A 288,358-nucleotide genomic window follows, 5' to 3' on the forward strand; every position below is an offset into this window, starting at 1 on the left:
GGCTCTGTCAGGCCTTCCTTCAGCGTGTGCCCTGCACAACCCTGCCAGCGTACTTTGACAGTTGCCACTCATATCTTGTGTCTCTATAGCGTGCTTTTACAACCAAAATTTTGTTTCCACTGTAATAGAAGAGCAGTTGCCTACCTGCCAGCTTCTGTGTGAGGTTCACATTGGATACTGTGCCCACTTGCCCAGTGCCACCACTCATATCTGTTTTAACAATTGGTTAAGCTTTACATTTAAAATAAATAATTTGTTTTCACTGTAATAGAAGAGCAGTTGCCTGCCTGCCAGCTTCTGTGTCAGGTTGGATGCCTTGCCCATTTGCACAGTCAGTGCCACCACTCATATCTGTTTTAACAATAGCTTAAGCTTTAGATTTTAAAGAAATCATTTTTTTTCACTGTAATAGAAGATCAGTTAGTTGTCTGCAAGCGTCTGGGTGTCAGGCCTACTTCAGCGTGTGCTCTGTAGACCTGTTCCAGCGTGCTTTGACAGTTGCCAATCATATTTGGTGTCTCTATAGCGTGCTTTTAAAACCAAAATTTGTTTTTCACTGTTATAGATTGAATAGCAGTTACTTGTCTTCAAGCGGCTCTGTCAGTCCTTCCTTCAGCGTGTGCTCTGCAGAACTGTTCCAGTGCACATTGCCAATCATATCTGGTGTCTCTATAGCGTGCTTTTAAAACCAAAATTTGTTTTTCACTGTTATAGATTGAATAGCAGTTACTTGTCTTCAAGCGGCTCTGTCAGTCCTTCCTTCAGCGTGTGCTCTGCAGAACTGTTCCAGTGCACATTGCCAATCATATCTGGTCTCACAGTAGCTTGCACGCATAGTACCACTAATCCCCAAAAAAATGACAGGCAGAGGCAGGCCACCCCGCAGGGGCCGTCGTGGTCATGGTGCTGTGATTCCCTTTTGCCCTAGAATAATGCCCAGTTTTCAGAAGCCACGTACCCTGAACTTGAAAAGTTCTGAGGACTTAGTTGACTGGCTAACACAGGACACCCAATCTTGTACAGCCTCCGCTCGGAACCTTGACGCACCATCCTCCTCCAGCTTAGCTTCAGGCACCTCTCAAGATAGCACTCACCCGCCTGCCACCACCACCAAAATTAGCACCACAGCCGCTTTACTTGGTATGTCAGAGGAGTTATTCACACACCCGTTTGAAGAAATGAGTGATGCGCAACCATTATTGCTAGAGGATGTAGATAACAGGGATATGTCTCAGGCAGGCAGCATTAAACACATGGAGGTACGGTGTGATGATGATGATGTTGTACCTGCTGCTGCTTCCTTTTCTGAGTTGTCAGATACAAGCGAAGAGGTTGATGATGACGATGCGTCCATGGATGTCACGTGGGTGCCCGCTCGGCAAGAAGAAGAACAGGGCGAAAGTTCAGATGGGGAGACAGAGAGGAGGAGGAGACGAGTTGGAAGCAGGGGGGGGGTCGTCGCAAGGAGCTAGTGGAACAGTCAGACAGCATGCATCGGCACCCGGGGTCAGCCCGACAGCATGCCAATCAACGCATGCTGTGTCCACCACCAGAATGCCGTCATTGCAGAGCTCAGCAGTGTGGCATTTTTTTGTGTGTCTGCCTCTGACAACAGCGATGCCATTTGCAACCTGTGCCAAAGGAAACTGAGTCGTGGGAGGTCCAACACCCACCTAGGTACAACTGCTTTGCGTAGGCACATGATCTCACATCACAAACGCCTATGAGATCCACACATGAGTACAAGCAGCACGCCTACTCTAAGCCGCCATCCTCCTCCTGGTCCAGCATCTTCAGCCACGTCAACCACTGCTGTCCTTCTTGCCCCCTCTCAACCATCCGCCACTCCGTCTCCCGCCTTGAGCAGTTCCCGCTCATCTGCCCACAGTCATGTGTCTGTCAAGGACATGTTTGAGCGTAAGAAGCCAATGTCACCAAGTCACCCCCTTGCCCAGCGTCTGACAGCTGGCTTGTCCGAACTATTAGCCCGCCAGCTTTTACCATACAATCTGGTTGAGTCTGAGGCGTTCAAAAAATTTGTAGCTATTGGGACACCGCAGTGGAAGGTACCCGGCCGGAATTTCTTTTCACAAAAGGCAATCCCCAACTTGTACTCGATTGTGCAAAAGGAAGTCATGGCATGTCTGGCACACAGTGTTGGGGCAAGGGTCCATCTGACCACTGATACCTGGTCTGCAAAGCATGGTCAGGGCAGGTATATCACCTACACTGCGCATTGGGTAAACCTGCTGACGGCTGACAAGCAAGGAATGCGTGGCATTGCAGAGGAGTTGGTGACACCGCCACGAATTGCAGGCAGTCCTGCTGCCACCTCCTCTACTCCTCCTACTCCATCCTCTTCCATAACCTCCTCGGCTGAGTCCTCTTGTGCCGCTGCTTCTTGCTCCACATCAACGGCACCCCCCCAGCTCCCCAGGTACTATTCCACATCCCGGATACGGCAGTGTCACGCCGTCTTGGGTTTGACTTGCGGAAAAAATTTGATAGCGGCATTGAAGTTGGGCAAGTTGACACATGTGCCGTGCATGGCACATGTGTGTAATCTGATCGTACAACGCTTTGTGCATAAGTACACAGGCTTACAGGACGTCCTGAAGCAGGCCAGGAAGGTGTGTGGCCATTTCAGGCGTTCCTACACGGCCATGGCTCACTTTGCCGATATCCAGCGGCGAAACAACATGCCAGTGAGGCGCTTGATTTGCGACAGCCCTACACGTTGGAATTCAACACTCCTAATGTTCGACCGCCTGCTCCAACAAGAAAAAGCTGTTAATGAATATTTGTATGACCGGGGTGCTAGGACAGCCTCTGGGGAGCTGGGAATTTTTTTGCCACGTTACTGGACGCTCATGCGCAATGCCTGTAGGCTCATGCGTCCTTTTGAGGAGGTGACAAGCCTAGTCAGTCGCAACGAAGGCACCATCAGCGACATCATACCATTTGTTTTCTTCATGGAGCGTGCCCTGCGAAGAGTGCTGGATCAGGCTGTAGATGAGCGTGAAGAGGAAGAGTTGTGGTCACCATCACCACCAGAAACAGCCTTATCAGCATCGCTTGCTGGACCTGCGGCAACGCTGGAAGAGGATTGTGAGGAAGAGGAGTCAGAGGAGGATTGTAGCTTTGAGGAGGAGGAGGAGGAGCAAGACCAAACACAACAGGCATCCCAGGGTGCTCGTTGTCACCTATCTGGTACCCGTGGTGTTGTACGTGGCTGGGGGGAAGAACATACCTTCAATGACATCAGTGAGGAGGAGGAACGGGAAATGAGTAGCTCGGCATCCAACCTTGTGCAAATGAGCTGCCTTGGGCTAAAAATGGTCCACACACTGCTGTATTTTAGCTCTGAATGACGTTTGACTTGCGTGACTTATCCGCCACCAACTAGGGTTCAAGCCGCCATGTTTTAGGGCACTTTCTGCCTGTGAAACAAACATCAATTTTTCTGGCCGCTGCTACAACAGCGGCTGCAACAATACCAAATTTTTCAGGCATGTGTACATGCCTAATTTTTAGGCCCACTGGTGCAGCACTGTGGCTTCAAAAACCAAACCAAAAATTAAAATCCTCCAAGATGGCACCAATATACCAGTGGTCTAAGCATCTTCCCACCTTGGCCTAAAAAGGGGAGGTGATTCAACAATTAAAAATCTCTGCCATTTACACGTCCACTGATAGGAGACACAAAAGGTATTAAACTGATATGAACAATACTCCACTCCTATCAGTAGGTCCGTCCCATTGTGATTTATGCCCCCCACCCACCGCGCAGGGATGGGGGCCGGGGGGAGGAAAGTAGGCCCCCCCCATTGTGATTTATGCCCCCCACCCACCGCACAGAGGTGGGGGCCGAGGGGGGGAGGACAGTAGGTCACCCCATTGTGATTTATGGCCCCCACCCACCGCGCAGGGGTTGGGGAGGACAGTAGCTCCCCCCAGTGTGTATCAGGGGCTTTGAGGACAGGTGTCAATCCATACCTGCCAAGTGACCCTATGTAGGGGGAACAGACTCTATTCTGCTCTGTGTCAGTGTGTATCATGGTCTCTGTGGACGGTGAACAGTCTCTATTCTGCTCTGTGTCAGTGTGTATCATGGTCTCTGTAGACAGGGAACAGTCTCTATTCTGCTCTGTGTCAGTGTGTATCAGGGGTTTTGAGGACAGGTGTCAATCCATATCTGCCAAGTGACCCTATGTAGGGGGAACAGTCTCTATTCTGCTCTGTGTCAGTGTGTATCAGGGATCATTAGGATAGGTGTCAATCCATATCTGCCAAGTGACCCTATGTAGGGGGAACAGTCCCTATTCTGCTCTGTGTCAGTGTGTATCAGGGATCATTAGGATAGGTGTCAATCCATATCTGCCAAGTGACCCTATGTAGGGGGAACAGTCCCTATTCTGCTCTGTGTCAGTGTGTATCAGGGGTTTTGAGGACAGGTGTCAATCCATATCTGCCAAGTGACTCTATGTAGGGGGAACAGTCTCTATTCTGCTCTGTGTCAGTGTGTATCAGGGATCATTAGGATAGGTGTCAATCCATATCTGCCAAGTGACCCTATGTAGGGGGAACAGTCCCTATTCTGCTCTGTGTCAGTGTGTATCAGGGGTTTTGAGGACAGGTGTCAATCCATATCTGCCAAGTGACCCTATGTAGGGGGAACAGTCTCTATTCTGCTCTGTGTCAGTGTGTATCAGGGATCATTAGGATAGATGTCAATCCATATCTGCCAAGTGACCCTATGTAGGGGGAACAGTCCCTATTCTGCTCTGTGTCAGTGTGTATCAGGGGTTTTGAGGACAGGTGTCAATCCATATCTGCCAAGTGACCCTATGTAGGGGGAACAGTCTCTATTCTGCTCTGTGTCAGTGTGTATCAGGGATCATTAGGATAGGTGTCAATCCATATCTGCCAAGTGACCCTATGTAGGGGGAACAGTCTCTATTCTGCTCTGTGTCAGTGTGTATCAGGGCTGGGCTTTGAGGACAGGTGTCAATGTTAGGTGATTTCTGCCCTTTATGGATTAAAAGCAGACTCTGCATCAACTGTGCAATTTTCCATGGGAGTTTTGCCATGGATCCCCCTCTGGCATGCCACAGTCCAGATGTTAGTCCCCTTGAAACAACTTTTCCATCACTATTGTGGCCAGAAAGAGTCCCTGTTGTTTTTAAAATTCGCCTGCCCATTGAAGTCAATGGCGGTTCGCGCGGTTCGCCGGTTTGGGAGAGGCCTCCCACACAGGCCTCCTCGTATCCATCGACTTCCTCCCCTTCCGGAAGCCCCGCAGGGTTTGTTTCACCAAGAAGTGTTTAGTAAGGTCCTCCCACCCATTAAACTTAAACAGAAACGCCAGAGCCGACATATAACGCTCGACCCTAGATGGGGACTCCCGCCACCAACCTGCATAGAAGCCATAACAACGTATCCAACCTACCCGCTGCGGAGTTACCCACTCCTGCCTGTCCTATCATCTCCTCCCATTCGTTCCAAACCTTCGAATAGGCGGCCCATGTCCCAGGTGCTAACGAACTCCTTATGTATCGCCCAAGCACGATGTCCCGAGCCGCCACATCTCCTCTGGGCACGCCTGTCCCTTCGCCTGTGCCTCCGGCGCCGCTTCCCGAAACCGCTCCCACTGCGAACGAGACAGCGCGTCAGCAACAACGTTCAACAGACCCGGCACATGCCGGGCTCTAAAGACAATATTCCAAGACATACACAGGAGAACTAGATGCCTTAATAACCTTACCACAGGGAGTGACGACGCCGTGAGACTATTAATCACCTGTACCACTGTCATATTATCGGAGTGGAATATAACCTTTTTGTTCCTGAGCTCCCCAACACCGCTACTACTATTGGAAAAAGCTCCAAAAACGCCAGGTTCCTAATCAAGGGGCTCTCCGTCCACACTTTAGGCCAAACTTCGGTATACCACTTACCCCCCAGGTATGCCCCGAAGCCAACGCTCCCCGAGGCGTCCGTAAACAGCCCGGCGTCACCCGACATCGCCGCCGCATCCTTAAAAAACACCCGCCCATTAAACTCCTTTAGGAAACGGTCCCAAATGTCCAAGTCCTTTCTCATGCCCACCGACACCCTGATGTAGTGACTCGGCAACCGGACTCCGCAAGTCGCCCTGGCCAGCAGTCTACAAAAAACCCTCCCCATGGGAATCACCTTACAAGCGAAGTTAAGGCTTCCCAACAATGACTGCAGTCCCCGCAGGGTAACCTTCCTAGCGCCCTTCACTTCGCCCACCCGCTGGCGGAGCTCCCTCAACTTCTCTGCTGGTAGCCGACATTCCCCCCGGACCGAGTCGATTTCCAACCCCAGAAAACTCAGGCACCCGGTCGGACCCACTGTCTTATCCTCCGCCAACGGGATCCCAAACTTCTGTGCTACCCCTTGGAAAACTCGTAGTATCTGGGCGCATCTGTCGACCAACGCACAAGAAGTCGTCCAGGTAATGGACCACTGTACCCCCGCCAGTTTCCCACCGCACTACCCACTCTAAAAACGTGCTGAACTTCTCAAAATACGAACAGGAAATGGAGCAACCCATGGGCAGACATAAGTCAACGAAAAAATTACCCTCGAAAAAACACCCTAACAGGTGGTGACAGTCCAGATGAATAGGAAGCAGCCGGAAGGCTGCTTCCACGTCCACCTTCGCCATTAACGTCCCCCGCCCTGCTCTCCAAACCAACTCGACCGCGTGATCGAATGATGCATAGGATACGGAGCACAGGGCCGCGTCAATGTCATCATTTACCAAAGCCCCTTTTGGGTATGATAAATGATGGATCAAACGGAACTTGCCTGCTTCCTTCTTGGGGACCACCCCCAGCGGGGACACCCTCAGGTCCATCAACGGCGGGGACGCATAAGGCCCTGCCATCCTACCCAGCTGTACCTCCTTCAGCAACTTTTCCCGCACTACCTCTGGGTGCTCTCGAACAGATTTGAGGTTACTACACAACCTCCCCAAACCCCTACCCTGAAACGGTATAACAAACCCCTCCGTGAAACCTTTCAATTAAAAACTCTGCGTCCTGTCGGTTAACGTACCGCTTTAGCCACGGTAGCATCTCGCCTACCTTCACCGGGGTTGCCCCCAGCAGTAGCGGATGGGGCCGTTGCCCCATTGGCACCCCCTCCGGGTGCCGACTTACCTCTCTTGAAACACCGGTTGGCTCCATGGGCCCCTCCACAACCGGAGCATTCATGTTTAAACCTGCACGACGTCCCCCACTTGCATTGGCCCTCATTGAAGAGCCAGCAGAAGCCCTTCTTTTGCCCGGCCGATGCAGGTCCCCCAGGGACCGCACCAGCCGTCCCGTGAAAGGGTGCAGCCTTCTGCGCCATCATGAGCCGCATCCAGAGGGGAAGGTCCATTTGGTCCCACCTCATGCTGGGATTCGCCGCTAACCGTTGGCGGAATTGCTCGTCGTACCTCCACCATGCTACGCCTCTGTAAGTCCGGTACGCGTCCCCAAATCCCTTCCAGATTACAGAAGAGTTGTGAGCATCGATCAGGGGACTTTTCCCCTATCACGCTGGCCAGGATACAAAAAGCCGTAGCCAATTCCCGAATGTCTTGGGGATCTTCCGATACCTACGTTTCTTCTCTTCCTCTTCCTTCTTCGCATCCTTTTTGTCCTCCTCCTTCAAGTCCAAAAACTCTTCCAGCGGGAGGAGGGAAAAAACCTCCACAAATTCACCCTTCCAAATCTTCTCCTTGACTTCCAACTTCAAATGACAACCTAAGGGGCCCGCAAACGACACGTGCACATTTTGACGCGCTGCGTCGGGAATCTCCCCACCCGCCTCAGCTTTCTCCCCCGGCTCCTTACCCGGACACTGATAACCCAAGATCGCCACCCTGCGCCGGTCCCTCTGCCCTAACCGACGACCCATGTCCCTTCTCACACGCCCACACTCTCCCAAACTGCGGTGAGGATACTTCCCCGCCCGCCCATGAGTCTAAAAAGGATTTTAAACAGTTTAACAGTGTTCCTGCGTGTGGTGCATCAGTAGACTCACCGCCCGAGCCCTTGGCCGCGGAAGGCCGCGGGTCCATCTCCCTTCCGTCCGCCAGGCCTGGCTCCGGAGTATCCAATAGGCGCCGACTCCTGTCAGCCTGGCCCCGCCTCAGGACCGTAGGTGTGGTGCTTCGTGACCTGTAAGGAGAACGACACCTGGGTAGTCTGTCCGCACGCTCACATACCCGCCCTTCCTCCTTACGCTCCCGACCATTATCCCTAACCGTGTCCCGCTCCATTGCCTGGCCCTCCCGGCCATATGCGCTGCGCCGCTGACCTGGCGAGCTCCTGTCTGAGGACCCAGACGCGCTGCGCCGTACCCTCCCCCTCCTGTCGCCAGAAACTGATCTCCACCTACTACGCCTGCTTGTGGACCGGCTCCTCTCCCTGCCACTCCACCCTTCTGTTTGCCCCCTGTCACGCCTGGCACTGTAGCCGCGCTGATCCGTGCTGAGATGCGTTCTAGGGTCATGGGTATAGACCAGCAGCCCCTGGGAGCTGCCCCTGCGGCCCTCCCGCCCGCTCCTAACCCCTCCTTCGTCCATGCCCCAGGCTGACCCCTGAGACTGGTCCCTGTGTGCTGCACCTGGCCCCCTTTGGGCCGCCATGTTAATAGGGGCTTCCACCTGCCGTTCCTGGTGCCCCAAGTCCCCCACATAGTGCTGCGCCCGGCCCCACTATTGGACGCCCCAGGTACATCCCCGGTCCCAGAGGCCCCCCCTGCCACCAGGGGGACAGCCTGCTCACTAGAGGCCTCCTCCCTGCCATCCTCCTGCTGCTCGACCCCACCACCGGCTCCTGACTCACCTGGCCGCATCCTGCTCCCTCCTTCCAGGCCGCTCGAGCTCCCGGCCTCCGCCATGACAGCCCTGCCAGCCGCCTTCCGGCGGGCGCGCACCGCGTGGCAGGCCGCGGCCTGGCTGCTGCTCGCGCCCGACCGGCACCGCGTCAAACAGACGGTGCCGGCCGCGATTCCTCCATTCCGCTTCGGCCCGCGACTACCTCCAGGGCCCCTCCAGCCACCGCCAAGGGGCTCCGCCGTCTGCCGACTTCGGGCTCCTCGCCTGGGCTCAGCCGCTGGGGCGGTCTCGCCCTCCTCCCAGAACGCCGTTCAGCCGCCGCAGAGGGTGGGGGGGAGGACCGGAGCCCCCAGTTGCTCGTGAAGCCAGGCCATTCCTCTGTCCCGCACAGCAGCTCTCACTCCTTCCAGGATTTCTTCCAGCGAAGCCATGACCTGAAAGACAGAAAAAAGAACCAACACAGACCTGCCACTAACAATTAACAGGTAAGTGAGGGTTCAGTTAAAATGTCCCCTTACTCTAAAAAGGCTGCTTAATATACCCCCTATTCTTCCAACCCCTTTTCCAGCTAAACACACCCCCTAACTAGTTACTCCCCTGCCTACTCCCTGGCTCTGTCAAGGCCCACTCCCCTGACTCCGCTGTTCCATGGGCTACAGTTTGGTGGGAGCAAGTGAAGCAGCAAGCAGCTGAAAGGAGTGTAGTTACTCTGAAATGGACAGAGCTTAGCAGTCTCACCCTATTTTGCCTCCTACTTAGTGCAATATTTGTCATCTTTTATGGAGCTTATAAAGATGGTCAGGGTATCATTAAACTTGAGTTAAACATGCAGACTTGTATTAAGCTAATGCTGTCCTTCGGCTACAGGCAGAAACTGTCACTCCACTCTGCAAAGCTCACATTTGAAGGGCAATTTCTAAACTGCGACTGTGCTTTCATTTTTAATACTTCAGAGACATGCATGTATCAAAATGTAGGTCTGGGTCTTGTGATTCTCACAATATAAAGCTCTTCGCTGTAGGATGTATAGTTTTTAAAATACGACCGTTTGAAGATGGCAACCGCCAAAATACTCTGACCTGTGCCAGGCTGCAGCAGCAAGTGATGTCATAGACAGGGCCTTTTGCACCTGCTAATGTTTTTATAGCTGTATGTTTTAATGTAACTGTAAAGCACTTTGGGCAACAACGTTGCAATTAAATGTGCTATATAAATAAATAATAATTACTCCGCCCACTCTAGTTGTAGACTACTGGTGGAGGCAAGAACACTTCACACAATTTCCCCAGAAATTGTAGCTTTTCTAGTTATTAAGTGTTCTTGCATAGCAAGACCACTTAATGTTATCTCACATATATATTATTATTCTTATTATAGCCAAATTTGCCACCCTAACTCCTCCCACAGTTTTTACACTACATAGACAAAAATATACCAAAACGTGCAGATTGTTCCCGATCGGATTGCTATTACTTTGTGGAACGTTTCGCCGAATGGTTCACGGAATATCGTCATTCTTGTGGCGAAATTTGTCCCATAGGAATGAATGGCAAAATGTTCAAAATTAGAGTGGGAGCTGGCAAAAGCTGAACAATCAGGACATGATTTCTAAACTGCCACCACTCCCTCATTTTCAAGCCCACCTACACAAATCTTATATCGAAACTATCCCTGCTGCCACTAAAAATGTCCATGGCTAAGCCATAGTCCTGATAGTTTTCACAATATGACCATTTGTTTGCAACTCCCTCTGTCCATTGACATTCATTGAAACTCCACTCTAGCCAGCTAAAATTTGAAGGGCAATTTCTAAACTGTGACTGTCCCTTCATTGTTAATATTACAGAGACATACCATGCATCAAAATGTAGGTCTGGGTCTTGTGATTCTCACAATATAAAGCTCTTCGCTGTAGGATGTATAGTTTTTAAAATACGACCGTTTGAAGATGGCAACCGCCAAAATACTCTGACCTGTGCAAGGCTGGAGCAGCAAGTGATGTCATAGACAGGGCCTTTTGTACACCTGCTAATGTTTTTATAAATGTATGTTTTAATGTAACTGTGAAGCACTTTGGGCAACAATGTTGCAATTAAATGTGCTATATAAATAAATAATAACAGTTACCCCGCCCACTCCAGTTGTAGACTACTGGTGGAGGCAAGAACACTTCACACAATTTCCACAGAAATTGTAGCTTTTCTAGTTATTATTATTATAGCCAAATTTGCCACCCTAACTCCTCCCACAGTTTTTACACTACATAGACAAAAATATACCAAAACGTGCAGATTGTTCCCGATCGGATTGCTATTACTTTGTGGAACGTTTCGCCGAATGGTTCACGGAATATCGTCGTTCTTGTGGCGAAATTTGTCCCATAGGAATGAATGGCAAAGCTAGAGTGGGAGCTGGCAAAAGCTGAAAAATCAGGACATGATTTCTAAACTGCCACCACTCCCTAATTTTCAGGCCCACCTACACAAATCTTATATCAAAACGTTCAGCTATCCCTGCTGTCACTAAAAATGTCCACAGCTAAGCCATAGTCCTGATAGTTTTCACAATATGACCATTTGTTTGAAACTCACGCCGTCCATTGACATTCATTGAAACTCCACTCTGCAAAACTCACATTTGAAGGGCAATTTCTAAACTGCGACTGTGCCTTCATTGTTAATATTGCAAAGACATACTATGCATCAAATTGTAGGTCTGGGTCTTGTGATTCTCACAATATAAAGCTCTTCGCTGTAGGATTTATAGTTTTTAAAATACGACCATTTGAAGATGGCAACCGGCAAAATTCTCTGACCTGTGCAAGGCTGCAGCAGCAAGTGATGTCATAGACAGGGCCTTTATGTCTTAGTCATAGCAAGCAAGTGATGTCATAGACATGTATGTTTTAAAGTAACTGTGAAGCACTTTGGTTACTTAAACCACCAATCAGAGAGTTATGAGTCAAATTACGCAGTGTGGGAAAATTCCAAAGAACTTTCCCACGCTGTGTAAAATGACACTCTGATTGGTGGATTTCAAACCAACCAATCAGAGTGCTGTGACAGGTAAATGTAGAGACTTAACTGTCAGTCTCTTCATTTACCTGTCAGAGCACTCTGATTGGATGGCTTAAACCCACCAATCAGAGTGCTCAGAGCCTAATTGCAGGGCGGGGCAAGGCTTCCCCCGCCCTGCAGAGCTCAGTCTGCGCGGAGCCCTCCATGGGTGAAGAAGGATTATTATTTTTTTCGCTCGTTATTTATTTTTTATTTTTTTAAGTGCGTCGGTTATTATGGCTTTTTATTTGGCTTTTTTGGGGGCTGAAAAAAGAAGATTTTAGAAGAAAGAAAACATTGAATGGTAAGTTTTTTTTTACAGGTACTTAGTTAAAGGTCCCCTCCTCATTATTTTTAGGGTGAGGGGAGTAGGTAAAGGGTAATTTTTTGGGGGGGCGAGGGGGTGACTAGGGGTTTGGGGACCCCTAGTCACCTGGGAGGGGGTCTAACATTTTTTTAGGGCCCCCACCCGCCGCTCAGGGGTGGGGGCCGGGGGGGAGGACAATAGGTCCCCCCCTATTGGTATTTAGGGACCCCACCTGCCGCTCAGGGGTGGGGGCCAGGGGGGAGGACATTAGGTCCCCCCTTTTTTTTTTTTACTGTAGGGCCCCCACGCACCGCTCAGGGGTGGGGGCTAGGGGGGAGGACATTAGGTCCCCCCCCTTATTAGTATTCAGGGCCCTCACCCACCGCTCAGGGGTGGGGGCCAGGGGGGAAGAAATTATGTCCCCACCCTTGTTATAATTTAGGGCCCCCACCCACCGCTCAGTGGTGGGGGCAATTGGTCCCCCCTTTAGTTTAAAAGTGCGGGTGGGGGCTCGGGGCTGTTTTTTTTTTTAACAGTGAGCAGCCACAGGCTTAATAGACATGCTCCTACTCGCAGTATAGTGAGTAGGGGCATAATTTACTAATACTAAGTAATCTTTACTTAGTATTAGTAAATTTGGCTGAAAGACCAATTTAGGTCTTTCAGCCTTTTAGTAGATAGCTCCCTAATACCGTGGGAATTAGGGAGTTATCTACTTATTCATTCCTGTCATTACACTGACTGGCCAAGTAACTTACATTTTATATGAATGTATGTTACTTGATTGTTGTAAGTGTTGCAAATGCTTACAGCTGAATCCTGGCTATGTTTGTATACTTTTTATTTAAAATTGTATACGGTAGTTCCCAACTTTACAAACTAATTGGTTCCGAAGCCTAGTTCATAAAGTGAGAGTTCATAAAGTGAGAACTAATTTCCCATAGACCGCAATGTAATAAGAATAGGTTCCGTTCCTGACCAAGAAATTTAACTATAGAAAACCTAAATTATTAAGTACAAATACAAAATATAGGCATAAAAAAATACATATATGTTGAAGGAACATTAAAGAAATACATACCATATTGAATTTTTCATCAAAATATCCTCAATCATCATCGTCCTCAATGAAGAGACATGTTGCACTTGATGAATGGGGCACCGCACAGTCCTCCCTCAGTTGTTTGGTACTTGTTGAAGGCTGCACCTCACTTGTTTCACTTGAGACAGAGCTAGTCACAGCAGCTTTCTGTAGACAAGCTGTGATAGTGGTTTGCTTCCAACACATTATTTTCTTTTCGTTGTAAATGTCTTTATAGCAGGCATAGGCATTTCTTAGATCTCTAGCAACTTTGGTACTTCTCTCAAAGTTAGAATCTTGCGACTTAAAAATATTAATTGCCTTTTCCATGTGTTGAAATGCTTCCTCGAGGCCTTTCAAAGTGAAAGAATGAACAGGAGTTTAAGGTGCTGTAACATCTTCTACCTCTTCAACTTCCTCTTGTTCTTCCATATCTAAGAAGTCTTCATTTGTAAGTTCTTCCTTGTGCGCTTCAAGAAGGTCATTTATGTCAGTTGCAGAGACGTCCAGGTCCAATCTGTTGGCAAGAGTAACTATTGCTTTTTCTAAACACCTTTCATGGTTGTCTCCAATGTTGTTCCAGGCATATGCTGTAATTTGTATTGCATCTAAAATATTAAATGATTTACTCCCAAAATCTTTAAGACTTGGACCTGTCTCATTATCTGTTGCTTTAATCAACATTTCAAATGTCTGCCGAAGGTACAGTGCTTTAAATGTGGCGATAACTCCTTGGTCCATTGGTTGCAAAATGGAAGTTGTATTTGGTGGCAAGAATATGATTTTGAGGGTGGTGTTAGGGTGGTGATGTTGAAGAGAGGGTGGATGACCGGGTGCATTATCTACAAGCAGAATAACTTGAAAAGGTATTGATTTATCTTCACAATATTTTTTCACTTCAGGTACAAAATAATGTGAGAACCAGTCTTCAAACAGCGAAGCAGTAACCCACCCTTTTTTATTGCCTTTCCATATGACTGGCAGTGTGCTTTTCACAATTCCTTTAAGTGCCCTAGGATTTTCTGCACGATGCACCATCATGGGTTTTAACTTACAGTCTCCAGCTGCATTCCCACCAAGCAATAAAGTTAGTCGATCTTTCGCTGGTTTAAAACCGGGCATTGATGATTCTTCTTTTGCAATGTAGCTTCTTGATGGCATGCGCTTCCAAAAGAGACCGGTTTCATCCGCATTGAAAACCTGTGATGGCGAGTAATTTCCCTCTTCCAATATTTCTGCCAACTTAGCAGGAAATAATTTAGCCGCTTCTGTATCGGCACTTGCTGATTCTCCAAGGATTTTTATGTTATGCCAACCAGCTCTTTTTTTTTTTACCGATCAAACCACCCACTGCTTGCAGAAAATGTTTCTTCAACGTTGCCTCCTTTTCTTTGTTTCAGCATCTCAAAAAGTGATAAAGCTTTAGCACAAATGGTAGCACAGGTAACAGGCATATGGAGCCGTCCAGTTTGATCACTTATCCATGCTGTTAAAAGTTTTTCCATGTGAGGAATAAGGCTTTCATTTTCCTTTGTTCGTATCCAAGTAGAATGCAGGGATTGCGTATTTTTTACTTTCTTTAAATATTTTTCTCTGTCTTTCAAAATTGTACTCACAGTTGATTTACTTAGTGAATATTTGGTAGCTACTTCTTTTGTGGTATTTCCAGCATCATGGTCTGTTATGATGTTCAATTTTGTTTCTAATGTTATGGCTTTTCGTCTTTTTATATTTTCATTACAAGCACCGACTGTAACCTCCTTTCTTTTTGGTGACAGTCCTCCTTCACTTTCTTATTTCTCAACGTCCCTCTCTCCTTTATCACTTTCCTTTTTCTTCTTTAATTTTACACCTCTCTTAAGCCTTCCTCCTTCTTCTTTCACAACGTCCCTCTCTCCTTTATCACTTTCCTTTTCCTTCTTTAATTTCACACCTCTCTTAAGCCTTCCTCCTTCTTCTTCTTCTTTCTCAACGTCCCTCTCTCCTTTATCACTTTCCTTTTCCTTCTTTAATTTCACACCTCTCTTAAGCCTTCCTCCTTCTTCTTTCTCAACGTCCCTCTCTCCTTTATCACTTTTTTTCCTTCTTTTATTTTTAGAGCTTTCAATCTCTACTCCTTTTATTTTTTAGCGCTCCTTTTTTTTCCCAGTATTTTTAGAGCCTTCGAGCTCTACTCCTTCTCCCCTTTCTTCAGACTCTTCAGCCCTCCTCCTGCTCCTTGCAATGCTACCTGCCAAAATATGTCACAATGTCACACACACACACTTTATATGGATAAACAGCTAAAACCTGACATTTCACAACTTTTATTTGTCTGTCTACAGAAAGGGAAGAGGAGGGGGGATTAGGGAAAATGCAAGAAGTCCCAAGTACATTCACATCAATCTCAGGCACACACACACACAAACATGTTTTCTACCTTACCTTTCACTCCTGTTCACTCTGCTAAGCACACTCACATCAATCTCAGGCACACACACACATAAACACGTTTTTTACCTTACCTTTCACTCCTGTTCACTCTCCTATACACACTCACGTCAATCTCAGGCACACACACACATAAACACGTTTTTTACCTTACCTTTCACTCCTGTTCACTCTCCTATACACACTCACATCAATCTCAGGCACACGCACACATAAACACGTTTTCTACCTTACCTTTCACTCCTGTTCACTCTGCTAAGCACACTCACATCAATCTCAGGCACACACACACACACATAAACACGTTATTTACCTTACCTTTCACTCCTGTTCACTCTCCTATACACACTCACATCAATCTCAGGCACACACACAAAAAACATACAATTAGAAAAAGCATACAGGTACATTAAAATGAAGAAGAAAGGTTATTTGGACGAACAATTAGATGCACTGTTATACAGTATTGTGGCGAAACCAACTTCGCCACTGTGGGCTGGAGAAGCCTGGCTGCTAGCCTCCTGCCCGCTGACTATGGCCCCTGGACATATTGCACTTTAAAGACTATATTTGGGCATGTACTAATTTATATTGCTGCTACTGGCCCTTTAAAATCAGCAATGGACATTTTGGGACTACTGTCCCTTTAAGACTGTGAAGCATATCCTATTGTACTGCCTGTATATTGTATATGTATTTATGTATGCAGTTAACCTGGGTTATATATATATATGCAGCCTTCATCTGATTGTTCGGTAGAATCACTCCATTCATTGTATTGAGGAAACTACCGAACAACCAGACCACCCAGGATTAAGTGTGCCTCCAATTACCGTTTGCAACAATGTTGCAAACGGGTAATTGGCAATCATGTAATGTGTTCTGTGTCCTCTGGGTGGCCGCCATTCAGGAAACCAACACGTGGCGGCGGCCATCTTAAACTACCGAACAGCGGTGTTTTGCCGTCGAGTGTCTGGAACTAAAATCGGACACTTGACTAGGCAAACACCGCTGAGACCTCCATACTTCCAGAAATTCGTATGGAAACTACCGAATGACCCGCCGTTCGGTAGAAAGAACCCCATAAACAAGGGAATTCATTCAAACCCTCTCCAGGCTCTATAACACAGGCAATTCGCCTGTTTTCATTCCCTTGTTTGTGACCGACCGCAGGGCCAAAATGCATGGAACTGTTTTCGGATACTTTACCCATGCGGTCGGTCAATACTTTAAAGTCCCATAACTCCCGAACCGTTTATCCGAATGGGCTGATTCTTGCATATGTTGTCCCCCTGAATAAGGGCTATCAGGGGATACCTGTTTTGGAGGTGTAGCCTATGTATTTGGGGTACATCCAGGAATTGGGGAAAAAGGTGTACGGTATAATTGTGTTAAGTGTTAATCTAAGGGGAGGAAATGTGTGGGAGGTACATCCATGTGATTGGTTAATTTCATCCTCCCCCTGGGAGTGTCCTGTATGTACTTGTTTGTAATAAAAGCCAGACTGGGTGTCCCAGTCCACAGTTCCTGCTTAACCCTCAAAATGAAGTGTCGTCTCGTTCTTGGGGGGGATTGGATTGTAAGCTGACTGCCAAGAGTGTAAGCCGATTGGGTACACATTATTTAGGAAGGATAGGAAAAACAAGAAGGGTGGTGGGGTATGTTTGTATGTCAACCATGATTTAAAGCCAAATCTTAAGCAAATTGAATGCGATGAGGAAAATGTGGAAGCTTTATGGGTAAATATCTGCTTGGGGGAAAAGAAGGGAAACCAACTATTGGTTGGGATATGTTATAAACCACCTAATGTTAATATTGACGAGGAACAACAGCTGTTTGAGCAAATTGAGAAAGCTGCAAATCTTGGTAACACTTTAATTATTGGAGATTTTAATTACCCAGACATAAATTGGGACATAGGGACTAGTAGCTCAGCAAAGGGAATTAGGTTTTTAAACTTGTTAAATGACAACTTCATGTTACAACTTGTACAAGCACCAACTAGAATGGACGCTTGTCTGGACCTGGTTTTAACAAACAACGTTGATCTTTTGACCAACATTCAAGTAGGTGAGCACTTGGGAAATAGTGATCACAATATAGTGTCCTTTGAAATAAACTCAAAAAAACAAAAGCACATGGGGTATACTAAAACATATAATTTTAAAAAGGCCAATTTCAATAAGATAAGGGAAGCTTTACAATATATTGACTGGCATAAACTCTTTAGTGAAAAGAACACTGAGGATAAATGGATCATCTTCCAACAAATATTAGAAAGGTACATTTCTCAGTATGTACCATTGGGAAATAAGTATAAAAGAAACAAATTAAAACCAATGTGGCTTAGTAGAGAAGTAAAACAAGAGATTAAAAATAAGAAAAGGGCATTTAAAGCATTTAAATCAGACAAATCAGATGCATCTTATAAAAGATATAAGAAAGCAAATAATGCGTGCAAAAAGGCAATTAAACTTGCTAAACTTCAAAATGAAAAAATGATAGCTAAAGAGAGCAAAACCAACCCCAAAGCATTTTTTAAGTACATAAATTCCAAAAAACCCAAAAATGAAAGTATAGGTACACTTAAAACTGAAACGGGGGTGTTAGTTAATGAAGACCAAGAAAAGGCAGGAATTCTAAATAACTATTTCTCCTCTGTATATATTAAAGAAGAACCCATGGCAATAGATGTGCAAATGATTGCTACTAATGTTATGGTACTTTTTGAAAGTAAACCAAAATGTTCAAATGTCTATCTGTTCCTGTCCAAATCAATAAAGTTAAATTGCGTATATACGCTGAAGTAATTAAGTCTGACACACGAGGTTCAGGTTAAAATAACTTCGAGAAAGTTTATTGGCAAGTGAAGAAAAAGCGGGCGCGCAGGCCCTTTTAAGAGGCATTTTGCGTCATCATTGATTATTAGAATATCAGCAAATAAACACCATCAATTGGATTAATTGTTAAGTGTCGGTGTTAGTGTCTTACCTATTGGTTCAAAAATAAAAAAAGGTTAGTCCCGTGCCCACCCATCAGAGGTGGGATTATTCTGGACACGGGTGGGGATAAGGGGGTCCTAAACGTCATTTTACACGGTCAATGATATCAGGCTTCATGTCCAGGTGCAAGGTCTCTTATGAATAGAACATTTCATTACTACTGTGTTCTGTGGCCTTCAAACTATACTATCTTACAAATTCTAAGGAGTAGCCGGCAAGTCTTAAGGAGTAACCAGCACCTCCTGGTATTTGTCCTTGTAGGAAAACACAGTCTTTGTCTACTGTACTAATTGGGTTGAGAAGTTCAGTCACGTAATGTAATTTTAAAATGAACAAGTTAAGTCATGAGGACAAAATGGAGGATTGAAGAAGTCAGGTTAGGGGGACAAAATGGAGGAGGAAGTCACAGTATAAGGTTAAAATGGAGTTAGTACAATAATTCAATACAAGTACAATAGTAATTTTTTAATAATTCCACATCAGTCCCCCCTATGAAATGTTAGATTCTAAGAGATAAAAACTTTATTATGTTAGTATCAGAAGACGTGTTAGCCCAAAGGCACAGAAACCCCATGGCCGCTAGCTAGGTGTTAATGCAAAGTGCAAGTCTGTCCCTAGATCTGACCCTGATAGGCTAACTCATCCGTCAGTATGGCTCTCGAACACTTCACACCCATGGGTATCCCATGGCAGCTAATCCACCACTTCTCCAACACGGGGCCTTTACCATTCACTGACAGATGCTGTCCCTAAGCTAGTCCCTTCCTAGAATTCCTGCACTTTATCAACAAAGGGGAATGTTTGCAGCGGCAGACAGGGTGAATTGATGTCTTGGGATTCTTGGTCATCAACTTCGAGATGGGTGAAAGTGGGTGCCGCTTGGTCAACAGTCTTCATGAGGGATTTTCTCAGACATGGGAGGATACAACAAAAGAGAAGAGCAAAGATAAAAAGAAAAATTAGTATAGCCATACCAATCTGCATTAAAGCCTTTTGCCATCCTGTCATCCAACCAAACCATCTGTCCCAGGGATCTTTTATCCCAGAATTCCTTTTTAACTCTTCAGACAGGTCATTTAATTTTTCTATGGCTAGTGTGACTTTACCATTAGGGCCTGTGTTTTCTGGGATGTAGGTACAACATGTCATGGTGTCGGGCAAAATTTTACAAACCCCTCCTTTTTCGGCTAAGATCATATCTAGGGCCATTCTATTCTGGAAAGTCATTTGGGATGTGGCCTGCAACTGTTCGGCCAACCCCTGGAGGGCGTCTCTGGTGTAATTAACAAAACGCTGTTGGTTATAATAAATGTAATTTATCCAATTTAAATTCTTGTTTGCGGTAACTATGGTAAAAATTGATTCAAATCCTGCAGCAACTTCATCCCTTGCTTTAAACTCATTGGGCACCCCCCTAGGCACTCCAATGGCATCAATGTAAATGTGAGGGTCAAAACTTCCTTTTACTGGGGCTTCACGTTTAATCTTAGTGTGGCTGGGCCCATGGGTGTTGAGGTGTGTGTCAGAGATAATGTGTATAGGCATAATGGCCTTAGTCAACGTACACTCCCCCCACCACGCTGTGTCCATTCTGGATCTTAACTGTAAATCCCCACACAACCAGTAAATATCTCCTAATGACCTAGTGTGATGCTGCAGTAAACGTACAGGGACAGTTCTGTATGTAGCACAATAACCTTTGGAAAAGTTACCTACAAATTTACCAATACCATCGTACATGGCATAGCAAGTGTAATTACCTTTATATACGGTAATACCATCAGGGGGTTTGACATCCTGGGTTAGGAGAGGATACTCCTTTGTCCATGCAATACATATGGACCTGTTAAAATTATAGTGATAGGCAAAAAGGCTTAAAACACATTCTTCTATATCTACTGGTAGGATTAAAGGCACGGTACCCAGGTGGGGCCGGGCACCGCCACACACATAACATGCGGTTCTATTATGCTTATTGGCATTATATCTCATCCATTCTAACCATAAATTTACATCATTAAAACCTGTTTCAGCGGCCATGGTATCTTCAAAAGTGGGGTTAGCAATGGCCATCATGTCTTGAAAGGTCTGGATATGAGGTTTTAATGGGTTAGGGACCATATGGGTGGCCCCTTGCCACTCAGAAGAGTTGCACATATCTTTAAGGTAGAAATGCCCTAACTTTTTATAGGAACCCTTTTTCCAGTACATCCCCATCACATACTGGTCTGCATCTGTTGGGCTTGGATGCTCAATGTTAAGGATTAGTTTCATTGGTGTACTCCCCCCGGGCTTTCTCAAAGTCATTCTCTGGAGGAGGGATCTACCATGATCATCTACTTTAGATACGGCACTTTTTGGTTTGTAACCCCAGGCAGGCCCGGCATTCCATCCCGCCGCCCCCCAATGGTCACAATTGTGCCCCCATTGCCTGTCAACTACACAAACATATGGGTCTTTCGAATGAGGGATATCTCTATAGATGCTCTGGATTTGTGGTGTGGGAAATGGGCATTCTACAATATCACAGTAGTCAAAGGTATAAGTAGCCACCTGGGTGCACGATGAATTATACCAGAAAGTGTACCCACTAGTGTCTTTGGTAATGGCTACTTGCTGGGCCTTCGTAAGGCTAATTAAGGAGAAGATGTACCAGAGATACATGTTTGTGCGATATTCGCTTCCTCTGGGGCAGGAGATTTCTTGCAGTGGGAAGCGTGGGTCCAATTTGGCCTACCGGCCAATTTGACGGAGGTTGCGGTAATCAGGAGAACTTGGAATGGACCGTCAAATCTTGGTTCTAGGGTATTTTTCCGCACAAACTTCTTGACCAGGACCCAATCTCCGGGAAGTAGGTTATGGGAACCTGTATCCAATTCGGGATCTGGAATTGAAGAGAAAACTTGGGCATGTATTTTGTTTAGGACATTTGCAAGTTCAGTTACATAGTCTACTAAAACATCTGATTGGAGTTGCAACTGCTGCGGATAATAACAACCTAGCCTGGGTGCTGTCCCAAATAGAACCTCATATGGGGACAGTGAATGCTTCCCTCTAGGTGTGTGCCTAACACTAAATAAAGCTATTGGTAGGCTTTCTGGCCAGGGCATCTTTGTTTCTTGTGACATTTTTAACATTCTGGTTTTTAGGGTGCCATTCATGCGCTCCACTTTACCACTACTTTGTGGGTGGTAAGGGGTATGGAAGGCTAGAGTCACCCCTAGGGCAGTCCAAATTTCTTTAGTCACAGTTGCTGTAAAGGCTGGGCCTTGATCACTCTCAATGACTTCTGGGAGTCCGAATCTACATACAATATCTGTAAGTAGGCGTCTTGCGGTTGTTTTTGCAGTGATATTGGCCACTGGATAGGCTTCTGGCCAGCCTGAGAACATGTCCACTATTACTAGTGCATATTCATGGGGCCCACTCTTGGGCATTTGGATGTGGTCAATTTGAATCCGCTGGAAGGGGTACATGGGCTTTGCCAGGTGTTTCGCAGGTACTTTAACTGGTCTTCCTGGATTGCATTTTGCACAAATGACACAGGCCTTGCAGAAGCTATTGATCAATGTTGTGATTCCAGGTGCTTCATAATACTTCTGTATGAGGGCGGCCATCAATTCTTTTGACAGGTGTGCAGGCCCATGTGCCCATTGGACAACTGCTGGATACAAATTTCTGGGAAGACAAAATTTGAAGTTGTTGTAATATATTCCGTCCTTTTGGACAGCTCCTTTCTTTTTCCATTTCTGGATTTCTTCAGGAGTGACTACAGCTTGCTGTTCTTGTAAAATTCGTAAATCAGTAGGAAGAGTTTGCAGAGCAAAAATAGGGACTTCTTCTTCTTCTTGTCCGGACACTTCTTCATCCACTTCCTGTAGATCCCTGGCCGCTAACTTAGCAGCCTGATCAGCCAAATGGTTGCCCTTTGCTTCTTCTGTATCCAATTTCCCATGGGCCTTGACTTTCAAAACGGCCACTTCCTTGGGGAGTAGGAGGGCATCCATTAGCTCCTTGATTGCAGTGCTGTGTTTGACTGGTGTACCGGCGGTGGTAAGAAATCCTCTTGTCTTCCAAATTAGGCCGAAGTCATGTGCCACACCCAGAGCGTATCTTGAGTCTGTATAGATGTTGGCACGTTTTCCTTTAGAAATTTTGCATGCTGAAGTCAGAGCCTGTAATTCAGCTTCTTGCGCAGACATTGCTGGCGGTAAGGATGATGATTTGATAACTTCATCTGTTGTGGTTACGGCATATCCTGTGTGATATGTTCCTCCTTCATCGGCATATCTTGATCCATCCACAAACAGGGTAAAATCCGGATCTGGTAATGGATTCTCATGCACAGTTGGTAAGTGCACTGTTTCCATTTTCATCTGTTCAAAACAGTCATGAGGTGTTTCTGGGTCATAATCATTCTTTATGACCAGGTCTTGAAATTCCTTTTCCAGGAAATGGCGTGGCCATGCTTCCAGAAGGTCAGTTGTTGGGTATTTGGCAATACCATTTTCCTGTAGCTGTTCTTCATTCATGGTGGCCCATAGTTTTGCCATGGGCCCAAGATCATTCCATGACCTTGTCTTCAACTTGGTAACAGGAATATGTGGGATAGCGGTATCCCAATGGCGGTAGAGGTAGTTAAGTTGTTGAGGTAGCTGGACCAAGACCATGCTATTACCTTCAGAGTCACAATAAAAGTCTTGTGCAGTGAGCTTTACATCGGTCCAGTGGTAAAGCTCATCTTCATAGCAAGGTTCGGGAGTAATATTTGGCTTGTACCACATGGTACAGAAGGCGTAATCCGGGCCTTCACAAAGAGGTGTCTCATCTTCATGAAATGACAAATGTGGATGCATGACTTTCTTGATACATCCACAGAGCAGGTAGATGTAGGTTTCATCTGTGATAAATCCATAATAGATACCCCCCTCAGGGAGTGGAAGAAGAGTGGACGGATTAAGCACTTGACATCTTTGGATGGAAATGTTGTCAGGCAAGAGAAGATGACACTGTAGGCGCAGGTGTCTGGCCGGAGACACGTGCTTAAGCTGGACTTGGTTGATGATGGCAGAGATGTCATGAGGGGCCAAAACAACCAGAGGGTGGCCAAGGACCAAGTCTGAGGTTCTTTCAATGAGTTCCCTCGCAGCAAAAACAGCCCTGAGACAGGAAGGAGTCCCTCTGGCCACAATGTCCAGTTGGCATGAGAAATATCCAATAGGCCTCTGGCGGCCTCTTAAGTCATTAGTTTGGGTGAGAACTCCTGTTGCATGGCCCTGTCTTTCAGAGACAAATAATTTGAAAGGTTTGGAGTAGTCAGGTAGGCCCAAGGCAGGAGCAGAAGCAATGGCACGTTTGAGAGCATTGAAATTGTCCAGAGCTTCATTAGTTAAGCAGAAGGGGTCAGACTTAAGTGTGTCATAGAGAGGTTGCATGAGCAGGGAGGCCTCTGGGATCCATGCTCTGCAGTAGGAAATGAGGCCTAGGAAGGCATGAAGAGACTTAGAAGTCCTTGGAGGCGGAATATCCAGCACAGCTCTTACCCGGTCCCGAGTAAGATGTCTGGTACCTTGAGATAGGCAATGTCCAAGGAAAATTACTGAAGGTTGGCAGAACTGTAGCTTGATGAGCGAAGCTTTGCATCCTTGTTCTGCCAAATAACAAAGCAGACTAATTGAGCACTCTTCAGTAGTGGGTATGTCATCTCCACAGAGCAGCAAATCATCCACATACTGAAGCAGAACAACTTCTGGGTGTTCAGCTTGCCATGGGTCAAGGATGGTGGCCATGGCCTTTGCAAATTGACTTGGTGAATTTTGTGCCCCTTGGGGCATAACAGTCCAGGTATACTGTTGCATTTCATGGGTGAAAGCAAACAGGTATTGGCAGGATGGGTCCAGTGGGACACTGAAAAAGGCATTTGCTAGGTCAATGACTGTGAAAAATTTTGCAGATGGTGGGACTCCAGAGAGCAGAGTGTGGGGATTTGGTACAAGGGGGGTGTCCAGGACGGTAGCTTCATTGACAGCACGGAGATCCTGAACCATCCTGTACTTCTCTGGCTCACCTTTTGGAGTTTTCTTTTTCACAGGGAATAATGGGGTGTTACATTCAGATTTACATTTCACTAGAGCACCCTTCTCCAAGAGTGCCTTGATGTGGGTAGAAATGGCAACAGCCTGTGCTGGTTTCAATGGATATTGTGGTTTTCTCGGTAACTTAGCTCCTGGAATAAGCTTAACCACCACAGGGGGAACATTTAGGTGACCTGTGTCCTCTGGGCCTGAGGACCATAACTTGGCGGGCACTTGTGTTTTTAATACCTCTGGGAAATTGGACTTTAATTCTGCTGCCTTCTCACGGGGCTTTTCCAAATGCAGCATCAGAGGCTGAGGTGTCCAGTTCAGATAGGGGTGTAGTCATTTCTATTTGCCCATCTGAGGTGAAGGTGATGGATGCCTGCAGGCGGGAGAGAACATCAGCACCTAACAGGTTAATTGGGCAAGTGGAGGATACCACAAAACGAGCAAGCAGGCTAGAGCCAACTCGTAGTGGAGTTGTTAAAGGGCTGTGTCTTGGCTGGCCATCCACTCCAACACAAGAGACATCAATATTGGACAGGAAAGATGGGTCTGGCAGGTCTTGTTCTCTTAGAACACTACGGGCTGCACCTGTGTCAACAAGAAATGTGGTAGGGTGGCCTTCAATAGGCAAAGTTATTGTAGCAAGTGGCCCCCCCTTATCCCCTGTAGACACTGCCATAACAGGGGTTAATGACACAGGCTTGCCAATTTCCTAGTCATCTGGTTCCTCAATTATTGGAACCTCCTTCTCAGCCTTAGGGGCTGGGGCAGGCCTGTGTGGCTTTCTTGGCTCTCTCTTGGGTTCCGGGCAATCACTTTTAAAATGCCCTTTGACCTTGCAATTAAAACAAACACCTTCCTCTGGTCGGGTACCCTTGGGAATAGGGGTAGTGCGTGCCACCATGAGGGGAGCAGAATTTGGCCTTCTAAGGGTCTGGGCAGACTCTAGGCCCCTAGCAACTAGGAGTAAGGTATCTAGGGGAACAACCTTATATTCGGGGCGTGCGGCAATGATTCCCTTTCGTATTGGGTCTTTAACACCTTGGACAAACGCACCGGACAACATTTGTGAATGAATCTTGTCAGTGAGATCAAACCCCAAATCTGTAAACATTTGGTACAGTCTTGCATGAAACCTTTCCACTGATTCTCCTTTTTCTTGAATAACATCAGTAAGGCCAGCAGCCTGATCCGCAAGTTTGTCCTTAGCCCATTCTCTTAGTTGAGTGCAAAAAGTTACTCCAGAGGGGTAATCAACATCACTGCTGAGTAGATCAGTACTGAGGTGTCGGGCCATGCTCGGCCAATATGCATCCCCTGCTTTAATAGCACAAATACTCAGTAGATCACGCCATGCGGCGGAATAAGTCTTTTGAATTTGAACTACCCCTCGGTAGAAGGGCATAGGCTGTTTTTCTGGGTCGGGGAGTGATTTCATTAGAGCACTAGCTTGAGTGGGATTGAAAGCAACATATTTAGGAGGGGCCTGTTCTCCCCGACCCTTGTGGCCAAAGGGGTCATCGATAGAACGATGAGTTGGGGCTCCCGCGGCAAGCTCCGATGAGACATGGGACACCCTGTCCATCTCGTCATCATCGAATTCTATGATATTGGCTCTTTTGCGTGGTGCAGGGCCCGAATGAGGTGAAAGTATCGGTGGTTGGGAACGAGCCCCAGATGCAGGGGTGGCTAGTGAGTCATAACCTGGGGATAGGTAGTCACCGGGGATTACCGGCATCAGGGCCGAACTGGGGGCCGCCATATTGGTGGCCGGAGAAGGTACTACATTAGGGTTAAGGGAAGAAGCAGCGGCCATGTTGGAAGAGGGCACATCCGGGGCAGACTGTGTCGGACTGGGCATGACCGGAACCTGGGGAGTGGCTTGGGGAGTGGGGAGTGGATATCCGGGATAGGGCAGGGCCATGGGATATGGGAAGGGGTAGGGCCAGGCTGGGGAAGGGAAGGAGGTGGGGTATTGAGCTAGGGTGGAAATAGGGGGGGACGGAGAGGGATTGGTAGGGGTGGGTGTAGAGGGAGGAGCCGGGACAAGGGTGGAGGAGGCGGTTAGTTGGGCGGAGGAAGAGGGGAGGGGATCATTAACGGAGAGAGAGTGTAGGGAAGGAATGGCAGGTGAGATTTTAGGGGGAGGTACAGCAGGTAGCGTAGGGATGGATGAGGATGATGGGAATGTTAGAGGCGGGGAGGGGGAAAAGAAAGATCCATCAGAATTCAGGCCCGGGCAGACAGGGGAGGTGACGGGATGGGTGTTAGGAGGATTGGGAGTGGGGAACATAGTCAGCTGGCTATCACCTACTGCTGACTGAACCTTGGGGATAGACGTCCCCTGGGCGCCACTTTGGGGCGCTGGCTGAGGGTAAACCCCAGCAACACAGTTATTATGATACACAAACAATTTCACACCTTTGTGATTTATCTCTTCCTCAACCCAACCTTCTAGCTGAATAGCCTTCGCTACTCTGTACCATGCTTCAGCAGTCTTTAATAAACCATTATCTGTAAGCTTGCCTTTCATTTCTGCCAGTAACTTACGCCAACTTTCTGGTTGCAATCTTCCACCCGTTGGTACAGTAATTTTACATACTTTTGCAATCTTTTCAACACCTTTAACCATCTCCTCACCCTCTCTGTTTTCCACCAAATCACATGCTAACCAGCCCCTACTGGGCTTGCTTAAATCCTGTCCCATAATCCCTTTACCCCTATACCAGTGTCCTGGATATAGAGAGAGAGAGAGAGAGAAGACTGAACAAGAACGTCTACAATGCTCGACTGCCACCCGAGAACCGTAAAACTTTCTCAGGTGCGTCTTCCCAAAACGTAGACTAGTCACTGAATCCGCCTACCCGGGGTGGTAGACACGGATTGGAGCGAGGTGAGAAGTGTGTGACCAATCACTTCTCTTTTAAGAGGAATGGGAGTGGATAGTATAATAATATAGGAAGTATAGAAAAGATGAAAGACAAGGAAAATCCTTAGAGACAGACACAGGAGCTCATGAGACTCCTAATTAGACAAACAAGACAACAATACAATTGAAATACAGTGCATACATCACAGTTCAAATGAAATCAACAATAATCCCTTTCCTTTACTCATGTGCTTACTCCAAAGTCACCCCCCTCAACCCCGTAGTGTCTCCGCTCGGAAAACGACTTTCGTAAGTCTCACTACCAGCGGACACGGAAAACAAGCAATGCCTACTTGAATCCCCCCAGGAAACAGAGCCCCCCTCACAAATAAAACAGAAAACTGGAATTCCACAAGCCCCAGCGCTCAGGGTTGTGGTTACCAAAGAAAACCGGACTCCCCTCAGCCAAAGCTGTGGGTTACCAAAACCGGACTCCCCTCAGCCGAAGCTGTGGGTTACCAAAACCGGACTCCCCTCAGCCGAAGCTGTGGGTTACCAAAACCGGACTCCCCTCAGCCGAAGCTGTGGGTTACCAAAACCGGACTCCCCTCAGCCAAAGCTGTGGGTTACCAAAACCGGACTCCCCTCAGCCAAAGCTGTGGGTTACCAAAACCGGACTCCCCTCAGCCAAAGCTGTGGGTTACCAAAACGCTAGCTAGACTGTAAAACAGGCAACAGAAGACCCCCAGGAACACATCCACAGGTCCACCCCCCCTTTATCCCAAAAAGGGGCAAAATACAAACGGATAAGCAGACAAACCGAAGACCCAGGCAAATCCCCTCAGGTCCACCCCCCTTTATCCCAAAAAGGGGAAAACAAGCAAGACAGAACCCCAGGCAAATCCCCTGCAGGTCCACCCCCCCTTTATCTCAAAATGGGGAAACAGGCAAACAATTCAAACACACCCAGGCAACAGATAGACTAAAATGCAGGTAAACAAGTGAGTAACGAGACACCGGGCAAGATATTACCTGTCTTTGATGTCCTCCCGGGAAGCAGTCACAGACACGTGGACGGGTCAATCAAAGGGGCCGGAACGTACCGGTGGCTCTGCAGAAGTCTCTACCGTGTATCTGGAGGTGATCAATCTCCCTTCCTTCCCCCTGGATTCCTCCGTCCACCCTTGTCTTCCTTAGGACGGCTCACCGGCCGGACATAGCCCGATGCCCCACGTTGGGCGCCAAGTTGTTATGGTACTTTTTGAAAGTAAACCAAAATGTTCAAATGTCTATCTGTTCCTGTCCAAATCAATAAAGTTAAATTGCGTATATACGCTGAAGTAATTAAGTCTGACACACGAGGTTCAGGTTAAAATAACTTCGAGAAAGTTTATTGGCAAGTGAAGAAAAAGCGGGCGCGCAGGCCCTTTTAAGAGGCATTTTGCGTCATCATTGATTATTAGAATATCAGCAAATAAACACCATCAATTGGATTAATTGTTAAGTGTCGGTGTTAGTGTCTTACCTATTGGTTCAAAAATAAAAAAAGGTTAGTCCCGTGCCCACCCATCAGAGGTGGGATTATTCTGGACACGGGTGGGGATAAGGGGGTCCTAAACGTCATTTTACACGGTCAATGATATCAGGCTTCATGTCCAGGTGCAAGGTCTCTTATGAATAGAACATTTCATTACTACTGTGTTCTGTGGCCTTCAAACTATACTATCTTACAAATTCTAAGGAGTAGCCGGCAAGTCTTAAGGAGTAACCAGCACCTCCTGGTATTTGTCCTTGTAGGAAAACACAGTCTTTGTCTACTGTACTAATTGGGTTGAGAAGTTCAGTCACGTAATGTAATTTTAAAATGAACAAGTTAAGTCATGAGGACAAAATGGAGGATTGAAGAAGTCAGGTTAGGGGGACAAAATGGAGGAGGAAGTCACAGTATAAGGTTAAAATGGAGTTAGTACAATAATTCAATACAAGTACAATAGTAATTTTTTAATAATTCCACATCACTAAAAACTTGCAGAATAATTGTAATTGGTTAACTCAAGACAATGTGCTGCAGCAACTAAAGAAAGTTAATATAAACAAAGCTCCAGGGCCTGACGGTATCCATCCACGTGTACTTAAGGAACTAAGTGTAGAAATAAGTGAACCTCTGTTTTTAATCTTTCAAGATTCTTTTCTTTCAGGAAGTGTTCCGGAGGATTGGAGGAAGGCAGATGTGGTTCCTATATTCAAAAAGGGTTCAAAATCCTTGCCTGGAAATTATAGACCTGTGAGCTTAACTTCTGTGGCTGGTAAAATATTTGAAAGGTTATTAAGGGATAATATTCAAGAATTCCTTGAGAAGAATATGGTTATCAGCAAAAATCAGCACGGTTTTATGAAGCACAGGTCATGTCAAACTAACTTGATTGCGTTCTACGAAGAAGTAAGTAGAAGTATAGATCAGGGTGTTGCAGTGGATGTGATCTATTTGGATTTTGCCAAGGCATTTGATACAGTTCCACACAAAAGATTAGTGTTCAAACTCAAGGAAATCGGTCTCGATGAAAATGCTTGTTCTTGGGTAAAACATTGGCTTAAAAACAGAATACAAAGAGTTGTCGTTAATGGTAAATTTTCAAGCTGGACAGAGGTGGCAAGTGGTGTCCCTCAGGGGTCTGTTCTGGGACCCCTTCTATTTAACATTTTTATAAATGATCTTGAAGACAGCATTGAAAGTCATGTTTCAGTGTTTGCAGATGACACAAAACTTTGTAAAATAATACAATGTGAGCAAGATATTACTTTGCTGCAGAAGGATTTAGATAGACTGGAGGACTGGGCACTCAAATGGCAGATGAAATTTAATGTTGAAAAATGCAAAGTTATGCACTTCGGCGTAAAGAATACACAAGCAACGTATACCCTTAATGGAAGCGAATTAGGGATAACAACACACGAAAAGGACTTGGGAATTGTTATAGACAACAAACTATGCAACAATGTGCAATGTCAATCAGCAGTGGCCAAGGCCAGTAAGGTATTGTCATGCATGAAAAAGGGCATTCATTCTCGGGACGAGAATATCATTTTGCCTCTCTATAAATCACTGGTAAGACCACATATTGAATATGCTGTGCAATTTTGGGCACCTGTTCTAAAGAAGGATATCATGGCACTAGAAAAAGTGCAGAGGCGGGCTACAAAATTAATAAAAGGAATGGAACATATCAGCTATGAAGAAAGGTTAACAAATTTAAACCTATTTAGTTTAGAAAAACGTCGCCTGAGAGGGGATATGATAACATTATACAAATATATTCGGGGCCAATACAAACCATTGTGTGGAAATCTATTCACAAACCGGACTTTACATAGGACACGAGGCCATGCGTTTAGACTGGAAGAAAGAAGATTTCGTCTAAGGCAAAGGAAAGGTTTTTTTACTGTAAGAACAATCAGGATGTGGAATTCTCTGCCTGAAGAAGTGGTTTTATCAGAGTCCATACTGTCACGTTTAAACATTTCATATGAAGGAACACAACTGCAGATTTCTTATAGTTCGAATATTTATTAGAAGTAATTGGTATTGACTTTAATTCCAATATACAGGTACTGTAGCATTAAGTAATAAACGATAAATGAAATCCACAGTTACATGCACTGTAGCTTTAAGGAGTAAACGGAACTGAAGCAGCAAGAGTCCTTTAGTAGTATTAGTTAATTAGATGATAAGAAGTTGCAATAGCTGTTCCATAGACTTTAACTGAAGAAAGATAGATGCAGCTAACTGAGACAAGTATGTGTTGAAGTTAGCTGTAACGGTTGGCTTTAACGAAGGACTTTGGAGACAGGAAATAACAGCTTTAGATGCAACGTTTATCAGAGAAGTTTTACTTAGCTTCCGGCTTATAGAACACTGGTTCCCGAGATTCCTCAGAGGCAGATTATCCTGCATGGATAGAGTTCAGCTTTAGCCGTGGATGAGGAGAGGCGAAGGGAACTTGAAGTCTTCTATTCCGGTCCGGTAACAGCAGGATTTCACAACTAAGTTGCAGCCGGTTCGTGAGTACAGAACGTAGTTCACTAATCCAGCCTCGATCAGCTGGTGCGGTCAGATTAAATAGGGAGACCGAGTCATGAAGAGGTGTGGCTAAGCTCCGTGGAACCAGGAAGTAAGGGGATATTATAGTTAAGGCATGACACATACAGATGTTCAAACAGCTACTAGATGCATACTTGCAAAGACAGAATATTCAAGGATATAATCTTTCAATGTAGGGTAATAACTGCTTGATTCAAGGATAAATCTGACTGCCATTCTGGGGTCAATAAGGAATTTTTTGTCCTAGCTTGTTGCAAAATTGTGCTTCAAACTGGGTTTTTTTTTTTTTTTTTTTTTTTTTTCCTCTTTTGGATCAAAAGCAAAAAACAGGTGTGAGGAAGGCTGAACTTGATGGACGCAAGTCTCTTTTCAGCTATCTAACTATGTAACTATGTATGTATGCTTTTCTTGTTCAGCTGTTCCAGTTCGGAGTGTTATTTCGTATCCAGATCGGGAGTGTGATGTTCTGCAGTAGCTGTGCCTGTCTTTAGAAAAGGGGATTATCGCCTAAACGGATTTTTCCCCTTTTATGCTGAAACGGTCCGTTACAATTGGTGGCAAGCGGCGGGATCGTTCCTACAACCAGAGGGACAGCTACAGACAACACCATTCCTGGATTACAAAGTGAGGGCAACGCCAGTACCCGTACAGCGCCCCTATCTACAAGGAACCAACTGCAGCAGAGCAAGCATGGCACCCAGCTACACTCAAGAGGCGTATGACAGAGAGGTCACCGCGGTGCTGGCTATATGCGGACCCAACCTCTCAGAGGATCTAATACAGCAGGTGAAGAAAGCAGTGCGAGAGTACTTGCCGCGGGAATCAGAGCGGGCCAGGGGGTTTGCAGACCTCCCTCCCCAGCGGCAATGTGTGGCCCAGGGAGCTGATGGTGTCGTCCATCCTCCCCAGCAGCCGTGTGTGTCCAAGGGAGCCGAAGGTGCAGTCCTTCCTCCCCAGCGGCAGGCTGAGTTACAGGGGGCAGAGGTTGTTGTTCCTGCCCCCCAGCAGCAAAGTGATATGCCAAGAAGGCAGTGTGAAGTGAAGGGAGAGGAGAGCAGCGTCCTCCCTCCCCAGCGGCAATGTGTGCCCCAGGGAGCTGATGGTGTCGTCCATCCTCCCCAGCAGCCGTGTGTGTCCAAGGGAGCCGAAGGTGCAGTCCTTCCTCCCCAGCGGCAGGCTGAGTTACAGGGGGCAGAGGTTGTTGTTCCTGCCCCCCAGCAGCAAAGTGAGATGCCAAGAAGGCAGTGTGAAGCGAAGGGAGAGGAGAGCAGCGTCCTCCCTCCCCAGCGGCAGTGTGTGCCCCAGGGAGCTGATGGTGTCGTCCATCCTCCCCAGCGGCAGTGTGTGTCCCAGGGAGCAGAAGGTGTCGCCCTTCCTCCCCAGCGGCAGTGTGTATCCCAGGGAGCTGATGGTGTCGTCCATCCTCCCCAGCGACAGTGTGTCCTGCAGGGAGCAGAGACAGTCAGTCTCGCACCCCAGCAGCCGGACAAGAGAATGAAAGGGGAGACAGCTGGTCCCCCTTTCCACCAGCAGAGAGAGTGGCAGGGAGAGGAGCCTGCTAACCCCCCTCCCCAGCGGCAGTTTACCGTCCAGAGAGAGGAGCTTGTTACACCCTCTCTCCAGCGGCAGCCTAACCCACCAAGGGGAGATGTTAAGCCCCACATCTGTGCAGATGGGACCGTAGTCTCTGCACTTACAGCCCCAGGGGTAGGGACGGTCGGTCCTGTCCCCCAGCCACAGAGCAATATATCTAAAGGGGAGACAGTCGGTCTCCAGCAGCCAGGCTCCCACCAGACTACTCCCGTGGTAGTGCTGGCAACAGGACAGAGTACCGCTGGTCTCTGCCCCCTCAGCAAACCACCAAGGCAGCCTATCAGTCTCTCACCCAGCCGTGGGGAGGCACCTGAACTTGGACAAAATTCTCTCTCACCCAGATGTGGTAACTGTTTATTATGGGTGGGCTGCTCTACTACTTCTGTTCTGTGGGTGGGTTGCTGGACTAACCAGGGCACTGACCGGCAGGAGGTCAGATACCCTGTTAGTCTAATTGGTAAAGGGGAGAATTGTGGCGAAACCAACTTCGCCACTGTGGGCTGGAGAAGCCTGGCTGCTAGCCTCCTGCCCGCTGACTATGGCCCCTGGACATATTGCACTTTAAAGACTATATTTGGGCATGTACTAATTTATATTGCTGCTACTGGCCCTTTAAAATCAGCAATGGACATTTTGGGACTACTGTCCCTTTAAGACTGTGAAGCATATCCTATTGTACTGCCTGTATATTGTATATGTATTTATGTATGCAGTTAACCTGGGTTATATATATATATGCAGCCTTCATCTGATTGTTCGGTAGAATCACTCCATTCATTGTATTGAGGAAACTACCGAACAACCAGACCACCCAGGATTAAGTGTGCCTCCAATTACCGTTTGCAACAATGTTGCAAACGGGTAATTGGCAATCATGTAATGTGTTCTGTGTCCTCTGGGTGGCCGCCATTCAGGAAACCAACACGTGGCGGCGGCCATCTTAAACTACCGAACAGCGGTGTTTTGCCGTCGAGTGTCTGGAACTAAAATCGGACACTTGACTAGGCAAACACCGCTGAGACCTCCATACTTCCAGAAATTCGTATGGAAACTACCGAATGACCCGCCGTTCGGTAGAAAGAACCCCATAAACAAGGGAATTCATTCAAACCCTCTCCAGGCTCTATAACACAGGCAATTCGCCTGTTTTCATTCCCTTGTTTGTGACCGACCGCAGGGCCAAAATGCATGGAACTGTTTTCGGATACTTTACCCATGCGGTCGGTCAATACTTTAAAGTCCCATAACTCCCGAACCGTTTATCCGAATGGGCTGATTCTTGCATATGTTGTCCCCCTGAATAAGGGCTATCAGGGGATACCTGTTTTGGAGGTGTAGCCTATGTATTTGGGGTACATCCAGGAATTGGGGAAAAAGGTGTACGGTATAATTGTGTTAAGTGTTAATCTAAGGGGAGGAAATGTGTGGGAGGTACATCCATGTGATTGGTTAATTTCATCCTCCCCCTGGGAGTGTCCTGTATGTACTTGTTTGTAATAAAAGCCAGACTGGGTGTCCCAGTCCACAGTTCCTGCTTAACCCTCAAAATGAAGTGTCGTCTCGTTCTTGGGGGGGATTGGATTGTAAGCTGACTGCCAAGAGTGTAAGCCGATTGTATGCTTTTCTTGTTCAGCTGTTCCAGTTCGGAGTGTTATTTCGTATCCAGATCGGGAGTGTGATGTTCTGCAGTAGCTGTGCCTGTCTTTAGAAAAGGGGATTATCGCCTAAACTGATTTTTCCCCTTTTATGCTGAAACGGTCCGTTACAAGTATCTTCACACATCAAATATGGAAACCCTAATCATATTTTATTTTTATTTTTATCTGGAAAAAGTTGTTTTATTTATTAAAAAAATAGGGAATATACAAGTAACTTCATATTAATATCTAAGACAAATTACATACATAGACATACATAAATTAGAAATGGAACTCCAGATCTATACCTTTACATAGTGTTTCATAAACTCTATCAAAACTCTATGCAGGTGTTAATACAATTATAGTACAGTACATCACATACTATCACTCATGTACTGTACACCGTGCCATCCATTCAGTTTCTGTTACATCCTGCTCTAAACAGAAAAATACTCAAATTGAAAATAAAGACAAAGCTAATTATACAGAATTTAAACTTACCTTTCACTCCTGTTCACTCTGTTGGCCTCAAATTCCTTTTCCAGTGCCTCCAAACACGCTCCGCGGTCCGCATCCACAGATCGCCGAAACAAAATGTCGGCAGAAATAAAATGGTGCGCGCATCGGAAAAACGTTCGTAAAGGCGGGAAAACTTAAAAAGGGAGTTCGTAACCGGGAAATGCCTGTACACTGTAAGATTCTTCTTCTTTCACTGGGTAAGTATATTAGTACTTAGGCAATACTGTGCTTCGGAACTTCGGCACATTGACACTTCGGAACTTCGGAACTTCAGCACTTCGGAACTTCGGAAATTCAGTAATTTCGGAACTTCGGGACCTCGGCACTTCGGACATTCGGAAGTTAACCCCTAACCATACCAATAACATTCTAACTTAAAGCATAAATCTACTAGTAGTGAGTGTATTTCCATGTAAAGCAAGCAGTGAGTTTGGTGAACTTTGACTGGAGGAAAGGTAGTGATCAAAAACTTTAACGGGGCACCATTGATTGCTTGTGGGATAATACTTAATTTTTACTGTCTGCCCCCTTCCGCTAGTTTTTGTGTGGTGTAGTGAAAGTACATAGTGGTCGTCTGATTTTACCAGATGTATTCTTGTGATGAAGTCAGTGGAGTTGGAGTTAGTGGTGGTGAATTCCCGCGGTCGGAGAAACCCTTAGAACGCCAAATAAATGGCAGTTTTAATTACGTGATTTGTCTGGGTTTTGAATGGCGAGGTATTTAGGAGGTCTGAAAGTGATTGGAACAGGTGATCGTGGATTGGTAGTCTAGAAGGTGTAGGTATGGGGGTGGAATCTTTGATACGTTTCAATATGGCTTTTTACCTGGTAGGACAAAAGGAACCGTTGTTTATTAGGCCATGTGGTGATGATATGATGTTGAATGCCTGTAAGGTATAATTTTATTGGAAAAAGGGAATAAACGCAACCACAGTTTCCATAGAGAATTTGTCTATAATGTGAATCTGAAGCAAAAATCTATTAAATTATGAAAAGCCCTATCATAAGATTTCCTCGTGTTAGCAGAAAGACCTAATTGTGAGAGGTAATGCCCATGAGCTAGTAGATTATCTAGTCCATGATCAGTTCCTGCCACTGTGGTGCCGGGTTAGCAACCTGGACTGCTGTTGGCATTGCTGCCCGGAACACCTGAAATTGAGATCGAGACAAATGATGAGCTGCAACATTCAGGAATCCAGGAACATGTGCACATATCAAGAAAAAATTATGTCTAGTAGCTAGTAAAGTTAACTTCCTCATGAAACGCATGATGGTCAGAGATGACGAGCCTCCTTGGTTAACAATATGGCATGTCCATGTTGTCGGAAAAGCACTGTGCCGTATTACCTAACCAGCATGCGCCCCATTTGACTGCAGCTGCCACAATCGGATAAAGTTCAAACAATGCTGAATTCAGGGACCTCCTTAATTTCATCTGGCCAGTTACCCCACATCCATTTATTGCCAAATATTGCTGCAAAACTGATGTGGCAGCAGCATCTGTCCAGATTAAAAAAGACTTGCCAGTTAGTACTGGAATAAATATGCTTTTCCCATTCCAAGTTAGCAGGAATTCCCTTCACATGCGTAAGTTGGCGGTGGCGTGCAGATCTAGCACAATGTGGGAGGAATCCAACTGAAATAGGGGAAAAAGACAAAGTAATCTGGAATGATCTTTATAGCAAAATTGAGGGAACCCAACAATGATTGACGTTCCCTCCTATTGCAAGAACCTGCTTCAAGGTGCTGGTTGATACAGGATAAAATGTGTTCAATCTCTCCAGTGGGGAGGCTGGCTTGCATAGGAATTGACCCCAATTGATAGTAGCATCAGGACCTTCAGTCTTACTTGGTGACACAGGAATGCCCAAATGCTCAAACAGTTGTATAGCAGCATGGAGGCTGGTTGGAGGATGTAAGTTATCTTCTACAGTCAGAAAGTCCTCCAGGTAATAAATCACTGTGGGGCATCTACAGATATTAAGTAGCATCCAACACAACGTCTCAGTGAACATATCAAAGATCCTTGAACTGCTTTTTGAACCAAAAGTGAGACATGTGAAAAAATAGTATAACCCTTCCCCCTTAACACCATGTAAATGCCAGAGTGAAGGGTGACTGGGCAGGACCTTGAAGGCGTTCAGTTTGTTGTTTTGCTAAGCCAAGCTCCTACTCCGGCTGACAGGATGGCATCTATAGCATTATCAATGGTAATGTATTGGAGTGAGAGAGTTAAGAGTAGGTGTTGTAGTAGCGTGGGGAGCAGAGAAGTCAATGATTAACCTTTGCTTATTAGAAGTTTTACCAGTGACCACACCTATGGGGTTAGTTCTCCATATGGAAAAAGGTGGCGCGTTGAATGGACCTAGCAAAACTATTGATCTACCTCTTTCTTGATCAGCTCATTGATAGTGTCAGTGTTAGCGAGAGCTGTCTGTAAGTTGTTGCATTCGACTATTCCTGAGGGCATGTAAAGGATACCTTTGTGAAACCCATTCGTAAAACCCAGACACTAAATATTCCACTAGATGTTGTGAGTGGTGGTTGTGCAACAATTCCCTAAGTAGTGATTATATATTGACAAATGAAAGATAAAGCTTAGGGTATAATTTATTAGGGCATATAGTCTTAGAATGTGCCCGGAAACACTGTGAGCATACAGATGCAACAGCCTGCAGGCACTGTAACCGCAAGTGCCTGCATTGAAATTGTTACAGATTTGTGACTTTCCTAAAAACACAATATTCCGTCCCAATTTATCTTTCAGAACCCTGTGAGGTCTAGCTGTGGTAGTCGGGTTGGGGTAAAAGGCACTCACTTCCTGAGTATTTGGGAATAAGTTAGTGGTGTGGGAAGTGGATGAGCAGACAGTACAAGCTAATGTCTTGAGGCCCACAAAGTGTCTACAAAACACTTCCGTATCCAACATACTCCAGTCTGCTTGGTAGTTGAATTGGATCAGTAACGCAGACGCCATTGCAGAGAAAGAACGGTGGTAGTCGTAAAAGGATGTGCCACCATACTTGTGCACCAAGTCCACCAGCTTCTGGAGGTAAAGATCAAATTCTTCCCTCCTGTCAGGATATACTGAACAAACCACATCCCAATATATCCCAAATGCGAGAACAAATTCCAGTATGCATAATTTGCAATTCAGGTCGGGGACCGCTGGATTTAAAAACTACAAACTCGTCATAATAAGCGCAAGTCTTGTTCTCCAGGACATCTTGGGAGGCAATGAGGAGTGAGACTAAATTCACGTCTTTCCCCTTCAAGATGTCCTTTTTAATGTTAGCCGGTACCATATGTGCAGGGTTAATAATATGCGGGTTCTTAGGGCCAATTGGGATATTACCAGATTGGGTGCTGGGGGGATTAGCGGAATCAGGAGTAACCAGTGCTGATGGAGAACTTAATTGGGTTCCTGAGTCCATCCTATCCAACTTGTCATTGATTCGCTGTAAAGAGGATAGAACTGACAACAAAACAGCTTGGCCACTACTAGATCCCTCTCAAGCCCTGGTGCTATCGGTCTGGGTATTAAGTAACCTTTACAGTTCAGCTGTCCTGGCCGTAGCCGGATAGGGGATGTTTCTTTTGCGTAATTCTGCTGTGATCCTTGGAATGGTCCAGGATCTGATAGATGAAGGGCTTGAGGTATCACAAACTCGAGATGGGGTAACAGATCTAGCTGGTGTACTGGGTATAGATAGATCCTCCCTGCCTTCAGGTAGTTGCGACATACTAAAATTAAAAAATAGGAGGTTATGCGGGGTCTACTACCTATACTGGCTTGCTAGCTAATGCAAAGCGGCAACAAAAATACCTCTAATGGTAACAGGTGACACGCTAATTGCCAAGCAGCTAGAGAGGCTCTATCTATGAGTTGGCGCAAGTGGGATATGTGGCCACAAGGTTGTGGCAGGGTGATGGCCTTTCGGTGACATGTACAAGTATAAGACAGAATGGGAGTGACAAGTGAGGCCTCTACTATGCAACTAAGTGAGGCGACTAACTATGATTAGGCCAGAGGGTCGAACGTAACTCTGAAATGAGGATGGGTGATGCCCTCGCGGGACCACTAACCTAAGGCATACAAGTCATGGAAATAATTATCACTAGAGGCCTCCTAGCCCTATAAAAAAGTATGAACCTATACTAAGAACCATAAAGAAGTAGGGAGGTATGAACGGTAAAAGATTGACATACCTGGTGAAAAAATAGAAAATGGAGCAGGAGCAGGTGAAACAGCCTTCTGTAATAACCTATGAGAGTAATGGTAGAGATATAGAATATGTATTGTATAGTTCCCTTTACACATATGCTATAGAGATACCTACCAGTATAATACTTGAGAAAAGTGGACCGGCACTAAATGATTTAAATGGAGACTTGGATGGCCTAATACCTAGTAATGTAGAAGAATAAACATAAGGACCAGAAACTAATGAGACCATGAGTGGCCAGAATAACCATTACCAGTAACCAGTAATACAGTGAATTGCGAATGGTAGGAGTGATGGTGCTCAAATGCTGAGCACTTCGTGGAACTGAAATATACAATACATTTAAATCAGCCTCTGAGCATGAAAGATTATTGCATACACGTACCCTATACACATGCATACACGAATAGCCACAAAAAGGCCTAATGTAACCCCAGCTTAGTGAGAGGATAACTGTACCAATAGTATGGAAAATTAGATCTGGTAACAACTTGAATAACCAAATTTAAGGTACCTAGAAAAGAAAAAAGCCTAAGATTAAATACCAAGATTAACTATTGAAGCGTACCATACTTAATAAGTAAATGCGCTTGTTTGATCTAAACAAATTATCCATTTCAGTTGGCAGACAAAAACTCTAAAATATCTACCTGCAATAACAAAATTGACCACCAGAGAAACCAACATAGAGAAATGAACATTCGTATGAGTACATTTAACCTAATGCTAAAATAGGGCATTCGGTTAAAATATACGAACGGCCCATGAGATGGGCTAAGTTTTGTATAAAACCGAATGTTCCAAAATAGCGAAAATACATACGAAAAGACAGTTCTGAGAATATGCCCATTAGTTGTTCGTACACAGAACAAGGAGTTCCTGTGCATGCTCCCGAAAACCCGCCAAACCTACGTGAGCACGAACAGGCTAGAATTAGCTGAAAGACTGTAATTTAACCTAAGCGTTTGTATGGCTGCGAACACACGAGAGAAACGAACAGAGATGTGTGAATGAGAGTTAGAGCCGACCAGAATGACGCTAAGTGCCCGAGGCTGAGGCGCGGCGGGTAGCTTTGACTTATGTTTTTTACTAAAACAGTCAGCGAAACAATCTAAGGGGAATGGGTGTCCTGTCGAGGCTCTGGAGAGTCAGGAAAACAGCAAGATAGACGACATGGGGCTGCAGGACCAGGTAAGCGTTCCCACAAATTGCAGGTAATAAAATAGCGATTTGCACGGACCGGAAGTCATGGTATGAAAATCACCAGACCTAAGACGGTAGTGAGAATGGGTCTGGCGTTCCTTAATCAAACCCCTCCCACAACTACAGGCCCAGCCTTCCATATAATATATATAACTATGATATATTATATAAATATTATGGTCACGATTTCCCAAGTGCTATCTTACTTGAATAGTTGAAAAGGGGTCACAATTATTAGCTATTAGAAGATCCACACAAGTATTTACCGTATTTTCCGGCGTATAAGACGACTTTTTAACCCTGGAAAATCTCAAATGTCGGGGGTCGTCTTATACGCCGGGTATAGGGCTTCCTAAAAGTTGGGGGTCGTCTATATTGCTGCAGCCGTCTGAGCGCTCTATAGAGAGCCTCAGGCGGCTGCAGCACTGCCTCTCTCCTCACCTCCTCTCCCCTGGGTAGCCTGGGTGGCCGAGCTCCTCTTCGTCCTGTTAGTCCGGCTGGGTACCGCGCGGTACAGGAGATTCAGTTACCTGTTCCCGGCCGGACTGAAAGGAAGTGAGCACTGCTCAGAGTGCTCAGAGTGCTCACTTCCTTTCAGTCCGTCCGGGAACAGGTAACTGAATCTCCTGTACCGCGCGGTACCCGGCGGCCGGACTGAGAGGAAGAAGAGGAGCTCGGCCACCCACGCTACCTAGGGAAGGGGAGGTGAGAAGAACATAAGGAGGATTGGGGGGGAGGGGAGTAAAAAGAACATAGGGAGGGAGGGGGGAAAGGGGGGGAGTAAAAAGAACAGGGGGGCTGGGGGGTAAAAAGAACAGAGGGGGTGAGTAAAAAGAACATAAGGAGGGAGGGGGAGTAAGAAGGACACAGGGAGGGAGAGGGAGTAGTAAGAAGAACATTCTGTATAGTGTATGCTCCATGCCACACATCATGAGTGCACTTTCCACAATGCCAACAAGCTGGTATAGTGTTTGCCCCATGCCACCCCAGTCTGAGTACAGTTTGCCCCATTTCGCACAGCCTTGGTAGTGTTTGCCCCATGCGCCCCATAAATTCCCCAAATCCAGGTAGCCGAGTCCAGACAGGTTTAAAATACGGTAGTCACAGCAGAATAAAGGGTTAAGAATTGGCAGTATGAGCATATATCGCAATTAGCCTCCTGTGTGCTAGACCAGCAGGCATGGATTATATGCCCAAACAGCCTGGCACATACCTGGGCTTTAAATGATATTTCATATTATCATTCTTTAATGTCTTGCTGTGTAGCTCTGTCTGCTCACTGTACATCATGGCTAATTTTTATTTGGAGTGCGTTGGAAGAGGTGTAGTCTTATACGGCGAGTATATCCCAAACTCTATATTTTAACTTAAAAAGTTGGGGGTCGTCTTATATGCCCAGTCGTCTTATACGCCGGAAAATACGGTATTCTATTTGGTTCTTCTACCAATTGAGACATGAAAGTGTAATTTTACAGGTTCGAAAACCAGTTTCATTTAACTGTACTATTAGTCTCACTGCCTCAGTCATTGTTTGAATAATTAAAATCTCCAGTGATTAACATGTTAACCAGATGTGCAGCCATGATAATTTGAGGTTGCTGTTGCTCTTCTCCATCATAGTCCTACTATTAATGAACATGCCTGGTTTCTTCCTATACAAATTTCTACACATACAATTTCCACATGCTCACAAGAATACCATTTCTTCAACACCTTGTTTCAGATCATGATTGGTATAAAAATATACCCCTCGCCCTTTTCTACTTTTTCTATCCTTCCTAAATAATAAATATCCATGTAAAGTAGCACTCCAATCAAGTGTTTTATTTCACCAAGTCTCAATAACCCCAATAATGTCATACTGTTCCTTGTGTGCTAAGATCTCAGGATCCCACATTTTGTTACACAAGCTTCTTGCTTTAGCAAGCAGACATTTAAAGTTACGGTTTGTTTTTTGTTATAGCAGGCAGAGTAATAATACCTTCTTACTCTGTCTGCTAATCTCACCACTCCTCCGTCTCCACTCTCCTGGACTACAGCTAAATTCCACCTCCATTCTATACAGTCTACCACATTTATCCTTCTATGTCCCTCCACCCCCTACCCATATTATTGTTATTAGCATTGATGTAGAACCTTCATATCCCACAGCACTTTAATAAAAATGATAGTGAATATTAAGAGGTGAAGAAGATCCTATTTTAAAGCCTCCTCCAACCTTTTAGCCATGACCTCACTAAGAAAGCAGACCCTCGTCCATCACATCTATAAAGATTGTACCCAAGCACAAAATAACCCAACGCTCTAGAAACCCAAAAACCTCCTTTTTGGAAAAATACTTATTTCCCTCATTGACATGCAAATCAATTTATAACTTTTTTGACATGCGTTTTTCTGGGTTTTTTTTTGGTTTTTTTTGTTATTCTGTCTCTCATTGCTAAAATACACACACCTTTAACCCCTTAAGGACACATGACATGTGTGACATGTCATTATTTCCTTTGTTTTCCAGAAGTTTGGTCCTTAAGGGGTTAAAACTATATACTGATCATTTCTTTGTCAGTGGGCAAACGTTCAAAATCAGCAGGGGATCAAATAATTTTTTACCTCACTGTATATAGCTGAAAAGAGACATGCGGCCATAAAATTCAGTCTTTTTAACATCTGTTTTTGCTGTGGATGCAAAAGAAGGCAAAAAAAAAACCGTACTTCCAATTTGCAACAATCTAGGAAAACATTTATTCTTGACCCCAAAGTCAGATCTATCATTGGATCAAGAAGCTATTATCCAACAAATAAAACTTTATCCCTGAATTTTATGTGTTTGCAAATGTTTATCTAATTTTTGTTTAGACATCTGTACAGACTCTGATAAAGCCAACTTATTACTTTTACTGTGGTGGAATCTCAGTAAAAATAAATTTACTAGGACAAGATTGCCACGTGGTATGTTCACTTGCATATGTTGATGTATCGGTCGGTTGGTTGCACGTAGTATTCGGTAGTTTTGTGTGCTCAGATCCCAGCTATCTGGGGATATGTGAAATGTCTGTGTGTTATGGATAAAAAGTAACTTTCTGTATTTTAAAGTGTTTTATGTCTTTCTGTAACCATGTGGTTAATGGAGTCTGTCTCTGTGCTGGAGATAATTGGATTACTTCTCCAGCACAGAGAAGGCTCTGTAAAAAACGGTCTGAGCTGGAAAGCTAGGGGTTTTAAAAGATACTTTACTAACTTTTGAACCCCTGGTCTGATCCATGCCATTTTTTAATATGTTGTTCCCCTGAATGGATTGATTGTGGATATGTATTTTTATGTATTCTATTGGTCATTTTATGCCTCCCCCTGGGTGTGGCCTGTATGTGTGAGATGGAAATAAAAGCCAGGCTGGATGAGCCAGTCCAGAGTTCCTGTTTTACCCTCAAAGTGAAGTGTCGTCTCATTATTGGGGGAAGGATTGATTGCATGCTGTTCCAGTTGACTGCTAGGAGTGTAAGCCTATTCGTATGGTTCCTATTCAATGGTCTACAGCATTCAGAGGCTTGAGAAGATTCATATGCTGAATCGGTTCGGTGATTGTGGTGTCTGCCAGAGTGCTTGGAGTCCTCAGGAAACGCTAGGAGCATCCTTCAACGGAGGTACCCGGGCGGGGTGCCAGGCGATCCGTTACAGCTATCATATCCCATATAAAGTGCCATTTTTCTAAATTAAAGAGATTTAAACTTGTTAACCTTTCTTCATAAGTAAAATGCTCCATTCCTTTTATTAACTTTGCAGCCCGCCTTTGCACTTTTTCTAGTGCCATAATATAATGCACAGCATATTCAAGGTGTGGTTTTGGTGACTATAGCATCCCTTTAAGAAGAATTGCCTTTTTATTTTTACCTTTCAGCTGTATAGGATGTAGCTACCTAATTTGGTACCCTTGTGTGGGATTGCCGTATAGAGGATACCAAGTTAGGGAGCTATACTGAACACATATGTGCATGTATGGGCCAATAACTGTGCACACCAATAAAATGACAGTGTGTATGTGACTGTGTGCATGTATGGGTAAATGACAGTGTGACAGTGTGCATACATGGGTAAATGAAACTTAATTGTGTGCCTGCTCCACAGTATTAAAACATGTAATCCAAATAAGTAAATAGAAAAGTGAAAAATGTATTCCAGTATGAAAATTCTTCACACCGGGAAAACCAAAATCAATGTGTCTGAACTACCACCAACTAACACGTTTAAAAATGGATAACTGAACGTGTATATGACTAAATTCATGTTTGGGTAAATGACAGTGTGCACACATGAACAAATGACTGCGCAATCATGGGTTAGAGGAGCTCTCTACTTAAGATACGGTTGTCACAGCGTGGCGGCCCTGGGGGGGCTGAGGCAACTGGGCACCCCTTTCCTAATGTGCAAACATATATATAGCAACTATTGCTATATATATGTGCCCTGGCAGCGGCAGAACTACACCAGTGCAGTTGATGTGCATGGACCAGCCGATGTGGACCTGCATGCTGAGGAAGCCCATCGGATGGCCCATGCATGTAGAGCCACCCGATGTGCTGCCCTGCAGTATGTACATGTGACACATGTGAAATGTGTCAGGAAGTAAATCAGGTGATAAATAAATCAGGAATCCTGCAGCATATACATTATTCATAATACAGGGGAACATTTGCATGTGCTGCCAATCAACAGAATGCAATTATGTGTGTCGAAGAAAGCAAGGTGGATATGGCAAACCTACACAATTGTACCAAATTAGGGGAGCTATCTACTAAACAGTGCCCTTTATGGAATAATAAATATCCAAATCGAATTCAGGAATTCCTGAAATGAAACAAAACCAAAAACCAAGCATTTTTTCCCTGTGTACATGTCTACATTGTAGTAGTTTTGTCATGCCTGGCTGAGTTTTCCCTTTCCTTTTGGAACAATTTCTCTATTTTGAACTTTAAATTACTGCTTTTCCCCACAGCTATCCATGAGTGGTTCACTGGCTCTGAATTTCTTTCTGAATTGTGTTTCAAAGCTGTTGTATACAGCAAACATAAACTCTAAGGAATCCATGTTTAAAATTGAATAATGAGGCATAAAGGTGATTCTTTGTTGAACGTATTTGCATATGCCCACCCAGAATACCTTGCGGTAGTAACATCACTGCAAGTTTAATATTTCTGTAGAAAAAGTAAGCTTTATGGCTTGGCTTGTTGTCTGTAGATCTGTGTTTAACAATGTATTGACTATCTACTGACTTCATGTAGAAGAGGTTTTCAATCACTTTTTCCCCGCCAACACTTTCTTGGTATATATATATATATATATTATTATTATTATTATTTATAAAATATTTGACCAGGAAGGATACATTGAAATTTCTCTAGTTTTCAGTCCACAAAACATTGCATCGATACAATAGGGTACAATAAAATACAAAAACAGTATTAATACACAATAAATACAAAATTTAACATAGAACAGGTAAGAAATATATAATCAACCATGACATGTGCATTCTGTTTTGAGATATGTAGAGAGGGATCCTTTAAAGGATTTTAGGATTATAATGCATATATTTTGCAGTAAAGTGATCATTATTTTTTGTTTCCCTTTGATTCAACCAAATAGATTTTCTCAATATGTTTGCATGCATTAAATTCAGATCAGTAGAACCACTGCATCAATACATTTTGGTTGAAAGAATTAAAAACAAATTTCAGCGCATAGACGCAGTCACATCAAATTTTACTGCTATGCACAAGTCTGAGATTAATTGTCTCCATATTTGGATAGAAGATGCATTCAACCAAAGAACGACATACAAACTTAGATAAAACTGATATTGTTAAAGGAGCACTATAGTCACTTAAATTACTTTAGCTAAATAAAGCAGTTTTAGTGTATAGATCATTCCCCTGCAATTTCACTGCTCAATTCACTGTCATTTAGGAGTTAAATCAGTTTGTTTCTGTTTATGCAGCCCTAGCCACACCTCCCCTGGCTATGATTGACAGAGCCTGCATGAAAAAAAACTGGTTTCACTTTCAAACAGATGTAATTTACCTTAAATAATTGTATCTCAATCTCTAAATTAACTTTAATCACATACAGGAGGCTCTTGCAGGGTCTAGCAAGCTATTAACATAGCAGGGGATAAGAAAATCTTAATTAAACAGAACTTGCAATAAAGAAAGACTAAATAGGGCTCTCTTTACAGGAAGTGTTTATGGAAGGCTGTGCAAGTCACATGCAGGGAGGTGTAACTAGGGTTCATAAACAAAGGGATTTAACTCCTAAGTGGCAGAGGATTGAGCAGTGAGGTTGCAGGGGCATGTTCTATACAACAAAACTGCTTCATTAAGCTAAAGTTGTTCAGGTGACTATAGTGTCCCTTTAATGCAGAAGTATAACGTTCACTTTAGCGATATGGAGTGCAAGGGTGATGGGCAGCAGACCTTGGAGGATGTTTTGTTTGTTTCAAACCATTCTTTGGCCATAGGCATGCTGGCACTGGTATCACTACAGTAGTTATGGTACTTAGAATGACCTTTAAGTGCTTTCACACCACTTTTTGCTAGTGTTACAAATTAATTTAAGTGGTTTTGTCTGGTTAATATATTTAGGCATATTCTATCTATACTTTGGGGATGCTGGACTTTGTCTGCAAGCATTGATTTACTTAATTAAAACTTAATTCATGGCACTTATGTTGAGAACATTGCCCTGAGCAAACATTTTCCTCTTAATAAATTTCATCAGGCTGACACAATAGTTATACCTACATTCCTGGGATGTGCAATTTAACCCAATCTAAACTATTAGCAAAGCTATATTTATGCTGGCAAGACCTTTTACTTTGTCAGTCAAAGTGTTGCTTCACAGGTTCGTTCTGAAATATTCATATGTAAAGCTTGTAATGCACTCTTAACTAATTTACGACCTTTCCTTGAGAAAGCATATGTCCCTATATGTATCCGGTTTCCAAGTACTCGACACCCATGGCAATCATATTTATTATGTATTTCTTGTTTATGCAATATATCTTGCCATGAGAAATTAGAATTAAGTTATAGTCTAAAGATGCTTGTGTTTCTCTTAATTTATGTTTATTTAGAAAAGTCTGAATATGTTAAAATGTGTGTGAGAGACAGTATTGCTTCACCTAAAAGTGGATCTGACACATTTTAGATGAAAGTAAAATGTAATCCATCTAAGAAAAATGATTATTTCAGGTTCTGTATATTTTTTTTTGCTCACACGAATCATTTTATTTGGGAAACGAAAAAAAAAAAAAAGCAAACAATGAAATTAAAAAAGGCATGAGGATACCTGGCAAATGCATCAGGAATTCAATTTCTACCCGCCAGGGCTGAATTTTTACTTGCCAAAGGCTAGTGGCTGATGGGTAATTTGAGCCCTGAATATTTGAATATTTATATACTGTATATAGAGAAAAATGAAACCAAGAAACACCTCAAGTGGCAGTCACTAAGACGACCACTAGAGATGCTTCCTTGTCTAGTGCTGCACATGCTCTGCATGGAGACGCTGAATGTTCCCCATAGACATGCATTGATTCAATGCATCTCTATGAGGAGATGCTGATTGGCGCAGTGCAGCGTTTTGCCATGCATGTGCAATAGCCTCTCAATGCCTGTCTATTGGAAAGCATTGGATTGGCTGAAATCATCAATGTTGAGGGTGGTGGGGGTGGTGATGCTGAGGGTCGTGAGGCTGAGGGTGGTGGGGAGGCTGAGGGTGGTGGGGGGTTGTGAGGCTGAGGGTGGTGGGGGTGGTGAGGGTGGTGGGGGGTGATGGTGAGGGGGTGGGGGTGGGGGGTGGGGGTGGGGGGTGATGGTGAGGGGGGTGGGGGGGGGTGAGTGAGAACCTACCTTAATTTCCCTGGTGGTCCAGTTGGGTCCCTGGTGGTCTGGTGGCCATTGCTTCCGGTCTGCAGCTCCGCAGAGCTGCAGAACATGTAATCTCGCGAGTCCTGTCAGAGCATTGCCGTGGTAACCCGCGGCAATGCTCTGATTGGCCTGTTTTTTGCAAGACACATGGTCTGCAGCTCTGCTCACTGCGGAGCTGCAGACTGGTGTCTGTGGTGACTGGCCAGGCAGCCAGGAGGGGCCTCGCACTCGGCGGCATACCGGCAAGCCGCCAGGCCCCCTCCTGGTGTCAGGTCCTCGGTCACTGACCGAGGACCTGCAACAGTCTGCCCACAGGCGGTTTAGGCGGCCGCGAGGCCCCAGCCAGCGCGAGGCCTTAGGCGGCCGCCTAAACCGCCTAATAGGAGAGCCGCCTCTGTTCCTGTCCATGTGCAAATCTTTATGGTCACAGTTTAGCCATCTTCTAGTCTTCTAGTGCAGTGCTCCTCAACTCTTTCCTCAAGGCACACCTAACAGTCCAGGATTTAGGTATTGCCCAGGTGTGTCTTAAAAACAAAACAAACAAAAAAACACACACACCTTAGACTCTAAAGGTTTTTTTCTAAACAGTAATCCCTAAATCCTGGACTGCTAGGTGTGCCTTGAGGAGAGGGTTGAGGAGCACTGTTCTAGTGGATGATTCCGATGTGATACTGTGCCAAATCACAAAACACACATCTCAAGCCTGTTCTACCAATTTGACAACTTCAGTGTAGTCCAGTAACCTCCACAGTCCCCAGATCTCAATCCCAGAGAGTATCTTTGGAATGTGAAGGTACAATACATTTTCAGTATGAATGTTCAGCACACAAATATGTAGAACCTGCGTAATGCTATGATATTGATATGGACCATAATCTCTATGCAATGTTTTCAGCTTCTTGTTGAATATGATGAGTTTGCTTATTTTCCCATTATTTGTTTAATAAAAATAGTTTACCATAATGTTTTTCTTTTTCTGGTCAATAACCATAATCTGCATTTTTATTGTACTCCGGCATTTATACCTAAAATTAATGGATTGATCACCAAACAATCACGCACTAAAATTGAGACCAAAGTTGCTGATATTAAAAAAATATATAGATCATACATGTTAACTGACAGTTTGCTGGTCAGCATAAAAACTATTAAATGATGATAAAGTATTATCTCACCTCTCATTAATATGTCTCTGGTATTGGTCTTTTGTTTTAGAAAGAGGTCACTTGGAGGTACAGGAGTCCGATTTACTGCAGCCATTAAGAAGGAAGTCAGGTCTCAATCTTCACATGTCCTATATCTCCAGCCACCAATGCAGACTGATAGTACACTATTCAATGCAAGTACACAGACAGTATACTCTTTTCTCTGTTTCATGATATGATTGCTCTGTGCATTAAACTTTTATGATGAAATCATGATTTTCTGTTTATAGTTTACTTATGTATGGCCAACAATTTTGGTGGCTCTGCACATATTACATTTGTGATATTGATGGGATGCAGATGGGGCAAGCTCCACATTTTTTGTTGAGGAAATTCGACAAATTAATTTCAGGATAAGTTGTGATCATTCACAGGTAAAATTCCGTAGGAAATTCGCAAAATGTATAATTTTCCATATTTCACAAAGGCCTCTCTGCATTACCTCAAATTACCAATTTGGGGAGGTATGTAATTGATTGGAATTGCTACAGAATAGCCAACAAACTCAGCAACAACCTGGGAATAAATTCCAGAAACATTCCTGGACTAGTTCCAAATTAGTTCCTGGCTCTAGAATCAATCATTGGGCAAAGGGCAATATGTAAAATTAAACTTTTAAATAATCTGACATCTCCATTTTATAGCAGAACTGCCAAGTGAGAGGAAAAGTTACCTATTGGTTGTGCTATTGATATGAAATCTCATGAGTTCCTATTTTAATCTTTTACATGTGGTGCCAGGCATTGCATCCAAATTGGATTAACCTCTACACTGCTGTGCGCATAGCAAAAGCATGTGTAAGGCACTACTAAAGGAAAGCTACAGAGGGTATGTTTTCAATTTACTACAATTCATTGCTTATAGAATAAACCATTTTTTTATGGAATACACAAAAAGAGGATCACAGACCAAGAACATTATGGTGGGGGATAAAGTGATTGAAAACCCAAAAAGAGGATTATAGGTTAGTGCAATACCTAAACAAAATATAAAAAGCTTTAGTACTGTGCGGCAAAATACTCCATCACTGCTGCTCCCAAAGTGGTCACCAATAAGGATAAAACAATCAAAAATTAGAAGAATGTACTACAGGTATATAAAGTGCACTAAAGTGCTACTCACATTTAGTGAAGGACATAAAAGTGCAAATGTTTCAATTCTGTGACTCTTGCTGTTATGTATTATGAAAGGATCAAAGACCCGCAATGTCCGTCAATACATGTGAATAGCCCTTGCAGTCTAAATAGAATTTTAACAGAGTTTGTTCTGCAAGCAGACGTTTACAGGGATACAAGATTATGTAGATGTTTATTTGAAGTTAATGCAATAAACTCTCTAGGGACATCTGCATACATGGCTTTTATTAGGACAGTTTAGACCAGTGGTAGTCAACCTTTTTCTACCTACCGCCCACTAATGCATCTTTTTGGTTGAAAAAAATGTCCTTATCGCCCACCAGTTTTCGCGCAAGTGCAGAATATTTTTTAGAAAGGAGGGTGTTTTAAAAAAAATGAATAAATGTACGTACATTTATCTTTTTATTTCTACTTAATGCATGTTTATAATGTTTTTAACTTTATAAAGTTTAATGAGAAAACAATAAAGTAAATGGAAATTACCTTTACTAGTGATTAATGAGATCCTAGAGGTTGATGCTGCAAGACTATATATTTGATATCTGGTTCGAATTTCGTAAGGAACAAACGAAGGTCTCCTCTTTCGGTGATATTCAGACGACTTCTCTGTTTGCGCATAATATGATTTCTCATCTGTGCGTCAGCTCCCCTCCTCTCCCTCCTCAATTCCCCTCCCCACCTTTTTTCTTTTTACATTTTTTTTTTAACCTTCCTTATAGCAATGCCCAGTAGGAAGGCTAGGTATCCCACTTACTATTACTTACTATAGCCCATTATAACAGACAGGCACACATACATACATACACACATACACACAGACAGGCACACACACACGACACATATACACACACACAAGACACACACACACACAAGACACATACAGACAGGCACAAATACATACAGACACACATACAAAGACACACACACAACGCATACATACAAAGACAAGACACACATACACACATATATACAGACAGACACACACACACGACACATACAGACACACACAAGACATACATACAAAGACACATACACAAACAAACACACACAAAATATTTTAGTCACCCTCCTGTTTCCTACCTTTTAGGTAGGAATCCAGTGGTGGCTCAGGTGGATGGGAGTCAGAGATCCCACTCTGACTCTCTCTGCTTCCTCCCGCGCGGTCTGTGTGTTAGCTGGGAGGAGTGACGCGCAGTCACTTCCTCCCAGCGTGTGATGTAATACCAGGGGGCCCGGTCGCGCTGTTAAAGCGCCCAGTGCTGACCGGGCCCCCTTACAATCCACATCCATCGGGTGGCCCTGACAGCATGGGCCACCTGATGGACCCCTCCATATGCGGCCCCCGGCAGTTTGCTGCGCGGGCCTGGGCCGCAAGTGGTGATGGCGGCACGCGGTCGCAGGGGTACCAGCTCGCACCCGCCCGCCCGCACAATCTCTCAAAATTAGAAAATCCCTACTGCCCACCTAGAATCCTGAAACGCCCACTAGTGGGCGATAGGGACCAGGTTGACGACTCACGGTTTAGGCAGATCAGCATTCTTTCACGTTTTTTATTACATACACATTGCTGATATGGCCAGAAGAAAGCTATTTTAAACTTCAGCCATTTTAACCACCATAGATGTAAGTTGTGGCTCTGTTCATGGGTGGTTCTTCCTGTGTTTTCTATTATTTGATAAGACTCACACTATATTTCTAATCCTTCTCTAAAAATTAACTGCAAATGCATAGGCATACTGAGCTCGTTACATTAGGGCGTGCACCCACAGAAAACACCATCAAAATGTCACCTACAAAGTGCTACATGTAGCAGAGCTGCAATCCTAAAATACAAAATTTCCACTGGAATCCTCTGGATCTGGAAGAAAACACTAGTGAATGATCAAGAAAACGTTTAGTTGCAGCGGGAGCAGCCAGTAAAGGTGCATTTTTTCAGTTGCTGGAATGCCTGCTAGGGAACTCTAGTTGGATACAAATTTTTGGTAGTACCCTGCTTTCCTAAGAAAGCCAGAACCTGGGTCTTAGTACAGGGGGTAGGCCACTGTGCTACAACTTCAACCTTGGTGGGTTCGGGCTTCTGCTGTCCGCTCCCTACTCTGTGGCCAAGGTACTGTACTTCAGCCATGCCTATGTGACACTTACTGGGCATAAGTGTCAAACCTGCCTCACTAATGCGGTCTAATAACGCCCCTATGTGGGTCAGGTGTTCTTGCCAGGTGTTGCTGTAAATAGCAATATCGTCCAGGTATGTACACGCATACTCCTGGAACCCATCCAATAGCAGATCTACCATCCTCTGAAAAGTCGCCGGAGCGTTTTTCATCCCAAAGGGCATGACCCGAAACTAGTACAGACCGAATGGGGTGACAAACGCCGACTTAGGTATGGCATCCTTGGCTAGGGGAATCTGTCAGTACCCTTTACAAAGATCTATTGTAGTGAGGTACTGGCCCCTGGCCATCTTATCTAGGAGTAGGTCTATCCTGGGCATAGGGTAAGCATCTGACACGGTTTTGTCATTCAACCTCCGGTAATCTACACAGGAGCGGGTTGTGCCATTCCTCTTCGGTACTAGCACTACTGGGGATTGTGTACATTATGTGTAAAATAACCAACTAGTGCAGGTACAAATATATAGACATCTCCAATATCACAATTTGAAATTATATAGGTAGAGGTAATGAGAAGCACACCCATACCTTTGTGGATGATAGTAGAGCTAACAACTAACTGGATCAAGAGCACTATCTCGGCCTCAAATTATAACGCCCAGTCATAGAGGATGCCTCAGACATATGCTTCTTTCTAAAAAGTACCAAAAGACAAGTAAAAAATGTCGCTAAAACTAATATGTACAGTACAATACAAATATAAAGCCGCACTATATATCGTGAAAAAGCTCCTCTCACATAAATTGCAAAAACCAAAAAATAAAGCGCGCTGTGCCTTTAAGACCATCAACAATATAAGTGAATAATTTTCACACAAATGTTAAATAATAATTTTCTAAAGTTGTATAAAGTGCACTGTGCTTAAACACACTACAAATCAATTTAAGTGATATGAATACCACATACATATGCAATATCATATAAGTGCATTAGTGACAAAACACATAAGTGCTAAATGAAAGAAACTCACTTTTAAAAGTTTTGAGGTTGCTTCTGTTAACACTTCAGTGATTAACTCAAAGAAAAAAACAGAAAAAAAACCTCATAGGGCAATATGCATAAAACTAAAATACTGAAAATATAGATCAAAAACACTCACAAGAGTAGAGCAATTTAGTCTGCTCTGAACTGTATTGGCATCTCAATATATACAGGCTGTGATGGTAGTAAAAATCCTTTATTAGACACTCCAATCATTAAAAGTAGTTGTCTGGCTGTGCGTCCTTTTCCTCACCGATGTGGTATAGTCCCAAACAATGCCGTCGGTCCTTTTCAGGCTCTCACAACTTTTGAAAATTGTTATTATTTAACATTTGTGTGAAAATTATTCACTTATATTGTTGATGGTCTTAAAGGCACAGCGCACTTTATTTTTTGGTTTTATGCTTCTTTCTCCCTGGCATTCCTTGGCAAACTCTGGCAATTCTTGAATGTTGATGAGGAGCTCAAATATCCCCAGAAATAAAGGTGGCCAAGTATTGTAGGTAAAAATAATACAGTGTTTATTTAAGTAATACAATGAAACAATTAATTGTCTTAAAAAGCAGTGAGTGCATAGTAGTTGCATTTAACTTGAACTATCAGGCTAATTAATGCAAACTCCACCTCCTCAACTGTGCAATTCAAAATATATTTTGCACATCAAGTGCTTCTTCCAGTTGAAAATAAGTCCTACTTCATTTGGTCTGAATAAATAAGGCCTTTGGATCCTCTTATTCGTGGACTTTTCAAGTCCTAATTACATATCCACGATCATATTATTAATTGCATAGAACGCAATTGATAATATGATCATATACATGTAAATTAGAACTTAAAACGTCCATCAATAAGAGGACTTATTGGACTTATTTTCAACTGGAAGAAGCATTTGACGTGTGAAACACATTTCAACCTATTCAGATTAATTAGTCACGCTGCTAAAGATGAACTCGACTACAACGCACCCACTATTTTTAAGACTTTATGGTTTTATTTTATCTGAATTACGGTGTTATTATTACCTACGATACTTGGCCACTTTTATTTTTGAGGATACTTGAGCTGTCCATCATTGTTTGAGTGTTGTCAGAGTTTGCTGAGGAATTCCAGGGGGAGAAAGCAACTGTCATGATCTTGAGCAGGTCGAGTAAGAGACTTTGGAGTTCGGACATAATAGAAAACAGCAGGATATCTTATAAATTAAATAATAGGGAGAAGGAAAATAAGAGAAACAAAGGTTTAGGCAATATGCCCTATATAGATAAAAAAACAGAATGTAGGTAGATAATAAGAAAACCTATAGATTAAAGTATAGGCAGAATATAGAGGAATAGAACAGAACAGAACAAGGTTTCAGGAAAATAGGAAAAGAAGACTTCAGTGAATCAGCCCCCTCTTGGAAGGAGTACTGATAACGTATGGAAATAACATCTTGCAATATTAGAGGCAAAGTCCAGATTGGTGTTATGCAGGTTGTTGTAAATATGACTGGCAGGATTAAGCAGAGTAGAAGCGTAGGTTAGGTTGGTTTGGTGCAGGTCGGTATAAAGCTGGTTGGCAGTATAAAGCGGAGTAGAAATGTGTATTCCTGTATAGACGTGTATCTTTGTCTGTATCTGTGTTTTTGAATTTGTGTGTATCTGTATTTGTGTAAACGTATATCTTTATCTGTGTTAGAATATGTCTTAATTTGTGTGTGTGGCAGTGTGTATCTGTGTCAGTTGTTGATAGTATTATTTTAAATTGTGATATTGGAGATATCTATATATTTGTAAATGCACTAGTTGGTTATTTTAAACATAATGTAACTATTATGTTGTATCACACAAATTGCACTATTATTATTTTATACTTTTTTTTATCAGGCTATGAATGAGGTGGCATGTGTCACTGGATTCCTATATTCTCCCAGTAGAATGAGTGATGTACTCACTGGAGAAATAATTACAGTAGGTACAACACTGGTAAGGTTCTCCTGCTTCTCTCTTTTCCCACAATCCTCAGCACAAAAGGTCTGTGCTGAAAACTGATTGACAGGTGGGGAAGATACAGTAATTTAATTATAAATATTTAATAAGCTACACATATGCTAGCAAATCTGTTTAAACAATGTATACATGATATATATGCTCTTTAAAATGAGCATTGCTCATAGTAAATTAAAGTAACACTAAACTCTTCTTTAATAGATGCAGTAGCTATTTTTAGTTAGCAGTCTGCTGTAAAGTTGTATACATCTTTGCATACTTGCAGTTTTAAATTTAGCTAAACTACAGCTGATGAAGATGTGCACTGACGGCGCTTGTTCTTCCTACATGGGAGTTTCCCATAGTGAGAGACGCATATTCACAGATGTAATCATTGCAGGAGACCTGCTTAGAACCCCATGTATTGATTGCAAATGAAAATGAGAAAATGAGTCTCTGAGAACGGATGCTTTGAGTGACTGTAGTAAATAGATCAGCGCGCGTAGCTCAGATTGCAAAGCTTAGAATGATGTTTAACCCCTTAAGGACCAAACTTCTGGAATAAAAGGGAATCATGACGTGTCACACACGTCATGTGTCCTTAAGGGGTTAAAGGGATTCTATAGTGTAAGGAATACCAAGTTGTATTTCTTACACTTTAGTGCCCTTTGGCCCACCCCTCTCCCTCATGGCCACCCATCTAGCACTTAAAGGATTTAAAAAAAACAGTTGTTTTCTCTTCGGCGCTTGGTCGGCGCTCTACCACCTCCGACGGCATCCAAAGAAGGGGGGGGGAGCAATGTGCGGTGAGTGCCGTGAGTGCCGCAAGCGCATTAGTCCCTCCCCATAGGAAAGCGTTGCTTCAGTGCTTTACTATAGGGATTTCTCTGATAGGGCGAGGGAGCTATACAGGACTGACACTCCGCGCCGGGCAGCCAAGGTACTGGCGCTTGGCAACGCTACAGGAAATGGCCGGCAGGAGAGGAGCACTGAGCTCTTCCCTCCTGCCGATCACCCGGATATTTGCGCCTCCGGGCCGGTGCCCCCTAAGGCAGCCGTCTGTGCCGCCTTATGGAAGCACTGGCCCTGGATTTAGGGTGGCCTGGGGTGCACTTGCCTCCCTTCCCCCCATCCCAGCCCACCCCTGCTTGTGCGTGAACTTCTTTTGACTCAACCCTGATTGGTGTATTCCCTGGCACGGACTGAAAGTCTATTTATACTGAGAGAAAAAAGGACTTACAAAGGCAGATCTTAAAAAGCACATCTGCAGCTTTGTAAGTTGCTTATTCACATACTCCTAAAATAATCCATGCAGAAAATAATATATAAATGTTATTCTTTGAGGCTATATCTACTAAATTGTTTTAAAAAAAAAAAAAGTTAAATGCAGTGTTCCTTAAAATATGATCAAGTGCATAAAAGAGCAACATTTATAATAATGATTGGAGGCAGCCAAAATGAGTACTCAGTACAGGATAGAGGTAAATATAAAAGTGTAGGATTTTACATTTAAAGGGACACTAGTCACCTGAACAACTTTAGCTTAATGAAGCAGTTTTGGTGTATAGAACATGCCCCTGCAGCCTCACTGCTCAATCCTCTGCTATTTAGGAGTTAAATCCCTTTGTTTATGAACCCTAGTCACACCTCCCTGCATGTGACTTGCACAGCCTTCCATAAACACTTCCTGTAAAGAGAGCCCTATTTAGGCTTTCTTTATTGCAAGTTCTGTTTAATTAAGATTTTCTTATCCCCTGCTATGTTAATAGCTTGCTAGACCCTGCAAGAGCCTCCTGTATGTGATTAAAGTTCAGTTTAGAGATTGAGATACAAATATTTAAGGCAAATTGCATCTGTTTGAAAGTGAGACCAGTTTTTTTTTTCATGCAGGCTATGTCAATCATAGCCAGGGGAGGTGTGGCTAGAGCTGCATAAACATAAACAAAGTGATTTAACTCCTAAATGACAGGGAATTGAGCAGTGAAATTGCAGGGGAATGATCTATACACTAAAACTGCTTTATTTAGCTAAAGTAATTTAGGTGACTATAGTGTTCCTTTAATTAGTATTTTTCAGACTTCTGAAGAATATAAACATTTATTGAAGAAGATACAAGGTACAAGAAAAAGAAACGTTGTACACAGGACAATGATGCGTCAGTCCCCTTCAAAGTAGACACCTTGAGACCTCACACAGTTCTCCCAGCATCTCTTCCCCTGTTCAAAACATTGCAAAATCCTTTGTTGGAATCACCATCAACTTCTAGTTCTCGCACTGTCAGTTGCTGATCTTTGTTGATTGCAGGCTGTATACATTCAACATCTTTAGGTGTTCTGCTTATTGCAGAATGTGGATCACTTTCAATAGATTCTCGACTGTCTTGGAAGTATTTGTGCCACACTTTTGCATTGAATTGTCCCCTAAAGCCTTTTGAATCATTCGTATAGTTCAACAGAAGAATGTTCAACCTTAAAGGGATACTATAGTCACCTGAACAACTTTAGCTTAATGAAGCAGTTTTGGTGTATAGAACATGCCCCTGCAGCCTCACTGCTCAATCCTCTGCCATTTAGGAGTTAAATCCCTTTGTTTATGAACCCTAGTCACACCTCACTGCATGTGACTTGCACAGCCTCCCATAAACACTTCCTGTAAAGAGAGCCCTATTTAGGCTTTCTTTATTGCAAGTTCTGTTTAATTAAGATTTTCTTATCCCCTGCTGTGTTAATAGCTTGCTAGACCCTGCAAGAGCCTCCTGTATGTGATTAAAGTTCAATTTAGAGATTGAGATACAATTATTTAAAGGGACTCTCCAGGCAGAGTCTTTTACTCACCTGGTTCCAGGGCCGGGAGCCTCGTGAAGCCGCGCCCCCTATTTCGTCAAAATAGCAATCAGACGCTTCCATTTGGCTGACAGCTCAGCTCGCGGTCTTTGCCCGCCCCCCTCCTCTGCTGACAGGCTCGAGAGAGAAGGAGCGCACACAGTGCCTTCTCTCTCCTGCACACGTCAGACGTATTTTAATACGTCTGACGTGTACAGGGCCTTTTTAGGGCCCTGCATGATAGGAAGTCCCTCTGGTGGCCGTCTGAGTGACGGCCACTGGAGGTATTCCTATCAATCAATGTAAACACTGTATTTTCTCTGAAAATACAGTGTTTACATCAGATTGCCTGCAGGGAGCTATAGATCTCACCTGAACAAATACATTAAGCTGTAGTTGTTCAGGTGACTATAGTGTCCCTTTAAGGTAAATTACATCTGTTTGAAAGTGAAACCATTTTTTTTTCATGCAGGCTCTGTCAATCATAGCCACGGGAGGTGTGGCTAGAGCTGCATAAACAGAAACAAAGTGATTTAACTCTTAAATGACAGTGAATTGAGCAGGAAAATGATCTACTAAAACTGCTTTATTTAGCTAAAGTAATTTAGGTGACTATAGTGTTCCTTTAACACAAAATGTTATGCAGATTCGTTGCTCTACTCGCTCAGTCATTTTGAATGCGACGGCCACACAGTATAGATGCTCACTCAACGGCATCTGGTGGCCCCCACTGAGTAGTACAGTGAAGTCGTCATTGTTCACGCATGCGCATTGCAGTCCACTCTCCTTTGTTAGGTTACATCGATGTCACACAAATCGTTCTGGCTCTTATATATTGGATTGCAAACATAATATTGAAAATTCTGTAAAGTGACAGTTGTAAAGGTTGAAGGTATAGAAATGTGTAGAGTCGTACCTCTGACACCACTCTTTTTAGACACCAAAGTAGGTTAAAAGTAAATCTACTGAGTTACGGGAAGTAATAGGGTAAACTTTTTTCTATTTGGCTTTATATTGAGTTCTCTTTGAAAATAATTTTGATCATAAACTTTGATGTCTTGAATATTTTCAATAGTTTTTTAATCTCAACCTTTCTGCTTATTTCTTCTCTCCCTCCTTTCCTATGTTTGGCCCTATTCCATCTTACCCCTCTCTGTTTCTGGTCTCTGTTTTTATCCCTCTCCTCCCTGAAAAGAAGTGTACCAGTGCATCAGTATACTAGTGGACAGCAACCTATGGCACATGAGGCTACCAGACCCAGACCGGCTGGGGAGATCTGAGGCTCCCCCTTGGAGCTGGCCTGACAGAGGTCCCAGTAGCAATTCATCAGATATCTGTGCCCAATTGTAGGGGGCGGTAAGGGGCAGCCCTTAATTCACTCATGGCAGCACTGGGATGAACTGTTCTTAGATTACTTCCTCCCAGTGCTTTTGAAAGAGAAATCATGAGGGAGGAGAGCAGCCTCCTGAGGCAATTTTTCCTTGCATTGTACCTGGCCAGCACAGTCCTTGCTGGATCTCAGGAAAGCCACCTTCCTACTGCTTAATGGTAAGAAAAAAGGAAGGTGACTAAAAAGTACACATTGTTATACCTCCCAACTGTCCCAATTATGTTAGGACAGTCCTGATTTTCAGGTCCAGTCCTGCTGTTCCACCTTAGGTCCCTGGTTTCCTGCTTTTTGGGATCCCAGGGAACTGTCCCCAATAAGCATTGTATGAGCACATAATAAGACGCGCTCATGCTATTTTCAGGGCCTAGGACCCTGCAGAAAGCACTGAAATGGTGCTACCTGCAGGGTCTGTCCTCAGTGGGCTGGTTTAAATGATAGACAGGCAGCATGGCATGCATTCACACCAGGCTGACCTGCCATTAGCTAGGGCAGACCCGCCACCATTGTGAGAGGGTTCTCTCCTGTGGGGTCAGAGCTAGGGACATGATTGCATCACTGGCCTTCTCCGTTTAACTACCTCCCACCAGCGTTTAGATGCTCAGGATGCCGGAGTTAGGAGTTATGCATTGTCAATATGTTGGTGTAGTACTGTGTGTGTCTTACAGTTTTTGATAGCAGTGTGACTGTGTGTGAGCAGCATTGTGTGTGAGTCTAGTAGTGCATGTGGCAATGTAAAACTGTGTACCCTGGGGGCGGGGCCGGACCGCCGAGCTGGATGGTCGACAGCACGACCAGCTCCTGCAGCCTAGGTCTGAATAGGCTTAAAAAACCATGATTCCTGGCACAAAACCATCCGGCAAGGGGTCCCTCAGCGGGCAGAAAGCCCTGGATCTAGGGTGAGGCTGGCCGAACGGGCTTCAGTCCCCTAGAGGAGGATCCCTCACTGACACTACCGAGGCCTACTCCGGCGGTGAGCGGGGCTGACGGCCGCTGCCCTGCCGCCTGCCTTCAGCGCTCAGAGTCAGACCCGCGGGGAACCGGCCCCATACCCCCCCCCCCTATGGACCGGGGGGTGATCCCGGTCCCCACCCTCGAGACCCGCAAAACCAGCAAGGCAAAACAGCAAGACCGCCAAGATCCGCACTACAGGCACTGACGCCAAGATGGCAGAGACCATGTGGGATGGTGCTGAGACCAGGGCCTGCACAGACTTCTTACCCGCAGTGGCAGTACAACGAGCGGACCGTAAACACCTGCAGCACAGATCCTTACTGCAACCATCCACCTGCAGGTGATGTGGGATTATTAAAAAAATCCTTATTGTACTTATATTCAATTATTGCACTAACTCCATTTTAACCTCGTATTGTGAATCCTCCATTTTGTCCTCCTAACCTGACTTCTTCATTCCTCCATTTTTGTCCTCATAACCTAACTTGTTCATTTTAAAACTACCTTACTTGACAGAATTTCCCAGCACATCTAATACAATAAGACAAAGACTGTATGTTCTAACAAAGACATGATTAACACAGGAATTGCTGACTTTTCCTTAAACTTGCAACATAGTATAATTTGAAGGCCATGAGAACACAGTAGTAATGAAATGTTCTATTCATAAGAGACCTTGCACCTGGCCACGAGGCCTGAGATCACCGACTGTGTAAAATGACGCTCAAGACCCCCTTGTCCCCACCCGTGTCCAGAACAATCCCACCTCTTGGTGGGTGGGCACGGGACTAACCACTTAGTTTTTAAGCCAATTAATAATATTGATAGGAGGACACTAATCCCGACACTTAACAATTAATCCAATTAATGATGTTTATTTGCTGATATTCTAATAATCAATGATGACGTAAAATGCCTCTTAAAAGGGCCTGCGCGCCCGCTTTTTAATCACTTGCCAATAAATTTTCTCGAAGTTATTTTAACCTGAACCTTGTGTGTCAGACTTAATTACTTCAGCGTATATACGCAATTCAATTTTATTAATTTGGACAGGAACAGATAGACATTTAAACATTTTGGTTTACTGCTAAAAAGTACCATAACAACTTGGCGCCCAACGTGGGGCATCGGGCTATGTCCGGCCGGTGAGCCGTCCTAAGGAAGACAAGGGTGGACGGAGGAATCCAGGGGGAAGGAAAGGAGATTGATCACCTCCAGGTACACGGTAGAGACTTCTGCAGAGCCACCGGTATGTTCCGGCCCCTTTGATTGACCCGTCCACGTGTCTGTGACTGCTTCCCGGGAGGACATCAAAGACAGGTAATATCTTGCCCGGTGTCTCGTTACTCACTTGTTTACCTGCATTTTAGTCTATCTGTTGCCTGGGTGTGTTTGAATTGTTTGCCTGTTTCCCCATTTTGAGATAAAGGGGGGTGGACCTGCAGGGGATTTGCCTGGGGTTCTCTGTTTCGCTTGTTTTCCCCTTTTTGGGATAAAGGGGGGTGGACCTGAGGGGACTTGCCTGGGTCTTCAGTTTGTCTGTCTATCTGTTTGTATTTTACCCCTTTTGGGATAAAGGGGGGTGGACCTGTGGATGCGTTCCTGGGGGTCTTCTGTTGCCTGTTTTACTCCTTTTAGGAACCACGGTGCTGTGGTTGTAGGGAAAAAGGGGGGTTGACCTGTGGATGCGTTCCTGGGGGTCTTCTTTGCCTGTTTACCTCTTTTAGGAGCCTCGTGGCTGTGGCTGTAAGGAAAAAGGGGATTGTTGGAACTGTGGATTTTGTGTAGACTCATAATTTCCTGTGATCCTTCTTGTGACACTTTGAGAGCCCAGCTAGCCTCATTGTGCACGTGGTAACCCACAGCTTCGAGTGCTGGGGCTAGTGGAATTCCAAGTTTGGTAACCACTGCCCCGAGTACTGAGGCTGGGGGGATTCCAGTTTTGGTAAACCTCAGCTTCGGCTGAGGGGATTCCAGTTTTCTTTTGGTAACCACAACCCCGAGCGCTGGGGTTGGTGGAATTCCAGTTGTCTGTTTATTTGTGGTAGGGGACTTAGTCTTGTGGCAGGGGACTCTGTTTCCTGGGGGGATTCAAGTAGGCATTGCTTGTTTTCCGCATCACGTGGTAGTGAGACTTATAAGTGGGTTTTATAGGGGCACTACGGGAGTGAGGATAGAGGTGGCCACATTCTTGTGGACTGCTCAGTAGAGGGAGGCTGACGGAATTCGGACCGGTGTCAGTTGTTTTCCGTGGCCGCTGGTAGTGAGACTTATGAAAGTCGTTCTCCGAGCGGAGACACTACGGGGTTGAGGGAGGTGACTTTGGAGTAAGCACACGAGTAAAGGAAAGGGATTATTGTTGATTTCATTTGAACTGTGATGCATGCACTGTATTTCAATTGTATTGTTGTCTTGTCTGTTTAATTAGGAGTCTCATGAACTCCTGTGTCTGTCTCTAAGGATTTTCCTTGCCTTTCATCTTTTCTACACTTCCTATATTATTATACTATCCACTCCCATTTCTCTTAAAAGAGAAGTGATTGGTCACACACTTCTCACCTCGCTCCAATCCGTGTCTACCACCCCGGGTAGGCGGATTCAGTGACTAGTCTACGTTTTGGGAAGACGCACCTGAGAAAGTCCCACGGTTCTCGGGTGGCAGTCGAACATTGTAGACGTTCCTGTTCAATTTTCTCTCTCTCTCTCTATATCTAGGACGCTGGTATAGGGGTAAAGGGACAATGGGACAGGATTTAGGTAAGCCCAGTAAGGGCTGGTTAGCATGTGATTTGGTAGAAAACAGAGAGGGTGAGGAGATGGTTAAAGGTGTTGAAAAGTATGTAAAATTGCTGTACCGACATGTGGAAGATTGCAACCAGAAAGTTGGCGCAAGTTACTGGCAGAAATGAAAGGCAAGCTTACAGATAATGATTTATTAAAGACTGCTGAAGCATGGTACAGAGTAGCGAAGGCTATTCAGTTAGAAGGTTGGGTTGAGGAAGAGATAAATCACAAAGGTGTGAAATTGTTTGTGTATCATAAGAATTGTGTTGCTGGGGTTTACCCTCAGCCAGCGCCCCAAATGGCGCCCAGGGGATGTCTATCCCCAAGGTTCAGTCAGCAACAGGTGATAGCCAGCTGACTATGTTCCCCACTCCAAATCCTCCCGAATCCCATCCCATCACCTCCCCTGTCTGCCCGGTCCTGAATTCTGATGGATCTTTCTTTACCCCTTCCCCGTCTCTAACAGTCCCATCATTCTCATCCATCCCCACGCTACCTTCCATGCCTAATCCTAACATTTCATCTGCCATTTCCTCCCTGCAATCCCTCTCCGTAGCTAATCCCCTCCCATCAGCATCCACCCAACTAACTACCCCTCCCTCCCTTGCTCCGACTCCTCCTTCTGCATCCATCCCTACCAATCCCGTCCTGTCTCCTCCCATAACCGGCTCCACCCCAGTCCAATACCCTACCTCCTTAAATGTACCTACCCACCCTACTCTACTGCCCTCCCCTCCCCTGCCTGGCCCTACCCCTTCCCATATCCCATGGCCCTGCCCTACCCCGGTTACCCTCCCTTTCCCCAAGCCACTCCCCAGGTTCCGGTCATGCCCAGTCCGGCTCAGTCTGCCCCGGAAGTGCCCATATCAAACATGGCCGCCACTTCTTCCCTTAATCCTAATGCAACTCCTTTTCCCGCCTCCAATATGGCGGCCCCCAGTTCAGCCCTGATGCCGGTAATCCCCGGTGACTACCTGTCCCCAGGTTATGACTCGCTAGCCACCCCTGCATCTGGGGCTCTTTCCCATCCCCCGATCCTTTCACCTCACGCGGGCCCTGCACCACGTAAGAGAGCCAATATCATAGAATTCGATGACGAAGAGGAGGACAGGGTGTCCCATGTCTCATCGGAGGTTGCTGCGGGAGCCTCAGCTCATCGTTCTATCGATGACCCCTTCGGCCACAAGGGTCGGGGAGAACGGACCCCTCCTAAGTATGTTGCTTTCAACCCCACTCAAGCTAGTGCTCTAATGAAATCACTCCCTGACCCAGAAAAGCAGCCTATGCCCTTTTACCGAGGGATAGTTCAAATTCAAAAGACTTATTCCGCCGCATGGCGTGATCTACTCAGCATTTGTGCTATTAAAGCAGGGGATGCATATTGGCCAAGCATGGCCCGTCACCTCAGTACAGATCTGCTTTCCAGTGATGTTGATTACCCCTCCGGGGTAACCTTTTGCACCCAATTAAGAGAATGGGCTAAGGACAAACTTGCAGATCAGGCCGCTGGCCTTACTGATGTTATTCAAGATAAAGGAGAATCAGTGGAAAGGTTTCATGCAAGACTGTATCAAATGTTTACAGATTTGGGGTTTGATCTTACTGACAAGATTCATTCACAAATGCTGTCAGGTGCGTTTGTCCAAGGTGTTAAAGACTCTATACGCAAGGGAATCATTGCTGCACGCCCTGAATATAAGGTTGTTCCCCTGGATACCCTGCTTTTAGTTGCTAGAGGCTTGGAATCTGCTCAGACCCCAAGAAGACCCACTTCAGCTCCTCTCATGGTATCCCGCTCCACTCCAGTCCCAAGAGGTACTAGACCGGAGGAGGGGGGACATTGCTTTAATTGTGGAGCAAAGGGACACTTTAGAAGTGACTGTCCAGAACCAAAAAAGGAGCCAAGGGAGCCCAGAAAGCCATCCAAGCCTGCCCCGGCTCCCAAAGCCACCAAACAGGTTCCAATAGTTGAGGAACCCGATGAATAGGAAGTTGGCAAGCCTGTGTCCGTAACCCCTGTCATGGCAGTGTCTACAGGGGATAAGGGGGGGCCACTTGCCACAGTGACTTTGCCCATTGAAGGCCACCCTACCACATTTCTAGTTGACACAGGTGCAGCCCGTAGTGTTCTGCGAGAACAAGACCTGCCAGACCCATCCTTCCTGTCAAATATCGATGTCTCTTGTGTTGGAGTGGATGGCCAGCCAAGGCATAGCCCTTTAACAACTCCACTACGAGTTGGCTCTAGCCTGCTTGCTCGCTTTGTGGTATCCTCCACATGCCCAATTAACCTGTTAGGTGCTGATGTTCTCTCACGCCTGCAAGCATCCATCACCTTCATCCCAGATGGGCAGGTAGAAATGTCTACACCTCTATCTGAATCAGACACCTCAGCCTTGTGCTCCTTGCCTCTGATGCTGCATTTAGAAAAGCCCCGTGAGGAAGCAGCAGAATTAAGGTCCAATTTCCCAGAGGTATTAAAATCACAGGTGCCCGCCAAGTTATGGTCCTCAGGCCCAGAGGACATAGGTCACCTAAATGTTCCCCCTGTGGTGGTAAAGCTTATTCCAGGAGCTAAGTTACCAAGAAAGCCGCAATATCCTTTAAAACCAGCACAGGCTGCTGCCATTTCTATCCACATCAAGGCACTCTTGGAGAAGGGTGCCCTGGTAAAATGTAAATCTGAATGCAACACCCCATTATTCCCTGTGAAAAAGAAAACTCCAAAAGGTGAGCCAGAGAAGTACAGGATGGTTCAGGATCTCCGTGCTGTCAATGAAGCTACCGTCCTGGACACCCCTCTTGTACCAAACCCCCATACCCTGCTCTCTGGAGTCCCACCATCTGCAAAATTTTTCACAGTCATTGACCTAGCCAATGCCTTTTTCAGTGTCCCACTGGACCCATCCTGCCAATACCTGTTTGCTTTCACCCATGAGATGCAACAGTATACCTGGACTGTCATGCCCCAAGGGGCACAAAATTCTCCAAGTCAATTTGCTAAGGCCATGGCCACCATCCTTGACCCATGGCAAGCCGAGCACCCAGAAGTTGTTCTGCTCCAGTATGTGGATGATTTGTTGCTCTGTGGAGATGATATACCCACTACTGAAAATTGCTCAATTAGTCTCCTTTGCTATTTGGCAGAACAAGGATGTAAAGCTTCGCTCATCAAGCTCCAATTCTGCCAACCTTCAGTAATCTTCCTTGGACATTGCCTATCTCAAGGTACCAGACATCTTACTCGGGACCGGGTAAGAGCTGTACTGGACATTCCACCTCCAAGGACTTCAAAGTCTCTTCATGCCTTCCTAGGCCTCATTTCCTACTGCAGAGCATGGATCCCAGAAGCCTCTCTGCTTATGCAACCTCTCTATGATGCTCTTGAGTCTGACCCATTTTGTTTGACCAATGAAGCTCTGGACAATTTCAATGCTCTAAAACGTGCCATTGCTTCTGCTCCTGCCTTGGGCCTACCTGACTACTCCAAACCTTTCAAATTATTTGTCTCCGAAAGACAAGGCCATGCAACAGGAGTCCTCACCCGAACTAATGACTTAAGAGGCCGCCAGAGGCCTATTGGATATTTCTCATGTCAACTGGACATTGTGGCCAGAGGGACTCCCTCCTGTCTCAGGGCTGTTTTTGCTGCAAGAGAGCTCATAGAAAGAACCTCAGACCTGGTCCTTGGCCACCCTCTGGTTGTTTTGGCCCCTCATGACATTTCTGCCATCATCAACCAAGTCCAGCTCAAGCACGTGTCTCCAGCCAGACACCTACGCCTACAGTGCCATCTTCTTCTGCCTGACAACATTTCCATCCAAAGATGTCAAGTTCTTAACCCGTCCACTCTTCTTCCACTCCCTGAGGGGGGTATCTATTATGGATTTATCACGGATGAAACCTACATTTACCTGCTCTGTGGATGTATCAAGAAAGTCATGCATCCACATTTGACATTTTATGAAGATGAGACACCTCTTTGTGAAGGCCCGGATTACGCCTTCTGTACCATGTGGTACAAGCCGAACATTACTCCTGAACCTTGCTATGAAGATGAGCTTTACCACTGGACTGATGTAAAGCTCACTGCTCAAGATTTCTATTGTGACTCTGAAGGCAATAGCATGGTCTTGGTCCAACTACCTCAACAACTCAACTACCTCTACCGCCATTGGGATACTGCTATCCCACATATTCCTGTTACCAAATTGAAGACAAGGTCATGGAATGATCTTGGGCCCATGGCGAAGCTATGGGCCACCATGGATGAAGAACAGCTACAGGAAAATGGTATTGTCAAATACCCAACAACTGACCTTCTGGAAGCATGGCCACGCCACTTCCTAGAAAAAGAATTTCAAGATCTGGTCATAGTGAATGATTATGACCCTGAAACACCTCATGACTGTTTTGAACAGATGAAAATGGAGACAGTGCACCTACCAACTGTGCATGAGAATCCGTTACCAGATCCAGATTTTACCCTGTTTGTGGACGGTTCAAGATATGCTGATGAAGAAGGAAGATATCATACAGGATATGCCGTAACCACAACAGATGAAGTTATCAAATCATCACCCCTACCGCCAGCAATGTCTGCGCAAGAAGCTGAATTACAGGCTCTGACTTCAGCATGCAAAATTTCCGAAGGAAAACGTGCCAACATCTATACAGATTCAAGATATGCTCTGGGCGTGGCACATGACTTCGGCCTAATTTGGAAGACAAGAGGATTTCTTACCACCGCCGGTACACCAGTCAAGCATAGTACTGCAATCAAGGAGCTAATGGATGCCCTCCTACTCCCTAAAGAAGTGGCCGTTTTGAAGGTAAAGGCCCATGGGAAATTGGATACAGATGAAGCAAAGGGCAACCATTTGGCTGATCAGGCTGCTAAGCTAGCGGCCAGGGATCTGCAGGAAGTGGATGAAGAAGTGTCCGGACAAGAAGAAGAAGTCCCTATTTTTGCTCTGCAAACTCTTCCTACTGATTTGCGAATTTTGCGAGAACAACAAGCTGCAGTCACTCCTGAAGAAATCCAGAAATGGAAAAAGAAAGGAGCTGTCCAAAAGGACGGAGTATATTACAACAACTTCAAATTTTGTCTTCCCAAAAATTTATATCCAGCAGTTGTCCAATGGGCACATGGGCCTGCACACCTGTCAAAGGAATTGATGGCCGCCCTCATACAGAAGTATTATGAAGCACCCGGAATCACAACATTGATCAGCAGCTTCTGTAAGGCCTGTGTCATTTGTGCAAAATGCAATCCAGGAAGACCAATCAAGGTGCCTGCAAAACACCTGGCAAAGCCCATGTACCCCTTCCAGCGAATTCAAATTGACCACATCCAAATGCCCAAGAGTGGGCCCCATGAATATGCACTAGTCATAGTGGACATGTTCTCAGGATGGCCAGAGGCCTACCCAGTGGCCAATATCACTGCAAAAACAACCGCAAGACGCCTACTTACAGAGATAGTATGTAGGTTCGGACTCCCAGAAGTCATTGAAAGTGATCAAGGCCCAGCCTTTACAGCAACAGTGACTAAAGAAATTTGGACTGCTCTAGGGGTGACCCTAGCCTTCCACACCCCTTACCACCTACAAAGTAGTGGTAAAGTAGAGCGCATGAATGGCACTCTAAAAGCCAGAATGTTAAAAATGTCACAAGAAACAAAAATGCCCTGGCCAGAAAGCCTGTCAATAGCTTTATTTAGCGTTAGGCACACACCTAGAGGGAAGCATTCACTGTCCCCATATGAGATTCTATTTGGGACAGCACCCAGACTAGGTTGTTATTATCCGCAGCAGTTACAGCTCCAATCAGATGTTTTAGTAGACTATGTAACTGAACTTGCAAGTGCCTTAAACAAAATACATGCCCAAGTTTTCTCTTCAATTCCAGATCCCGATTTGGATACAGGTACCCATAACCTGCTTCCCGGAGATTGGGTTCTGGTCAAGAAGTTTGTGCGGAAAAATACCCTGGAACCAAGATTTGACGGTCCATTCCAAGTTCTCCTGATTACCGCAACCTCCGTCAAACTGGCCGGTAGGCCAAATTGGATCCACGCTTCCCACTGCAAGAAATCTCCTGCCCCCGAGGAAGCAGATACCGCACAAGCATGTACCTCTGGTACACCTTCTCCTTAATTAGCCTCATAAAGGCCCAGCAAGTAGCCATCACCAAAGATATTAGTGGGTATACCTTCTGGTACAATTCATCATGCACCCATGTGGCTACTTACACCTTTGACTACTGTGATATTGTAGAATGCCCATTTCCCACATCACAAATCCAGAGTATCTATAGAGATATCCCTCATTCAAAAGACCCATATGTTTGTGTAGTTGACAAACAATGGGGGCACAATTGTAACCATTGGGGGGCGGCGGGATGGAATGCCGGGCCTGCCTGGGGTTACAAACCAAAAAGTGCCTTATCTAAAGTAGATGATCATGGTAGATCCCTTCTCCAGAGAATGACTTTGAGGAAGCCTGGGGGGGGTACACCAATGAAATTAATTCTTAACATTGAGCATCCAAGCCCAACAGATGCAGACCAGTATGTGATGGGAATGTATTGGAAAAAGGGTTCCTACCGTAAATTAGGGCATTTCTACCTCAAAGATATGTGTAACTCTTATGGGTGGCAAGGGGCTACCCATATGGTCCCTAACCCATTAAAACCTCATATCCAGACCTTTCAAGACATGATGGCCATTGCTAACCCCACCTTTGAAGATACCATGGCCGCTGAAACAGGTTTTAATGATGTAAATTTATGGTTAGAATGGATGAAATATAATGCTAATAAACATAATAAGACCGCATGCTATGTGTGTGGCGGTGCCCGGCCTCACCTGGGTACTGTACCTCTAATCCTGCCAGTAGATGTAGAGGAATGTGTTTCAAGCCTTTTTGCCTATCACTATAATTTTAACAGGTCCATATGTATTGCATGGACAAAGGAGTATCCTCTCCTAACCAATGATGTCAAACCCCCAGATGGTATTACCGTGTATAAAGGTAATTACACTTGTTATGCTAATTATGATGGAATTGGTAAATTCTTAGGTAACTTCTCTAAGGGGTATTGTGCCACCTACAGAAATGTCTCTATGAACTTGTTGCAGTTTCACACCAGGTCATTAGGGGATATTTACTGGTTGTGTGGGGATTTACAGCTAAGATCCAGAATGGACAAAGAGTGGTGGGGGGAGTGTACTCTGGCTAAAGCCATTATGCCTATACATATCATCTCTGACACACACCTCATCACCCATGAGTCCAGGCACACTAAGGTTAAGCGTGACGCCCCAGTGAAAGGAAGTTTTGATCCTCATGTGTATATTGATGCCATTGGAGTGCCTAGGGGGGTGCCCAATGAGTTTAAAGCAAGAGATGAAGTTGCTGCAGGATTTGAATCACTTTTTGCCATAGTTACCACAAACAAGAATTTAAATTGGATAAATTACATTTATTATAATCAACAGCGTTTTGTTAATTATACCAGAGACGCCCTCCAGGGGTTGGCCGAACAGTTGCAGGCCACATCCCAAATGGCTTTTCAGAATAGAATGGCCCTAGACATGATCTTAGCCGAAAAAGGAGGGGTTTGTAAAATTTTGCCCGACACCATGACATGTTGTACCTATATCCCAGAAAACACAGGCCCTAATGGTAAAGTCACATTAGCCATAGAGAAATTAAATGACCTGTCTGAAGAGTTAAAAAGGAATTCTGGGATAAAAGATCCCTGGGAAAGATGGTTTGGTTGGATGACAGGATGGCAAAAGGCTTTAATGCATATTGGTATGGCTATACTAATTTTTCTTTTTATCTTTGCTCTTCTCTTTTGTTGTATCCTCCCATGTCTGAGAAAATCCCTCATGAAGACTGTTGACCAAGCGGCACCCACTTTCACCCATCTCGAAGTTGATGACCAAGATTTCCAAGACATCAACTCACCCTGTCTGCCGCTGCAAACAATCCCTTTTGTTGATAAAGTGCAGGAATTCTAGGAAGGGACCAGCTTAGGGACAGCATCTGTCAGTGAATGGTAAAGGCCCCGTGTGGAGAAGTGGTGGGTTAGCTGCCATGGGACACCCATGGGTGTGAAGTGTTCGAGAGCCATACTGACGGATGAGTTAGCCTATCAGGGTCAGATCTAGGGACAGTCTTGCACTTTGCATTAACACCTAGCTAGCGGCCACGGGGTTTCTGTGCCTTTGGGTTAACACGTCTTCCTGGTACTAACTTAATAAAGTTTTATCTCTTAGAATCTAACATTTCATAGGGGGGACTGATGTGGGATTATTAAAAAAATCCTTATTGTACTTATATTCAATTATTGCACTAACTCCATTTTAACCTCGTATTGTGAATCCTCCATTTTGTCCTCCTAACCTGACTTCTTCATTCCTCCATTTTTGTCCTCATAACCTAACTTGTTCATTTTAAAACTACCTTACTTGACAGAATTTCCCAGCACATCTAATACAATAAGACAAAGACTGTATGTTCTAACAAAGACATGATTAACACAGGAATTGCTGACTTTTCCTTAAACTTGCAACATAGTATAATTTGAAGGCCATGAGAACACAGTAGTAATGAAATGTTCTATTCATAAGAGACCTTGCACCTGGCCACGAGGCCTGAGATCACCGACTGTGTAAAATGACGCTCAAGACCCCCTTGTCCCCACCCGTGTCCAGAACAATCCCACCTCTTGGTGGGTGGGCACGGGACTAACCACTTAGTTTTTAAGCCAATTAATAATATTGATAGGAGGACACTAATCCCGACACTTAACAATTAATCCAATTAATGATGTTTATTTGCTGATATTCTAATAATCAATGATGACGTAAAATGCCTCTTAAAAGGGCCTGCGCGCCCGCTTTTTAATCACTTGCCAATAAATTTTCTCGAAGTTATTTTAACCTGAACCTTGTGTGTCAGACTTAATTACTTCAGCGTATATACGCAATTCAATTTTATTAATTTGGACAGGAACAGATAGACATTTAAACATTTTGGTTTACTGCTAAAAAGTACCATAACACAGGTACCCTCGAACCCCAACAAGCCACCCACCCTCGCTAAAGCCACCCTCAGAAGCCTCCAGCGGGGTCCCGGTATTTCCTCCCTCCTCTGGGCAGGGAAACGAAACTTCACACACAAGCATCAGCAGCACGCAACCACCACTGCACTGGGGAGCTTACCTGCACAGGGAGAAGCAAACAAGCCATCGCCCAAACCCCTCTTGGATCCTCACAGGCAGCAGGAACACAGCAGAGAACCTGCCCTGCACCCAGCGACCGGCAGCAGACCGGGCATCCTGGTACAACACATCGGCAGCTGAAGGGGGTAACTCTCACCTACCTAAAGAGGGACTTTCTACCACAGAGACGGTCTTGCCTACAACCATCTTACCCTCAGGAACTCTGTGCCATTATTGATTGTAATCTGCCACATGCTGGTATACTCCATCCACTAGCGTACCTCTAGACCACCCTGTAAACATGAGTAAAATCTAACCAGCCTGTCTCTAGATAACTATTCTCTAAGGGAATCACATAGTATGTTTAACAACTATACCAATATACATCCCTCACTTAAGCATAAGTTAGGCGACACTACATCAAGGGTCCGAAACTAAAGCGACGACGTATACTTTAATTCTTAACCTCAAGCTACTGTTACTAACCGTTAGAATAATTCTTTAGAACTACCCAGCATGTACCTAGCCTGTTTTATAAATATCATAATAAGTGCGTACCTTCTAAATGCTATATAACAGTTATCCCACTTTATGTCAAATACCAGAGCTTGCATTACTACATTTATCACTCAAAGTGTTCTAATATCTATGCTGAAGCCTGTTTCTTTAACTTAAAAAAAAAAAAAGTGCAATTGTCTCTCATGCCATAACACTGTACACAAATGTTTGACCACATTAAGCTTGTAGATGCTGTTGTGGCGCTACCAGCCTGTATGTTATTACTTTCTTGCACACCAAAATAAAGGTACCCCAAATACCACAATACCACAAACTGCTCATTCACTCATACATTATAACACAGCCCACATACCCACAAATATAACCCTACAAAAACCTGTACATAGCACAAGTAGTATATGGCAATACAGACATAAGTTAATAATAATAAAAAAAAAGAACCAAAGTCTTCAAAGAGCTTGTTTTGACACAGTGCTGCTAACAGGTTGCCTACTCCTGCAATGCACCACATACCTCCCAAGAGTCCCTATTTAGGTGGGACAGTATGTTGTTCTGCTTTTCCCATACCCCTAAAATAAAAGTATCCCTCTGTGCATGTGAAAATGTTGGGAGGACTGATACCATACTTTTATAAGTGTATAAGTATATTTTTGAAATTCATGTTAGTCTGCAAAAGAGAGGTCAATGTTGGGCTAAATGTGGGTTCTGGAAACAATAAGGAGTAGGAGGTTAAAATTCAGTGAAAGTAGACTTGTGTTTGGATTTCTTTGAAACAAAGCCTTCTGCTTTCTTGTGATGTTTGTGTGATTGCCTACTTTAAACAATGGAGAACTGAGCCTCTGGGTGCAGAGCCTGGAGCATGAATAGGATCTCTCACAAAACCCCAGCCCCCACAGATGGCACTATTATAGTTCTCTAGGATTCCCTGCTGATTTAGACCACAAGACTTGCCCACATTAACTATTTATGTGCCAGAATCGGCTCCTTGCACATAACCTTGACCCCTTTTGTACTTTTATAAAACTGAGTTTACAGACAGATAATAATGAGATTATCAGTTGTGTCCCCAGTACAACTAGCTGATTTATTTCCATAGTTCCCAAAACAACTCCATTCTGTTTGCATTGTTAATGCTAAATTATAACACTGAATGACGTGAATGAGAAGTGTTTTCAATTATTGGACTGGGTCAATCAGGAGTTAACAGACTGTGTCATAAAGACAGTGACATCATAGAGTGATGTTTCTTGATACTGTGAATGGGGAGGGCTTAGGGCAGTGGACTTAGTAAGGGCGAAGGAGGCAAGGGAAGACACACAGATCCACAAAGAAGCACTCAAGGTATGACAACTGCATATTACTTGCTATTGGAACACAGACAGAGACACGGTGTAGACATAGAATTCTAAAGTAACATAATAAGTACATTATCTCGAATGCAGGTCTAGGGAGAGTACAATAACTGTTTGACAACCTTTCATTTAGTTCAGAAACAAAAACACTATAACAGTTTTAAAAGTCCTGTTTGCTCCGATGAGAAAGTTGTATAAATGGGGCGTGTGTATAACCCAGAATGAAAATGTATCAATGACAGTAACACATGCAAGGTTCAATCCTAGCTAGCAGTGATATCACAGATTACTAAAAATGGTGCTGATTAACCCTTGCTGGAGCAGCCTGAGGTACACTCTTCATTCATTTAATTAATGCAGGGTTAATTTTTTTTTTATAACTTTATAGAACTCTTTATTGATTATCCCTTTCTGGTTTTAAAATATATTACATACACACCAAATAATGACCTCAATTTAATATTTTGTAAATGATTTTTGAGATATTGATAGATTTAATACTTTGATGTGTGTGTGTGTGTGTGTGTGTGTGTGTGTGTGTGTGTGTGTGTGTGTGTGTGTGTGTGTGTAAAAAACAGATACAATTTGTATCTTACAATACCCTTTTTATTGGACTAACAGATTTTTAATGACAAGCTTTCGGGTGAACCTCCCTTTCTCAATTCTGAAGCATTTCTGAGCAAGAAGAAATCTTGTCATTAAAAAATTATGTTAGTCCAATAAAAAAGGTATTACAATATACAAATTGTATCTGTCTTTTACATCTACAATCTCTACATATACACACACACACACACACACACACATATATATATATTATTGTATTTTATTTTATTTAAGTGTATCCCAAAAAGTTGAGTTCAGTTAGAAAACCTAATCCAAAAATATAAATTTGAGGCCAGTGTTTTATTTATAAAACAAAAATCTAAATATGTAGAATTCTAAAAATGTAAACGGACTATGTTGGCCATCTAATTAGATAACTAGGCCATATATATATATATTAATCTTAAATATCCCATTAAAAAAAAACGTACCTGTATTCCAGACCCTCTACTACTCTGATGTCTTATTATCCAATCCAGTGTTTTCAAAGAGAAGCATTGGGGACACAGGACATGTGTGCGGCAATTGCTGTGATACACCAAACAAATGCTTCTCACAGACGCAATGAGTCTATTGCTTCTCTATGAAGTATTAACTGTGTTCAGTGACATCATAATGTATGTGATGATGACAAATTAGAAGACCTTTGAAAATCAAAGGCCTTAAGGAGGCAGTACCCACAGTGGCTGATATTCTGACAGTCACTAGAGGTGTGCTCTGGGAAAAATGTAAACATTGCTGTTTTTGGCAATATTTTACATTGCTAGGGAAAAGGGACAACACCTATGCACCAAAATCACTACATAGAGACACTTTGAGTGTCCCTTGGACTAGGTTTATACTTCTTTATTACATCTGTTTATTTAATGTCACACATTTAGTCCCATATTTACTCCCATTCATCACTCTAAAAAAAAAAAAAAAAATCTTAACTGGCTGCTCAAATTGTCAGTAACTCAGTGATAACTGCTTGTATTCACTCACTGGTGCTCAATATAATGCAGAATATATACTTCTGCATTACCAGTATCAATTTTGTCCAACCTGGGCAGGTTGGACAAAATGAATATTGATAACATAGAAATGTAAATTCTGAATTACAAATGAAGCCGAGGCAAAGATGGTCTCTCAGTGATGCCAGGGCTGGTGCTACCATAAGATGCATTAACCATTCGCCTGGGGTGCCATCTATAAAGGGGTGCCTTGCTATTCTCCAAGCTGGTGGTGATTTAAAGCAAACTTCCTGACCAGCCCAATGCCTCCTCACTACAAATCCTGCACCAAATGCTGAACAAGCACTGCTGCAGGATATGTAGTCTCCTGAGAGGGAATATTATAATTATGTAATGCAACAAGGTCAGCCCACCAGGGTGCAGGACTGTGTGCTGCCTGCTGAAGTGTCCTGGAGTAAAAGTGGTCCTCCTGCTAGGCTGCATTGTTACCTCATATATTGGAATTCCAGTATGTTTGTGGTTGGGGAGGTAAGAGGAAAATATTTCAGTGTTTACATCTGTGTGTCTGTAAATATGGCAGTGTATGCAACTGTGTGTGTGTAAGTATATCAGTGTGTGTATGTGTAAATATATTTGTGTTTATTTATGTGTGTAAATATGTCAGTGCATATGTGTAAATGCCATTTTATTTATCTGTGTGTGTCAGTGCATGTGTCTGTGTGCGTAAATGTCAGAGTATATATCTGTGCGTGTGCTTGTGTGTTTGTAAATATGTCAGTGTCTGTGAATGTGTATGTTTGCCAGTATGTGTTTCTGTGTGTGAGTAAATATGTCAATGTATGCATGAGTCTATGTCCTTGAGTGTGTGAGTGTATACCTAAAAAAGGAGGTGGCATGATGGGGCAACAAAATAAATTTTTGCCTAGGGAGAATGTATCCTTGCACTGACAGTGGACAGAAAGAGTATCGGGTCATAGCACCCAGAAGCTCTAGGCAACATATCTCATAGTTGCAGTATACAGGACACCTTTTGTGATAAGTTTAGTAATATGATTATACATGTTTTTTGGCAAAACATATGGAAAACAACTGCCACCAATGTAATGTGCATGAAATAAGTCTACTTTCCTTGAGCGATCCTTTAATACAAACTTAAAAATAGAAACATAATAAAAAAGTATATTAAACATTTTCAATTAATTATCGGTATTTTGGGGGCTGCACTCCAATGTGCCTATTTCTCTTTAAAACACTTTAAACTTTAAAGCTATTCTCAAGGAGATTTCTGGGATAGCAACTCAATATGACTACATCCTTTCTTTGTTCCGAGGGGACTTGAGGTTTATCTTATAACATCTCTTGAGTATCTATGAAGCAGCTTCAAAATCACTTTTCAAATTCCTTTCCTTTCAATTGGTAAATTGTTGGTTTCCTGGGCACAAACTATATAAATAGTCATAATAAGAACAATCTACAGAGCACTTATACCTAAAACGGTGTCATTAATACATTAAGCCTCTTTTAGGAATTGCCCAGCTGGTTAGAGCTGTGAAGTAATGTACTGTATTTGTAATACTTACTTCCTCTGACATACGTTTATACCATGGTGTAGGCACAGCTACCACGTTCTATGAACTTGTGATATTTAAATTGTAGCACTAGGCACACTTTTTTTCATGTAGAGCCTTTTATGCATTATTTTTCCTTTAAATCCCAAGGATAACAAATAGTTTTTGCTTGGTTAATGAGTTTGCTCTGCTGCTTTAGGTGTTAATCCAAATTTCTCTGAACATTCCAACTTGGTTAGTGTCCTTGGAATGCCTTGAGTTATACTCATTGATCCTGATATGACTTCGAAAATAAATCAGCTACAAGAACTTGGGGTGTAAACCTCATGGAGATAATTGTAGAAGGAGAAAAACAGTTTTTTGTCTGCTCCCTGTATCACATCTACTCAATAGGTTCATCCAAGCTCCCAATCTTTACACATTGACTGGTAATTCTATGATTCTGCAGAAATGCCATGGGCTACTGTCAAGAAAGTCTTGTTGCTTCTGTCTCACAACACACATATGTAACGGAGCTCCCTGTACTCCGACCGAGTACCCTCCGTTGAAGGACTCTTCCTAGCTTGCGCCGAGGACCACAACTACTGCACCGGACACCACAACCACCGCAGACTCCGCAACCACCATAGCTTGACTGGAGTCTCGCCGTCTTCCTTCAACTCTGGATCAGCTTCTGTCCTCCAGAACCTTGTGGGTTTAGACCTCTTCCTTCCACCCTGTATGAACCTCCAGCATCCAGGAGTGTGTGGGGAAGACCTCTCCTCCAAGGAGAGCGTATCAGGAACAAGCTCTTAAAAGAGCTAAGTGATTCAAGCTCAGGGGAGTATGCAGAGCATAGCAATCCCCAATGTGATTATAACAGCTCCCTCTAATAACGAGACAAGGCTATGTTTTGAGGGAAACTGTCTAAAACAAGAAGAACTGTATAAAACTTTATTTTACTTGGGACTAGCCCATATGGTCATTGCATTAACATTGCTGTGAAAACTCAATAAAATTACACACAGTCAAATCATGGCAGGCAACATACAGTGACTTATTATAACACAATGCATATTTTTAAAGGGGTGGGGGAGACAATAATTAACAGAAAATATCTCACGTGCCTGCAGAATTAACAATATGCAAATCTACCCAAATATGCAAATGAACCAGTCTTGCTATTCAGGTAGTGCATATTGCTGTTGCTACCATCAGAGGGCACTAGACAAGCTCCATAGCCAAATCCATCTAGTTGGTAGCAAACCTCAGCAGTACAGGAGAGCAGGCAATACATTTCACAGTACACACACACACACACACACACACCATAAGCAATTACATTACACACACCCTGCACCTATAATGGGTACAGGGTGACTAAAACATAAGAGAAATAAAGCAACCTACATAAATAGTCTGTCTGAAGGTAGAATAGGGGCTTTAAAGCCAAATACATCAAAGAGTTATAGTCACAGGGGAGGAGGCTGGCAAGCAGGCCTCTCCAGGACCAAGTGGCGAAGGGCACTTCGTCACAACATATATTTAATGTTTGCCCAGTTAATACTTTGATACAAACAAATGCAATGGCTTAAATAATGCCTGTGACGAAGCTCCTGTACTCTGACCGAGTAGCTCCAGCCAACCCGCTTCCTAACTGTTGGGGAGGGAGCCTGGAATGCTTCAGCCCCAGTCGCCAAAGCTTAAATGGGTTCTCTCCGGAACTCTTCCACTTGACCAGACTCTTCTACCAGGAAGGTAGAAGAGGTCCCCTCTGCCTATTCCTCTGCGGCTTTCCTTCCAGGCAGGTATCGTTCCTTCTGCCTATTCCTCTGCAGCTTTCCTTCCTGGCATGTTGCGTCATCTACCTCTTCCTCTGCAGCTCTGCTTATAGTGATTGCTATTGCCTTTACAAAGGCACTTGCGGCTCTCAGGTCTAGCTCTTGATTTATCCCAGGGCTAGAGGGATCGTGCAACCTGCCAACAGGTCTGAAGACTATTACTGAGACCCCTAAAAAGCCAAAAGAAACTAACATGCAACGCTTTATGATCATTACATAAAGCTTACAGTAACACACTCAAATAAATACATCAAGCCAAGTCATGTAAAGAAAAATACAGGCACTCATAATAACACATAAACATAATAGTAAAGGGGTGGGGAAGGCAATAACTAACATAAAATATCTCTCCTGCCTACAGAAACCATCATATACAAATCTACCTGAATATCAAATTTACATATACAGGTAGTGCATATTGCTGTTGCTACCAACAGATGGCACTGTACAGGCTCCACAGCCAAATCCACCTACTTGTTAGCAAGCATCAGCAGGACAGGAGGGCACACAAATCATATAACAATTAAATATCAATTCACACCATGCACCTATAATGGGTACAGGGTGACTTAAACATAGGCATAGTCCAAGGTCCTACATAACGTGTCTGTATACAACCCCAGGTGATGGTGACTAATGTCACATATCTTCTCCCCAAGGGAAGACTAACCAGGTACCAGACCTACAATCGGCAACCTACCTACAACCTGGCAACCCGCAACAAGAAGTCCAGCCAACCTGGTAGTCCCCTGAACAAAGCTCCACCCTACAAGTTCATTGTCTTGCTGGGGAGGGAGTGTCCTTATGAGACCCCAGGTGATGGTGACTACCATCACAATGCTCAATGTCAAAACCTCTCAGAGAAACAAACCAATATCCTAATGCCAGCATTATACAATATGAATTCATAGAGATAAAGAGGTTTCCTGAAATTGAATACATCTTCACCATCAAGCCACAGTTTTCCGAACCCATTTCACCAATGTTGCCAATATTGTCTTGTAATTGCCCATGAAAAGAGAAACTATTTAATAGAAGACAGAAATATTACCTTCAGTGATACAACTTGACCAGTGTTTGACATTCATGGGAGACTGAATGTTGTTGAGTTTGCAATGTTTCAGTTGAAAATATTTAGACCAAAATTGGCACATTAGAAAAGAATCTCCAAATCTGCTGAATTGGACATTTCGTCGATATGAATTATTTTAACCAAAATGTTAAAAGATTGTTGTCCGAGCCATCATACTCTAGATAATTTGGAAGGTGTAATTTTTGTATGTAGGTCTCTTGATTATAGAATACAGTAGAAACAACTTGGAAGAGGAAGTGTTCCGGAGGATTGGAGGAAGGCAGATGTGGTTCTTATATTCAAAAAGGGTTCAAAATACTTGCCTGTAAATTATAGACCTGTGAGCTTAATTTCTGTGGCTGGAAAAGTATTTTAAAGGTTATTAAGGGATAGTATTAAAAAAATTCCTTGAGAAGAACATGGTTATCAGCAAAAATCAGCATGGTTTTATGAAGCACAGGTCATGTCAAGCTAACTTGATAGCATTCTACAAAGTAGTAAGTAGACGTATAGATCAGGGTGTTGCAGTGAATGTGATCTACTTGGAGTTTGCCAAGGCATTTGATACAGTTCCACACAATAGATTAGTGTTCAAACTCAAAGAAATCGGTCTAGATGAAAATTCTTCTTCTTGGGTAGAACATTAGCTTAAAAATAGAGTACAAAGAGTTGTCATTAAAGGACCACTATAGTGCCAAGAAAACATACTAGTTTTCCTGGCACTATATGGTCTTTAGCCCCCCCCCCACCCTTAGGTTCCCACTCTCGCTGGGTTAAAGGGGGAGGGAGGGGTTATACTCTTACCTTTCTCCAGCACTGGGCTCTCTCAGCGCTGGGGAACTCTCCTCCTTCTTCTGACGTCAGCGCTGAATGTGCATGCGCGGCAAGAGCCGCGTGCGCATTCAATCAGTCCATAGGAAAGCATTTCTCAATGCTTTCCTATGGATGTAAGCATCTTCTCACTGTGATTTTCACAGTCAGAAGCACGAAAGCGCCTCTAGCGGCTGTCAATGAGACAGCCACTAGAAGCTGGATTAACCCTAGTGTAAACATAGCAGTTTCTCCGAAACTGCTATGTTTACAGCTGCAGGGTTAACCCTAGATGGACCTGGCACCCAGACCACTTCAATGAGCTGAAGTGGTCTGGGTTTCTATAGTGGTCCTTTAATGGTAAATTTTCAAGCTGGACAGAGATGGCAAGTGGTGTCCCTCAGGGCTCTGTTCTGGGACCCCCTTCTATTAAACATGTTTATAAATGATCTTGAAAAAAAAAAGCATTGAAAGTCATGTTTCAGTGTTTGCAGATGACACAAAACTCTGCAAAGTAATACAATGTGAGCAAGATATTACTTTGCTGCAGAGGGATTTAGATAGACTGGGGGACTGGGCACTCAAATGGCAGATGAAATTTAATGTTGAAAAATGCAAACTTGTGCACTTTGGCAAAAAGAATGCACAAGCAACGTATACCCTTAATGGAAGTGAATTAGGGATAACAACACACGAAAAGGACTTGGGAATTGTTATAGACAACAAATTATGCAACACTGTGCAATGTCAATCAGCTATGGCTAAGGCACTAAGGTATTGTCATGCATGAAAAAGGACATTCATTCTCGGGATGAGAATGTCATTTTGCCTCTTTATAAATCACTGGTAAGACCACATATTGAATATGCTGTGCAATTTTGGGCACCTGTTATAAAGAAGGATATTATGGCACTAGAAAAAGTGCAGAGGCGGGCTACAAAATTAATAAAACCATTGTGTGGAAATCTATTCACGAACCCGACTTGACATCGGACACGAGGTCATGCGTTTAGATTGGAAGAAAGAAGATTTCGTTTAAGGCAAGAAAAGGTTTTTTTTACTGTAAGAACAATAAGGATGTGGAATTCTCTGCCTGAAGAAGTGGTTTTATCAGAGTCCATACAGATGTTTAAACAGCAACTAGATGCATACTTGCAAAAACAGAATATTCAAGAATATAATTTTTCAATGTAGGGTAATAGCTTCTTGATCCAAGGATAAATCTGCCTGCCATTCTGGGGTCAAGAAGGAATTGTTTTCCTAGTTTGTTGCAAAATTGGAAGTGCTTCAAACTGGGGTTTTTTGCCTTCTTTTGGATCAACAGCAAAAAACAAGTGTGAGGAAGGCTAAACCTGATAGACGCAAGTCTCTTTTCAGCTATGTAACTATGTAATGGTGATCCCAAAATGATTCAAGTTCTCTTTTTACTCAGTAAGTCTCCTTGAAGCAATACTCAAAAAGAATAAGCCTTTAAAGGTCCCTGGGTATTGGGAAATGCAAGATGTCTCTGTGTACTTACAAAAGAATAGTATTTATGTACTGGAGCTTGTGTCTTTCTATTGTAAAATGCTGAGTGGCCTAAACCTGTCTACCAGGCCCATGCCAACAGAGCTACGGTCAACACTGGGACAAAATTAAAGGCACGAACCAGAACTGCTGCTTGTTAACACCTATTAACAACTTGGAACGTTTCTCACCGCAGTGTTTGATTTGTTCGTCTGGGTGGCCGCAGTTCCTATGGACAACCATAAGGTGGCAGCCATCTTGTTAGCATGAACGCAGGCAGTGGTGTTTGGCCATGAATCTTATGGAACTAAAATCGGACACAGAAACTCCTGAACACCAGTGGACTTCCATCATCACCTGCGTTCGGCTCTATACAACTTAGAAAGGCACTGTTCGGTGAAATCATTCGTCTGGATGAGGGGAACAAGCTCCAGGGAAAGACTTTTGACTCTGTTCGGTAGTTTGTTCCTTTTCACACTACCGAACTAGACCGACCGCAAGCCCTGATTCTCTGGAACTATTTTGGGCATGGGACCATACATGTGGTCGTTCAAAATGTGACTTCCATAGAATTCCTGAACCCCTGAACTGATCTGGGTGATTTTTGGATATGTTGGTCATCCAGATCAGGGTTATCAGGGGATGTAACATTTGTGGGGGGTTTTGTATGTTTTAAAGGTATTTTGGGGGTTTTATAAAATGTGTGTTTTTGTGTCTGGAGAAAATTGAGTTAATACAGTACTTGACTCAATTATCTCCCAGGCAGAGGGGAGGTATTGTATGATTATGTATAGAAGTGTCATGTACTTGAACAACTTTGTCATTGGTCTGTAACTTTGTACTGTAGTCTTCCATCAGGTCCAGGTGGGAGTACCCCTTGCATGGGGACTTGCATATAAGGCCAGCTGTGGCTACCATTAAACGAGTTCCTGCTTACCCTCCACATAGAACCTTGTCTCTTGTGTGGGGGAAACTGCTGTATCTACCCTGGAGATTGCTATATCACTATACTCCTCTGGGTTATAGTCACTTGCTCTTGTAAGAGCAGCCTGCTACACTCTCTGGAGCAGGAGAGGTCTGCCCACTGGAAGCTGGATCCTGGTCTTGGGTCCAGGGTGGGTGAAGGACGGCGAGACCCCCGCCAAACTGTAACGCTGCTAGTGGGGACTACGGTGCTGATGGTTCTCTTACCAGTCCTTTGGGTCTCTTCCTTTACCCCAATTCCTTTGTGTACCTCCTTCTCCCACACTGCTTCCTTGTGTATCTTTCACACCCAGTCCCTTTGTGTATCTTTGTCTTCTTCCAGTCCCTTGTGTGTGTCAGGGTGGCGGTCCGATGTCTGGAACCCAGACACAGTGTCCAGGCGGCGGTGCAGGACCGGGACCCAGTATGCCTGATGTTAAGTGGGAGTCTTCAGCGTAGAGGTGGATTAGCAGGGTCTGGTGCAGGGTAACCGCACGTCCCCTGGTGTTGAGCACCAGCATTTGTGCAGCCACATACCAAGACCCTGATTCAGCTTATGCGGATAACAGGAACTAGGAGCTTGGAAATTAAGCAGACCTCCCAGGAGCTGAATAGGGAGGCTCTGCAGCAAGATTGTATCCAGTACTAGAAACAAGGCAAGACTAGAGATAGGCACCAAACATGAAAACAAGACAGAACTAGCAGAACCCAGAACCAGAGAAGGATAGTAAGCTAAACCCAGAACATGTACACAATACATAAGGGAACATTAACTAAACATGGGCATGACTGGACAGGACTGAACATGGACTGGGCACACAAACTAAAACAAGACAAGATAACATAGGCAAAACAAGAGGAGAAATAACTAAGCACTACATATGGAAATCATGGGGATTTAGTCACATTATATGATCATACATTGCACAAGCCTGCCAACAACGCCAATGTACCCCATATCTGGCAGGTCCTATACTGCCTAATGTATGCTAAAACAACCACAGATTCAGAACACATATATAGCACTTACCTGCAAGAAAGGACCGAGGCAGTGAGCAGCTGCCTGCAGGAACACTGAAACATAATGAAAGATGGAAACAAACAGGTGTGGCAACATAAAACAAACATTTAAAGAAAACCTTAGACTAGAAAACCAAAAACCAAGAAAAACTAAGCAAGGATAGTAAAAAGAGTACTGGATACCAGAAGCCAAGTCCAGACATCAGAACAGAGCAGAGCAGATCATGACAGTGTGTCACTTTCTCCCCCCATTCCCATTTTGAGTCACTTTCTCCCACCAGTCGCTTTGTGTGTTTTTCTCTCCGGAGCTGTTTAGACAGACTCACTGTCTATCTCAGAGTTTTCCCAGGTTGGGAGTGGCATTGCGCCCCTCCCCTTTTCCCCGCTGCAGTGCATGCTGGGAGAATGAGGATGTACTGGCCATTAGGAAGCAGCAGCCATTTTGTTGGTTAACGTAATACAGCTGACTTAGGAAGAGCTGAGACACTGGTTGTAGGTTAGGAAGCTGAATACTGTGTATAGTAAAGAAGGTCTTGTGTTAACTTATCCTGTATACAGTGAGTAATATACTGCGGACACTCACAGCATTACATTCACTCAATAAATGCCAGCCCACACTTTGGGACATAACACCCACCCAGTCCCTCTGTCTGTCACCTCGTCGCCCAGTCCCTCTGTCTGTCACCTTCTCGCCCAGTCCCTCCGTCTGTCACATTCTCACCCAGCCCCTCTGTCTGTCACCTTCTCACCCAGCCCCTCTGTCTGTCACCTTCTCGCCCCCAGCCCCTCTGTCTGTCACCTTCTCGCCCCCAGCCCCTCTGTCTGTCACCTTCTCGCCCAGTCCCTCCGTCTGTCACATTCTCACCCAGCCCCTCTGTCTGTCACCTTCTCACCCAGCCCCTCTGTCTGTCACCTTCTCGCCCAGCCCCTCTGTCTGTCACCTTCTCGCCCAGTCCCTCCGCCTGTCACCTTCTCGCCCAGCCCCTCTGTCTGTCACCTTCTCGCCCAGTCCCTCCGTCTGTCACCTTCTCGCCCGGTCCCTCTGTCTGTCACCTTCTCGCCCAGTCCCTCTGTCTGTCACCTTCTCGCCCAGCCCCTCTGTCACCTTCTCGCCCAGTCCCTTTCGTCTGTCACCTTCTCGCCCGGTCCCTCTGTCTGTCACCTTCTCGCCCAGTCCCTCTGTCTGTCACCTCGTCGCCCAGTCCCTCTGTCTGTCACCTTCTCGCCCAGCCCCTCCGTCTGTCACATTCTCACCCAGCCCCTCTGTCTGTCACCTTCTCGCCCAGTCCCTCCGTCTGTCACCTTCTCGCCCGGTCCCTCTGTCTGTCACCTTCTCGCCCAGTCCCTCTGTCTGTCACCTTCTCGCCCAGCCCCTCTGTCACCTTCTCGCCCAGTCCCTCCGTCTGTCACCTTCTCGCCCGGTCCCTCTGTCTGTCACCTTCTCGCCCAGTCCCTCTGTCTGTCACCTCGTCGCCCAGTCCCTCTGTCTGTCACCTTCTCGCCCAGCCCCTCCGTCTGTCACATTCTCACCCAGCCCCTCTGTCTGTCACCTTCTCGCCCAGCCCCTCTGTCTGTCACCTTCTCGCCCAGTCCCTCCGTCTGTCACCTTCTCGCCCAGCCCCTCCGTCTGTCACCTTCTCGCCCAGTCCCTCCGTCTGTCACCTTCTCGCCCAGCCCCTCTGTCTGTCACCTTCTCACCCAGTCCCTCTGTCTGTCACCTTCTCACCCAGCCCCTCTGTCTGTCACCTTCTCGCCCAGTCCCTCTGTCTGTCACCTTCTCGCCCAGTCCCTCTGTCTGTCACCTTCTCGCCCAGCCCCTCAGTCTGTCACCTTCTCGCCCAGTCCCTCTGTCTGTCACCTTCTCGCCCAGCCCCTCTGTCTGTCACCTTCTCGCCCAGTCCCTCCGTCTGTCACATTCTCGCCCAGCCCCTCTGTCTGTCACCTTCTCACCCAGTCCCTCCGTCTGTCATCTTCTCGCCCAGTACCTCCATCTGTCACCTTCTCGCCCAGCCCCTCTGTCTGTCACCTTCTCGCCCAGTCCCTCCGTCTGTCACCTTCTCGCCCAGTCCCTCCGTCTGTCATCTTCTCGCCCAGTACCTCCATCTGTCACCTTCTCGCCCAGCCCCTCTGTCTGTCACCTTCTCGCCCAGTCCCTCCGTCTGTCACCTTCTCACCCAGCCCCTCTGTCTGTCACCTTCTCGCCCAGTCCCTCCGTCTGTCACCTTCTCACCCAGCCCCTCTGTCTGTCACCTTCTCGCCCAGTCCCTCCGTCTGTCACCTTCTCGCCCAGCCCCTCTGTCACCTTCTCGCCCAGTCCCTTTCGTCTGTCACCTTCTCGCCCAGCCCCTCTGTCTGTCACCTTCTCGCCCAGTCCCTCTGTCTGTCACCTTATCACCCAGCCCCTCTGTCTGTCACCTTCTCGCCCAGTCCCTCTGTCTGTCACCTTCTCGCCCAGTCCCTCTGTCTGTCACCTCGCCCAGCCCCTTTGGGCGTCACCTTCTTACCCCAATCCCAATGTGTGTCACTTTATAGCCACCAGTCCCCTTTGTTTGTCCCTTTCTCTCTCCAATCCCCTTGTGCATTTTTTTCTCTCCTCTCCCCACCTTTGTGTGCCTCTTTCACCCCCACAGTCACTGTGTGTGTCACTGTCTCTGCCCCAGCCCCTTTTTGTGCCACTTGGTTCACCAGGCCCTTTGTGTCTTTTTCTCCCCTCTCAGTCTCCTTGTGTCTCTCTATTAATTTACTCCCCCTCCAGGCCACCAAGAGCGGACCATGCAGAGAGCGCTTTTTCAGCACTCTCTGCAGGGTTCTAGTACCCTAAGCATAGCGTGAGCATGGCTAATCATACACTCGCGTGACACCAGGAAACAAAGACATGATCCTAAAATTTGGAGTGGTTGGGAGGCAGAGAATGCAGTGTGTGCAGAGGATATAGGTATATGTGTGTGGAATGCAGTAAGTATTTGTGTGTAGGGTGTTGCAGTTGTGTATGTGTGAGTGTGTTTCTAGGGGACACAGTTTGTATGTGTAGAGGATGTAGTGCAGTGTAGGGACTGTTCATGTGTGGGAGGGATGAGTTAAGACTTTAATTTGTTACCACATTTTTTCTATTACTATAAAAATTATATTAGTTTAAGTAAATATTATATAATATTAAAATGTGTATTCCCTCCTTTCCCTTGCTATCTTGGTCCAGGGAGTGGGGACGTGCCTATCCCTGGTGCATCTTTTCTCAAACTCTGCCTGGTGCAGACCTATTGTGATGCGTTTGCAAGCTCTGGACTCAGACCGTTGCCATGGTAACAATATGGCGTCGCAAGAGCTGTTACCCCAGGTCTGCATCCAGCAGAGGGTAAGACCAGCCGCTCTGTGCTGCTTTCTGTGCCCTTGTCTGCTACATGAGTCTCAACAGCTTCCATCCTAAACTCACAGAGCAGACTGGGCAGGGAGAGCGGCACAGAGTGAACTTATACTAAACAGACAGGGTTATTTACTAATGTGAGAGCTAGGAATTCAAAGTGAATATCAAATGTAAGGCCAAAGTGGCCAAACTGGAGAAATTCTCAAAGTCAGCTATGCTATGCTTCCAGTTTGGCTACTTTGGCCTTAAATTTGAAATTTACGTTAAATTCACTTTGAATTCCCAGCAATTCTCACTTTAGTAAATAACCTCGAGAGAGCTGTGGTGCAAGTCCATTCTTAAGTTATTACAACTATTGTTCCTGTGACAATTTGTAATTGTCTAATTTGGTGTTAAATTTCCCCATATATAATATTTTAAAGTGCTGCGGAATAAGCTGGCACTTTATAAATGCCAATAATAATAATATCTAAATATCTCACAACATTTCAATTGGACAAAGAGTGACACTTTAATTTTAGGGGTGTGAGTCGGGGTGTGGCCAGAGGCTGGGCTGTGTTGAGACATTTTGGGTGCCTTTCTTATTTATGCATCTGAAATGTAATATAGAACAAGAACAGTGTATCTTATTGACACAAACGAATTTCTATTATTATTATTGCCATTTATATAGCGTCAACAGATTCCGTAGCGCGTTTACAATATTATAAGAGGGGGGATTTACCTACAAATAGCAAAATTACAAGAAAACTTACAGGAATGATAGGTTCAAGACGACCCTGCTCAAACAAGCATACAGTCTATAGGAGGTGGGGTATGAAACCGATTAGGACAGGAACACATTTATTGTAGTTTAAAGACCCACTATTGTTGCTGTGGAGCTCTGTTACATACTCAGACACAAAACAATATGGAACTCCAAAACAGAGACACATTAAGATAAAAAAAGAGGGACAGAGGGATTCGGGCGCAGAATATTTCCAGTTGGGAAGAATATGAGAGCGATGCTTATATATAATGCATGTAGAGGGGCTCTTTAATAAGTATTCCTAATTAAAGGTATGGCTACCAAAGTAAAACTTACACATTTACAGATTTATAAAATGTATGCATGCATACCATGTTTTCTAAGAATTTAAACCGAATCAGACATGTAAGCAAACTTATATATAGATATCTATATTATTATATTTTTACCATGAGCATCACAGTTATTAAAAACCGAAACTGTAGTTGTGCATCTTGACCACTTGGGGCTACATCCTTCCTCCTGGATTCACATACACACACGCACCCTCCTCACATGTCCACAACACTCCGCCAGTGCTGCTTGTGGATTGTAAAGTTTAAATGCCCTGGGGGTGGCTGATGTAAGCTGATGGTCGCTTAGGCAGGGGGACTGGGGTATCCCCCGAGCTTGGCAGAGACTGGGTAAGGTTTGTCCCTCTCTCCTCCATGTGTATGATATGTCTCTCTCTCTCTTTTTTTTTTTTTTTTTTTGCTCAGCCTCCCCCTCCTTTCTAGACCTCCCTCCTCGTCTGGCAATGAACAGCTGCCTTTGCATGAAAAGAAGGGACGATTTTCCACGCTTAACAGTTAAGTGCCCGTTAGATCCCCCCTCAACCTATCCTATAGAGACCATCCCTCATGTATGTGTGTGCTTATATCTTCCTTGAGATCCAGAGGTGAATCCTAAAAATCAAGCTGTATTGTCTGTTTTTCATCTTTTATTTTCTGCTGTTCTGCAATGTTCCACCAGGCCCAAGCCATCGAATTCTATGTAGATCTGTCCATTAACCCCTTAAGGGTGACACTGTAGACGTCTGCTGTCCTCTTGTACAACGGATAGAGACACATTGTCAGGAATAAAGCCGACATTGATTCATAGCCTCAAGCATATACACACACAAATATATAATATTATTATTAGTATTTTTTTCATTTGGTCCTCCCCCATTGAATCGTTTGCTCCATCCTTTCCTTCACTTTCTACTGAAGCCATGCAGGGCAGTATCCCTGAATTGTTGGCTTACATCAATAGGGGACAATAGGAGAATGATTGATTTATTTAGTGCTTTATAAACCTGTATCATGTCACTGTGTAGTGACTCAGGAGGGACAGCACTTCTCTCAGTGTCTGGCATTTAAATCCTAAAAGAATCCAGAGCTGATAATGGCCAGTATTTGTTGATAAACAGGAGGAGGAAGAGGGAGGTCCCTTTAATAAAGGCCTGGCAGGGGAAGATGAGTATGCATGCATTTAGTATGGATTTACAGTGTGTTCGAGTAGTTGTGCGTTTACATATTTTGTCCAATGTGTACAACATTATACTATATATAGTTTTTCTCTTTTCATGGTTATTTTAATTTGTGTTATGTGCCCTGTATTTTATGTGACATACTTATGGATTTGGTATTAAACAGACATGGATGTTAACATTATACAAAAATTCATCTCTTTGTGTTTATACATATGTATAATTTTGTTTCCACTTGCACACTTACAGTGGTTTTAGCATATTTAGGTCCTGAAGTGGGAAGAATGGTATTAGACCCCTCTGGCCATTAAAAATCCCTCTGATTCTTTAGCCTATTACATTCCATATCATTATACCCTTTTAATTCCCATCTGTTTAATCCAGACCTCTCATTCATAATGCCCTAGTCCACTTCTACCATTTTGGATCTCTTTACATACTTCTCCAGAACCCTGCACTTCTTGACAGTCTTTCACTAAAGTGGTGTATTCACTAAACTGTGAATTATAGTAAATAAAAAACTGAATTGCCAAACTAATATAATATAGCTAAGCAATGACTATAGCTGAGGTGGAAGTAGACAGAGACCGCACACCTCCATAAGAGCTACAATTGATGCAAGCAGAACAGGAATTGGCACAACCTCCCTGTCCCGGACACTCTATGGGTCAGTGAATAGCAACTCTATTCGAACAAAGTGCACATCAACAATTTTGTGGCCTCACAATGAGGTAATTGACTCCATATCAGCTTTTTTTAGCCTCAATTTTATCATTCCATTTTTAAATTCAAAAGAATTTGGAGTTTAGACAATAGATCCGTAATATATGAATGGTCATAAATTCTAAATTTCAGGCAGACCTGTTTTTGAGAATATGACTATTTTGGCCTACAATTTTAGTTGACTTTGAATTCCTGACAAATAGAAAGACGCAGCCTGTAATTGTGGGAGGGGTTACTTGGCTGCCACCATTACTGGGCAGATACCGTCTGGTTCATCCCTCCCACTGCTCCCTTCTCTCATATAATTCACTTGGTGGCTCTTTTATTACAGAATTGCACAAATGTTGTTTTGGCACACCGCAACAAATTTATAAATACCACTAGTTTTGTTCGGCTTTTGTCCCTGACCATAACTAACACTTTAGTAAATAACCTTGTTAGCGCTTTAACACCTTTCCGTCCTATCCAGGTTTGTTGACTGTGCTTAGGCATTTTAATGAAGCTTTGCAATGTGCACTTGGTATTTTCTCCAGCAGTGTGTATGGCTCTGCAATAGTTAACTAATATGCATGTTTTTCCTAAGAAAGCATGTCAATTACAATAAAGTAAAAAAAGGAATTACAAATAACTTGGTACAACCTGTAACTAACGTTTAGTTAGCTATAAGATTGTGCTAAAATGTAGGAAGTGACAGTTCTTTAAGATCTCTCTGCCAAATGAAGTCACACCTTGCGTATAATAGTTTGTCTTCCTCCACTTCCTACTTATCTAATGCAATTTATATATTCGATTGTTGTAACCAACAAAGTACTTTATTTACAGTTTCTACGGTTGTATCTGCTGCAATATATAAACAATGCTATTCTATTGTATATGGAGCTTCTAGTCTCTTATTCTATGATATATGTGTAGAGATGATGTCATATGCATCCAGGAAGTTATTAATGGTAAGGTAACACATCTACCTGGTGACAGTACTACATGAGATAAGCTAGGGACTTCTTTGTCTCATGTAAGAGACACAATTTTGGCTTACGTTCTGCAACCATGTCCTGTCATTTCCTATAAGCTGTCTCTCAAGATGACTGATGGGAACATAAATCTTCTTGTGCTGTAAACAATAGATGGCAATGACATTGTTGCGCATGTGTGGGATGATGTATAAAAATTGAAAAGTCCCGCATACTTGCAGGTCCAAAGTAGAAGATTGTCACTTTTGCCCCCCCTCCAAGCAAGATAATATGGTTGTTTTGTATGACCTGTAAAGCAGAGCTACCCACCAGGTAGATTCCTTGATGCTTTTTAAACTACAATTTCCACGAGGCTTTGTCATTCTTAACGCATGCAAAACATCATGGGAGTTGGAGTAGCACAACACTTGGGTATCTACCTTTTGGGCAGCCCTGATGTGAAGACCTGACAAGTGACAGTAGCACTTGTACATTTTATATTGCCCTACTGAGCTTATCCCATAAACAAAATAATTTATGGGCACTGTGCACAGGAATGGATTTTGGGAGTTGCTGTTCAGGTGTATGTACAGCAGGGGTAGGCTCAGCACTCCAGATGTTGTGAATTACATCTCCCCGATGCTGTGCAAACAATATGGCTGTAAGCGCATTATAAGAGATGTAGTCCACAACATCTGGAGTGCTGAAGGATTCCTATCCAAAATGTAGAGCATTTATTTTTGGAGAAAATAAGCTGAAAGGTATAAAGCAGTGGTTCACAAACTGTGTGCCGCTACACCCCAGGGCACAGGCACTACAAAATATTTCACCGGTGCTATGATCACAGAACCGGAAACCATCCATGCCTCACTCTCCCCTGCCAGCGTTGCAGGACCGGAAGGGAGATCAGAGATCTTCCTCACCAGCCTGCTAGCACTGCAATGCTAGGCAGCCGGCAGGGGAGGGAGAGAGGCTAAAAAAATATATAAAACACACACTCTGCATTATATACACACATACACACACACACTGCACTCACACACTGCATTATATATACACACTGCACTCACACACTGCATTATATATACACACACGGCACTCACACTGCATTATATACACACACACTACACTCACACACTGCATTATATACACACACACTACACTCACACACTGCATTATATACACACACACTACACTCACACACTGCATTATATACATACTCACACACTACATTCATTGTATACACACTACACAAACACACTGCATTCATTGTATACACACTACACAAACACACTGCATTCATTGTATACACACTACACAAACACACTGCATTCATTATACACACACTACACAAACACACTGCATTCATTGTATACACACTACACAAACACACTGCATTCATTATACACACACTACACAAACACACTGCATTCATTATACACACACTACACAAACACACTGCATTCATTATATACACACACTACACACACACTGCATTCATTATATACACACTACACAAACGCTGCATTCATTATACAAACACACTGCATACACTCTGCATTCACTATATATACACACTTACCAAATACACACTGCATCCACTACACAAACACACACAGCTCCCCTGTCTAAACACACTGCATCCACCACATGTGGCATGTATATTTTGTGCATTTACCTTTAGAAATAGTTTATTTTTTCCAAATGGTAAATGTACAGAATATCGGCAAGTTATCAGCTATCGGCCTGAAAGTTGACAGATTATCGGTATCGGCTCTAAAAATAATCAATATCGGTCGATCCCTACTCTCCATACACACATTGCCCTACATATACAGACATTTCCCTCCATACACACAGTGCCCACTATACACACACTTCCCCCTTACCCCCATATACATACAGTGCCCCTCCATACACACACACTGCCCCTCACACACACACACTACATCCTTCACAAACACAATCCAAGCCTGTACACACACTACACACACACACACACACACACACACATTTCACCCCTCACACACACAAACACCACAGTCCCTATCCCCTGCTACAGCCCCTATCCTGGCAGGCACCAGGTAAGTTGTCAAACTGTTCTTAAACAGTTTGACTAATTACCCTGGGAGGGCACTCCTGGCACCATAACCACTACAGAGTGCTGCAGTGGTTATTGTGCCTGGATTTTTTATTTAAATAATCTACCAGTGCCCCTCCTGAGATTAGGTTCTGGATCCGCCCCTGACCTGGAAACATTTTTGCAGAACAGGAGCCCAGTATATGCCGCAGCGCTGTACATATACACAACCTCGAAATTTGTTTTAACTTTGTGCGCCTTTGAAAAATATTGAAATATTAAGGGCACCTTGAACCTGAAAAGTTTGGGTACCACTAGTATAAAGAATAGAGCTATGGAGCAAAACGAGCAGCCTGATTTAGAACGGATTCCAAATTTTACATGTTTTTTGCTCAAAATTTTCAGGTTACAACAGATTGCTATGCCTTGAAATATCAGTCAGAAATGTGATTTAGATTTCTTCCACCCTCTTCTTGTTTTTTTTTGGTAACTGGGTAATTTGACTACAGTGTGACAGATCATTGCTTATAAATCTAAAACTAAATAAATAAAAAAAAAAAAGACAAGTAGTTGGAAATTCAGACAAATCCATTTTTAAGAGAAATCCTAGAAGTTGCTTGATCAATACAATATGGCTTCTTACTTTGTGACAGAGGGTATATTGTCAAATCACATGATTACTACAGTATGACTATCTCTTAACAACAATATCTTCATTGCTGGATTGATTTAAGGTGCTAAAACATTTGTGGGCTGCTAACAACTTTACATTTCCTGTCCTACTTAATATAGAGGGTCTTGCTGCTTCACTGGTAAGGTCCGGAAACATGTTGTACTGAGTAAACACAGCTGTTCTTTTCAAATCTATGCAAGAAGAAGGCAAAAATGTGTCTAAAGAAATAAGCTCCATATACTACTACATGAAGTACAGTTGGTTTACATGCTTTGTTTTATCCCTAGTTGTTAAGGGGGCACCAAGTAATTTTATGATTATAAAGCTCACTCCAATTTCCAGCTGTAAAGAAAATGTTTGGCTGAAGAAAGGGGGGCTAGTGTTTTGGGAAGGTATTGGAGCTTGCCCAATGTTATGACCAATGTTGTGATCAGATTCTAAAGATTTTTTTTTTTAAAGGCCTTGAAGGGGGGGGGGGGGGCATTGCTAACCACCGGACAAGATGGATGCATAATTCATAGCTCCGGCACCCGAGCTCTTAATCCATTCCAATCCCAGCATGCAAAACGCTGAGAAATGACACAATTCGACAATGTTGCAGCACAAGAACAAGAAGAGCGCCTCTAAAGCTGACAAACTGATTTTTTTCCCATCAGAAACCGCAGTCTGCATTCTCGGGCCTACAGGCCTTTACTCAAGATGGCGCCGAAGACAGTGACCTGTCACCCATACCCTCCCACAAGGAAGAGGCACTGACTCCGAGCTATCTAACACAAGCTCTCAATGCCCTCTCCCAAAGGCTGATTACGTCCTGGCAGCACTCCATGGACTCACTGCGCAAATATGTCCAAGAACTGGGCAGATGCACTGTGCATGTCGAAAACAAAGATGGATGACTTTGCATCAGCGCACACCGATGGGACGGGGGGGGGGGAGGAAGCTGAAGCTGCTCCATGCCCTGGCAGGCAATGCCTTGGGAGCTCCTTGGAGTTGGATAAAAAGGGAGTCTGGATGCAACCTTTTGCATGGCGGGATGCTACCTTGCTAAAGTATGGATGACACGTACCAGCGCATCCACTTGATGGTTGGCGCCGATGGGGCACAGAACCCATGTTTTATTATATCACATTTGCACGCTTCAAGCCTGGGCTAACTGGGTGGGGGGTCACATATCCTGTTTAAAATGTCATAGTTAATCCCTAAGGTTTGTGAAACTTGCTAATGCTCTACGCGGATGAGTCCTCATTATATATTTGATGCCGTGATAGGAGTACCTAATCCCTCAGCACTGTATGCGGTTATGTTTTGGGAGATGCTATAGAAGCGGTGGGCTGGCGCCTTGGCCCCTCGTCTCCTCCTTCAAGTTCTGGGAGGGTAGGGGATGACGTGTCCCGTGACCCCACTGGGTCAAAATCTGGGAACGACCCGAGGGCGAGAAGGGATGTTACAAACGTTCACTTTAAAATTTACGAGATCTTTAGCCACTTCGCAAGATCTTTAGTTCCTACCCCCATGGTGCAACGATCCTGCACCAAACTCCCTATAGGGGGCAACTGTACAGACCCCTACACCGTTTACCCTGAAATATCCCTTCCCTCCTCCAAGTTTTCTTCCCTGTCCTTATGCCACAGACCCAAAGAGTCAAACGGCTACTTTCACCACATGTTGTGTTTTCTAATTAAACCAGCTCCACATAGCACTCACGAATTATGAAAATACAAACTATTACTGTACGCGGGCTGAACACACCACATAAAAGGCTTTTACTCTTAAACAGCGCAAAAAAGGAAAAAAAATCGATATCCTGTGTATTCAAGAAACATATTTTTGCCCATAACAGTGTGCCAAAGTTCGCCTTACAAGATTTCCCAAACCAATACCATTTTACTCACACCTCCAAATCCAGAGGTGTCTCCATTCTGCTACATAACTCCCTCTGATGCCCAAGGTAGGTACATAATCCTACATTGTATCATAAATAATGTGACATACACATTAGTTGGTATTTATGACCCGAACGATAACCAAAAGAACTTCCTACACAGAGTGCTCTCCAAAATACCCACTCCACAACTCCCATACTTGATACTTTGTGGCAATCTAAATCACATATTACACCTGTATCTAGACACTACAGTTCCTTCAAAAACATTGAGACAGAAGTCTCTCTCCACATTGTAAAGCACTCAACAAATTGCTCCTTGAATATGACTTATGACGCCTGGCGGACCAAACAGCCGAGAATATACATACTTCATCCTGGTACATAAAACTTACTCGAGGATAGACTTTGTATTCTTAGCCAGCAACTTTCTTCCACTACTAACAGACTGCTACATTGGTGAGATAATATGTACAGATCACGCCCCAACAACCCTCATGTTTACGAGACCCATTCCCACATAGAGGCAGGGCCCCATGGAGCCTTAATGAGTCCTTGCTGAACAACCCAGACTTCAAAGCCACACTGGAGAAGGAAATCTCCTCATATTTTGAAATAAATAGCACACCAGATGTTTCACCCCCCGCGGTATGGCAGGCCCAGAAAAAAAGCTGTCATGCGCAGCTTAGTCATTAGCCAAGCATCATATTTCAAACATATCTCACAACAGGAATATACCACATTATTGAAAACACTGAGAAACCAAACCTATACACAGCTCCTTAGACCAACAGCGCTGGGACAGCTCCAGATAGATCAACCTAACAAAACTAAACGACTTCTTGTTCACCAAAACCACACTCGTTCTTCAAAAACTAAAACTACAAACCTATATCCACGGTAATAGTGCAGGAAACTCTTTAGCCTCCCTGCTGCGAAATAAACAAAGCAAGTACAAAATTACATATCTGATCTTGTCCGCTGGCACCAGTATTCAATCTACAAGATATTAATGACAACATGGCAAACTTTTATAAAACACTCAAGGGAGCAGACCAACCTACAGAACAAGAAACACCAAACTTTTTCTCAAATTACGCTTCCCTCTCTAACTCTGACACAGTGCGAAACGCTGCAAGCCCCAATCTCCCTCAGGGAACTCACACACCATCAACACTCTTCCCCCTGGGAAATCACCGGGCCCAGATGGCTTCACAAATCATTATTACAAAACATTTTCCAAGCTCCTTGCCCCACACCTCCTAACAACGCTCAACAATATCATAGACACGGGACACATACCACCAGAAATGCTTTTAGCCCACATTGCAACACTCCTGAAACCAGGGAAACCCCTCAATAGACCGCAAAACCGGCCTATATCTGTCAGGGGCCAGGAACCAGACAGAGACAGAACTAGATGCAAAAACACATTTATTAATAAATAGAAAATAAAGTAATAACCAAAAGCAAAGTCCTGGAGGCAACCAGGGGTCAGGCACCAAAGCGGGTAGTCAGACGAGCCAGGATCAGGAGAACGGAGAGCAGCGAAGTCAGGAACAAGGCCAGAGTCAGGAACTCACAGGAACAAGGAGACTTCTGGGGAACAGGAAACCACGCAAGGGCAAGGAGGTACTGGGATATGCTGCTTAAATAGGCTGCCTGATTAGCAGCAGGGATGGTTAATACTATAAGGTGAGTTACCGTGGCAACATACTGAAGGAGCTGATTGTTAATCTCAGCTGAAAACTCAGACACAGAAAAAGGAAGGGTTGCTGTTTAAAACAGCAAATAAACCCTGACAATATCCTTGTTAAATTCAGATACCAAAATGCCGGCAAAGATAAATGCCAATCGGCTCTCAACCATGCTTCCCACTGTGATACACGGGGATCAGGTGGTGGGCAGGCAGGGCGTTGACGGGACAAGGAAACTCTTAAACCTATTATACAGAGCATGCAGCGTGGGGAGGCCCAGTGTATTCATCTCGCTAGATGCCGAAAAGCCTTTGATCGACTGCACTGGCGCTTCCTCACCGCTGTGTTAGAGAAATTCCACTTCCCACCGAACTTTGTCATTAATGTCAGCACTTTACTCTGACCCATCTGCCTGGGTTGCAAACAGTGGATTTCTGTCCTCTGAGTTCAAAATTACAAATGGAATGCGGCAAGGGTAACTCCCTTTCTCCCCCCCCCGCTTTACATTTTAGCTTTGGAACCCCTGGTACACCTCATACGTGTGGTCCAGAATATAAGTGGCATTTCAGTGGGTGAAACTGAATATAAACTCTCAATGTTTGCAGGCGACATGATGTTGTCCTTCGCAAACCCTGAAACATCCTTACTACATTTCAGGGACATCCTAACGAGATATAGCGCCTGCTCATACTACAAATTAAATATTACAAAGGCGAAGGCAATGCACGTTCATTTGAACACTGCATCATTAAATGGGTTGAAAACCAAATACGCATACAAATGGGGAAAAGATAGCCTCACCTTCCTGGGCATATAATTCACAGTCAACCCCAGAGCCTATTCCAGGCTAACTATACCAAACTGTCCAAAAGCATAAAACACCAACTCCTAAGCTGGAAAGGCAAATATGTGTCCTGGATGGGACATATAGGAGCCATAAAAATGATCCTTCTCCCTAAACTCCAATATCTGTTCCGCACGCTGCCCATCAAACTCCCGTCACAATACTTGAGGGACACACAAAAAATGCTCAGTGACTACATATGGGATAACAAACAACCCAGGGTAGCTGCCTCAACACTTTACAGACCCTTTAGGCAAGGCGGATTGCGTGTACCGTAGACAGAAGTACAAACATATCATGGCTACGACCCTAACCCTATGCGTGTGGGATGCGCATCGTTCCACATCGCTCACTAACCACACTGTCTCACTGGCGATGCCATTGAAAGCTTTTACGACCCTCATACCAAATTTTACTGCATCACTGTGGTCCACCCATGGCATTCACCGCCTACACCAAATGGTACATGCACAAAGCCTACACATGTTTGAACACTTTCAGACCTTATATAACCAGATATGGCTTGGTTTACATATCTTCAAATCAGATCTTGGTTCCATAAACATTCTGCTAATGATATGCACCCTGTAAATGGGTGGCAGTTGTCGGACTTGAAGAAATTCTGCATGCAACAGAAGGTTCCCACCAAACTCATCTCTTCCCTATACATAGCTGCGACCCAGCGACGAGGTAGTGAGAGACCTTACTTTATTAAAGCCTGGGAGACAGACTTTTGAGAAAACATTAGGGGACACACAATGGTCTAGAATTTTTCGGGCAAACAAAATGATTACTCTTTGCACACCACACATCGAATTATCCAGGAAAATCCTAAATCGTTGGTACCTTGTGCCCGCCAGACTGAGACATATGAGACCAGGCTCATCCGGCATGTGCTGGAAATGCCAGACACAGCGTGGCACAATGTACCATATATGATGGACGTGCCTTAATATTACACCATTTTGGGACAAGGTTGCAACACTAATTTTGAATTCTACACAGGAGAATTTACCAAAAGACCCAGAAATATATTTACTGCAACTCATCCCAAAGGATATGCCAAAACACAAACAATACCTGATCTACCACATTCTCATAGCAGCCCTAACCACCATTAGCAAAGCCCATCCAATTACTGTGTCTATTAGACTGTTGGAAATGGGATTCTATTATAGACGTGAAATGCTAACTACATTTGAGTGCCGGACGATATGGCAAACTGGTACGCCCAAACAGACTTCCATGGGACGGGCCTTGACGAAATGGGTATTAGACCCCATCCTGACAACCTGGGGCACAGACCCGGAGTACTTGCGCTAAGCCACCCACCCAAAAAAGTCAAACCAATAATATCTGATGCATATAGTCTTGGTACTTACATCACCCCTAGGATCACCAGAGCCACATATCGTACTATCAATGGGCCGGCTCCTGCTGACTTGCCTTAACAAATACCCCCAAGTCACATGTGATAGCAAACCGCCCTCCATGAATTGGTTTTGGTGCCTACAGTGTCCCTTTAAGCAAGATAACGATGTTCTCTAAGAATCAACTGTATACCTTCCTTATATGATGACGACCAACATTGTAACACGACGAACTTGGTAAATATACTTTTACCCTTTTTGTACAACCTTGCTACTTTTATACTATGCACCTTACAAATTGTTAAAGGGACACTCCAGGCACCCAGACCACTTCTGCTCATTGGAGTGGTCTGGGTGCCAACTCTCACTACTCCTAACCCTGCAAGTGTAATTATTGCAGTTTTTTATAAACTGCAAAAATTACCTTGCAGGGTTAACTCCACCTCTAGTGGCAGTCTATTAGACAGCCACTAGAGGGAACTTCCTGCTCTATAGCACAGGAAACCTGTGCTAGAGCGTCGCTGGACGTCCTCACGCTGTGTGAGGACCTCCAGCGTCGCTCAAATCCCCATAGGAAAGCATTGAAATTCGTGATCCGTCTCGCCCACTGGCCGACAGAAGCACAGGGAGGAGCGGCGCGGATGAGGAGACAGCGGCGAGGGACATCGCCGCTGCCTCAGGTAAGTGACTGAAGGGGTTTTCACCCCTTCAGTAACTGGGGATTGGTGGATGGGAGGGAGAGGGACCCTCCAGTGCCAGGAAAACAGATCGTTTTCCTGGCACTGGAGTTTCCCTTTAAGAAAAAAACAAAAACCTTGAAGCTTTTTTTTTTTTTTTTTTTAATTCTTTATTTTGATTGTGCAACGAGATTAACACATGGGCCCACAGTGCCACAACAGCTACTGCTGGCTATTCAATGCATACAATGTTGTAATATAAGCTCGAGATGCACATTTTGATAGTTTAACTGGTCATTTCAAAACATATTATAGTATAGATAATGGTTATTAGTGGGAAACAGCTACACATGGTCTCGTTAACAGTAGTCATCGTTATTCAGACTGCAATGTTTTAAGTTAGTAAATCATAGTATGTAAGTAATATATTAAAAGTGTGAAGCTGGTGAGTATGATTATGGGACTTCCTTGAGTGTGGGCGACTTAAGGTCGGGATGTTAGTTGACCTATGTCTGGGGGGTTCGCGGGAGTACTGTCATGCTTTTTTTTAGCCTTTGTGTGGCTGCCTAGGGATGGCAACTGTTACTGCCTTTCCGGCAGTCACTGCTCAGGATAAGTATGTGACTTGCCTCTTAGCTTTTACGCTGCTGCTGCACGCCCAGGCACATCACGCCCGGCATCAGTTATATGACGTCCGTTCGTGTTGTATGACTCACTTTGGATCCCTTATTGTCTGCTCTGCTTCCTCCACATTCTCGCATCCCTTCACCCATTGCAGTGGTCACTCTCACTCCCTTATGCCCTGTCCCTATTTGTCACTAGCCCTCTCCCTGTCTGTGAGGTGGTCTTGTGCCTACTCACGTTCATGTGCCTTATTCCTTTTCCTTTATGTGGTCGCTTGTGTGTGAGTTGCTGTGCTGTGAGCCCTCTGCCCAGTGTAGTCTAAGGGGGATATGTTGTTCCCTGCTCCAGGGTTTCTCAGAAGGGCGGCCATGGATCGCAATGGGATAGGCTACCTTTGTGGGTCTAGAGAGCATCTAAAGCTGCTTAGGTGCTGTCATGCGCCCGGGTCTGCTGCCCCGTGTACCCTATTGGTATGGAGTCTGCTCACTCCCCCCCCGTCACGTGTCCTTCTCATTTCCACTCTCGCTGGTGAACTTGCCCATCCCCGTCTTTCCCCACATCTCCGTCATGGGCCGTGTTGTGCAAGTGTTGGGTTTGGGGTGTCCGATACAGTGTGGCTACCCTTGCAATATCAATAGATGCGTCTCTGAATAAAACATTTTTTAATTGAGAGGGAAGAAACAAGAAAAAAAAAAGGGAAAAATGATAACCAACTGGGGTAAATGTCAATATAGACACCTGGGGGCCTGTAAAGAGCTTAGTGCACCCAAGTGTCTCCAACCTGCCCGTTGGGCTGGCGTATGTTTAGATCTCTAGCGTGCTAACAGTCCTATGGAGGGTTCTGTGGACGTGGCTTTCTCTGTGCCCCTATTCCCACTGAGCCTCTCTCCTGTGCTGCTTTGTCACTGGTGGTGCTGGGGGTCTTGCCTCTCTCCTGTCCAGGGAGTCCGGGCTGAGGGAGTTGGAGCTCCTGAAGGAAGGTTGTGGGGTCTTCCTCTGCTGAAAGCGAAAGAACTCTGTCCCCGTGTGGCACCACCAGCGTGCCAGACGCCCCCCATCTGTATCTAATGCCGCGGTCTCTCAGCTGCCGTGTGATTGGCATGAATCTTCTTTCTAGCAGCGTTGCAAAAGGTAAGTCATCAGATACCTTGATGTGAAGGTTATCCACCGTGGTGGTGGGCGTCTTCCTCGTTTGGGCCATAATTGCCGCTTTTACCGCTACGTCTCGGGTAAGGGCGATAATGTCCCTGGGGGCATCCGCGGGGGCGGCCACGGCCTTCCGGATCCTGAATGCCGCTGTAATTGGCCATGTTTCGCCGTTTTTCTTTGCTGCCATCGCGGTCGCCATTTTGTTGGTAAACTCTAGCAAGGCTTCTGGGCCTATTGTTTCCGGTGCGCCACGGATTCGAACATTTCTCTTGCGGTGCCTGGCTTCTATCGCGGTCACTGTGCGGGTAAGTCGCAGGAGTTGCTGGTTCAGGGAGGTGACTTGGGTTTGGGTCTCTGCAATGAGAGTGTCTCTGTCTCTGTCGCCCTCCCTAGTCTCCACTGCTCCCAGACGCGCCGTGACTCCGGTTATCTCAGATCGCACCACGTCTAGGTCCGACTTCCAGACCCTCCGTAAGTCTAGTAATAGCTTTTTAATATCGCCTTTTGTAGAGGGCGATTCATCAGAGTCGGAGTCTTCCGTCTGGTACACTGCGTTGGTGGTCTGTGTGGTCGGGGGCCCCTTTCTTGGGCCGATGCCTCTGAGTCACTGGAGCTTTGGTCGCCACCCTGCGCCATCTTAGGTTGTGTCTGCTTTTGCGGCCTATTGAAGGACCGTCTGATGTCTGGCGTGTTTGAGCCCTCCAGGCAGGTTGTTTTCTTATGTTTTCGCCCCATCTTGACGTCGGGGTTATCTGGATCAGTATTAGGCTGGTTTTCTGGTCAAATTCTGGTAATTTTCGTGGCAATTTGTCGGTTTAAACAGTGTGTTCAGCCGGAGCTCCACACCAGCACGTCTGGTTTGCTGCTCGGCTAGCCACGCCCCCTGGAATCTTTTTTGGCATAAAGAAAATCAGCTCAGTTAGGACCACCCAATGGCAATGTGTCCTCCGGGGCCCAGTCAGTGATGTAGCCTTTTAAAAGCGCAACCAGGCACCTGTAATGATGCCAATGCAGGGAGTCACTACATTCAAGCTAACACAGAGCCTCGCAGGAGGAAGACAGAGTAGGGGATTGGGTTGGGAGAACTTTTTAACTCCCAACAGCCTCAGGCAACCCAGTGGACCAGGTAAGCCACCCTCCATTACCCTAAAGGTAGGAAACGGGAGGGTGGCTTGAAATGTGTAAATTTTGCATGCATGTCTGTATGTGTGTATGCATGTCTGTGTCTCTTTGTCTGTGTATCTGCACGTGTGTCAGTGTATGCCTCTGTTTCTTTGTATGTCTGTGTACCTGTGTTTGTATCTGTATGAATTGAAAAAGACCTTTGTTGGTCGAAACGTTGCTTGACGTTGCATTTCTTCCTAATAAATAAATTTCTTCCTAATAAATCTAAAAAAAGACGGTTTCAATTTTGAGTGCCTGTGGTCCTTTTCTTCTTTCGTGTATCTGTATGAATGTCATTGTGCGTCATTCTGTGTATATGTATGCATGTTAATGTGTCTGTATATCTACCCATGTGTCTGTGCATCTGTATATGTTTTTGTTGTCTGTGTATCTGCATGTCTGTAGCTGTGTATGTTTGTATCTGTGACAGTATGTGTGTGACTATGTATATGTGCATACATCTCAGCTTTCAAATACCAACACTACACACACACATTTACCCCTGCATTCAAATGTCAACACTACATACACACTTGTACATGCAAAGGTAAACCCTACACAATTGTAAAGCACTGCTTTCAAATTGCTACAGTACATAAAAACACTACACATAAGCTACATTCACACACACACACATTCCATACGAAAACATGCTTGCATTCAAATACACAAACACTGCTCTGTGCTAAATACAACCCTGTAAGGATGGGCAAATGGTAGATCCCCAGCTGACAAATAATTGTGGGAGCTGGACGACAGATGGGGGTCCAAAAATGTTCTTGCACCAGGGCCCTCTCTACTCTAGTTCCACCAATCAACACAATATTCAAGGATATAATTGATATATATGTGATCAGGTTGTTGATCCAAGGAGAAATCTGATTGCCATTATGGAGTCAAGAAGGATTTTTTTTTTTTGGTGGCATAATTGGAAATGGCTACAATTGGGTTGTTTGTCTTCTGTTGGATTAACTGCATAAAAGAATTGGTTTCAAGGTGGAACATGAGGGACTTGAATTATTATTATTTTTTCTTCATCAACCTAGACTACTATGTAATGCTATATGCAGAGTGAAGCAACGTATTCTGGTAGAAGATATAAAATCTTCATGGAATGCTCCTAAAGACTGTTGGCATTTCATTGGAATTCAAACAAAGTCAACATATATAACACAAAATAGACCTCTTGTATATTTTGTCTTGTATATTTTTTTCACTTGCAATCAGGACTGTTGTGAAGCATGCTACTTTCATGTTTCATATTGAAATATGCAGTTGATAAAGCTTCAAACCAATTGCATTCCTTATTAATGGTTGGTTCTGTTTAAGTGCAGTTTGATTCAAAATCCAAAAATGTCAAGCATTTTTGTGTGTGCATGTGCAAATGGCAAACATTTGGAAAGTGTGCTGGTTGTTACATTCTATCTGAGTACTCTGCCTCCAGTTACACTATACAGAACATAGTATGTGGGACTGTATGCTAGGTGCACCAGGGGTGTAAACTATCCTTTGTATAGAATGCTGAATGTTCAATTAAACAATTACATACATATTTTACTGGTCAGCCTGATTTTAACCACCCACCCATACTTTGTCTCTCCTATTTCCATGTCCTATGCTGGGGTTCCTTGCCAACTCTAAGTCTGTCTCAGTATTTTTGCAACTTTTTCAGTGTCACTGTCTTCTTCCATGCTATCTTTGTATCTTCCCATGTCTAATATCAGGGTAACTTTGGTGGTCTAGCGGCTTCAGTAGGAGGTTGTCCTTGCACATGCACATCTCTCTTGTTCTTTCTCTCACTGCTCCTGTTATGTGAGATGCATGGGGGGAAAAAAAAGAAGGAAAGAAAAAACCTCATGTGTTCCTCTTCCAAACTAATGAGAGAGACAAATTATAAATATTTCTTACAAGTTCATTTTGATAACATACAATGGTATATGCATTATTGCAATAACTGGATGCAACTCATTAAAGGGACACCAAAACAACTTTAATGCATTTGATAGATTTTGGTCTCAATAATATGCTGTATTTTTTATATGCTCAAATCTGTGTAGTTTTGCACAATTTTTTTTCTGCCCCCCTTAGCCACTCCCCATCATGCCAGAAATACTTCCTTATCAAAATTATACACACAGCCTGAGCCTCTTACAGCACTGACCGAGTGGCTGTCAGTTCACATCCTGGCTGCAGACAGTATGAGAAACTATAAACGGGTAGTTACTATATGTCTCCCTGGGTCTCTTTCTAATGTAGGCTGCTTTGTAATTCAGATAAGGAAGTATTTTTCTGGAGTGAGGGAGTGTGGCTAAAGAGGTATGCTTATTGTGCAGCATACTGCAAAACATTTAGTATTTTATGTAAAAACTATGGGGGAGCGTAGCCTAGCAGTCGAGGAGACTAGACGCACATCTGAAGAGCCCTGGGCAGACCTGCTTTAAAATAGCATATTTTCTGTGCATAACATTGAGCAATCTCATACCCCAAGCCTTCATGGGTTGCAAGACCAAAAAGCAGAGGACCAGCATGACAATCGGAGATCTCTTTTGCCAAATGCAGGGTGCGTGTGGGCTTAAAATGGCTGCGTACTTCGACTCCTCAGACTTCTTAGAAGAGTTTTCCCAAGTCAGAGGAACCACAGACTTACCACCCCAAGCACCATCACAATCTGTCCCACTAAAACCGGACTCTCAGCCAGTAACGACAGAGACGCTGAAGGAGCTACTGGTGAACCTCCAAAACACTTCAAGCGGATATGGCGTCCCTACGTTCTGAAATTACAGGCCTCGTAAACCTGAGTACAGTCGACGCCTCAGCGGATAAACAGGCTCGGAAGATCACTTCACTTGAATAGGACGTGCAGGCCCTGAAAAGAAAGCAGGAGGCCTTAGACTTCGGGGCGGAGATTTGGATTCGAGACGCCGCAAAAATTTAAAGATCAGGTGCATTTCGGAGGACGTCCCAGCAGCGGAGCTTCCGCATCTCCTGAGGAGGTTAGTAACGGCGTTGCTGTCACCAAAACAGGCCAAGCAGATTTCCATTGACGAATGCTTCAGAGTTCCTAAGCCACGGAGAGCCCCGAAGCGGTGCCTAGAGATTTAGTAATGCACTTCCAGAGTAGCAGCGACACACTGCAATGGCGGAGGTACCAAAGTCCATTCACCATGCTTCTTGGGAATCGCAACGTCCGCTATAATTGGCGCGGGTCGAGGACCCTCCAATTTCTACATGGCAACTCGGTCCATCCTGTATAGGACCTAAGCGGAGCTACGGATCTCCTGAAAACCATTGGCCTTTCAAGGGACTCTCTAAGTCAAAAGGGGGCATCAGAAGCAACGCACCACCCCACTCATGGGACCCTGCGAATACCATCCCGTTTGTTCCCCGGAGGGCCCTTGCGGACTCTTCTGCTGCGACCACAACCTGAAGCTGATAACAGATGACACCTCAGCAGTGCCACAGGCTGATGGCTTCCATACCACGCCGCATTGAGGCAGTAATTGCTGCAAAAGGGGCCCAAACCAAGTACGGAGTCCATATGCATGCTTATACTTTTAAGAGGTCCGATATTGTTCTATGTACACTCCTTGTTTTATTGAATGCATGTAATATTCTAATTTACTGAGATTGTGGATTTGGGGTTTTCATGAGCTGTAAGCCATAATCATCGCACTTATGAACTATCTTGCTTTGCATGTAATGCGTCTATCTCGTATATTAATTTTCCCTTTTACGTTGCATTACTGAAGTAAATTAACTTTTGCACGATATTCAAATTTTTCGAGTACCGCCTGTACATTAAACTGTAGTTGCTCTGGTGACGATAGTGTCCCTTTTTATGTGCAGGGTTTATGTTTTTACTCCGTGTATAGTTTTCTTAAAGGGACAAGGTGTACTTTTTTTTTATTGTACCTTTGCAGCATATGAGAAATCTGTTCACTTGCATATGGGTAGCTTGCTTTGTTTTGTTTGCACTACTCATTAATGAAAATCACTGGCACAATTGAATGGAGGCTCACTCTTGGTCTCCATTCACTATGTGAGGGCTTAGCACTCTTAAAACAGAGTGAAAGCAATGAGAGAAGGATCTTGAATAAACATCTCAGGCACATCCTTAACTTCACTGTCCTAATTAGAGGCCACCGATCTGGGGTCTTCTCTGCAACAAAGGGGAATGCTGAAAGGGAGTTTTATTTTATTTTAAAATGTATTTTTTTTTTAATGCCAAAATTATATACTGATGGGGGCGTGGCCTGACTGTGAAGCCGTGCAGTCGCACATGTTAAGGGCTCCTGGGCCTGGGCCTGAATACCGGCTAAAATCAGGGGCAATCTGCGCAATCCTGAACCCTAATTTACCACAAATTGCTCTGCAGAAGCTGGCGACCTAGGTGACACCCCACACACCTAGAATCCCTGCCGGAATGACCGACCTGGGGCCTGCACCAAGCTCGAGGGCAGCAGCCGATCTCCAGATGCTGGGTTCGCTGCACGCCACAGACCTCCTGCCAAACCGCAACCCCCCCCTATGGACCGGCGGGGGATATCCCGGTCCCCACTGGGGAAGCCTCACCTCCACGAGGGGCATCGCTCCGTGAACCAGCAACCGCATGGCGCGTCCAAGATGGCCGCCGAGTCGGACCGCACGATCCTCTCAGACAGCCCAGAGATCCAAGCGTGGAGAATACAATTTGAGCACAGATTCAACATGGTGTGCCAGGCATTCTGGGACCGAATCCAGCAAAGAGCCCAAGACACTGCGCTCCCTGCAGAGCCAGGGACTCCAGCTCCCACTCGGGAACGCCAAAGCCACCCGGGGCCTGGTACTCGACAGAAGGGGAAACCCGCCGACCGCACAAGCAGACTAAAGCACTCTCCTAACATGAAGACACCTCGAACTGGGAACTCAGGGCAAACTGAACAAAAGCTCCTGACACGGGCAAAGAGGACACGGCCCGAAACACGGATACCGGAAAAAGCCAAGCATGCACACCGCAACCCACCCCAACCCACCAAGCCACATCACGGCACCGAGCCCCAACGAGAAACCAGCAGACTTATGCACCCCAAGACTGACAACCTACCAGACAAAGGAATTGGATGAACAGCCACATGCAGGCCCCTTGGGGTCATGCTCCACTTTGGGGGCAAGAGATGAACTGGCTTGCAGCTACATCTCCAGCCGTTCATTAAATTGCATAATCTCTCCTCTGATATGACCAATGATGGGGGGCAACCTAGTGGTCTTATTGTTTTATTATTTTATCGTTTATTAGTATTTTCTTTAACTTTGTTCTGCAGTGCATTTTAAAAGCATAATGTTTCGACATAACCCTGCCCTCAATGATAAGCACTCAGACAGCATAACCATATATTTAACTAAACGCCTGCCCTGGCGGGTTCATACTACAGTGAAATACAGTATGTCTTGACTCAGCATGTAGATAATTTAGCATGTCTTTTCAAACTTACATTTAACTCTTAACACGCCTACCGTATTTATTCGAGTATAACGCGCACTTTTTTTTACCGATTTTTAATTTAAAATTAGGGTTGCGCTTTATACTCGAATAAATATACCTCCCAGGACCGCCGGGCTCATTACAAGCCCGGCGGTCCTGGGGGGGCGGGCAGCAAGCGTTTACTCACCTCCGTGCAGCTCCTCCAGCTTCCCAGTGTAAATCTCGCGAGACCCGCGGCCAGCTCTGACGCTCTGACGTCGTCAGAGCTGGCCGCGGGTCTCGCGAGATTTACACTGGGGAGCTGGAGGAGCTGCACGGAGGTGAGTAAACGCTTGCTGCCGGCCCCCCCAGGACCGCCGGGCTTGTAATGAGCCCGGTGGTCGGTATTATCGAGCACCCACTCGAATATTTATTCGAGTATAACAAGCACCCTAATTTTAGATTAAAAATCGTATAAAATTTTATACCGATTTTTAATCGAAAATTAGGGGTGCGCGTTATACACGTGTGCGCGTTTTACTCGAATGAATACGGTAGTTACCCTAGCATGTTATGTCATATAAGAGACTTGTATTAGCCTAGTCTAACTAAATCATACTACAGCAAACACAGTATGTCTTAACTCAACCTGTTGTTAATCTAGCATGTTTTACCAAACTTACGTTTAACTCTTAACACGCCTAGCGACCCTAACATGCTATGTTATATAAGTGACTAGTACTGGCCTAACTGAACCATACTGCAGCAAACACAATGTTTTTTAACTCAGCCTGTTGTTAATTTGGCGTGTCTTATCAAACCTACATTTAACTCTTAACACGCTTAACTACCCTAGCATGTTATGTTATATAAGCGACTTGTATTAGCCTGGCCTAAATGAACCGTACTACAGCAAACACAATGTGTTTTAATTCAGCCTGCTGTTAATCTAGCATGTCTTATCAAACTACGTTTAACTCTTAACCCATCTAGCTACCCTAGCATGTTATATGTTCTATAAGCGACTGACTCTTAACACGCCTAATTACCCTAGCATGTTATGTTATATAAGCGACGTGTATTAGCCTGGCCTAACTGAACCATGCTACAGCAAACACAGTATGTTTTAACTAAGCCTATTATTAATCTAGCACGTTCCATCAAACCTACGTTTAACCTTTGATACGCCTAATTACAATGGCGAGTTGTGCTATGTTATATAAGAGATCTGTAAAAGCCTAGCCTACTTGAACCATACTACAGCACACACAGTATATCTTCACTCAGCCTGTGGTTAGACTAGCATGTTACTTCAATCCCACATCTCACTTTTAAAATGCCTACTTACGCTAGAATGTTATATTCTAAAAAGCAATGTTTAACAGCCTGTTACTCTTCTGATTATACAAAAATGTGCCGACCAAACTGCCACATATTGGAAAGTCTTGAAAACGCTTGTAGTCGCTGTTGTGGCTCTACACGCCTGTTGTTATCGTATGCACAAGAAAAATAAAGAATTTAAAAAAAAAAAAAAAAAAAATTATATACTGATTACTTTAAAAATGAAAACTCAGTTTGTAATTGTCAGATTTATTCTTGTAATACCTTGCACTGTGTAGTGATCTGAAATTTGCAGCCTGCATATACAATGCTAATTTATTTGGTAGAAAACATCTGTAAGCTTTATCTCTAAGATTACAATCAAAAGTATTTTAAGGTGGGAAATGTTTTAGAGAAGCAGAATTCTTTGATAATGAACCATGAGTTGTGTACAGGTTTCAACTTGTATGAAATCACAATTTGATGCATTACATAGTAAGTTGTAACTTTCCCATTTTATTTAAAGAGAGACTCCAGGCTGAGGTTAATCCCTATTATTAAAGAAACACTCTAACTTTAAAAATGTATTTTTAAGTTAGTACTTACTAGTCTTAGATTTAGCCCTTGCCCTCTTGTTAAACGGACTTGCATCACTTTGAGACAACTGTCTTATTCAAGAGCTTTAGCTTTAAATGAGACGGTTGCCTCATTCTACAGGCTGAAATAATTTGGTAAATATGATTTTTTTTTTTTACTTTTTATTTTATTTCATTTTTGTCCATTTCTTTTTTTTTTCTTATGTTTTCCACACCCACTCGAAGGGGATCACTAATCTAACCAACCAATCAGTGGCCTATGCCTAGGAATGCTCTAAAAGTGCATTGGACAAGTGCAGTTGGAAGATCTCCAGCGTCATATAGGCGACCTGGACTCAGTGGTGTATCCTGGTTTTGTGACAACTCAGGCGCCACCCCCACCCAACCTTTCCCCCCGCCCCGCATTCTAAATACACACACACACACATTCACTGACAGATACGCATACACTAGCTAACAGAAACACACACTCGCTAACAGAAACACACACACACTAACAGACACACTCACACTCAGTAACAGACAAACACACTCACTAACAGACACACACTAACAGACACACACTCACTAGCAGACACAAACTAGCAGACACACACACTCACTAACATACACACACACTCACAGGCAAACACACACACACTAACAGACACACACACTAACAGACACACACACACACACACAAACACTAACAGACACAGACACTAACAGGCACACACACACACACACACACACTAACAGACACAAACACTAACAGACACAGACACACACTCACCCACCCACATTAACACATTTTTTTAAAATTTATTAACACGTTTTTTTTTAAATTTATTTTTAACACATTTATTTTTATTTATTTTTAACACATTTTTTTTAAATTTATTATTAACACGTTTTTTTTTCATTTATTTTTAATACATTTTTTTTAAATTTAACACCCCCCCCCCCCAGCCTCCTTACCTTTGGGAATGCTGGGGGTGGGTGTCTCTTCCTCCCTGGTGGTCCAGTGGCTGTTTGGCGGTCGGGCGGCGCTGGCAGGCAGGCGGCCGGCGAGGGAGCACTTCCCCTGAGCTGTCTGCTCAGCTCCCTCGCGCGCCTCAGAGTGAGGCTGGGAGCCGGAAAATGACGTCATATTCCGGCTCCGCCTCCCAGCCTCACTCTGCGGACTTAGTCCTGCAAGATAATTATTGCAGTTTCTCTAAAATGATTTATATTGCAGTGGGAAGTGACACTGCACCCAGACCACTTTAATGAACTGAAGTGATCTGGATTATTATAGTGTACATTTAAGTTTATATTAAGATTTTAACACTTATTACATACTTTTCAAAGTTTGTCTTGCTTTGTTTTGGTGTGTCTGCTTGTTTAACCTCTTAAGGACCAAACTTCTGGAATAAAAGGGAATCATGACATGTCACACATGTCATGTGTCATTAGGGGTTAAACATGTTTGTTGGTTTAAAAAAAATAATAGTCAAGTGATGCATGTCCCTTTACTGCAACTAATAAACAGGGGTTAAAACCACTTACCTTTCTCCAGCGCTGGGCTCACTGAGCGCTGGGGAACTCTTCTCCCTCTGCCCACATGAGCTCCGAATGCGCATGCGCAGCAAGAGCTGCACGCGCATTCAAACTGCCCATAGGAAAGCATTACTCAATGCTTTCACATGGACGTCCAGCGTCTACTCACTGTGATTTTCACAGTGAGAATCGCGGAAGCTCCTCTAGTGGCTGTCAGTAAGATTAACCCTCAGTGAAACAAAGCAGTTTCTCTGAAACTATGTTTACAGCTGCAAGGTTTAAACTAGAGGGACCTGGCACTCAGACCACTTCAAATAACATTTAAATAAAAGTCCCTAGTCACCCAAAAGCCTGGCCCAGGCCCTTTATAGCTAAGGCAGAGATTACACACCTCCTTCTAGCCATTCCAAGTCATACCAGTAATGGGTGCTGTGATGGGCTGAAAGATCAAAGTAAACTGTAATCTCCACTGCCCATGTCTCATATTGGTCTTGCAGTAATCCAACTATTTCAGATATTCTGATGCATGTTTATTAGTTCTTCCCACCCCCCAAAGTAAATTGTATGCATTTCCACAATGTAAAATGATGGATGAATCCCAGAGCAGGAAACTTTCTGCATCTCATACAATTTTTTTTGTCCACCTCAAAATGTTTCCAAAACTATGGTGAAATATGAAAATAAATAAAAAATAGATAACAGAAATGTCATCAGGGTGTGGAAAAGGTTGAAAGTGGAACATCTTTTTGAGAACTTTGGAATTTAATTTTGTAAAATCTCTATTGTTTGCTTATACGTGTTTTTTTTTTTTTTTTTTTTTCTTTATTTACTTGTGTTTTTGTCTATATTGTATATTCTTTAGACTGCAATTAAATAGTTCCAGAATACAACTTGAAAAGAGTGATGCATATTAACCATGTAAATACCAAACAAAGATATTGATGATATGGAATAAGGGACTCTATAAAATGGAATTTTATTAATACTTAATAAACCCAAGATAAAATGTTTTGGTCTTTTGATATAAACAAGCCCCTGTCCTTAGGTGGACTATAGTGAACCCCAATAATGTTTACATGAAAGTCGTAAAGGGAAACTATAGTGCCAGGAAAACAAACTAGTTTTTTAAGAGCTTTCCCCTTTGTCAAGGTCCCCCCCCCCCCCTGCCCCCCGTGGTGTTGAACCCCTTCTGCCACTTACCTGGGTCCAGAGTCCAACTCCACCTACGCCGGTGCGGGAGACCTAATGCACGTGCGTGTCAATGGCTACGATCGCATTAGGATTTCCTATGGGGATTTCGAAAATCCTAATGCAAGCACATTGATTCAATGCTTTCCTATGGGGATATAAGTGACTCTGGAAGTTACCAAAAGTCGCCTATCTACCTGGATATCCCTCTAGTGACTTTCTAGTAGAAAGTCACTAGAGGAGGAGTTAACCCTAGCAGGCAATTATTGCAGTTTATAAAAACTGCAATAATGTCATGCTCAGGGTTAAGGGTGATGGGAGTTTGCACCCAGACCACTTCAGTGGGCTGAAGTGGTCTGGCTGCCCACAGTGTCCCTTTAAGAAGAAACCATATATTATCATTTATATAGTACCAACATATTCCGCTAAGCTTTACAAATATAGACTTGGGATATTTTTATCAACCAGCAATTGTCTCACAAAATATTAGGAGACCAGATGCAAAGAAAGCCCTGCTTAAATGAGCTTGCAATCTATGTAGGAGCCGTGTAGAAACAATATGATCTATGTTTAGGTGTGATCAAGCAATAAATGGTGTTGAGTGGATGCCAACTATGTCAAGCAAGACCTTGACTCTGTGCAGTTACTTTTAGTCTGTTTGATTCCTGACTGTAGTTGCTATAGCAATTATTTTTGGAATGCAGCCAAGTTAGTTGTTTTCAAAGAACCTTTAACCCCTTAACGGCGTTACGACGTTCTATGCCGTCACGCTTTAAGTGGGCTTTAAAGCCGTTGCGACGGCATAGAACGCCGTAACGGCTTTGAGCCCTTGAGCGCCCGGTATACTTACCTTACCGGCGCTCCGCTTCGGGAGGACTGCCTCACAGCCCAGGCAGTCCCCCCACGGCAAATCAGGCCCCCGGGGGCCATGTGATCGCTCTCAAAGAGCGATCACATGGCCCCCTATAGCTGGCTGTGGATCTGCCAGCAGGGGGACTGTCTAAAATATCAGACAGTCCCCCTGCTGGTTGGATCTGTAAAAAAATATTAGACATGTGTAAAATTAAAATAAATATATTTATATAATATATGTATATATATTATATATATTTAACGTCATACATAGTGTATTTTAATACTAATATAAGTACATATATTAGTATTAAAATACACTTAGAATGACGTTACATATATATAATATGTATATATATATTATATATATATAATAGATGTACATATATATATTATATATATATATAAATACGTATAATTACAATAATAAATAAAATAATACAATTAATAAATAAAATATTGAAACAAAATTCAATATAAATTATATATACATATGTAATTTCATTCTAACTGTATTTTGTTATTAATATATATATATATATATATATATATATATATATATATATATATATTGGTAACAAAATACACTTAGAATGACATTCTATATATATCTATCTATATATAAAATGCAAATAACCGCAAATATATATATATATAGATAAATACATATAATTACATAAAAGATTACATTAGTATACACGTAGAATTTAAATACCTATAAATGCATATATATTAAAATTCTACGTGTATATTTAAGTAACTTTTAACATAATTAGGTGATTTGATTAATTAAAATTTGATTGACATAGCTGACAACACAGGGAGAAAGTGCAGAGAATTGAATTCGCAAGCACTATATTTGACCCTGTAACTCTCCAAGACAACAAAAAACCTGTACATGAAGGGTACTGTTTTACTCGGGAGACTTCGCTGAACTCAAATATTAGTGTTTCAAATTGGTAAATTGTATTACAACGATGATATTTTAAGTAAAAGTGACGTTTCTTGCATTTTTTACAAACAAACTGCACTTTTATGGACTATATCATTGTTGTAATATGTTTTACACTAATATTTGTGTTTAGTGAAGTCTCCCAAGAATAACAGTACCCCCATGTACAAGTTTTATGGTGTTTTGGAAAGTTAGAGAGTCACATATAAGGCTTGCATTAAATTTTTTTCACATTGAAATTTGCCAGATTGGTTATGTTGCCTTTGAGAGCGTATGGTAGCCCAGGAATGAGAATTACCCCCATGATGGCATACCATTTGCAAAAGTAGACAACCCGCGGTATTGCAAGTGGGGTATGTCCAGTCTTTCTTAGTAGCCACTTCGTCACAAACACTGGCCAAATATTCGTTTTTTGCTTTTTTCACACAAAAACAAATATGCATGCTAACTTCGGCCAGTGTTTGTGACTAAGTGGCTATTAAAAAAGACTAAACATACCCCACTTTCAATACCTTGGCTTGTCTACTTTTTCAAATGGTATGCCATTATGGGGGTAATTCTCATTGCTGGGCTACCACACCGTCTCAAAGGTAACATTACCAATCTGGCAAATTTCTATTTGAAAATGGAACGTTCTATATTTGACCCTGTAACTTTCCAAAACACCATAAAACCTGTTAATGGGGGATACTGTTGTACTCGTTAGACATCGCTGATTACAAATATGTGCATTTTTGTGCAGTAAAACAGTATTATGACATTCGCAGCTAAAATGTCAGACGGAAATACAAATTAAAAAAAAAATCTTATTTTCTCACATTTTGTAATTTTTTTTATTCATAATGAATTATGTTCCATATATGAATAGTTAATGATAAATTAAAGCCCTGTTTCTCCTGAACAAAATGATATATAATAAGTGTGGGTGCATATAATATGAAAGAAGGGAACTACGGGTGAACAGACGTATAGCGCAAATTCCAGTTTTTGTTTACGTTTTGTTTTGATCAGAACGTGCACTATTGACTCCGTCCTGAAGGGGTTACAACACTGTTTTCAAAGCACTGTTATGTGTTTATTGGATTATATTGACCTTGGAGGGAAACAAGTGTGATCACTGTTTCACACCGACTTGGATAACCTCTTAAGGCATTCTATGCCATCCATAAGGTGTCGATCCTAAATGCCAGCACGTGACGTGGACCGTCCCCGCCATCCTGAGCACTTACTTCCCAGGCTGAGGCAGCCCCCCTCTGACTAGTCCGATGCTTCCGAGCCATGTGATAGCGAAGACCTTGCGATCACATGGTGGGAATAGCCGGCTTGTGCAGTGCCTGCTGGGGGACAGCCTTGTGTGTCAGGCAGTCCCCCAATGCCTAAAATATAGTTTAAAAAAATAAATAGATTAAAACAGATTTAAAAAAAAAAAAAAGTACTTTGGGGTGTATGTATGTGTGTGAGTATGTATATTTAAATTCAATGTGCTTATTTTTGTAAAGTTTTTACCTAATTAAGTAATTTTATTACAATTTAACCCCTTCCCGAAAATGATGATTATTTTACATTGAGGATAAGTCAACATTTGTTTTGTACTTTCTAGAAATGTGCATGTGTATTTGAAATTGTTGCTTTATTTTGTGTATGACATTTCTTTTTATAATGTTCTACCAGTTCAAAAACTAGCGGTTATTGAAAATGAAATGCGTTCTCTGCACCTTTGAATGATAATCAACAGCATCAAATTTTCTTTTCTCTATTCAGGATCATCCTATAATGCCTGAGGTTCGGGATTTATCTGATGCTCTGACAGATGTTTCCATGGATCCAATAACGGGTGTTGGAGTTGTAGCATCGCGGAATCGTGCCCCTACTGGCTATGATGTGGTAAGTCATTGTTGAGATCCTAATTACGTTGATCATTCTTATTTTTCCAAAACATATATACATGCAGTTAAAATGGAATTTAACTTCTGTACAGGAATTATTGGTTGCACAACAAATGTAATTCTTCTAAGCAAGACTTGTTAATTATTTTTCCTAATGAGGCATCAAATATCACAAACCACGTGATTTTCCAGACAGCAGATACTTTTCTGCCTATCATGAAGTATAATATATTTGTAGAAACCAAGAAAGCAATCCATAATAATACACGTAAAAGAGCACTTCACTGCATGCCGGGGGAAGGGGGGGCACAAGAGATGGGGGCACCAGAGGACATTATCATCTTAGGAATGCAGATTTGTATTCCTAACACTATAGAATCTCTTTAAATGTGTAAGGTAGACAGTCTGAGGTGTGCCATGACTGTCGGATTATGATAGGCATGAAGAGGGCCTCCCAGGATAGATAATTGTTAGAAACAACATTAATAAAGGGAGAGGGGATTTGAATGGGGATCACAATCCTAAAGAGCAAGTTTAGGAGGTTGCCCATGTTCATTTAAATGTCCCCTGGCCCTCCTACCAATGTAGGATAATTAGCCTTAACATTTTTCAGATCATATTTCTTAAGTAACTGATGCTTAGTAATACATAATACAATTCTGTGAAATGACTCTCCAGCCTCCATAACATCTTAATCTCAATGAAGTCATTAAAGGGACACTAAAGGCACCCAGACCACTTCATCATTTGGATATAGTGTTTCATAGCACTGCAAATAAGGACTCCAGGCACCCTTTAAACTTGCTGTGGTTTCACTTGCTTAGTTTTATACATGACATCCTGTACTTATATTACAGGTAGACCTACCTTGTGTTTTTATAGTATTTTTTTAAATTCATTTGTTTGTATATTCTGCAGACATAAGTCAAGCTATCAAGATCTGTTGCTATCAAGTTTGCTTTGTTAATGACAATTGTATCCTTACGTCACCTACCTTCCCCCCACCTCCCTTTATTTGGTATGTCTGTTGCATCTTCTCCTTTTCTTTCTACGTTAGTGTAAAGCTACAAACTTGTACAAATAACTTGTTTTACAAGCTTTCAAACTGTAAATTAATACTAATAGAAGAAACTTTAAACCCAAGCTTTCTGTGGTTTTCCTGACATGTTAATCTCTACTAATAACAAATAATTCTGCCTGGCGGCCGTCACGTTTAGTCCTTTGGAATCCCTTTTTTCCTCTGTCTGGAATATAATTTTTATGAGCTGGCTGATTTTCTAAGGCTCATTCATGCAATCCCAAAGAACACTATATGCTCACATACTCTGGGCACAGAGAATCACACTAAAAACATTTACACATCTAAATTGTAACCTCTACGGGACATAAATTATCATCACCCTAACTTACCCATGTATATTATTTTATATGCCTATTTGTTCAACTGGCTGGTCTGGTATATTAGGGAAAATACACACACATGCACACACTCTTTCCTATTTGTATACCCTTTTTTATTGAAATCATTATCCATGGGGTGCAGTGGTTTGCTGCAGGGAGCACTCTCTACACAGCTTGCTGCAGCTCTGTACTGATGCAGGGGCCGGGATGAAGTTACATTCTGGCTCCAGGTATTGGTTCCAGCTGCATCCTAGCTTGTCACTGCAGTTTGCTCAGATAAATGGACAGAGCAGTGACTCCACCATTTCTTGTGGAGAGCGGGAAGCTTTTATTTTTATTTTTTATCTTGGCTAAGCCATCCGTGCAGAGCTTAGGTCATTGACTGAGCGCGATAACCTGTTGCTCTTAGCCAATGAGCAAGTCTTGCATTGCAGGGCATTGCTTAGAAACGTTAATGGAGGCTCCTGCATAGGGACGTATGGCTCTTTGTAGGTAAGTAGTGGAGGCAGGGAGCTGCACCTGGTAGATGTCAGGTAAGAAGTCAAACAATTGTAAAACGGTTTGACTACTTACATGAGGGGGCTGGGCACTTCTGGTACCATAACCACTACAGTGAACTAGTGGTTATGGTGCATGAAATTTCCCTTTTAACTGCTGCATTTCTTGTGTTTCCACTGTGCTATAATGTATCTTGGAGAGTGTCTGGTACACCTGTAAGTGCTATAGAAATAAAATATACATAAGTCATCCTTCTTTATTTTAACTTCTATTGTCAAAACCCCATTAGTGAGAGGCACTTAAATTATTTTGTGATCAATGCCTCCACCACTACCTCCAATATTCCTTACTATTACCTTACAGTACTTGGTTTGATTGAAAGGGTTTTCATTTCAAGCGGATCGCACAATGGAGATAGTTTTTCACATTTTCAGAAGCAGCTGTTTCTCTGTTAGATTCTTTCCACTCTTACCTTCAAGATTCCTCTTATATTTACTCCTGCATGTCAAATTCTTTCCTTTATACAGTTCGATCAACTACCATATATACTCGAGAATAAGTCGACCCGAATATAAGTCGAGACCCCTAATTTTACCCCAAAAAACTGGGAAAACGTATCGACTCAAGTATAAGACTAGGGTGGGAAATGCAGCAGCTACTGGTAAATTTCTAAATAAATTTATATCCCCAAAAAATTATATTAATTGAATATTTACAGTGTGTGTATATAATGAGTGCAGTGTGTGTGTGTGTTTGTGTATGTGATGCAGAGCCTTGGTGGGGGGGTGGGCATTTTTTTATTTTTTTTTTTAAATTATTATTATTTTAATATAATTTTTTTTTTATATTAGTAATATTTTATTGAATTATTATTTTTAAATATTATTAATATTTTATTTTATTATTTACATTTTGATTTTTTTTTATTCGTCCCCCCCTCCCTGCTTGTAAGCTGGCCAGGGAGGGGGGCTCTCATTCCCTGGTGGTCCAGTGGATGGGCTGTGTAGGAGGGGGCTGGCAGAGAGCGTTTACTTACCTTTCCTGCAGCTCCCTTCTCCGCGCCGGTCCGGTCAGCTCCCCTGTCAGCTCCCAGTGTAAGTCTTGCGGACGCGCGGAGCGTTACCACGGTAACCCGTGGCAACGCTCTGACCCCGCGGCTCTCGCGAGACTTACACTGGGAGCTGACAGCGGAGCTGACCGGACCGGTGCGGAGGAGAAGGGAGCTGACAGGAGCTGCAGGAAAGGTAAGTGCTTCCTGCCAGCCCCCAACAGCCCCTTGTCTGTATTATGGCAATGTAAGTTGCCATAATACAGACATTGACTAGAGCAGGGATAGGCAACCTTTTAGCAGCACTGTGCCAATATAGGATTGTGATGTCCCGTAGCGTGCCGGTCCTATTTTTTTAAATTGAGATGTCTATGTTGCCCTATTCTGCTTGTTATTTATACTGCAATTGCCTGGTATCGTTGTATTTGTGCGTATATAAGCTATTATATTGTATGTTCTTTAGTAGTTTATGGTATCTTGTATGATACATATGAATGCGGGCTGTGTATGGGGGCCGCTTGTGGAATTGTGTGTGGATGGATATGTCACATTGTGTATTTGGTAGTGTGTGTATGTGTGGGGCTGTTTGGGGTATTGCATGTAAGAGGCTGCATGTGGGGTTGTGTGCATGTATGTGGATTGTTAGCGGCTTACGTTTGTGCAGATTGTGGGCTGTTTGTATTATTTGTATGAGTGGAGGGTTATTCTACATTTCTGTGTACATCTAGCAGTGTGGGTGGCTTCCCTGGGTTCCAGTGGGGACCAGGCTGGCCAGGTACAGGTCAAGGACAGGAGCTGCAACAGCAGCTGTGGGCCGCTCTACTACAGTGTGGATTCCCATTCACAAGTGCTGGAATTAACTGATCTGAGATCACTTCCTCTACGTTCTGCAATGCATAAATTGAGGATTGTCCTTCACCACCTTTTCGTATTAGCAGATATCTGAAGTTTTACTGGGACTACTGACAGGCCAGAGCCTGTTTAGCTCTAGCAGCCTTGAGTGCCGTGCAAAGACACCTTGAGTGCCGTGCATGGCACTAGTGCCGTAGGTTGCCTACCCCTGGACTAGAGTATAAGTCAAGTTGGGGTTTTTTCAGCACAAAAAATGTCCTGGAAAAACTCGACTTATACTCGAGTATATATGGTATATCTAAAATTTAGGGTCAAGCTAAATATTTAAAGAGTGCATGCACTCTGGAAGAGGCATAGCACAGAAATCTGAATAAAATTCTGCAAAGTTAGGTTGACTATAATACCTCAAAGCTATTCACTACTTGTTGTGCTATGAAGCTGCAAATGGTGGGGAAGAGGTTATATCCATCTTGAAATTCCAACAGTTTCAGTTAACCTGTACATGATTTCTTGAAAACCACCTAAAAAGTCCCAACAAGCCTGATTGCCCTTGCAGTCTCACTGCTCAAATCTCTGCCATTTAGGAGCTTTGTTTATGCAGCCCTAGCCACAACTCATTTGGCTGTGACTCATACAGACTGCATAAAAAAAATTGTTTCATTTTCAATCAGATGTAACTTTTTACAATTTTAATCTAATGCTCCTTAAATTTAACTTTAATCACACACAGGGGGTTCCTGCAGGGTCTAGCAAGCTACTAACAAACTGGGAGATAAGAAATTCTAATCTAGACAGAATTTGCAATAAAGGAAGTGTAAACATTAGATTACTCTTTACAGGAAGTGTTTAGGAAGGCAGTGCAAGTCACATACAGGGAGGTGTGACTAGGGCTGCATCAACAAGCAGAGAATTGAGCAGTGAGACTGCAGGGGCATGATGTATGCACCAAAATTGCTTCATTAAGCTAAGGTTGTTTTGGGGACTATAGTTTAACATCTGATTGAAAATGAAATAATTTTATTTTAATGTAGACTGTGTCAGTCACAGCCAGGGAAGGTATGGGCTGCAGAAACAAAAGTGATTTAAATCATAAATAGCCGGAAATTGAACAGTCAGACTGCAGGTGTATGATCTATACACCAAAGCTGCTTCATAAAGCTAAAGTTGTTTTGATGCCTATAGTGTCCCTTTAAACACGATCATCTTGGGTCTAATCCAATGCTTTTCAGGGAAAAGCATTGCAGACACGTGGCACTTATGCAACAATCACTATATTCCGCTAGTCCAATTGTCTATTAGAATTATCTGCTTTTGGTGTTCTCATATTAGGTGTGTTTTATTACACTATTGCTTGAACAAAGTGCCCTTTATTCCACTGTGTCCTTAAGAGACATTTTGCTTGCAAAATGTAAAAAATCATCATTCCATTTGTTTATTAGTTTATTTGAAGCTTTGCCACCTATGTTCACTTTTTTTGTGTGGTTGGTCAAAAAAAGAGGGGTTTTGGCGTGTCCTGACACCCATGGAGAACGGTCGCATGTAGCACTAGCTCCGCCGTCAAAAGGCCCACATAACCACAATTGTGACCCATACCATCCGAAAATACCATCATGTCCCAGGCAAAAAGCAAGAGAGCCACCGAGAGGCAAGAAAAGGCGAACTTCTTCACCTCCAAAGCACACCAGGGGAAAACTATCCAGCCCCTGGAACATAGCCAAGATGGCGCAGAGGAGGAAGAAGAGCAGGCCCGCGGGTCGCCACATCCTGAGCCCCAGCTCACTAAAGACCTGCTACAAGGCATGCTGGATACCATGTCCCACAAAATCCTTACCACCCTACAAACGTCCATCGGAGACCTCAGGAAAGACCTCCAAGATTTGGGCGCGAGAACCTCCGCTATGGAGGATAAAATGGCGGACCATGCCGAAGCCCACAACACCCTGACACACGCGGTGGATGATCTCGCTGCACGCATGGAATCATACGAAAATAAGCTTGCCGACATGGAAGACAGAGCCAGGCGTAACAACCTGAGGCTCCGGGGCGTGAAAGAAACGGTTGGGGCGACGGACCTTCCAACCTATATAGCGGAACTGCTCAGAAGTCTGGCCCCTGACTTACCTTCCGATGTCCTGCTGTTGGACCGAGCCCACAGAACAGCACGGCCGAGGTTCTTACCACCGGACAGCCCCAGGGACATACTGGTGCGTATGCACTATTTTCATGCAAAGGAAATCATACTAAGGGGCAGCAGAGCAAACAGAGCCCTGCCGGATAAATTTCACGGCATCCAGATATTTGCGGACATCTCCCCAGCAACGCTGAAACGCCGGAGGGACTACCAAGACATCACAGCGCAACTCCGAGAACAACACATCGCCTACCGGTGGGGATTCCCTGTTAAACTGCTGGTACATCGTGGGGGGGAAAACTTCACCATCTCCACACCAGAAGAGGGCAGCAACCTGTTGAGAGAATGGGGCATAACAGTTCCCACCACGCACAAAAGACCACCGGAGATGCGGATACTGTCCCCAGAGTGGAGGAAAAACAAGCGGTAACCCATACACACATAAAGGGACAATTGCACAGCCATCCTAGGTTCCCCCACACCTGCCCTACACCTCTCCTACCTTACACTCTAGAAGCCCCTATACCTGGGCTCACATGTTGCTCTCCCTCATTAAAAAAAAACAAAAAAAATCAAAAAAAAAAAAAAATTATAATAAATAAATAAAATAAAAAGATATATGAATAAAAATAAAGGAAATACCAACACACGGTAACAGTCACGGAGACTGGAATATACTTTGTAAGAATTCGCAACAGACTGTATATTTCATCACTGTATATTGGCCACAGGGCACTTCACCCCACAACCCCACCCCCCTTCCTCCCCCCTCCTCATTTGCACTAATGGGTCACATAACTATGTTCACTAAGCTTATCCAAAATGGGCCGGCGCGGCGGAGCGCCTGTCTCCTGTTGAAGCCATAAGCTTCATCCCCCACGGCACTGCTGCGCAGAGCCAAGCCATCATATTGGCACTAGTACTGTTTCAGTTAAGTTTATATTGTTATTATTGTTTTAATTGTGACTATGCTCTCATTGACAACCAAATACTGCAAAATGTATATAAGCCACAATGTTATGTTTATTACCGTTGTTTATTGTTTGTGGGCTATGTGGGTAGCCCCTTAGCAGCGGATGATCACACACGAGCTGACCACACACATCACAACGCTACTTACCCATCTGGGATATATGCCACACTGCGAGTACCATCTGAACAGCCTGAGGGGACCCCGCTGCCTAGCTGGACTGAGCTGGGATGGGCAGCGGACCCCACCATAGATAAGCCACACATAACATTACCATACATTCTGAAAGACGACCCCCCATGAGATTTTGCTCTCTGAATGTAAAAGGACTTAATGTACCTCACAAACGACATGCACTTGCTAAGGAGCTGAAGTCTCAGGGAGCGGATGTAGCGTGTCTGCAAGAAACGCACTTCCGCACAGGCGACCACCCGAAGATACTGAAAACCACATATCCACACCAATTCCACGCCACTTCCCCGACAAAATCGAAAGGCGCCACCGTACTGTTTAGTGCAGCAGTATCCTTTTCACTGGTCACACAAGACATTGACTCCAACGGACGGTATGTTATAATCGTAGGCCACATTAATGACGTCCTGTACACAATTGTGAATCTGTATGCACCCAACACAAACCAACGGAACTTTCTGCACAAGATACTGCACAAAGTGTCAGCAATACAGCAGGGAATAACAGTCATCTGTGGGGATTTCAACCACGTCTTGAACCCCCAGATGGATACCACTCTCTCACCCCATAGCGCTAGATATCACACCCTAAAACGACAAAGCAAGGCGATACAAAAGCTCCTCATGCTACATCACTATTATGATGCATGGAGGCTGACACATACCACAGAAAAATCCTACACCTTCTTTTCACCGGTACATAACTCCTACTCTAGGATAGATGGGTTCCTCTTGCAGGGTAACTTCCTCAACCAAATTATTAAGTGTGACATAGGAGACATCACATGGTCTGACCATGCACCCCTCACCCTAGATCTTAAAGACCTCTACGATTTTAAACACCGTAGTCCGTGGCGCTTAAACACGTCCCTATTACAAAACACACAATTCAAAACAGAATTAGACACGGCCCTTCAGCACTACTTCGAGGACAACAACACCCCAGATATTTCCCCCAGCACCCGATGGGTCGCGCATAAGCCGGTGATCAGAGGACTGCTCATTAGGAGGGCGTCCTACTTGAAAAAACAATCGCAAACCCAACTGCGAATATGGCAGCAAGAGCTGTGCCACCTAAACACACAAAACCAACTCACACCCAGCACTGAGCTGAGAGACAAGATCGTGTCCCTCACCAGGAAGGTTCAACAACATGCACTGGAACGTACAAACTTTTACCTTACAAAATTAAAAGCCACAAATTACATGCAAGGTAATAAGGCAAGCAAGCTCTTGGCCACCAGGCTCAGGGACCAACAAGTCAAACAAAAAATAGCATACCTCCTCAAACCAAACGGGGAAAAATGTATGATGCCTCGGGAAATCAGCAATGAGTTCGCCAGGTATTATGCAGACCTATACAACCTCAACAAAGACACTAACACCCATCAACCGCTGACAGACAGCATCAACACCTATCTAGACACAATCCACCTACCCCGACTATCGCTAGCCCAACAAACTACTCTGTCCAACCCCATCACAGATAAAGAGGTGGAAGAAGCTATTAGAGCTCTACCAACAGGGAAATCACCTGGCCCGGACGGCTTCGACAATTTTTATTACAAAACATTCCAAGCAACACTAACACCACACCTAGTTCAAGCTTTCACAGAAGCAGTCAACTCCGAATCACTTGGAAGGGAGATATTAGCTGCCCACATTGTCACATTACCAAAACCGGGAAAACCCCCCACACATCCCCAAAACTTTAGACCGATTTCGCTCTTAAACACAGACGCAAAGCTGTTCGCCAAAATATACGCGAGGAGGATGAGTGACATCCTCCCCCACATCATACACAATGATCAGGTGGGATTTGTCGCTGGCAGACAGGGCACAGACAACACACGCAAAGTCCTAGATCTCCTGCACAGCTTAAGACGGGACGATCGGGGCGGCCTGATACTCTCCCTTGACGCAGAAAAGGCCTTTGATCGTTTGCATTGGACCTTTCTGGAGAGGGTACTCTCTAAGTTCGGCTTCCCGACAGAATTTACATCAGTGGTCAGGGCCCTATATAGTTCGCCCTCAGCACAAGTACTAAACGCGGGCTTCGTGTCCGACCCGTTTACCATCTCCAATGGGACGCGCCAGGGATGTCCACTATCTCCCCTGCTATACGTTGTGGCGCTGGAACCACTAGTAACCAGAATTAGGAATAACTCAGATATTCACGGGGTCCACGTTGGGAATAAAGAATACAAAGCCAATTTATTTGCTGATGATATCTTATTGACTTTGACCCAACCCCAGACATCACTACCGAACCTCCTAGAAGAGGTGGCCACATATGGAAAACAGTCCTACTATAAACTTAACGCGACTAAAACCCAAGCGTTAGGAGTGGGTATACCCAGAGACATCTTGACAACACTACAGACTGCATATACATTAGATTGGAGGACAGATAATGTTACCTTCCTAGGACTCACTATCACCAAAAACCCTGATGCACTGTTCCACAGCAATTATGGAACACTAGCGGAGACATTGTCGGCCACATTAAAATCATGGGAGGGGAAGCTCCTCTCCTGGCTGGGCAGAATAGCGGCCATTAAAATGACCCTCCTACCTAAGCTCCAATATTTACTGCGGACCTTACAAATAGCGCTTCCCAAATCTTATATTGACACCCTACAGAGGATGTTTACCAAATTTATCTGGGGACACCGCAAAATTAGAGTAGCATCATCAACCCTACACAAACACATAGATAGGGGGGGACTGGGCATGCCAAACATACGACTCTACTACAAAGCAGCTTTGCTTGCTACAATGATCACCTCACACGCGACAGAAAACCAACCACAATGGGTAGACATTGAGTCCACCTGGACTTCCAAGATCCCGCTAAATCGCCTCTTCTGGGTGCCACGGCGATTGAGACCGGAGTTGCCAGAGAAGCTGCCCCCCACGGACCTCTTACTTAAAATATGGGACGCACACAGGGGAACTCTATGCTCTCGAAAACACTGGTCCCTGGCTGCCCCCCTGCACAGCATGCATATAGCCAACCCCTCATTCGACCATCGCCAGTGGATGTCGGGGGGGATGCACATACGTGAGACACCTATACGTAAACAATCAACTAGCGCAATTCCCCGACCTACAGAGCACATTTCAATTACCCTCCAGACTAATATTCTCCTACCTCCAGGTGAAATCCATGTTAACCGACACTGACAAGGACACCTCAGCACAACAGCTGACTCAATTTGAGCTAGCCTGCCTTTCTCACCGCACCCCCCGAAAAATACTTGCAATGACCTACAACCTACTAAATAACCAGGGGGGAGACACCGTAGATACACATGTACACGAGTGGCAGATGGACATAGGCTGCACCTTCGACAAGACTGCCTGGAAACAGGCATTTACAGCACATAGAGGCAGGTCCAAATGTGCCTCACACCTGGAGCTCATGCGGAAACTGCAATACCGTTGGTACATGGTTCCGACCAGGCTAGCGCGGATATACCCGGGAACCACTGATCAGTGCTGGAGGTGCCAAAAAGATAGGGGCTCTATGTACCACATATGGTGGTCATGCACTAAAATCAAAACATACTGGAAGATGGTGGGAGAGGTACTCTCAGAAGCACTGCACCAACATATATCGCTCACACCTGAATTGTGCCTACTTTTTATGACATTAAATACATACACCAAACCAAACTCTATACTGCTCTTCCACATATTGATCGCAGCCAACACGCTTATTGCTAGAGCGTGGAAATCAACAGAGACGCCTCTGCAGCATCTCTTGATCAAACAGGTTTCAACAAACCTGGACTATGAAACAATGACCATGCTCCAATCACGGGCACGGCCAGTCCACGCTGAGGCCAGAGCACAATGGAACACCTATGTTACACCACGCACAGGTGACAAAAAAGCTACACTACCTGCCTAAATCCCAGGTACAGGGAAGAGAGGTGGGAACATGGGGGGAGGCGAACGCACGCAAGACTGGATCACGTTTACACCTGTAACATCACACCGACACACGAGTCTTCAGGCCTACAAAATCAGGTGCTCGCATGCACAAAAAGATCCCACAAGGCAACCCACAATGTATATAGTTAATATGTTAATCTGTTTGTTCACATACCCAACGCCAATCAGTTCAGACGACTGATGCACACATGAGCCAGAGTACAGGTACAGACAATGTGCCAAGGATACCATATACTCCATAAGTTGCACAGATGTTAAAGAATTTGTAACCTATTGTATACCTGAGGCATAACACCAAATGTATTGAATACTGTACAAAAGACTGTATGAACTGCAATTGTACGATCCGATGGAAATATGACCACTGTGAACTAATTCTTGAAAACCAATAAAAATTGTCAAATTGGAAAAAAAAAAGAGGGGTTTTATTTTTTAGTAGTGTTTTTCGACTTCCGTCCATGTCTCATCAAGTATGACAGAAAGTGTGGAGAGATATAATAGCTTTGGGCCAACATCCTTGGTCCCGTTTCTGTTGAGGATTGTTGGATGAGGATTAAGTTGAGATGATTTAGGTGAGTTTAATCTTTGTGATAACACTTAAAGGACCAGTTTGGGCACCACAACAACTAAATTGAAATTACGTTGTTATGGTGCCACAAGGTTCCTGGCGCTTCCTTACCTTGAGATGTTAAACCAATCACTAACGGTTTAACCTTAATGCGTGTAATCCAGTGCTGTTACCAACAACATCTATTGTCTCAAAACTGGATAGAAGAAGCAGGGAGTGCTGCTGGGCAGAGGTGCCGATTATTGGCTTAGAGGGGTCAGCTGACACTCTAAGTCAAGCAGAAGCTCCCCATTCATAAAAAGCATTGAAGTTTGAGACACCGAATGTCGTTGGGAACAGCCAGAAACAGAGCTGGATTGCACAAACATTGGGTTAAACAGTTTGTGAATGGTTTACCCTTTCACGGTAAGGACCATAACAACTTAATTTCAATTAAGTTATGGTGCCGGAGCATACCTTTTGAGATGGTTTATGGCTATTTAAACATAACTAAAAGAAAATAAGTAAGTTTTTCAGCAGTACATCTGAGGCAGATTGGGTAAAACATATTGTGAGGCATTATGTATAGTTGGTATCTTTTAGGGGGTCGGAAGTTCGACTAAGCGCAGAGGGACATCGGCGCTGGGACAAGGTAAGTAAATAAAGGGTTTTTAACCCTTTATTTACCGGGTAGGAGGGGGGAGGCAGAGGGATCGGTAGTGCCAGGAATACAGCTTTGTATACCTGGCACTACAGTATCCCTTTAATCTTAGCAATGTGCCCTTATACATCTATAATTCTGTACGTTTCTAACATAAGAATGGGCAGTTACCTGTGGCTTATTTTGTCTTGTTACTTTTGTTGGTGTATGTAATTATAGTTTCTGTTGTTGTTCATTGTGTTTGCTTAGGATTTTCTCATGTGTCCTTGAAAGATAATTGTGGCAAACCTAGCCACTTCAGACTATGGAACTGGATCTCTAAAGGTTGTCCTACACACTGCTGACATATTGTATTTGAATGTACTTTGTATTCTGCCTTGAAATGTATGGTTGCATGTATTCCTATGGTATTCGTATGCTAGCAGCCGAAAGCCGCTGGCATTTACATGGTCGTTTCACGAACAGCAACTTTACCGGCTGTTCGTGAAACGAATTAGGTACCGAACCCAAGCCCACACACTTAGAGGCGTGTGGCACCAATTACCCGATTGCAACATTGTTGCAATCGGTAATTAAATGTGTTCTTAGGTGGCCGTCGTTCGACTATCGACCACGCGGCGGTCGGCCATCTTGGATCCTTTGTCTTGCCCAGCGGTGTTTGGTCATCGAGCGCGTGGAACTAAAAACGTCTACTCGACAACACGAACACCGCTATACTTCCAGGCCGTTCGGGAGCTCCGGTCTTCTCCTATTGTGGTTCCCCATCGGTGTTCGGTACTTTGAAACAAATTAACTAAGTGAATGTATTTCGTGCGGCGTTCGGTTAGTTTAGCTTGGATCTGAGCGGTATTCACACGAAATGTGCACTCAGACCCCAGCTATCTACCAAACGTCTGTTCGTGCAAATATATGAATATTGTTGGAGTTACAGATTTTAAGGTGAAATGTCGGTTCTGCTGCACGGAGGGATAATCCACTTAACCGTATATTCCAGTGGGAGTATCCCTCTCGTGCAGCGGTGCCTGATGGGAGAAATGCTTCAAATGTTAAGTCCCCCATGTAGTCCCTTACTGTATTACCCCTGCTTTGTCAGTAAGGAAACCCCTTGCATGGGGATTTGCATAAATACTGGAAGCTGTGAATAAAGACCTCAGTTGACTCCCAGACTGTGTTTCGTCCGGTTATTGGGAGGATTGGGATATTGCCTTCCTTTTCAGCGCTGACTGTGGATTTACCTGTAATACCAGCGGAGATCGTGGATTATAATACTGCCCTCCGCTACAATTGGTGGCAAGCGACGGGATCCAACCTTACAGCCGAAAAGCGCAATTTGTGCAATCTAAAACTGCCGAATAGGAAAAGGGAATGGCAAGTAGAATACAGCGAAAGAACCGACTACCAAAGTGAATGGAGACGGATTATTCTACATTAAAGCGGCAGACATTAAAGGAACTCCTAGAAGCCAGGGGTAAGATAGCCAGCAACAAACCCAAAGCTGTACTAATTGCCGAGCTGATGGAAGGAGACAGAGCTCGCAGCGCTACACCCCAAGCAGGCATGGAAGAGACCCTCTACCAGAGAGAAATGAGGACCAGGCTGGAATTATTACCACAGCCTATATCAGATGCCATGCTGCACATGGTGATGGCGAATGTGCAGGAGTACGTGATGGCACACAGTCCGCAGCATGCACCGTCTCGAGCAGAATCCATTACTGGTTCACTCTACAACAAGGTAAAACCCCAAATTCCCTATCATGCCTTTAAAATGTTTTGTGAGGAGAAGGATGAGATTGATGGGTATTTACAGGATTTTGAGAGACTGTGTGACTTGCATGATTTGGAACGGACAGTATGGGTCCCATTACTGGCAGGCAAGCTGGCAGGTCGGGCAGCAGAAGCATATCGCGCTGTCCCCAGTGAGGACAGCAAGGATTATGATAAAGTAAAACGAGCGATATTGGAGAGATATGCCATTACTCCAGAGGCATACCAGCGCAAGTTTAGAGGTCTGCGCAAACCAGAAAAAGATTTGCATGTGGAATGGGCACACAAGCTGGACCAAGCCTCACAAGGGTGGATACAAGCCAGCCAAGCCACTACTATGGAAGAGTTGCGACAGTTAGTGCTGTTGGAGCAATTCTTCAACGGTTTGTCCCCAGAGACACAAGAATGGGTGCGAGATAGAAAACCTCTCACCCTAACAGAAGCAGCCTGATTAGCAGATCAGCATTTTGATGCGAGGAGACATCATGGGCCCTTAACCAAGAGTTACCCTCGACCCACGGGGCCACCCAGTAATCTACCACCCACCGCTCACACAGCCATCCCTTTCCGTCCATCTCAAGGGAACCTACCCCCACCCTCCCGGTATAACGGACGGGCTAACATACAATGCCACTCCTGCAAACAATGGGGACATATGGCACGTGAGTGCACTCAGAACCGGGGCAGACCCGCCTGGAACCAAGGCCGACCAAACCCGGCACCAAGGGCCACTGCCCATCATTATCAAGTAGCACCAGCCACCCAGGAGATATTGAGCGCTCAGACAGAGGAACCCCTGGGAGTACTACATGAAGTGATGTCGGTTAGAGCCACCGACAACAGGCAACATAATCGCCAACTAGTAGCTCTGGAGGGGAAAGAAGTACAAGGGCTCCGAGATTCCGGAGCCACTCTAACGTTGGTATCACCCCATTTGGTTCCAGGTTCAGCACACACTGGCAGATCAGTGGAAGTACAAGTGGCAGGGGGAGCAGTGTACCGACTACCCACTGCCAAAAGCAGAGGGGACTGTAGAAGTGGGTCTCATGCAAAATTTACTGGCGGATGTTGTGCTGGGGAATGACTTGGGCCAGATGACCTCTGCTTTTATACCACAGGCTCCACACCAGGAAGCCCATCCAGTGACCACACGACAAAAGGCTCGCACCACGGTTCCACCAACACACTCTGAGGCTCAGGTAAGAGACCATGACCCCCACACGACACGTATGTCCTGGGATACCCCAACTAAATTTGAGGCAGAGGTGAAGTTAGACCCCACGCTACAGGTATACAGGGACAGAGTACACACCGACCAGGCTGGGTTAGAGGGGGAGCGGTACACATGGGAGAAAGGGCTACTCTACCGCATTGCTGAAAGAGGAATGGGAGGGTCGGTCACAGTAATGACTAAACAGTTAGTAGTTCCCCAGAAGTATAGACAAGAGCTGCTTAGGATTGCTCACGACATCCCCTTGTCTGGGCATCTAGGAATGATCCGTACCCGATATAGGTTGACACACACTTTTTTCTGGCCAGGGATCTCTAAGGATGTGAGGCAGTACTGCACCTCCTGTGACATTTGCCAGCGAGTGGGCAAGCGAGGTGACCGCCACAAAGCCAAGTTATGCCCTCTTCCCATTATTGAAGATCCCTTCAGTAGGGTGGCCATAGACATAGTGGGGCCCTTACCCAAGCCCAGTCCCTCCGGGAAAATATATATTTTAACTGTAGTGGACTATGCCACCCGGTACCCCGAGGCTATAGCCCTCACCAATATTCATGCCGAAACTGTAGCAGAGGCCTTAATGAAAATATTTTCCAGGGTGGGTTTTCACCAAGAAATCATATCCGATAGGGGCACCCAGTTCACCGCCGAGGTCACCCAACAACTGTGGAAGATATGTGGCATTAAGCCCATAGTAAATTCTGCGTACCACCCCCAGTCCAATGGTTTATGCGAAAGGTTTAATGGTACGCTGAAGCAGATGTTCCGTACGTTTGGAGAGGCTCATAAAGACTGGGAGCGTTTTCTACCCCATCTGCTCTTCGCATATAGAGAGGTGCCCCAAGAGTCGACAGGGTTTTCCCCTTTTGAATTGCTGTTTGGGAGAAGGGTGAGAGGGCCACTAGACCTAATTAGAGAGCATTGGGAGGGAGAGAGTAGCCCAGATGGAACCCCTATTGTATCCTACGTACTGGAATTCAGGGACCGTCTGGAGGCGCTGACTCAGGCTGTGCGCACCAACCTCCAGGCGGCCCAACAACGCCAGCGCCGCTGGTACGATAGGGGAGCCAGAGACCGCAGCTTTCAAGTGGGACAGAAGGTTTTGATTTTAAAACCTAACCGCACAGACAAGATGCAGGCCATCTGGCAAGGCCCATACCAGGTGATTGGCCCCTGCTCAGGGGTAGGGAAGAGACGCATGCTCCATGTGAATATGCTCAAACCCTACCATGAGAGGATAGAGGACGTGGCGGCGATATGCGCTTCCGCCTCTGAGGATCAGGAGAATCTGCCCCTGTTAGAAGAGCAAGAACAGACAGAGCCCTCCAAGGGGGTTCAGCTGGGGGAGCGGCTAAGCCCTCAGGAGCGTAACCAGGTACAAGAGCTGATTGTAGCTAAAGGGGCTGCCTTCTCCAATTTGCCTGGGTACACTCCGCTAGCCACTCACCGAGTCGAGACCCCGGGACAGCTACCTATGCGGCAGACTCCATATCGTGTCCCTGAAGCAGTCAGGGCACATATGAAGACTGAGATTGAAGAGATGTTGCAGCTAGGGGTTATCGAACCTTCTGATAGCCCCTGGGCATCGCCGGTAGTGCTGGTACCTAAGAAGGACGGCACGACTCGTTTCTGTGTCGACTACCGGAGGCTAAATGACAAAACGGTGTCTGATGTCTATCCGATGCCCCGGATAGACGAGCTGCTGGATAAGATGGCACGGGGCCAGTATCTCACTACCATAGATTTATGTAGGGGATACTGGCAAATTCCACTAGCCGAGGATGCCATCCCCAAGTCGGCGTTTGTCACCCCGTTTGGCCTGTATCAATTTCGGGTCATGCCATTCAGGATGAAAAACGCTCCGGCAACCTTTCAGCGGATGGTAGATCGGCTATTGGACGGGTTCCAATTATAGCGCCCTGGCCAAACCCTTGACTGACCTGACCCGCAAGAACCTTCCTCTACAGGTTGTCTGGGCCCCAGAGTATGATCAGGCATTCCAACAACTAAAGACTGCTCTAACCAATGCCCCTGTACTTGCTGCTCCTGATCTAACTAAAAGATTTCTTGTCCACACAGACGCTTCAATGTTTGGATTGGGAGCAGTGCTGAGCCAAGTTGGAGCAGATGGCGGAGAACATCCCGTAGCTTACCTGAGCCGAAAGTTGTTGCCCCGTGAAGTAAGCTACGCCGCCATTGAGAAAGAATGCCTGCCGTGGTGTGGGCCCTCAAAAAGTTACAGCCGTATTTGTATGGACAACCTTTTTCCCTACTCACAGATCACAACCCGTTGGTGTGGCTGAACCGTGTGGCCGGGGACAATGCCAGGCTGCTGCGCTGGAGCTTGGCGCTGCAGCCTTTTGACTTTACTATTCATTACCGGCCAGGGAAGCAAAACGGTAACGCCGACGGGTTATCTAGACAAACTGAACTTGAAAAGTGATCTGTGGGTACTCCTCCGGACATCCTCAAGCCGATCCGTTGGGATCAGACTGTGTATGCCGGCTTGGTTCTGGGTGAGCATTGTGGCAAACCTAGCCACTTCAGACTATGGAACTGGATCTCTAAAGGTTGTCCTACACACTGCTGACATATTGTATTTGAATGTACTTTGTATTCTGCCTTGAAATGTATGGTTGCATGTATTCCTATGGTATTCGTATGCTAGCAGCCGAAAGCCGCTGGCATTTACATGGTCGTTTCACGAACAGCAACTTTACCGGCTGTTCGTGAAACGAATTGGGTACCGAACCCAAGCTCACACACTTAGAGGCGTGTGGCACCAATTACCCGATTGCAACATTGTTGCAATCGGTAATTAAGTGTGTTCTTAGGTGGCCGTCGTTCGACTACCGACCACGCGGCGGTCGGCCATCTTGGATCCTTTGTCTTGCCCAGCGGTGTTTGGTCATCGAGCGCGTGGAACTAAAAACGGCTACTCGACGACACGAACACCGCTGTACTTCCAGGCCGTTCGGGAGCTCCGGTCTTCTCCTATTGTGGTTCCCCATCGATGTTCGGTACTTTGAAACAAATTAACTAAGTGAATGTATTTCGTGCGGCGTTCGGTTAGTTTAGCTTGGATCTGAGCGGTATTCACACGAAATGTGCACTCAGACCCCATCTATCTACCGAACGTCTGTTCGTGCAAATATTATGAATATTGTTGCAGTTACAGATTTTAAGGTGAAATGTCGGTTCTGCTGCACGGAGGGGTAATCCACTTAACCGTATATTCCAGTGGGAGTATCCCTCTCGTGCAGCGGTGCCTGATGGGAGAAATGCTTCAAATGTTAAGTCCCCCATGTAGTCCCTTACTGTATTACCCCTGCTTTGTCAGTAAGGAAACCCCTTGCATGGGGATTTGCATAAATACTGGAAGCTGTGAATAAAGACCTCAGTTGACTCCCAGACTGTGTTTCGTCCGGTTATTGGGAGGATTGGGATATTGCCATACTTTTCAGCGCTGACTGTGGATTTACCTGTAATACCAGCGGAGATCGTGGATTATAATACTGCCCTCCGCTACAATAATGTCTTCAGTTTAGATGTTTGTGAAGAAACCGCACAATGAACAGTTAGCAACATTCCACTCGAAACCTCAGTGTTCTGTCCTGTCATTTGCAGGTTTTAAATCCACCACAAAAAATAGGATGTTCTCTCAAATCCTGCTTGTCGGCCAACATACTTGTTCTGTGGTTTGCTGGGTAGTTGAAGTGGTTTAAAAATAATAGTCATCCTTTGTGACATTACAAGAGAATATGCAGGGTGTGTGCTTGTGTGCTTGAAATATTAGCCTTTTCATTGAAGATGTTTTTTTCTTCTTGATCAGAAGGGTGAGAGCAATCAGACTTACCCTTCACTATACACAAACTAAACATATAAACATACACACACACTCTGCATTCATCATATACACACTACACAAACACACTCTGCATTCATTATATACAAACACACTGTATTCACTATACAAACACTACACAAACACACTCTGCATTCATTATATACAAACACACTGTATTCACTATACAAACACTACACAAACACACACTGCATTCATTAGTTTTGTTCCTTCATTTATTTACATCCAAAGATAGTCACTGCTTGAATCATTAAAGGAGATCTGTCACTTTCATGGGTCTTTGCATGTATTGCAATGACCCTCGAAACAGGCAGATGCGATGTGGACTTGTGGCCGCAGGGTGCAGGGGAGGTACATTTTATTTATTAACCTCATTGCCACCGCCAACTTTATGCTGCTATCCTCTTCGCATTAGTTCAAAACTGAGGTCTGTGGAGGATCCACGAGATCTCGGGATTGTACATAGACAGACCCTGGATAATTTGTGACATCTTCTGGGATTGGGCAAAAGTTGACAGCTGAGTTCTACCTTTGTCAATTTTTGTCAACCTCAGGCTTCACCATAAGACAAAGTACCTACTTTATCTTAAGGTATCTTTGGATAAAATTCAAAAACTGTCTTATGCAGTTTTTCATAAAGAATATATCTTAATGAAATACTGAAAAGTAACAAATTTGCTGTAATTATAATATATTGTGGTCTTTGTGACTTTGGTTGGTTTAACATGACTTGAAAATATTTACCTATTGTTTTACAGGTAATGAAAGTAAACTTTTTCCACAAAAGTGTGTCTGACAAGGGCTCATCCAGGTACATATACAATTTTATGGCAAGACAGGAGGCTTCATATTTGCTTTACTTTCTTTACGCAAACCTCCTAGCAGCACAGAAATAGTTTACAGTGTAAAGTAAAAATCAACCAATCACAGTAAAGGTGTCTGTAACAAAGGGTAATGAATCTCCTCCCACTTCCTTTTTCTTTACTGCTTGTCTCCCAGGTGAGTCTACTCCAATCATATTGCGAAGTAAAATCTTGCTATATTTTGTAATTTATATATATCCTTGTTCCTTAATTTTTGAGATTGCCTTCCCTACTTTAGTTTGGCCATTTCTTTCTATACCTGTTCGTTATAATCCATCCCTTAAGTGCCTTCTTCCTCTCAGGTTGACTTTTCTAGCGGACTTCTCTAGGTCGTGAGTTTTTTCCCAGTGCCCCTTCTGCGTGACAGCTCCCTCAGTGTTCCCCCTCCTCACCGGTAATTACCGTTCAGGGCACTTTTAGCTTCAGCAGGCTGCGTCCTCTACCTTCCGCGGCCGGCCTGCTTTATTTGCTCAGTCTCCACTACTCGTGCCTGTCTCACTCCCGGCGGCCCTTTTCTCCAATGTTTTTTTCCTGCCGTTTTCGTTCCGCCTTATCACCTCACAAACCTGTCGGCTAGGCGGTTTGCGTAACAGCGGTCAGACGCAAGGGTCCTTTCTTCATTCTTCTAACTGTAAGTTTCTTTTTCATTTGATCCTATACTGTTAGTGTTTTTTTCCCACCCTATTTTTAAAGGATCTTTTATACTGATTATCCCTCCTTTCCATAATTACAGATTGAACAAGAAGGCTCTCCCTGCAATTATCTATACCTCTGTCATCATCCTTATTTATCACACACTGATTAAATTTGGTTTCCCCAAATTATCCTCTCGCTGGCATCTACTGTTGGTGACCCCCACTGTTATTACCCCTGCTGTGGGTAACCCCCACCATAGTATTTTGGCCTTTTGCCTTACACTGATTTATAGTTTGTCTGCCTTTTGTTAATTTGTGGGTGACCCCCACTTCTGTGAATATTTGTGGCTAATCCCACTTTCGTCTGCTTAGTGGCTAATACCCACTTATACTTACTACACAGTGGCTAACACCCACTCCATATTTACTGTACCTCTAGGAAATCCCCCATGTACTGGCAGTTAGGGTAAACCTCAACTGACCACGGGCGAAACCTGATTACTTTATTACTCACCACTGATATTGGCTGACCCAACTGGTGAACTGTATTTCACATATTTATTATCTTATATTGTTTTTTTCATAACCTAATACAAACATGTCTGACATACCAGATACCGCCATATTGGCCAAACATAAAGCCTGGCTTTTCTCTGCTATTGCAGAGTCGATCCCTAAGGCCCTAGCTTCCCTTCAAGAACAACCCAGGATTGTCCCAAGGCGACTTTACAACGCCTCTCTGTCTCCGATGAGTCTCCTGATCCATCTGATCACGAAGGTGCTTCCTGCAAGCGCCCTTGGAAAAGCAAAGGCTCTGGCCAAAACTCCTAGGGAGACCCTGCAGGACTCCCAGGGCCAACCCTTTTTTGACCATAGATTAATTAAACACACTCGCTCAGCCGAATGGGCTCCACCTGAGCATATCGCTCAGTTTTGTGAACTATGGTTACGTAAATCTCTTCACAAAGAGGTCAGAAACAAGTTAAGAGCCGAATGTCCGCGTCCAATTATACCGGACAAAGTCGCTCTTACACCCAAATTCGACCGTATTCTGGTCACGTTCCTTACTAGATCAGGTAAGGACCCTTGCAAGGACTTAAGGCCGTACAAGATAAACTGCTCAATATTGCCGGGCCACTTATTTAGATTTTCATACTTACTGCCTCCTATTCGGGGAAAAATTTATCAAAGACCTTAACAAACATGTTTCCATTTTTAACTCCCTCACTAAGGCCCAATCGTCACTCCACAGGGCATTCCTAGTCAAGAAAAAATCCAGAAAGTTCCGTCCGGTTATCAATTTAAGAGAAATAAACCTTTCAGTCCCTTATCGACACTTCAAAAGGGAAGGGTTACAACTGTTAAGGGACCTCCTCTGTGAGGGAGACTGGTTCTCACGTTTCGACCTCAAGGATGCTTACCCAACGGTCCGAATAGCACATTCCCATCGGTGCTACCTCCAATTTCTTTGGCACTACAAACTATGGCAATTTACCTGTCTCCTATTCGGCCTCTCCTCCGCCCCGTGGTGCTTCTCAAAGCTGATGAAACCGGCTATGGCCCTTCTCCGCTCTCAGGGTGTCAGATCCATGGTCTACCTCAACGATATTCTGATTATGGCTCAGGACCCTCTCACCCTTCAACTTCACACGGAGATGACAACCTCTCTCCATCAAAACCTAGGGTTTGTGATTAATTTCAAAAAGTCAGCCATACTTCCCTCACAAACTGTGCAGTTTCTGGGCTTTCAGATAGACTCCATTCAGGCTATTCTCCAACTACCGTCCTCCAAAATCAGGACTATAAAGTAGGACATTCGCAAACTGATGGGCTCCCCTCGCATCTACCTGCGCGATCTAGCAAGGGTCATCGGCCTCCTTTCAGCCTCCATTCAGGCCATCTTTCTGGGTCCATTACACTACAGAGCAATGCAACGCCTCAAGGCCTTCTACCTGCGCAGATCCATTTCATACGATTAACTGATCTTGCTAAGAGACAAAGTCCGCTTGGAACTAGATTGGCGGCTCTACAATATGGAAGCATGGAATCAAAGGGCGATTTTCAGGTTCCCAACCAGATTTCTTCCTGGAATCGGATGCCAGCCTCTCAGGATGGGGTGCCACTTGCTCAGATCTCTCCACCAGAGGGCTCTGGACGCCCTCAGATTGGACATTACACATAAACTGCCTTGATTTGTTTTCCGGATCCTTCACAGTCCCCAGTTTCGCGAAGGACGCATACAATTGTTCGCTGAGTATGGACAATGTCTCTGCTGTCCGTTACGTCAACCGTTTAGGAGGCTCCCGCTCCAAACTCCTCTCGGATCTAACGAAGGAACTCTACCAGTTTTGTCTGACCAGGAACATCTCCTTTCAGGCAGGATATCTACCAGGCCCAGACAACCTGGTGGCGAACTGGGTCTCTTGCCACTGTAGAGACGCCAGCGATTGGCAATTGGACCATCACATTTTCAATCTCCTTCAGCTGTCTCGCGGCTCTCTCTATCTGGACCTCTTCGCGTCCCGCTTGAATCGCCAGACTGAGACCTTCTTCAGTTGGCTTCCAGACCCGTCCTGCCAAGAAGTCGATGCTTTCCTGCAACCTTGCCCGAACTCAGGAGCCTTTCCGCCTTTCTCTCTGATACCTCGAACTCTGCAAAGGCGTTTGACTTTCATGAGCTTGTTTTCTCCCTGAAGGTGTTCATTTTTCCAATTCCTGTCAAACTAAGACGTTCTCATCGTCCGTTTTTTACCCGTATTTTACAGACAGACCATCGCTTTGCGTGGCACGTTGCCTACACCACTTTTTTTTGGAAAATTATAGGGAAATAAGCCTTACTACCCCACTCAATTTTCCTTCAGAACCACTGTTAATCTCTTATGTTCGTCCCTACCGACCGGTGTCATGTCCTACCATCGCTCGGTGGATCAAATGGCTCCTCGGTCTTGCTAGTGTTGACACCTCCTACAGGGCGCATTCAGTTCGGGGAGCGGCGGCCTCCTCCGCGCTCCTCGCAGGAGGCACCCTTTCAGATATTTTATCCTCCACTGGTCTAGAGAATCTACCTTTCGTACCTTTTATTTTCGTCCGACTTTGCACTTTTTCCTCTTATTTCTGGGCATGAAAATAGCAAATATGAAGCCTCCTGTCTTGCTATAAAATTAGGGATTATTCTAGTGTTAATGTCTTTATTAATAAAATGTATTTTATTCGGTCACTAACACTAGAATAATCCCTAATTAATGTATACATTATGCTGGAGCAATTGCTAGCAAAAGTATGTATTAAAAGATTGTTTCTATTATTTTCCTATTAAGATGCTAGTCACAATGCATTGGTTGTACATACAGTAGCCTTCCCACAACATTACATAACACAAAGTACCCTGGAGTGCCTAGCATCCAGATGGTGCCACAGAAGTTAAATATTTAGTCTTCTTGCCTTAAAGGCTTGATACCCTGAAAGTAATTGGAGAAAACAGTTCAACCTGTACATTTGCTAGGAAATGTATAGATGGAGGATTGTAGATGGTGTCACATTATATACAATATTTTGTCCAACCTGGATGGCAGTTGTAGGCTGGTAGTACGAGACGAATCCTCAGTGCACATTGTTGCCCAGGAGATTTTAAGGTAGGTATGTTTTAAATCCATACATTTTATTTTGCTAGAACAATGAATAGGTAAAGGTATACAAAGGGACATTATCCTAAACACAACATGAAGATGACACATTCAATTTAATGTAGTGTTCTGTTTCTCCCTATATGTTTGTTTTTATTCCCATATCTCTATCAAGTATATACCTTGCTTTTTATTGCATTTGAAAGAGCTGGGAAGGTTCAATACACAGACATAATAGAATGTATCATTGGTGAACATATATTGGAGTTCATTGTTCTATAGAACTTGGTTGTGTTTGTGGGTTGTTGTTTATTTCTTCTCTCATTTTAAGGGAGTACATGCTCATTTTTCCAGCTCCTTATACAAATTGTCATTTTACATGTATTTTATATATTACTGCACTTATTTACTTTCCTACCGGATTACTTTTAGATGGATCTTCTTCATTTACTGCATAAATACTGTCCCATGTTGTAATGAATATTATCCTGTCGTGATAAAATCTGCTTTCTGAGGTTTTGAATTTGGCTGGGAAGTTTTGCAACGTACATGAATGTATGCAAGTATATAATTTAGTAAAGTACCAAACCTCAGGAGAAAAATGTTATATGGCCACCAGTTTTCAACCAGAAGCATGAGTAAGCTTTTCCCTGTAGAATGTGTGACAGAAACTCTCTTGCCCACAGACTATGGACCTGGTCCTAAGAGCCTCTGAAAGGTGCTTGTGATGGTTGCAATTGGAAAACAAACTGTTCATTGGTACTTAATAACTCTTCAGTGCCTTCTGCTGACTAAATGGAAGTAATGCTGGTATGCAAATGAGGGCAACCAAATAAGTAGTTAAATGTATATCTTATTGCTTTTTAGCGTGTTTAAAAATTTTACTTGCATTATATCGTTTGTTCATTAATTATAATTGCTCATTCTCTAATGTTCTACATATTTGTATTGTAAATATTTGTTATCACATGCTTAAGGTTTAGTCCCCAAAGGCTAGTCACTATCCAAAATAATGTCAAGCTAGTTCCTGTTAGCTTGACATTATTTTGGACAGTGACAAGCTAGTTCCTGTGTGTCCTCAGGGATCCCGGTAACAGTCTTTTGGACCTGTTGGCTGACTGCATGGTCCCTGTAGCATGGGACGAAGTCAAAAAAGCTAGGCCTGAGAGCCACAAGTGCCTTTATCTACTTGGTGACCAGACCGGTTTTAAATTTTCTTACCGTTAAGGACCAGGGCTCTTTTTACATTTCTGCGGGGTTTCTGTTTAGATGTAATTTTCCCTCTTACTCATTAACTGTACCCACACATATTATATACAGTTCTTCTCGCTATTAAACAGTCTTTCTAAAGATACCATTATTTTCATCATATCATATAATTTACTAAAAACTTTTTTATAAAATATGATGAAAATTTTTATAAAAACACACTTATTCGAACTTTGACCCCCAAAATCTGTTACGCATCTACAACCACCAAAAAAACCCTGTGCTAAATAGTTTCTAGATTTTGTCCTGAGTTTAGAAATAAGCAATGTTAGCATGTTCTTAGCTTTTTTTTGGAAATTAACGCATGTAATATTGTAATATCTGTCAGGAATCCCTGAATAAACTTTCCACATGTATATATTTTCAAGACAACCTAAAGTATTAAACTTGGGGTATTTTGACTATTTTCATGCTCTTTTCATGCAACCATTTTACCACCAATGTATGCCAAATTAAAAAAATAAATACATAATTGGTGAAATTTTTGTTTTTTTTACACACATAGCAATTTAAGAATACATGTACGGAGAACTTTAAGCGTTACTGAGAAAGAATACCCCAATATGTGTTCAGCAACATCTCCTGAGTACAGTGATGCCACCCATGTACAGGTGTGTCAGGTTCTCTGGAGACTAAAAGACCTTATTTGGAGCATTTAAGTTTTCCAACTTGGAATTTTCTTAGCTGGTCATCATGCACCCATGTCCTATTTGGGACATTTTTGAAGCCGGCAAATGTAATTTACCCCGATCAAACCATATATTTTTTAAAAAGTAGACATCCTAGGGTATTTCAAATGTTGGTATTTTAACACTTTTCATGCACTAATTCTATCACCAGTCTTTTTCAAACTTTTGGGTAGTCATTTTTTTGTGTTCTTTTTCTCTCACATTGTACTTTAGGCATGAATTCTCAGTTCCTGTTATGTGTTACTGACAAAGAACACCCCAATATGTGTTCAGCAACATCTCCTGAGTACAACAGTGCCCCAATGTACAGGTTTTATGGGTTTTTGCAAACTTACCGCGGTCAAATGTAGGACTTTCCCCTTTTCCATGTTTTTCAATTGAAATTTGCCTGATTGGTTTGCTGGGCCTATGTTGCTTTGGAGACCGTTAGCAGCCCAGGAATGAAAATTAATCCCATCATGGCATACTATTTGTAAAAGTAGACAGCCCACGGTATTCAAAATGGGGTATGTCCAGTCTTTTTTAGTAGCCACTTAGCCACAAACGCTCGCTTTTTTTACACACAAATTGCACTTTTACTGGTGATTTCATCGTCTTGATAAGTGTTACTGTTGTAAACACTCATATTTGCGTTCAGCGAAGTCTCCCGAGTATAATAATAACCCCCCATGTACAGGTTTTATGGTGTTTTGAAAAGATACAGGGTCCATATAGGGCTTGCCCACTTAAGTTTGCCAGATTGGTTTGCTGAGTCTGTGTTGCCTTATGAGACCATATGGTACCCCAGGAATGTGAAATAACCCCATGATGGCATACCATTTTCAAATGTAGACAACCCAGGGTATTCCAAATGGGGTATTTCCAGTCTTTTGTAACAGCCACTTAGTCACAAACTCTGGCCAAAGTTTTTATTATTATTTTTTTTTTTTTTATAGATGTTTTTTCTTCTTCAATTTATAATGTATAATTAATATGTGTGTGTGTGTGTGTGTGTGTGTGTGTGTGTGCGCGCGCGCGCACACACACACACTCCCCATGGAGGGAGGCACAGAGTGCGGGCCGCGGGGATTAGGGTGTGCCCAGGCACACCCGTGCGTACCTGATACATCCATGGTCCTTAAGGGATTAAAAAGGCAGGAGCTAATGCTATTATAGGCAGAGGTGGGGATACCTGCCTAGAAGGGGAGCTGCAGCCTGGTCGGGTGGAAGGGCTACAGAGAGACCCCAGTCAAGCACCGGCGATTGGGTTTGAAGTGTTCGAGTGGCAGCAAGGAAGCGCAATTGGCAGAGATACTCTGTCTGAGTACAGGTGCTCTGTCACAGAAGGTGGCTTGTGGTTAGTCAGTCATTGGTGGATGTTAACATTGAGCTGTCACTTGTGTGGAAATGATACAATATAATAAAACATTGAAAATCCACCTAAAACGTATGTTAAACTTTTGTTTCATGTAATGATCCTTCTACCTTTAAATGTTTAGCGATGTATTCATCATCATGTACTTGAAAGCATGGTCTAATGACACGTCCTAACGTATTTGTCCTTCCATGTCTCCATAGACATACTTACATACTTACAGCTACGGACCCGATCAGGGGACTTCCCTCGCAACCAAGGCAGTCCCCATTCAGCGAATCACTGCTGTGTCACTGTGATCACAGATACAATGTCACAGCCAATAAATGTAACAGTTGTCTGTGATCTTTGACTCTGCATCTCTTTCCTTAATTTGATCTGTGGCAAGAGAGGAGGAGAGATCATAAAGTGTCCCAAGCTTGCCATTTAACCCTTTCATTGCTGATCTTCAATTGTCTGTTTTAACCCCTTTTTACATTTATTTAACGGTTTTGTGCTTTCTGATCACTGTACCGTGTATGTGATCAGTCTGATCAACCTGGTATGCAAAAATAGTTTGCACCAGATAAAAATATATACCCATTATATGGAGTTTTCATACAAGCATGTAGCAATATAGTCCCGACTAGTTGATATAATCGTTGCTTTGGTGAATCAGAGTGTGGGTTATGAAATGATGAGGAAAAAATCCAATACTGCAATTTATATTCACTAGTTGTAATTATAGTACGACATGCTATTAATATTGTAGCTTATACAAAAGCTCCATATCATGTGAGTGGACACTTACACACTTTCTTGTCTGTTATCTACCCATTGCAATAAATACTACATTATCAGTTCCCCTTTTATCTTTTTGTTCTTTCATGCACCTACTGAGGAAGGACCAAACTACCGTATACACTAGAGTATAAGCCGAGTTTTTCAGCACATTTTTTGTGCTGACAAACCCCAACTCGGCTTATACTCAAGTCACTGTCTGTATTATGGCAATTTACATTGCCATAATACAGACTGGGGTCTGTGTGCGGTTACTTACCTTTCCTGCAACTCCTGTCAGCTCCCTTCTCCTCCGCGCCGGTCCGGTCAGCACCTCTGTCAGCTCCCAGTGTAAGTCTTGCGAGAGCCGCGGGGTCATAGTGCGGCTCTCGCGAGACTTACAGTGTGAGCTGACAGAAGAGCTGCACGGACCGGCGCGGAGGAGAAGGGAGCTGACAGGAGCTGCAGGAGAGGTAAGTGCTCTCTGCCAGCCCCCCCCCCACTGAACTGCCAATGCCACTGGACCACCAGGGAAGGAGAGCCCCCCTCCCTGCCATGTATCAAGCAAAAAAATAAATAAATAAATAATAATATAACAATTTTTTTTTTTTAAATAATAATAAATAAAAAATATAAAAAATGCCCACCCCCCCACCAAGGCTCTGCATCACACACACACACACACACACACTGCACTCATACACACACTGCACTCATATATATACACACACACACACACTGCACTCATACACACACTGCATTCATACACACTGCACACACTGCACTCATACACACACTGCATTCATACACACACACTGCACTCATACACACACTGCACTCATACACACTGCACTCATACATACACTGCACTCATACACACACACTGCACTCATACACACACACTGCACTCATACACACACACTGCACTCATACACACACACTGCACTCATACACACACACTGCATTCATATATACACACACTGTAAATAAATATTCAATTAATATAATTTTTTTAGGATCTAGTTTTATTTAGAAATTTACCAGTAGCTGCTGCATTTCCCACCCTAGTCTTATACTCGAGTCAATAAGTTTTCCAATTTTGGGGGGGTAACATTAGGGGCCTCTGCTTATATTCGGGTCGGCTTATACTCGAGTATATACGGTAGGTTCCCTTCCCACTGTGAGTGCAAAATGAAATAAATAAAGCTTTTTACTTAACTTTTTCCGGCGCAAAGGCTTCCTGTGTGTTGCTAACCTCTCCACCTCCCCGATCATAGAGGAGCACTGTGGACCTGATACACGTGTGGAGAGCTCAACACATGCATCCTAACTTCCGCATAGGAATCAATGCTTTCTTATGGGGCTTCTACACCAAGTTTAATTCAGTCAGTGCAGCTGAAGTGCATCTAATGGCTTTCAAGGATATTTTCTGGGAGTGCACTGGGCATTGTTAAAATTAAGCAAACAGAGAAGTAGGCTGGAAGTACCAAAAATAACAGGCTCTATATTTGATGCTGTAAGAGCGCCACTATAATCCACACCAAATGTGTCACACAAAATAATAATGTGCCATGATGCAAAAGGCACATTTTGCTTTGTCCTACCTCAATCCACCCCCTAAAAGTTAATAGGCGAGGTTGACCAAAAATTCAGATGTAGGTCACCTTATGCAACAAATACTGGACACAAAGATCCCTCTATACCCTACAGAACAGAAACAGTAATACAAATAGAGGCTGTGTCAGGAAATGTGTGTGTGTGTGTGTGTGTGTGTGTGTGTGTATATGTATATGTATGTGTGTGTGTATATATATATATATATATATATATATGTATGTATATATATATATTAGAACATAGTAACGTAAATATATGAAAATATAGTACACATTTTCTTCTAGTGCCTTGAATTTCTACATACCGTATATACTCCAGTATAAGCTGACCCGAATATAAGCCGAGGCCCCTAATTTTACCCCAAAAAACTGGGAAAACGTATTGACTCGAGTATAAGACTAGGGTGGGAAAAGCAGCAGCTACTGGTAAATTTCTAAATAAAATTAGATCCTAAAAAAATTATATTAATTGAATATTTATTTACAGTGTGTGTGTATATGAATGCAGTGTGTGTGTATATGAATGCAGTGTGTGTGTGTGTATGAGTGCAGAGTGTGTGTATGAGTGCAGAGTGTGTGTATGAGTGCAGAGTAGTGCAGTGTGTATGTATGAGTGCAGTGTGTGTGTGTGGGATGCAGAGCCTTGGTGGGGGGTGGGCATTTTTTATATTTTTTAAAATTATTATTATTTTAATATTTTTTTGTTGTTATATTATTATTTATTTATTTTTATTATTATTATTAATTTATTTATTTTTCCTCCCCCCTCCCTGCTTGATACATGGCAGGGAGGGGGGCTCTCCTTCCCTGGTGGTCCAGTGGCATTGGCAGTTCAGTGGGGGGAGGGGGGCTGGCAGAGAGCACTTACCTCTCCTGCAGCTCCTGTCAGCTCCCTTCTCCTCCGCGCCGGTCCGTGCAGCTCTTCTGTCAGCTCACACTGTAAGTCTCGCGAGAGCCGCACTATGACTCCGCGGCTCTCGCGAGACTTACAATGGGAGCTGACAGAGGTGCTGACCGGACCGGCGCAGAGGAGAAGGGAGCTGACAGGAGCTGCAAGAGAGGTAAGTAACCGCACACAGCCCCCAGTCTGTATTATGGCAATGCAAATTGCCATAATACAGACAGTGACTCGAGTATAAGCCGAGTTGGGGTTTTTCAGCACAAAAAATGTGCTGAAAAACTCGGCTTATACTCGAGTATATACGGTATCTAAATATGGAAGGAACTCTAAAGCATTAGCAATATAGGTTTGTGTTCCTAATGCTGCAGTGTTCCTTTAAATTAGTATGAGAAGTTTAGCAACGTACATCACAATCCATTACTCCAAGTGCAGGCAGAACCCTTCAATGGAGGAGGGAACCCAAAAAGATTTTCTCTTTCTCCACCTCTCCCTTTTAAAACACGTCCACTGTCTTTGCTGCCAGTTAATGTATTTTTCAGTAGCCATCCAATGTCAGTGATAAGCAACAACATGTTTAATGGAACTAAACACATAATAGCAATGCAACTGTTTTCGTAATAAAATGTATTTACGATCACCCAGCTTACATCCATTAAACAAAAGCAGTGTACTTGAAGAAATTATTATTTTGTTTTTTGTATATTTTTTATTTATTTAAATGCCTAGAATACTTACCTGTTTGGCCTTGCATATCTGTTTAAGAAACAGGAAATAATGTCTTCAGAGAGATTGAGCTAGTTACTCTTAAAAAGATGAAGTCATTAGTCATTCAAACACCACTAATTCAACATGCCTTTCTTATTCTTCACTCTTTTATCTCACACATTGGCAGGTTTCTCAGACAACAGATGGTTTAGATGCAGACCTTTGGAAAGATGGTTTATTCAAATCCAAGGTGACGAGATACCTTTGTTTTACCAGAACCTTTTCCCGAGAGAACGTGAGTTCCGTTTATTGCTTTTCAAAAACACCTTTTTGGTTTCTTTTTTTTTACTTTCATGGTTAAAAAAACAAGTTGATTGATATGTTTGACAAAGGCAAACCTTTCATAGTTTGTTTGTCTGGAAATTGGATTTTGTTATGTTTAATGGTTTTGTCCTTGATGTAAAGCATTTTATTTAACATTGTCTGCTTGCAAAGTTAAATCAAGGTTAAAGCCCTGTGTTAAGACACAGAATTTCTCCCATGCTGTTTTCAGTGGGTTACCACTGGTTGGAACAAATTAATTTTATTCATCCAGCCGTGTAAGTAGTTTATGGTAGTAGCTTAGTCTCGTGACTTTGTGCACCAGAAGTCCAACAATACCATTCCACTACGACTAAGTCTACTTCTTTAAGAATGGCTGATATTACTTAGCTTTTGTGATGCATTTTGGGGGAAAATTAAATAATGAAAAGCCAGGGTCATTTAGAAGGACATGTGGGTATTTATTACATGTGTTAACATTCTATTGTCTTTTCTCCCTCTATTAAGCAGAGTCACTTAGGAAATGTGCTCGTTGACATGAAACTGATTGACATAAAAGACACATTACCCGTGGGCTTCATTCCTATTCACGAAACAGTAGACACACGTATGTTACAGTAATTCTTTTACATGTTTTTTTTTTTTTTTTTTTTCTTACATCTTTATATATTGCAACAATAATGATTTTAGTATTTGTGTGATATAAAATCAACAAATATCAGTTGTTATTGATTGTAGCTAAAAGCAGCTTCCATAAAATGCTGATGTGGAAATATAACATTAAAAATAATTTTAAATCATTCATAATTTCGAAGAAACAGAGTTATACATAGTATCTTGTGAAAATCCTAAACAAGAAAGTCAGTCTAGTTTGGAAAAAGGTTACGTTAAATGTACATGTCATGGTACACACTACTTGGCTTTAAATTAAAGAGCATTACAGTTCATCTCTGCTCTGTACTAGCCAAAATGTGATTTTATATATTCATTAGAAACATTATTCCCTCCCCATCTTTTACTGAATCATTGGCATTTGAGCTCTATGCTGGTGCCATACAGGTATAAAAAGATGATTGAATGATATGAGAGAGCAGGAGAACCCTCATTTAGATGGTTCTCCTGCTCCCTGTCTTTCTCCTACTCCAGCAGCAAGCCTTTCTCATGCTTGCTGTGGGATTATTGGACTCCCAGATCCAGGTCAAGCCCAGACGAAAAAGAGCAGCAAGGAAGGCAGGAGAGTGGTGTTATAGTACTTGACACCCATGGATCCTCTAAGAATGTTGGCATTAGAGCAAGAAGTAGTACAACTGTAGGTGCTCCCAAAGCCAATAAATTTAACTTATCACCATAATGAACAATATATTTACGTGAACCTGCCATGGCAGGCACTCTTTAAATATGTAAACTCATTGAGAGAAAGAGGAGAAAGTGAGAACCTAGGTACTGTTTAATATATAAATGCACTTGGCAAAAATTATGTCATACTGTATCACCTGGTCAGTGCTATGATTTAACCCTTTGAATAATACCAGGCTGAGTTTCTGTTTTGCACTTGCTGGAGACCAGAAACATGACCTGTTGGGTCCCACAACAAAGTTACAGAGAAAAATTAGGGATGTACCCATTTATGTTTTCAAACTTGGAATTTTAACAAATAAATTGAGAGCCAAACCTGAATACCCCTAATTAGTAGGTTATTGTAAACCTTTTATTACATGTGCAAATTTTTTCACAAATTTGGTAGCAATATATTCTGTTTTTCACATACATTTTAGCATTTTCAAGTTGACATACCATCACTGATTAGTAAGAAGCACTTCTCTTGATATAAACTTACCAGGCTGTCACTATAATTAGCACAATATTAATAGCACTCTGTTGTCTGCGTCAGAGGAGAAAATATATTTTTTACCCTGTTTTCAGCAGTCATTTCTGTGTGCAATAAAACAATGTATAGCCTTGTAACCAGTAAAAAGTCCAATTAATTGTCATTTTTATTCTGGGCATCATCATTCTTGCAGAAGAAATTGCCTTCCGAAAAAAACGTCTGTGCATTAAGTTTATTCCACGGGACTCCACAGAAGCTGCTATCTGTGACATCCGCATCCTGAGCCGTTCAAAACAAGCACCTCCACAGTACACCTTCATTGGGTGAGTCTACTCCCACCATTGAGTCTCAGATGAAATTAACAGTAATGTGCTGTACCAAATGACCAAAAGAAACCAAGAATATCTGGTGTTCTGTACACAACAGCTTATTACATACAGAAATCTTTGTCAAGCATTTTTTATTGTTACTGTGGCAACACTTCTGGTACCTTCTCAATTTTGTCATGTGAGTGCCAAATTAACCCCAGCATATGCAAAAGCCATAAAAAGAAAGTTTCTAGTTCTGTGTTTGGATTTAAAACTTGCACTTTTATTTTTAATTTGTGCTTTGTATCACTCCATTAATGAAGCACCTTCTCAGAGTATATTTGGGTTTTATCATCTAATTCTATGATTCCATTAAATTGTGTTCTAAATGTTTGTCCTCATGTTCCCCGGGGCCCAAAGCAGCTAACTCGTTTAGCCTCTGCCTGCAACAATTTCTTTTAGGAGCCTAATTCCCAACCACTGCAGCCAGCACACTGCACTGCATGGTATGTATTGGGGCGGCCTTGAAGAAATTCTGAAATTAACAGCAAGACAGAGTGTCAGTGGCTTTATTTAATTCAATGTGGCTGCTAGCTACGTGAGACGTCTTGAGTCTCATAATGATGAGGGATGAGGATCTGCCCTTGTTTATGTCACTTGCAGCCTTATTGTCTGTAAAGCATTTGACTGTCATAACCACCCATAGGTGCCCCCAGGCCTTGGTGGCAGTCACTATGGGGTAAATTTCAAACAAGGTTGAAGTAGTTTGGGATAAGGGTAGGCCAAGAGTCTTGACTGGCCATGTGTCTCTGAACCAGGAATTGCCAAAAATTGCAGCAAGACCAGTAAGGGCTGCTGCATCGGTCCAGATTACGGGAGAATGTTCTGAGATGGCGGGATAAATATAGCTTTACCGTTCCAGTGGGACAGAAACCTGAGCCACATGTTGAGTTCAGCTATGGCATGTACTTCCACTGTTATGGTGCTGTTTTCATTATTCAGTCGTGGAAGAAGGCATAGGAGTCGGGAGATAAAAGCTCAGCATTGTGGAATGATCCTCATAGCGAAGTTCAATGTACCAAGTAAGTACTGAAGCTCAGACCTGGTACACTTGTGCATGGCCAGAAAAGATTCCACGGATTCTCTTATCCTCACTACCTTCTCTAGAGGCAGACTAGCCTGTAGAGTAATCATATTCAGTTAAATCCCCAGGAAAACTAAATTGGTGGAAGGCCCTACTGTTTTCTCTTGCGAGAGGGGAACCCCTCAAGATGAGAAAAGTGCCATGGTTTTGCTGATACTAATAGGTGTGGTATGTGGGACTTCGATTGTGAAAATATTGTCTAAGTAGTGGATAACTGATGGGCATTCGCATATGTTGAGTAGGAGCCAACCTAGTGTGTCTGCAAACATGTCAAAAAGTTTGGGACTGCTTTTTGCACCAAATGTCAAACGTGTGGCAAAGTAGTATTCACCTCTCCACTTGCCGTGCCGTGCACATGCCACAGGGTCGGGTGTATTGGTAAAAGCTTGAAAGCGTTGGAGATGTCGGTCTTGCCCAACCAAGCACCTACACCCGCCTTTAAGATGGCATGTATGGCGTTGTTCACTGTGGCATAGTGCAAGGAAAGCTCCTGAGACGGAATCAAAGAGTTAAGACTCGGAGTAGAGAAGGAATGCGGAGCCGATAAATCGATAATTAAACGTTTTTTTTTATTTTAAAATTTTTAGTTCGCATAGAACTGATGGAGTTGAAAATAGGCTGAATGATATTTACAGGAGCACCTAATGAAAATATGGGACACAATGGTTGGACCAGGTCTTATATGGGGAGTAACATTTTGCAAATAACACTGTTAAGGTTAAATGTTTCTCTAGTCTAACGCTAACCGTATTTATGGAAGCGAGCAGAGCTATCATCTTGTTCTTGAGTTTGGTGAAGTTGTCTCTATTGGTTGACTGTACTGTAGTACACTGCTGAGGTGTGCCGGAACTACCAGTTAGGAGATGGTACAGTTCGGCTTTGCGGGCAGTGTCTGGGAAAGAAATAGCTAAACGTCTCAATTTGCTGGCAAGTTCAAGGATAGTTAATGTACAGAGAGAACTAGGGCTGGCTGACTCTAGATGCTCGATAGGAGTACTGGGTCCAGGTGGTGTGGGGGGCCTTGCTGGGGTGCCAAGTAATGAGAGTTCCTCATCCTGTTCCGGAACTTGCGACATTCTAAAATACAAGGTATGGTGAGTCCTGATAAGAGCATAATTGACCTATTCCAAATGGCTTCTAGCTAAGGCTTGAAGCAAAGAAATTACCTGGCCTGCGTGGAAGATAAGACACTGATAGTGCCAAGTGGCTTTGAGAGGCTCTACCTATGAATTGGGCCTTTGGGCAGGGGTCACTGGTCGATGTGGCCGGGAGCGTTGGCCTCTCGGTGACCGTAAAAGAGTCTATGAGAGTGGGCATGACTGGTGATTTCCTAGCTAGACCCCTTTAGAGGTTGTTGTGAGGCGTTATCTATGTATTGGGCCAAGGGGCGATTGAGGATGCATGTAGGCCTCAGGATTAGTTTGTATTATGACTATTTAAGGCCATTAATTCTAAAGATACAGCCAGTTGTACTCACCCTACCAGCGATGGGGGTGGGAGGGGGAAGAGGAGGAGAGAGGGGGGGATGGTGGGGAGGACTCGGATTGTACTGGGTTGAGGAAAACGTACCTAGTTCGCATAGAACTGATGGAGTTGAAAATAAGGCTGAATGATCAGGAAAATGTGGGACACAATGGTTGGACCAGGTCTTATATGGGGAGTAACATTTTGCAAATAACACTGTTAAGGTTAAATGTGAAATCGCTACTAAGAACAGTAGGCCCTCAGGAGTGAGGATAAATGTGTCCATGTAGCAACTGGCTCACGCAACATATTCCAAAGTTATGTGCCTGTAAAGTGGCAACGGGCGGATCCTGCGGCAGCACGGATAGTGGGGATGTTCGCAACGTAGACTGTCACCTAGTTTAAGGTATAGACATTATTATTATTATGACCCAGGAGCATAGCTTGACCGACAAACATAGGGATGCATCAGTAATGCATAGCGTATATAGACGTGGTAGATAGCTTAGAATTTGTTGGACGTAATTTTTAAGTAGTGAGTAGTGATAAACTAATTCCATTAACCACATGCGTAAGGTCGTGACATAACATACATGATGGGAAAATGCAGACTTATGTATCCCTGGTTCTGAAGGGGAAATGCTCAGCTAGCAGAGAGAGTATTGAGACCGTAACTAACTGATTATATCAGCGCGGACAGAATGGACAACCTAATTATGGGAAAATAGGTGACTACTTAAAGGGACTCTATAGTCACCATATAAAAGCAAGAAAGACAGGTCCCCCAGCCTTCCTTCTTGCTTTTATATGTACTTTCATTTATTAAAAATAAATTTCGAGGTGTTTTTATATTAAAAACTTACCTCCGTTCCAGCGCCGAGCTCCCCGCTAGGCCGCGCCCCCTTTTTCGTCAAAATGACGAAATCGCGGGGCCCAATGGGACGGCTTCGCGCTGGACCAATCGCGTTCTTCATAGAGCGGCATTGAATGCCGCCCTATGAAGAACCTGAGCGCTTTACCGCGCATGTGCGCGGAATGCGCGTTCGCGAGCTGAGCTGTCTGACTGACAGCTCAGCTCGCTTTCTAAAATTATCAATAAGGGGGGGGACCTACTGTCCCCCCCCGGCCCCCACCCCTGTGCGGCGGGTGGGGGCCCTAAAATTATCAATAAGGGGGGGGACCTACTGTACCCCCCCCGGCCCCCACCCCTGTGCGGCGGGTGGGGGCCCTAAAATTATCAATGAGGGGGGGGACTTACTGCCCCCCCCCGGCCCCCACCCCTGAGCGGCGGGTGGGGGCCCTAAAATGATCAATGAGGGGGGGACCTAATGTCCCCCCCCGGCCCCCACCCCTGAGCGGCGGGTGGGGGCCCTACAATTATCAATAAGGGGGGGGACCTACTGTCCCCCCCGGCCCCCACCCCTGTGCGGCGGGTGGGGGCCCTAAAATGATCAATGAGGGGGGGACCTACTGTCCCCCCCCCGGCCCCCACCCCTGAGCGGCGGGTGGGGGCCCTACAATTATCAATAAGGGGGGGACCTACTGTCCCCCCCCGGGCCCTACAACTATCAATAAGGGGGGGACCTACTGTCCCCCCCGGCCCCCACCCCTGTGCGGCGGGTGGGGGCCCTAAAATTATCAATGAGGGGGGGGGACTTACTGTCCCCCCCCCGGCCCCCACCCCTGAGCGGCGGGTGGGGGCCCTAAAATTATCAATAAGGGGGGGGGTACCTACTGTCCCCCCCCCCGGCCCCCACCCCTGAGCGGCGGGTGGGGGCCCTAAAATTATCAATAAAGGGGGGACCTATTGTCCCCCCCGGCCCCCACCCCTGAGCGGTGGGTGGGGGCCCTAAATACAAAGGGGGGGGGACCCTAGTTAACCCTCCCCCCCCCCCAAAAAAATATCTCCCTACCTACCCCCCTCACCCTAAAAATAATGAGGGGGGACCATTAACTAAAAACCTGTAAAAAAAGAAAAAATGAGATAAAATCAACTTACCATTCGATGTTTTCTTTCTTCTAAAATCTTCTTTCTTCAGCCCCAAAAAAGGCCAAATAAAAATCCATAATAACCGACGCAATTAAAAAAAAAAAAAAAAAAAAAACGAGCGCAAAAAAAAATAATCCATCTTCACCCATGGAGGGCTCCGCGCAGACTGAGCTCCGCAGGGCGGGGGAAGGCTTATAAAGCCTTGCCCCGCCCTGCAATTATGCTAAGAACACTCTGATTGGTGGGTTTAAGCCAATCAGAGTGCTCTTTGTCATTTTACAAGCGTGGGAAAGTTCTTTGGAATTTTCCCACGCTTGTAAAATGACACAGAGCACTGTGATTGGATGGATTTAAAGCCATCCAATCACAGTGCTCTGTGTCATTTTACAAGCGTGGGAAAGTTCTTTGGAATTTTCCCACGCTTGTAAAATGACACAGAGCACTGTGATTGGATGGATTTCAAGCCATCCAATCACAGTGCTCTGTGTCATTTTACAAGCGTGGGAAAGTTCTTTGGAATTTTCCTACGCTTGTAAAATGACACAGAGCACTGTGATTGGATGGATTTCAAGCCATCCAATCACAGTGCTCTTTGTCATTTTACAAGCGTGGGAAAGTTCTTTGGAATTTTCCCACGCTTGTAAAATGACACAGAGCACTGTGATTAGATGGCTTGAAATCCATCCAATCACAGTGCTCTGTGTCATTTTACAAGCGTGGGAAAATTCCAAAGAACTTTCCCACGCTTGTAAAATGACAAAGAGCACTGTGATTGGATGGATTTCAAGCCATCCAATCACAGTGCTCTTTGTCATTTTACAAGCGTGGGAAAGTTCTTTGGAATTTTCCCACGCTTGTAAAATGACAAAGAGCACTCTGATTGGCTTAAACCCACCAATCAGAGTGTTCTTAGCCTAATTGCAGGGCGGGGCAAGGCTTTATAAGCCTTCCCCCGCCCTGCGGAGCTCAGTCTGCGCGGAGCCCTCCATGGGTGAAGATGGATTATTTTTTTTGCGCTCGGGTTTTTTTTTTTTTTTTTTATTCCGTCGGTTATTATGGATTTTTATTTGGCCTTTTTTGGGGCTGAAGAAAGAAGATTTTAGAAGAAAGAAAACATCGAATGGTAAGTTGTTTTTATCTTATTTTTTTTTTCTTTACAGGTTTTTAGTTAAAGGGTCCCCCCCTCATTATTTTTAGGGTGAGGGGGGTAGGTAGGGAGATAAGTTTTTTTTTGGGGAGGGGGGGTGGGGGGGAGAGGGTTAACTAGGGTCCCCACCCCCTTTGTATTTAGGGCCCCCACCCACCGCTCAGGGGTGGGGGCCGGGGGGGGACAATAGGTCCCCCCCTATTGATAATTTTAGGGCCCCCACCCACCGCTCAGGGGTGGGGGCCGGGGGGGGGGGCAGTAGGTCCCCCCCCCTTATTGTGAATTTTAGGGCCCCCACCCGCCGCACAGGGGTGGGGGCCGGGGGGGGGACAGTAGGTCCCCTCCCTATTGTGAATTTTAGGGCCCCCACCCACCGCTCAGGGGTGGGGGCCGGAGGGGGGACAGTAGGTCCCCCCCTTATTTTTTATTTTAGGGCCCCCACCCGCCGCACAGGGGTGGGGGCCGGGGGGGGGACAGTAGCCCCCCCCCTTATTGTGAATTTTAGGGCCCCCACCCGCCGCACAGGGGTGGGGGCCGGGGGGGGACAGTAGGTCCCCTCCCTATTGTGAATTTTAGGGCCCCCACCCGCCGCACAGGGGTGGGGGCCGGGGGGGGGGGCAGTATGTCCCCCCCTTATTTTTTATTTTAAGGCCCCCACCCACCGCACAGGGGTGGGGGCCGGGGGGGGACAATAGGTCCCCCCTTATTGATTATTTTAGGGCCCCCACCCGCCGCACAGGGGTGGGGGCCGGGGGGGCAGTATGTGTCCCCCTTATTTTTAGGGCCCCCACCCACCGCTCAGGGGTGGGGGCCGGGGGGGGGGAGGAGAATAGGTCCCCCCCCCTTCAACCACTATTGTGGCCGGACAGCATCCCTGTGGGTTCGGGCTTCAGCTGTCAGCTGAAGCCACGCCCACAGCAGTGCTGACAGGCTGTCAGCACACAAAGCGCGTTCACAGTGCTTTGTGTGCTGATAGCCCGTCTGATGCATTCACCCAGAATGCATCGGACGAGAGGCCTTTTTAGGGCCTCTGAACTCGGAAGTCCCTCTGGTGGCCGTCTGATTGACTGCAACAAGAGGTGTTCCAAGCTTCTAATGTAAACACTGCATTTTCTCAGAAAATACAGTGCTTACAAGAAAAAGGCTCCGGGTAGCTGTAGCACTCACCTAAACAACCTCATTAAGCTGAAGTTGTTCAGGTGACTATAGTGTCCCTTTAAGATATGCGTATAAGTTCAGGTAGATAGTAACAACATAACTAATCGAGAAGTGATGGGTGTAAAAATAACGTAGCCAACATAGCTGAGTGACATATCTATTTATATACACCTCTATATATAACAACCAACAGGAATCGACTGAGTGGGAAAGGTAAATTGTGACTAACAGGAGAAATTAACCAAATTATACAGAGAACAGTTTAATATTAACTGAACGGTGTAATCTATTTAGAGGCTGTTAGAGAGCAGCGTGGTGCCAGTGCGGCTAGTTCGATGGGATACGACTAAACAGTCGGCCACCGGACGTGTGAAACTTAGAGTAATAGGGTTCGTGTAGGGGAAAGAAAAACATTCGGATTGGACCGTTCATGCAGAGGGTATTATGCGTATGGTGCCTGGTAAAGCGTGTGTGTTTGCCCGTTTGGAGAGACTCTCTGTTTCGTGGATTCTGGATACGGAAAGAGGAGATGTGACCCGGACGTTGTCGTAACTTAACAGGTCAGCGGTGTGCGACTTGCGGCGGCTGTGGAGCAGGAGGAGCGGCAACTGGATGTGCTATAACCCTGCTGAAGCGGACTCTCGAGCTCCGGGTTGGATGCTGGTTGCCGGAGAGGCCCTGGCATAGCTGCGGTAAGCTGGAGTTGTAGCTGACCCAGCAGTAACGTAAAATTTAGATTTTTTTTATTTTTTATAGTAATGGGTCCTAAGCAACAGGAGGCGATCATTTTAAGGTTGAGATCAGTTTCACTTTCAATCAGGCAGCATGCTGGATTAGCAGTTTGTCACTAATCGAGAGGTATTGGCCCCCGGTTCCTATCTATTTCTCTACCCTTCGATCATTGGCTCAGTAGGGTTGAACCACAAGTTTTGCTCTCATTAGGTGTGTGTGTGTGTGTATATATATAATTTGTTTACTCACAATTGTGTACACTTGGTAAAGTGAGTTCTGGGAACACTATTTTTCTTTTCTTGATTTGATTCTGTATTGGTGGAATGAAGTGTGATTGGTTCCACAGTGTTTATAGCTGCATGTGATTTTAGCGCTAATTATATTAAACATTTTTCTGTATATTTCCAAATATGGGAAAATGGTAGAGCCCCAGCTGTGAAAGCATTGTTGTAGTTGCACGACAGATGGGGATGTACATTTTGCCCACTCTTTCGATAACGGGGCTTAAAAAAAAATTATTGCAGCAGGGTCCTCTACTTTATTTCTGCCACTTTAGTGGTGTGAAGGGTGTGGAGGGGGAGAGGGGGGCAGGGTTCAGTGGGCCTAAGCAAAGGCTTGCCCAGGGTCCTATCAATATCAAAGATGGCCCTGCTGGCAATGTTAAATACATTGAACAATTTGCAGCTGAATGGTTTTGCCCCATTCAGTCCAGGGCCTTTTGGACTTTAGTGAATAACCCTGTTAATTTCAATTACCTGGACACAATCACCCATCACTCCTCTAACATTTTGTTTTAAACTTTATTTATTGCCAGGATTATTCACTAAAATGTGAACTGTTGATTGTTCAATAAGAAGTTTTAAAATCTTATTGAGTGTATAAAGCTCTGGTTTGGTCCCTTATAAAAAAACCTTTACAATCATGCATTTCAAACAGCACTTATGACATATGCTCCATATGCCACATCATCACATTGTGTCACTGGGGCCACTCAAAGCGGGCGTACTTGTTCAGAAAGGAAGTGCAAAAACAGAGTGGTAGACCGCGCCACAAAGAGTTAGAGAATATTAAATAATGTATACATACATATAAAGTATCCCAACAGTATGTTAGTGGATATAAACCTTGAGGGAAATAAAAAATACAGAACAGATAATAGTGCAATATGCCAATATGAAATAAAATAAATATATAAAATATATGGAAAACCAGTAAAAGGGCTAACTCACACTTTGCAGAGCTACTGAGAGCTCTGCCGTATAGCGCCTGGACGGTATAATCCCCGTCTTAGGATATAATGATGGAGTGTAGTATCCAAAGCTCTACGACCATGCGTAAAAAAACACAAATAAAATCCAATGGTATAGTATGTATAATCAATAGTAGTAATATAAGAAGTATGTATCCTACTTACGATTTCCAGAGCAATGACTTGCTCTGGTGATGAAAGCTAGTGGTGGTATAATCCCCACCAAGGGATATAAACAGGATCCATAGTGCACCAGGAACAGAAATGGACCAAGGAGAAAAATAGGAAAAAACTGTAACTTTATTACAAAAATATATATTAAAATATAAATAAAAGTCCAGCATCCAATCTCCCACAGTACTTTACGCGTTTCGCCCGAGTAAGGGCTTCTTCAGAAGTATCAATTTCTTTGGGGGTCCGTCCAAGAGCTTATAAAGCTTGTTAATACTCCAATTGTAGTTCGGTGTGTGCACTTTTCCTGTTTCCGGCGGGAATTGGAGTATTAACAAGCTTTATAAGCTCTTGGACGGACCCCCAAAGAAATTGATACTTCTGAAGAAGCCCCTACACGGGCGAAACGCGTAAAGTACTGTGAGAGATTGGATGCTGGACGTTTATCTATATTTTAATATAGATTTTTGTAATAAAGTTAGTTTTTTTCCTATTTTTCTCCTTGGTCCATTTCTGTTCCTGGTGCACTTTAGATCCTGTTTATATCCCTTGGTGGGGATTATACCACCACTAGCTTTCATCACCAGAGCAAGTCATTGCTCTGGAAATCGTAAGTAGGATACATACTTCTTATATTACTACTATTGATTATACATACTATACCATTGGATTTTATTTGTGTTTTTTTACGCAAGGTCGTAGAGCTTTGGATACTACACTCCATCATTATATCCTAAGACGGGGATTATACCGTCCAGGCGCTATACGGCAGAGCTCTCAGTAGCTCTTCAAAGTGTGAGTTAGCCCTTTTACTGGTTTTCCATATATTTTATATATTTATTTTATTTCTTATTGGCATATTGCACTATTATCTGTTCTGTATTTTTTATTTCCCTCAAGGTTTATATCCACTAACATACTGTTGGGATACTTTATATGTATGTATACATTATTTAATATTCTCTAACTCTTTGTGGCGCGGTCTACCACTCTGTTTTTGCACTTCCTTTCTGAACAAGTACACCCGCTTTGAGTGGCCCCAGTGACACAATGTGATGATTTTTGCACTTTCTGGTTATTAGCAGGTTGGGAAGTCCTGCTGGTTCACTGCTGCCGTTTATTTGTACTATTTTAGTGAGCGCCTATTACCTGCTTTTTTTGTTCAGAAAGGAGGCAGGTCAGAGAGCTGGCTGGTGACTCAGACATTAATGCACACCAGGCTTCCTGACAGTCAAACAGTCACTCAGCTGGCCCATGGCTACTAATGACGCAATGCTTTCTGGGGCCAGAAACAATATTCTTATTTTTTTTATTTTATATCTGTCTCGACAGTGAGTTGAACAACATGGGCATCTGGTATAGAATGGGAAGGGTACCACGGGCTCCAGAATCACCAGAACCATCTTCTCCCTCTTCCCCCACTGCTGTTATCACGTCTGCATCTGCTCCAAACCTTCCAAGGTAGGTTTCCTGGTGTGTTTAGTTTTTTAGAAATAATGAAGAAAATAAATAAAAGTAAATAAATGAAATATGTTTATGTGTATCTATTTGTATGTGTGTTTTATTTAAAACGTTAACCCCTTTAGGACGGAGTCAATAGTGCACGTTCTGATCAAAACAAAACGTAAACAAAAACTGGAATTTGCGCTATATGTCTGTTCAACCGTAATTCACCACTGTCACATTAAGTGCACCCACACTTATTATATATCATTTTGTTCAGGAGAAACAGGGCTTTAATTTATCAATAACTATTCATATATGGAACATAATTTATTATGAATAAAATGTAAAAAAAATGTGAGAAAATAAGATTTTTTTTTTTTTACATTTGTATTTCCGTCTGCCATTTTAGCTGTGAATGTCATAATACTGTTAGGTTTTACTGCAAAAAAATGCATATATTTGTAATCAGCGATGTCTCGCGAGTACAACAGTACCCCCCATTTACAGGTATTATGGTGTTTTGGAAAGTTACAGGGTCAAATATAGAAAGTTCAATTTTTAAATTGAAATTTGCCAGATTAGTAATGTTACCTTTGAGACGGTGTGGTAGCCCAGGAAAGAGAATTACCCCCATTTGAAAACGTAGACAAGCCAAGGTATTGAAAGTGGGGTATGTTTAAAACAGTAAAACATATTACAACAATAATATAGTCCATAAAAGTGCAGTTTGTTTGTAAAAAATGCACATTTACTTAAAATATCATCGTTGTAATAAAATTTGCCAGTTTGAAACACTAATATTTGAGTTCAGCGAAGTCTTCCGAGTAAAACAGTACCCCCTATGTACAGATTTTATGGTGTCTTGGAGAGTTACAGGGTCAAATATAGTGCTTGCAAATTAAATTATCTGCACTTTCTCCCTGTGTTGTCAGGCATGTCAATCAAATTTTAATTAATCAAATCACATAATTATGTTAAAAGATTACTTAAATATACATGTAGAATTTTAATATATATATATATATATATATATATATATATATGTATTTAAATTCTACGTGTATACTAATGTAATCTTTTATGTCATTATATGTATTTATCTATATATATATATATATATATATATATATATATATATATTTGCGCTTATTTGTATTTTTTATTTTTTTTTATTTCGTATGCAAAACATTAGCAGGCATAGAACTAGTTTGGTGAACGACTGCGCTGTTGCCTACGCAGAGGCATAGTACGTCTTACATTAGTTGAGGCAAATATGTGCGTCAAAGAGAATTTGCAGTTGTACAGTTTCATGGTATAGCATATTATTTAACAACATAGCAGAAAATAACATAAGTCTGCAGCACACAGTTTAATCTAAGAATGTCTCATTGCATGTCAGTCTCGAGTCGTGCTAGTAATTTAAGTCTAGGTATCACAACATTGTCAAGGTGTTTCATTAGTTTGACGGCCAGCTATGTCAGGTGGCTCTGGTTTTAAGAAATTATAAGTTATAAGTTTCATTACACTCCGTCGCATCAGGTCAAGGTCTGGTTTTGGTTCGGTTGCTGGGCGATACTGGCTGGTAGTAATAGGGTAATACAATTGGGCGTGGATACGGAAAGCCTATTTCTGCATAAGGAGTCTATCCAGCATATCAAGCCTACCTATTCTAGGCCTACGTCTAAAAATGTTTGTTTTGTAACCTAAGTCAATTCAAGCAGCAGTGTTATATTAAGCCATAGCAGCCGTTGGTGGTCCGGGTTTCCCGTGTATATTGGGCCGAATGGTCCCTCGGCACCCGCATGCCGGTTCGAAGCATAAGCAAGCATAGTTGGCCAAAGGGTAGAAATTTTAAAACTGTGCAGAGCATGGTATAGGTCAATGTGCATCATGGTATAGCATATTATTTAACTACATAGCAGAAGATAACATAAGTCTACAACATACAGTTTAATCTAAGAATGTCTTATTGCATGTCAGTCTCAAGACGTGGTAGTAATTTAGGTCTGGGTAGCACTACAGTGTGAAGGCATTACTTTAGTTTGATGGTCAGTTATGTTAGGCCGTTCTGGTTTTGATTAAATTATAGGTATAATTCAAGTTTTGTATCAAAGTTGGTCCTTGCTTCCAAAGGGGAAGACATAAAAAGGGAAAAAGGGCCTACGTGAAGTCCCCATTTAAGCACCGGTGGGAGTATCTCCCATCGGTCCAAAAGGGCCTTGTGCTGTGCACGCGCAGCCGGGTATAGTAATACACCCTGAAGTAAAGTAATAAAAGGAAAGAAGGAAGGTGCTGGCAATACAGGTATGGAACAGGTCTGCCCGTCCCCTTCAAACCTAGCAGTCCGTTACAGTCAGATGTAGCCTTACGTACAATGTGTGTCTTAGATCATATCTGTGTGCCGTATTTAAGCGATGGACCTTATATAAAAACAGTAAGCCTACGCCCATGCGGTCACTGTGTCGCTAACTGTGTATTCCTTTTTTATAATGAGATTATATAGAGCGGTTTGTTGTCTACAGCTAGTCAGGTAGGCATTGTGTGCAATAATTAACGACCTGGAGCTGTGGCCCCTGTGGGCATTGCAGCCTACACAGCGTATACATGGCTAATGCGAGTGAACAAGCAGGAATCATGGGGCAGTGAGAAGTCATAGCCATCTTATAACTGCGCCTAGTGAGTCATGACACAGGCATGCGACAATAATGAAGGCATAAAGAATAAAAACTAATAACTAATAATGAGAGCTAAACAATACGGGAACAGTCCGATGAGGGCCTCCCATGGCTCAGCCGCAGTGCGTCACCCAAGACGTTGAGTCTCCATCCGTCCTCCCCAAGACGACCCCAGCCCAGCACCCGGGTCCTCCGCAGTGCTGTGGGCACTCGGGAGCAGAAACAGTCCACTTGACCCCCACACCTAGAGTCCGCGGGCCCCCTACTACCTGCACCTCCCCAACACCACCTCAGACCCAGTGAAGCACGTGTCCCAATGTCTCTCCCGGTGCCGGCCACACACTCGGAGCCGGTGCGCGCCGCTCCCGGCCACTGGTCCGCCGGGAGGGCCGCACTGTCCCGCCCCGCAGGGCTCACGGCATCAGGGACATGGCTCTCTGGGGACCCCACAAACCCAGAGGCCAGGGCACTCACTTTTCTGCAGGCTAGTAGCCATCGCTGGGGGTCCATCCGGCTCTCAGCAGTGCCAAATTCTGCACGGGCCGTCCAAGCCAGCTCCCCATGGTGGGCGTTGCACATAGTTACTCCAACTCTGGTAGTTCAGATATGTCGTTAAGTAGAACCTGTCCCGGCTGTTGGGCACAGCCATGTCAGGTCACCATCCTCCATATCCTCTGTGATGGCTTGAGTCACCTCATTCCCTGCCAGGGTGCTTCCTCAGCAAAGTGTGTCCTTCCCTCCGTGTCAGTGTCTGTTTCAGCTGACTGGCTGGCTGTCCATCACACAGCTATCGCCAGTGTAGGCTTTCAGCACACAGCACATGCGTAGGCTCCCGTTGCGGCCCGTGCCATCGTCATGAGGCCGGGATAACCCCCACCGGCCGGGGGGGGGGGGGGGGCAGGGGGCGGGGCAGGGCCGTACCCCGGGCCGAGGGTTACCCCACATCGGAGCGCTTATCATGAAGCGGGGTGTCTCAGTGCTGCGCAGTTCCACGGCGCCATGTGGCAAGTAATGGACGCCGGCGTTCAGGTGCCGTCTGTAGGCCGGACACGGCCCTCTCTGCCTGCCCAGTATGCGGTGAGCTTCGTGCGGGTATTGAGTGGGAGCCGGAGCCTCTCCCCTTTCAGGGCTGGCGGGGAATTTATCTTTTTGAGCAGTCTGGGGCTGTATGCAGTGCGTTTTCCGAGGTTTAACGCCGGAGCACGAGCTGATGGCGTCCACTCGGCCCGGCGGTCCGGCCCCGCCCCTTAATTGTATTTTATATATAGATAGATATATATAGAATGTCATTCTAAGTGTATTTTGTTACCAATATATATATATATATATATTAATAACAAAATACAGTTAGAATGAAATTACATATGGATATATAATTTATATGAAATTTTGTTTCAATATTTTGTTTTTTTATTTTATTTATTATTTTAATTATACGTACATATATACTTATATTAGTATTAAAATACACTTTGTATGACGTTACATATATATATATTATGTATATATATATTGTATATATAATATATATACATATATTATATATATAAAAATACTTTTAATTTATTTTTACACATGTTTAATTTATTTTTTTTTTTTTACACTACCTACCAGCAGGGGGACTGTCTGATATTTTAGACAGTCCCCCTGCTTGCAGATCCATAGCCAGCTATAGGCCCCCCATGGGGGGGCTGCCTGGGCTGTCAGGCAGCCCTCCAGAAGAGGATCGCGTCGGAGGTGAGTACTGCCGAGGTCCTGGGGGCTGCAGCCGTTACGGCGTTCCATGCCGCCGCAAGGGCTTTAAAGCCCATTTAAAGCGCGACGGCATGGAACGGCGTTAAGGGGTTAAGAAAATCGTCTCTTCTAGCATTTGTCAATAGCAGAAGTAGTGCAGAATTTTAAACTTGCATAAATAAAGGATTTATTTTTCTTGACCAAAACAAGTGCATACAAAGTTTCTGCTTCTAATAAAAAAGAGAAAAGTATTTGTGATATTTTTATATTTTCATCATTTTGTATGATAAACCACATTTTAGTTATTTAAATGTTAGCTTTATTTCTCCTCCTTTATTTTGAACATTTATAACCTGTTACTTTTGTTCTTGAAGCAGCAGACAGCCTTTTTTTGTTCTGCATGCCCTGTGCATCCAAGATTACCAGAAGCAGTAAAGCAGGATCTCAATCAGTGAATATATCTTTGAGAGATCTCTGATCTCAGAATATGCTGAAACGCATAGGCATGAAATGCATACGCCTAGCCCCCTACTTGGTGCTTCTCCCCTCTTCGTTTTGATGTATCACACTGCATGTTAATAATGATGGACTATAGACTTCTGTGGATATATTCATTGATTGAAGTCTTGCTTTTTCTTTTTGGGGAACCAGCAATCTTGGATATATAGGCTACTATAGCAGGTAGAAAATCTGCTCAGGAGTCTTAGAAAAATCCCAGTAAACTGATGCCAGTTTCATATAATTGAAGCATTTACGTTTCCCTCAGGTCCTCTATCCAATATATTTGCTCTGTGTGGGGCTCTGTTGACAGACACATATGTAAACTTGCTCACATTACATAGGGTAGGAAAATCTGTACATGACGTGCCATGGAGCAGGATAAGATCAAGTTTACTGAATAATCTACAGGAGTTGGACTTTGGCTACCAAAATGGTGGAAATGATGCTTAAACGACCACTATAGGCACCCAGACCACTTCAGCTCAATTAAGTGGTCTGGGCGCCAGGTCCATCTAGGGTTAACCCTGCCTGTTGTAAACATAGCAGTTTCAGAGAAACTATGTTTACACTGAGGGTTAATCCAGCCTCTAGTGGCTGTCTCATTGACAGCCGCTAGAGGCACTTCTGCGCTTCACATTGTGATTTTTAACAGTGAGAAGACGCCAACGTCCATAGGAAAGCATTGAGAATAGTGGCTATAGTGGTCTTTTAACACAATTTGGTAGTAAATAGTAGGATAGCCCTCTTCATGTTTGCGTGTTAGGCCACACCATGGTCAAATTTCCACACTTCAATTTTTTATATTCTATTCATATAAGCACTATGCACACAGACCCCTCTCATTTACTCTCTTCTACACAGTATGCTCAGTGACATCTCACTGCCTACTGGAATGTGACAATAAAAAAAACCATTTCCTTTGATCCATCCAATGGTTGGCCAGTTTCTCTTCTTGCCTTTGCTATTTAAAAGTTACAGAAGAGTTTATATAATCCTAAAATTAGTTTCTTCTGCTGTATTTAACTTTTATTAAACCCTCTTCAGTATAGTTTTCAACACATTGACTTGATCTCTTCAAAATCTAAAGCATTTTTTTTCAAATCTAAAGCATTTTTTTTCTCTCTTGCCTTTGACACTGTTAATCACCTATTCATTCTTAACAACATACTCTGTTCCTTAGATCATATGGCTAGATTTTGTGCAATACTCATTGTGCCTATGCCATCATTTTTTCTTTGTCCCCTCCCATTGTACTTCACTGTCTCTCTAGAAACTATTTTAAAGTCATAAATGGATCTCTTCTTTATACTCTAATTGTTTGATTTTCCATATCACTTATGTACAGATAATCCCACTCTATTGACCTAAAATTATTTTATCTCATGTTACGAGCTGCCTTTCTGCTCTTCTCGTATGTCCCAAGACTGCCTGAAATGTAACTAAACTATAAAACCATCTTCCCTGAGCTTCCTGTCCAACTACTTTCCAAACTCTCTCTCTAATAATGCCATTGCTGTGTCAACTGCACTCCCTTTGACCCCTTAACCCCTTAAGGACCAAACTTCTGGAATAAAAGGGAATCATGACGTGTCACACACGTCATGTGTCATTAAGGGGTTAAAGGACCACTATAGGCACCCAGACCACTTTAGCTCAATGAACTGGTCTGGGTGCCAGGTCCTCCTAGTTTTAACTGTGCAACTGTAAACATAGCAGTTTCAGAGAAACTGCTATGTTTACATTGAGGGTTAATCCAGCCTTTAATGACTGTCAATCCTCAATGCGAAAATCGCATGAGAACACGCTGGACGTCCATAGGAAAGCATTGAGTAATGCTTTCCTATGGGCGGGTTGAATGCACGCTCTGGCCGCGCATGCGCATTCAGAGCTGACGTCGGGAGGGGGAGAAGAGGTCACCAGCACCAAGGGAGCCTGGCGCTGGGTTAAAGTAAGTGGCTGAAGGGGTTTTAACCCCTTCAGCCCAGCGAGTGGGGGAACTTATAACCCTATAGTGCCAGGAAAACTAGTTTGTTGTTCTCGCACTATAGTGCTCCTTTAAATTAACTTCCGTCATGACTTGTGTATCCAGTGCTTAAAAAGACTGTTTGTTTTTGGCAAACCAATATCTATTGAGAACATAATCTGGTTCCTCCCCCTTCCAGGTAGACAGCTGACTTAAAATCCACCAGATACTGGTTACCACCTCCAATGACAACCAGAAGCCCTCTGGTCTGAGCTGGCAAAGCAGTGCAGCACCATCTGTTTGCTTCTAGCCAATGAGCTGGCCCTGCATGGTAGAGCTTAGCTCACAACATATTATGGAAACTCCGTGAAGGATACACACAGACAAACCAAAAATATTGAGCTCCTAGAAATTAGGATAGAAAAGTGGGACAAGGATTTGGGCTCAAAATAGGGACTGTCCCTCCTAAATAGGGACACTTGTGATGTTACAGAGGCAGTTGCATATCAGACTGATCCCATCCACAAGGGCAATTCAAAACAAAAATACCTGCAAGTTACCTCTTCTTCACAGGTAGAGCAACCCCACACAATTGTTTGGCCTGACATAAACACTATAGCTCTAGGGATTCAAATGTGTATTCCTAACACTAAAGTGCTCTGGTAGCCATTTATGTCCCCAGCCCCCAATCTGCAGGGAGAAAAAAAAAAGGTTTTTGACTTTTCTCCTTCACAGCATGGCCCCTTATGTTAAAAGAGGTTTTCAGTGTAACATTGTTTGTTATTGTGTAATTTCCACAAAAGTGACTGTTTCCCTTTACCTAATTGTAGGCAGTGGCAACATATGTGCTAGAACTCTGTTCAGAGTATATGAAGGGGTGTGGGGCAGCAGATCTGAGTGAAATCCCCTTGCCAATTCTCCATAATTTGTGGTTTAGTGAATACACATCTGTGCCTAAAGCTGCTTTATTCAATATGTGCAGTTACATGGTTAATGCAACTGTGTGCAAAATTACACAATTAAAGAAAACACTCCTTTTTGTTAACCTTTTAAGATAGTACCACAGAATAATTTATCCAAGATTGAAGTTCATATTTAAAATTTGCCATTTATTTATGGTTGATAATTTCCGCTTGGTGATGTTTGCCCTTAACTAATGTCGGCATCGCTCTTTCATTCACAAGTAACTGGCGATCCTTCCTAAGCTTATTGTCTTGCTGTACTTTATGGCTTTGTTAGGAAATTGAATCAGTTTTGTTTTACTCGGCAAATAAAACAAGCGTCAGAATAAAATGTATTGTAATCTGGTTGAGTTAAAACATACTCTGTGCAGTGGAATTATTGAGAGTTCTATTAATGGAGTACAGTAAAACTTGGCTGTCTCTCTGTAGATGTATGACGGAGCTCTGTATCTGTAATCAGCGGCCAGCCACCCTGACAAGATGTTTATGTCTCTCCAAAAGTTATCATGATTTTATGACCTGTACGTGCAAGGGATATTCGCTGCCACTTATCATGTTTGAACAGTCCTTGCGAGTCTGGGATATTAACAGGAGAAATGTAACAAACATCTTATGGCAATAATCAGTGTGGTATGTCTTTATTTCGTGCATCCCAAACCTTGCAAGTCTCTTTCACATCTGCAAATCTTAGTTTGCATCAAAATCCCCTTTCTTAGCATTGTTCATTTTATGACCCATAGTCTATATGCAGTTTTTTTCTACAATATCAAATTCTTAGTATAGATTTGTTTCACCGTTTACAAGCTTAATTAACCCTTTGACTATCTTTAAGTGTTGCACTGTGTTGGCAACAACTTTAATGTACATGTGTCTGTGTGTCAAATTGTTTGTATCAGTGTGCGCATGTGGCAGTGTGTGCATCTGTGTGACATTGTGTTTTTATGTCTCAGTGTGTGTGTGCCAGGGTATTACATAGTTGAAAAGAGACATGCGTCCATCATTTAGCCATTCTCACATCTGTTTTTGCTGTTGATCCAAAAGTAGGCAAAAAACCTTGTTTGAAGCGCTTTCATTTTTGCAGCAAACCAGGAAACAAATTCTTATTGACCCCAGAATGGCAGTCAGATTTATCCTTGGATCAAGAAACCGTTACTCACAAATTAAAAATGATATCCCTGAACATTATGGTTTTGCAAGTATTTATCAAATTGCTGTTTAAACAGCAAATTCAGCAATTGTGTGCATTATATCTATTTAACCATGTATTCCCCCTTTCTCTATAAAAATAATTGAAATGGTGATTTCTCCTTTTAAAGGAACTAAATAAAGGTAAACATATTATCTATGTTTAACGTTTGGGTGACATACTGCATTTAGAATTCTGCCCCTCCAAAAAATAAAAAATAAATAAATAAAGCTTAATTTTATGTTTGTGTTTTATCTTTCTTTAACCCCTTAAGGACCAAACTTCTGGAATAAAATGGAATCACGACGTGTCAGACATGTCATGTGTCCTTAAGGGGTTAAAATTAGAATTGGGCTTCTATTTATCCACTGAAAATGCCAACGCCTTGATAATTGTTGACAATTGACAAGTGTTAAAAAAAAATCACTCATTTTTGCTATTTTCATATTCTCTCACAATATAGAAACAGGTATAATTAATTATTCACCTTAACAGTTTATTTTCTATACGGTGATGTGACAAGTAGCTAACATTAAGTGCATCACTACTTATCCTGCCAGGGGAGCAGATAAGCAGATGGATGATTAATTCTATATATTGTGTTTAAATCACTTTGCAGCTGACATGGAATGTATTGTTATACCTTATAAAAATGGTTGGCGTCCTTTGAATGATCACTGTGCCATATTCTTCTATCACCTATGGGATTAAAGGGGCAATGCCAGAGTGCAACATTGGAGAATGAAACTAAATCATTACCAGGATTAACTGTCAGGTGGTAAAAACACCTAAACATGAAGTTAACCGGTCGTTTTAGTATTTTACTCCTGCCAAAATAGCCTGACACGTACAGTAAAAACACCTGTCCGCTAATAATAATTTGCTCTCTTAGACATCTATAAGAAAGGAATGGGGGGAAAAAACACAATCCGTGCCTTCTACTAACCATAGCACCAAATTACACCATTTTATTGACCTGATTACCTAAAAATGTAATGTAAAACACCCAATATAAAACCTTTCTAAGCCTTACAGGGGCAGTGTAGTCACCAGAACCACTACAGCTTAATGCAATGTTCTGGTGTCTATAGGCTGTCTCTACAGTGTTTTTACATTAACCCCTTAGGCACACTGCTTCAGAAGCTTGTCTTACCCTTAAGGACACATTTTTGCATTTTTTGCTGTTTGTATTCAAACGCAATTTGCATCTCTGTCATTGATTGCACCAACACATATTATATACTTTTTTTTAGAGGGCAAACAGGGCTTTAATTTATATTTGTATCATTAATTATTAAAAAAAAAATGCCAAAAAGTTGAAAAAAAAACAACCCCAAAATATATATATATTTTTTTTACAGTTTTGGCAATAATAGCATGTGCATAATATGTCCAGCTTAGAAAAAGTAATTAAAAATAAATTCATTAATGTTCAGCTACAACTGCTGAGTATAACAATACCCCCATTGTATGCCTTTGGCACTATTCTGTAAAGCTGCAATGCCACATAAGAGACAAGGCTATTTCAGTTTCTATAGTTAGAATTTTCATAGATGGATTTGACAGCCTATGTCTCATTTTAGGGTATTATATCAGTGTGGCTGATCAAATAACCCCACAAAGGGCTTTCATTTGATAAAGCAGACACCCCGGGGTATCTTATATGGTGTATATTGTGCCTTAACTTGTCACCATTTTTTCACCAATTTATGTCACTGTTTGTGGTGAGGGGGAAACAAAATTTCATTTTTACATATATGTTTATTATTATTATGATGCTATGTATATAGCGTTATCAAATTCCGCAGCGCTTTACAATGGGTGGACGAACAGACATGTAGTTGTAACCAGACGAGTTGGACACACAGGAACAGAGGGCTTGAGGGTCCTGCTCAATGAACTTACATGCTAGAGGGTGGGGTAAAATGACACAAAAAGGAAAGGATAGTATTAGACTAGTGACAGTTGCAGAAGAGGAATCTATAAGAAGCTATTAACAGTTTAATTAATACGCTTTTATGAAGAAGTGGGTTTTTAACGATTTTTTGAAGGAGTGGAGACTGGGTGAGCATCTAACGGAGGAGGAACGGTGCAGCCCTCGAGAAATCTTGAAGGCGAGCATCAGAGGTGGGAGTACTGACAGAAGATAGACTTAAGTCTTCAGCAGATCGTAAGGCCTAGACGGGACATACTTGTGTATACGGGAGGATAGATAGGTGGGAGCAGCATTATGTAGCGATTTGAAAGCAAGAACCCGAATTTTAAATTGAGCTCTCTATTTTATAGGAAGCCAATGTAGGGACTGACAGAAGGGTGAGGCATGGGAGGTGCGGGCGGACAGGAAGATGAGCCTTGCTGCCGCATTCATTATGGACTGTAACGGCGCAAGTTGGGAGCACGTAAGACCACTGAGAAGCGGATTACAGTAGTCAAGGCGAGAAAGGAAAGTGGAATGGACCAATACCTTAGTCGCATTTGGCGTTAAGTAGGGGCGGATGCGCGCAATGTTTTTGAGATGGAAATGACAGGATTTGGTGATGGATTGAACATAAGGCTTGAAGAAGAGGTCAGAGTCAAAGAGAACACCTAGGCAGCGAGCCTGCATGGTGAAGCTGATGGTAGCACCATTGACTTGGAGGCAGACAGACACAGGAGTAACAACACTTGAGGGAGGAAAGACCAGAATTTCAGTTTTGGTCAAGTTTAGTTTAAGGAAGTGGGCAGCCATCCAGTTAGAAATAGCAGAGAAGCAGTCAGAGACACTAGTCAAGAGGGACGGGGAGAGATCAGGAGAGGACAGGTAGATTTGTGCCAAAGGAGCTAATGAGTTTACCAAGGGAAGCAGTATAGATAGAGAACAGTAGGGGACCAAGGACTGAACCTTGATGGACAACAACAGAGAGGAGTTGGTGAGAAGAAGCAGAGCCAGAGAAAGAAACACTGAAAGAGCGCTGGGAGAGGTAGGAGGAGCACCAGGAGAGAGCAATATCTTGTAGACCGATATTGAGGAGGATGAGAAGAAGCTGTTGATGATCAACAGTGTCAAAAGCCGCAGACAGGTCAAGGAGAATTAGGATAGAGTAGTGACCACGAGATTTTGCAGCGAGTAGATCATTGGATACTTTGGTCAGTGCCATTTCTATGGAGTGCTTAGCGCGGAAACCAGACTGAAGAGGGTATAGCAGAGATTTGGACTCGAAGTCTGTCAATCTCGCATACACAATTCTTTCAAGGATCTTGGATGCAAAAGGCAGCGAGATAGGACGATAGTTGGATGGGGAGTTAGGGTCAAGATTGGGCTTCTTTAGAATTGGGGTTACAGTTGCATGTTTGAAGGGCGATGGAAATATACCAGAGGAGAGAGAGAGATTGAGAATTTTAGTGAGATGTGGAGAAAGAGAAGAAGACAGAGTACGGATGAGATGCGAGGGAATTGGATCTAGGGAGCAGGTGGTGGGGCGGGAGGACTGGAGCAGAGCAGAAACCTCTTCCAATGTAGCGGGTGCGAATGAACATAGAACAGCAGAGGGAGTGAAGTAAGGGGAAGAAGAAAGATGAGAGATCTCTTCTCTGATTGTAGAGATCTTGTCAGTGAAGTGAGTTGCAAAGTCTGAGGCGGTCAAGTTAGTAGGTGGAGGAGGAACAGCAGGGCGAAGAAGAGAGTTAAATGTGTGAAATAGTCGTTTGGGTTCGCGGGCGAGTGTGGTTATGAGGGTATTGAAGTAATTAACTTTTGCAGAGGAAAGAGCCAAGCTGTATGCGCTCATTTTTGCAGAGTATTTCTCACACTTGATATGTACCACTGTCATAAACATAAAAAATAAACAAATTATGCTGTTACATCTTCTGAGTAAAACAATATGCCCAATGTGTGACCTAGACACTATTTTGTGAAGTTATAGTGCTGTAAAAGATACGTGGCAAGTTCAGGTTTTTAAGTGTGAATTTTCATGGAGGGTTTTGATGCGTTAGTGTCCTACTTTGGTGCACTTGAGCAGGCTACATATTCCAGCTACACCATAAAGGCATACCATTTCTTAAAAAAGGCATCCCAGGGTATTTCAAAAGGCATATTTTGAACCTTAGCGTGGGATCATTTTCCCCCTAGCTTGCACCAAGAAGTGTAGTGGTAATAAGCATTTTTTTCTGCCTTTTTGACACACAAAGTGAATTTGCACAGTATATTTTGCAAACCTTATGCGTGCTACGACTGTATAATACTTCATATGTTTCTCAGCTATGTCGTCTGAGTACAGCAATACCCCCATATGTAACTTTGCCAGGTATATGTGGACCTTGAAGGGGCACATTTGAAACACAATCATTCCAGTTTTTTTCTGACTTTGAAGTTTTACGCTGTGTCCATGTTCCATTTTGGAGTAGTTTAGCTGGTTGGTTATTCAAACTTCCCCACAAACACATACTATGTGTTAAAGAATACACCCCAGGGTGATTCAAAAGGCATATTTTGAACCTTAGCATGGCATCATTTTTTCTCTAGTTTGTTCCAGGTGTAGTGGTAATGAGCATTTTTAAATGTATTTTTTTACTTTTTAAAACTCGTTTTTCAACTTTTTTGCGTATTAAATTCTTGAAACTTTCTTGACACATTTAACAATTTTTAAAAACATTTTTTTACCAATAACCCCTAACTAGCAGTAAGCAGCACGAACAGTAAATTCCCCAATTTCCCATAACTCCCACCCACCCCAGCTAGCAAAATATATAATTTTAAAATATTTAAATTAATGAGATAAATTGAACCTCTGAGGATTAAAAAAAAATAAGTTAACCCTAAGGGGTTAAAAAAAAAAAATCGGATCACAATATAATACTGTGATCTGTATTTTGATAACTGTAGGTAGTGATCAACTGGCAGGGAAGGGGTTAATTTTTATTAGGACTGGGTAAAGGGAGGTGAGATTTTTTTTTTTTTTTACTTTATTAAAACTTTTTTTTTTACTTTGTAAAACTTTTTTTTTTTTAACGTTAACCCCTAGCTAGCCTAACCCCAAATTCCCCACTAAATTCCACCCACCCCAGCTAGCTAAATATATAATTTAAATATATTTAAATTAATTAATAAAATAAATTTAACCTGAGGGTTACAAAAAATAAAAGTTGACCCTCAGGGGTTAAAAAAAAAAAAAAAAAAAAGATCACAGTAAAATGTAGTCCCTGCCAATTGATAACTGTAGTCAGTGATCAATTGGCAGGGATGGGGTTAATTTTTATTTAAAATGGGTAAAGGGGGTGGGATTTTAAACTAACTTTATTTTTATTTTTTACACAGGGAGAACATCAGCAGTGATCCGTCTCCCTGCAATTCACACAGAACGCGGAAGAGCAGGGAGGCGGATCAGAAGTCCCTGCAGCACATGTGCTCGCTTTGACAGCGTGTCAGAGCGATCACAGCTGCAGGAGGAGTGTTAATCACGTGATCACGACGATCTGGGGTTAACTTTAGCGTGTGACGGACCCGGTCCGTCATCCGGCGTTAAGTGCTTCCCCGGCATGACGGACCGGATCCGTCATTCGTCATTAAGAGGTTAAGGACGGAGCCAATTGTACAAGTTGTGATCAAAACATAAATGAAACCTTGAATTTGCGCTGTATGTGGTTCAACCATAATTCACCTCTTTCATATCAAGTGCACCCACACTTATTATATATCATTTTGTTCAGGAGAAACAGGGCTTTTATTTCATATCAAATATTTATATATGAAACATAATTATGAATAAAATCTAAAAAAGTATGAGAAATTAAGAAATTTTATTTTTGAAGTTATGCATGACATTTTACCTGTGAATGTCATAATACTGTTGGATTTTACTGAAATAAAATACACATATTTGTATTCAGAAGTGTCTCACGAGTACAACAGTACCCCCAATGTACAGGTTTTATGGGTTCTTGAAAACGTACAGGGGTCAAATGTACGGCTTTTCCCTTTTCCATATTTGTACATTGAAATCTGCCAGATTGGTTTTCTGGGCCTATGTTTCCTTTGGGACGGTATGGAAGCCCAGAAATGAAAATTAACCCCACCATGACATACCATTTGGAAAAAGCAGACAGCCCAGGCTATTCAAAATGGGGTATGTCCAGTCTTTTGTAGTAGCCACTTAGTCACAAATGCTGACCAAAGTTAGCGTTTATATTTGTTTTTTACATTTTTTTACACACAAACTGCACTTTTACTGGTGATATCATAGTCGTGATAAGTTTTACTTTTTTGAAAAACTCATATTTGTGTTCAGCGAAGTCTTCCGATTATAACAATACCCCACATGTAAAGGGTTTAGGGTGTTTTGGACGTTTCTCTGGATGGTCTGCATGGGTTGTTAGGCAGGTCCCTCATATTATTACGTAAAATAATAGTTAAATATATATGTGTGTGTGTGTGTGTGTATATATATATATATATGTTACAAAAAAAATACATAAATGCAGGTGCGCAAAATAATATGTGAGAATAGTACCCAAAGGTATAATTGTACAAGCAGTATAAAATAAAAACCATACACAGTATCACCCAAGTGGATGCAGTAATGTATAACTGTAACCAGTGTGTTACCAGTAAATATATACAGATACCATGTGGTATAGAACAGAAAAATGACCAATGAGCATATACTTGCAAATGTACAGGTTTTTCAAGGGTAGTCTCGCCCTATAATATATAAAAACACAGACCTAGTGCAATAATGTCTGTAAAGAGATATAACCGCTAATTGGAGGTAATAAAAACTCACAATTGTGGAGTGGTTGAAGTACCACTCCGGACTATTGGGCTCCAGGAGGATCAGCCCCTTGTGTTTGTTGGATCCAGACAATGGTATGTAGTAACACTCACTTTAAGTAGAAAACCCGAAGTAGAAAATGTATTGTAGCTTTATTAGGTAAATAAAAGTAAAAACAAATGCTGCTGCTAAACAAATCAAGTTCAGTGTAGTCCAGGTGGATCGTGGATAGACTGTATAAGTCCTATCCCACTCCGTAACCGGCTTCTCACAGTCACTTGTTGACGCAGCTACTTCCAGGTTTCGTCACCTGCAACGCGTTTCACCCCGCCTCTTGGGGCTTTCTCAAGTATTTCACAAAAGTGAGTACACCCCTCACATTTTTGTCAAAATTTTATTATATCTTTTCATGTGACAACACTGAAGAAATGACACACTGCTACAATGTAAAGTAGTATGTGTACAGCCTGTATAACAGTGTAAATTTGCTGTCCCCTCAAAAGAACTCAACACACAGCCATTAATTTCTAAACCATTGGCAACAAAAGTGAGTACACCCCTAAGTGGAAATGTCCTAATTGGGCCCAATTAGCAATTTTCCCTCCCCAGTGTCAGGTGACTTGTTAGTGTTACAATGTCTCAGGTGTGAATGGGGAGCAGGTGTGTTAAATTTGGTGTTATCGCTCTCACACTCTTTTACTGGTCACTGGAAGTTCAACATGGCGCCTCATGGCAAAGAACACACTGAGGATCTGAAAAAAAAAGAATTGTTGCTCTACATAAAGATGGCCTAGGCTATAAGAAGATCGCCAAGACCCTGAAACTGAGCTGAAGCACAGTGGACAAGACCATACAGTGGTTTCATAGGTTGTCTTTGGGAAATAGACGTATGAGTGCTGCCAGCATTGTTGCAGAGGTTGAAGGGGTGGGGAGTCAGCCTGTCAGTGCTCAGACCATACACCGCACACTGCATCAAATTGGTCTGCATGTCTGTCGTCACAGAAGGAAGCCTTTTCTAAAGATGATGCACCAGAAAGCTTGCAAACCATTTGCTGAAGACAAGCAGACTAAGGACATGGATCACTGGAAACATGTCCTGTGGTCTGATGAGGCCAAGATAAACTTATTTGGTTCAGATGGTGTCAAGCGTGTGGTGGTGGGAGTGTCATGGTCTGGGCCTGCATGAGTGCTGCCGGCACTGGGGAGCTACAGTTCATTGAGGGAACCATGAATGCCAGCATGTACTGTGACATACTGAAACAGAGCATGATCCCCTCCCATTAGAGACTGAGCCGAAGGGCAGTATTCCAACATAACGACCCCAAACATACCTCCAAGACGACCACTGCCTTGCTAATTAAGCTGAAGGTAAAGGTGATGGACTGGCCAAGCATGTCTCCAGACCTAAACCCTATTGAGCATCTGTGGGGCATCCTCAAACGGAAGGTGGGGGAGTGCAAGGTCTCTAACATCCACCAGCTCTGTGATGTCATGGAGGTGTGGAAGAGGACTGCAGTGGCAACCTGTAAAGCTCTGGTGAACTCCATGCCTATGAGGGTTAAGGCAGTGCTGGAAAATAATGGTGGCCACACAAAATATTGATACTTTGGGCCCAATTTGGACATTTCCACTTAGTGGTGTACTCAGTTTTGTTGCTAACGGTTTAGACATTAATGGCTGTGTGCTGTTATTTTGAGGGAACAGCAAATTTACACTGTTATACAGGCTGTACACATACTACTTTATATTGTAGCAGTGTCATTTCTTCAGTGTTGTCATATGAAAAGATATACGGTAATAAAATAATATTTTTAAAAAATGTGGTGTACTCATTATATATATATACATATATATATACATACACACGCACTTTTATTTATATTGGAAAATAAAGCATTTTATAATCTATTATACATATATATGATTGCATTACAAGTGTATTTTCAAATATATATGTATATATCTCAAAATATATCAAAAGAAAAGAACAGGAGGATTCCTGAATATGTCAAGGTAACACAGTGTAACTCGATAAATGCCCAATGCATATGCCAAGGTACAAGTGAAAAGATACACGAAAACTAATTAGGTATATTAAAATTTAACTTTTAATACTAATTAATAAAAAGGTGAGATTTCTCACCTGCTATCGAACCGAATACAATCTAAACTCACATGAGGAGTTAGTCTAGTAAATAGTACCAAAAAGTCTTGAATTAATACCTACAAATAATAATAAATGTGTATATATAGTGATACAACATATATATCAGGTAGACAACTCAAAAAAATAATAGAAGAGAATTGCTTCTAAAAATCTGATTGATCACTATTTAGGAATCCTCCTGTTCTTTTCTTTGTAGGATATGTATATTAGAGGTTACCCCCCATTTAGGAGGATTTCTTGTTCTTGGCTCATTCTTTCTATCTTTTTCTCTCTCTTTTTCTGTCTTCAATTGTTTATATCTCAAAATACACATATAATGAAATTATATATGTATATTATAAAATGCTCTAATTATTTTATAATATATTATACATATATGATATATGTATAATATATTTATTTGTCTATTTTATTAAATTTTTATTTACATTTTTAAGAGTCAAGGGGACTGCCCGACAGCTCAAACAGTTCCCCTGCGGTTAGCTCCATAGACTCCTATTGCAGCCATGTGATCATGGTGATCACATTGCCCTGGAGGGCCGTGAGCTGCTGCAGGGGAACTGCTGGGGTCTCGGGCAGACCCCCTGGACTGGGATCGCCACAGATCGTCGGTCCAGGTCAGTACAGGACGGCGGGCGGAAGGCTGGGTGTACTATGCCGCGTTTAGAGCCACTCTTTGAAGGACGTCATAGTATGCCCGCCGTCCTTAAGGGGTAAAACACTGCCTTTTCACCGAAAACAGTGTTTACATTGCTGACTAATAATACCTCTAGTTGCAGTCACTCAGGTGGCCGCTAGAGGTGCTTCCTGAGTTGGTGCTGCAGAGCGTGCAGGACTGGCGTTCAGCGCATGGAGACGCTGAATGTTGCCTATAGAGATGCATTGATTTAATGCATCTCTATGAGGACGTATTGATTGGAGCACAAAGGCAGCCTCCCAATGCTTTCTTATGCGAAAACATTAGATTGCTTGATATCATCAAGACTGAATGTCTCGGGGGGGCGGAGCCTTGCAGCCATCCTGTACAGACGCCATGTAACCTCGCTCCTGCGAAACCGGGAACAATCTGCTGCAAATCCCCCAACCTAAGCGCCATCGAGCCCCGACATGCACATAACAACGATCGGTGTCACACACTGCACCGATTGATGCCTTTTTTCCAGGCACCGAAGCAGCTCCGGCAAAGGCGCAAACCTGCGTCCTACCGCGCAATGCCAATCCAAGGCCTGGAGGCTTTCCTCAGTGGAAGCCTCCTCGAACAACACGCACCCAGCTCAGATCCGGGCACTACCACCATGGGCCGCCGCTCACACAAACCCACCGCTGGCCCCACCACACAAGGCAGAGACATAGGAGTGATGTGGCTCCGACCTGCCCAAGCTGAAACAGCACACACCTCGCAGCGACCCCCCACCGGCCAGGCAGCCGAGCCTGATCATGAGGAACCAGCTATGGTAACTACTCCTCAGGCGGAACACCCGCAGCTGGCTGCACACCAAGACGACACAGCCCCAACTACTAAAGGGGTCCTAAAAGTTCTCTGGACCAACATACAAAAGCTGCTATCGGCCGTTGTAGCCACAGTCAAATCGGATATACAAACAGTAAAAGACAGGATAAGAACTGTGGAAGCAGACATCACCAATGTACAAGATACAATGGCCAACCTCAAAGACTCGGTACAACGCCTCCAGGAAGAGCAACATGTGCTAGCAGGCCAAATCATGTCGCTAGAAGACAAACAACGCCGGACGCATATTAAAATCCGGGGCATCCCAGCCACAGTCCCGACCGATGAGCTGCCGCACTATATCCAGCGACTGCTCACAACACTGTTACCTCAGGCAGCTCCCAAAAAAATTGCGCTAGATGGGATCTACCGAGTAACGAGCTCCGCACGCATACCGCCCAGCACACCCAGGGATGTCATCCTGCGCCTAATGACAATATCCGACAAAATACAAGTAATGACTGCCATGAAAGGCAAAACACCACTGGCCTTCGAGGGAGCCCAGCTCTCCTTTTTCCAGGATGTTACCAGAGCCACCCTGCTACGGAGAAAGACTTTTGAGCCTGTGACAACAACATTGCGTAAGGCTGGCAAAATCTACAGATGGGGGAACACGGGCGCACTGCTAGTCCACCATAATGGGACTGCACACCATCTCACATCCCCAACCGGAGCGCCCCCATTCTTGAGGGCACTGGGACTACAACACCCACAACACACCACCGCGACCCCAAACCAACCGGAGGACTGGGAGCCGGAGGACAACTCCACTCACGGATAGCCACCGGGTGATTTACCGGCGCTGCCCACGTGACCCTACACGAGGACTGAAACTCTGGGCACAGTAGTAACTACCATAATGGACACCCCAGCTAAAATGGGAGAGGTCCGTGCCTAATCTCCCCTCTAAATAGTCTTATTGTGATTTTGTTTGTTTGTATCACACTGTGTATATACATCTTTTGACGAGTTATATATATATATATATATATATATATATATATATATATATATATATATATATATATTTTGGTGTTTAAAAGCAAACGCAAAGTTGGGAACCACACACTCACCAGACCACCCCCCCCCCCCCCCCCCCTCAAGTGCCAGCGAACAGGCACTTACTAAAGCCTAACGCCACTCCACCCACCCCCGCCATCCCCCAGGGTTAGAGGGGACACAGGAGATGCCACACAAAGTACACTGCAAACAAGAGCACCCCACAAACTTGCTACAACAACCCACCTGGAACCCACAAAGCTTCACTGGCGTGTACATATAGGCATCCAAAACCACACACCTGACCTAGCCTGTAACACACACTCACCACTTTCACATTTGGAGTATCCTAGGGGAACATAACTCATTTCAACATGCCGGGTATGCCAACCACATTGTATGCTAAATGAAAATGAGCTTATTATCTGATAACATGTATGTTAACATGAAGTTACTGATCGGCTTGAAACCAATCTTCTATACTGTTTCCATATGTTATCATTGTTACCATGCTCCACCATGCGCAAATAAATAAAGAATAAAAAAAAAAAAAAAAAAGATTGAATGTCTCAGCCATGGAGACAGAGCCAGGCAGGGCCAGCCGTAGTGACCTAAAAATAGTAAATAGAAATAGAAAATAGTAAAGGAAATAAAAGGGAGGTGGGAATTAAAAATTTGAAAAAGCAAACTGCTGAAAAATTATATGAAATTCATAAACTTCATAACTTTTATACAGGTCTTCAATAAAATTATAATTAGTGTAATACTGTACAGTTTAAAATAATAATATATCAGAAAATGTACAGATAAGTGTTCCAGAGTAGACATCCTGCCTCTGGTTGTTAGAAAGGTTTGTGAGTTTAGTTTTTGTTACCTGGTGTAGATCTCACTGATGACATTCATTACAAATCAGTTTTTGTTTTTAGCATTCTGGGTATGTGAAAACATCTTCTTTCATGCACAGAGCCATTAATATCCTCTTTACTACCCAGTTACTGCTTTGTACTGCAGCTTCCAGACCAGACATGGCCCCTAATGCATTTCCCCAGATATACTTCTTTTACTTTTCTACTGTTTATATTGCCAAAGCTAATATTTATTTTTTTATTTCACATGCTTCGTTTCTGTTCTTTAAAGAGAAACTTAGGGGACCAGCCTCAAGGAATACAAAACTGTATTCCAAACACCATAATGTGTTTTTCTGCCCTTTTATACCTCCCCCCCCCCCCCCACCACCTCATCTCCCCCCCCCCCCCCCCCAGCAACAGCAGGGGGAAATAAATCAAAAAAAAATTTACACTCCCCTTATTCCAGTGCTTCTGCACTTACTCTATCTCCAAGGTAGTGTGTGCATTCATTAGGCCTTCCCCATAGGCAAGTGTTAATTAAATGCATTACTATGGGTTAATTGGAAGATGCTAGATGTAATGAGGAAACACAGCGTCGTTTCAAGAAGTCAAGCACCTCTAGTGTGTGACACTAGAGGCAGTCTTAACCCTGCAATGTAACAATTGCGTTTATTCTGAAACTGCAATTTCTAGATTCCAGGGTTAAGTGGACAGGGACATTGCACCCAGACTACTTCAACTCAATGAACTGGCCTATAGTGTCTCTTCAAGTCCTGGGCGCTTTCTAGGTAGTGTTTTAAGTGTGTGTTTTATTTGTTTTTTTTTTTTTTCATTATAAATATAGCATAACACAAAAACATCTACATTTGATTTTTAAACTATATACATATATATATTTTTATATATATATTTTTTTCTTCTTCTTTATGTTTTTAATCCATTATTTATAGATCTATATATTTAAAGGGGTTTAACTCCACCGTGAACTGCCCCTTTAAGACAAATATTCTGCAAACACTATAATTGTTTCAGTTTGCCTGCTTAGCGCCCAGTAAGATGAAGAAGTTTGCTTAATTACACAGAGTAAATTTTGGTGTCAGCCTCGGTTCCTGAAATGATGATTAATTGTAAAGACTGTAACGTGAAGGAAAATGTGTCCCAGAATATTTCCTAGGGTGAGAGGAGTTAAGGCTGAGATTTCTAACTGGTATTTGATTTGCCATATGCTCTTGGTGCTGTACTCAATAGTGATGCAAATAACGAATCCAAAATGAGCTTCCGACCTTAAAATATTTCTTATTCTACATGAAAAAGATAATAAAAAAGTATTTTCAAAGATCCAGTCATTTTCTACAGAGAGAATGTGGGTTAATATTTTTTTTAGTATGTATGAAGTGCGGTAGTAATTTATCATTGCTTGTATTGTGTTTTATGCACCTGTGTTACTTGGAAACAATTCAAGCAGTGGAATGCTCCCGTGTGACATGCTATCCAAGGATAGAACAAGAAACAGAATCAGGTATTTAGTGTCAGGGTGATATCCCTATATTTCAAGAACTTGGGAATTAAAGATACAAGACTTCTGGGAGGAAAAAGCTTGAGCCGTTGACATTCATAAAGGTAAAAACGTGGCATTTGCATAAATAATTCCATACATATTTTTATGCAGACCGTTAACATAACGGTTTCCGGAGTCTAATGCAGTACATTTTTTTCAGTGCATGCCTAAACACAATACATACCTTTCGTCCAAGTTTATACATGTCTTGCCTGATTCTAAATGGAACTAAATGACATCATGGCGTTCATAGTTGCTGGCCATCCTTTCTTTGATTGTGGATGGCATTTTTTTTTTTTTGGCGAGGAGAGGGGATTCCAATGTATTGAAAACTTAGATTGCCACCCATAAAAGCAGTAAGGTTTCTGGGAGGTTTTTACAGCAAACCGTAACTTACTTATTTCTGTGAACTACAACAGTATTGTGATGTCACAAAACACTGGGGTTAGTGTACAGATAGGGAGTAGCCCAGTGATGATTAAACTTAGCACTTCAAATGTCTTTTGACTACATCTCTCATGATGCTCACACTTTGTTTAGACGGACTGGCTAAATATCTTAGAAACTGCAATTAAGATTAATTGTACTATAATTAGTTATCACTCTGTATTGGGACGGGGAACGTAAATACATTGGAATCTGACACTTTATACAGACATTGCCATTTATGATGCAAATGTACCGAGTCCTAGTGGTAGTTGGTCTCTCACTGTCACTAATGCTGTGTCTTAGGTGGAGAGCTAGACAGTTGCTACAGTGAGCTCCTTCTGTTCCTCTTTTATGTACCGATTAAGAAAATTCAAGATGCTCTGACACATTAAGAGTGCCTTCCATCTAGTTGTTACTTTGTAGTGATATATGCATTCACTGCTGTTGGCGGCATTTTATATTGATTTTAATAAAAAAATGTTAACGGCTGATAGTGTTAAAATGCAAACTTTAGAATAAATAGGGATACACTGGATTATACCTCATATACCTACATACTTCCTTGTTAACAAACTAATATACCACTCTTATTTCTAGTACTCTGGTAAAATAAGACACTTAAATCTTATCATAATTAATTGCTATAATCAATATTCCAAAATGTATAGCATTTATGTATAGCATAGCATAGAGTTGTTGCTGTGTCTATCAATCTACCTCCTTAACTCAACATGTGATTTAAAACCTTTACAACACGATGGTACAGATACTTGTCTCTCTTTTTTCCCCCTTTTTTTTTTTTTTTTTTTTTTTAGCAGAGTAGAGACAGGCCCAGGTCAGTCAGCACTAAAATAACATTATGGTACTCCACATTTAAATGCAAAGAAAAATGTTTTGTAACCCTTTTGAAAAGTACACAATAGTCACCAAAACAATGTTGGGTTAATTAAGCAGTTTTGGTGTATGGATCATGCCGTTGCAGTCTCAATTAGTTAAATTGCTTTTTTTTTTGTTTATGCAGCTCTAGCTACACCATCCCTGCCTGTTATTGACACAGACTGCAGGGGAAAAAAAGTTTAATTTTCAATCAGATGTTAACTTACTTTAGAAATTTGTATCACCTGCACTGTAAATTCGCGTTTACTAACACACAGAAGGCTCCAGTTTAGGATCTAAACTGCTGTTAGCTGTGCAGGAGATATGAAATTATATTTACACAATCTGAAATGCAATGGTGTGGTGGTAAAATGTCTTAGGGCAATAAGATCATTTGTCTCCATACACTGTGTTAATTTCTGCTTTTTTATTTTTTGTCTATAGCCAAACATTTTTCAGCATAATTTTTCTTTTGATTATAAACATTAATTCAAGATGACATTTTTCTTTCTTATCTAGACACATCTCTTTAACTCTTCCTGCTACGTTTCGTGGCAGAAACAACACGCGGCCGGACTTTGAAAATCAGCAGTCAAACTTATACGCAATATCTGGTGAGTACAAAACTAAACATCTAAAATAACCTGTAGACTAGATCATTTTCTTCCCTTCATTTTATCTTATTTAAAGCAGATAATACTCTTAATGCTTCAGATTACTAGTAGTTTTACTGACAGCTTGTTTCATAATAAAGCAGACGGAGTACATAAGTATTTTTTTTATGTCACTGATTTATTTGGTGAATAGCCCAGTGTTTAGTGCAAATGCAGTAGTGTCCATAAAATGTTCTGCAAATGCAATCCCTTTGACAGACCCAATCCAGAGCATGGAAGAAGGTTAAAACTGAACTGTATTGGGTCCACTTTATAGAACCATGGTCTTCAAGAATTTATGTGTAGTAACCTGGAAATAATAGACTAATGTGCATTAATATTGAAGAATGTGTCCGTGATGTATTACAAAAAAATCTAATAAAAACCTACATTTAAAAAATATTTGTTGTTTTTTTATCTTTTATAAGTTATCCTTTATTTTGTGTGTTTTAGTCTATCGCAGCCCGATACAGCAGCTTAAAAATGAATTTCATGAGAAATAGGGCAAATCCTTTTAAACTCTGTGAGATATGAGGGAAAATAGTTCTAGTTAAAACCTTTATATAGTCGGAGATCTATTTATTATTGTAACCTATACTCTGCAAAGTTCAAATATGCTGAGTTTGCAGCTGAAGGCATGTAAGGGAGGGTGCTGGGTTTTATCTGAGTTAGCAGTCCAAATTTTATTACAAATGATTTTATTGTACAGACACTGGTGGGAAGACAGACTATATGTCAGGATGCAGGTTGTAGCGCATATATATTGTACGCACGAAGAGGAAAATTGTGGAGGATACTGGCTGAATGATATTACCTCAAACCTGTTTGAAAAAGTAAATCTTATTTTTATTTTTTTACCGCTTTTGAGAAATGAGTGACTTTACTTGCAGAGAAAAGTGGAAGGAATGAGCCTGTGAACCTTTGTGTTCAGCGACAGCTGTGTGACTGTCTTGGTCTATCACAGTTAGAAGGTTCTATCTCACTGGACTGCATGTTAATTTTCTATGCCATGGGTGTCTCTAGACAATTTGATAGCTTTCACTGCTAGAAGAACTGTTATAGAGCAGTACTGGTGCTTTGAAAAAAACAGGATATAATAAAAGTTATTCAAAATGGGGATATTAAAATGCTAGTTTTTCAGTGTATCTGCGATTTGCTGTAGTTCCTGTCAGAAGGGAATCAAGAGCCCGTAGTGTAATAATACTACATAATAATGAACACCCTTTCGTTTTTTTTTTTTTTTTACTAGTACCTCTGTGATAAATTGGTTTCAAAGGGATTATACCTGTTGCATATTTTGAGACCCAAAATATTTGCCTCTAAACATAACTTAAAACAACTTTACGTGAATAGGTAGATCATTAAATGTGGCTGTATAATAAATTAACATATCTATTCTCAATTTGTTTTGTTTTCCTTTCTTTTTTAATTCTCGTAATACGAATTCAGTTTTACTACATTGTAGATTAGATCAATTTCAAGTTTTTATTAATGACACCAGTAGACTTGCCTGGGGAAAGATTTTAGTTCATCCAAAGTTATAAACCAATTTTAATGAATTTGGTTTGTCTGAATTTCATTAAATAGCTTTTATTAATTAACAATAAACCAAAAAAGTAATCATTTAGGACTTCTCACCGAGATCAGGGGTTGAAAAATTAAATAAGGAGCAGACCTCCCTGCGTCTCCCTACTCCCATTCTTTGGGATGGACAAACAACAGCCCTTTAACCCCTTAAGGACACATGACATGTGTGACATGTCATGTTTCCCTTTTATTCCAGAAGTTTGGTCCTTAAGGGGTTAAAACCCCAAGATTAGGAGTAAGAGAACTGGCCTGCAGTAGCGAGTATCTTTTAAAGCCTGGCTAGTATCTTAGAACTTGTTTTTAAGCCCAGCGTTGGTATACAACTTTGTCCTTTTCCAGTCTAAACTGATTGATTTGCCATATGAAATGTCTTTCTTGCTATTTTCATATAAAGACTAAACGTTATCATTACTATGCTTAAGGACATAGGTCACCAAGTTATGAACCTATATCCCCACATAGCTCTAAGCTAAGCTATATCTCTATAAATAAGGGTAGGGCCCATATATGGTGCAGTGGTGATTTATGTGAAAGAAATATGATATATATTTGATCATTAATTCTTTGAAAAATATTATTTTTAAATAAAATTCAATTAAACTGAAACAAAAGATTCATCTGTTGCACAATAGTCTATCTAAAATATTTCCCCAATCTTCCAAAGAAAATCTAGAAGTTTGTGAACATACAGGCATATTTTACCAAACCAAATTACCGAATATTTCTATGGTAGCAATGTGCTATTGTGACATACTAATTGATTAAATTTGCTTTCCAATATGCAATGATTTTGTATTGCTTGCAAATTCCTTATCTTTTCCCAGCCAAAGATACAATTAAGTTAATCTACTTTATTGACATTGTTGATGTTAGTGCAATATGATGAGATATGGAAGCTTTGAAAGTAAAAGGAATGTTAGATAGAACTGTATAGTCTCCTTGCCAACACACTTATTTTCATTAATGTCATTGAGTGTGAGATTCTGACAAGGTGAAATTAGTAGAGGAGTGGGCAGCTGAAAACTTTAGTATCCCTTTAATGTTCCATTTATTGGCTGTCATATTTTTTCACAAGAATTGGAATTGTCTCTTTCTTTTTCCATCAGTCTCTTATTGTCTTTTTCTATGAGATAGTTTTAAGTGACTATATTAGTATTTTATCAACCCTCCTAATATCTTAATTCTACCTGGTTATTGTCCGTTGACACTTTAGATAATGCATTACCTTTTATAACAAGCCTCTACTGCCACCTTTAGCCTGAAAAAAGTTGGGCTACCATGACTGGTGTGCACTAGACCTTGAGATTCGTTTCGTGATCATACAAATTTGCAAACTCTGCAAATGTAACCAAACCAAACTAAACGTGCAGTGGCCGAGCATGTCCTTTTTGATTCATGATTCACACTTCTGGCCACGGCACCAAAAAAAAAGAGAAATGATTGATGGCTATGGTCAGCCATTAAATGTTCATGTTATTCACAGATCAAGTCCAATAGAGGAAAAAATAAGCAGCAGTAAGACTAATTATATAATATGTATTATAATATACATGTATATGTTTCACAAATTTAGATTTTTATTGCCCCTCTTCTTTTTCCATCTATGGGGAAACTCTTCTCTCACTTGATCTGTGAACCAAATGGTTGGAAAAGGCTTAACAGTGTACTGCAAAATATATACATAAATATACTATATGTATTTATTTTGCAGTACACTGATTGCACCATTTATGAACCCTCTGGCTTGTCTCATTCGTTTCACAAATCGCTTTCATTACCAAAAATCTGCCTCGCCGAACTGCCATATGGCCGAAATTCGGATATTCAAAAACAAGGTTTATTTACAGAAAAAAGGATTTGGTCAAAAAAAATGTTTACTTGCCATGCACAATGTGCACTTTGCTGAGCTAGTAATGCTCAGTAATCATGCTAGTAATGACATTAAAGCTTATAAGCATTATAGCCATGCCTGTATCCTACAGATGTTTAGAGAACAAGTATCATAAATTACAGATACTTTGCTTTTTTTTTTAAATGTTTTTCTGCAACAAGGTGGGGTTTACTATTTATATACTGTTTTGCAGACAAAACATAGTTTATTCACTAATTAATGGAAATAAATAATGGCATTTTTTAACTCTTTGCAGCATGTTAATTTATCTTGAAACCAAACCTGCATCAGCCCCATCCCAAAAAATGATACACAGATATTTTTCTATAAATACTTATGGCTTTAGTAGCATAGATTCCCAATTACTAATGTACCCAGAAAAGTAGTACACAGGACTACCATGGAGAAATGGTACTTTATATCCTCTTTCACTACATTATTTACCTGAAATGTGTTTTCATCTGACTTAGAGAGGGTTAATATAGGCTTTCTAGCCATTACAAACTGAGTGGCAGTTGCCAGATTGCGCAGGCAGATTTTGCCTCCAATATCGTCTTGAGTTCCAGCATCCGCTGCAGCGGATCAACAACAATGAATATGTGATTTCTGCGTCCTCTCGGAAATCCTTAATACGCTGCCTGCATCTGCTTTTAATTTACTCCTAATAATTGAAAGATGCAGCGGAGTTTTCCAATTAAATCCCCGCTCTCTGCTGTTTGCGAACGCTCCTACATGTCGTTGATTGCAAACTGACAGGTGCACTTGGGTATGAATTAAACATGAAACAGGCGAACAGCGTCCACACTAAAACCTGTGCGTTGTTGAGAATTTTAAATACAAGATGTCATTTGCATAATATTAATTTCTTTATCAAGTGTTCTCCAGTATTCAAAGCTAAAATTGCTCTGACAAGCCAGAGAAAATAGCTTTTTTTTTTTGTGGGTTTTGCAAGGATTTATTACTTGCATAATTCCATAGCCTTAATATAATGTAAACGACTCTCAGATTTCTATAGAACGCTTGTTAATTGTTCCAGATGGCACTAACTGATTATGCAAAATTATTACTTTTTTTTTTCCATTCCTCCAGAGATATTTTAAACTAAATTAACTTTTTTTTTAACACTGTTTTTCTTATCTTACTATTTGTATCAACGTTTAATTTAATCTGCTCTTACATTTGTTGGAAACCCACTTTCCCTGTTTCATTTTCATTGCTGACAAAGAAAGATTAAATCCATTTTCACCCTTTTGTGAAGCACTACAATGCACTGTGCTGTTTCAGGAGTTAAGAAATTTTTGTCTGGAGTAAAACTCCATTTAATTCGCCAATGCACAGAATGCAGTATCAAAGCAGGCCTCTTTATATTTAATGGCAGATATGTGTTCTACAGACCTCAGCCATTTAATGTATCACCTGTATAAATATAACGACTAATCGGAACTGCTATTTTTCCTCTTTATTTTGGAAGTTTGTGTGAATTACTAAAATCACAAAAAATTACTTTTTTTTTTTTTTTTTTTTTATCCTACTAATACTGAAGGGAGAGAAAACAGATTTGTAAAAATTAGAGAATCGTCAAGCTGTGACTATAGCACAATTGGAAAATACTTCCAGATCAGCACTTTTCATCTACATTTTGCAATTCAATACAAATAGTTGTTCAGAGAATACCTTTATTGCATACTTTCCATCAATCCCTGATCCTGCCAGACTGTCCTGATTTGCAGGCTTCTTTCCTGCCATCCCAGGTGTGTTCCCTGGTATGCATAGGGGGGGCACTAGATAAGGGTCCCAAGCGAAAACAATGCAAGAACTAAGTAGATAGATCCCTGTTCCAAGCACCCAACAGTAATAAAGCTTCAGCACTCTGTAATTTCAGGTGCAATGTGTGTTTTATTCTGCCATCCCAAAGGACAGGCTTGCAAGTACATCTGTAAGTGGCCTGCTGTCAAAGACCTAGAAGAATGTATAAAGCTTTCCAACAGTGCTTGGTGCATAGTCTTACCTGAATGAGTCTTGCCAAGGAGGGTTTTAGTCAGTCTAGAGACCAATTACGCCAGACTAATGTGGCCCCTTCCTCTTTCCAAGCAGAACCTCCCATTTTGAACATTGATGCAACTGTCCACATTTTCACACCCACGTAGGCTTGCTTGCCACTTATCCTAATTTCATACGTCTCAACGTTGTAAAGTATGTAATTGTTACACAGTATGTTATAAAACTTTTTGCATACATTTATTTTTTTGTTCATAATGCATTTACACTAAACTCCCATGTACGGAAAAGTTGTTATAGTCATCAAAAAATATTTAGGAGTGCACTTTTTTGTACATTTACACTATAAATAATCATCCAACCATATGACAGACATTCCAGTAATCCCAGGGATGGTCAATTGAATGTAAACTAAATAGGAATCATTGCGGTTTGTCCAGCTCAACATGAGAGTATCCTAAGTACAGCAGTCAGGAATTATCTGGTCTAACTAGAAGTGCAGCTTTAAATATAAAGTTTAAACCTGTATTTTTATGATCATTTACACAAAGTTTTGTTCAACTTCAAAAATATTTTCTGGACATTTCTTTGTTACAGTCCCCTCCTCTTGTTAGCATAATGGGACAAGTTGCTTCCCCAGCATACCTCAAACACTAACAAAATACCTCAAATGAGGGGTGTCGTGCACTATAGGTAGCAAGTATTTAGAATTGCAATCACCTGTCTATTAGGAGAATTTTAGGGTGTTCAGTGCTCAAAACGCATCTATAGTTTTTTTAGATAAATGTTAAAACGGGATGGGTAACCCTTTTTTTTAAGACAAGACCACCTTCTTAGGAGATGTGGGGTATCTCGCTGTTGCATCCCCAAAATACATAGGTAAGCATGATGCCTCTTATTTAAAAGCAGAAATTCTACTTTTAATAAGTGAGATTGGGCCTGTGTAGTATATATGAATGTATATATTTATTATTGTAATTATTTTTTTTTTTTAAATAATATTTAATAATCTATCAATTCTTATTGATAAACTGCACCATTTTTTATTTTTTTTTTACATTTTATTTTAAACTAGAGTAATTTAGCCTATTAATCTGAGGAAAAAGAAACATAGAAACGTGAGTAATTCACGGTAAGACACTGAAATTGGTGTTAAAATGCAGTAGTCTAAATTAGCTTTAGCACATAAGAGTGATATGGCTCAGCCTTGTTACTGTGGGATTCCCTGGCCTTCTGTACATGTAGTAAAAACATTATTTACTTACTATGTGTACACCTGCATGTCCTCTTCTTTTAATGCAGGTTGATTAGCTTATAGCAGTATGTTCACTGATAATTAAGTATTTTTGGAATGGGGAGATGCAGGCTTATGGTGCAGCATTCTGCAAAACATTATCTTTTTCTTAGTTGCAAAAACGACAATACACTGTATTTTTTTTCGCAGTCCAAAATTCACATGTGTTAAAGGGGCAGTCTAGGTGCTTTAGCCACTAACGTATACTGTAGTGGTTATGCTGGCAGAAGTCCCCTGGCACTATCCTACGGTAAGCAGTCAAGCCTTGTTCAGATAGTTTCACATTTACCTGGGATCTGAGGCACCTCTGTTTTAGCCTCCTGTTCTAATATATTTAAAGCAGAAGTTCAACTTCAGTTATAGACATATCAGTTTTGGCCATGTTTGGATGAAATCCATTGGCTGGGAGCATCGGCACTCAATGCATTCTATCCAAAGACCAGATTAATTGATGTCACTAATGTAGACACAGCAACAGCTGCATTAACCATTACCAAATAGGAGGCCAAGTCAGGGGATCCAACCAAGCATCAAACGATTTAAATTAAAAAAATAAAATAAAATTTGATAGGATGGCACCAGGGGATTTTTGGCACATTAAATGGCACCTGTCATGCCCAAATTTTGCTCTTTTTAAATAGCATCAAGTTTCATCATTAGAGCTTGCTACAAGTTTTGGTAGTTAATTTATGAATTGGGAGAAAAACCTATTTACATTTTTTTCTCTCCCACCTGTCAATTATTAGACATATGCCAAAAAATTAATTGATAAAGGAAAGCAGAAGAGACCACCCACAGATGGTCCTTTCCGGAAAAATGGGTAAGCAAAAAGATCTGAGTGACTTTGACAAGGGCCAAATGGTGATGGCTAGACGGCTAGGTCAGAGCATCTCCACAACGGTAAGTCTTGATCCCAGTATGCAGTGGTTAGTACCTACCAAAAGTGGTGCAATGAAGGATAACTCGTAAACCGGTGTCAGGGTAAATAAGTGCCCAATGTTCATTGATACATGTGGAGAGCAAAGACTAGCCCTTCTGATCCAATCACACAGTAGAACTACTGTAGTTTAAATTGCCAGAAAACTTAATGCTGGCTATGATAGAAAGGTGTCAGAACACACAGTGTAGAGGAGTTTCCTGCGTGTGGGGCTGAGTAGCCGCAGACTAGTCAGAGTGTCCATGATGACCCCTGTCCACCACCAAAAGCACCTTCAATAGGGATGTGAGCTTCAAACTGGACTGTGAAGCAGTGGAAGAAGGTTGCCTGGTCTGATGAATCGCGCTTTCTTTTAGATCAGGTGAATGGCCAGGTGTGTGTGCATCGTTTACCTGAGAAAAGGTAGCGGGATGCACAATAGGAAAAAGTCAGAATGGAAAAGGCAGTGTTCTGCTGGGAACTGTTTGGTCCTGGTATTCATGTGGATGTTACTTTGACACGTACCACCTACCTAGAGATAGTTGTTGACCATGTATACACCTTCATTTCAGTGGTGTTCCCTGTTGGCAGTGACCCTTTCAGCCGTATAATGCACCTTCCACACTGCAAAATTGTTCAGGAATGGTTAGAGGAAGATGATAACAGAGTTTAATTGTTGCCTTGACCACCAAATTCCCAAGATCTCAATCAGATTGAGCATCTGTGGGATGTGCTGGAACAAGAAATACTATCCATCTAACTTGCAGGACTTAAAGGATCTGCTGCTAATGTATTGGTGCCAGATAGCACAGAGCACATACAGAGTTGCTGTGGAGTCTGTGGATTGATGCATCAAAGCTGTTTTGGCAGCATGAGGGGGACCTACATGTTGTTAGGCAGGTGGTTTTCATTTTGTGACTGTAGTGTATATATACAGCAATATTCTGGCCTAGCTGGAACGTGAGCCTGTGAGACTCTTTTTTTTTTCTCTTACATTTATAGTTACAATAAATATGTGTCCTGTATTCCAAATAATACAATACTTTTGCTTTAAAAAAAAAACAAAAAACAAAACTGGCATTTGCTTATAAAGGTATATTGCAAAAGCTTTTAGCTCTTCTTTTTATTTATTTATTTAGGTTATGCTGACACAGCATGGCATGCAGTGCAAATTCCATATGTCCCATTGTTCCTTGTGTGCAGTCTGTAAGCATGCCTGCGAGTAGTGTGCATCCCTGGGGGTTTAAAAGGACAACGTCATTATGCAACTATACGTTGGGATATTATTGCTTTACAATTTGTAATTTGATGGAGAAAATATGAGGATTTCTTGCTACCTGTAAAGCATCTGTACTTGACTATAGTAATAGTACTGCTTGGGTGGGGGAATTGTTTTTTTTATTTTTTCTGAAAGAGAAGTACACAATTTTTGCATAGCTCCTCCATTCAAACTGATATAAAAGAAAGGTACTAAAATGCTCTCATAGATCTTACAGTGGAATACCTTCTTTTCATTCTGTCTTGAATTATATTGTTTGATTTCATATTTAGTTTTCTAAACTAGTAAAAACAGGTCTCACCTTGTTGCAACAGTGTGAGAAGATCACTTGCAATACTTTATTGTTATTAATATTGGCCGTTTGGCAGTATGCTGAATATATTATAGCATGTACCTTGAAAAGTACATAATTAGAAAAATATTTCCATGGAATCCCTCCTGCCGTATTTGTTTTTAGCATTCCTTGCAATTGTAATTTGCTTGATTGTAATGGCAGTGGTTTCATGCATCAGTGAGCACTGCTCAGTCAGATCTAATACAGTGTACTTGCTAAACTGTCCTGAATCTAGGAAAACTAAATCTGGTGTTCTGTCGTGCTATCACAGGTTTGTTTTCTGGTGTCCAATAAATGTCCCCCATCAATGTTGTGCAAGCTTATCAAACTATGTGCTTGTAAGTCCTATGCAGCCCTGAGTGTGGTTGGCCAGGAATTCTCTCAGTTCCCTCTGAGAGGCGCCGTTTTCAAGCGACCTCACCTGCATTGTTGGTGGTCACGTCCCCCCTTCACTGTTTCCTGTTGGCCCACCCACCAGGAGAAGTATGCAGTGGGGATGTATGTCAAAAAGATGTGGCAGAGGATTAACCGCATTATCTTGGTCTTTTCCTCCCCGCCCTATAAGTTTCATGCTCAAATGCACTTTATCATAGAACGCTAATACTGTTACTACTTTGTATCCACTGTACCATATTTTTATATATATTTTCAATGCCAAGGAATGTTTTTGCATAAAGCAGGAGTTTTATCCTTGTTGAGGCTATCTTTCTGTGCAATTGAATTTTGAAGTCTGCTTAGCATGTGTCGCTGTGAAAATTTGTGAACTTTAACTTGTTTACTCCCGGAGTTTTAGAAAACTATTCAGAAGAACCACACCTATCTGGCAGGTAGTCACATCTATTTATATATTCTGGATTTTGGTGGTGTTTCCATTAAAGCAAAGGTTATTTTTTAAAATTTAGCATGGTTTTAAAGAAACACTGCCGACTGGATGTGCTTTATAGATAATATATACCTCCCGAAAGTCCAGTCTCTAGAAAAACAGTCCTGTTTTAGGGGTTATGTATTGGGTTTGGTTCCTGTGTCCTGGTTTTAGGGACACCTGGGAGTTGACCCAACAAGAACAGCACAATCACATCATTAGACGCGCTTGCACTGTGACACCTACACTCAGGTCATTAAACCCTCTGTTTTTGTGCATCCTTAAGCACTGCAATAGCCTGTAGTTATAGTCATATTCTTTGGAGTGCCTCTTTAAGGAATAAATAATAATTTGACACAGCTATTCATGGAATTAGTTTCATCTAATAAGCTACATGGATAAGTAGATTGTGTGTGTGTCCCACCCCCAAACCCCTCAAACAAAAATAAATAAAATCAAATTAAAAGTTAGTGTTTGATTACAAGATTTGCTGAGATTTATACTTTAAAATGACTTGTGCATTTTAATAGGAGCTGTTAATCTGATTATGCTAATGGCTAATGGAATGGTTATGAAAACAGTTAGGGGAGGCATAATGAGTTTTGTTTATAGGAGCAGATCGCATAACATTACAGATTGGGAGTAGCGGATATTATAAGGAAATATCAATAATATATATTAGGACAATATATAGATGGAATATTGATGCTCGTAAAGCAGTGATGGCTCATCCAGGGGGATGCTTAGGGCAGCTTTCGACCAGATAATTATAGTCCCATAAAAAAAACAAAAAACATATTGTCAGTGATAAGAGACATATTGTTTCATTAGAAGATGGGTACATTTTCATTATAAATTATAATAATACAACAGTGCTATAATTTCCTCTCCCTTTTTTCCAACATAGACTAACTGATAACAAATTATAGCAGCCTGGATAAGCTGCTGAGAGCAGATTAGCATGAGTGGCCTCAATTTAATATTTTTGGGTGAGCTTTTCAAATGATTTAATATTTTTGGATAAACTATTTCTCTACAAAAATTCCCATGGATTTTAATGGTTACTTCTGTAGAGAAATCATTTGAAAAGTTTATCCAAAAATTAAATCATTTGAATAGCGTATCAGGAAATATTAAATCCAGACCATAGTTTGTTTGTGCAAAATGCCCAGTCTGAGTGTACTTCCGACATGCTCAGTCTGCTCATAGAGGGGATTGCCCCATTTAATCCCCAAAAGGGCATCTGAGCTGGAAGTCCTGTGTATAACAGTTAAAGTCTTTTAATCTCATGATATGATTACTTGGAATGTAGACTAGAGGTGATTAATAATGGTTTATTAATTTCTACCCGGCTGAGGAAGATACTATATGGTGGTGAAACGCATTCTGGAGACTTAAAGAAAGATTTTAAGTCCTCAGTTGGACATTGTTCCTTTTGGTTTATTTTATTGATTATATTTTCATGTTAAATCTAATAAATTATTTTATATACCTTTTGGTTTCTGGTATCCTGCAAAATTGAAAGGAAGGTAGTGTAGTCCCAAACTACATAGCATGCTGAAATAGAACCAAACTAAGGCTCCAGATTTGTGAGTATGAACTTGGCTTGTATCTTTTACCTAAGAAGTACAATATCGTACTATTCTATGTTCCTGTCTTTTATACACAAGGGTGGGTCGCCATTAACGCACCCGACTGCTATTCCAAAAAGAGCTAGGTTCTTTAGCTCTCTGCTTGTGATTGTTCCATTTTTATTGGTTTATACCTTCAAATTGTTAGTCTGCACTATGGTATGTTATTTATATTTCTAGGCTACCTGGATTTGTTAACAATATCTATTGATCTTTTAAAGGTAAAGCTATGTTGATGTTATTTACACTGTATAATAGCGCTGCACTACTTGTTTTTGTGTGTTATTGGTGTATTTGGGAAAGGTTATACATACGAGTGTTAAAGCTGTTGTTTTTCAAATAAATTTTATATTTTAAGTAATCAATTGCACTTTATAGCACCAGTGCCAGTTTAATTTTGCACTTATACTTTTAATGTAATTATGTGTTTACTCTTCCAGTTTTGAGAGCTGTGCTATTTACATTGCTTTGCAATGCGCTGTTCATATCTCTGGCAATCAAAGATGTTGATTGATATTTTGCTATTTTACATGAGTCCAGTAGTGCACGATGGGTGGCTAGAACCCAATTGCATGGTATATTTTAAAACCTCACCAGCTGCCATAAGTATATGCAATTTGCGGTCATGTCTTGCCTATCATGTTGAAAGTTTAAAGGGTACCTGCCATGACAAATCCAACTTAATCTTAAATGATAGAAAATAAAAATAAATATATACATTGTGCTAGCAAATGTCTAGATTTCTCTAAAATAATAAGGAAAAATAACACTTTTTCCCACTCAGTCAGTTTAGTCTACTCTGAACCAGTGCTGATAAGAAGGCTGTGCTCTACATATCTGTTATTAGGAATACCCTCTTCTGTGTCTCTCTCATACTTAAAGGGACACTATAGTCACCTGAACAACTTTAGCTTAATGAAGCAGTTTTGGAGTATAAAACCATGCCCCTGCAGCCTCACTGCTCAATCCTCTGCCATTTAGGAGTTAAATCCCTTTGTTTATGAACCCTAGTCACACCTCCCTGCATGTGACTTGCACTGCCTTCCATACTTACACTTTACACTTTACACTTCCTGTAAAGAGAGCCCTATTTAGGCTTTCTTTATTGCAAGTTCTGTTTAATTAAGATTTTCTTATCCCCTGCTATGTTAATAGCTTGCTAGACCCTGCAAGAGCCTCCTGTATGTGATTAAAGTTCAATTTAGAGATTGAGATACAATTATTTAAGTTAAATTACATCTGTGACGAGAGCAATCTCGCCACATTGCATTGGAGAAGCCTGGTTGCCTGCCTGCTGCATTTGGACAATGGCCCTGGGAGATTGGGCCCTTTAAAAACAGTATTCGGCCCGATCTGAGTGCATGTCACTCATTCTGGCCCTTTAAATACAGTGGGGTCTTTCGATACTTGCCCTGTGTGAGCGGTGATACCCCAGATAGCTATGCCATGGAGCCCATTCACATAATGAAAGACTATGGGAAAGACTTTAGCTCCATGGCAATGGAACTGTATGTGTGTGGTCTGAGCGCCATTCAATAATATGCGCTCAGACCTAAGCTATCTGGGGATATGTTGCATGTATATGTTTTATGTAGTAATTGTGGCATTGTGTAGTTTTATGTCTTTTTGCAACCATGTGCTCAATGGAGTCTGCCTCTATCCCTGGATATAATTGGATTATTTTCCCATTGTCTCCAGGAAAGAGGGCTCTGTAAAACCGGTCTGAGCCAGATAGCCATGTGCCAGCCAGGGCCCAAAAGATATTTTACTGGTCATGCCATTTGTTAATATGTTGTTCCCCTGAATGGATTGATTGTGAATATGTAATTTTTATGTGAATGTGATGTATGGTTTTAGAGTTATGAAAGTTGGGTAGAAAGTATGTTTAACTGTATGTATAATTGAGTTTCCTCTCAGGATAAGGGGAGGGAATATGTGGGATGTAACTGATATGTGATTGGTTGTTTTATACCTCCCTGTGGGCGGACCTGTATTTGCAACAACTATGATAAAAACCAGGCTGGGTGTGCCAGCACCTCAGACCACTGCTTGACCCTAAACACGGAGCTCTGTCTCGTTCTTGGGGGGATTCACTGTATGCTGTTGGAGACTGACTGCCAGGAGTGTAAGCTGATGTATGCTTTTCCTGTTCGTCTGCTAGCAGCTATACGTGAGGTTCCAGTTTGGAGTGCTATTTTGTGTCCAGTTCGGGAGTTTGGTGTTCTACAGTAGCTGTGCCTGTCTCTCAGAAAGGGACATATCGCCTAAACGGATTTTAACCCCTTGTCTGCTGAAACGGTCCGTTACAACATCTGTTTGAAAGTGAACCATTTTTTTTTTCCATGCAGGCTATGTCAATCATAGCCAGGGGAGGTGTGGCTAGGGCGGCATAAACAGAAACAAAGTGATTTAACTCCTAAATGACAGTGAATTGAGCAGTGAAATTGCAGGGGAATGATCTATACACTAAAACTGCTTTATTTAGCTAAAGTAATTTAGGGGACTATAGTGTTCCTTTAAATTCAGCCTGAGGATGAGGTAGGCTGCGTGTGAGAGCAGCAGCACAGATAAAGGAGAGAAGCAACCAGAATGATTTAATGCAGCACATTTTAGCAGGTAGTTGGACAATGGAGAGAGAGAAAGGACATATCACATTTATTTACACAAAGCCAACATAAAGTGATAGGGATTTTTAATCTGTAATGGGAAGCAAGTCTCAAATGGGTATGTGGGGGAGGTGTATTTTACAACTAGTGTAACACCAACTGAACACATGATTGATTGCTCTCAACAGGAGAGAGGGGTAATGGGAATAAACTAAAATATTTGTTTTAATAATATTTTTTTTTTTTTTTTTTTTTTAATTCTTTATTTTACTTTGTGCATGGAGTAACAAAACGTTTGTCAATGCCACAACAGCATATTCAAAAGATATAGACACAGTAGTTGTACAGTTGTGACAAGAATATCGGCACATTTTTAAAATGTTATGTTTTAAACACGTTATTTGCAGTAGATTAAACATGCAGTAAGTAGTGAGGTCGTAGCAGAGTTTTGAACAAAAGATAACAGTGTGATGAATTAGGCTTTATACTTTAAGAGGCCTCAATGCGAGAAACTATGTTAATATGCCAGGCATCTAGCATTGTACATGTTGGGGTTCACGGTGGGTAGGGTGCCTGTCAAGCTATGCTGACTAGCTAGATGAGCATATACAGTAAAGCTGTGTTGCCATGGTGGGTGGTTATTTGAGCGGGACCACAGTGTCGAGATGAACAGGACCTCGGTGGCTAGCTCCCTGTAGCTGCGTCTATTCCATTCTCACATTACTTTTTATGCAGGAGATGCCAAATCATAAAACAATACAAGATAAAAATAACAATACAAATGTTGATAACACTCAATAACAACGGTATGGCTTCTTTGGGCTTAATAACACGGTAGTATTGTGCAGGGCACACTCATAGTAAAACAACAAGAAGGGGTTAATACCCGTGGTTAGGAACCTAGAGAGACCGGTGAAGATCCCTAGAAAACTGATAAAGTTTAACCTATACCCAATGCATAGAGATTCCCACCGCAGAATGGTAGGTAGTATGGGCCTCCCCCATCAGCCACCCATCTCCCCCAGACCTTTGTACAGTCCAGCATTACAGTCTCAGGGATCCCATCTGTGGCTGCGGCTGGGTTCAGGGCTCGAGATCTTCCTCTACGCTGCTTCCCTTCGCTCTGGGATCTGGCTTTCTGGGCAAGGGATGAGCTTCCAGGGGAGTGTCTCTTTAGAGATTGCTGTCCACAGCTGTGTAGAAACTCCGCAGGTCGGGGCTGTTGGCGGGAATAGGCCTGTTGCCTTCTTTTCCTCTGCTCCGTTGGTGCCTTGCTCGGGCCCCTTTTAATAGGTTGCTGTACGGTACGGTGTCCGGGAGGTTGGGTTGTAGCCACACGTTTCGTCGCTGGTGTCTTCGCTTGAGGGTAGACCGCTCTCCAGAACTGCGTCCAGAATCTGTCAAATGCTTGAGCTATGCGGTCTTCTCCCTGTGGGTGCTTTGCTTCAGGTTTTCCTCCGGCGGCCATCTTGGAGCTCACGTGGCGGTACAGCCGCTCCGTGTGCCCTGTCTGGGCTTGTGGATGTGAGCCAATAGGTGCGCCGGCGGGGACCGGGATAACCCCCACCGGTCCAGAGGGGGGGGGTTCACGGCTGCAGAGTGGTTTCCGAGCCGTGTGCTCGCCGGGACAGGAGATCGGCCGCCTCCTCCAATCACCGGGCACTGGGCTGCGGAGGTAGCTCTGACTGGAGTGATGCCTGCGTACGGTGGGTGCCGGTAGGTGCGGTGACTGTCCACCGGTACTCCAGGTGAGTCACTTTGCCGTTTGTAGGCAGTTTTGTACAGTGTAATGTCGGAGCCGTGCTAAAACACGTCCGGCCATCTTGCTGGTCAGGCCCCGCCCCCGTTTTAATAATATTAATGGTAGAAACATTTAATTCTGTCAGATGATTAGAAAAGTGCAAAACCTTATCTGTCATGACATATTTAATTTACATTTTTCCTTAACCCCTTAAGGACGGTGGGCGTTCTATGCCATTCTTGGGGACCCAGCCCTAAACACCCGTGGGCGGCATAGAAGGCCGAAGCCGTCCCATGTACTTACCCGGTCACCGGCGATCGCGGTGGAGAGACTCACCTGCCATCCCAGGGAGTCCTCCTGCTGGGCCATGTGATCGGACAGCATAGCCTTCCACAGCATTGCCAGCAGGGGCACTGCCTGGAATGACAGGTAGTCCCCCTGCTGGCTGTAAAATGAAAAAAAAATAGATTAAAACAGTGTAAAATGAAATAATACACATATATAATTTATTATATATATGATCTAAGTATACATATATTATCAAAATACCCGTCGAATGATATTGAATATATATATATATATATATATATATATATACATATATATATATTATTTCATTCTACATGTATTTTGATATCAATATATATATATATATATATTAATTTTAAAATACAGTTAAAACGAAATTACATATATATTTTATTTATTTCTTTTTTATTTTATTATTTAACATATTTACATATATATTTTGTATTATATAAGGGGTTAAGGAAGAATTTAAATTAAATATGTCATGACAGAAAGTTTTGCACTTTTCTAATCATCTGACTTGACCATCTGATGGAATTAAATGTTTCTTCCATTATTCTTAAAAAATAGTATTTTAATTTATTTCCATATATTTATACTTGGATCATATATATATTTATTATATATATGATCTAAGTATACATATATTAATATCAAAATACCGGTAGAATGATATACACACTGCACTCATATACACACACTGCATTCACACACAGTGCACTCATATACACACTGCACTCATACACACACACTGCACTCGTACACACACTGCACTCGTACACACACTGCACTCACACATACGCACTGCACTCATACGCACACTGCCCTCATACACACACACACTGCACTCATACACACACACTGCATTCATTATATACACACACTGTAAATAAAAATTCAATTAATATAATTTTTTTAGGATCTAATTTTATTTAGAAATTTACCAGTAGCTGCTGCATTACCCACCCTAGTCTTATACTCGAGGCAATAAGTTTTCCCATTTTTGGGGGGTAAAATTGGGGCCTCGGCTTATATTCGGGTCGGCTTATACTCGAGTATATACGGTACCTTTATCATATATGGTATATTTACTGTGTTAGGAGTTGGTATACCTATAGTTGAACTTGGCATGAAAAGGTTCACTTCACAAAATAAAATCCTGTAGCACTCAAGTATTGCTTTTACAAAGGAGCGAGGCAATATTGCTTATAATAAAAAATGTAGGCCACATGTGGGTTCTAGATAACTTAAAATCACTATGAACATACTTTTTGTTAAAGGGAAAGTCTAGGTCAAGCAAGCTTCATGTTCCTTATGAGCCCCAGTAGATATAAATACAGTTTTATTGTGCCATAAAATGTTTAAATGAACCTCTTAAAACATAATTTCAATTGCAACTTATGTTAGCTAGCCTCCTTTATGCTAATCATTCTCATCATTGAGAATCATTGAAGCTGTACCAATAATAAAGAGTTTTAAGTTTATGGCATACTCACCTGGGGGAATTCATAGATCCACAGTGCACAGCCTATGATTTAAATAGAAGAACCAACAATCCACACTTGTAAAAATATATTACTTGTAAAAAGGAAGCAAAGCTCCTATTAAAATAAATATGTATTGTGTATTCTTAAATGACTACACACAAACATTCACATATATAGGGCGATCACTTACTTAGGAGTTCGCCTATCAGCGGACTTAGCATCCATCTTTGACCTAAACTTTGAACCAGTCTTCCAATCCATATCTAAGGACCTGAAGTCATGGCACACTTCAATTGGCTGTGCAGAATAAATATCCTCAAAATGAACACACTCCCTAAGATACTTTATCTATTTCAAACTCTGCCCATAGCCATACCTCAGGCCTTTTTCACGAAGCTTAGATGATTCTTCACTTCCTTTATCTGGGCACATAAACAGCCTAGAATTCCCTGTGACGTCCTGACTAGACACAATTCCAGTGGCAGACTGGGAGCCCCCCACATGGAAAGGTACTATAAGGCTACCATGCTATCCAGAATCTAGTAATGGTCCAGCTCCCCTCCTGCCAGGCAATGGACACTGCTAGAAAGCTCCATGTTCCGAGTTCCCCTCCACACAGTTGGCAAAAAGGCAAAAAGCGATCCCCTCTACACTGCTCTCCCCTCATGTCACTTATCCCACCATTCTTCCCATGCTCCGGACTATGGCACACATGAGAGAATCCAAGGATATTTCTCCTCACCCGTCCCCCTTGTACCTTATCACCCACAACCCACTCTTTCCACCGGGATTGCAAGCCGTATCCTACCAACAATTCCAACGAATACCTGACATGCTCTACCTCACACTAGGTTCCCTCTTGGACAGAAAAGCCATAAGGTCTCTCATCAGTTTAGTTGTCCCGAACACACTGCAATCGCTCAATTTCGCACAAATTACCCACTTCCTGACTGCTAATCCTACCCTTCTGAAGGGTTCCTGCACTCTATCAGAATTTGAGTTACACTACAAGTCACACAATGTCAAATCGAAACAACTCTCAACATTCTACAAACTTCTCCAAACAGTCCTTTCTAACCCCCTATCCCTCTTCACGGAGTCTTGGGCCACAGACCTCAACATCCAACTTACGACATCACAGTGGAAAATAGTCTTTAAGCAAATAGTCTTTAAGCAAATTTGAGGATATTTATTCTGCAACAACGTACAAGAGAGTGGTTATAAAGGAATCTCCAGGTGGCATTACTCCCCCTGCAGACTACACAACTTATTTCCAAACACACCTGACTTATGTTGGAAGTGCTCCCAACCTGGGGCATCCCTAGCACACACCTGGTGGCACTGCCCGCAAATCCAGACTTACTGGACCAACAAAGTGAAATTGACCAAAATAGTGACGGGTGTTCCTGATCTTTCCACACCCCCTCACCCAAACCGCAACGTAATCTCTTTACTTACCGCCTCACAGTCGCCAACTCACTCATTCGCGTAAAATGGAAGAACCCCAACGCTCCATTTGTCAGGGAATGGATCACTAAAGTTGACGCAGTTAAAACAATGGAGGGGATCCATGCATCCATCTCCCACAAATATCCACTATACCAAGAGGTATGGGAGCCTTGGGTAAGATTCATGACAGAAAAATAATTTACCCCCTTTGATCTATGCCATTTACACCATCTATGCCATACCACCCTCTTACAGGCCTTGAGACATACAAACTCCCCTTCTCCTCCAGTTGCCTTGCTCCCTGATTCCCCTGCCCTCTCATCCTCATCCTCCTTGCTCCTTCTAATCGAACTTCAGCCAAGCTGTCTCTGGCTGATGTCGTGTGAATCCCCTCCACTGGCTGATGTCGTGCTGACCACTGTCGGACCACTTTCCTATTGGTGGATTAAGGCCATCAGTTGAATCCAACTCTGCACAATATCCCCACCACACATTCAAGCATAGACATTCCTAGACACACCCGACGACCACATATGACATGATACACGTCTAAAACCATGTACAAACTGCATACGAAAGATTCTTGACTGTATACCAGATGTACTATCCTTTTTGTGATGTAATACCCTACCCTTCATCTGTTGTTGAACTGTATCACAAAAAATCAAACCTGTATTACTTGGAACCTTGCTATAGTACAACTTTTATTTACAATAAAGTATTTTAAAACTCAAAAATAAATAAATAAATAAACATTCACATACCCTGCAGCTGTCCCCTCTTTGGTGTATCTTCCAAATCTGGGCTCCTGCCATACCATCTCAGATTAGTCCCCTGGTGTCCCACATCTGGTGTTACAAGTGAAATATCCACAATCGTATGAAATCCAATATCACAGTGAAGTGGAGAGTTATTTATACCAACAAATTATTCATAACCGACGAACCAGTTATCTGTTTCTTTTAATACTCTGGTGTAACAAATTTGCTCTAAACTTCATTGCGTATTCTTCACCTCGGTTTGGAATAGAATAACCAACATCACATAATTGCATATTATCGGGAAAAAAAAACATAGAAACACACAGTAGGTGTAGCCCCTTCACTCAACTATAAGTATAAGCTCACACTTGATTCCTCCAGGGTCTAAATATCCAGAACACCAAGGGATAGCCACAATAAGTGCAGAAAAAGTAATATAGCTTACAAATAAAATGTTTTTTTTTTGTTTTTTTTTTAAATTCTTTATTTTGTTCGTGCAAATATCTTACATGTGGATTGGCACTGCCACAACAGCTGGTGCAATCAGATTTGTATACACATTTAATCACATGGCAGTAAAGAAAATCATGGCACATTTTTCTTTTAACCCCTTAAGACCACAGCCAAATGTACAAGTTGTGATCCAAAAAAAAACGTAAACAAAACCTGGCATTTGCGCTACATGTCTGTCCAACCGTAATTCACCTCTTTCATATTAAATGCACCCACACTTATTATATATCATTTTATTCAGGGGAAACAGGGCTTTCGTTTAACATCAAATATTTAGGTATGGAACATAATTTAATATGAAAAAAATATTACAAAAATTAGAGAATTTTTTTTTAATTTTTTTAGTTCTACGTGACATTCTAACTGTGAATGTCATAATACTGTTTGCTTTTACTGCAATACAATACACATATTTGTATTCAGCGATGTCTCACGTGTAAAACAGTACCCCCTATGTACAGGTTTTATGGTGTTTTGGGAAGTTACAGGGTCAAATATAGCATGTTGCATATTTCAGTTTTTTCACATTGAAATTCGCCAGATTGGTTACGTTGCCTTTGAGACCATATGGTAGCCCAGAAATAAGAATTACCCCCATGATGGCATACCATTTGCAAAAGTAGACAACCCAAGGTATTGCAAATGGAGTATGTCCAGTCTTTTTTAGTAGCCACTTGGTCACAAACACTGGCCAAAGTTAGTGTTAATATTTGAAAATGCAAAAAACTAATTTGAACGCAAATTTTGGCCAGTGTTTGTGACTAAGTGGCTACTAAAAAAAAAAAAACATACCCTATTTGCAATACCCTGGGTTGTCTACTATTGCAAATGGTATGCCATCATGGAGATAATTTTCATTCCTGGGCTACCATACGGTCTCAAAGGCAACCTGGCGAATTTTAATGTGAAAAAACTGAAACGCAAACCTTATATTTGACTCTGTAACTTTTGAAAACACCATAAAAAGTTACAGGGTTAAATATAGTGCTAGCAAATTAAATTCCCTATAGTTTCAGCATGGGTTGTCAGGCAGGTCCTGCTAATTGTAATTAATAAAATGACCTAATTATGTAAAATTATTACATAAATATATTTGTAGAATTATTATATATATAGGTGTGTATATATATATGTGTGCATATATATGTATATAATTTTTTTATTATTTTTATTTATATATAGGTATATATTTAGTGATATATACGTATATACTTATGTATATAGATATATATATTATTTCGTTCTACATGTATTTTGATATCAATATATATATTAATTTTAAAATACAGTTAGAACGAAATTTTGCATGTTTATATATTTTGTATCTATTTATTTTGTATTATTTTGTATTATATTTTTTAACATATTTATATATTTATTTATTTTTTATTATATATAAATATATATATAATAAAAATGTATATATTTAATCAATGTCATTGTACGTGTATTTTGATATTAATATATATATATATAATTATGTATATATTAATATTAAAATACATGTAGACAGTGTATGTATATTTTTGTGTATATGTGTATATATATACTTAGATCATATATATAATAAATATATATATGATCTAAGTATATATAATCTTATTTTTACACTGTTTTAACGGATTTTATTTGAATTTCAGACAGCAGGGGGAGTACCTGTCATTACAGGCACTCCCCCTGCTGGCACTGCCTTGGACGGCTATGCCGTCCATGTGATCGCGGGGTCCTCGCAAGGACCTCGCGATCACATGGCCCTGGGGGGCCGAGGAGGACGGAGGGGGACTCCCTGGGCTCCCAGGTAAGTCCCCCATACCGCGATCGCCGGCGTGGGATTGCCGGCGACCGGGTAAGTACATAGGACGTTCTATGCCGCCCTGCGGATTTTAGAGCCACCTAAATAAGGACGGCATAGAACGTCCTGCGGTCTTAAGGGGTTAAAGTAGACAGGTAAACAAGCGCTAACGTAAGCTTCATAAAAACAATAGAAAACATTAGCTTGGTTCACAGATAGGCTTCCCTCAGCAGGCACATTGAGAGTAACGGGCAGGCTAGGGCATCGCTTTATGAAACTGGGATGAGCACACCTATCCAAGAAATTGACTATTCATGGTTATACGGTCAATACACTAGGTCTTGTTCAGGCTATTAGTGAATCAAAAATAAACAGAAGGAGCTCAGTTGATCGTGAGTAAGCCAAGACTAAGCAGGTGTTAGATGGAGTTGGATTAGATATTCTGACATTATTAAGGTTAAGATTGGGTAAATACACACCTAATAGGGACATTTCCTGGTTTGTCAGGGAAAACCTATACAAGGCTGGAAATGTCTAATGACTACTACAGGGTATATCGTACCTGGAGACCGCTGCAGTCTCGGACTCCCTAAGGGTAGGGGCACGGCACTGCCTGCACCTCGGCACTTCTTATCAAATCAACCAATCAGTGGTGAATAGTTTAAGAAATTATTAGCAAACTTAGTGAAGCTAACTATAAAAATAAACAGATGAACATTATGTTCATATGGTAACATCACTTTCATGGAAGAGATATTTCCATGCTGCCAGCGCCCAGTTACAGGAAGGAGCAAGTCCCAAAGAGTCCCGCACAGCCCCCTCATTCAGCCTATACCTTCCAGTGTCATAGTCTCCACTTGCAAAACAAAAAGTTATTAACAAACTTACAGTAAATAATAAATAATTTTATTCCCATCCGGAAATTGCTGAAATCTTTTCTAACTATTATAAGAGATTTTATGATCTTAAAAATAGGTTATCAGGTCCACCGCTGATTTTTACAGGTTTAAATTTAAATTTGAGGTGACCCTCTGTCTATGACTGACTAGTTCGAGAATGCATGGGTTGTTACAGAGATTAGCAGTGAAGCTTTATGACAGAAAGCTCCTCAAGAGGAGATGTACCAACATTTTAAGAGCGACTATTGCTGATTAAATATAAAAAAAAAAAAAATTCAGTAAGCAGTATTAATGGTACTAGGCATGATGTGAGGTGAAAGTCCGGCAGGAATGAGACATGTCTGCTAGTCCTCAATCTCCAGCCTATTCATCCGATCCCTTTTGGTTGCGAGATGCAGTCCCCGAGAGCCACTGTCTCCTGAGGCGTCAGAGGCATAGCCGTGGTGAGGTACTCGTTGTCCGAGTTGTGATGGTGCAGCTGTAGTTTGTCAGTCGCTCTGTGCTGACCTGCTGGGTAGGGAGCCTCTGTTCTTCTACGGGGTTGTTGCGGCTTGGCTTTGTTACGGGTGTTTGTCGTGGGACAGGCCCTGTGTCGGTGCTTGCGCTGCCAGTTCCTTTGTTGGTTCCGCTTTGGGGAGCCTCTGGCGGCCTTCATTCCGCGTCCGCCCCTGGGGACCGAGGGTGCCAAGTGTGTGGATGCTGGGATAGTCCGTTTGGCTGTAGCTTTGGTCAGCGCTCTTTCTAATATCCTGGCCCAAAAGGCATTAAGGATCTCGTCCAGCTTAGCCATGGTGTCCACTCCTCCTGTTCCCATGCTTGCTGGCTGGTTTCTGGAGGCCGCCATTTTAGAGTTGGTGACCCCCGATGCATGCGGTCTCTGGGACATGAATGTCAGTGGTGGCCCTGCTGCTGGTGCCGGGATGACCCCCGCCGGCGTGGGGGGGGGGAAGGAGGAAGGCTCGTGGGTGGACCTCCGCAGGTTGGAAGTTTGCTTTTAGGGAGCTCCGGGGTGGGTGATCGTCCGCCTCACCCGCGCCCTTACTCCTGATCAGGCTTGTGGTCGTTGCGGTAGGCCCCATTCGTGCCGCACAAGTTCCCAGCGGGGTAACGGTGCAAGAGTGGTCTTATTTTGTTCTCCCCTGTATCCCCTGCTTGGGTGTTGCGTTTTTGATCGGTTTTGTAGCCCAGGAGCCAGGGTTTTTCAGGCACAACTGGATTATAGACGGGAGCTCGTGCTGTGCGCGTCTGTGCAGCTCCACAGGCAGGCTCCGCCCCCCCAAATAAAATGTTTTAAAACAATTTCCAGAAAGGATCTTTGACGAATGTTCCTCATTCTACTATAGTGTCTATTACTAATTTACTGCTATATTTATATATCCAGAAGCTCTTCTAAACAGCTCTGTTTGTGCGTTCCACCTTCTGCCATGCACAGAGAGTGGTGTGTCTGTTCCAAGCCTATTCTACCGATGTTTGTAATATATCCTCCATATTTGCATTCCACCTTCATGAAAAGGGAATAATTAATTCAAGTATGTAGAGAAAACTTTCTGATTCCATTCAAAACATTAAACTATACATACTTTTTCAAATCTTAACTATCATTAGAGACAGAAGATACCAATTAAATAAACCTTTCTACTTAATTAAAGATTATTTATATCTATTCTAAAATAAATACGTAATACGTATTATTTACTTTATCCTACCTATTAAAACCTTAAATAATTTGTGGGTAATTATTAAATCTAAAAATTAGAATTACATTTTTTAAAATATATATTTAATGTTAACTAATATCGGCAATATCAAGTAAATAAATATTTCAGAAGAAAACCAAACTAAAATACTCATTACTAATTCTCCCTATTAAACAGACACTATAGTCACCATAACTACTGCAACTTAATGTAGTGGTTTTGGTGTATATAGCCTGTCCCTGCAAGCTTTTCAATGTAAATACTGCCTTTTCAGAGAAAAGGCCGTGTTTATATTGCTGCCTAAGAAAACCTCTAGTGGCAGTCGCCCGTGTTCAGCATCTCCTGACACTATAGCGTTCCTTTAAACATAATTGATAACAAAAATATAGATTTAAAAATCATTATTTAAACCAGGGCTGTCCAACCTGCGGCCCCCCCGATGTTGCTGAACTACAACTCCCATGATTCCCTGGCTATTTGTTTCATTGAAAGAATCATGGGAGTTGTAATTCAGCAACATCTGGGGGGCCGCAGGTTGGACAGCCCTGATTTAAACCATAAAGGGCCATAGTATTCAAATTAAAATTCTATTTCTTCCCCTCCTACTTTTTTTTTTAATCCACTCTCAAATCTCTAACTACCTTTTTAATACATAAGAACTGCATTTGTCTTTGGTTCTGATTATAACAGTATCTAGAATAATAGCATACACTTTGTCATCCCCTATAAAACAGTTCTTGCATTTTCTTCAATTCTAATATGGAGAGTTTCACTAGTTCTCCCTATTTACTTCAACCCACTAGGCATATGGTAGGACAAATCACATTTCCACATTCCACATTTGTTTTTAACATAGGATTAAAAGTGATTTTCATATTTAAGGTCAAAATACCTAAAATGGAAAAAAAAAAAAAATCTCTTGGGTCTCCAATGCCTTTAATTCGACTACTCTGGTCTTAAATTTGAAAATCAACTTGAATTATCTTTGAAATCTCACTTTTGTGAAATAAATGATTCTAGTCTTATGGTATTAAATCAGTGAACCTGGAATTGTACGAAATTGGAATCCGTTCTAGATGGGACTGCCCACATAAACACGTGCCTTGTTGAGAGCCTCCCTCTGGCTGGTGCAGATCAACCGCTTTATTCACTAAATTGTGAATTTCTAAAATAATCAAATTGGAAAAATTCCTCAACTTTAGTATGTTTTCAGATTGGCTACTTTACCCTAAAACATGAAATTCAATTTGAAAGTTCTTTGAATTCACAATAATTCATGCTAATCTTGCTTTGAAATGCAGATGTGCTTCCTGATGGAATGTGGATAGGGTTAAAGGATATTAAACAAAATGATTTGAATCAAAAACCCAGCGGGGATTATCTAATTATAAAAATAAGTGGACCCTCTAAGGATTCCAGCTAATAAAGAATCAATGATTATAGCATTTGTATTTTACAAAGAACTGCTTAAATATATGTTTGAAGAAAAGTAGCAGATATCAGCTCATGGTTATTTTAGTTTGCATAACAAATCCTGTTTTCAGATCGTGTGTGCATGTGCTGTAACCACAGATGACTTTGAGGGGTGAAGTCCCATAAAATTAGACAGATGCATTCAGCCTGCCATTGATCATAACTAATTACACTCAGACAAGGTCTGTATTAATAGCTGAATATTGTAACCTTTCTGTAGATCAGTGCAAACACTTTGGCTTGTTCTCCTGGGCTCTGCAACTGCTCTACTAATAAAGAGAAAAATCTTTGATTTGCATTAACGAACGGGACTAATTGTTGTCTTGTTAATTGGCTTCAGGGACTGAGTATTATCTTAATTACAAGGCTCAATTATCCTAATAGCTGCAATGCCAGACAATTGAACATTTGCACATCTTGAGCTGTTATTTTATTGGGGCCAGTGCTAACGGAATTCGTTAATTAGCAGGATGAATTAGTAGAATTTTGTTCACTGACTAAAATGGCTTCTTAGAGTGTTGGTTCCCTAGGGGAGGCACAGCTTTCTTGTCTGTACATTTGCTCTGTTTCTGTGTAGGGTTTGTAAGAGTGCTTTGATTATGTAACTATGTTCGAGTCATAGACCTATACTAGACTTAAAGGGACTCTCTATGCTGGAGTTTAACTCCATTTGCATTGCATTATAGATGATTTATTCAAATAAACAAGACATGTTTTCTCTTAAAGGTAATGAAACTGCATATTGCTGCTATCAGCTTACTGACAGTTCCATTGTATGCTCATTTGAGCAGGTCCTTTGTCAACACTCAACTATCCCCTTTCTATGATTGTAAAAAGCTTTATTATATGTTGGTGCTATGTAAATGGTTATATAATAATCTTGGACAGGATACCCTTCAATGTTTAATTAGTGGCCACATCTATCTATTACACCAGTGGTTTCCAATCAGTGTGCTGTGCTTCATACCATCTCAAAGAGTACCACACTTTAGGGAGATGTATCAAAGTGTCCTGTTCTGAAAAGTTGTGCAAAGATAGAAAATTGAAGAATAACCAGTGGAACATTTTATCTGGTTTGCATTTAGATTTCCTCTTTGCACTTCCTTTGCACCATTTTCAGAACATAACACTTTGACAAAATATCCCATGTCTTTATGGTTCCAAATGGCTAAATTAATGTCTTAAAACCCTTGTCCTATATTGGAGCAGCGGCTTTAGATTCATATTGTTTCTATGGGGATTGGTCAACATAAATGGAATTGTGAAAAAGAAGCATTGTGTGTGCTCGTATATGTGTATGTATTTAGATATTTGATGTGTTTTACTCTCAATATCCAGTTATACACAATTTAGTGCAATACAATCAGGTGTTTTATGTGTATGGTAGTTAATAAATACTGAATGTAAGCATTGACTGCTGTTACCTGCTCTGTGTAGATTTGTGAGTCTACACAAAGCTATTGCTGGAGTGGTATATATTTGAGGAACAGATGGCTGACAATAGATATATAGAATAAAGGACTCCAAGAGAGAGGACCTAGTAACTCATTCACTGAACTCTACAGTATTCTTCTGTAACATGTAATGAGATGTAATTTATATACTAATCAGTGTATGGTAACAGCAGGATGATTTCCATATTAATATAATATTTTATTATCATTTGTGTGTATAACTGTGTCAGGCAGAATTTAGCCTTCCTCCTTCAGGATGATATAAACCTAACAGTATTCTGCATGATGAGTTCTAACTGAGCCTTGTTTGGTGAGCATTGTTCTTAATTGCATTTCAGAAAATCTTTTTTGTGTGTGTGTGGTTAATCTTGTTAGGAGAAAAGTGTCTCCCCTTTACTATGGGACAAAAATAATCTCCAAGTTATTCTCCTTGCAATACCGTAATAACAGGGACGCTGCTAAGGACATTACCCTGTATCATAATACAATGGCCTTAAGCCAGTCGCCAATACCACTGTTTATCATTTGAAGTTCAGCCTATCTTACTTCATCTTCTTATGTCTCTCTCACCATCCCACTAATACTACGTAATTCGTCTGTCTTTCTCCCAACCACATACAAAAAACCTTTTCTGGCTTTGTCTCCATTTCCCTGTCCACAACTGTGCCTTTTATAACCTCTGTGGACACCAAAGCTGAATGCAAACCATATCTCCCATAACTCAAAGACTGCATTTTCCTTACTAAGAATGATGACTCTACTCTACTTTTATGTATGTGAATTATGTAGAAAACTATATAGTTCTGTAACCCCAGGTACCCTTCTATAATGAAGCTGCACGCTAATGAATTCAGCATCATCACAACATCACTTAAATAAACTCACCTATATGTGTATACAACCTTGTGCTATATAGATATGATTTGAGATATAATCTCATGCACATCTAATTAGCCAATGCATTTGCCAAACTAACCATAATTTAGTACAAGCACACATTATCAAATAAGTATAAGTATTCTCTCACAGACCTAATTAGCAATATTACATCGAAGTAGACTCATACAAACGTACACAAATACACACTCAATTATGCCTAAATTGTGACTGTGCCTTAAACAACCTCCATTCCTTTCTTCCACAACTCTGCAGCAATTGCATTGTGATGATGTCTTGATAAAAGAGGTGGAGTCGGAGTGAAATGTTCCTGTACAGCAATTTTTGTACTAATCCAGCCATATGGAGATATTACGAAGACCAAAGAGTGCACTTTTTACGTGATTATTTTATAGCTGGTATTGTGTGAAGAAAGAAAACGAAAACACATACTTCTCAGAACTTATCAGCATTTCATAGAAATTTTGTATGTGTAAAAAAATAAAATCACAAAATAGTACCTGAACTACCAAACATCACATAAAAATTAAAAAAAACTACTAGATCCCATTTATTAGTAGCCATGGAGACCCGACTTCTTGAATTTGTGGAGGGCGGTCTTACCCAACCGGAAGACTTTACTAAACTATGTTTTTCCACCTTGACGCGGTTAGTATTATTAGAGCACAATGTAAAAAATCCTTATAGCCACATGGAAACAACAGATACTAATCATTGCCACAAATGAGCAAAACTGAAAGGATAATGAAAAGTAATGTCAATTTGTTCACTCCATACTGCATTTTTTGTTAATAGTGATGACTGCTTTCAAAAATAATTTTCTGCTTAACCTCTTTCAGTTATTTGTGGTAAACTTGAAGCGGACCAGTCTCCAAATTGGAATACTGATCCAGACTTTACATTTGTTGATCTATACATTGTGGTAGATAACTCTTCAGCACATGTGCATGTTAATGGGTGCGCATCCACTCCGGAGGCCATATTTCATATGTTTAATATGGAGATATGTGCTAAAAAAACAAACATACATATAGAGACAAGTGCCTGAATGTTTACGAGTAGTATGGGATGTAAAATGTATAGGTTAATGTTTTCCTCTGTGTAGTGATAACTTGCCATATTTGCATATTACATTAAAAAAAAAATCAGATATCCAAATTTGGACCAATATAGCATTAACCCCTTAAGGACACATGACATGTGTGACATGTCATTATTCCATTTTATTCCAGAAGTTTGGTCCTTAAGGGGTTAATTAAAATAAAATCAAGGGGAGTGCCCACTGACTGCTCGAAATCAAGCCCACTGGGACACCATCTGTATTGTAAATATCTTTTCTCCTATCCAATCATCCCTTCATGAGGCGGTGTACGCTAAGGAACGAATATTTATTTGCAAGTGCATTCAGATTATTTATCCTTGTCTAATTAACTGGTCTAGAATTCCTGGCTCCATTTTCTTGATGTTAATTGTTGACCTGCAGTTAGTCTCTATAGACTCTGTCTCTCTACCTGCAGCTCTGTTGTTGTTGTTCGAATCGTATTGACTTGTGAAAACTCTCCCAGAATGTGTAAACAGCTACTATGTTATTGTAATTAGATCAAAATTACATCAGTGTATTGGCATAATTAGCAAGTTTGGCTTTCGCATGGCAACTTAAAGGTACTTGCTAAGCACCAAAATCACATAATTTTAAGTGATTTTTGGGTAAAAAAAAATCTGGTTTAAAATCTTGCAATTGAAAAAAACACTACCATTTCTTAGAAACATCAGTTAAAATTTTGCAGGTCCCACGCTTCTTGTGGCAGGAAATCGGACAGCCTCTAGTGAGCCTGGATATAAGAGATTCAATAATTTAATCTATTTTACATCTGGCATAAGCATGTATTGAAATCCATGTTTCTCATAGAGAGGCGTTAGATTGGCGGTACATAGCGATTGGCTTCCTATAAAATATAAAGTTCAATTTAAAATTTTGGTTCTTGCTTTCAAATCTCCACATAATGCTGCTCCCACCTATCTATCCTCCCTTATACACAAGTATGTCCTGTCTAGGCCCTTACGATCTGCTGAAGACTTAAGTCTATCTTCTGTCCGTACGTCCACCTCTGATGCTCGTCTTCAAGATTTCTCAATGGCTGCACCGTTCCTGTGGAACTCGCTTCCCTCCTCCGTTAGATGCTCACCCAGTCTCCACTCCTTCAGAAAATCGTTGAAAACTCACTTCTTCATAAAAGCGTATCAATAAAACTGTTAATAGCTCCCGACTGATTCCTCTTCTGCAACTGTCACTAGTCTAATACTATCCTTACCTTTTTGTGTCATTTCACCCCACTTCCTCTAGCATGTAAGCTCATTGAGCAGGGCCCTCAACCCCTCTGTTCCTGTGTGTCCAACTTGTCTGGTTACAACTACATGTCTGTTCGTCCACCCATTGTAAAGCGCTGCGGAATTTGACGGCGCTATGTAAATCTCATAATAATAATAATAATAATGCTTCTATGTGAGAAGCTTTTGCCCAAATAATGTCATCAAGCCTGTTGATTTCACAGTAGGAGGGTCAGGCTACAGTGAGGTGCTGGCTCTGTAATGTCTCCTATAAGAAAAGTTAATTGGGCCAAAAAAAAAATATATATTCTCCTCAATCTCAAGAAACATGTCATGATGAATTATTACCTTGATTTTTTTTTTAATTAAGATCTAATATAATGTGGTGAATGTCCCTTTTAATATGAAATAACTTCAGTTTGATATAAGAATTTAGTAGAAATACATTTAGAGTTGTTCTCCTTCTGTGTACCCCAGATAGCCAGATTAAATTCTTTCTATATTGCCTTCTGGCATGCTTCCATCGTGGCCACCTTATGTACTGACATGACTTTCATAGTCTTAGGTCTTTATCGAATAGCTAATTTTGCTCTTGTTGTTTTTATTATTATTGTTGTCATCCTTTATATAGCACCATCTTATTCTGCAGCCCTTAACTGTATTATACATTTGGGATATGTAGCATCAAGTCATTGGCTGACAAAATAATGTTGACAGATAAGAGGTGAGGAGGGCACTGTTCAAACAGGTTTACAATCTGGGAGGATGTAGGTAAAGGAACAGAAGAGGACGAATGCCTCAGATGTTGATTATAGTTCTGCACATCATTTGTCTTGTTATTTGACACTACATAGCAGCAAAGGTTGAGGAATTTAGAAAAAAAATTAAATGGAAGTACTGTAACTTTTTATGTATCCATTTGAAATCAGTTTGGCCAAATTCCACATCTACATAGGTTTCATGGCAGCCATATTGGAAGCTTATTTACCCGCTTCCTGCTCCTAATGTCAGCTTGTCTCAGTCTCTGGAAGTGAGTATGAAGAAGTTGCTCTAGCCACGGAGGGTCACCGAGAGGCTCCCCCTCACCGACTGTCGTACCCTCTACTCAGTGCGTCCAGTATGTGCTGTCCTGTCAGGACACATCAGATCACTATTCAACCATCATTGCAGATGATTCTTAAACTCTCAGTACCGTGAATAATGTGGGGGTCAAATGAAAGGTTTTTGTTTTTCTGGCGTGGTTTTGTGCAGATGTTTGGCATCATGACATTCTGTTCCTTGCCAGGTGGTGATAAGTGTAATCATTTACCATAATATGTCCTGGCTTTCCAATTTTCTTTTTCTATTTACCCATTGAGGTTCAGAGCCTCTTTTGGGAGTTTTTTTTCTTTTCTCTGAACTTAAGCAGTTTGATTATAGTCCTGTATGACTTATTATAATGAAGTGTGGAATTCGCATATTTGATATTTTCCAGTATTATTACAATGATTTTATGCATGTAATTGCACAATTAAAACCATTTAAAAAAAAAATAAGTAAACCTGGTCAGCTTTGATGTAAACTGCTAAATTTGGGGTAGTCCATCGGAACGTTCACCTTGTTTCTGTGGCGATTGCAGTATTGCTGACAAATATGGAACTGTGATTTAAAGATAATATAACGGGCAGAATTTAGAAAACGTTTACTATTTTAGCCTTGTGTTGACAGTATTTCTGGTTAGCAATGTTGTTAACCCTCTAACTGCTACAAGCTAAAGACCCATCCCTCACCTCAACATTCTTTTTTGCTATTAGTTGAAAATAGAAGCACGTTTTAATTAAAAATGTTCTTGTGTTTGTAGTTTCTAGCACAGGTACAAGAAATTGTGGGGGAAAAAACTAATTTGAATCTCATGTTTGTGTTTTTGTTTTTAACTTGTTCTGCTTCATGATTTGTTGGTTTCTGTGTTTTAGACTTGAGAAAAATAAAAATATTTCATTCTTGAAAATGTATGCACTATCTATTCCCATTTCCTACCACCATCCAGTTTTTCCTTGAGGGGTAAATCATTTTTATTACACAGATTGTTTACGTTTTTCTTCACATCTCACTACAGTATTTTAATATAAAAAAAACCGTAATGTCTGCCTTGACTCAACAGTATATAATATATGCATATGTAAAATTAGAAAAGATTGTACCCTTTTCCTTCCTGTAGTATTCCTGCGGAATTGTCTAATCTGAGTTGATGACATTAACAATACATTCATTCCTCAAGCTGTTTTTAAGCATGATCTGTATGATAAAGGGCATATACTTAATTACAGGCCTGCTTAATTACAGCTGTGTGGAAACTCGTTTGTTTAGGAGGATGCTAATTACACTGCTGAGCCTTTGGCACAGGTTTTCATTCTGTACTCCATACAGTGGCAGAACGCCCAGATGAAGTGGCTTCTGCTTTAATGACTCCAGGTGACAGAGTGCTCGTTATAGGGAGTGCTGTCCTAACTCATTGTTGACAGACACTCATGATCCTAAGCCCCTCTCTGTAATACCTCTGAGAGTCCGAAGCCCCCCACCCAAATGATTATTAGTGTAGGCGTTATCACCTGCTAAAAACAGTTACACACGTTTATGCAATAATATATTGCTGTGCAGCAGACTTAGTATTAATTTATAGCTATCTGTATAAAAATATAAAGTGTGTGTTCACACTTAGAGTTGCAGAATGCCTTGCACAGCTGCCTGTCGACATCATAGCAGTTGAAGTGAGTTTTAAACTGCTAGTTACATTCTAATTCATGGTGGGGGAAAAAAGACTCGGGTTTACCTTTTGGTGCCCATTTTTGCTCTTCTACTCTCACGTTGCTGGGGAACCCTTCCGCACTTCCTAGTGTAGAAAACAGGATTCACCACCAGCTTTTGCCACCATGACAGCTTTGTGGGTGGGAAACTAATTAACAAGAGTGGAAAACTTCCACCTTCCAATGTCATTTGAACTCTATATAAATCTCATACTACATGTTTATCAACTAATTTTTGTATTTGACAATACCTGAAATTTATATACATGCTATCCAGTTTGTGCATTCCGACTTTCTACTGGTTTGTGTTCTCGTTTTTGCACCTATTTATACATCACGATTGTATGGTGCTCAATGGCTGAGACTGAAGTTAATCTGCACTAGTCAACTTTTTAAAAAAAATCTACATCAAAGTGGCCTGCATGGGAGGGTGGCAAGAACATATTACCAAAAAACATTAATCGAGAGCCGCAATATGAAAGCATGTCTAGAGTTTGCTAAAAAGCACAAAACTGTCTCAGCTTAGATATGGGAAAAAGGTTTGTGGTCAGCTGAGACCTGAGACCAAGATAGATTTTGGCCACAATTCTAAGAGTTATTTGTGGTGCAAAAAATAAAAACTGCCCAAATGTCAACAAGCACTATCCAAACAGTACATTTTTGAGGTAACTGCTAACAGCATCATGCTATGTGGGTGCTTTTTTTTTATCAGTAAGGCCTGGAAATCTCGTGAGAATTGAAGAATGGATTTAGCAAAGTTGTTAAAAAAAAGTCTTTCAGCATGTGATTAAGTATACTTTCCATTGGTTTGCAAGCTTGGAAGCTGGAACACAAGGCCACCTTGAATTGATGTTGCCTTTTTTGTAACTCAGTGGCATGTATTCTTTCAATTATGAGTTTTAACAGTGCAGAGGAAATGTATCGACCAAAACAGACTTAATTGGACCCAATCAAGACACTGTATATTGTAAGGGGAGTACTAATAAGCCCTTGCTGAAGTCATAGACTGGTGAAACACATAAGGAGCCAGTAGAAGAATCTGAAGAATCTTATTTACTTAAGGACTGGTGAAGCATTCATGCTTGTTTGCACACGTCGAATTTGCACTTCTGAAAAGTATGAGTTTTATTATGTTTTAAATGAATACATTTTCTTTTAAAGAGTATTACACTATGTCTCTTTTATCTTATACCAGGGCTCAAAATTTCCACTTGCCACCAAACGAGTGGCAAGTAATATTAGTGACAACAAGTGATAATTTAGCTCTGGAAAGTAGAAATCCAACTCTGATGATTGTACCTTGGGCCCTCTAAGCTTGCAGTGGCGAGTGACTTTTAGGATTGGCTCATGGCATAGAGGTTGGAATTTTTAGGCCTTCATATACCATTGGAACTTCCATCACTGTAACCAGAAAGAGTGACCTGTAGGCAGGCAAAACTGCAATCTGATCTAACAGTTTTCTTGTTGTTGAAATTGTTATTCTTCCAAGTCTGGTTTTACATATGTATGTATATGTTATGCTACATAGAATAAAAACAGTGTTATTTTTTCATAAACAATGGATTGAAGCTGTTCATAATTTGCTTTGTTCCGTGTAGCAAACCTAAATGTAGTTGGAATATGTCAACTCAAAGTACTCAGTAAATGCCTGTGCATATATCACATATCACTCAATTTTATCAGCTTTGTTCTTGTTTTGCAGCTATGGATGGGGTACCTTTTATGATCTCTGAGAAGTTTGCATGTGCATCTGAAGCGGTGAGTGTTTTGCTGAGGGTTGGGATACTGCTATGTACAAATATCAGCTTGTCCATTTATCAGTATCTAATGAGTGATTTTTTTACACATGCATTGTATCCAACATCTGTCTTCTTTCACATTTCTTTTCCTACCTTCACATTGCAATTTTCTCCTCACTCTAGAACGCTAAAGTACCATCACATCTCTACCGTATGCAATACATGCCACCATATAATTCCAAAATTCAGAAAATTTCATATACAGATTGTATAAGAAGCATCCACCAATTTTCTCACTATCCCTGTAGTTATACAATGTATTTATAGGTTTGTTTTCTTTTTTGTTTCTTATAGACTAGCAAGTATGCATAATTTGAAGTGAAAAATTAGGGTGGCACATATTTAGCCTGTGGATGACAAGCAGCTGTGTGCTATTTTCAGTGCTGGTACCAAGGAAATGCATTGTGCTTTTAAAGGTCAACTGCAACCTTTTTTTCTACTGGTTTAGTGCTTCACCTCATTAATTGCATATCCTCTCATAAATTAAATAAAACAAAAAACAAAAATCATATTTATTACCAAACTCCCCCTCAGACCTGTCCCTTTCACAAACCCACTTTGGTTTTTATTACCATTCTTAATAAAGCGATCTATGCATGTTGAACACCCCAAACTGCTGGTATTAGTATGTTTTCACACACCTAACCCAGCTCCTTCACTGCAATGCAATGATTTTGTATGACAGACTGTGACCGCACTGCACATTTGTGCTTTCCATCACGGTATGAATGTATATGAGAGCTGGCAAGTAACAGTTCTGGCCCTCTTACCTAGAGGGAATGGAGGTGTGACTTGAAGCTGCACTTCTAAGCCATCAAACTTCAGTTTGGGGGGTAACAAAGGTGTTGTACTGGAGGTACTATAACAACTTCAAAAATAGGCAGTTGCTATAGTGCGTACACTGTTCCTTTAAGCTTCGATATTCTTTTTAAATAAAGCCACACAGCTAGGAACTTAGATGTTTCACTCCACTAAATAAACAATTTAAACACTTTCCGTAATCTTGCCTTAATTCCACATTTACCTCAATGTGTGCAGCCTGGAATAACAAAACTGGGTTGTCATCTCAAGTGCACTCTATAGAAATAATTACATTTCTTTAAATTGCCACAGTGGTGAGAATTCCATAATCTGTAACTAAAATCTGTGATCCAAAAACAAAATATTTGTTTAGTTTACACCTGCTTAATGCCCTTTTATTTAAAGCAGTGTAAGTCACTTTACTTCAAGGGTGATTTCACAACTACAAATTACACTCTGCTCGTATCTGAAGTCAATGTTACATGTCCTTCAGAACTTTATATAACTTTATAAGTCTACCTCAAAAAGAACTACAATTACTCATAGAAAGTTTTTCAGTTCGTTTAAATACCTATATAAATGTGTTTCGTAAATCCAATTAGAGTGTGGTTGTATGAAGATAATAAACGCTTGCATATTAGTCCACAAAGGACTCCTAGCTCAAATCAAGGAAGGTCATCAAAACTTACAAAGCAATAGACTTAGACCATAACGGAAGCACTCACAGCGTAGTTTGTAGAGGGAAAATGTGGTAGAAGTGTTAGATGCTTAGAAACACAGACTCACAATCTATGCTCCTTGTCCACTGAGGAACTGCCATGACGACTGCAGTTGTCTTTCAATGTCCACCTGACACCTTCTTCACAAGCCATAAACTTGACATTGCAGACTGAAATATATACCGGTATATTACCATGTGTACATATAATCAAAAAACGTCCTTCTGTAATTGTCATGCAGCTATCTGTAAAGCTCTTGCTATAAATGAACTGGTATAGGCCATAGCTAGTTAAAAAAAAAAAAAAAAAAAAAAGTTAATTGTATAACTAATAATAAACCCTGTTTTTGTTTGCACAGATATTCCCCTATATGTATTACAAATGGTAAAATGGGATCTCACCTATATATTTTTTCCTTTACAAATGGTAAAAGTCTGGTCTCAAGGAGGAATACTCTCACACATAGTATCCATCACAAGCTCAAATGTCTATCTCTCAATGTTAATCAATGTCGGAATCACTCATTTATGTTTGATATTGAGACATGGACATGTCCTAACAGTTATTTTTCTGGATGTATCTTTCCTGATAGATGGATATAGATATATAGTTTGTATATCTACATTATTTATGTTATTATTTTCTATTTGTTTAACTAATTTTCTCTTGTTTACCATTATCAGGGTTATTCACGAAAGAATTCAAGGTGAATTCAAAGTGAATTTCAAATTTAAGGTCAAAATAGATTAACTGAAAAATAATCTAAGTTAGCTATGCTTTCAGTTCGGCTAATCTGGCCTTAAATTTGAAATCCACTTTGAATTCTTGTTTTAGTAAGTAACCCTGCATGTCATTTCTCACCATTCTTCTGTTGACCCAGTGTTTTTTCCAGCTATCCTCATTCATGTAAAACACTGCTGAAGTATGTCAGAAAGGTGATGGCGGTAATGTTAACCCAATTCATCTTCTTTGAAAAAACACAATGAATGAATTCACTCTCAAGTGACATGTTTGAGAGTTTGTTTCCAATAAAAATCTATTTGTTAGGGTTTGTTGCCCTCCAGTGGTAAAACAGGCAAACAACATTCACTGGTACCACTTGCAACACACGCACATTTATGAGCAAAGAATTTATCTTTGGCCCCGTTTATTTGCTTCCTTCTCTTAAATATATATATATATAATTATATCTCTTGTAGATGCAGCAGGTTGATCTCTTGGGGATTACCATAAAGTCACTGGCTGAAATCGAGAAGGAGGTAAGAATATAGTGTTCTGGAGGTATTATATTTACCTGAGCACCAGTGGGCCAATCACCTATTTTTTTTTATAATGCACAAGATAAGATAATACTGTAATTTCGAGAGAGAAGAGTAACCATGTGATGGTCAGACTCTAGCATGCTGTTGAGTGCTACACAAGGAGATACATAGAATGTTTGTTTCTTTCCACAGTACCTTGTTGGTGCTTTGCATTAGCCTTGAGATCTGATGATTTAAACCAGGGATGCCCAAAAGGTAGATCCCCATATGTTTTAAAACAACAACTCCCATGATGCTTTGTCATTCTAAAGGCCTGCAAAGCATTATGGGAATTGTACACCTTACCTGCCAATATGAATACTCATGCTAACTTTTATTCTTATTTTAGTGTATTTCACAAAAATAATATTTATGCATCAATGCAAATTTTGTATACCGTATCTAAAGTATTGTGAGAAGGAGTATTATATAATGTCTAAAGTATTTAACCCCCTAAACATTCTGTTTGAACTTACAAATGAAAAGTTAAAATAGCGTAAATGTACATAATTGTTTAGGTAACACATGAACAGTAATTTATACATGATATTACTGTTGTAGCCTCAGTTTATGTTATGTGCTAACTATTCATCCTCCGTAAAAAAATAAATAAAATCCCATGGCTTTTCTATGGACCAAAAAGCATTTGGTTGTAAAGGGTTAACCTTGGCACCGCAGGTATTTTGCAAACTGCATTTCCAATTAAACTCCCTTTGTTTTTAGTGCTAAGGTAGCCATAAGTGCAGTTTCTTGCTAATTGCATGCAGAATGCCAACCCCCCCAATATGTGTGTTTTCCACCTAACCAGTTTGGTTTCTTCATCCCTCTATTCTTGTTTCATACTCCTGCTTCCTCTTCTACCTTTTATCTTCTTTTTTCACCCTCTTTATTCTCCCTTTTCCCTTCCACTTCCATTCCCAAATGGCAAGAGATTTGTCTTGATTATAATTGCTGTTAGCCACGCATATCTAATTTGTGTCTTTTTAAGAGCTAATTAGCGAATACTCGACATCTTTATGTGTTATGCTAGGAGTGAAGTTGCTCCTCCTGATTTAGCTCTAGGTGCTTAGTATTTTAAGGGAAGTGATTCTATTTTAGCAATATTAACCCATAACTACTTGAAGAACAAACAACAGGATTATGAATGCACATACTTGTATAGAATGCCTGTTGTTTTTGCCATCTTTGATTTTCTCATAAAATGTTTGATGGGAAGCAGGTTCTAGCAGTTGAAAATGTTTATTGCTACAAGAATTACTCAGCACATGGAAAATATTTAATTTAAAAATAATATGTTAATAATTGATTTAAGCAAGTTCTGAGCATCTGTGAAATATCCTTTTCTTGAGCACTTCAACCACAGGTAGTCTGGAAAGTGAGATGAAAACTAAACATGTTCATCATGCAGGGGTATATTGTCCTCCCTTTCCACTGTTTGTCTATGTTGGCATTTTTGTGTGCTTTGGTTTAACTGTTTTTTAAAGAAAGTATCTGTATACACCATATCACATTATTTTGACATTATTGGTTTGTCAAAAAATGGTCCTGTACCTTGTGTTAAGCAGTCAAGTTTAAGTGATCACAAAGGTTTTGAAGAAGATTAACCAAAACAATAATGGAACCACTTTATACGTATCATATTCTCCCGCCTAAAGGACTTGGTTAATTAGTTGAAAAGTTTTCAGTGATTTTTCAATGTCCCAAAATTTAAAGAAAGAAACAAACAAACAAAACATAATTCCATTGTACAGCGCTATTCAATAATAATAAGCAGAACAAACATTACAAACACCACTCATGAGTTGCTGATGATTGGAAGCATGGTAATTAAAAACTTACACAAATGATAGTTGGTCATTTAAAGCATACAAAGTGCAAGTAAGCACTGTTCCAACAACTTAACATAGCTAAATAAATACAACAACAAATATGTATGTACACTATACCCAAATAGTCCGTTTTGAATATGTTTAACCCCTTAAGGACACATGACATGTGTGACATGTCATGATTCCCTTTTATTCCAGAAGTTTGGTCCTTAAGGGGTTAAAGCAGGGCTCGAGTCCTGCAGGAACGCGTGGGAACGGCGTTCCTGCACTTTTTTCACAGCAGGAACGCCGTTCCCCCTGCAGGCACTCAGGGGGCGGCAAAAAATGCCGCCCCCAAATGCCCTCTGATCCCCCTGTCATGGGGGGGCCACCTGATTGCCTGCCTGCCCCCCCCCCGGCGGGCTGCTCTCTCCCTGTCACACGCGGCGAGGGAGCTGTGTCCTCTCTGCTCCCTCTCGCCGCACGCCGTTTTCTGATGCAGGGAGCCGGAATATGACGTCATATTCCGGCTCCCTGCATCAGCAGACAACCCACGCTGCGAGAGGGAGCAGAGAGGACACAGCTCCCTCGCCGCGTGTCAATCAGGTGCCCCCCCCCCCCATGACAGGGAGCGAGCAGCCCGCCGGGGGGGGGCAGGCAATCAGGTGGCCCCCCATGAGAGGGAGAGAGCAGCCCCCTCACTGCAGCCCCACTGGACCCCAGGGACCCATCCATGCCAGCTTTCCTAAAAGGTAGGGAGGCTGGGTGGGTGGGCAATGTTAATTTGTATATATGTATGTCTGTTAGTGTATGTGTATGTATGTGTGTGTGTATGTCTGCTAGTGTATGTGTGTGTGTATGTCTGCTAGTGTATGTGTGTGTGTATGTCTGCTAGTGTATGTGTGTGTGTGTATGTCTGCTAGTGTATGTGTGTGTGTGTGTATGTCTGTTAGTCTATGTGTGTGTATGTCTGTTAGTCTATGTGTGTGTATGTCTGTTAGTGTATGTGTATGTGTGTATGTCTGTTAGTCTATGTATGTGTGTGTATGTTAGTTCATGTCTGTTGGTGTGTGTGTATGTTAGTTCATGTCTGTTGGTGTATGTGTGTGTTTGTGTCAGTGTGTGTGTGTATGAGTGTATTTACGTCTGTTAGCGTATGTACGTGTGTGTGTATGAGTGTATGTGCTTCTGTTAGTGTATGCATGTTTGCGTGTATGTGCTTCTGTTAGTGTATGCACATGTGTGTGTGCGTATAAGTGTATGTGCTTCTGTTAGTGTATGTTTGTAAGTGTCTGTCAAATCAGTGAGAGTCTGTTTGTCATTTAGTGTGTGTGTGTCTGTCAGTGTGTTTGTGTGTGTCTTTGTCAATGAATGAGTGTGTGTCAGTGAATGTGTGTGTGTCAAATCAGTGACGTCTGTGTGTTTGTCACTGAGTGTGTGTGTTACTGTCAGTGTGTATCTGCCAGTGTGGGTGTCTGTCAGAGAGTGTGCTTAGAGGGACACTATAGGCACCCAGACAACTTCAGCTCATTGAAGTGGTCTGGGTGCAGTGTCCCAGTCCCCTTAAACCTGCAAGTGTAATTATTGCGGTTTCTCAGAAACTGCAATAATTACCTTGAGGGGTAACTCCACCTCTAGTGGCTGTCTATCAGACAGCCACTAGAGGGACTTTTGGGTGGTTAGGTGACCAAAAGTCGCCTAACTGATGCTGGACGTCCTCACCCTGTGCATGAGGACATCCAGCATCTGCTAAATACCCATAGGATTTTAACCCCATCAGTGTTGAGTGGGGGAGGGGAGGACATGAGGGAGGGGGGGCACTATAGGGAATTATAGTGCCAGGAAAACAGCTTTGTTTTCCTGGCACTATAGTATTTCTTTAAAAGGAGCAGGAAAAGGTGGAGTCTAAAGAGGAAGGGGTGGGTTCTTAATCAGGAAGCGGTGCGCCCTTGACAGGAAGGGGTAGTAAATTTAGATTAGGGGGTTCTCAGGTATAGTCATGCCTAGGGCAGCACAAAATTAAAATACACCACTGTGTGAGTGTCTGAGTATGTGTGTGCGTCTGTGAGTGTCTGAGTGCATGTGTGCGTCTGTGAGTGTCTGAGTGCATGTGTGTGTCTGTGAGTGTATGTGTGTGCACGCGTTTATATATGCATGCGAGTGGGGTTTTTTTTGGTGGGGGAGTTCCCACACTTTTTTCCCCAGGACTTGACCCCTGGGTTAAAGCAATACACATGCATGTCAATGTAAATTTTGAACAGATAAATGCCACATATCAGTTTATCATTATTTTTGCTGTCGATAACTTACAAACTGTGATGTAATAAAAAAAATACACAAACTGCATTTTGTTTGGTCGTTAATTTTTCAATCCTGGAATATTGATCTCGAGATTGCATAATTAACTATGATGAGAATAGCAAGAGCCGTTTTAAGATAATACTTTCTAACTTAACCCCTTAAGGACACATGACATGTCTGACACGTCATGATTCCCTTTTATTCCAGAAGTTTGGTCCTTAAGGGGTTAAACAGCATTACAGGCAAAAACAGTTTAGTAATTTTTGCATTGTGATCACTAGGGATCGACCGATTATCGGTTTGGCCGATATTCTGTATTTTCGGCAATATCGGTATCGGCCTATAGAGATACCGATATTGCCGATAATGCAGACCAGGACCTCCGGGCCCATGACAAGCCCGGAGGTCCTGGAGGGCCCGCAGCAAGCTCTTATTTACTTTCCCTTCAGCTCCCCTGTCTAAATCTGCTGGGAAGGTAAGTAAGATTTCCTGCGGGCCCCCACTGCACAGTCCATGCCACAGGACCACCAGAGAATGCCATATCCCCCTTCCCTGGCCAAGTAAGAAGCAGGGAGGGGGGACAAAAAACCAAAACAAAATTAAATATTTAAAAAATGTTTTATATAAAAATGCCCTCCCCCCATTTTACACACATTACATACCTACACATACATACACACACACACACACATCTGCATTCATTATATACACACTACACAAACACACACACTCTGCATTCATTATACACACACTACACAAACACACACTCTGCATTATATAAACACACTGCATTCACTATACACACTACACAAACACACACGCTGCATTATATAAACACACTACACAAACACACACTCTGCATTATATAAACACACTACACAAACTACACATTATATATACACACTACACAAACACACACACGCTGCATTCATTATACACACACTACACAAACACACACACTCTGCATTATATAAACACACTACACAAACTACACATTATATATACACACTACACAAACACACACACTCTGCATTCATTATACACACACTACACAAACACACACACTCTGCATTATATAAACACACTACACCAACACACTGCATTCACTATACACACTACACAAACACACACACTCTGCATTCATTATACACACACTACACAAACACACACTCTGCATTATATAAACACACTACACAAACTACACATTATATATACACACTACAAACACACACACACTCTGCATTCATTATACACACACTGCATCCACTACCCACACACTACACAAACACACACTGCATCCACTACATAATCATCCACTGCATCCACTACACAAACACACACTACATTCACTAATGAAATACTCTCACTGTATCCACTACACACACATATATTCTTGAAAACATAAAAAATTCTGACTGGCAGGTATATTTTGTGCATTTACCTTAATAAAAAAATAAATAATAAACATGTTCAGTTAACAGTAGATTTGTGTAGAAATAGTTTATTTTTTCAAAATGGTAAATGTACAGAATATCGGTAAGCTATCGGCTTGAAAGTTCATAGATTATTGGTATCGGCTCTAAAAAAAAATCAATATTGGTCGATCCCTAGTGATCGTGTTACAAACACTCTGGCAATTCCGAATGAAGTTCAGAAAATGTTATCAGCCGAATTCCAGAGCACGATTATGATCAGGGACTGTATTATCTAACAAGCACGGATGGCAAAATACAGAGAAAGCATGTATTACAGAATGCAGCTTCTATCTCTGAGATCTAAGTATCTAATGTGATATTGAAATCTGGCCCAGCACATGTGCTAAAGTTTTACTGGGTAACAAAATATATCACCATGCTATTTCCTTATTTTCAGAAATGTTTTGCAGTTGTGTTAATTTAGGTGATTAATAAAATATTTGTAATTTGCACTACCAGATATGTCAAGGGCTCCAGACAATGATATGACAATGTGAAATTGGGCAACTCTTAAACGTTAATACATCTAATATAAAGGCAAAGCAAGAACTGTTCTCCCCCCAAAAAGATTAAAATGGGCGCACAGCATTTTTGGTGCAGAAAAAAAGGGTAATTCAGTTTTCATATACCAAAATAATGGATCTAAAATTTTAAATGCATCACTTTTTTTTGGTGTCATAAAAATATTACATTGTGTATTTGTAGATTTATGGATACATCAAGTTATTATTGAATGTTTACAGTGTGATAATAGGTTGTGCTTTTCTCAACAATTTTTCTTTTTTTATTCTACTCGTAACATTTTCTGAGATTTAGTGGTCAAAAACAAATATAACAAGCGACGACAACTTTAATCTGCATGGTGCATTTTGCCCCTATGGTTTAAACATAGTCACCAAGGGGATATCTTGTATTACTTAAAGAGACACTACAGTCACTAAAACAACTTTAGTTTAAGCAGTTTTGGTGTATAGATCATGTCCCTGCAGTCTCAGTGCTCAATTCTCTGCCATTAAGGAGTTAAATCACTTTGTTTATGCAGTCCGAGTCACACCTTCCTACATGTGACTTGCACAGCCTTCCTAAACACTTCCTGTAAAGTCGTCTGCTCTGTTAATAGCTTGCTAGACCTCACAGAAGCCTCCTGTACGTAATTAAATTTCAATTTACAAAGCAGGAGATAAAAACTTTTCAAGTAAGTTACATCTGATTGAAAATTAAACCATTTTGTTTTTATGCAGGCTGTGTCAGTAACACCCAGGGGAGGTGTCTAGAGCTGCATAAACAAAAACAAAAGTGATTTAACTCGTCAATGACCGAGAATTGAGCAGTGAGACTGCAGGGGCGTTGTCTATACAACAAATCTGCTTCATTAAGCTAAAGTTGTTTTGGTGACTATAGTGTCCCTTAAAATAGTATTTTAGAGTATTCTAAAATAAAAGCAACTGTGTGTAGTTGCACTCCTTCTTCATGTGTTAACTTCAAGTTCTGTCATGGATGAATCTGATAATGGATTGATGTTCAACAGCAGTGGGGGCTGGGCCTCAGACTGAACAAACCTGATCTAAAAAAATATATATATATATATTACTACTGAAATAGTTGATACTCTTCTGTGGGAACATACATTCACCTGCCAGAAAAGGCTGCCACAAAGACTTGGAGGCACACTTATCAATAGCTGTATATGTGACTGCTAGCTGCAGAATGCTGTTGCTATGACAACTTGTTTATTTATGAAGCAACAACACAGTATCCACTTGAGCTGCCTGAAAGTGAATACGTGCATTGTAAAATAAAAGGTATCCATCACTTTTTAAAAAAAATTACACCATTGAATCACCTATACCATGTGTTAACTCATTTAGATTCAATGTTATATTACAATTTTAAGAACAGACATAAAAATGTAGTTAGTCTTGACACCCCCAGGGCAAAAAATGGAGGACATTTATCAATGTGTCAGCGACTTTTTTTTTATTTTTTATATATATTCTTTTTTATTGAGTTTTAGATTTATAATTGTCAGTGTTGTCAAGAAAGTTATAATATTAATATTTAGACCATAATAATGAACAGAGGACAGGTTGGCATTTCTGGAGGTATTTGGTGTACAAAACAATCGTTATACCAACAATATGAAGTGAGAAAGGTACATAACATAACAAATTTAACACCGTAATTATTCAGGTTGTCAGAGGTTGGTCATGCAATTGTCCCTTATAGTGCATGCAAACAGTAGAGCTAGGATTAGGGCATCTAGAACGCAACCTCGGTCAGTTCATCCCAGGAGAGGTGAGCTATGTAGAGGATCAAGTGTGCGTGGACGTGGCCCTCGTAGGAGGCCAATACTGGTGTCACCGACATTTTTAAGGTGAATTCTTGGTTCGATTTATTACATTTTTTTCAACAATACAGCACATGAAAAAAAAATTACACTTTTTTGACAGAGGTTTTTTTTTTTCTCATCACACTAAAATGTGTTTACTATAACTTTTAAAACACTTTAATAATTATCAAAATAATTATATAATTTAGTACACTATTCTAAATATCCCCCATTGTCTGTTTCTCCTTCTCCACATACTGTTATCAATTACATAAAAAGGGCACTGCTTAAAACAGTAATAACAGGGAACCAAGGTATAGAACCGGGATAGAGTAGTATTTTAATTACATTTTTTAGACTTCATAAACATATATTTATTAAATAGGTTTTAAAATTTCATGTACTATGCTACCAGCCAGGCCCTAGAAGCGTATGACTCTCTTGACTGCAGAGAAGAGGTGGGCAGTGGACCCCGGGTAAGGAGTCAAACGGTTATATTACTTACAATGAAGAGGCACCATGGCAATCCTTGCACCATAACCACTACATCATGCTATAGTTATTACAGTGCTCGGTGTTCTATTAAATATAGCGGTAAACACAATATCTCAAATCAAGGCATAAATCCTCTAAACTTTAATTCTTGTATTCACAGTATAGTAAATGTTCTCCATCAACAATCCAGTTGTGCTTTTCTCACATAGATCTGTGTACAATGTTGTAAAAAATTATACCGTTATGGTGATAACATACAGATTTTGGGGTAGTTCATAATTTTATATCTGTGTCCCAATTCAAAATGAAAATTATCACAAAATATACCATTGGATTTCAACAATGAACATGCAGTAAAATAAATTGAGCACTCCATAACTATTGATTGAAAGGTAATGTCTGATTGTTGCAATCAAATATGTCTATATTAGTAATTTAAAAATGAAATAAGTAAATATATATTATTATTATTTTTTATTTGTTTTATTTATTTATACTGTTTGGAATAAAATGGTGTACAAACCTTGTCAGCAGTCTCCCTTTAAAACATTTTAAATTAAGTATTGCAATACTTGATCCTATTTATTTTTTCTCTTTTCCTCTGAGGACATTTTTTTTTGCTAAACGTAATTAGAAATGTCTAAAATACACTGCTTTTTATTCAGGCTTTGGAGATTTTAGGACATATTCATGAAGTAAATTACACAGAATCTAAATATATTATTGCTAAAAAGAGCACAAATAAATATGCTACATCAGATGGGGATTAAAAGTGTTAGGATTTGGTGCCAACATTGGACATACGATTTTCTTTTTGGTTGAGATCCTGATCTGATAAGTGGAAAAAAAGAAATGAAAGCTCTTACTGAGTGTCCTCAATGGAACCTGGTAATTATTCTTGTCTAAGGAACTTTAATTTAGAGATCCCAAAAAAAAAGGGTCCTAATTCAGAATGCATGAAACATGTGAGAAATGTGCTTCTTTTAAGGGTCATTCTAAGCACCAAAACCACTTCATCTTAATAAAGTTGTTTTGTTGCATAGCTGATGTCGCATTTTACGCTCAATGCAAACATTGATGTTTCAGAGAAATGAAGACCTACAAAAATCAAAGGTTTTCATGTTTGAATGCTTTTCATAGAGAATAATTGGATTCAGTGTAATGCTCTATGAGAAACAAACAGTTGTCATGCACGAACCTTCTGTGCCCAATGCTTCTCTGTAAGAAGTATTGCATTGGACAGAAGTCGTCATTACAGATAACTTCACTGGAGGATGAGTGGCTACTCCAGGGACACTGGCACGGAGCTGGAATAATGGTGAGTTTCATGGACATTTTTAACTAAATGAAAAAAATGGGATGGGAAGAGCAGTCATCATTACAATCTCATTATGACATTACACATATTTTATTTTTAACAATAGAGTGTTCAATGCCAGTAATAATTTATCATTTATTAGATCTCCAGGTGATAATTAGGTACCTAACAGTTCAATTCATAATAGAGTTGTTCTGTGTAGTCAGTGTTTTATACTGAATATGACTATTTTTAGGTTGTCATTTTTTCTTTTCTTTTATCTTTTCATTCAAGGAACAATCAAACATATTTTTTACCATGAGTGCATATACGATACTATTTATACCATATAAACTGGCTTTTTGTTTATCATTTGTTACTTTGGCTAGTGTTATGGAGATGATATACAGGACCATTAGCTGGATGGAGAGAAAATATAGAGAGTGGGCTACTTTAGAATATTTGAGATTGCAGTATAGGTGTAAGTACAAGGGACACATAATTGACTATTTGAAGGAGTGCATTAAATTTAAGATCTTGAAATACAGGAGACGGTAGAAGAATATAGGATCAAATGGTCTTGTTGTGAAATTTTAACAAGTCAAAAATGGTGACCTAATCCTTTTATAATGGTATCATCCGGGCGCAAGCATTCCACTGACCATCGACGAGTAGAAAATCACCCTTCCAGACTTGAATTTTAGCCCTATTTAGTAGTGTTGGACTTGAAATTTTGAGCCCTGTCATCATAGTTTTTTTTCTGTGACTTTTCGTGCAGAGAGGGGAGGATTCTGTACGTTAGGGTTCAGTTGTAGTCTTTAGGAGGCATGACTGTGAAGTTGGTAGAAGGGTGGAAGCCAGGGGGCAAATAAAGGATCTGAAATTGTAATAAAGATTTTTGAGATCATGATATAAACATATTTATAAATATGCAATGTTTGTTTTGAGACGTATAGAGCAGACATGTATGAATGAAGCATGAAACTGGATGCACTATACCAGGGATAGGCAACCTTTGGCTCTCCAGATGTTGTGGACTACATCCCCCATAATGCTCTTACACACATAATGCTGGCAAAGCATCATGGGAGGTGTAGTCCAAAACATCTGCAGAGCCGAAGGTTGCCTATGCCTGCACTATACCCACTGCAGCCTAGTGAAGTAACAATGTCTGGCCAATTTTATCATGGTATTTCTAAAATGAGGTTCTTGCCTTGCTATAGTAAAGTAAATATTACTGTTGTGCTATGATCTCTTTTGAAATGCTTATTTTGTAATTTGTGCATTACCTGTTTAACAGAACAAAAAATGTATATCTGTATTTCTTAGTCTTGGATACAATTTTGCTTGGCACTTTAAGGAAACACTAAGGACTTGAGATTAAAGTGTCACAGTAATAATACGTGCTATATTACTTTTGAATGAGGTGAACTTTTATAGATATTATATATATTTCTTAGATACTTTTTTCAAAATAAACATTTTAATATCTGAATTTTAACATGAACCCCATGCAGCCCAGGATGTTCCTATTGCTGCCTTTTCCAGTGGATAATTAAGTGTACAAAAAGGATAATCATAATGAATCTTTAAATAATAATGAATAAAAAATGAAAATTAGTCAATATATTTTTTGAATTTCAAATGTTAAGTCAACAGAAATAATTTAAAAGGAAATATAATAAGCTGTAATAAGTATTAGGTATTTATTTTCCTATCGGACAAGAGCCATTATTCAAACTGAGTAAAATGTTACGTTACTATGCAAGCTACAGAAATTAGACAGGTTTATCTTTTATCTTATATCTACATTCCTTGTTGGATTTTATTAGATTTCGTTTTCTTCTTTTACCACAAGGTGGCAGTGTTGTAGCATGTTTTTACCTTTGTGTTCTTTAATGTGTACCAAGTCTGGTCTCTCTTATTTGTTTTCATCCTTGCTTTTTAGTAACCAAATTATAAAAAAGAATATCAAATTATCTTTTAGAGGGCAATACTGACCATTTTTTTCACTGTCTCTCCCTGCAGTATGACTACAGTTTCAGAACAGAACAAAGTGCAGCTGCTCGTCTACCGCCTAGCCCTGCCCGTTGCCAGCAGATGCCTCCACCTTGAAAGAGGAGAGGGCAGGCATTAAAAGTGGCACGCACAAATACTACTGAGCAGAACCCATTGCTGCTGATCCTAACCATTAACCCCTTCCTAGCCATAGTGGCCGGAAATGAAGAGTTGGCATTTTTCTTTCTTTGTTATGTTTTGTTTTGTTTGTTTTTCTAATGACATCGTTTTTGTATTGTATTTTGTAAATATAAAGGCAAAAAAACAACAACAAAAAAAGTAATTTAAAAAAATATTATTGCATTATTAGCGATTGTGAGCTGTCATCGGCTCGACATAAGACAGTGTTAACAAATGCTAAATATATTTTCAAACATCAGGTCACTTATCAGCTGTGGAATTTGTGGGGACTTTTTATACCACTGACAAACCTACTCCTATATCCATTAAACCTCAAACAAAAGTTCTTATTTTAATAGCATAAAAACACAAGTGGAAATAATTGGGAATGAGCAGCTTCTTAGATTCTCGGAAAGGCATAATATAAAAAAAGCTATAATAAAATAGATGTTCTGTGCATGCTCAATTTAAACTGTTGGAGAGATTTTGTGTTTTTATGTTACATTTACAAATTGCATGATGTTGCAGCTTTGTAAGAGACACAGAAATGGGCGAGAGTTTGATTTATTTCTTAACACGATAACTCTTCCTCTTTGAAGCCTCATATAACTGCACTCTGAAAGTATTTCTTTGTGCATAAATACTGCTACATGCAAGCCTAGTTCCATGTGTATTTGCAGTAATTGCACCCAATTAAATGTATTATTTGAGCCATCTCCCAGTAATTAACTTAAGTAGTCACTAGAATTTATTTATGTAGTGATAGCATCAGAATATGTTGGTTTACAAAAACAATCAAAGCACCAGAACCTGCTCTAATTCCCTGAAAGAATGTAACTATATTTACAGTGAACACATATTTTTTATATATTTATATTTGGTTCAGTAGTCTTTAATTTAGATGTAACTCTTATAATATTGATTCCCCCTTCTCTTAAGGTTTCGCTCGGCCTCTATAGTCTTGGTTTGACGCATATCATAAGTTTTAGTGCAACAGAAGAGCAGTGATGGCAGATATTTTAAACAAAACATCTATTGGAGGCGAGCAATACCACATTTAAATAAAATGGAAAAAGATCCGGCAACCTTATGTTTTCCAGTTGGACATGGAGTTCCCCCTGTAACACCCTCTATCTATTTATATACTACCTTACTATTAATTAACCCTCCTTACCACTATCAATAACCTCCTTCAAAGCAGCTTTGTATGATTGGGATATTGCAACATAAATAATTGATCAATATTTCTTGATCTTTTATGTTCTTCTAGTTATCTGTGCAAGGGCAATGTTCTAAATCCAGATAAAACTTCTATTGTTTGTGTGTTCCCTAACAGTAATACAAGCTGCTATTGTAAAATAGACTCCTTAAGTATGTGTGTTTTAAGGAACACTGAAAAGTACCAATACCACCAAAGTACGCTATATCGGTTATAGACCCCCCCCAACTGTCCTGTTTAATATTTTGCGTTCTTTCTGGTGGACCGCTGGGTGCCGGACTCTGCCTCTGATATTACTGGAAGCATTATGTCCACTGGTGCATGGCTTAGCTCACTGGCTGAGAGTAATCAACGGATGCTCTCAGCCAATGAGCTGGACCTGCACTGCAGAAGCATTTGGCTCTCCATACCAGAAGAGGAGAGAGAGCGGTGCCCAGCAAACCCTAGAAGGTAGAAAGTCAAATCATTGGCAAACATTTTGACTACTTGCAAAAGGGGCACTAAAGTACACTCCTGGCACTATAACATGCTATAGTAGTTATGGTGCTTTGAATGTTCTTTTAATAAAAATATTATTTGCAATCTGAATACCTCTGGGTTAACGAGTTATTGTGAATTTTCATCATGTCTCCTGCCCCTTTTCTTGCAATGAACACATTAGGGAGTGAGAAATGCAAAGCACAGGAGGTAATGTCTCTGGTTTGCATATTGTACTACTTCTGAGAGGTATTAAATGGGCAGACAGCCAAGTAAACTCACTAAAAGTATATGATTTATTTGTACTATGTAGTATGTTGTCTCCTGTTTTATATGTCTGTTCTTATCATTAATCAATACAAATCCATGAACTGTACTGGCAAAGCCCTGATTATTTTGTTACAGATTGCAGGAGAGCTTAACATTCTACAAAGTTTCCACTGAGCTTTAACTTTATATTGTGATTATATCCATATCTCCTGTGCACAGGAAGCATGTAGGGTACATTTGAAAAATGTGTAATTTAAGGTATTTAAAATGTAAGGGGGGAATTAGAACAGAAACAAAGCTAGAGGCACATAGCACAGTTATATCAAGACAAACAAACCACTATGGTCATAACGTTTTGTGATATATAAACGAATCAGCCAATTCCAGTGCCTATTTTCCATAAGGTTCTTATTCATAACATAGCCTGAACCGTACACAGTATGGATGTATAATGTGCATTTTTGTATAATGTATAGCCGCCATATTTAGCACTAACAATGCAGTTTTCTATTCATAGTGCCGTTTTATCAGTCAAATTAAAACATGCCATTACTCTAGGTATTTGTAATACCAGTCTTTGCTGTCCAAAACATTCACCGGTTGGTAAACCAGACATATACGCAAGAATATGTATAAATCATTGTAAAGCTTTTGTAGAAATATTTTGTGAAATGAAAATATTGTTTTAAAAAAAAAAAAGGTAACTTTTGTAATACCTGGAAAAGAAACAGTGCCGATTTATGTATTGCAAAAATGTCATGCTGAAGAATACTTTGCCACTCTGTGTCTTCTCTGTTCTAGTTATTGGCATTTATATGCAAAAGAAAACAATGATGTGTATGTTAACCAATATGTGATACATTTTCAAGTTATACAGTTTCTTGAAAATCACATGAATAGTTTACAGAGAAACACAATTAAACAAAAACCTACCTTTATTACGGAGTGGAAAAATAAAAAGGTTCTGATTTAACTTATTTTTTTCTTTCTTTCTAATTTTATACATGCGTATCAATTTAATAAGTGGTGGTAGATACAAGGTCAGATGTTCAGGGGGGCAGTTGCATAAAGCAGATGTTTTGTCCGGTGTGGTTTTTTTTGTGTTTTTTTTTTTTTTTTATATGACACACACAGGATACATCTCACGACTAACAGATTTCTTGTAATTATTTGTTCAAATTAAAAACTAAGGAGGTTTATGAGCAGTAATTCTGCAGACTGTAATACAATATTGTGTGAGAGCTGGACTTGAATTAGATATTAACTTGGCAGAAAACAAATGTGGCTTGTACTTGTAATAAAGAAGATTTTTAACCTGTCCTGATGTGGTGGTTGATCTCCCAAATATTTTAATATAGTTTTCATCTAGCAGCATAGATCTTGAACAGTCTTTACGGGGTTGTGACATGTAACAGGTAGGAAAATCATAAGCACTTTGGTACTGTATATAATCCAACATATTCAACAAAGGCATTGATGCACTCACAAGTCTTTATAAATACAAAAAAGTAAAATAGAGAATTTATAGAAGACCTATAAGTCCATCAATGCATTTAAGCAACTGCATAATACAGTGGCTAAGTGTAAAGTGCTTGTGTGTGTGTAAAGAAAAAACCCATCAGCCATCACCCATCAGTCTACAGTTGTCTTGATGTTCCTTCATTAAGACCAAGGGTGCTCAAAAGGTAGATCCCCAGATGTTGTAGAACTACAAATGCTGTGATGCTTTGCAAGCCTTTCAATGCAATAGAATTACAAAGCACTGTGGAAGCTGTAGTTTTAATCTATCTGTGGATCTACCTTTTGATGTAGACTGAAACATTGCATTCCGATTCCTGCTTGACATTTATTTAAATGTTAAAAACAAAAAAATAAGACTACATTAGACCACTTCAGAAGCGCAAGTGCTGTCCATTTTTTTTTCTATGATGAGTGACCAGAGAAAGCACTTTGGGCACACAACTATATATCTTCATGTAATATATTACTTACTTTGCCTCTTATACCAATGGGTGATTGTGTTTTGGATTCTAGTACTACACTGAGGGTGACGTCAGGGTACTTGCATAACTTTAGTGGGTGTTACACTCCTAAGCAGTACCTGTCACTTTTTTACTGACTGCAGCTGAAATAGTTGAAACCATTAACTGAAACTTCTGCTAATTTCAGGCAGCACATATATATCCCAATGCTGCCCTTACAGTACATTCTACATTATACTACTATGAACATTTATCACTAAATGAGGAGGTCTGTACACTTTTATTCTCTTATGTTGTAATGATACCTCCAAACCCATAAATAGCATAATTTTCCCATAAAGCGTTGTAGTTTTATAGATATATACATAATGTGTATGTTTACAAATGTAATACATTTAGGCCCAAATAACCACAGTGAATATATATTGCAGATGTTTTTCCAATTTAGCCATTGTCTGAAAGGTGAGATGCACTTTGTTACATACATCCTGTAGCCTAATGAATAAAATGCTCTATTAGAACATATCAGGATTGTTGGTGCTAGACAGTGATTCAAATATCTCACTGCACAATGAGCCAACCTACTGGTATTTTCTACAGAGAAAAGTGTGGGGAAAAATCTAACCTACGCTGAGAGGAACATTTTTTGTGCAAAATAAGAACTCCCAAGATTAGTGGTTTCACTTGTTCAAGACTACAACTACTGGTGGTGGTGTGGATGGAATGGTAATGTTCCACCTTAACTTAAAGAACAGCTGTCACCTCAGAACTAGTTTTAATAGAATAATCCTGTTATATCAGGTTTTGAAAGGAAATAGTTTTTTTCTTTTACTGAAATATATGTTAAAAAAAGAGAGAGAAACTAGTCTATACATATATGATATGATAGGATCCTTCAGTCATATACATGTACCTTGTGTCAGACAGTGTTTGAAACATTTGAGATCAACTTAAAAAAACTTATGAAATATGGACTATTTGCTGGCAGAAGCACACAGGATAAATTGAAAGGTCTTTAAAGGACCACTATAGGCACCCAGACCACTTCAGCTTAATGAAGTTGTCTGGGTGCCAGGTCCAGCTAGGTTTAACCCTTTTTGCAATAAACATAGCAGTTTCAGAGAATATATAGAGAAACTGCTATGTTTACTTTAGGGTTAATCCAGCCTCTAGTGGCTGTCTCATTGACAGCCGCTAGAGACGCTTCCGCGCTTCTCACTGTGATTTTCACAGTGAGAAGACTCCAGCGTCCATAGGAAAGCATTAATAATGCTTTCCTATGAGACTGGCTGAATGCGCGCGCGGCTCTTGCCGCGCATGCGCATTCAGCCGATGACAGAAGAAGAGGAAGGAGAGTCCCAGCGCCGAGGGAGCCTGGCGCTGGAAAAAAGGTATGTGTTTAACCCCTTCCTCTCCATTCAGCGCCACGGGAGTGGGACCCTGAGGGTGGGGGCATCCTCAGGGCACTATAGTGCCAGGAAAACAAGTATGTTTTCCTGGCACTATAGTGGTCCTTTAACCCCTTAAGGACACACGACGTGTGTGACACGTCATGATTCCCTTTTATTCCAGAAGTTTGGTCCTTAAGGGGTTAAACAAATTCAACAAAAGTAAATTTCCCAATACATACTATTGGGAAACAAATATGGCTTCATAAAAGGGTCAGTCAAATGGCATTTATATCAGATGGGTCAACAGCATCCTATGAAAAAATGTAAGCATACCAACAGGGCCTGCCAAAGGGCAATTTGGTGGGCTTCTCTAGAAAATGAAAAGTACAGATTAGGGAACAGCGCACACATACAAACAAATATACAGTTTACATTTGACAAGGCTACTTAAAATGACTGATCATCGCAAACACACAAAAAATATAGTTTAACTATGCTCATATGGTGTAACTGAATCCCCATATTTGTTTGCCAAGTGATTTTAAGTAGCCTTGTAAAATTTAAATTTTATATATATTTTTTGTGTTGACACTGTTCCTTAATCTGTATTTTGTATATACTTTGGTCTTTATGGCATCACAATTTAGGAATGCATGTTCTGGGTGTAGGCCCATTTCTTCTTTTTTCTAGCTAGAGAATGAAAACATATCTATAAGTAAATCAATGCCCAAAAAGTTAAAAAGTGAATATGTTGGTAAATTGGAATCAGAAATAGATTTAAATATGGCGTATTAGAACATTATGTATTAGAACATTATACCCTTGTCATAGAGTATCAGCAGAAATTCTACTTTTTTTTTTTTCTTTAGTACATAGGGAAGAAGAATTTATGGCTATAGACTTGCAAAAGTAAACACCTGGTCGGCTAACACACAAAGTGCTACAGCTATTAAATTTAATGTAAACAAAAACACAGGGCCAGATGGTATTCACCAATGAGTGCTTTAGGAGCTTAGTATAGAAATATCAAATCCACTGTTTTTAATCTTTTTGGAATCTTACTAGATGATTAGAGAAGAGCCAATGTGAAGTCTAAATTAAACTTCTTCAAAATCTGTTTGCCATGGAGTTAAGAAGCACTTATTTATCTCCCTTTTTGTGGCATAATTGGCCATCCCTTCACTTCAAATCGGGTTTGTTTCCTTCTTTTGGATCATCAGAATAAAAAGGATGTGTTTTAAAGGATGAACACGATAGATCTGAGTCTTTTCTTAACCTAGATTACTATGTAACTCCCCCCAATTAATTTAAAAGGGGAGTTCTTACTTGTGTTAAGTTACTAATGTGTATACTGAATACATTTGATAAATAAAGGTTTGTTTTTTATTCTTTTAGCACTTGTTTCTTTTATATACTGGAAATTTTGTGTTTATGAGTTATAGTCTTACTGCAGCTAAGGTCGTGGTTGCTCCACAGGCATAGACCGAAAAAAATACTGCTGACTTCAACCAGATAGAAATATATATAAATACCATTATTTCTTGATAATTTGCAACATTATACTGGGATACAGCAGTACCTACAGCACAGACAGAAGATGCTTATGTATTGTGTCCCTCAAAGGTACTTCATCAGAGACAACTGACATCATAATGCAGCTCAATATAGGGTAACATAATCGCACAATTAATCACACATTAAACAATGAAAGTTGCAACCTAACAAACAAATGTGTACCACCTTGGTTGTAGGCAAAAACCTGAGAAACCACTCCACTAATATGTTTATATGAATAAAAGACAGGAATAAACCTTACTTGCATAGAATGCAAAGTTTGCTAACAAATCCTACTACGAGTACAACATATTCACTTTGATGAGTTGCCACATGATATCCACTCCAATATTGCATTGTAACCACCTGTAAGTATAGATTCTAGTGTTAAAAAATTAAACCTGGAAAAGGAAACTTAATATCCAGTCAAAAAGCTGTATTGCAATAACTACACTCCTCAATTAAACAATCCTGAACACAATATCTACAAGCACACAATTTGATTTAACAAATTTCAGTACATTTTGAATCATAGCAATCTATAAGCCTTCAAATGGCACCTTAATAAATAATAAAACTTGGTTATAATTTTTTTTTTTTTAACTATAAATAATACATACTCTTACATATGCTAGGAGACTAAAATTGGATCCATTCCCAGAGAGAATCCTTCCCTATAACGCTATAGGTCTTAAATAGCATCACCATCTAAAAAAAACAAAAACACAAACCAAAAAAACAATACCCATGGCAAATACAAATAAATAAAAAACTCTACACTACGTAAACATTAAATATATAATACATGTCCACAAATAGAACCAGATTAATCCATGGTATAATGTATATAGAATAAAACTAGTGGATTGGAAAATCAATCCAACCACAGCACCACCCAATAACCCAGTCTCCAAAAAGCACAAAAAGTTATGAAGCAAAAGAAAAGGGGGGAACCTATCAAAAAGGGCCCTTTTTACTCTTATTTTCTTTTTTGTATACAATGAGAACCAAGGCCATCCGTGCTTAATAATAGTTTCTATGTCTGTCTTTTGACAAAAAAAAATAACAGGAATTGCACTAAATCCACAAGCCAATAAGGTGCTTAACTGGACCAGGCGCCAGTACTAGCACATCCAAATATAAACACCAGTTGAAGAAAGAAGGTCCAGACATCCCTATGGTTAAAGGCACATTTAATGGAAACACAGCAACGTTTCGACCCAAAAATTGGATCTTTGTCAAACCAAACTTAGTGCATAGTGTGTACAGAGCAACCTTTCAACCAACAACCAGTCAACCTTGATTTACAGTTTCTACAGTGTCCATTTAAATGCTCGTAAACTATATGATTATAAATTCAAGCATGGCTATGTGACATATTATAGGTTATCTGTAATTAAAAAAAATATATAAATATAATGTAATGATACGTGTAAAAAAGATAAATGTAATTTAAAGGCTAATTCTTCCCTCAATCTGATCCTCCTTGGCTGACATCATTCCCCCCTCGCCAAACAAAGAGGAAGGTTAGGGATGGTGGACTGGGTGGAGGGCTAAGGCGGCACAGGGGGTGGAGGGCCACGCATCTCTGTTTGTGCAAAATTTCATAGCAAAATGCTGCAGACTAAAGGCACTATGACCACTTTAAATCACTGAAGTGGTCATGGCTTTTTGGAGTGATTTTGGATCACGGTTGCTGCCCTTATAGTTTTACTGCAAACAGCACTGTTTTATTGGATTGGCTGGCCATGGCAACTGCTGAAGATTTAATAAAGTCATCGGGATTGATGACTTCATGGAAGACATACGCAGTGTGAAGTCTGTCTCAATGCTGGATTACAGGTAGGTTTTATGGCTTTTTTATTTTTTATTTTTAAGGGGAACATTAATCTACAGTTATAAATCAACACATCCAATGGAAAAAAAAATACATCTAATAAAAGTATACATTCATTTTTGTTTTCTATAGCGTTCCTTAAAATATATTATATTATAATAATTATACAAAAAATATAAACGTATTATTCTATACAAATCACATGAAAATTGGTTAATTTTAGCTCACATTATGTTTCTTCTATCACATTGCTTTTATTTTTCCTCCACAAACTAGGTATTTTATTTCAGGCAAAAAAAAAATATATGTATCTTTTGATCTTCTCAGTACTGAAGCCTAGAAATTGTGGTTATTAAATCTATGGCTCTGCATCATGCTTATGGATTGATGCGTCTTTTCTTGCTCCCTAAGTACAGAACAGCCTTTTGAGGCTTACTAGATTAATCATGCGGTTCCTGCCATTCTCTTTCTCTCTGTGTTGTTGTAACCTCTCTTATTTTTTTTAAATGAAAACCAGTTGTGAAGCGGAAGAGAAGGAGAGGGCAGATCTGTATGTGACCCTTTCAGGGTTCAACTGATGAAATATCAAGGCCACAGGCCACATCATTAACCCACGCAGAACTAAAGTGTTTCATTTATAGGGGCTTGCTGGAGGAAACAGGCCCCAACATTTGAGTAGTATTTATATGTCAGCCTTTACATTGTCAAATCAGTATGTTCTGTGCTGCAAAAACAGGTGACCCCTTAACAGGTGCTGGTGGAATAGAACCTTCGATCAGCTAAAGTTCCGAATGGCTATTAAATGTGAGTTGCTTGGTTACCTCCAGGAAAAATCTATTGGATGCTATTTTATGTTGTAAATTGTGTTTAATATGTAATATATATTAGTAAACTGGATAATAATGTCCGGTCGCCCTTTATTGCAACACAAGAGATGTCGTCCGACTGCTGCTGAAGAACTACTGGATGTACTGGCCAGCTTTTCATTATGAGTGAATAAGCAGTGCTCTAACACTAGCCTTTTTTTTTTCTTACAGATTTTCAATTTATAACAATGTGTAAGCTTTTTTGAGCAGGGCCTTCTTGAAAGCCTGCTTGATCCTGTCCCATCTCACCTTACCAGATCTCTTTCCTCTTGTCTTGTGCCTTCCTTAACACACATCTTCAACTGTTCTCTCTCTTCTGGTGTTGTCCCCGCTGCCCTTAAACATGCTACTGTAGTACCCATCTTAAAAAATACATTATTTGACCCATCCTCCCCTTCTAACTATCGACCCATATCCCTGCTCCCTTTTTCCTCAAAGCTTCTGGAAAGACTTGTCTTTACCTGTCTGACTTGTTTCCTCAGTTCCAACTCTCTCCTTGACCCTCTTCAGTCTGGCTTCCGCCCCCTCCACTCTACTGAGGCTGCTCTTATTAAAGTCACTAACGACCTAATCACAGCTAAATCCAAAGAGCACTACTCCATACTAATTCTTCTTGACCTCTCTGCTGCCTTTGACACTGTTGACCATGTTCTCCTTCTCCAAACTCTTCAATCACTCGGTCTCTGTGACACTGTCCTCTCTTGGTTTTCCTCCTATCTCTCCCAATGCTCATTCAGTGTCTCCTTTTCTAATGATACCTCCTCCCTTCGTCCTGTTGGGGTCCCCTAAGGCTCTGTACTTGGTCCCCTCTATTTTCTCTTTATACTGCCTCTTGGTAAACTTATTCCCTCATTTGGATTCCAATACCACCTGTACGCTGATGACACTCAGATATACCTCTCCTCCCCGCTGATATACTCAGATATACCTCTCCTCCTGCTGTCCTACAACGTGTTACTGCTTGCCTTTCTTCTGTCTCTGATTGGATGTCCTCCTGCTTTTTGAAGCTCAATCTCGCTAAAACTGAACTTGTCTTTCCTCCTCCTAATACTCTCCCTTCAAGTGAGTGGTACCCACATCAGTCCATCCTTGCAAGCGCGCTATCTTGACATTATACTTGATTCTGGCCTCACAATTCTAGCCCCTCTTATATCTCTGCACAGATCCATAGGTATGCCTCTTCTCTGTCTCTCCGCTCTGCCCGTGACCTTCTCCTATTCGCTGCTCGCACACGTACAGCCAACTCACGCTTCCAGGACTTCACGCGGGTGGCTCCTTTCCTTTGGAATAGCCTGCCTATGACCATCAAGCTCTACCCTAGTCTTCAATCATTTAAAAAGTGCCTTAAAACCCATCTCTTTAGGAAAGCTTATGGCCTCCCAGAGTTGCCTCTAACTCACATACCTGTCCCTTGCTCTCTGCTAAAGGGCAGCACTCTACTCATTCCCCCAGCTCTGCTTCACTCCATCTTGTTCGATTGCTACCTCCTGTCCTGTTTTGTTTTATGCCCCACCTCCTAAAGACTGTAAGCAAGCACCTCTTCAACCTATTGTTCCTGTAAGTTTTTGTAATTGACTCATTTATTGTTAAATCTCCCCCCTTTGATAATATTGTAAAGCGCTACGGAATATGCTGGCGCTATATAAATACCAGTATAAATAAATATAATATTACTTGCCAAATATCACCATTATATAATTATAAAGTGGTACAGAATGTGTTGGCACTATACAAATGCTAATAATAATATTAACTTGACCATAGGAGTATGTTAGGGTATAACCTTAATGTTAAAGGGACACCCCACAGGCCCAAACACAAAACAAATAAAAATCACTGTTAAATAGATATGCCCCAAATGAAAACTTGCATGCATTTAATTATGCACTTTTAATTGAAGGTATATCTAAAAATAGCTTTCATTTTTTTTGTCTGCACACTTTGCAAGCCCTCCCCTTCTAACCCCGCCAAGACTTTCTGTGACTGTCCAATCACAGACTTCCCAATGCAGCTCAATGAGAAGTTTTTGCAAGACATGTGGTCTGGGCAATTGCTGCCTCTTGAGTTTAGCTCCACTGAGCTAACCAAACCAGGAAGTAACAGGACCAGTTTTCTGATTGACAGCCAGGGAGGTGTAACAAGGTTCATTTAGAAAGGTGCAATCATCTAAACAAATCTGCACTTTTTGAAAAAAAAAAAAAAGTTACATATAAAGCATTTCAGCAAGCTAAAGTGCTTTAGGGGTCTGGAGTGTCCCTTTACTAAATTAACAATATGAATGTGGTGGTTTGTGGCATATTACTAGTACATAGTTACATAGTTACATAGCTGAAAAGAGACTTGCGTCCATCAAGTTCAGCCTTCCTCACATATGCTTTTGCGGTTGATCCAAAAGAAGGCAAAAAAACCCAGTCTGAAGCGTTTCCAATTTTGCAACAAACTAGGAAAAAATTCCTTCTTGACCCCAAAATAGCAGTCAATTAATAGTAGTACAATTCAATTCAAACATTTACTTGACTATAGTCACATTTCAGCATGCAACAAGTCCTGATTATAACACAGACTAGTTTGAAAAAATATAATTTATTTTCGTCAACTTTGTATATGGTTGCCATGTTGACATTACTGGCAGAACACATAAATTGCACATTCATTCAGGCAATATTTAGAAGTCTTACGCTCACAAATAATTATGCAATTATGCAAAAACAGGTACAACTAAGGAATTCTCCTGAAAATTTGAGCCTGTTGGCAGGTATGCACCGCCAAACAGCACCTACCTTACAAACCAGTGTTTTTTTTCCCCCACAACTGAGTTTAAGGGGCTTCACACTATATAAACACATTTGAATGTGACACTCTGGGAACACGGTTGCATGTGACTCAGAATAAACGTTTGGATGAAGTCTTCTTCCCATGACCCTTACTGAGAGAAATTGTTCTCTGTAACCTTCTGGGTAAGTGTTGGAGAAGAGATAAGTTAGGGGGATTAGTAGGGATATCTATTAGGTTAAGAAAAAAAAAGTTTACAAGTGAGTCCCTGTGGGGCTGGGACAGACACATACAGAGAAATCTCTATTTAACTCTGAGAGAACAAGGATAGATCCGTCCCCAGACAGTGATTTGATTTCTGAGAGATAAACGAAGGGAAACTGTTTAAGTCCACTCACATGTTTTCACTTTGTGATCTGCTTTACTGAAGGATGGGTGAACTGGATTCCAGCCACATGTGATCTTAACCCTCCGGCAGCTGGGGAGCTGGAAAATACATAACCTCCCTATTATTAATACTCCTGATCATATACTCACTTAACCCTATACTGTCCAGAAACGATGCACTTCAAATGCAGAATTGTCGTGTCAGTCACCTGTTAATGCTGTCAATCAAATGTCAACACTTAATAAAAAATAAACCCTCATATACCCAAGTTACCCGATAAGGATCGCAGTGTTTCTTTGGTTCTGATGTAATTAATTCTACCTAGATATAGAGATAGATGTCTTGCTAGATTTCCATCTCCGAAGTCTCTGCCAGAATTGGCACACCTGCTATACATTTGGCATAGCTGTTCTAGTGGGTTCAATTATATCAATGAAAATGACAGATCTATTGATCTGCTTGCGTAAGTAGGGAATTTTCCTTAAGAGTCAGGTTATACTTCTTCCATGAGCCTCTGCAATCCCAACAAATGTGAGGCAAAAAGCTCATATGGAATCAATCTTATATTTAGCCACTAGGGGGCACCATTGATAAGATACAGTAACAACATTTTTAAAGCAAGATTTGTTTGAGGTTTATTCACTTAATGCAGAATTGTAGCAAGCTGAATTTCAATAAAATATGAATTGCTGGAAATCCAAGGGAAGTCAAATGGTATTTAATTTTTTAGGCTAAAATATCTGAATTGGAATTTTCAAGTCTGCTATGTTTCCAGTTCAGCTATGTTATCTTATGATTTAAAATTCACTTTGAATTTCTTACAACTCACACTGAATAACCTTGTCTGTGTTTTCTTGATCATTTTATTAGCATTGTAGTTGCCACCAATTTGAGTATATACGGCTACTAAGGGTGCAGCGGGGACTATCATTTCAATGTAAGCACAATATACACTATATTTGTGAGCATTAGAATTATCACCAGATTAAAAATTGCTGTCTCTCTCCATCCCACTGTTGCTATAGAAAAAGCCAGAACTTGTATCATTCCTTGTTAAAAAAAACATAGCAAAGCATTGTAACAATAATATGTGCGCATGTCACCTTGATCCCTTAAAAATAAAATATTGCACTTGGGATATATCGCGCATCATCAATCTGTATTCATGGGAAAACTGTGTGCATTTATTAATTAAAATCTAAATTGTTAAATTGCTTGCAAATACTGAGCATAGTTTCCTAATTTAATAAAAAAATAAATATTTAAGCTATTAACATGGATATTAGCTGTAAAATGCTCTATCAACACTCAAACTGCCCCCCCAATCCATCAATACATTCAGAAGAACACTCAGAGCAGTGGGAACATGAATAACTCACTGGTTGAAATATCTGATAGGGAAGAAATGGGTAAAAAAAAATCAGGATTCTCCAGACTTGCCGATTAACCAAGGAGTTTTCAGTGAAATGCCTGCCTATTTAGGGTGTTTTAAGGATATTAAATGGACACTACAAGCCAGAGTTGATACGTTACTTCAAAATAATAAAAAAACGGTTTCTCATTTTTTAGATTACCGGTACATACATTTACTATAAATACATCGATTTTGCAGCTTCTGCAGTGAGCCCTGCCAAGAGCAGGATGTGAATCAGACACAATTCCATTAAAGCCGTGGTTACCAAACCAGTCCTCAAGCCCCAGCAACAGTGTGAGATTTATGCACTTTCCTTTTCTACTCTAATGGAGATACTGACAATACCTGGACTATTTCTGGGTCATGAGGAATGGTTTGTCAAAGGGACACTCTAAAAACATAACCACTATGGCCCACAGAATATTCACAAACTCTACTACTGTAAAGTGGCCTACTGGACACTGGCGGGCGGTGCCCAAAGGGGTGCCTAGAAATGGATCACTCCACGTAGAAATGGATCATTCCACACTAAGAATAAACATGTCAGCCTGGTATGAATACACATCAGATTATTTACAATCATGCTGGCTGGCCGTCTGAAGAGCAGATCATATGCAGGCAGTATTGTAGTAGTGTGTGTGAAGTGCATTTCATGTTTAAAGTGCTGTGTGTAAAGTAAAGACTTTAGAAGTACATGCTGGTAATTGTGATCTATGTGACTGACGTGTGTAATGACTGATAGATGCTGTGTATCATTTAAGTCGTGTTGTGGTGAGTGGCGTGACTGTGTGTGGAGGGGCTTTACTATAAAGAAATAGTGTGGTGTGTGGTGTGGGTGTAGGATGTGAGTTACTTAATGATTCTGTGCGTGTACATTTATAGATGCAGTGAACATTATGTTGCTAAAATCTAAAGGGGCACTATAGGCATCAAAACAACTTTATCTTAATGAAGTAGTTTTGGTGTGTAGATCATGCCCATGCAGTCTCACTGGTAATTCTCAGCTTTGTTGGAGTTAATTCATATTTATTTTTGTTTATCCAGCCCTCACCACACCTCCCCTGGCTATGACTGACACAGCCTGCATGAAAATAAATGTTTTAAAATTCAATCAGATGTTAACTTGCTTTAGAAATGTTTTTATCTCCTGCTTTGTAAATTGAACTTTAATCACACACAAAAAGCTCATGGAGGGTCTAGAAGGATATTAACATAGCAGGAGATAATAAATTCTAATTTAAAAAGTGTACAATAAAGGAAGTTGTTTAACTCTCTTTAGATTTCTCTTTACAGGAAGTGTTTAGAAAGGCTGTGTAAGTCACATGCAGGAAGGTGTACCTAGAACTGCATAAACAAAATGATTTAACTCATAAATGGCAGAGAATTGACCATTGAGACCTCAGTGACATGATCTATACACCATAACTGCTTAATTCAGCTAAAGTTGTTTTGGTGTCTGTAGTGTCCCTTTAAGGATGCAAAAGATCAATAAAAAAAATAAAATTAAAAAAAATTAAATTAAAAAATAAACGGCCATTATAATATGTTCTAGCCTAGAAGCTTTCAGTTTGCATAAACAGTGTGGCATTTGGTACATTTAAAGGAAAGACGGATGAACAAGTAAAATAAGCAAAGAGGTACCAAAGACTAAATGAATGTCATATAATGAGGTCTTATCAGTGCATATGTAAAAACAAAAAATAAAAAATAACAAAAAGCATGTAGTTTCATAGTGCTAGTCAAGTCACTTTCAGCGTATATAGCCGTAGTGCTGCCCTATGCTAGAAAGGTTCCACAATGCATTCATTTCTCTCTATCTTAGAGGGTTGGGTACAGAAAGGTGAAAGGGTGTTAGGTAATATCCCTGAAACCCACTAACCAACACTTTCACATAGCAAATGCCAAAATTAAGGGACAGTGACAGCCTTGTATGACACACACTCTGACACTACTCTTGCATCATCTGTATGCCAATGATAGGAGGGTAAATATTAAAGGAAGCCCCCAGGACCTCAACGGTCCTTAACAACCTTTAATCCTACTACCTCTAAACTTAAATGCAACCATGGACCCTTTTCACCATAACCCATTCAATGAATTTTAGTGATTCTAAGTGTCCTTTTAATATTTTCTGCTTTTTTGACACTGGTTAATATAATGTAATGTATATACTCGTGTATATGTCGAGAAATTTTAGTCGTTAACTTTGTTTTAAAACGCAGAGTCGACTTATCCATGGGTCAGTTCCAATTTTGATAGAATTTTGACTCCCGAACGCCGTTCTCCTAGCTGTTCGGGAAGTCGAACGGGCAGGGGTACAAGTTTCAGCGGGGTTTGCGGGCTTGTGTAGTCGACTCAGAGATCCATGCCGTCAAGGACCATGTACCACTGCCTGCGTTTGGGAGACAAGATTGTTTGTGCGTTCGTACATATGAATAGCAGCCACCCAGGGAATGCTTGTTTGTGGTTAACAGCCAGGTGTGGTTGGTGATTACGAGTTGTTAACAAGGGGGGCCACACAGAGGAACAATTCCATTCAAATGCAGTACGGTAACCGAACAGAAGGGGAACAATTCTATTTGAATGCAGTACCCTCGACTTATCCACGAGTCATAGCATATTTCACAATTGTTGGTCAAAAAACTGCACTCGACTTATAGACGAGATCTATTTATAGACGAGTATATACGGTAGTTATTTACTTTGCTATGTATTTCCTTCAAGTCCACTTTAACTAGATACCTAGTTAGACCTGGTCAAAACACTTTCAAGCAGACGTGACCAATATTGCAAATTGCTGACACTTTAAATATGACTAAAATTGATGTTGCAAATGCCGAACTTATATTTTCACATTATCAACAGCTGAGCAAGGGGCAAGTCCAGTGATGCATTAGGAATTCCCAGTTTTGTTCAAACTGGTAAAGCATGGTTTCACCAATAACCAGGTGATAATGCCTGCGACTACCTACTACTATTGATTTATCTTCCATTTTCTATGAGCAATTTCAAGAGAGATTTAGAGAATAATTTTTTTTGTCTTTAGCAAACTTAAGTCAAGGAAGCTTTAATTTGTTTTTACAATTTTAATTGGAAGTTTTACCTCAACTGCTATTTTGTGCCAAACAAGGGACAACAGGATCTCTGAAAACCAAGAAAGGGCGCACCAAACGGCATTTAATTGACCCTTTACTCATTTACATTAAGGTCCCAGAGTTGGTGCCCAGAGGACTTAGGAAAGGAATAATGGTTCTCTCTAACCTTGCCGCATGCACAAGAAGGTGCAGGATTTAATTTATTAGGCAGCGAACCCACCTAAATATAAATCCTGTCTGATTCATCCCCGCATAGGGAATCCCCTATCGCGTCATTACCTAAAGATTTAATAATACAATTATCTTGCCTCAGGGGGGGGAGCTCGACTGCCGAGCCAGCAAGACGTGCCTAAGCTGAACTCTGTGTCCACGAGCCTGATTTTACCTGATTTCTCAGCAAAACCCTTGCACTTTACTGCTCAAACACAGGCTATACACTCCTGAGTGCCTTGCGTACTAACAACCTGTAATATAAATGACGGCAGTCGGCGGATTCATGGAGAACTGAAGCAGTGGCCTGCAGGCGGCTGGGACAGGGAGAGATGGCCGCTCTCCACATCCCCTGGTCAGTGGCGGACACCCAGCATGCTCCTACCCCCACCCCCCCTGGACCGGTGGGGGTTAACCCTGTCCCCACGGGGGCAATGTCTCGCTACCCTATACAGAGAATGGGGCTCCCGCGGAATACTTCTCTGGCTCAAACCAACCCAAAATGGCCGGCGTTGTGGTGACAATGAAGATTCAGACTCCTACCTCCTGGGCCTCATGGGAAGAGCACCTGGACAGGGCCCTTGACAGCTTTTGGTCGAAACTGAGACAAGAGATCCAGAACTGTACAACTCCCACACCACACCTGCCCCGGAGAGAGGTGACAGAGGATAGAGACCAGAGGATGAGGGGGCCTCTCTCGGGCACAGCCCTTGCCGCTTGCCTACCTAGGTCAAAGACCACAAGGAATTTACCCCAGAAGTATTGGCCACATCGCTGGTGGCGGCAGAACACCTGGGCCTTCCGTCGCGCCCACATTAGAAAGGTCTTGGATTCACAGAAGATCCGAGCCCGTGGCACACAGATGCTGGCCTTCACACTAGCCTAAGGCTGGGAGGAGACCTTTCCTCGCCACTACTATGCTGCTACCCTTAATCGTCTTCCGAGCCCAACACCCTCTATGCACAGTGTGGGAAACGGCTGAACGTGAGTCTCCTGGGCCGCACCTGGCAGATGCCTCTCCATGGTTTAACTGCAACTCCTGAAAGAGACACTAACTGATACTTACTGCGATGGCTCCAAGTGGTTTATTAAGCTTGAGACATTTACCGTGATATAATAGCATACAGCCTGACTCAGGGGTGCCTTAAACTTGTATTTAACTACAATTGCATTTCTATGGCTTACTATGTGAGCTTAATGTAAAATTGCAAGATGCCTGCTACTCAACTGAGTCTCTAAGCCTGATCTCTCTTTCTTGCTCATATAATACGATTCCTATGTTACTTCTTTCACTCTTACTAACAAAAAATGAGGCTTGTTTAAACAGGAACTTATTGTGTTGCGCATATTACTGCTATATTAACTGTAATACAGCCTGTAATAACTCCCTTTTTCATTCTGTAAACCTTCTTTAAAGTCTCAATAAAGACAGATTGACAAAAAAAACAAAAAAAAAAACAACATAATTATCTTGCCTCCTTACATCTCTGCCTAACGTTTCTTATTATAAAGAAATGCATTTAAATATATACTGGAACTACAACAGAAGATTATGTTGTTAGGATGTTATTGGTTCAGTCACATGTTTTGTTTTGATTTTTTACGCAAACTGGAATGTACAGTATCTCACAAAAGTGAATACATCCCTCACATTTTTGTAAATATTTTATTATATCTTCTCATGTGACAACACTGAAGAAATCACACTCTGCAACAATATAAAGTAGTAAGTGTATAGCCTGTATAACAGTGTAAATTTGCTGTCCCCTCAAATTAACTCAACACACAGCTATTAATGTCTAAACCGTTGGCAACAAAAGTGAGTACACCCCTAAGTGGAAATATCCAAATTGGGCCCAATTAGCCATTTTCCCTCCCCGCTGTCATGTGACTCGTTAGTGTTACAAGGCCTCAGGTGTGAATGGGGAGCAGGTGTGTTAAATGTGGTGTTATCCCTCGCACACTCTCTCATACTGTTCATTGGAAGTACAACATGGCACCTCATGGCAAAGAACTCTCTGAGGAACTGAAAAAAAGAATTGTTGCTCTACATAAAGATGGCCTTGGCTATAAGAATATTGTCAAGACCCTGAAACTGAGCTGCAGCACGGTGGGCAAGACCATACAGCGGTTTCACAGGATAGGCCTCACCATGGTTGACCAAAGAAGTTGAGTGAATGCGCTCAGCATCATATCCAGAGGTTGTCTTTGGGACATAGACATCAGCCTGTCAGTGCTAGAGGGACTTCCGTGTTCTTAGAACACGAAAAGTGTGTTATATGACGCTGGACGTCTTCACGCTATGTGAGGACCTCCAGCGTCGCCGAAATCCCCATAGGAAAGCATTGAATAATGCTTTCCTATGGGAGGTCTAATGCACAGGTCTAAGATATCTGCACTGGACTCCGGTAAGTCACTGAAGAGGATTTAACGCCTTCAGCAATTTGGGATGGGGGATGGGAGGGAGAGGGGCACTCCAGGGTCCTGCAGTGCCAGGAAAACAAATGTTTTCCTGGCACTGGAGAATACCTTTAAGCCCATTGCAATTAGAACATTTTTAAAGCATTTTTAAACTTAAATATGGCTTAATTGTAGCATGCTTAGTGTTAGCCACACAGCTATTAAATGTATAGAATTATTGAAGATTTAGGTATACTTTCATTTCAATAAGGAAAACAACCATCTCATTTGGCCTATGATATATGCAATGCAACGGTACAAACATGCTGTACACCTGCTCTATGATGTCAGTGGGTATCTGATGATAATTGGCACCTACTGATTTACAGCTTGTGGCAAAATAGTAGGTAAAATCCAGATCTGTAACAATGTCTTCAACACTTTTTGGAAGTTTATTTGCCAACCAACAGACATGGCATCATTCCAACATCCACGTGTCTTCATTAAGCTAGATAAAAATGCACAGTTATCGACATGTTGCCTGTTTTGGAAACTTCATAAAATTATTTAAACAGGGTGTTCCTGTAAGTTTTCTATTTAATCTTCTCTGCATCCGAGTAGGCACATTTTACCCACAGAGTATATATAGTTGTTTACTAGACTTACCTGGAGTGGAACATAATCATCCTCATAAATACATATTTTGATGCCTGCAAAGAACCGTTACTTTAAATCAGCTCTTAAAACGGGAGGTTCACTCTCGGCTTTCACAAACATTAAACATTCTGACTGATATTCTATATGAGGTTAAACCTTATAATTCTAAATAAAATCTACCACTTATTCATATTCAAGTAATACTTGATTATAATTCTTTTTTTCAGCTACCAGCATTTATATGCAAAGCATATCCTCTAGTATTTGTTCTTCTTATCAATGTATCTAATATTTTTTGGACATCCTAATTTATGAATTTGTATCCTTCCTCTCATTTCTCTTTTCTGAAGCCAAGGCGCGCACACACACACATACACACACACACAAACAGCACAAGGAAGGTCTGATTCCCCTTAGGAGCACTCAGCTAATCTGGCAGAGTAAACCATAGGTCAGGAGGTTGCCAATAATTCCTGTCAGTGGAGAATTCAGCAGAGGCCAATTTCTCTTCTAACCCCAAAGGTTCCTCTGGAGGGCACTCCCTCCCATAACCCCACAGCTCAGGAATTCAGAAGAGAGCTTGTACACTCAGGGGAACAACAAATTAACTCATTCGCTGCAAGTGCATCTAGTGTAAGAACAGCAGATAGCATACCTGAGTTTTGCAACATGTAGAGCAATGTGCCATGCATTTACATGGAACCCATTGACATACATTATAGGTGTGAATTGAAATAATTTGGTGCCCATTCTCTCATTTGTGTCTGTGGATATCACTACGACAAGGTGCAATAAAACAAAGAATGTTGATTATATATCATTTAATCCCCAGCAGATCAAGGACATAATTGTCCCAGTGCTACCTCCAGATTAGTGGTATACTTCTGAGTGGCACCTGCTGCCAGTTTAGTGGACTTCAACTCCGAGTCCCACTAATCTCAGTTAGCACTGCATCTCAGTCCTGCCCTTACAGTGAATAACTAATTTTAGCCCCTACACTGCCTAAACACACTAAACTAGAGATTTTACGCCTCTATTACATATATTACCTGTTTTACAATAGACTTTTTACGAACTTCAGTTTGCTGAATTCAGGCCGATAGGGCTATCATCTAAATTTCCCAATTTTCTAACCACCGTATAGACTAAACTCAAAATAAACAACTTGCGCAATGGATAAATATGCTCATTGTGATTCGGAGTTCTGCTCATTGCACCAAACAAAGAGATAAACGATGGGGAAACAAATTGATGACTAGGTGGCAGCTGCTAAATTTGTTTGGTGGATGATACGTGTGAATTTGGCTATCCAGAATTTTCTTGTAATTTTCTGGCTAAGGGATTCTCTTATGCACAAGACTACTTAAAGGAACACTATAGCATTAGAAATACAACATGCTACAGTCATCTACTTAGATTATTGGAAACCCCTGTGTGCATTAAAAAAGGCTATTTGGCCTATTCTATTTTCCCTCATTCTGCCACCACGACTGAGATGATCACTCTATACATAGGACACATGGTTTCATGTAAACTGGGAGAAAATAGATTTAGTCTAAGGGAAAGGAAAGGGATTTTTACAGTTAGAAAAATAAGAATGTAGAATTATCTTGCCTAAAGAGGTGGTTTTAACAAAGTCTATACAGATGTTTAAACAGCAATTGGAAAAATATAATATTAAGGGATATAATATTTGTTAGTGGAATAATAGCTTCCTGATCCAAGGAGAGAACTGTCTGCCATTCTGGGGTCAAGATGGATTTTTTTTCCTAGTTTGTTGAAAAATTGGAAGTGCTTCAGTTTTTTTGCCTTATTTTGGATCAACAGCAAAAAACACTTGTGAGAAAGGCTGAACTTGATGGACGCATGTCTCTTTTCAGCTATGTAACAATGTAACTGTGTAAGGCTTTCCCACACAGATGAACTGGAAAGCTAGTGGACATGCATGTCAAATTGCACGTCTATCAGCATCTTTTCATAGAGATGCATTAAGTCCATGAATCTCTATCGGGTGCGGGACATCAGGGAACTGAAGCAATACAGCAGCACAGGACTGCATAATCAGGACCGTCCCTCAGATACCTCTACTGTTGGGAGACCAATAATATGTGTTGCTGTATGTGATTTTAGTTGTCCAACACTGGACATGTGTGTATGATAATAATACATGCTCTATAGATGAACTGAGCTTTTCTTTAGTATATAGTATTATATAACCAATAGAGTCAGGTTTTGTGTTAATAATATCAAGGACACATAATGCTTAAACTCAGTGATAACGATTAAAGCTTCAAATATTATGAAAGAGAGATTTTCACTCACAGTGTGAAAAAAAAAATAGCAACTCTGTTCTTCTAATTTTGGATAGGGGTATGGACAATGGATCAGTTAACATTATAGATGCCAGGTGAATATATGACATTACAAACAGGGTAAATGACTACAGTGTGTATTGTTGGAAATTAAAAGTAAACTTCAAATTTAAGGCCTAAACATTCAAACTGTGAAAGTTCTCAGCCAATTCTCAGACTTTTTTGACCTTAAATGATATATTTCATTCACGACGATATTCACTTTAGTGAATAACCCTGTATTTTATTACACTTTACTTTGACACCCAAAAGGTTAATGCCAATGAGATCATCCATTAATTAGGAATGCAAGTTATCCTGAAACACAGATTTAACGCTGGCCCAACTCCACCCCCTGTCTTGCTCTTAACTTCTGGAGGGCAACGGTGAAGGAAGGAAGTGCAAATTGTGCTGAAATTACAAACAGGTTTTGGCATTAATCTTCATACTGATTGTTCCCCAATATTAAGCCATTAGTCTAATAAAAAAATAAACTTCACAAAAATAAATTCCCAGACCATATTTATTACACATATACGCCTATACACACATATATATATATATACAGAAACTCATGTATATCAGAGACAGGGTGACAAACCACAATACTGCTTGAATAACAGTGATTATTTAACCAACTTATTGGCAAATTACGTTTTAGCTTGTTTTGTCAGTGCATCCTTTACTCCACTAATCTCTCCAAAATTGCCTCTGACCATGTGAACTGAGTTAAGATAATTGGCCCTGGGTGTATGAAGGTGCTGCTGAAATCCTTTTTTTTATAGTTGGCAAAAGAAAGAAAAATGGGGAAAAAAAACAGAGTGGTCGAGATGTGAATGCCACACATTTTAAGTTTTTTCGGCCATCAAAGCTTTTTCCATAATTTTCCACCTCTTTCAAGATTTCCAAATTTGTTTTCCTAATTACAGTATTTGTGGTTTATGAATGACATTAACCAATGCACATCACGAAAGAAGCAAATGATTTTGCTCTTTTTTTCTTGCACCAAATGGGTTAAATGTCCAGGCTATTATACCGACTTCCTGCTGTTATCTTTGAGGGACAGGTCTTGATGTCTTGGGTTGTAAGACCACAGCTAGTAGGCGGAATGCACTTTTGATATTACGCTGCACCATAAGAAAGTGTACCAGATCTTATTTCCCACAAAAATCATCGGTTTGAAGAAATATTATGTACAGTTGATTCTTTTTTCCTTTCTTGTTTTCCCACAAACATGTAACTACATTAAAGAGTTTTGACACTCTAGTAGTTAAAAATAACCCAATACTGAATCATTTCACCATAGTACTGGACTAGGGAAGTGGTGACAAGAATTGCATAGACAGAATTGAACTGGTTGTATACATTGCTCAGTTCAAGAGGATTCTGGGAAATGAACAGAAGGCTGAATACAGGGCTGATAGGATCGGAATCAAGACATCTCAATCAAGCAGGTTGGTCTTTCACGTGGGCGACCTTTAAACGTCTCTATACTCGAGGTTTGGAGAAATTGTTGAAAACTGAAAACATGCAATAAAACTTAAAAATAACAGTCATATAGATGTGTATATTCTGTGTTATTGCATGGCATTGATAGTTATAGCAGCCGTATGAGTAGTTTCAAACCCACAGATCCTTTGTCATAAACGAATCAATGCAGCAATCAAACAGATATCCCCTGCTGCATGTCAAATTCTTTTTTTTTTTCCTTAAATCTTTATTGATTTTTTTTATTTTTTATTTATGGGTAAGGGTACAGAAGGCAAAAGGGGGAAGGAAAGGTGGGGTTAAAGTTAATACACGGTTAGAACACAGTAACAAAGTTTATTTATTTTCCAAAGTAATCAAACAGTAAAAATAGATAAATATACAGGTTAAATTCTTATTCCTCAAGACACTTACTGACTGAAATGCTGCCAACATATGTATAAAAGCCATAAAGCTTTTATATCGGGTTCAATGTTCATAGAGACTATAAAGATTCCAAACTATTGTGCAGTTTTGAAGTTTCATATAATATGTTGTTTATTTGAAGCATATGTAAGAGATACACTCTTTTATCAAGAAAGTGAGAGATTATTTGGTTAAATATCCAGGATTAAAACTGCACCAGGACCGGTAAACATACTGTCATTAAATCACTGTAATGTATTCAATTAATTTATGTTGATATTATTTTATAGATAATAAGATATTTGGCAAAATAAAATAACCACTAATAAAAATAGCAAACAATAAAACTATATATATTATTATTACTGTAATGAAATAACCACATCAATATCTATTCATGTTTAATATATATATTAATGTATATTAAACTTGTTTTATTTTTTTCTGCTTAGCATAAATCTAGATTTAAATCTAGATTTAAAAATATGTAGTTATGATTTTACATGATATTTTATTCTGTGAACCTTTAAAAGTGGTAGAAAAATATTTATTTTTGAAATAAAATTTTTAAAATATGTAGCGTCAATCTAGGATATTTGCAAAAAACATTATAATTCTATTTACCGTATGCTTCACTTGTACTTTTTTTAAAATTTGTTTTTAATGTAAAACCCACTTGCCTATCCATCATTAAAACATACCATTATTATTACCATTTATTTAGCGCCAACGGATTCCATAGCGCTTTACAATATTATTAGGGGGGATTTAACTATAAATAGGACAATTACAAGAAAACTTGAAACAGAAACGATAGGTTGAAGATGGCCCTGTTCAAATGGGCTTACATTCTATATCATTAGAAAATAACGGAAAATGTAATAATTTTACATAATTAATGAGCAAAACACATCTATAAAACAATGTATTTAGTGTACATATCTGTATCTGTTTAAAATCTTGTGCTAAATACATGACAAATTGTATTTTTATATTTATCCGAATGTAATGTGAACTAATAAAATACACATATAGCAAAACGCTAATTTATCTTAACATAATCACTTACATGTATAATGCTAAATAATGTGCATAATAAATAAATGCAGAATAGTATGTTTAGAGAATCATACACAAAATATTAGCTCATTTACAAATATAAAATCACCTCAATTCAAATCTCTCAAAACGTTTTTAGTACAATTATCAACCACAGTAGTTACAGATTGCTTGTTTAACTTTAAGGACATTACAATTCTATGCACTTTCTTTTATTGTGCCATAGCAATTTCAATGTTCTATAGATATTATAAAATTATTTCATAGTGTCCTGGTAAAGGGTTAATTAACCAGGTCACAATAAAAAAAAAAAAGATTTGTTATACTTTCGGGGAGGTGTTTCTTATTTAGAAAATGAATTTGTTTTGTTTTTCTTACAAATTTTCACACCCCTATTTAACTGTACCATAAACTTGTAAATGTTTTAATATTTCCTCATACAATAATAACTAAAATTACTGCTCTATAGTTGCCTAATACATTAAGCTAGATTAATTCAATGAATATTTTGTAACCGATGACTCATTGCATTGTACAAGAATTCTTCGTTTTTTACCCATTTTATCTATTGCCTTTATTATTAAAATATAATGGCCCACTCTTGGTAACTATGTTTAAAGGTCAAATACATTATCGTTTTGTTTATTGTTGTTAAAATATAACTTTCTATAGCTTTACTCTATCTCTTACTCATTATATATAGTAGTGCACAATAATAAATGAAAAATAAAAATTTTAAATACTTTTTTTTCCTTTTTTTTTTTATAATTAGTGCTATATAAATAACTATAGTTGTTTATTTTATATTTCTTTCCTAAATTGTTAATAAAAACAATGTGTATTTCCAAATTATTTAATATCGATGTCAATGAAAGAGAATTTATATTTTTAAGCATAAAATAAATGCCCTTCAGTTAAATTGCATGTGTTTTTGTATTTTATATGCATTACTTCATAATTATTTTTATTTCCTACACACTCTAAAATTCTCATTATTTATGTAATACCAATATATTATGCAGCCCTTTACAATTTTTACAATGGGAATAAAATAGCAAATGATAGACAAACTTACAAATGGTAAATGGGACACGTGGTTTTTGAGGACCTGCTCAGCCTACAATCCTGAGGAGATAAGGTTCACATTGTTTGAACAACATGTTGGGATTAGCAGGTATGGCAGGTTAGGTATCTACTTAAATTAAAAGTGTGGTTGGAAGGTGAGAAGTTGAACGGACTTTTAAGCCACAAGTTATGTTTGTAGAGACAGGTTTAATGATGTTAATTACCAAAGGAGATGCTATGCATGGACTAATAATATTAAGTACAATATGTTCCATTGACATAAATGTGTATTGAATTGCAAAGCGTGCAATTAAATAAATTGTGCAAGTTTACAATAAAATATATATTCATAATTTACCACCATATTATGCAGCTCTGTGCAATGGGTATATAAAAGGATCAAATGAGAAGCTAGGATATATTGCATTAAAGAGAAACAAGTGATTAGGAGGGTTGATAGATAAATGAGGAGGAGGCGCCTTGTCCTTTAAGGTTACATTCTAGTTAGAAAATGGGTGAAGTACAGATATAATTAGTAAAAGGGGTAATGAATACATTATATTTTTGTTGTTTAAAATATAATGATTTATTAGTTATCAACTTACATCCCATAGAAGTAATGTTACATAACATCATTTATTAATGCATCAGTTTTGTCTCTAAAAATGCAGTTAAAATAACGTGTCTATGTAATGGTAAAATCAAAGTTTGTTTATTTTTTTTCATTTGCTTAATTTCTTCTTGTTTGTTTTTTTTTTACTTAATTTCTTGTGATAAAGGGATTTAAGAAAATTGTACTTTAAAAATTAGCACATAAAAAAATCCATTAAAAAAGCAAACATTGAATTTATATACATTTTCTAAAATAAAGTAGTTAACGCATTTGCTTTTTGTTTCCCATGGCTTTTAAATTTTATATTTTTCCAGTAACGGCTATCAGGTTCCAATGAGATTTCCATTTCAAGTCCCCCTTTGGATTGATGTGGATAGCCATTAGACAGCTATTTTGATCATTTTTTTTTTTTAACTATGTCTGTGTCATATGGTCTTTGGAAAAGTAATATTCTGGGCACATGGATCCCATTTTATTGCACTTGTAAATACCAAAATACTTGCTAGGTAAAAATAGAAAAGTTAAATTATTTTTCCACTGGTGATATATATATTTCCTGTGGGTATATGATCTAAATGGACAAATATAATAATAGAAAATATGTAATGTGTTAAATGGGCCTTTTATTTGCTATTAAAGGTAATAATCCACCAACAAATGGTACCAAAGTAAAATAACAGGTGGCTGACATTTTTATTTTTCTGTTAAAGCTTGGAAATGTTATATATAATGTTCAGTCAATGAGAGTTGGGTTTATTTAGGACTCTTGATAGGAGCTACAGGAATTGTTATCTGGGAAGTTAGGATATGAGTTTTTGGAATTTACCAGAAGCCCTTTGGGGAACCCTTATAAAGGAGTATTCATAAAGCCATGTGAGGGCGATAGGTATTGCACCACTTAGAAAAGGAACTGTGAGCTGTTATGCCAATGATTATGTTGAAAAGTGAAGACTTGGTGAGAGTCAGCAATAAACATATAAACTACTATCACGAGATGTTACAAAAAAAAAAAGTTTATCCCTTGCGGTCGGACTATATGCAACAAAATATTTTACCTCTTGTGGTCCAATGTCGGATATTCCTTGGAGAGTACTGGCGATCCTCCATGCCGGGTGCCGTGAGTGTGCGTGTAGTGAACAGGCTGGGAGGTCCCGGTATGGAGGTTTGACATTGGACTGCAAAAGGTAAAATATTTAGTCAGACATATTTCGACATAGAACCGCAAAGGGTTAATGTACAAACAGCAATAAATGTATGTTTGTACACAAGTATTGGCATGGGTACCAATTTCTTCCATTGTATATTTTTAACATGAATTTCTATTAACCCATACTTTATGTTGATATGGACTCGGACTGTAATGAAGAGTTAACAATCTTTTCTAAGGTAAATTTTTCTAAACAGGTGCACATCCGCAATCCTGAGGTAGGTGGTACCTGCTTTCCTCCTGACGTTTATTAGCAGGCTCTGCTATTGTACCCAGGCACCTGCATGTAATAAAAGCCATTACGTATGGGAGGCCGTGAGGAAATTAAGTGACCTTTCCCAAGGGCGGCATATTTCCTTAAGATGTTTATTACAGATGAAGAGGTCCCGAGGTAGAACATTAACAACTTGTAGAGTGATAAAAGGATTTTTTATCATTTCTTTCTGACAGAGAAAGGAAGAAACCTTGCAGCTGATCCATTAAAAAAATGTTTATTTCCTACTTGCAGTGTCCAGCTTCTTGGAAAATCCAATGTTCAATGCATTGAGTAAAACTAAATATAGATGAAAGACTTGCAGCTTGTGATTTGTTGTCAGTGTTTGAGAGAAAAAAAAAAGGTGCTGTGTTAATTAATAAAAGACATTGTGTGTTTTCCAAATCTTTACCTGTTGATCATATGGAAAGCATGTTTAGTCACAGATCACTGTGGATGTGCAGATGGTTTTTCCATAATGTATTTCTTCTCGTTTTATGATTGAGATTTGGCAGTTGTAAGACTTAAAGAAGATCCACTTTTTGAATGTTCTAAGACCAATACATTTATTTTGTATAAATCCTGTAGCATTTTCTATACTGACAGACACACCATTTTCAAAATCATTAGAAGAATACTGAAGGTCCAAAATATCATGGTATAGAAGTAGTACATGCCATAATAAAAATAAGTCACTTACGCTTTTGAAGTGCAGAACTCAATGCTCGGGTGCTAGGAAACTGCATACAAGGAGATCCATAAATGGATGGAGAGAGACTTCCATCTTTGAAACTACAAAGACATACAAATAAACCTCCAAGCGGATCCACTGAAACAAAGTGTGGAAAAAACATTTGTGGGAAGGAATTGGAGTATTTGATAAGATGAAGAAATTATGTCACTGATCTGAGGATCAAAAGTTGACAAGTCACAGGCTCCAACTATAGGAGTCAACCTGACCTTAGTGGTGAAAATACAGATGTTTGTAATTTATAGCCTGTGATGGATTTTTTGTTTTTGAGTTCTAATGTCAAGAAGGTGTACCTAACTTGTATTCTGATGTGGAAAGCTCAGAGGAATGAACTCCAGAAATTAAAGACTCTTGTCCCCATTTGGATGTGATAATCCAAGCCAGGCCCAAAATGAGTATTCTTGGTAAGGAGCAACAGAAACAGTCTGCAACTAGATTAAAGATTAATTTACCATACCTTAAGACATAGAGCATTGTTGATAAGCACAACCAAATCTGAATGTTATCAGTCCTATTGATTACGCCAGTGGAAACAATAAGTAAGGTTAAACCATATTGGAATCTAAATAGAAGATTCACGTCTTTCCACTGCTGCGGACAACTAGTAACACCAAACCACACATGCCACTGAAACATATTAATGCAAACCGCAGGGCAAAAACAAGTGGTAGACATTAGGTTCTCAGAAAAACAGTTATAACACTTCTTGGAATGCTAAGTGTGAAGGTCTCCTGATGGGCAGACCTTTATTTTACGTTGAAATTAGCTTAGTGATCCATACATAAGTTTTAATATAGTATTTAAAGAAATACCTTAATTGTACACTTTCCAAAGTGAAAAAGTCTCTACTGCACTGTTATAAACATTAATGTCACAATAGACAACATGAACTGACCTATCACTTACTTCAAACCCATAGAAAGTGATGATAGATGTCATATAATGTGGTACTCAGAATCTTTTACAAAAGTACTTTATAAACTGTGGTATTTCTCTCACCAACCCACACAATGCTGTTAAAAGATTGTCAAATTCCCCCCACACAATTTCCACATTTCCGGGGGTAAAACCCTTATAAAATTAGAAGAAATATGTATATAGATAGATACCAAATGAAACACAACAGAAAAAAACATTATTTAGTTATCATAGTTAACATATATTTGAAGAATTAAAGGGACTCAGGGCACCAATACAATCCTAATGCATTGGGTAAATTTTGGCCTCATTAATATTTAGAATTTTTAAAAGTTTCGTGGAATGCTTCACCATAAGCCTGCCTCTTTAGCCATGCCCCATCACTCCAGAAAAAAACGTCCTAATCAAATGTATGCACACAGCTCATCCACTGACAGTACTGAATGATCTGAACTACAAAGCAACCTGCATTAGAAGGGGTAGACTGGCTGGGAGACATTGTCACAATTTCTAAGTGACCCAACACGTAGAGTGTAAATGATAATAGAAGAAAACATATACCGGCCCATAGAGTGGCCCGGCTTTACTTTTGATATCTAGGGACAAGCAGAGTCAGGGAAATCAGAAATCAGGTAAGCGAGGTACAATAGCCGAGTCACACTATTACAGAAAGGAGAATAATCAGAATAGCCAAGATCAAATAGCCAGAAGTACACAGAGAATACACTATTGGGAACTAAAATTAGAACCACAACAGGGCAATGATCCATGTCCTAATCGCCTTTTTATAGTTTGTGTCTTTAATTGTATAGTTTCCTAAATGTTTGAATGTTTTGTCAGGTTGTGACATCATTAGCGTAATAATGTTGGCACTCACGTGCAGCATCATAAAAGGGGGCGGAGCTACAGCAGCCGTCAGAACAGCCGAGGAGAGGGAATGTGGGAAATGTCCCTTTACATATGTTGGACGTACCCAGGCTCACAGCCTGGGCAACATAAGTTACTGTGACAGACATCTAGTAAGGATGTCATTACCAGTTTATAGTCTTCTGCAAACATTTAATTTTTGTGCAAAAACTATAATGATTTGAGCATTCAAAAATACAGCATATTATGGAGGCAGAAATGATTAATGTATGTACAGCTCAACTGTGGTGTTTTAATGCTAAGCATGATTTAAATTGGGTGCTAAATTGCATTATTTTATTATCTAATTATGATAACAAGCAAAGTAAACTATAGCATACAATAGTTTTTATGCCAAAAATATTTATTGGTACAATAAATAGCAAAAATCAGCACTAATAAAGTACATAGTATGAGTATAATATCACTACTGTGTATAATAACATTGTGATGCAAGCTCCTGTGACACTGAATTTTGGAGACCCCCCCAAAAAAGAGGGTTGCACTTAATCATAAAAATCACAAGGTGCTGACTTTCACTGACTTTTGGAGAGTCTTGGTGGCCAGCCTCTCACAGACTATGGACCCGGTCCCAAGGTCCTCTGAATGATCACTGTGGAGAGGGATTTGGGGCCCTGTTTTTCTGCTTCACTGCTGGCATTGGGGACCTCTGGGGATAGCCTGGACTCATCCTACACATAGAGCGGTTGACCGGGTCCTGAATTGCTCTGGAACTGCTCACTTGATCTGGACTGTGCCATGATCCGGTGAATCTTTAATCGGGTGTTGCTCAGTCCCCCAAAGACCAAACAGGGCGCTATTGGAAAGGAGGTCGGGGAGGTAATGGGGCATCAGAGGATACCTGGATCCCAGAAACCCCTTTTGTGAGACCGGGGCTACACTGCCGCATGCCTGGAACTCCTGATTAGATTGTAGAATAGTCACAACTCTGTAAAACTTAAACACTTAAACACTGGGCACGGATTCTCCGATGAGGGCACTATTTGGACTGTGAGGGCACTCAGTGACAAAGTATCCAGGGACATATAATGTGCGGTGATGCTGTCCAGGAAAAGGGAGTTCTGGGAACATTTTGTACAGCTTGCCTTTAGGTCTGTGAGGATAAAGCAAGTAGACTATTGGGGATAATTCAATCAAGACCCCAGACAGAGTGTTGCTGGGGTGGGAATATGGCCTTGCGGCGTATGGTATAAAAGCTGTGTTGTGTGCAAAGATAAAGATTCATTCTACCCCTTACATTCAGTCTCTACTAACATGTGGGAAAAAAGCTACAATCATTGTTTTACAGGAGAGAAGGTCTACTGAGGAAAGAGAGCTAAACTTGCTGCAGCCTGGTCCGGTGAAAGAAGTCCTCAAAGGCCCCAGTCAAGCTTCGGTGGCTGGGTCTGAAGCACTCCAGTGCCCTAGTAGCAGCGATGAAGTTGACGTGGTGGCGTAAAGGAGTTCCTTAACAAACACATCCACATTCTTTTGTAAATTAAAGTTTTATTGTCATTCAGCAACAATATGAATAAGCAGTGAAAATAGGATATGCAGGTCTTTGAATAGTACCGTTTTTCCTTTTTCTTTTTTTAATATAGCCACGCAGGGCCATTTAAGAGTTTACCATTGTAACCTTAGATGCGACTATTTGAGAAAATTCATCATAGACATTGGTAAACAATGGTAAAAAGGTAACACATCCAAATTTATACAATATGGATATTTATGCAAACAAGATCAAATATGTATATACCATAAATCCATACATTTGTCAGTAACAAGAAGAGTGGACACCACCGCCCCAACATTTCGACCTGATGTCTTTCTCAATGGCATCTGTGGGGATGTGGTCTCCACTCTTTTTGTCAGTGAATTTAAGGTAGCATGTGTGGGTTTATGGTATGTACATATTTGATCTTGTCTGTATATATATTCATATTGTATAAATTTGTATATGTTATTATATACAGTGCTGATATTATATTCATACAATGGACTTTATCAGTAAGGATTTTTGCTAAATATTGTACCAATAAATATTTTTGGAATGACAACTATATTGTGCTATGGTTAATGTTACATTAAATCTATCTAATGCTTAAAAAATGTATTAATGCCCCAAGATCCCTTAAAAAAGTCCCAGTTACATAGAAAATCAATTTTTAAGAAATTCCCTTGAATCATTTACAAAGTTTACAACAGCTTTGTATTTGTCTTTTATATATACATAGTACTCATTGGTCCTTCATAGTTGTTTCTTTTGCAAACAAGCATACATTTTAAAGCGGCACTGTCATGCCGAACTTACCTTTCCTCAATCTCTTCCTCTTCTCCCCCTCTCTCGGGATCTGTTATTCTTTTCTTCCTGTCTTCTTTAGTTTTCTTTTTTTTTTTTTTTTTAATTCTTTATTTTTCTTTGTGCAGGGGTTAACAAAGCATTGACATTGCCACAATAGCAGTAACGAGAGATATAACAGCATTATTCGTACATTCATGGCGTTGAAGTATCGGCACATTTTTATGTTATTATACAATCAGGCTAGGAGCATACGTCTTGAGTAAGTAGATTCAACTATGTTGGAGTAATAATATTTGTAGGACTTTTTAGACATATAGGTTGGTCGCAGTTTAATGGAGCAGATAAGACTGGCATGCCCAAGAGTTAGGTATGCTCCAGGATTATATGCAGGTAGGTATATACAGACATTTTATGCGGTCTGACAGACATTTTAAGTAGTACACAGGCTTTAGTGGAGGATATGGAAATAGGGAGGATGGGAAGGCTCCCCGGCCTGGCTATTCATGCAACAATAATTTTGTTCAAGCTAGGCACTGTTATACACACAATCTGCTGAGCAAGGGTAGATATTAGCACGACATGGCATCAAAATTATGATTGTCTCAACATGCATGGCAGCAAGGGTTAAACATACAATAGATGGCATTCTAGCATAAAACATACAGTCCGCCAAATAAGCCGAGGTTTCTGGCAAAGTCCACTGGTGCCCTGCAAGGTGGGTAGTCCATGCTGGCGTGCAGCAGTCCTCCCCCGTGTTAGGGTGGATTATTTTGACTTGTGTCCTCCGCGTAGCCCGAGGTCAGCCAACTCCCGATCTGCCGAGCCGCAGTGGTTACAGGTAAGCCGGGTGGGGGGTTCTGTGCCCATATGCTCTGTCCTTTGGTGCCCCTGCGGTGGTTGTTGTTTGCGCCGGCGTCCGCCGACTGCTGTAAGCTTGCAGGCGTCTGTGTGAGGTCCAGCCCACGATCCGCAGCACAGTCCCCAGGGGATTCCCACAGACAGTTCATGCTGATCTGATTCCATCATATTGCTTGGTGAGAGGGTTTAGTGTGTTCAGTCCCTAGCTGCTACCCATTCCTCCATGTGAGATAGCTGGCGCGCAGGAGTGTCTGTCTGAGCGGCAGTGTTGCGTGGTGAGGGGTCGGGAAGCATACACCGGCTGTTCAGTGCCGCTAGATCCGGGATTCCCGCACAGTTAAAAGATCGGTAAGCTTAGGAGCATTTGTGTCGGGGAACCCCTCTGCCTCACCTCCCCGATGTTTTCGGTCTGCTGATCCTTGATGATTCCTGGCTTTGCCGCCATTTCAGTCTTGCCCGTCATTTTGGTAACGGAGGGTCTTCTCCAGACGCTTGCAGGAACTGTCTCCTGGGACCGGGATGACCCCCACCGGTCCAAAGGGGGGGGGATACGGGGCCCCTACCACGTGGCAGCAGAGTTCCGGGAGGAAACCGCAGAGCAGGATAGCGAGGTGGCGGCCGTCCACCTCACTCACCGCCCGGGTAGGCCCCAGTTGTGGCGGTGCCGACGTGCCTTTTCCGAGGTCCAGTCGCTTGTGATCTGTTTGGCCTCAGCACCAGCCCCTCCTTGCCCGCAGGACCGTTTCTTCCAAACTGCAGGTGAGTATTTTCAATGAATTACAAGCTTTAAGATCGTTTTTCTGCAGGAGCTCGCCTCGTGTGCGACCTCTCGGCATGGCGGTCGGGCCCCGCCCCCCTTCTTTAGTTTTCTTTAATATCATAAGACAAAGTAGGGACTCTTTGCCTTATGGAGGATTCCTCCGCTTGACCAGCTCTGACCAGCGGAGGAGCAAAGTGTGCTTCATTTCCGCTGGTCAGAGCAATTTTCCCATAATCCTTACCTTTCCTCTGTGTTCCCGCGATGCTTCCTGTCATTTTAGACGAAACTGCCGAATTGCGTTCTAACTGAATGAGAACAGTATGTTTGTTTCTTTTAGAACGCAATTCGGCACTTTGTTCGTATAGGAATTTCATTCTAATGCATGAAACTCCGATCCTATTCATTGCTGCGGCATCTTGCAGCCGCTTAGTAGATCACTCCCTAATTCCCACGGTCTTTCAGCCACATTTACTAATACTAAGTAAAAATTACTTAGTATTAGTAAATAATATGCCCCTACTCGCTATATCGCTATATCGCGAGTAGGGGCATGTGTAGTAAGCAGTGAGCAGCCTATAGCTGCTCACTGTAAAAAAACAAAAAAACTAATAACCCCCCCCCCCCCGCGCGGCTGGTGTCCTGCCCCCACCCCTGCGTGGTGGGTGGGGGCCCTAAATAAAGATGGGGGGAAGACCTACTGTCCTCCCCCCCTGGCCCCCACCCCTACGTGGTGGGTGGGGGCCCTTATAAATCAATAAGAAGGGGACCTACTGTCCTCCCCCCTGGCCCCCACCCCTGAGCAGTGGGTGGAGGCCCTAAATAAAGATAGGGGGGGGCCTACTGTCCTCCCCCCCCCGGCCCCCATCCCTGAGCGGTGGGTGGGGGCCCTAAATGAAACCCCCCCCAACCAAGGTGACTAGGGGTCCCAAGCCCCTAGTCACCCCCCCCCACCCAAAACAAACTATCCCCTACCTACCCCCTCACCCTAAAAATAGTGAGGGGGGAATAAAATAACTAACCTGTAAAAAAAAAATTAAACTTACCATTTGATGTCTTCTTTTTTCTAAAATCTTCTTTCTTCAGCCCCCAAAAAGGCCAAATAAAAATCCATCATACCCGTCGCACTTTAAAAAAAAAAAAAAAAAAATACTGAGCGCTAAAAAAAATTAATCCTTGTTCGCCCTTCGAGGGCACGCCGCGTACTGAGCTCCACAGGGCAGGTCAAGGCTTATAAAGCCTTGCCCCGCCCTGCAATTAGGCTTAGAACACTCTGATTGGTTGGTTTAAGCCAATCAGAGTGCTCTGTGTCATTTTACACAGCGTGGGAAAGTTCTTTTGAATTTCCCCATGCTGTGTAATTTGACTCATAACACTCTGATTGGTGGATTAAGTAACCAATCAGAGTGTTATGAGTCAAATTACAAAGCGTGGGAAAATTCAAAAGAACTTTCCCACGCTGTTTAAAATGACACAGAGCACTCTGATTGGGTGGCCACCCAATCAGAGTGCTCTGTGTCATTTTACACAGCATGGGAAAGTTCTTTTGAATTTTCCCATGCTGTGTAAAATGACACAGAGCTCTCTTATTGGCTTAAACCAACCAATCAGAGTGTTCTAAGCCTAATTGCAGGGCGGGGCAAGGCTTTATAAGCCTTGACCCGCCCTGCGGAGCTCAGTACGCGGCGTGCCCTCGAAGGGCGAACAAGGATTCATTTTTTATTGCGCTCGTTTTTTTTTTTTTTTAAGTGCGACGGGTATGATGGATTTTTATTTGACCTTTTTGGGGGCTGAAGAAAGAAGATTTTAGAAAAAAGAAGACATCAAATGGTAAGTTTAATTTTTTTTTACAGGTTAGTTATTTTATTCCCCCCTCACTATTTTTAGGGTGAGGGGGGTAGGTAGGGGATAGTTTGTTTTGGATGGGAAGGGGGGGGGGCGTGACTAGGGGCTTGGGACCCCTAGTCACCTTGATTGGGGGGATTTCATTTAGGGCCCCCACCCGCCGCTCAGGAGAGGGGGCCGGGGGGGAGGACAGTAGGTCCCCCCCTCCTATCTTTATTTATGGCCCCCACCTACCGCTCAGGGGTGGGGGCCGGGGGGGAGGACAGTAGGTCCGCCCCCTATCTTTATTTAGGGCCCCCACCCACCGCTCAGGGGTGGGAGCGAGGGGGGAGGACAGTAGGTCCCCCTCTTATTGTTTTATTAGGGCCCCCACCCACTGCGCAGGGGTGGGGGCCAGGGGGGGGGAGGACAGTAGGTCCCCCCCTTATTGTTTTATTAGGGCCCCCACCCACCGTGCAGGGGTGGGGGCCAGGGGCGGAGGACAGTAGGTTCCCCCCTTATTGTTTTATTAGGGTCCCCACCCACCGCTCAGGGGTGGGGGCCAGGGGGGGAGGACAGTAGGTCCCCCCTATCTTTATTTAGGGCCCCCACCCACCCCTCAGGGGTGGGGGCCAGGGGGAGGGGACAGTAGGTCCCCCCCTTATTGTTTTATTAGGGCCCCCACCCACCGTGCAGGGGTGGGGGCCAGGGGCGGAGGACAGTAGGTTCCCCCCCTTATTGTTTTATTAGGGCCCCCATCCACCGCTCAGGGGTGGGGGCCAGGGGGGAGGACAGTAGGTCCCCCCTATCTTTATTTAGGGCCCCACCCACCCCTCAGGGGTGGGGGCCAGGGGGGAGGACAGTAGGTCCCCCCTTATTGTTTTATCAGGGCCCCCACGCACCGCGCAGGGGTGGGGGCCAGGGGGGAGGACAGTAGGTCCCCCATCTTTATTTAGGGCCCCCACCCACTGCGCAGGGGTGGGGGCAAGGGGGGAGGACAGTAGGTCCCCCCCTTATTGTTTTATTAGGGCTCCCTCCCACCACTCAGGGGTGGGGGCCGGGGGGAGGACAGTAGGTCCCCCCCCTCATTATCTTCATGGCCCCCACCCGCCGCTCAGGGTGGGGGAAGGGGGGAGGACAATAGGTCCGCCCCCCCTTATTGTAATTTATGTAATTTTTTTTCAACAGTGAGCAGCCATAGGCTGCTCACTGTTTAGTAGACATGCCCCTACTTGCGGTATAGCGAGTAGGGGCATTTGGGAGATTTTAATCTCCCTTGTGCTATTATGGGGGTAATATTGACTCCCATAGAGTGAGGGGGGGCATGGGGGGCTTATGAATATCTTTACATATTACAAGGAGGGAGCTGCAAGCCGGTAGCTCCCTCCTTGTAACAAACTGAATGAACAAACGAACACTGATAGTCAGTGTTAGTTTGTTCGTCTGATTTTTTGTATTCATTCATTCGTCTGTCTGATGAATGAATGAATAGATGAAATTCCCGTTCGCATGTCCAGGTGTTTCACTGGGCATGTGCGGGAATCTTACAGTCTGTCTAGTGTGGGCAGATGACGTGTCCCTCAGGGACTTCACCTACCCACACAAAGATGGCGGCGCCCTGAATATAGATCAGGGCAGAAGATACAGATTTAAAAAGAGGTAATCTGGGGGGCTTAGGGGTATTTGTGGGTGACTAGTGGGTCAATTGGATGTAGTGGTGGCGGGTTAAAAAAAAATGGGATTCGTCATGACAGTGCCGCTTTAAATATTACCGACATAGACAGGTGTGTATTATTGCTGTCACCAAGCAAAAAAACTTGAATGGTCCTTTTTAAAGGATATGTGGAAGGAAGTGGGAATATGGGATTAGAAGTGATTGAAAATATCAATTTGGAGGAAAAATCTATGGGTTTGAAAAGAACACATTTTAAATTGTAATTTAATGTTCATTTATAAGGCAGCATAGAAATTAGACAAGACTAAGATTAAATTTGACGTTGAAAATGGCTTCTTCACGTAAGTAATTTACATTTTGTGCAACAATAGTAATGTCATTATAGAGGAACAGTGTGCTTTTGGAGATTTATCACAAACAGTTTTGTTATGGAGCATTGGACCAGGGGTGGATTTCTCTGTCACTTCACCTACCTTTTTTGGGTCAGCTGCTTCAGCATCAGTATAACAGGGATTTTTGCAGCAAGTATGGCCCACTACCCATACCCTAGTCGAGACTTAGTGAAGGTCAAACAGGTACATCTTTCATTGACACAAACACAGCATATCTATACAGTCATAACAGTGTATTTCCACCAGAAGGGATAATTGTCATACAATAGGGACAGGTCCTCCCCTGTGCTTCTGTGTCTGGGCTGGTTTCCTTCTCTTCCTTCCCAGGATTAGTAATGCATGTAATCGCACCCTAATTCACACCCTAATGACAAGTTCCTTCCTTATACACTCCCAGATAGCTCTCTCCAGTCCACGACCGAAGTACAAAATGCCCCCAGATTGGATGGATGGTTTTTGATTGGCACCCAGTTAAGCAGTCTTCTGATCCAACTGCGAGTACTAGGAGGCTGGAGCAACCAGGTGAGATACTGCAACCACATGCCGGTGATCATGGGCACTTCACCAGGGTTTATCTGATGGCATCAAGTCAGCTTAATACTTCCCAGGTAAGGATTATATCAACCACACTGAAATTTGTGGGGGAAGTCCCACGTAACACATCCTTGAGTGGGGATTATACCACTATATGCTGGTTTATTTGAGCTAATAGATTGCTCTATATCTGTGCATTTTTGGCTTAATATACTTAACCCACTTTTGTTCAAAATACTACACTATTGGGATTTTACCTGTTTATTAATTCTTTTATCACAGATTGTCTACGATAAGTTTGACTCACTTACAGTCAGGACCACATCTCTACACATTGCTTGCTCTGAATGTGTATATAGTTACACTCACCTATTATTCTTGAAGTGTGGTATATACCACTATATGCTGTTCGCCTTGAGCTAGTTGGAAGCTCTACACTTGTGAGTGCATTTCATTTTTTTCTGTACTATTATACCACTTATTTGAACTACTACTGTATTAGAGGTCTATTTATGACTGTTTACATTTGTTCCATACGCTGACCCTTTGAGGAACTTTGGCAGTAACTGTTTATACTAGAGCTTGTAGGGAGCTCACTTAAATGTGAGTGGCCACTCTTTATTTTTCATCATGTTTTATTTCATACTACACTATTGATATTCTCTCTTCTTTCTGATTACATGACACATCTGAGTTACACTGACAACTACAAAAGAGCAAGAAACAGCCAAAAATCTTGTTAGGTGTAACCTGTTTACTTTTGTATTGTTAATCATATGGCACCCTGGCAAACACTTAAAAATGTGCTGTGAGATATGAGACTTGCCGCTCAGAAAGCTCTGATTGGTTGGCTTGCAAGCAATCACAGCACTCTACTGAGATTTATAAAGACTTTTCCTGACTTAAAAGCTCATTTGATGCAGTGCCAGCATGCAGCTCACATTGATATATTTTTTGTTATGCTGCATGGTGGAGCAGGGCATGACTTTAACATATGTGTCCCCTACCCCCCATTTTTTTAACAGCCCACACTTGATGGCCATGGGTGCATGTAGAGAGATGGACAGCAATTTGTCCACCCCCCATCATTTTAGTAAAAGCCCCCACCATTATTTTGCAGGCCCCATCCCGATTGCTGCCCCGTCACACGTTTTAACGAGTAACTGCTGGCTGTACACTGTTTTTTTTTGTTTTTTAAAATCTTTATTTTGGTGTGCAACAAAGGAATAACATACAGGCTTGCATAGCCACGACAGCATCAACAAGCTTAATGTGGTCAAACATTTGCATACAGTGTCATGACATGAGGTATAATTGCACTTTTTATGGGGGCTGTACACTGTTTAGTAGATATGCTTTCACCCGCTGCATGGAAGGTCAGGGCATGAGAGATTCAAAACATCCCATATAATATTATGGAAGTCATATTGACATTGATTCGCTTATTTACCCTTTAATATGGCAGGTGACTAGAAAGCGCTTGCCAGCCACCGGATGATTAACCCTCACAGTGACAAGTTTTTTTTTTAAAACTATTGGCCCTCTGGTTGCTAGTGCTGCCTACCAGCATGCAAATACTACTTAACATTTTCGTCAACTTGGAAAAAGCAAGTGAATAACATGCATATGTGTATCCTGCTTGATGCATTTGGTCCTGATTTAGTTTAAAATCTGTGCTCCGTACATATTCTGAGTACTATACTTTGTATAGGGTTCAGGTATGAAAAGCACTGATTTCAAACCAGACACCAAATGCCTCCAACTGAGTGATATTGATTTGGTCAGTTAGACCATATTCCGACCGGAATTGACTTTTGTAACTGTAAGAATTGTCATTTTGTACTTCAGTGAATAACCCTGACTGTAGTGTTTATGAAACCAGCTGAAGAAGATAAGTGTTTTATGACATGGTGCTTATGCTCCTAATGTCCATCAGAAATGGCTAGACCGTGGCCATTAAGGAATGCACAAGCTCAGCTTCCATACACAGGCAGGCTTATTTGGTATTAGTTGGCTTTATGTTTGTCAAAAATATATCCACCAAACCATTACAGAACTATTACCAGCCTGGACTATTGACAGAAGGCATAATAATCTAAATGCTGACCACGGCATACCTAGAGCGTTTGCCACCCAGGGCAGATCCTATATTTGCCTCTCCCACAACTTTTAAATGTAAAAAAAACCCTACAAAATGTTTAATGTTTTAATGTGTTTAGCACTGAGTAGTGTTTGTGTATTTTTTTAATGTATTTAGCACTGAGCAGTGTTTGTGTGTTTGAATGTAAGCATGTGTGAGTGAATGTACTTGTGTGTTGTGTAGTGGTGTTTTAATACAGAGGTGTGTTTTGTAAGTAGCGTTAACGTTTGAATGCAGCGGTGTATATGTGTGTAGTGTTGGCGACAAAATTAGAAGTATACACTGACACACGTACAGATACATAGACATACAGATGCACACTGACAGATACACAGACACATAATGACACACATTATTAGACACTAACACACACAAACACACACTCACACAAACTGATGTACAGGTACATAGGTATACACATTCAGACACATAGAGACACAGTCACGCATGGATATACACATTGACACAGAAGCAGCTACACAAATACATACACAGACACACATACAGATACAGACGCACAGATACAAACAAACATACAGATACACACATACAGATACACAGACACACAGATACAAACATACAGATAAACAGATACAAACACATCGACACACAGATACACTGACGGATATACAGACACACATGCATGCATACAGATACACAGACACGCATACATATACACCGATAAACACCCACACACACAGGTACACCTATACAAATACACAGACAGTGGTGTATTTTGGATTTGTGCTGCCCTGGGCATGACAAAACTCAGGCACCCCCTCCCTAATCTAAATTTGCCCCACCCCTTCCTGTCAAGACCACACCTATTGCTTTAAGATTAACACGCACTTTGACTGACAGACACACACTGACACAGCCACTCACTGTCATGCGCACACTCTCAGATACACATACAGTAACATACATTCACTGACAGACATACACTGACATGCACACACACACACATTCACTGACAGACATACACTGACACACACACACACACACACACACACATTCACTGACACACTGACATGCACACACACACATACACTGACAGACATTCACTGACAGCCACACACTCACTAACCGACATTAACTGACAGACACTCACAGACAGACACACACACACATTTACTAAAAAAAACACATTCACTGACTGACACACATTCACTGACAGACACACACTCACCAACAGAAAGACACACACACACTCACTAACAGAAAGACAGACACACACACACACACTCGCTAACAGACACACACACTCACTCACTCACAGACATACACTGACAGACATACACTCACTAACAGATACACACTCATTTACAGGTAAACACTGACACTCACAGACACACACTGACAGTGAAACTCTGACAGACACACACGCATTCACTGACAGACATACACATTCACTGACACACACACTCACTGATAGACACAAACTGACAGACACACACATTTACTGATTGACAAACTGACAAACACACACGTTCCCTGACAGACCTACATTGACAGACATACACATTTACTGAAAGACCCACACTGACAGAAACACACATTCATTGACAGACACACACACCTTCACTCACACACTGACAGACATACACATTCACTGACAAACTTACACTGACAGACACACATTCACTAACAGACACACACTGACACACATTCACTGACAGCCAAACACACACTCACATGTTCACTGACACAAACCCTGATACTGATACAATCACACTCACACACATTGTCTAACACACTCACAAATTATATGTAATCAAATTTTAACTTAAATGAACCCAGCCTCCTTACCTTTGCGAGAGAAGGATTGGATTCTTCCCTGGGTTCCAATGTGGCTGATATCCCTGGGGGCTGCTGCTGGCTGGGCTGGCTCTTGTGGTTCTAGGCGGCTGGGCGGGCGGGCGGACAATGGAAGGCCTCACTGCCTGATCTTCCTGCTCAGCTCCCATGCGTGCTGCTTAGTGATGCCAGGTGCTGGAGTGACGTCATATTCCAGCTCCCGGCATCACTAAGCTGTGCACGAGGGAGGAGCAAGAAGAGCTCAGAAACCAGCGCTCTCTTAGTGCCCGCCTCCAAAGTAAGCACCTTGGGCGGGCCCTGAGGTGGCCAGCTGGCCAGCTCTTGGGCCACTCCAAGAAATGACAAAAAAAATATAGTGCAGATGGTACTGTATAAAATGTAATGTGCAAAACTTAATCAGGTGATTAAACTCACATTTGTTAGAGCCTGACTGGGTAAGGCTCAATAGTTGCACAGTAGTGCCTTTAACAGGTAGCACTCCATCTTCTTCCAGCGTGGATAACTCTCAAAAGTAAGCAGAGAATATACACAGGATACAATTGTGTAGTATATCAATACACAAATTTCGGTCTTGATTATAGTGCCCCCCTAGCCTTGTGCTAAATACAGCTTTGTACACAGACACACAGGTACACCGAGTGTATAGTGTATGTAGTGTGTGCTTGTGTAGTGTAGGATAACTGCTCGGGGGGCAGTTTGCATTAATTGGTTTTTATCCCCCTCCCTGACTCTTACCTGTGGCCAAGGAGGGGAGACACTAGTTCCCCAGTGGTCCTGTGGTCCGACACAAATTTGAAGAGGGGGCTCCTCTTAGTCCACCAGTAGCCGGTCCTGTGTTCTCGCAATCCGTGAGCAGAGTGTTGCCATAGCAACTCGCTGTAACACTCTCACAAAGCGAGAGAACACAGGACATATTGCTGGAGGACTATGAGGAGACTACTGGGCTCACAGCTGCATATATACAGTGGTACTCACTATATATATGTATGATGCAAACTTGCAGGCAGGCATCTTGCAGGACACACAGGGGTGACATCCCCCCTGTAAAGGTGCCGCCAGGTGCAATCGGGGCCAATGCACCTTCCTTATCTTTGGCATCTGGGGTGGACCGCCCCACCCCAGTACACCACTATTGCTGACCCTATATTCGCATGCAACATTTTCACAATCTTTTACTGTTCTGCTTTGGTGTCTTTGTGATCACTGTAGCATAATTTTCTGTTCTTAGCTGACAAGAATGGAACATGGTGTGGTCTTAAGGCATTGTCACCTAGACAACAGTATGATATTTTCTTTTTTTTCATGCTCTTTAAATCATAGAGACTATTGTGCATAAAAATACCAAGAGATCATCTGTTCCTGAGATACTGAATCCATCACAACTGGCTTACTGGTACTCTATATTAAAGATAACATGATCTTGCATATCATCTTGAAATTCTGAATTCTATAATCTGTTTAGTTTGTATACATCTTACATACTGATACAATAGCATTCCTTTACTGGTAAAACTGAATTGCAAATTTCAGGCTAAAAACGCTAAGCTGTGATTGTAACTTAAATGGACACTTCACTGCCCAAACACAAAATAAATAGAAATCACTGTTTAGTAGATATACCCACAATGTAAACATACTGGGGGTAAATCTAAAAACAGCATATAAAACATGCATTTCTCTGCTGCCTTTGCAAGCCCTCCCTTTCTAACCCTGCCCAGACTTATCCAGCTGTCCAATCACAGACTTCTCAATACAACTCAATAAGAAGTCTTTGCAAGGCAGGTGCACTGGGCAATTACTGCCTCTTGAGTTTAGCTCCAGTGAGCTAACTAAATTAGGAAGTAACAGGACCAGTTGTCTGACTGAAAGCCAGGGGGGGGGGGTGCAGTGGGCGGCGGATCCAGGGGGGGCAACAGGGCAATTGCCCCTCCCTGAGAAAATAGTGAGGCTGAGGCTTTCCCCTGCTGGCACATGCTGCTGTTTGCCTTCACTTACCTGCAGCTCCACCCCGGGTTCTCCTCTCGCGAGCACGGAGCATTGCCGCGGTTACCACGGCAACGCTTCGTTCTCACGAGAGTGAACTCTAGTCTGAGCTGCAGGCTAGAGTTCACTCTCACCACTAGAACCACCAGAGATTAGAAGAAACCAATGTCTCCCCCTCCCTCAGCAAAGGTAAGAAGGGACATTAACTATATTTTAGTAATTATTTAATAATTTAAAAAAATATCTTTAATCTGCCCCCATATCCCCTCACACAAACTATAATCCCCTACACACTGCACCACACACAAACACACTGCCCCCTTACACACATAGCCCCTAATACACACACTGCCCACCCTTACACACATAGCCCCCAATACAAACTCTTCCCCCCTTTACACACACAGCCACCCCTTATACACACTGCCCCCTTACACACATAGCCCCCAATAAACACACTGCCCACCCTTACACACATAGCCCCCAATACACACACTGGCCCCCATACACACACTGCCCCCAATACACACAAAGTAACTACACACACACACACTGACCCCCTATACACACACTGCACCACTCACACACAAACACACTGCTCCCAATACACATACTGCACCCTTTACACATGAACACATTGCTACCCCATACATACACTACACCCCTCTCACACACACACTGCCTTCCCATGCAACACACACTGCCCCTCCATACACATACTGTGACCCTCACACACACTGCACCCCTCACACACATACACACTACTGCCCCTATCCCAGCAGACTCCAGGTAAGTTGTCAAACTGTTTTTTAAATGGTTTGACTACTTACTCTGGGAGGTCGCCATGGCACTCCTGGCACCAAAACCCCTACAGAGAGCTGTAGTGGTTATTGTGCCTGGATTGTTTCTTTAAATGATCTGCTAGTGCCCCTCCCGAGATTAGGTTCTGGATCCGCCACTGGGGGGGTGGGTGTAACCAGGTAAATTTATGAACGCATACATTTCTATTGAAATCTGCACTATTTCCAAAACGAAAAAAAAGAGGACACACTCTTCACACATAAAGCTTTCCAGCAAGCTAAAGTGCTTTGGGGGTCTGGAGTACCCTTTTAATTAATGAACCCCATTGGGTTGTGGAGAGCTAGCAACTAATTGGTATAGTTTATGGTTGTTTGTTTTCTTTTTATGAATGGTTGATAGTCTGAGATACAGCCAACATATTTTTTTTCTTAAAGGGACACTATAGTCACCTGAACAACGTTAGCTTAATGAAGCAGTTTTGGTGTATAGAACATGCCCCTGCAGCCTCACTGCTCAATCCTCTGCCATTTAGGAGTTAAATCCCTTTGTTTATGAACCCTAGTCACACCTCCCTGCATGTGACTTGCACAGCCTTCCATAAACACTTCCTGTAAAGAGAGCCCTATTTAGGCTTTCTTTATTGCAAGTTCTGTTTAATTAAGATTTTCTTATCCCCTGCTATGTTACTAGCTTGCTAGACCCTGCAAAATTCAATTTAGAGATTGAGATACAATTATTTAAGGTAAATTACATCTGTTTGAAAGTGAAACCAGTTTTTTTTTCATGCAGGCTCTGTCAATCAGAGCCGGGGAGGTGTGGCTAGGGCTGCATAAACAGAAACAAAGTGATTTAACTCCTAAATGACAGTGAATTGAGCAGTGAAATTGCAGGGGAATGATCTATACACTAAAACTGCTTTATTTAGCTGAAATAATTTAGGTGACTATAGTGTTCCTTTAAAGATCTATGGACATTTTGCATTTGTTAACTTGAATTATTTTCCCATATACATCTTGCTAGTTAGATAGCAGCAGCTGGTGTAAACGTTCATTTTGCATAGATACAATTCAGCACCTAGCACTTAAAGGGACACTATAGTCACCAAAACAACTTTAGCTTAATTAAGCAGTTTTTATGTATAGATCATGCCCATGCAGTCTCACTGCTCAATTCTCTGTCATTTAGGAGTTAGATCACTTTGTTTTTTTTACAGCCCTAGTCAAATTCTGTTTGTTTTAGTTTTTCTTATTTCCTGCACTGTTAAAGGACCACTATAGGCACCCAGACCACTTCATCTTAATGAAGTGGTCTGGGTGCCAGGTCCATCTAGGATTAACCCTGCCTGCTGTAAACATAGCAGAGGCGCTTCCTTGATAATGCTTTCCTATGAGACTGGCTGAATGAGCGCGCAGCTCTTGCCGCGCATGGCCATTCAGCCGATGACGTGAAAAGGAGGCCAGCGGTGGACAAAAGGTGAGTGTTTAACCCCTTCCTCACCCTAGAGCCGGGTGGGAGGGGGACCCTAAGGGTGGGGGGACCTAGAGACCCTATAAACGAGTATGTTTTCCTGGCACTATAGTGGTCCTTTAATAGCTTGCTAGACTCTGTAGGAGCCTCATCTGTGTGATTAAAGTTCAATTTACAGAGCAGGAGATAAAAAAAACTTTTTACAGTTTTTTCAGTTACATCTGATTGAAAATGAAACCATTTTTATTTTCATGCAGGCTGTGTCAATCACAGCCAGCGGAGGTGTGCCTAGGGCTGCATAAACAAAAGCAAAATGAGGAGTTCCTTAACCCCTTCAGGACCGGCCTGTTTTTGCGATGTTTGTACGTTAAGGACCAGAGCAGTTTTAACACTTGTTTAAAACATGTTTTTGGACTTTTACTTGAAAAATCTTTTACTTATCTACAAAAGCTAATGAAAAAAACTGCTAAATAGATTCAAAATTTTGTCCCGAGTTTAAAAACACCCAGTGTTTACATGCTTTATTGCTTTTTTTTGCAAGTTATAGGCCTATAAATACAAGTAGGAAATTGCTGTTTCAATATATATATATTTTAAATGTATCAATAGTGACATTGTTACACCGTTATCTGTCATAAATCCCCGAAACACACCTAACATGTACATATTTTTTAAAGTAGACAACCCAGGGTATTTACAATGGGGTATGTCCAGTCTTTTTTAGTAGCCACCTAGTCACAAACACTGGCCAAAGTTAGCATTTATATTTGTTTGTGTGTTAAAAATGCAAAAACCGCTAACTTTGGCCGGTGTTTGTGACTAAGTGGCTACTAAAAAAGGCTGAACATACCCCATTTGCAATACCTTGGGTTGTCTTCTTTTGTAAATGGTATGCCATCATGGGGCTAATTCTCATTCCTTGGCTACCATACGCTGTCAAAGGCAACCTAACCAATCTGACAAATTTCAATAAAAAAAATCAAGCCTTATATTTGACCCTGTAACTTTCACAAACACTATAAAACCTCTACATGTGGGGTACTGTTATACTCAGGAGACTTCGCTGAACACAAATATTAGTGTATCAGAACAGTAAAATATATCACAGCAATAATATCCTCAGTGAAAGAGCTGTTTGTGTGTGAAAAATGCAAAAAACTTCACTTTCACTGACAATATCATCGCTGTGATATGTTTTACTGTTTTGAAACACTAATATTTGTGTTCAGCGAAGTCTCCCGAGTAAAACAGTACCCCCATGTACAGGATTTAGGGTGTCATAGAAAGTTACAGGGTTAAGCACAGTGCTAGCAAATTAAATTATCTGGACTTTTGGCCTGGGTTGGCAGGCAGGTCCCTCAAATTGCAATCATTAAAATTACTTAATTAGGTAAAAATATTACATAAATATGCACGTAGAATTTTAATATATATACATATTTATATATTTGACGTCTACGTGTATATTTATGAAATTAATAATGTAATTTTGTATGTGGACATATGTATATTTCGTATTATTTTTATTTATTTATTTATACATAGATATATATATCA

General features: G+C 41.8%; 1 protein-coding gene and 1 pseudogene across 4 annotated transcripts; one reads left to right on the plus strand and one right to left on the minus strand.

Moving 5' to 3' along the window:
• Positions 1–13,685: 13,685 nt before the first annotated feature.
• On the minus strand, positions 13,686–38,973 carry LOC134573670 (tigger transposable element-derived protein 1-like; annotated as a pseudogene).
• Positions 38,974–75,351: 36,378 nt separating this feature from the next.
• Positions 75,352–241,987, plus strand: MVB12B (multivesicular body subunit 12B). Of its 4 annotated transcripts, none has more exons than XM_063432296.1 (11): positions 75,352–75,388; positions 90,585–90,673; positions 118,797–118,919; positions 150,641–150,748; positions 151,285–151,381; positions 152,796–152,925; positions 163,298–163,426; positions 188,085–188,179; positions 223,902–223,957; positions 226,718–226,777; positions 238,553–241,987. In XM_063432296.1, exons 2-11 carry the CDS (start codon positions 90,623–90,625, stop codon positions 238,637–238,639), a joined length of 936 nt encoding a protein of 311 aa, XP_063288366.1. In that variant the 5' UTR covers positions 75,352–75,388; positions 90,585–90,622; the 3' UTR covers positions 238,640–241,987. The 4 variants fall into 4 exon arrangements, with proteins under 4 accessions (XP_063288366.1, XP_063288365.1, XP_063288367.1 ...); XM_063432295.1 differs by lacking the exon at positions 75,352–75,388 and adding an exon at positions 90,347–90,448; XM_063432297.1 differs by lacking the exons at positions 75,352–75,388; positions 90,585–90,673 and adding an exon at positions 90,347–90,509.
• Positions 241,988–288,358: the final 46,371 nt, after the last annotated feature.

This window comes from Pelobates fuscus, chromosome 9 (assembly GCF_036172605.1).
Source record: "Pelobates fuscus isolate aPelFus1 chromosome 9, aPelFus1.pri, whole genome shotgun sequence".
Classification (NCBI taxonomy): Eukaryota; Metazoa; Chordata; class Amphibia; order Anura; family Pelobatidae; genus Pelobates; species Pelobates fuscus.

Coding starts and splice junctions, on each gene's coding strand:
- MVB12B (XM_063432296.1), top strand. CDS start 90,623: ATGAACAGCTGCCTTTGCATGAAAAGAAGGGACGATTTTCCACGCTTA. Junction 118,920..150,640: donor CCCCTACTGGCTATGATGTG/GTAAGTCATTGT, acceptor ACACATTGGCAG/GTTTCTCAGACAACAGATGG. Junction 152,926..163,297: donor CCACAGTACACCTTCATTGG/GTGAGTCTACTC, acceptor CTGTCTCGACAG/TGAGTTGAACAACATGGGCA.